The 288,358-nt window shown below is 40.2% G+C and overlaps 1 protein-coding gene and 1 pseudogene across 2 annotated transcripts; both read left to right on the forward strand.

The window, feature by feature from the left end:
- Positions 1–66,961: 66,961 nt before the first annotated feature.
- Positions 66,962–216,481, forward strand: Vps41 (VPS41 HOPS complex subunit). Of its 2 annotated transcripts, NM_172120.4 has the most exons (29): positions 66,962–67,006; positions 72,858–72,896; positions 89,112–89,216; positions 94,932–95,009; positions 132,317–132,391; positions 141,257–141,319; positions 143,997–144,062; positions 160,102–160,221; positions 161,237–161,383; positions 163,897–163,963; positions 173,450–173,547; positions 177,274–177,403; positions 178,893–179,008; positions 180,407–180,463; positions 188,322–188,383; positions 189,318–189,399; positions 190,828–190,920; positions 191,823–191,950; positions 193,139–193,283; positions 194,978–195,019; positions 195,557–195,607; positions 198,556–198,693; positions 202,011–202,065; positions 203,017–203,157; positions 204,195–204,331; positions 212,207–212,306; positions 212,408–212,452; positions 213,703–213,782; positions 215,790–216,481. In NM_172120.4, the coding sequence occupies exons 1-29, from the start codon at positions 66,986–66,988 to the stop codon at positions 215,868–215,870; spliced, it is 2,562 nt and encodes an 853-aa protein (NP_742118.3). In that variant the 5' UTR covers positions 66,962–66,985; the 3' UTR covers positions 215,871–216,481. The 2 variants fall into 2 exon arrangements, with proteins under 2 accessions (NP_742118.3, XP_006516704.1); XM_006516641.3 differs by lacking the exons at positions 66,962–67,006; positions 72,858–72,896; positions 89,112–89,216; ... (2 more) ...; positions 141,257–141,319; positions 143,997–144,062 and adding an exon at positions 147,799–158,128.
- A 55,765-nt stretch (positions 216,482–272,246) lies between these two features.
- Gm26172 lies at positions 272,247–272,388 on the forward strand (annotated as a pseudogene).
- The last annotated feature ends 15,970 nt before the right edge of the window (positions 272,389–288,358 follow it).

A 288,358-nucleotide genomic window follows, 5' to 3' on the forward strand; every position in this document is an offset into this window, starting at 1 on the left:
CTTTCCAGGAGGAATTCTGATATAGAGAGCAGTAGTACAGGATCAGCTCTGGGGTGCAAACAGAGACCAGAAGCATCCTGTCTCCAGCTGATCCTTGGTTCTTGTGTCCTGATGGCTCTTTGAGGGTCCCTCTTAGGCTAGAAATTTGAATAGAAGTCGTGGTCTTACCTGTGCTCGCAGGTGAGTAGACACTCCTGGGAGACCAGCTCTCTCCTGGCTGTATTTGTATATGTAGCACTGTGGCACAGGATCAGTTCTGGGTGCAGATGGAGAATGGAAGACTCCTATCGCAGGCATCTCCTTGGTTCCTGTGTCCTGAAGGTTCTGAGCAGGTTCCTCTGAGCAGCAGTGGTTGTTCTACCTGCACTCACAGGCCTGTCCACACTCCTGGGAGGCTCACTCCCTCTAGACACTTTTTGGGTATGGAGCCCTTTGGCAGAGGATCTGTTACAGGCAGAGCAAGATTCAACTTTTTCAATGACAAGTCTACTGATAGGTTTTCCAGTCAGAAGTTGTCCATTCTAAATATATGTTCATATGAGCAACAGTACACAGATTCAATAAGTTTTATGGATATCTATATCTATATCTATATACATAACACATACACATATACAAATGTGTGTGTATATATATATACATATATATATATGTATATGTATACATCATAATTAAAGAATAAATGCTCATGTATTTAAGAGGGAATGGGGATATGAGAGAGCTGGAGTGGGAACTGGGGATAGAAAAATATGTAAATACAGTACTCATATAAAATTCCCCCAAACAAAACATAAATTAAAAATTATGTTCTGGCTGGGCGTGGTGGCACATGCCTTTAATCCCAACACTCAGGGAGGCAGAGGCAGGCAGATTTCTGAGTTCAAGGCCAGCCTGGTCTACAAAGTGAGTTCCATGATAGCCAGGGCTGCACAGAAAAGCCCTGTCTCAAAAAACCAAAATAAATAAATAAATAAATAAATAAATAAATAAATAAATAATGTTCTGGCCAGTTCTATTAGTAAATTAACAAAAATAAAAACATATTATTTAAAATGTAATATCAGCGGAGAATGTAAATACCCAGAAATGAAATTAAAATGTCTGTTCATCTTTCCAATGTGCAATTAAGGGTGCATACCACCAGGTCTGGTTCTTCAACAATCCCCATTTTTTCAACAAAATTATTAATGAAACTGTGTTCCTTGAATTACATATGGTCTATCAAAAGGAACATAGGCAGTCTTCCCTGAGCTCTGGGTGGTCACTCACTGTGAATAGGAGTCACACTGCTACTATTATATGAACTCAACTTGTAAGATAAATATAAAACTTTTGTCTCTTATTCTGTATTTGTTGCAGTTTTAGATACTGTTACATGTTTCTTCCTTTACATATTTTGATGTTTCAGATTATGTGTTTCTTCTTTTTGCTTAGAATCATGTAACATTATCTACATACAAACTTAACAAGTTCTTCCAGTTTCTACAAATGGAAACCTGTTGTTTTGACCACACAGTCTGTATCTGAAGCTGTCATATTGTTACTACCAGCTGGCTCAATGTTGTGCAGCTAAGCCTGGTTTCTCTGTACATCAGCATTCAAGTCTCTTTAAGATAAGGATTTCTAAGTTCTGGCTCATATTTGAATCAAAATGTACTGTTGTACTGTTGTTTCCTCCTTCATGTAGTGTGAAGCTTTCAGATATCGACAGAATTGTAAAAGAATTCTGTCTCTAATATACAAATTGGAGACTTTGCAATCAAGTGCAAAGTGACTTTGCAAGCAAAGTATTAATTAGTTACTTAAAATAAGGTGTTTGCTTGTTTGTGTTGTGTGTTTTTTTTTAGAAAAATGAGACTTTCTTTGGAACTAGAGGAATATAAATAACAAAAGTCTCTGAATATATGATAAGAACCCATACAACAATATAAGTTGTTCACTATACAACTCCTGAGTGCTATTCACATAGGCTCAACTCCCAAAGAAGTGTAATACAATTGAATTGCCATCTAAAGCTAAGAATGGATCCACAAATTCTTGATTGTATGCTTCCACTCTCATACAAAGCAATTGTCAGTTACTAATATAGGCAGTACAATTTTATGTGTGTTTTGTGCCATTACCATGCTGTTTTTATTACTATAGCTCTGTAATAAAGTTTGAGGTGTGAATGAATGGCAGTTCTTTATTATTCATAATTATTTTGGCCACCACATATTTTTGTTTCCACATCAAGCTGAAGTTTGTCCTTTCAAGACCTATGAAGAATTTTGTTGGAATTTTGATAGGAATTGCATTGAATCTATGGATTGCTTTTATTAGAATGGCCATTTTAACTATATTAATCCTACCAATTCATGAGTATGTGAGAACTTTCCATCGTCTGGTATATTCTTCAATTTCTTTCAGAAGTTGTATTTCTCTAGCTAAGACTTACAGTATTCAATTGAATACATATGGAAAGAGTTAACAACCTTGTGTTGTTCCTGATTTTAGTGGAATTACCTTGAATTTCTCTCCATTTAAATTCAAGTTGGGTATGGGTTTGCTGTAAAATGCCATTATTATGTTGAGGTGTATCCCTTGTGTCACTAGTTACTCCAGGGCTTTATTATAAAGTGCTGTTGGACTGTGTCAAAGGCCTTTTCTGCATCTAATAAGATGATAATTTGGATTTTGTCTTTCAGTTTGTTTATACAGTAGACTATATTTACCTATTTATATATGTTGAACCATCCCTGAATATCTGGAATAAAGCCTACTTAATCATAGTTGTAGAGGAAATTTAATCCAGCAATGTAATTGCTTTGGCAAGTATCACATCCTAAGACTTTCTAGGTTTGTGTGATCTGGCTGGGATGCAGACAAGCCACACACACACACACCTTTAATCTATGTGCCTGAAATACAGACACAACTTTAGTATACATCTTTAATTTTAAACAATGATGGTAACATTGATTTGTAAAACCAAACACATTGCATGAATGTGACATATAACTGAGCTGCAGACAAAGTGATGAATCAGAGAAAAATTTGACAGAATGAGTCAGAAAAAGGATCTACCCAACTCTTTTTTTTCCCATTTTTTATTAGGTATTTAGCTCATTTACATTTCCAATGCTATACCAAAAGTCCCCCATACCCACCCACCCTCACTCCCCTACCCACCCACTCCCCCTTTTTGGCCCTGGCGTTCCCCTGTACTGGGGCATACAAAGTTTGTGTGTCCAATGGGCCTCTCTTTCCAGTGATGGTCGACTAGGCCATCTTTTGATACATATGCAGCTAGAGTCAAGAGCTCTGGGGTACTGGTTAGTTCATAATGTTGTTCCACCTATAGGGTTGCAGATCCCTTTAGCTCCTTGGGTTCTTTCTCTAGCTCCTCCATTGGGAGCCCTGTGATCCATCCATTAGCTGACTGTGAGCATCCACTTCTGTGTTTGTTGGCCCTGGCATAGTCTCACAAGAGACAGCTACATCTGGGTCCTTTCCATAAAATCTTGCTAGGGTATGCAATGGTGTCAGCGTTTGGATGCTGATTATGGGGTGGATCCCTGGATATGGCAGTCTCTACATGGTCCATCCTTTCATCTCAGCTCCAAACTTTGTCTCTGTAACTCCTTCCATGGGTGTTTTGTTCCCAATTCTAAAGAGGGGCATAGTGTCCACACTTCAGTCTTCATTCTTCTTGAGTTTCATGTGTTTAGCAAATTGTACCTTATATCTTGGGAATCCTAGGTTTGGGGCTAATATCCACTTATCAGTGAGTACATATTGTGTGAGTTCCTTTGTGAATGTGTTACCTCACTCAGGATGATGCCCTCCAGGTCCATCCATTTGGCTAGGAATTTCATAAATTCATTCTTTTTAATAGCTGAGTAGTACTCCATTGTGTAGATGTACCACATTTTCTGTATCCATTCCTCTGTTGAGGGGCATCTGGGTTCTTTCCAGTTTCTGGCTATTATAAATAAGGCTGCTATGAACATAGTGGAGCATGTGTCCTTCTTACCAGTTGGGGCATCTTCTGGATATATGCCCAGGAGAGGTATTGCTGGATCCTCCGGTAGTACTATGTCCAATTTTCTGAGGAACCGACAGACTGATTTCCAGAGTGGTTGTACAAGCCTGCAATCCCACCAACAATGGAGGAGTGTTCCTCTTTCTCCACATCCACGCCAGCATCTACTGTCACCTGAGTTTTTGATCTTAGCCATTCTGACTGGTGTGAGGTGGAATCTCAGGGTTGTTTTGATTTGCATTTCCCTGATGATTAAGGATGTTGAACATTTTTTTCAGGTGCTTCTCTGCCATTCGGTATTCTCAGGTGAGAATTCTTTGTTCAGTTCTGAGCCCCATCTTTTAATGGGTTATTCGATTTTCTGAAGTCCACCTTCTTGAGTTCTTTATATATGTTGGATATTAGTCCCCTATCTGATTTGGTATAGGTAAAGATCCTTTCCCAATCTGTTGGTGGCCTTTTTGTCTTATTGACGGTGTCTTTTGCCTTGCAGAAACTTTGGAGTTTCATTAGGTCCCATTTGTCAATTCTCGATCTTACAGCACATGCCATTGCTGTTCTGTTCAGGAATTTTCCCCCTGTGCCCATATCTTCAAGGCTTTTCCCCACTTTCTCCTCTATAAGTTTCAGTGTCTCTGGTTTTATGTGAAGTTCCTTGATCCACTTAGATTTGACCTTAGTACAAGGAGATAAGTATGGATCGATTCACATTCTTCTACATGATAACAACCAGTTGTGCCAGCACCAATTGTTGAAAATGCTGTCTTTCTTCCACTGGATGGTTTTAGCTCCCTTGTCGAAGATCAAGTGACCATAGGTGTGTGGGTTCATTTCTGGGTCTTCAATTCTATTTCATTGGTCTACTTGTCTGTTTCTATACCAGTACCATGCAGTTTTTATCACAATTGCTCTGTAGTACAGTTTTAGGTCCGGCATGGTGATTCCACCAGAGGTTCTTTTATCCTTGAGAAGACTTTTTGCTATCCTAGGTTTTTTGTTATTCCAGATGAATTTGCAAATTGCTCCTTCTAATTCAATGAAAAATTGAGTTGGAATTTTGATGGGGATTGCATTGAATCTGTAGATTGCTTTTGGCAAGATAGCCATTTTTACAATGTTGATCCTGCCAGTCCATGAGCATGGGAGATCTTTCCATCTTCTGAGATCTTCTTTAATTTCTTTCTTCAGAGATTTGAAGTTTTTATCATACAGATCTTTCACCTCCTTAGTTAGAGTCACGCCAAGATATTTTATACTATTTGTGACTATTAAAGAACAGCACAGGAAAGAGAGTCTACTTAAGAGATCAAGGTGGCATGTCAGGGGAGGAGGCAGGTCAGGACAGAATGAGTCAGAGAAGGAAAAGCCAGAAGATTAGAATGGATTGCCAGAGTTAGTTTGAGGCCAAGCAGAATAATTCAGTCAAAAACCAAAAGAAGCCTGTATGAATCAGCTTGGAGAGGAGTTGGGGCCAGCTTAGCTGAACCAGCTATCCAGAACTCAACCAGAACTAGAAAGAGTGAGATTACTCAGCAGCAACCCTCCAAGATGACATCAGGTGAATAAAATTACACTTACACATCGTGGATGATTATTTTTGGTGGGGTATGTGTTCTTAGATTTGATTCACAACTATTTTATTGAGAACTTTTGCATGTATTTTCATAAATGAAATTGGTCTGTAACTCTCTTTCTTTGTTGGATCATTATGTGGTTGGGCTATCAAGGTAATGGTGACCTCATAAACTGAATTGGATAGTATTGCTTCTGTTTCTATTTTGTAGAATAATTTGAGAAGTATTGATATCAACTCTTCTTTCCATGTCTGGTAGAATTCTGAGTTAAAAACACCTGGCCCTAGGATTTTTGGTTAGGAGACTTTTAATTGACTGCTTCTATTTCACTAGGAGCCTGTTTTAAATTGTGTATCTGGTCTTTATTTATCTTAAGTAAGTGGTACCTATTGAGAAAATTATACACCCTTTTAGATTTTCCAATTTGGTGGAGTACAAGTTTTAAAGTACCTCCTATGATTCTCTGGGTTTATTAATTTGGATATTCTTCTTCTATCTACTAGTTGATTTGAATACTGGTTTGTCAATCTTATTGATTTTCTTAAGGAATCAACTCTTTGTTTCTTGATGTCTTACATTGTTTTTGTCATTGTTATTGTTTCTATTTTATTGAATTCAGCCCTTAGTTTAATTATTTCTTGCGGTCTACTCTGTTTGGGTGTGATTTTTTTCTTTTTGCTATGAAGTTTTCTTATATGCTGTTAAGTTACTGGTATAAGATCTCAATTCTATATGTTAGCACTTAGTAATATGAACTTGCCTCTTAGTACTGCCTCCATCCTGTCCCATAAGTTTGAATTTGTTAAGTGTTCATTTTCATTCAATTCTAGAAAGTCTTTAATTTCTCTCTTTCTTTCTGTCTTGACATTTGTTTGTTTGTTTTTTTCCATCTAGTAGTGAGCTGTTCATTTTCCATGAGTTTGTAAACTTTCCATTGTTGTTGATATCCACCTTTAATCTATGGTTGTCAAATAGGATGCATGGTATTATTTTCATTTCCTTGTATCTATTGAGACTGCCTTTGTAACCAAGTATATGGTCAATTTTGGACAAAGTCCCATGAGATACACAGAAGCTATATTCTTTTATGTTTGAGTGAAATGCTCTCTAAATATGTTAGTTCCATTTGGATTATAAGATCATTTAGTTCCAATGTATATGATTAGATTTTGTCTGGATTGTTTCCCTTTGGCAAGAGTCAGGCATTGAAGTTTCCCACTATGAGAGTGTAAGGATCAATATGTAATTTAAGTTGTACTACTGTTTCTTCTATATACTTGGGTGCCCTTGTGTTTGGTGCATAGATGTTAAGAATTGCAATGTTCTCTTCGTGGATCTTTCTTTTGACGAGTGTATAGTGTCCCTCCCTATCTCTTTTGATTAGTTTTGTGTTGCTATTTATTTTGTCAGACATTGAAATGAATACCCCAGCTTGCTTTTTAGGTCCATTTGTTGGATTATCCTTTTTTCATCCTTTTATTTTAAGGTGATGGCTCTTCTTGGTGTTACAGTTTGGTTTTCTGATGAAAGTGAAGAATGAATCCTGTTTTTGAATTGTCTGCATCATTTTATTGGTGAAATTGCAGCCAGTGATGTTGAGAGTTATCAAAAAAGTGTTGATTCCTGCTATTTGTTACTGTTATTGCTGTTGGTGGTGGTCATAGTGGTAATAGTGTTACACATTTGTTTCTTTGTCCACTTTTGATTTGCTAGTCTGAAATTATGTATTTCTTGTATTTTCTTGGGTATGGTTAACCTCTTCATGTTGAAGTTATCTGTCTGATGACTTCTGTAGGGCTGAATTTGTAGATAAACAATGACTAAATTTGAATTTATCATAGAATATAATTTTTCACATCTAAATTGTGATTGAAAGTTTAGCTAGCTATAACAGTCTTGACTAGCATCTGTGGTTCTTGAGTTTATAGAACATCTGTCCAGGCCCTTATGACAGTTAGTCTCCATTGAGAAGTTAAATGTTATCATTATAGCACTACCTTTGAAAGTTACTTGTAGATTTTAATATGCTCTCTTTTTTCTGTATATTTAATGATTTTTTTTATTATGTAACAAAAGGAATTTCTTTTCTGATCCAGTCTATTTGCTGTTCTGTATACTTCTTTTACCTTGATAGGAATCTCCTTCTTCAAATTAGGGAAATTTTCTTCTATGATTTTGTTGAAAATACTTTCTATGCCTTTGACCTTGGTTTCTTCTCCTCCCTCTATTCTTATTCTTAGATTTCAAAATTCTTTTTAATGAAACCATATTATTCTGATACCACAGCCACATAAAAACTCAACAAAAAACAAAAATTATATCACAATATCCTCTGGCTCTTACAATATTTCTGCTTTCTCTTCTGCATAAATCCCTGAGACTTAAGAGGAATGATTTGATAAATATATTAGACTCAGGGCTGAGTGTTCTAAAAGTCTCTTACTCTTTCTATATTATCTATTTTTCTATTTCTAATAGAAATATTAGATATTTCTATTATTAGAAATATTATTATCATTATCTATTAGGTATTTCTAATAGAAAGATTAAATATTTCTAATAGAAATATTGTTAATTATCATCTCCTGAAAGAAGTTTTTTGATGAATGATGAGTGTTCTATGGGTATATGTACTGGCTGGTTTTGTGTGTCAACTTGACACAGCTGGAGTTATCACAGAGAAGGGAACTTCAGTTGAGGAAATGCCTCCAGGAGATCCAACTGTAAGGCATTTTCTCAATTAGTGATCAAGGGGGAAAGGCTCCTTGTGGGTGGGACCATCTCTGGGCTGGTAGTCTTGGGTTCTTTAAGAGAGAAGGCTGAGCAAGCCAGGGGAAGCAAGCCAGTAAAGAACATCCCTCCATGGCTTCTGCATCAGCTCCTGCTTTCTGACCTGCTTGAGTTCCAGTCCTGACTTCCTTGGTGATGAACAGCAGTATGGAAGTGTAAGCTGAATAAACCCTTTCCTCCCCAACTTGCTTCTTGGTCATGATGTTTTTGCAGGAATAGAAACCCTGACTAAGACAGAATAGGAATATATTATTAGGAGTCATTTTAGTACTATTATAATTTAGCAGAATATTAGTAATTTTTTCCTAAGGCCCATGACCTATCTTGTCACAGGTTTCTGACCCCTTTAGTCATTTCAAGTATGGATTCCATCTCATCAAGTGGGACATAAACTCAATTTTTAATATGTAGTTCATTACTCCTATAACATTTGTGACATTATTGTGTTGGGTCCCATTTTGGCCCTGGTTTGTGCCTTGAGGACAAATCCAAGCCTTTTGCGTTTTGAGACCTGTCTCAGTCACTTCTGTATCGGAGTGACTCAACAAGACCTGTTTGGCCCTGCCTCTGCCCCACCTTTGCTAATTAAGAGTTTTGCCATTGGCCCTGCCAGTCACTCCATACCCTCCTCCACCCTTCCCCATCTCCTACATCGTCATCTTACCCTACCAAAAATCCCCCTCCCTAAGTTCCAAACTTATATAAGTGAGAGACTGGTGCCATAAAGTTGAGTCCCTGCTTCAACAAGACTCCCGGCTCATTGTATTTCTTTTGGGCTGTCAACACTTACCGTTCCACTCAGGCCTGGAGAGACCCCAGCAGGACCGGGACCTCTCTCTTCTCACCCAGACTTGCCAGCAGAGAGCGACACTATTGAATCTATATATCTTGCAGGTATATCACTGCTGTGGGTTATAGGTTCAAATCTGGGTGATAATGATGACATTGATATTTTCTCCCTGGGTAGCATACATAGTACCTTCCAGTATCATGAATGTAGTTAGTAAGGCATCCATTCAATTTCTCCATGTAATATGACATAAGTGGTATTTTCAGCAAACGGGCCTGCCATATTGTGGAGGAAAACTAAATGGAGCAATCATGCTTTATGGTTTATTTGGTATCCATCCCGTTGGCCAACAACTCATCAAAATGTATTGCATTACCTGTACTGAATGACTTTTCTTGATAGCATAAGATATCTAGTTGGAGCCTTGTCTTACTCCATATATAATAACTCAATTTAAATTCTGCTCATTTATGTATATATTTTAGGAAGCTGCTGCACTAGGAGATTTCCATATAATGTTCCAAAAAGCCTTAGTGTAATTTTTCCTTCTTGTAATCTTCCATTTACCCTGCCCTCTCATACTTCACCATTTAATCCTGATACTCTATAACCCTTTTTAACCATGTTAACACTATATTCTATTTCTTCTTCTTTGGATGATCTCTTCTTCTTCCCGGGTACCTTGTGGGAAGTCACATGTGCCGTTGCAGGGTGGTGCTGGCTACCACACATACATAGGCAATAAAGTTTTTTGCCAAGATGAGGTTTTAAGAATTAACCAATCAGATGAGATACAAGTTAACCAATCAGATGAGAGACAAGTTAACCAATCAGATGAGAGAGAAGTTGACCAATAAGATGAGAGAGAAGTTAACCAATCAGATGTAGGCATGCAAATGAGGTGGTAAGCATAACCATGCATAACCAATCGGGGTGTGAGACACGCCTCTCCTAGGCTTATATAAGCAGCACCAGTTCTGGGCTTGGGGTCTCTTCACCTCTGCAATCAAGCTCTCCTAATAAACGTGTGCAGAAGGATCCTGTTTCAGCGTCGTTCTTGCTGGCGAGTTGGGCGCACGCAAGAGTACCTTACTAACTACCTAAGTACTTTGGTGATTTTAAATAAAATGCACATATCTAGATCTAGGAAGTGAATACTCACATATAATAAAAAGAAAACATACAATATTTTCTTTTTGGTCAAGGTTATCTCACTGGGGATGTTTGTTTTACAGCATCATCAATTACATGAAAATTTCATAATTTCATTTTTCTTATCTGCTGAATAGTGTTCCAGTGTATAAATGTGCCACATTTTAACTATAGATTTATCAGTTCATGGACATCTAGGCTGTCATGAACAGGTCAGTTATGAACATGGATAAGTGGATATCACGAATAAGATATAGAATTCTTTGGGTATAAGATCAAAAGTGCTATAACTGGATTTTGTGGTCAAACTACTTTCAACTTCTGAGGATCATCCACACTGATTTCCACAGTGGTTGTACCAGTTTTCAGTCTCAAAAGCAATAAATACTCCCTTTCCCCACATCTTTGCCATCATCTGCTGTCCTTTGTTCTATTAATTTTGGCCATCTGACAGGTAAGAGGGAATCTCAAGGTAGTTTTAAAACTTATATTTCCCTGACTGCTAAAGATGTTGACTATATTTTAAGTTTCCCAAACACATGTGTTCGTCTGAGAACTTTCTGTTTCGTCCTATACCTTATTTTAAAATTGACTTTCTCTCCATTAAGGATGATGCTGACTGTGGGTGGGCCTGTTGTAATTTATCTTTTACACTGAGATATGAAATATGTGTCTCTACTGCCTCCAGGACTTTTATCTTGAAGGGGTGATAGATTTTGTCAAAGGTCTTTTCTATATTTAATGAGGTGATCATACTCTTTTTGTCTTTCAGTCTGTTTATCCTGTGAATTGTGTTTATTAATTCACACAGTATCTTCATTATTGAGAAGAAGCTGCTGAATCCTGGTGGATCATCATGGATTGTCAATCATAAGGACTGATAAATTTGGTTTCCAAGAATTTTATGGAGAATTTTTATATCTATGTTTATTAGGGATGTTGATCTATAATTTTCTTTTAGCTTGAGCTTTTATATGGTTTTGATATCAAAATAATAGTAATTTCATTAAAAAGAATCTTGAAATATTCCTTCAGCTATGATTTCATAAAATAATTGAGACATATTGATATTAGTCCTCCTTTAAGGTCTGGAAGAAATCTTCACTGAATCCAACAGACACTGAACATCTTTGGTTGGGAGATTTTGCTTCTATTTTACTAGAGATTGTGGGTCTGTTTAAATTGTTTACTTCAGAAGGTTGTATATATGAAGAAATTTATCCATTTATTCTAGGTTTCACAACTCGGTGGAATACAGATTTTTAAAAGAATATTCTTATGGTTCTCTGAATTTCCTTGATGTTTGCTGTAATGCTTCTCTTTTCATATCTAACCTTATTAATTTGAATTGTTTTATCACTCATTTGGTTAATTTGGCTAAAGCGTTGTCAACTCTGGTGCATTGATTTATATTGTTTCTGTTGTCATTTCTTTTTCATTTATTTCAGTCTTAAATTTGTTTATTTCTTCCTGTCATATCCTTTTAGATGTTATTGCTTCTAGTGTTTTAAGCACTTTCAAGCATATTGTTAAGTTATTAATATGAGAAGTCTCACTTTTTAAATTTTTTTTATCTTCATGTAGACACTTAATGTCTTGCCTCTTAGAACTGCCTTATTTGTCTCCCTTATTTGATACCCAAATGGGGTATCTTATATTTTCACTTTTCTCATTTAAAAATTTAATTTTCTCTATCCCTTCTGTATTGACTCAATTTTTATTGAGTAGTGTGTTGTTCAGCTTCTGTGAATTTGTATACTTTTTTTTCTCTCTGTGTTGTTGATATCCAGCTTTAGTTCTTAGCAGCCAGAAAGGCGGTGTCTTGCTTTGTGTTTTAATATAGAGTTGATTTGGAAAAACTCTATGGGCTGCTGAGAAGAACATAGATTCTTTAGTGATTTTTGTGGAGTACATTAGATTTGTTTGATTTGTAACATTATTTCACCCCAATGTTTCTTGTTTTGTTTTTGTTTGTTTGTTTGTTCCTTGCCTGAATGACCTGCCCATTGGTGAGAGTGTGTCGTCGAAGTTACCCAGTTTCATTGTGTTGTGGTCAACATGTGTTTCTTTTATGAAACTGAGCATTCATGTACATAGTGCATAAATGTTTAGAATTGTTATATCTTCTTGGTGGATTTCCCTTTAATGACTATGTAGTATCTTTCCACATTTCTTCTGTTTAGTTTTTATATGACGTCTACTTTGTCAAATATTAAAAGAGCTAAACCTACTTCTTTCTTAGTCCTATCTGTTCAGAACATCTTTCATCTTTTTACATCTGATCTTGATGGTGAGATGTGTTTCTTGGATTCACGAAAAAGATGTATACTGTTTTTTAATCCAACCTGTTAATCATAGGGGAATTGAGACCATTAATATTGAAAGTTATTACTGAGTGTTCTTATTATTTCTTGTTATTTTACTATGATGCTGGTTTTTGTTTTCTTCTTACTAAAGCTGAAATCTGAAGTCAAAGATTGTAGTGTAGCTGTGTTGCAGTAAATCTCCAACCCAAATATGCCCTGGCAATGAAAACACAACTCAGTTAATATGAATACATGCTGTGTGCCTAGATTAGGCAGATCTACCACTACACTACCGTCTTCCACATCTTATGAGACCCCTTAGAACTTGCGGTTTCTCCAGGCCATGTGCTTCTGCTCTGCTTTTCTACTTCTTCCTCCTCCTTTGAGTCCTCTCCCTCTTCCATTTTCTCCTTCTCTCTCTCAACCTTCTCCACCTTCCCTTTACCTGCCCAATCATCAGTTGTCCTTTATTTTACAAATTAAGGAGCCAAGCCAGGTGGTGGTGGCGCATGCCTTTAATCCCAGCACTTGGGAGGCAGAGGCAGGCGGATCTCTGAGTTCCAGACCAGTCTGGTCTACAGAGTGAGTTCCAGGACAGCCAGGGCTACACAGAGAAACCCTGTCTCGAAAACCAACCAACCAAACAAACAAACAAAAAAACAAATTAAGGTAGGAAGCAGGTTTACAGGAAATCACCTGAGTGCTGACTCATTCCTTGTTCACAACCCCTCACAGGAAACCAGAATTAACATCAAATATAATTAGCCCCAGGGCTATCCACAACATGGCAGTGATGATTTCTTCTTAGATCCCCTTTCTTGACCTACACATGACCATTTTCTAGGTCCTGCCACTCCCTTGTACTCATTTCCTCTGTACTTATCTGTATCCTCATGCCTTCTACAATATGAATAGCAGTCAGGTAGGATTACGGCCCTACCTTGATCCTATTTTACCTTAATTATCTCATGGTTTCCTGTGTCTTAAGACAGATACAACTTATAATAATTACACATTTGAAGAGAAGAATACAATCCATTCCACAACAGTTTCCTGCTCAAAATTTTATCTGCCCAGATTTAAACTCTTCCCCACACTCATTCATCTTCATCCTACTAGCCTCTTTTGTTTGCCAGAGGCACTAATATCTTTTCTGTCCTCGCTCTTCACATATTGTCTTTCCTCCAGAGATGCTCTGCCTTCTCCATTGCCTGGCTGCTTACCAGTATTTAATCTCAGGTGAAGTATTTCTTCTTGAAAAGCCTGGGATCTCAAATTAGTCTCCCTTCTTTCACTGTATTTCAAATTTTCATTTTGTAGTGCATACTTGTCTATGAAATCATTTAATAATACCTATAAAATATTTATGAAGGATCATTAACTCAATTTAACTTATAGATACTAAGACTGTAAGAATAATATTCACGTTTTATTTTGAGCACATATTTTTTTCATTTTGAGTTAGTAAATCCAAATTTCAGTCAGTCCTGCTTCTTTCTGCCTAAAGTAGCACATATCACATTTTTGTTATGGTAAAAAGGATGATTCTATTAAACTTCTGGTATCCATAGAGGCATCAGTCATAGTAGATTAAAGCAGGTGATTTCTTAATGAATAATTTTATATTGATGCTTTCTGCTTATATTGGCTAATTCTAACATCAGTAGAATCTATATTTTTCCTTCATTACTGATGGTGATAATTTGTACTTTTTCTTTATCTCTACAAACATAAAAAGGCATGACAGATATAGATTCCTTCAGGGATTCAACTTTTGATTTCAACTTATTTTATTTATTCATTTTCAAGTTATTTGGGAGTGTAATTTTCACCATTCTTCCAAACTTTTTAAAATTGAAACTTACATCATGGATTTAATTATCATTCTGTTAATATAAATACTTAGAAATATAAAATCTCTTCCCTAATCACTGTTCTGTAAGTATTTTAAAACTTTTTATGTTTTAAATTTCATGAAAATGCTTTTTCTGACTTACCAAGCATGGCTTGTATGATTCAGTCCCTCAATGTGGCCCAATAGACGTTCTTTCAGATGAGATGAGTATTGTGTGCATTGGAAACAGCCAGAGAATATGGAGCACACTTTTGAAACCAAGCAGGTTAAGTTGGCTAATAGTGCTGTCCAAATCTGACCTATCTTTTATTCACCAGTTTTTGGTTGCTTACACCTTCATCAGAAGATGATTAAAATCGCCATCTGTAACTGTGGATGTATCTGTTTCATCAGTTTCTACTTTATGTATTTTAAATATAAGACTGTTGTACCAATAGAATTTTTCTCTGATGTTGTCCCATATTTACTCATCAAAGAAAGACCATTTTTAAGTCATAATAGTTCCTCAATATGAACAAATGGGAAAATGTGGAGCAAAATGTCATAGCCTTTCTACCTTCAACTTCCTTACTCTTTCCACTTACCCTGAACCTATTTAACTGTGTCAACCTTTTGATTAAAGAAAAAAACAGGCTTCATTACAAAAGCATTCTATAGCTCTATCCCCACCTTCCAGTCATAATCTAATCCAGTGTCAATTTCACATGGAGCTGTGTGCCTTTGTTAAATAATGAAAGCTATCATTGTTTTAAATCTATTTCATCAGTTTCTTGATGATTTCACATACTGTATTTTAAACATTTTGTCTCCTTTCCCCATATCCTTCTGGATCCATTCACATTCTATACCTACATTACCTTGTTCCTCATTTAAAAAAAAATGAGTCCCATTAATTCTGCCTATGTACTAGGATATGTGGACATCCACTGGAGTATGTTAGATCTACCAGGGGCCACATTCTGAAATAAAACTACCCCTCCTCCAAGCAACAGCAGGCAGTAATCAATAGCACATCAGATGTGGTGAAATTTCAAGCCCATCTCCTCCCTCCATGCTTTGATCTTGTCTGACTTGAGCTTGTGCTGGTCATATATAGGCTACAGCTACTGTGGGTGCTTATATATGACTACTCTATTGTCTCCAAAACAGTTTCCTTGTAGCAATTTACCACTATCAAGAGATTTTGGCTCTTACAATCTTCCTTCCCATTCTTTCCCAATGATTCCTGAGCCTTGGAGAAGGGGGTTGTGATACAGATGTCCCATTTTTGGGCTGAGCACTCCATGGTCTCTTATTCCCTGCACATTAATCTCTGTGTTAAAGTCTGTCTTCTTCAAAAGCAAAAGCAAAACAAAACAAAACAAAACAAAACAAAACAAAACAAAACAACCCTTATCTAGTGAAGCTTGAAAGATGCACCAATCTATGGTTATAACAAGAAGTCCTTAGAAGTCAATTTAATACTATGTCCCATTAACAGAATAATGATAGCAACTCCTCCCCTAGGGCCACAAATCCTTGTCCACAATAACTGTATAAGATGTGGGTCCCATTTTATAAAGCAAGATTAAATACAATCAAAAGTTAGTTGGTTTCTCCCAAGACATTTGTGCCATTATTGCAGCAGTGGGTATATTTTTCTAGGGAGGTTGTTATTATGGCTTGTGAGGTTCATAGCAGAATAAGGATGATAATTATTTTTCTTCTCTGACAGCATTCATAGCACCTATAAGCACTGTGCAAGCTACTCAGTAGGGATAAAGCTTCCATGTCAATACTAGCTTTATCCACATTCTAGCACGCATGGCAACTACCTGCACTATGCAAGCAACTTAGCAGGGATGAAGCTTCAGGGTAAATACCAGCTTCATTTATTCATGTTCTATGACTCAAATATGTGATATGATGCCTTCAGCAAATAAATCACATTCTTGTAGAGAATCCAAGAGTAATTGCAATAACCTGTAGTATTGTGGTTCTATGGAACCTCAATGGCCAACAGCTTCAATAGAAATAACCCACTCCTGGCACTGTATTTTTTGAATCCACCGTTATCAAATTGGTTTCATTCTGTAGATGTATGGATGGTTCAACCTATACAAATAAATAAATAAATAAATAAATAAATAAAATCTACCACATATAGACTAGAGGAGAGAAACCATACAATCATCTCATTAGAAACAGAAGAGACATTTGAAAAAATTCAACATCCCTTCATGATAAAAGTCCTGGAGATCTTAAAGGTACAGAGAACACAACCCAGGATAGTGGTACAAGCCCATAGCCAAACTTATCCTAAATGGAGAAAACCTCAAAGAATTTCTGCTAAAATTGGTTAATGAGATAAGAATATACACTGTTTATTCTTGTTCAACATAGTACTTGAAGTATTAGCTAATGAACTAAGACAAGTAATGAAATCAAGGGGATCAAATAAGGAGGGAACAAGTCAAATGGTCCTTATTTGAAGGTGATATGATTGTACAATAGGACCTAGACAATCTATTAAAAATATCCTACAACTGATACACACATTCAAGGACAATGGCAGAATAAAAATTAACACGAAAATCAGTAGCCATCCTATATACAAATAAAAAGCATACTGAGAAAGAAATCAGATAAACAATACAATTCAAATAACCTCAGAAAATTAAAATATCTTGGCTAAATCTAGCCAAGGAACTGAGAGACCTGTACAATGAAACAGATCCTTCTTTAAGGACCAAGATGTGAATGGGGGCTTTGTAAGGCTTTAAAGTAAAAGACATTGAATCCCTCAGTCTGATACGACTACATTAGAAGAATACTTGTAAAACACTGGGTGATATGCACATCTAGAAAAATATTCTAACTGATATATATATATATATATATATATATATATATATATATATATATATATATGTCAAATGGCAAATACCATTTGTATTACAACTTTGTGCTTTCTTCTATTATGCTCCATTAGTCAGCCTAGTCTGGACCAGAATATTCTATGAATGGAATCAGTATGAATAAAATGCTGAAGGAGCTAGAAGTGTACTCATACATTTAAGCAACAGGAGGACTATTAAGTGAGCATTGGATTCTGTAAATATTTCTTTTTAGAAAATTCTATTTATGCCTTTATTTCCCACATTTTTAACCAAAATTAATCAGTCCATACAAGACTTTAATCACTGTTAAAAACAGGCCTCTTAGGTTGGTCCAAGCTCATGTGCCCTTCATAGTCCCTGGTTTCATTGCTACATTTGTTTACCTTTTCCTTAGGAAAATAAAAAACACAACAGATATCCTATTAGAAAATGTGACGATATCTCTTAGTTATGAAAAATAACTTGGAATTTCCCTTTGCTCCCCGCAACAACTGACTGTTATTTTGTTGACTTTACCATTCCTTCCAAGTTCAACCTTGTGTGTGGAGTCTGGCCTCATCTTTCCTCTTGAGGCAACTGTAATAGAGTGGCATGACCTTGTCTATGCCACACCTTAGACATTTCTGTCTTAAAGAATTTGAAAAAATTAATTATTTTTGCACATTCATCAGATTTGTGTTACTATTAAGTTTTTACATGTAAATAATAGCAAATAATACTGGTAAAATATTGTAAGACTCTGTAACCTTGAACAACTCATTTTTTGTGTCTAATCTACCTTTCATTTTAGCATCTCTAAAACTGGGATGCTTCTCATAATTGAAGTTGTCATAGTTTAATGGGGGAGGCTTTTATCTTTCCTCAGTGTGCCTTGCAATCAGTCATAGATTATATTCTATGAAACAATAACTCTGAGTATAATCACTTTTGTATTATTATATAGAGGAACTGAAAGAAACAAGATGTTTATCATGAATATGAGGAAAGTAAAAATTGATTTTGAATTTAGTGCTGGAGCATCAAATTCAACCCTTGAACATATTCACCACAGTAGTACCAATAAGGATACTCAGATGGTGTGAAAGGGAAACGTTCATTAATGGATGGTTCGTCCAAATGTAGATGAGCCTAAAAAATACATATACTCTATAGTATAACACATTTTCACATAGGGGTGCCTGCATTATCTTTACTTGAACTTTTGCCCAACAGACTTTCTCATATATCTACCTATAACCATCCTGATTCTTTATCATTCACAATCACCCACAGCTGTCTTAACCACAACTCTAACTACTTAGATTTAGTATATAAAACTGTCCTGTGCTATGTGACACTTCCCTAGTCTTTTAATCCAAACACCACAAAATTTCTTACCTGACATTGCTTGGATAAGATCATTCAAATCAAATCAAATTATACAAATCAAATTAGGCTTTCAATTTCTTCCTTTTTAGTGTTATTTGCTTGGTGAATGCATAAAAACAAATATTGCAGGTACTTAAGGGAGTATCAAACACTTATTTTTTTTGGCATTTTGAAATATAGTATTATCAAACATTTTATTGGTACTGGAGAATGAACTCACATAACATATGCACAGGCTCACTCATCAAACTCTACCCTCTAATTTATTCCTGTATTTTTAGGTATACATAAACTCAAATTAACACTGTAGCCTACAGAATTTAGTGCTATGTAGGCTATTGTGCTATGCATAAAGGAAAATATATCTTAAGATGAATCCTTCCTTTTTCCTAGTCCTGCCAGGTTAAACTGAAAAGAAAATTAAAGAAAAGATGGAAATAGAGAAGGTAAGAAAAAGGGAAAGTATGAAGAAGAAAAGAAAGGAAAGAAAATGGAGAGAAGACAGAGGAGCAGAAGGAGAAAGAGGAAAACATAATGATGTCTTAATAGATTTATCAGTAAAAAAAGCTTTTTTGCAGTATTTTTAATTGGATATTTTCTTCATTTACATTTCAAATGTTATCCCCTGTCCCTGTTTCCCACCCACAAATACTCCCTATCCATCCCTCTCACCCTACTTCTATGAGGGTGTTCCCCCACCTACCCACCCACTCCTGCCTCTCTGCCCTGGCATTACCCTATATTGAGGTCTTGATCCTTCACAGTACCAAGGGCCTCTCCTCCCATTGATGACCAACAAGGCATAAGACAATCCTCTGCTACATATGAGGCTGGAGCCATGGGTCCCACCATGTGTACTCCTTAGTTGATAGTTTAGTCCCTGGGAACACTGTGGGTACTGGTTGGTTCATATTGTTGTTCCTCATGTGGGACTGTAAATCCCTTCATCTTCTTCAGTCCTTCTCTAACTCCTCCATTGGGGACCCTGTGCTCAGTCCAATGGCTGGCTGCTAACATCTGCCTCTGTACTTGTCAGGCTCTGGCAGAGCCTCTCAGGAGACAGCTATAACAGGCTCCTTTCAGCAAGCACTTCTTGGTATCCACAATATTGTCTAGATTTGGTGACTGTATATGGGATGGATCCCCAGGGAGGCAGTCTCTGAATGACCTTTCTTTCAGTCCCTGTTCTATACATTGTCTCTATAAATCCTTCCATGGGTATTTTGTTTCCCTTTCTAAGAAGGACTGACATATCCACACTTTGGTCTTTCTTCTTCTTGAGCTTCATGTGATCTGTGAATTGTATCTTGGGTATTCTGAGCTTTGGGGCTAATATCTACTTATTAATGAGTGCATACAACGTGTGTTCTTTTGTGATTGGGTTACCTTACTTAGGATGATATTTTCTAGTTACATTTATTTGCCTAAGAATTTCATGAAGTCATTGTTTTCAATAGCTGAGTAGTACTTCATTGTGTAAATGTACCACATTTTCGATATCCATTCCTCTGTTGAAGGACATCTGAGTTCTTTTCAGCTTCTAGCTATTATAAGTACAGCTGCTATGAACATAGAATTTATGAACATAGAACATAGCATTTTCAACTGATGAATATAGAATAGCCTAGAAGCACCTAAAGAAATGTTCAATATCCTTAGTCATCAGGGAAATGCAAATCAAAACAACCCTGAGAGTCCACCTCACAGCAGCCAGAATGGCTAAGATCAAAAACTCAGGTGACAGCAGATGCTGGCGAGGATGTGGAGAAAGAGGAACACTCCTCCATTGTTGGTGGGATTGCAAGCTGGTACAACCACTCTGGAACTCAGTCTGGCAGTTCCTCAGAAAATTGGACATAGTGCTACCGGGAGATTCAGCAATACCTCTCCTGGGTATATACCCAAAAGATTCTCCAAGATATAACAATGACACATGCTCCACTATGTTCATAGTAAAGAAGCTTTTTAACACATATCATTATGGAGAAGAAGTACATAGTCTGAAACTCTTTCTAGAATTGAACAGCACTCAGAAGAGATGAAGAATTTACCCAAACAATATAGTCTTCAATCCCAGTATTGTGATCTTAATAATTTTCTTTGTAATGCATCAGCACAGAGAGCAGAATGAAAATGAATGTGTGTGCTAATTTTAATCAACACTACAGTGTGTCACTTACCCCAGTGAGGAATTTACTCTCAACATAAGATCAACTGGTATTATATTGGAAAGTGCACAGCATGAAGCTATGAATACTTTTTTTTAATCTTCAAGTAATTATGTTACTAGTTTAGATGCTGAGTGTTGGAGTGAATTTATGTTGAATAGATTGTTGACTTGGTCATTAGTATAGAGAACACCAGAAATGGTAAAAGGTAACTGAACCACAAGAATGGTAAAGTGAGTGCAGAAATTTACATGTTAGTAACTCTCATGCTCACCAACAAGGTCTCAAGCAAACACAGTTAGTCTTGGAATAAAGAAACCACAATAAAAGAGTGCCTACTGAACATGAACAAGCATGTGCCACTAAAGGGGAAGGAGGCTAACAGCTGTCAGCTGCCAGTTACCAGCTAAATTATCACTTCAGCTTTGGACCATTGCTACAGTTGGCTATGTGAGGGGAGGTTGTAGATTCTTTCTCCCTTCCTTCCTTCCTTCCTTCCTTCCTTCCTTCCTTCCTTCCTTCCTTCCTTCCTATTTATGTAATTTATATCCAAATCACAGGTTCCCTTTCTTTCCTCCCATACCTTCCCCCTCCCCTCCCATCCCCTCCCATCCCGTCCCCACTAATCTAATCTTACTCCCCTCTCCTTAGAAAAGGAAAGGCCTTCCGTGGATATCAACCAGCCTTGGTATGTCAAGTTGCAGTAAGACTAGAAACATCATCTTCTATTGAGGTTATACAGAGTCTGCCCCTGCTCATGCTTTTGGAATCCCACATGAAGACTCATCTGTACAACTGTTACATATCTGAAGAGAGCCTAGGTCCATCCCATGCATGCTCTCTGGTTGGCAGTTCAGTCTCTGAGCCCTTATGGGCCCAGGTCAGTTCATTCTGTGGGTTTTCTTGTGGTGTCCTTAAACCCTCTGGTTCCTTCAATCCTCCCTTCTTGTCTTCCACAAATTTTTTCTCAAGCTCCATTTAATGTTTAGCTGTGGGTCTCCACATCTGTTTCCATCAGTTGCTAGGTGAAGCTTCACCAAAACAGTTATTCTAGGCTCCTGTCTGCAAGAATAGCAGAATATTATTAATAGTGTCAGAGGAGATCTCCTTTGCATGGCATGGATCTCAAGCTCGACCAGTCATTGGTTGGGCCTTCCCTCAAATTCTGCTCCATCTTTTACCCCTGCACATCTTGTAGGTAGAACAAATTGCGTGTCTAAGGTTTTGTGGCAGGGTAGGTGTTCCAGTCCCTCCATTGGAAGTCTTGCCTGGTTACACCAGATGGCTGGTTCTGGCTCCATATCCCACATTGCTATGAGTTATAGCAAGGGTCACTCTCATAGACTCCTGAGAGTTTCCATTTTCCTAGGTTCCTGGTCAGATACACTAAATCTGATAGAAGAAAGAGTAGGGAATATCCTTGAAGACATTGGCACAGGAGAAAATTTCCTGAACAGACTCCCAACAGCTCAGGCACTAAGATCAACAGTTAATAAATGGGACCTCATGAAACTGAAAAGCTTCTCTAAGGAAAAGGATACAGTCAATATGACAAAATGGCAGCCTATAGAATGGGAAAAGATTTTCACTAAGTAAACATCTGACATGGCTGACATACAAAATATATAAAGAACTCAGGAAACTAGACATCAACAAACTAAATAATCCAATTTAAAAATGAGGTACAGAACTAAATAGAGAATTCTCAACAGAGGAATCTCTAGTGGCTGGGAAGCACTTAAAGACATGTTCAACATCCTTAGTCATCAGGTAAATACAAATCAAAATGACTCTGAGGTTCCATCTTTCACCCATCAGAGTGGCTAAGATCAAAAACTTAAGCAACACCTCATGCTGTCAAGGATGTGGAGCAAGAACACTCTTCCATTGCTGGCGGGACTGTAAACTTGTACAACTACTTTGGAAATTAATTTCGTGGTTTCTCAGAAACTGTAGATGATATCTATCTCAAGACCCAAATATACCACTCCTGTGCATATACCCCCCCCCCAAAAGCCCCGCCAAACCACAAGGACAGTTTCTCCACTATGTTCATAGCAGCTTTTTTTTTTTATAACACCTAGAAACTGGAAACAACCTAGATGTCCCTTAACGAACGAGTAGATAAGGAAAATCTGGTGTGTTTGTAGAGTCTTTGAAAGAAGCAGAAGCTGAGACTTCTTGGAACTCAAAGAGTGAGTTATGTGATGGTTTCTGTGTTTGTTGTTTGTTCTCAGACCATTCATGGACAGCTTTTTCTAAAATAGACCATAGGGGCTGGAGAGATGGCTCAGTGGTTAAGAGCACCGACTGCTCTTCCGAAGGGCCTGAGTTCAAATCCCAGCAATCACATGGTGACTCACAACCATCTGTAACAAGATTTAACATCCTCTTCTGGAGTGTCTGAAGACAGCTACAGTGTACTTACACATAAGAAAGAAAGAAAAAGAAAGAAAGAAAGAAAGAAAGAAAGAAAGAAAGAAAGGAAGGAAGGAAGGAAGGAAGGAAGGAAGGAAGGAAGGAAGAAAGAAAGAAAGAAAGAAAGAAAGAAAGAAAGAAAGAAAGAAAGAAAGAAAGAAAGAAAGAACCTAATAAAATAAAGTAAAATAAAATGAAATAAACCATAGAGGAGTTGCTGTGAGCTTTGATTTTGGTGACTATTAATATCTACCACAAAGAAACTAATAAGTGTGTATGTGTCAACAGATTCAGATGGGTACCCATGTCACAATTATGATAGTGGCGGCATCTGCTCCCATCAGATGTTGCACAGGACTAGACACAGGGCAGAAACATAATAACTATTTAATAAATGAGTAGTGAGGGCCCACCGTAAATCTAACTTGGATGTTCAGGAGATAGGAATGAGGAAGAAAATGGGTTGTATTTGTTCATTTTGTCACTTTGATGTGTCATTATAAGCCTGGATATGAACACAATAGATGTGAAATTAGACAAGCTGACAAGATCCAGGCCAGGCTTTGCCAAGGAACACCTGAATTAGATGCTTTGTTCAATAGGCAGGGACATATGACATGCAGTTTTATAAAATTGAAAATCTAAAATACTAGGTAGGTTTCTGCTTTTTCCCCTTATAATAAGAAATAAAAATTACATGAGCCAAATTTGTGACTTCTACATGACCAAGGAAAACACTAGAAAAAAGCTTAAAAGAAAAACAAGTTAAAATAAAATGTTGCTGGAAAAACAAGGAAAAGCCAATAAATATAAATAAACTAATAGCATTTCATCTTACCCGTCACTAGGGACCCTACTGTGAAAGGAGTACCACTCGACTGCTGTTCCCTTAGTTATAAAGTGTCTCTGAGTCTGGAGAGGCAGATCAGTGGTTAAGTACATTGATTCCTCTCCCAGAGGACCCAGGTTCACTTCTTAGCACCCACATAGTGGTACACAAACATTTGTAATTACAGTTCCAGGAAGTCCAATATTCTCTTGTGGCCTCTGCAAACACCAGGCATGCAAATGGTTCGCAGACATATATCCAGGCAGACAATTATACACATAATAAAGTGTTCTGCTAAAGACACATGTCTGGGTATGGTGGCACGTGGCTGTGGTCCTAGCATTTGGAAAATAGAAGCAGGATGATCATCACTTCATGGTCATACTTAACAGCATAGCAAGTTTGCAGCAAGACTGGGTTTTATGAGACCCTGTTTCAAAGTTAAATAACTAAATAGCTAAGTAACAAAAGGCTCATTTTTTTTTTTGAAGGCTTGGTCCCAACTATAAAGAACACCCAGAGATAAGTTTTTGAAAGGTCAATAGATTATGAAGGCTTGCCTTCATCAGTCAGTTAATAAGTTGATGTATCCTCATTACAAATTTTGTATTGAGAGGTTGAGCTGTAAATGGAGGAAGTAGCCCATTAAAGGATGTGATTCCCTTGTTTTTCCTTTCTGTCTTTCTTTGCTTCCTGGAAGCCATGAGATAAGCCAATCCACCATACCACATGTTCCTTCCACGATATTCTGTCTTACCTTGGGCCCAGAAACCAAGAAAGCAAGTGGTCATGGGACAGATCTAGAACAAACCTTTAATTACTTCAAATTGTCTTCTCTGATGTTTGTTACAATGATGAGAAAAATAATGACACAATGGTCAAAGATCCTCTTCAATTCCAGTTCATACAGATATGTCTCTCTCTCTAGAAAAGGTGTGACATGAGCTTTTTTACAAGTGAATACTGAAAGGTATATGTCAGTTTAATTTGTGGCGGATTTTGCATTTCTTTTACAATATTGTGTGTGTGCACGCGCATGTGTGTGCAGGTACATTTGCATGTACATACATGCACACATGAAAAATTATAAAGGTCATGACAAGATGAAATGAAGCAAGAGACATCTTGCTGAAAGAGATGTGAAGAATACCTTGCAGGCTAGTTAGAGTGACGAAGGGGCTGAGAAGATCATCCTTGCTAGGGATGTAAGAGAAGATGAAAATTAGTACAGTGAATCAAAACTGAGAAAACATGAAACTGTAGGGGGCATAGCTAGGGACTAACATCCTCACAACAGCATTTGTAAGCATTTCAGGCTGTGTGTTACTATCATTTGAAGCTTCACACACACACAAAAATAGGGATACATATATTAATATACATATTAATTTATTTATAATTAATACATATTTTACTAAGGAAACTAAGTGCACACGCAAGCTATTTAATGGCAGGGAGTAGTGGGAAAATCTCAGGAGGAAACTTACTGCATCTCAGAAACAGTGAAGCAGACTCCCCTGTCATTCAAGACACAAGGCCTCCTGTCATTAAGCAGAGGTCATACACTGAAGAGCCATCAGCCACATGTTTTATCAACATGCTCTCTTTGATTTTAATGATTTTTATCTCTTTTTACTTTTATATTTCTCCACCTCAAAGTGAAACAAAGGAGTCCACCCTCCTCTGTGTGTGCACATGCATGTAAACGTCAGAAAACATCCTTGGGTATCATTCTTCAGGCAGTGTGCATGTATATTTTGAGAATATAATTCTGTACATCTCACTGGTCTGCAATTTACCCAGGCTGGCTGATCAGCAGTCCCCAAGGATTCCCCTGTCTCTGTCTCTCCCATCCTGAAATTACAAGCACAATGCCCAGGGTTTTAAAATATAGATAGGTCATGAACTTTACCAACTGAACTATCTCTCAGGGCCAGAGCATTTCTAACAGGAGCGCCTATTGCTCAGTCACACTACATCTGTATTCCAGTGAAAACCACAGCCCCAAACAAGAGCCATTTCCAGGAAGGCAAGATCTCACTACTTATTGCTTTAGCTAAGTTACACCCTCAATTTGCCAACTACCTAGATTTTAAGTATTTGAGTCTTTCAATACTACATTAAAATAACACTTTAAGATAAAAAGAATATAGATATAAATATAGATATTCGTATATGTAATATATATAGATATTCTATATACACATATATGGATATTATATATGGAATATATATGTCTATGTCTATGTCTATGTCTATGTCTATGTATGTCTATGTCTATGTCTATGTCTATGTCTATGTCTATGTCTATGTCTATGTCTATGTCTATGTATATATACACACACACATACATGTATATATGGAGGTTTTCTCTGTGCTTCTCCAAAGCACTGTCATTAGAAATTTCCTTTCACTGCTCAAAATTGTCTCTGCACAAATCATCCCTAGTATAAAATCATTGTATTTCATCTCCTAGGCCGACGTGGTCCTTTTTCTGCAAGTTCACCTGAAATACCTACCAAGCTAAGAGTGATACCTTACTAGGATATGCAGGAGGATCAAAGGTTCAAGGCCATCCATGTAGGGCTGGAGATATGGCTCTATCACTAACGGTACTCACTGCTTTTACTGAGAACCCAGGTTTAATTCACAGAACCCACATGTGCCTCATAACGATCTATAACTTCACTTCCACATATCCAACACCCTGTTCTAACTTTTCAGGTACCAGAAAAGCATGTAGTACACAAACATATGCATAGGCAAGGCATTCATATACATAAAAAATCAATTTAAAAATCATTACAAGGATGAAGACATGGCTCATTCATTAGCAGCACCTGGTGTCTAATCATGAGGACCAGAGATTGATCCTTTTACCCGCACGCCAAGCCAGGCATCGTGCAAGCATACACCTAGAGTCAAGGAAGGTAGGGATGGGAGAGTTACTAAGGCTGGCTGAACTTCAATCTAGCTAAGAAAACACAAGCTCTGAGATCAGGGAATGGCTCTAGTTTTGAAAGGAAGACAGAAAGAACCCTAGAGAGGAGCTGATGCCTCTTTTGGCACTCAGCAGATGCACAGACATGCAAACCTGCAAACATAGCTGCATATGCATTCACACACAATAAAAATGCATAAATAGGAAGTAATAGGAGGTATTTTCTTCATTTACATTTCAAATGCTATCCCAAAAGTCCCCCAACACCCCCCCCCCACTCCCCTACCCACTCCCGTTTCTTGGCCCTGGCATTCCCCTGTACTGAGGCATATAAAGTTTGCAAGATCCACCTATAGGGTTGCAGATCCCTTTAGCTCCTTGGCTACTTTCTCTAGCTCCTCCATTGGGAGCCCTGTGATCCATTCATTAGCTGACTGTGGGCATCCACTTCTGTGTTTGCTAGGCCCCGGCATAGTCTCACAAGAGACAGCTACATCTGGGTCCTTTCGATAAAATCTTGCTAGGGTATGCAATGGTGTCAGCGTTTGGATGCTGATTATGGGGTGGATCCCTGGATAAGGCAGTCTCTACATGGTCCATCCTTTCATCTCAGCTCCAAACTTTGTCTCTGTAACTCCTTCCAAGGGTGTTTTGTTCCCACTTCTAAGGAGGGGCATAGTGTCCACACTTCAGTCTTCATTTTTCTTGAGTTTCATGTGTTTAGGAAATTGTATCTTATATCTTGGGTATCCTAGGTTTTGGGCTAATATCCACTTATCAGTGAGTACATATTATGTGAGTTCCTTTGTGATTAGGTTACCTCACTCAGGATGATGCCCTCCAGGTCCATCCATTTGGCTAGGAATTTCATAAATTCATTCTTTTTAATAGCTGAGTAGTACTCCATTGTGTAGATGTACCACATTGTCTGTATCCATTCCTCTGTTGAGGGGCATCTGGGTTCTTTCCAGCTTCTGGCTATTATAAATAAGGCTGCTATGAACATAGTGGAGCATGTGTCCTTCTTACCAGTTGGGGCATCTTCTGGATATATGCCCAGGAGAGGTATTGCTGGATCCTCCGGTAGTACTATGTCCAATTTCCTGAGGAACCGCCAGACTGATTTCCAGAGTGGTTGTACAAGCCTGCAATCCCACCAACAATGGAGGAGTGTTCCTCTTTCTCCACATCCTCGCCAGCATCTGCTGTCACCTGAATTTTTGATCTTAGACATTCTGACTGTTGTGAGGTGGAATCTCAGGGTTGTTTTGATTTGCATTTCCCTGATGATTAAGGATGTTGAACATTTTTTCAGGTGCTTCTCTGCCATTCGGTATCAAAAGATGGCCTAGTCGGCCATCACTGGAAAGAGAGGCCCATTGGACACACAAACTTTATATGCCCCAGAACAGGGGAACGCCAGGGCCAAAAAGGGGGAGTGGGCAGGTAGGGGAGTGGGGGTGGGTGGGTATGGGGGACTTTTGGTATAGCATTGGAAATGTAAATGAGCTAAATACCTAATAAAAAATGGAAAGAAAAAAAAAGTTTGCAAGAACACACAATTCTGAGGTGGGGCAGTGTCTCAAAGAAAGGGCATCCTGAGACATGGATGCTCAGGAACCACGTAACTCTAAGAGGAAGCCTCCTCAGCAGAGGAGATGCCGCTTCCACGGGAGAGGATCCCCAGCTGAGCTCAGGAGCCTCAGCCCTGCTCCTTCTTCGCTTCTTCTCTTCAGTGCTTCCTTTCTTCTTGTCTTCTTCCAACAAGAGAGTCACACCGGGCAGAAAATCTCATGAAAGAGAGTGGAGGGTCTATGGTGTGGGAGGATGAGTCCAGGGATGGCTGCCCTCTGTCCCAGGGAGTGGGCAAATGGGACAAAGGGCAGGGCTTACATGTGATTTCTTAGCAGAGCTTATCAGGGTAGAAATTTCTAGATTGAGGATTGGTGGGATTTCAAGTACTGAGCTTTGGGAGCTCAGGGATTGGTGGGTTTTGTGGGAAGCTCAAGTGATTAGTTGGGTTTCCTCCTCAGAGATTTTTTTTAACCCCTATTTCCCTGCATCATGTCCATGGGTGAGGGTGAGAAGTCCTTCTTTGTCACAGATGATTTTGCTGAGGCATTATCTCTGTGGGGATGCTCTGGGAGGCTGGAGAAGAGATGCTGCCACTGAGGACAGTACCTGTGGTACAGCTCCAACAGTAGTGTTTAACCAAGGCTGTAGGCTGAGGCAAGAAAGATGTCACTACCATTGGCAGCTCCTCATGGTGGCAGTAAGCTAAAGCAGAAAACTGTGGCTATTTTGACAGGATCTGCCAATTTTGACAGCTCCTATGGGGGCATCTCACTATGGGTGGCAGTTGTCTGGGGCAGGAAGCAGGGGCTGGCTGAAGCTTTGAAGCATCGATTTTGAAGAGCACAGTTTAGGGGCTACACACCATAAATTAGACTAGGTAGATTATCTTTTTAAAAAAATAAGAGAAGATGAGAAGGAGAAGGGGGAGGAGGAGGGAAAAGGAGGAAGAGGAGGAAGAGAAGTGGAGAAAGATGATAGTTTCAATGGTACCGGGAGGCATGGTGGCACACTCTTAATCGCATCACAAGGGAGGCAGACGCAGGTGGATCTCTGTGAATTAGAGACCACCCTGGTCTACTTGAGGAGTTCCAGGACAATCAGAGCTATGTACAGAGAGCCTATATCAAAAAAATCCACTCCTTTTAAAAAAAGGCACAAATCTGGGGTTGGATAGGGAGGCGAGTTGGATCTGGGATTAATAAGGAGTGAATATGATGAAAATAATTATATGAGATTATCAAGTAATTATACTATCCCATATTTTTAAAATCACCTGTCCTAGAAATGGAGGTTGACCAAATAGTTTTCTGTAATGATGAACGGATAGGCAAACAGGAGCTGCAGGAACCCTTAAACAGTCGAGAAAGCCATCCTCACAGACATACCTATAAAGGGAGGCAGGGAGGTGCTGATGTCAAGAATTACATGCAAAACAACTGGACAGGAATCACAGTTGTGTCATGGAAACAGAAAAATAACTGCTACCGACCTGACATGTGTTTGATCCTCCTGATGTTTTAATGCCATTTTCAGCCTCTGAACAGAATAGATGCTGATTTTTATTGTGAGATGATATAAAATTGTTCCACAGAGCTTTAAAGTGACTTCAAAAGATATGGGATATTGCATTTTATTCCAAAAGCAGCCAGTATAAAATGCAGAAATTGTCATATAGGACGATTTTCTAAAAGCTTTGAGCACATGTTCTAGTCAAAAAGACGTTTTGAAAGTAGAATCACTAATTTTCTCTTCCTCACTAAAAAGCACATTTAGCATCTAATTAAGTTTGATGCCATGCAGTGCCTTTTGCAAAGAGAAGTGCTGGTATTAGAAGGTAACAGGCAAGAATATGACTGTATCCTCAGACCATGAGGATAAAACCACTGCATTTAGTCCATTGCCATCAATCAGTCACAGTTATAATCCAAGGTTATCAAATAGTTATATGTATTGAAGATAAAAGAAATTAGTCAGTGAGTGTGCTATATGTAAAGGTCCTTCTCTGCTTTGAAGCCCTGGCTACTGATGTAGGTCCAGCTGACCAAGATGGCCTCATCTTACTCTTAGCAGCTTTCCTGACCCATTCTGCTAACATGGTACTTCCACAGTTGCACTTGTTCACCTGCCTTCTGCTTCCTTATTCAAATTGATCTTCCAGGGGAGGAGGCGGCAGGTGGATCTCTGTGAGGTGAGATTGAGACCAGCCTCCTTCACAGAGCAAGTTCCAGGAAAACCAGGACTACACAGAGAAAACCTATCTCAAAGGCTAGAAAAAGAAAGTTCTTCTTGTACCAGTTATTACTACTGTGCTTGTAACAAACAGCCTGTACTCATGTAGTGCCCAGTCATTCCAAAGATAACTCCTATGTTCTCACCAATGTTGGCTGATTAATATTTTAAAAATCAGCTTTCAATCAGGAAAGTTAAACTGTTTCATTAAGCTTTTAATTATATATTTGAACAGAAAAATATATTGCACTTAACTCATATGCTTTGAAGGGATTCCGCCTCAACAGAATTGTACCCATCTTCGTCCATCTACCAAGTCCAAATTTATTTTTAATTATTTCTTTGAAAACTGCACTGAAGAAACACCCTAAGAGTCATGCAGAAACACTGTTGGAGTCATTTGCAGAGCTTAACAGCCAGATGTTGACTCTGAGGATGTGCCAAGTAATTGATAATATCGATTAACTCCTTATATGCATGGGAGATGTCAGTTTTGTCCTAACTCATACATGGTCTCCTCTTTTTATAAAATTTTTAATTAGGTATTTTCCTCATTTACATTTCTAATGCTATCCCAAAAGTCCCCCATACCCTCCCCCCACTCCCCTACCCACCCACTCCCACTTTTTGGCCCTGGCGTTCCCCTGTACTGGGGCATATAAAGTTTGCACGAGCCGGGCGTGGTGGCACACGCCTTTAATCCCAGCACTCGGGAGGCAGAGGCAGGCGGATTTCTGAGTTCGAGGCCAGCCTGGTCTACAGAGTGAGTTCCAGGCCAGCCAGGACTACACAGAGAAACCCTGTCTCGAAAAACCAAAAAAACAAAAAAACAACAATAAAGTTTGCACGACCAATGGGCCTCTCTTTCCACTGATGGCCGATTAGGCCATCTTCTAATACATATGCAGCTAGAGTCAAGAGCTCCGGGGTACTGGTTAGTTCATAATGATGTTCTACCTATAGGGTTGCAGATCCCTTTAGCTCCTTGGATACTTTCTCTAGCTCCTCCATTGGGGGCCCTGTGATCCATCCAATAGCTGACTGTGGGTCTCCTCTTTTTTTAACCTAAATTGTGAGGATCTATCCAGACTTGCTATCAGTGCTTCCACTACAGTGAGACACGCTCTGTCCCCCAATAAACTACAGGTCTGTCTGCTTCTTACTTTCTGGGACAGTGAGGCCTTGTACCTAGACACTAACACCAGAGGCTTCTGAATCATGTTCACTGCTTAGTTAAAACTGTCTTGTGTAAATTACATTTTCTCACTTTCTATTAAAATTGCTTCTTAACTTATATTTGCTCTTCAAAAATTGGCATACTCTGATAAATTTGATTTTCTTATGTACATATTTTCTTTTTTTCTAAATCTATCATTTTCTCTTTCTTTTATAATTAGAAAGTTTCAATACTTAGTTAATGCACTCAACTGTCTAATGTTTTATTTTATGTTAACTAATAAATTTATTTAGATATTTATGTTAATTTCACTAGATTTATAAATAATGTCTATGTATTAGATACATGTTCACAGTTCTTCTTGTTTATTATTGAATAACACCCCAAACATTATTGACTGGGTAATTTCTCTTTCTCCATGTCTATGTTGTGCTTTCCATTAATTAAAAATATTTACACTATCACTTTTCCATTTTAATCCTTTGATAGTTTCATAAATATATATGATGAATTTCAGTCTGTTCACACCACCCTTTTCTCTCTCCTCACCCTTCCTCTCCTGCTGAAGCCTTCTGCTCCCCAGGAAGACCTATCTTCATTCATGTCTCTTTATAGCCTGCCTTTGTGCTAAGTGCTTGTGAACTCCAAGTGGCATCTTGAGAAGCTCTGACGATGTAAACATCATGTAGAAGCAGAGATATGTCAATGTCTTGCTTTCTTGTTTGTACCCCTGGTTTCCTTCTCTTACTACTCTTTGCTGTGACTTAAAGCACTGTGTTGAATAGGAGTGTGGGGAGTGGACACCCTTGTAACCACATGATTCATGTTTTTCTCCAGTTCACATGATATCAGCTATAGCTTGTCATATGTAACCTTTATGATGTCGACATTTATTCCATCCATCCCTAGTTTCTTTAGAGCTTTTATCGGGAAGTGATTTTGAATTTTGTCTATTTTAAATTTGACTCTATTGATATGACCATGTGGTTTCTATCTTTTAATATGTTTACAGGGTGACTTATATTTATTGAATTATGTATGTTGAACTATCCCTGAATAACTGAAATGAGGCTGACTTGATCATAGTGAATAATCTTTTAAAAATATTCTTGAATTCAGTTTGTAGTGTTTTATTGAAAATTTTTGTATCTTTGTTAATCAGGGAGCTTGGTCTACAATTTTATTCCTGTTGTGTCTTTTATATTTTGTCAAGAAAATACTCATTTCATAGCATTCCGTCACTTTCTTACTTTATGTAAAAATATGAGAAATATTAGTATCAGTTCTTCATGGAAAGTCTTATAAAAGTTGAACTGAACCATTCCAGACCTGGAATATCATTTTTTATTGGGATATTTAGATTATTGCTGCATGTTATTTCTTGTTGTATATCTCAAAATAACTTATTTTGGGGCGCTCTTACAAGGTCTGAAGTTCAAGTCCGAGCACCCATGGTAAGAAGCTCATAACCTCCTGTAACTCCAGCCCTGGGTTCTGATGCCCTGTTCTGGCTGCTCAAACACATGCACGCATGTGTACATATAAACCTGCATTAACATACAGATGAATTAAAAGGTGGCACAGGCCTTTAATCCCAGCACTTGGGAGGGAGAAGCAGGTGGATTTCTGAGTTCGAGGCCAGCCTGGTCTACAGAGTGAGTTCCAGGACAGCCAGGCTACACAGAGAAACCTGTCTCAAAAAAAACAAAAGGAAAAATAAATAAATAAATAAAACAAAACACAAAAAAGTAAATATTTTAAGTCATTTATGATTTAACTGAAATAAGTCATATACAAATAGAAATTTATCCATTTCTCTTAGATTTTTAAATTTTAAATATGTCCTCATAGCTTTCTACATTTCATTGGTATTTGGTCTAATGTCTCCCTTTCCATTCTATTAATTTGGTTCTCTCTCTTATGGTAAACTTAGCTAAAGTCTATATGGTTAATCATTTTGAAGAGCAACTTCTTTCTTTTGTTTATCTTTATGTTTTTTATTAATTTATGCCCCGATCATAGTTATTTTCACAATATTTGTGTTGTTTTTTTCCAATGTTTTCTTAAGGTAGGTATCTGTTTTTTTAATGTGGGTACTGCGAGCTATAAATTTCCTTCTTAGGATAGCCTACATTTTACTGCATGGGTTTTGATAAGTTGTATTGTCATTTTCATTTGATTTTAGGAATACATTGCTTGCTTTCTTGATTCTTTCAATGACTCCATCATTCAGTAGTGTGTTGTTTAACTTTCATGAGTTTAAATGTTTTCTATGATTTTACGTTTTTTTTGTAGTTGATTTGTAAGATTTGTAGTCTTATTCAATTTTGCTCAGATATATTGCAAGGAACTGTTTCAATTTTTCTATATTGGTCGAGATTTGACTTGTGTCCCAAGATATGATCACTTTAAGAAAAATGTTTCATGGTTGCTGAGAAGAATACATATTCTGTAGTGTTTGAGTAGAATATTCTATAGATGTTTATTAGGTCTACTTAGTCTATCATGTAATTTGGTGTAATACTTCTCTGCTTATTCTGTCCAAAGGACCTCACTACAGATAAGTCTGGGAATTATGAAGCCACTGACCATTACTGTGTTCGGGTTAATCTGTGTTTATATCCCGTAAAATTTGTCAGATGTTAGAATAGTTATGCCTTTGAGGAAAGAAAATGAAGGATCCTGTGTTGATTAATTTTATATCAACTTCAATCTAAAGTCACTGAAGAGATGGAAGCTTCAATTGAGAAAATGCCTCTATATGATTAGACTGTAGAGAAATCTACTGGAAATTTTCTTGATTAGTAATTGATGGAGAGGGCCTAACCCACTGTGGGTAGAGATACCCCTGGGTTGGTGGTCCTGTGTTGTATAAGAAAGCAGACTGAGTGGGTAGGGGAGCAGGGCGGGAGGAGGGTATAGGGGACTTTTGGGACAGCATTTGAAATGTAAATGAAGAAAATATCTAATAAAAAATTAAAAAGAAAGAAAGAAAGCAGACTGAGCTCCTTATGAGGAGCAAGACAGTAAGCAGCTCTCCCCCATGTCCTCTGTGTCAGCTCCTGCCTCCAGGTCCCTTCCCTGTTTGAGTTCCTATCCTGATTTCCTTTATTGATAAGCAGAGATAAGGAAGTATAAGGCAAATAAACACTTTCCTTTCCAAGTTCTTTTGGTCATGGTGTTTAATCATTGTAATAGTAATCCTAACTAGGACTGATCATGGTTTCTAATTAAATCTGCTAGTCTGTATTTTTTTTCTTTGTTTTTCAAATTACTTTCATTTTTTATAGTCCAGTCATTGCCCCTCTCCTGGTCTGCCCTCCCGAGGTTCCTCATTCTATTCGTCCTTCCCCTGTCTCCAAGAGAATGTCCTCACCCTCCACCCCACAACCCCTGCCAGGCATCCTCACTCCCTGGGGCCTCAAGTCTCTCCAGGGTTAGGTGCTTCTTCTCTCAGTGAGGCCAGAGCAGGCCGTCCTCTGCTGTACATGTGCCAGGGACCTCAGACCAGCTAGTGCATGCTGCCTGGTTGGTGGCTCAGTGTCTGAGAGATCTCAGAGCTCTGGATTAGTTTAGACTACTGGTTTTCCAATGGGGTCACCCTCCTCCTCAACTTCTTTCAGCCTCTCCCTAATTCAAGGTCCCCAACTTCGTTCATTATTTGGGTACAAGTACCTGCATTTGTCTCAGTCAGCTGCTTCTTGGGCCTCTCAGTAGGCAGCCATGCGAGGTTCCTCTCTATAAGCACACCACAGCATCATTAATAGTGTCAGGGCTTGGAGCCTCCCCTTGAGATGGATCTCAAGTTGGGCTTGTCACTGGACTGACTTTCCATCAGTCTCTTCTCCATTTTTATCCCTGTAGTTCTTTCAGACAGGAACAATTCTGGGTCAGAGTTTTGACTGTGGGATGGGTAACCCCATCATCCCTCTACTTGATGCCCTATCTTTCTTTCTACTGGAGGTGGGCTCTACAAGTTCCCTCTCCCCACTGTTGAGCATTTCATCTAAGGTTCCCCCCTTCCTTTGAGTCCTGAGAGTCTCTCACCTCCCAGGTCTGTGGTGCATTATAGAGGTTTCCCCTACCTCCCACTCCCTGAGGTTGAATATTCCCATTCATTCTGCTGATCCTTGGGCTTTCCCCCTGTACCCCTCCCCCCAATACCTGATCATGTTCCTCTTTTCCCCTCCCTCTCCCCTTTCCCACCCAGGTCCCTCCTTCCATCTTCCCTCCATGATTGCTTTCCTTTCCATCTCAAGTGCAACTGAAGCATCTTCACTTGGGACCTTCAGCTTACTCACCTTCTTGAGTTCTGTGGATTATATCCTTTTTTTTTTTTTTTTTTTTGGCTTATATCCACTTATTAGTGAGTACATACCATACATGTCCTTTTTGGTCTGAATTACCTCAATCAGGATGATATTTTCTAGTTCCATCCATTTGCCTTCAAAACTCATGATGTCCTTCTTCTTAATAACTTAATAGTGTCCCATTGTGTCAATGAATGACATTTTCTGTATCCATACTTCTGTTGTGAAACATCTGGATTTTTGCAGCCTCTGGCTATCATAAATAAGGCTGCTATGAACATAGTAGAACACATGCCCTTGTGGCATGATGGGGCATCTTTTGAGTATATGCCCAAGAGTGATATAGCTGGGTCTTCAAGTAGATCTATTTCCAATTTTCTGAGGAACCTCCAGATTGATTTCCAGAGTGGTTGTACCAGTTTGCAATCCCACCAGCAGCGGAGGAGTGTTGTAGAGCACTGGGGCTAATTGTATTTGATGTTAATTCTGTTCTCCTGTGAGGAGTTGTGAACAAGGAATGAGTGAGCACTCAGGTGATTTCCTGTAAACCTGCTTCCCACCTTACTTTATAAATAAAGGCTAGAGCTGGTGATTAGGTGGAGAGAGAGGAGAAGGTGGAACTGAAGGTTTGGGAAAAGAAAGGACTGTTTCCCAGGTGGGAGATTAGAAATACAACTAAGCTGAGGGCAGTTTTGGGTTTCTGTACAACAAAAAGGTAACTGAGCAACTAAAGTTGAGGGCAGATTTAGGGTTCTGAGCTAAGATTGTGGGGAAGGGCATGCTAGGCGCTAGTGGCCAGCAATTAAGCCAATGATGTGGGGTAAAAAATAAGCTAATGAAATAGGTGTTAATGAATATATGTGTCTTTCATCTGTGGGTTTGAGAGACCCTGGGTGGGAATGGTAGTTTAAAGAGGGGTAGCAAAAACTACATGCTACAGCTCTGAGGCGGCGCCATTTTCGGCTACAGACAACCTGCCACCTTCCTGGTCAGAGCACAGGTGTCCGCACAACACGGGAGGTTTCTGCCTCACGTTCCGCGGGGGTCAGTCTGCGGGTGAGAGTGTGGAACACAGAGGCCAGCAGCTTCTGGAACGGGCGAGAGCCACAGAGCCTCTGAGGTGGCACCATTTCCGGCTCCAGACAACCAGCCACCTTCCTGGTGAGAGCACAGGGGTCCACCCGGCCCGAGAGGCTTCTGCCTCACGTTCCGCGGGGGCCACCTTGATTCTGGGACTCCGCAGCGGGCAGTCTGCAGGCCAAAGCAACACAGCTTCTGGGAAAAATCCTGTTTTGGGCCTTCATCTTCGGCCAGGAGGAGGTCCAAACACCAGATAACTGTGCACCTCCCTGAAAGAGGAGAGCTTGCCTGCAGAGACTGCTCTGACCACTGAAACTCAGGGAAGAGAGCTAGTCTCCCTGGTCTGCTGATATAGTGTAACAAAATCACCAGAGGAACAATCTCTAAACAGAGACAACTATAACAACTAACTCCAGAGATTACCAGATGGCGAAAGGTAAACGTAAGAATCTTACTAACAGAAACCAGGACTACTCACCATCATCAGAACCCAGCACTCCCACTTCGCCCAGTTCAGGGCACCCCAACACACCTGAAAAGCTAGACCTGGATTTAAAAGCATATCTCATGATGATGGTAGAGGACATCAAGAAGGACTTAAATAACTCACTTAAAGAAATACAGGAGAACACTGCTAAACAAGTAGAAGACATTAAAGAGGAAACACAAAAATCCCTTAAAGAATTACAGGAAAACATAACCAAACAGGTAGAAGACATTAAAGAGGAAACACAAAAATCCCTTAAAGAATTGCAGGAAAACACAACCAAACAGGTGATGGAATTGAATAAAACCATCCAAGACCTAAAAAGGGAAGTAGACACAATAAAACCCAAAGTGAGGCAACAGTGGAGATAGAAACACTAGGAAAGAAATCTGGAACCATAGATGCGAGCATCAGCAACAGAATACAAGAAATGGAAGAGAGACTATCAGGTGCAGAAGATTCCATAGAGAACATCTGCACAACAATCAAAGAAAATGGAAAATGCAAAAAGATCCTAACTCAAAATATCCAGGAAATCCAGGACACAATGAGAAGACCGAACCTACGGATAATAGGAGTGGATGAGAATGAAGATTTTCAACTCAAAGGACCAGCAAACATCTTCAACAAGATTATTGAAGAAAACTTCCCAAATCTAAAGAAAGAGATACCCATGAACATACAAGAAGCCTACAGAACTCCAAATAAACTGGACCAGAAAAGAAATTCCTCCCGACACATAATAATCAGAACATCAAATGCACTAAATAAAGATAGAATACTAAAAGCAGTAAGGGAAAAAGGTCAAGTAACATATAAAGGCAAGCCTATCAGAATTACACCAGATTTTTCACCAGAGACTATGAAAGCCAGAAGAGCCTGGACAGATGTTATACAGACACTAAGAGAACACAAATTCCAGCCCAGGCTACTATACCCAGCCAAACTCTCAATTACCATAGATGGAGAAACCAAAGTATTCCACGACAAAACTAAATTCACCCATTATCTCTCCATGAATCCAGCCCTTCAAAGGATAATAACAGAAAAAAACCAATACAAGGACGGAAACCACGCCCTAGAAAAAACAAGAAGATAATCCCTCAACAAAACTAAAAGAAGACAGCCACAAGAACAGAATGCCAACTTTAACAACAAAAACAACAGGAAGCAACAATTACTTTTCCTTAATATCTCTTAATATCAATGGTCTCAACTCTCCAATAAAAAGACATAGACTAACAGACTGGCTACACAAACAGGACCCAACATTCTGCTGCTTACAGGAAACCCATCTCAGGGAAAAAGACAGACACTACCTCAGAGTGAAAGGCTGGAAAACAATTTTCCAAGCAAATGGTCTGAAGAAACAAGCTGGAGTAGCCATTTTAATATCGGATAAAATCGACTTCCAACCCAAAGTTATCAAAAAAGACAAGGAGGGACACTTCATACTCATCAAAGGTAAAATCCTCCAAGAGGAACTCTCAATTCTGAATATCTACGCACCAAATGCAAGGGCAGCCACATTCATTAAAGACACTTTAGTAAAGCTCAAAGCACACGTTGCACCTCACACAATAATAGTGGGAGACTTCAAAGCACCACTTTCATCAATGGACAGATCGTGGAAACAGAAACTAAACAGGGACACAGTGAAACTAACAGAAGTTATGAAACAAATGGACCTGACAGATATCTACAGAACATTTTATCCTAAAACAAAAGGATATACCTTCTTCTCAGCACCTCACGGGACCTTCTCCAAAATTGACCATATAATTGGTCACAAAACAGGCCTCAACAGATACAAAAATATTGAAATTGTCCCATGTATCCTATCAGACCACCATGGCCTAAGACTGATCTTCAATAACAACATAAATAATGAAAAGCCAACATTCACATGGAAACTGAACAACACTCTTCTCAATGATACCTTGGTCAAGGAAGGAATAAAGAAAGAAATTAAAGACTTTTTAGAGTTTAATGAAAATGAAGCCACAACGTACCCAAACCTATGGGACACAATGAAAGCATTTCTAAGAGGGAAACTCATAGCTCTGAGTGCCTCCAAGAAGAAACGGGAGAGAGCACATACTAGCAGCTTGACAACACATCTAAAAGCTCTAGAAAAAAAGGAAGCAAATTCACCCAAGAGGAGTAGACGACAGGAAATAATCAAACTCAGGGGTGAAATCAACCAAGTGGAAACAAGAAGAACTATTCAAAGAATTAACCAAACGAGAAGTTGGTTCTTTGAAAAAATCAACAAGATAGATAAACCCTTAGCTAGACTCACTAAAGGGCACAGGGACAAAATCCTAATTAACAAAATCAGAAATGAAAAGGGAGACATAACAACAGATCCTGAAGAAATCCAAAACACCATCAGATCCTTCTACAAAAGGCTATACTCAACAAAACTGGAAAACCTGGACGAAATGGACAAATTTCTGGACAGATACCAGGTACCAAAGTTGAATCAGGATCAAGTTGACCATCTAAACAGTCCCATATCACCTAAAGAAATAGAAGCAGTTATCAATAGTCTCCCAGCCAAAAAAAAGCCCAGGACCAGACGGGTTTAGTGCAGAGTTCTATCAGACCTTCAAAGAAGATCTAATTCCAGTTCTGCACAAACTATTTCACAAAATAGAAGTAGAAGGTACTCTACCCAACTCATTTTATGAAGCCACTATTACTCTGATACCTAAACCACAGAAAGACCCAACAAAGATAGAGAACTTCAGACCAATTTTTCTTATGAATATCGATGCAAAAATCCTCAATAAAATTCTCGCTAACCGAATCCAAGAACACATTAAAGCAATCATCCATCCTGACCAAGTAGATTTATTCCAGAGATGCAGGGATGGTTTAATATACGAAAATCCATCAATGTAATCCATTATATAAACAAACTCAAAGACAAAAACCACATGATCATCTCGTTAGATGCTGAGAAAGCATTTGACAAGATCCAACACCCATTCATGATAAAAGTGTTGGAAAGATCAGGAATTCAAGGCCCATACCTAAACATGATAAAAGCAATCTACAGCAAACCAGTAGCCAACATCAAAGTAAATGGAGAGAAGCTGGAAGCAATCCCACTAAAATCAGGGACTAGACAAGGCTGCCCACTTTCTCCCTACCTTTTCAACATAGTACTTGAAGTATTAGCCAGAGCAATTCGACAACAAAAGAAGATCAAGGGGATACAAATTGGAAAAGAGGAAGTCAAAATATCACTTTTTGCAGATGATACGATAGTATATATAAGTGACCCTAAAAATTCTACCAGAGAACTCCTAAACCTGATAAACAGCTTCGGTGAAGTAGCTGGATATAAAATAAACTCAAACAAGTCAATGGCCTTTCTCTATACAAAGAATAAACAGGCTGAGAAAGAAATTAGGGAAACAACACCCTTCTCAATAGTCACAAATAATATAAAATATCTTGGCGTGACTCTAACTAAGGAAGTGAAAGATCTATATGATAAAAACTTCAAATCTCTGAAGAAAGAAATTAAAGAAAATCTCAGAAGATGGAAAGATCTCCCATGCTCATGGGTTGGCAGGATCAACATTGTAAAAATGGCTATCTTGCCAAAAGCAATCTACAGATTCAGTGCAATCCCTATCAAAATTCCAACTCAATTCTTCAACGAATTAGAAGGAGCAATTTGCAAATTCATCTGGAATAACAAAAAACCTAGGATAGCAAAAAGTCTTTTCAAGGATAAAAGAACCTCTGGTGGAATCACCATGCCTGACCTAAAGCTTTACTACAGAGCAATTGTGATAAAAACTGCATGGTACTGGTATAGAGACAGACCAGTAGACCAATGGAATAGAATTGAAGACCCAGAAATGAACCCACACACCTATGATCACTTGATCTTCGACAAGGGAGCTAAAACCATCCAGTGGAAGAAAGACAGCATTTTCAACAATTGGTGCTGGCACAACTGGTTGTTATCATGTAGAAGAATGCACATCGATCCATACTTATCTCCTTGTACTAAGGTCAAATCTAAGTGGATCAAGGAACTTCACATAAAACCAGAGACACTGAAACTTATAGAGGAGAAAGTGGGGAAAAGCCTTGAAGATATGGGCACAGGGGAAAAATTCCTGAACAGAACAGCAATGGCTTGTGCTGTAAGATCGAAAATTGACAAATGGGACCTAATGAAACTCCAAAGTTTCTGCAAGGCAAAAGACACTGTCAATAAGACAAAAAGACCACCAACAGATTGGGAAAGGATCTTTACCTATACCAAATCAGATAGGGGACTAATATCCAACATATATAAAGAACTCAAGAAGGTGGACTTCAGAAAATCGAATAACCCCATTAAAAGATGGGGCTCAGAACTGAACAAAGAATTCTCACCTGAGGAATACCGAATGGCAGAGAAGCACCTGAAAAAATGTTCAACATCCTTAATCATCAGGGAAATGCAAATCAAAACAACCCTGAGATTCCACCTCACACCAGTCAGAATGGCTAAGATCAAAAATTCAGGTGACAGTAGATGCTGGCGTGGATGTGGAGAAAGAGGAACACTCCTCCATTGTTGGTGGGATTGCAGGCTTGTACAACCACTCTGGAAATCAGTCTGTTGGTTCCTCAGAAAATTGGACATAGTACTACCGGAGGATCCAGCAATACCTCTCCTGGGCATATATCCAGAAGATGCCCCAACTGGTAAGAAGGACACATGCTCCACTATGTTCATAGCAGCCTTATTTATAATAGCCAGAAGCTGGAAAGAACCCAGATGCCCCTCAACAGAGGAATGGATACAGACAATGTGGTACATCTACACAATGGAGTACTACTCAGCTATTAAAAAGAATGAATTTATGAAATTCCTAGCCAAATGGATGGACCTGGAGGGCATCATCCTGAGTGAGGTAACACATTCACAAAGGAACTCACACAATATGTACTCACTGATAAGTGGATATTAGCCCAAAACCTAGGATACCCAAGATATAAGATACAATTTCCTAAACACATGAAACTCAAGAAAAATGAAGACTGAAGTGTGGACACTATGCCCCTCCTTAGAAGTGGGAACAAAACACCCTTGGAAGGAGTTACAGAGACAAAGTTTGGAGCTGAGATGAAAGGATGGTCCATGTAGAGACTTCCATATCCAGGGATCCACCCCATAATCAGCATCCAAACGCTGACACCATTGCATACACTAGCAAGATTTTATCGAAAGAACCCAGATGTAGCTGTCTCTTGTGAGACTATGCCGGGGCCTAGCAAACACAGAAGTGGATGCTCACAGTCAGCTAATGGATGGATCACAGGGCTCCCAGTGGAGGAGCTAGAGAAAGTAGCCAAGGAGCTAAAGGGATCTGCAACCCTATAGGTGGAACAACATTATGAACTAACCAGTACCCCGGAGCTCTTGACTCTAGCTGCATATGTATCAAAAGATGGCCTAGTCGGCCATCACTGGAAAGAGAGGCCCATTGGACCCGCAAACTTTATATGCCCCAGTACAGGGGAACGCCAGGGCCAAAAAGGGGGAGTGGGTGGGTAGGGGATTGGGGGTGGGTGGGTATGGGGGACTTTTGGTATAGCATTGGAAATGTAAATGAGCTAAATACCTCATAAAAAATGGAAAAAAAAACTACATGCTACAACATAGTACCTTGTCAAACATACCCTATTTGCTACTGGAGAAACTCCAGCATATTTTTCTATTCAATTTTGCTTTGTTTCCATTGCTGTCTTATTTTTCCAAAGGAACTAGAAATATTTTTTTCATGTTTCTCTCTATTGTATCCTGATTGTCAGAAACCTAGAAAATTTGTAATGAGTTCATTTGGTGAAAATCAATATTTTTTAAACAATGAGAACACAGCATGTGTGCTTCCGTGAAATATTTAGCTGGGAGAGTATATTGTAAAGACAAAGATAGCTATCATTTATTGAATACTTGTTATGTGTTAGAACTCAGTGAAAATGCTGTATATATCAGCTGGCAGTGGTAGCACACAGGAAGATGGGGAAGAACTAATGTCAGTTCAGAGCCAGCCAGGCAAGGCAGAAAAGCCCAGTCTCAAAAAAAAAATATATATATATATACATACATACATACATACATACATACATACATACATACATACATACATATTCTGTGGTCCTGACAGCTCTGGTGCAGAAAGTAGCATCGTTTCATATTTATCCACTGACACCATTTTCACAAGTTCTTTGTTGATGTGCACTTGCGTGGTTATACTACAGGAGCACACACATTTCTTTGCTAAAGATTGCTGTGAGGTCCCAGGAATGTTGTCTCTTCTAGGTGTTTGACAATGTAGGGGATGAGTGGCTTTCTTTTAAATTATTTTGGTTCTTTCTAATCCTTGAGAAGCATGACTTTTGACTGGGTTCATGTACTGGCAGATTCTCTGATTATTCCCCAATGATAGTTACCTTCTTGTGCTCACACTCAGAAATTCCTTTCCTTTGCATGTGCAAGAGGTTCAATGACTTCTTTGTATAAAACATAGAGTTTGTAGGAAGATATTGAGTGCTACTTACAAGATTGGGCTACAAAACCTCACTCACATATTGAATGTTCACTTGCCAAACTACTAAGGAAATGCCTCATAGCAGAGTGTCCTCTAGAGAGAGTCTGAGGCAAGGACCTGAGGAAACTTCTAGCCAACAGCCAGCAAAACTGAATCCTGAGTCAACCTCCAGAGTGAGTCTAGACCTCCTTCCTTCTCTATCAAGTCCTCTTAAGACCACACCCCAGGCAAGTCTGCCTGCACAGGAAATCTCACAAGCAACTTTAAACTGGAAGATCTTGAAGAATTGGTGATCAAATTCTGCACCCAAAAATAAGCGTTACTTGTTATAAGCCACCAAGTCATGGATTAATTTGTTATGTAGCAATAGAAGACTTGTAAAGAGTCCTTTAACAGACATTTGGAATCTTAAACAAACTTAACTCCTTTGTTTTCAATGCCCATTTCCTCAAAGAACAAAACAAACACTCTCTTTCTAGTGAGCTCGACCCGTTCATTATTTTCAAGAGACCAGTATCTTAGCCACACAGATGTGGAAACACTCTTCTCAAATAAAAAAATATATACAGTTTTCAAAAAGGGAAATACATATTAACCAATGGTTCTGGGAAAACTGCATTATCTACATGTAAAAATGAAGTTGGAGCTTCAACCCATACCATCACAGAAATTAATACCCTGGGGACCAAAGACCTAACAAAGCAACACAATGACTCGGTGAAAACATGTGTGCCAGGACCTTTCTGCTGATTATAAAGGGACAATGTAAGTCTCTCCTATAAGTACTTATGAAAGAAATTGAGGAAGGGATGAAGGGTGGGTTGGGAGGGAGTGAGTTGCCCAGGAAGGATGCTTGGGGGACATCTGTCTCTCTGTGCTGTCCAGGTTCTGTGGGATCACCTGGAACTCATGATTTGCAGGCAGCTTTGGAGCAGGCTTAGGCTGATCAGAAATTCCATCAGAAGCATCCAGGGCTGGCATGTTTGGAGCAGTTTGCAGTCCACAGTTAATTGGAAATCTGCTGAAACAGATATAGACCAAGGATAAAAGGTAAAGTTGTGAAGTTTAGGGAAATTTTTTATCTTGGTTATCTACTTGAAATTTCCAGGATTACAGTCCTGGTAGTTAGGAGAAAAGAGTCCCAAGACCAGGGGAAAGAGAGAAATCTCACCCCCAGCAATAGGCAGGTAGGGAACATGCTTTTAATTAACAGGAGTATTTCTGTGTATTCCATTTGACCTGTGAAAGGTGGATCTATCTCTCATGACTCCCTGAAGTTTACATAAACCTTTTAACTTTACAAAATGAGATAAAAGTTTTAGCCAGCAGCAGTGGTGGCCACGATTTTATTCCCAGCACTCAGGAGGATCTCTTTGAATTCTAGGCTAGCCTAGTCTCCAAAGTGAGTTCCAGGACAGCCAAGGAGAAACCCTGACTTGAAAAAACAAAAACCAAAACCTAAAACCAAACCAAACCAAAACCAAAACCAAAACCAAACAAAGTTTTAGATGTATTAGCATTACCTCTGTAATCTGTACTGAAATCCACATTCCAGGGTGGAAGAAAAGCAGTAGAGTCACGCCTTTGAGTCATAGTAAAAGCTTGTGGACCTAAAAATGATACTGGGTTTAAATCATAAACACTCTTTCCTCTATCCAGAGGGCTGGCTTTATAAATGGAACCGAGATTTCTAACATGATTGAAGAACATTTTTTGTTTAGAAGACAACAAAAAGAAATTGCAAATTTTGAGTTTTTGACTATGATAATAGTGGTGGTGTTTTACCAGGGCTAAATTAAAAGCTTATCTGAACCCCACTGACTACTGTTAACATTCTGAACTTAAGGGGTTTTAAGCTAACAATAGCAGAGAGAGGGAAAGATTTTTAGAACATTAAATTTTTTTATATAGTTCCTGGACAACCTGCTGTTCCCTCCCCTCTCTCTTTCTCTCTCTCTGTCTTTTTCTACTTCCTTCTCAACTCCCCTCGCCATGCCCCCCAAGATAAACCCTAGTCTATACTATATTCTATACTATTCTATACTATACCCTTTGCATGGCTGTTACCTCAGGGGGGATGCTTCAGCATGGGCCCATCGAGGCACCCCTCCCACCTCACCATACTGTGCTCTATAAAACATATCTTTGGCTTTTTATAAAATACAACAGGGTGGTTTTGTTTGTTTGTTTTGTTTTGTTGTTGTATGGTTAGACCAGCCATTTAAGGCACTCACAATTTCAATGTATGTCAAGGCATCATATAACTTAGAGCCTCCATTTTAGGAATCACATCACAGTATGGATGTGTCTAGAGATGTGCAGCCAAGGAGTGTTTCAGGAAGTAGAGGACCCTGTTATGGAGGAAATCAACACAGTGAAAGGTAGAGTATCAACCCGTTTCCTTCTTTCCCTATTTGTGACCACAACTACTCAAAATGTGGAACTTTCTCCCATGTTGGCCCACAGAGTGTTTATCATGTTTGCAATGAGTTAAGTTCAGAAATCCAGAGTAGGTCTTCAGATACTGTTGTAGGTGTTGAACACATATATAATGGCACTGGGCACATGTGTAAAACAAGCACATCACATTCCAAATGGTGTTCCACCAAGGAGTATTCACCGTTAGCCACCCGATGTGGAAATGTGAATACCGGTCAACAGGAGGCTTATTTCAGTAATGGCTAATTCTGCTCCTGTGCTCCTATCCCCACTCCAATTAAGTATAAAACACACATTGCAAGATTTGATGCCAGACTATAAAAGCTAGAGACAAGCCCTGCCACCCAGCTGTAAATATTAAGGGAAAGATTTAATGTAAACGGTGGTGTATGGCAGTGCTGATGGTTTCTTATAAGCTACATGGACTAATTTAGAAAGGGGGAAAAGGCAGAGAAGCCTTCAAGAAAGTAATAACCCAGGGGTAAAAAATATTGATTAGGGAAAAATATTATCTTAATCAAAATATGTCTTTTAGCCGGAAGTTCTTTAGACTCCAGAAAGAGAAAACAAAATGTTTCTAAGATGCACGGTTTTCCTTGTGTTATGTATTGAATAATGACCATGGCTACCCCTCTTTCTCAGATCTTTGCTGTGTAAATCAAAATAAAGCCTTTAAAAATTCTGAAACTTTATTTATTAGTGTGATAAACACAAATCAGTAGTAACTATTTCTAAAAATGTCCACATACACGTGTGGCTTATGAATTATATGTTCTGGTACATTTTGCAAGTCTGGTCACATGCAGAGTTTTCTTCTAATGAGAACTTGTTACTTCTGCTCTTTGTCACCTGTCTTCAGAAGAGGATAATTTAAAACGACCTTGCTTTCCAAGTGTCTATGTCTCAGGTGAGCAACTACTGTAGAGTCTGCTTCCAGGTGTAAGCCTGCCTTCTCAAACATCATGACTAGATATTTCAATGTTGCACATCTGCTTAAATTTTTATGTAGCAAAATGCTGCATGTTTTTTGTTTGCCATCTGGACATCAACTTTACTCAGAAAAGCTCATTGGGATGCATTATCCTTTTCTTGCACTCCAGATGTGGAAAAAAAAAACAAAAAACAAAAAACAAAACAAACAAACAAACAAAAAAACAAATCGGGTCATGCTAAAATCACAGGACTACAGTGGTGTTTGCCTGCCTTCTCTCTCTATTCATTCTGTGCCTACATTCATGAAATAAAATACGCATAACTTGCACAATGAACTTAGTCTTTATAGCCCAGAAAATTTAGGCTCATTTTGATGAACAGGGGCTCAGATTATTAAGGGACCAAATTCCCTTGGAGCCTCTAATTCACACTTCCTGCACATGTGTCGGATCTCTCTCCAGCTCCTGTCAACTGGCCGACGCATTTCCTTGCTTTGCTCTGCACACATATGCCAAAACCTTTCTGTGTTTCTGAAGAGACGCAGTCTTCACTTGTGCTTTGAAAATAAGAGAGAGTAAGATCTAAAAAAATCATTTTGAATCCATTTTCCCCTCGTCAAAATATGCAGAGAGCACCCCCTGTTGGCTGCTTAGCAGTAGGCAACACACAGAGCAGTGTACCTAGAGAGCGCTGGTGATTTGAAGCCTGTATCAAAAGGGGGAGGGGAAATCAATATTTACTTAATGGGAAAAAGCAACATTGCTAGAGAAGGAAGTTTTATTCTCTAACTTTTAATAGGATCTTACAAGCACTGGGGAGGGAACACACTCTATTTCTTCATTCTTTGCTTTTTGTTTTTTAAGCTTAAAAGCAGGTTCATTACCATTATTAGATAATTTTCTGAACAGAACACTGGGGAGGGGCCCCTGGCATATACATTTGTTTTGTCTGAGTCCACACTTGGCTCTTTAGGGTCTGTGTTTAGTCTGTTCCAGGCAAAGGCTGAGAAACTCACCGTAACTCTTGTATACTCCTATTTTTAGCTGGGCAATGAAGGAAAACGGGAGAAAGATTCATAAGCACGTACATTTTTGTCTGCTGTCCTGCACGCTGAGTTAGTAGAAGCATATTTTTCTTGTGTTTACTGTGTATGTACTATGATCCTATCCTTTTAGATCTCCTAATAAAATCTGAGGTTACTTGTCTATAATAGAACAGAGATGTTTATTTTAGAATGCGGTTTATGATTTTTTTAAAGCACATTCTTTGCCAATTCTGCCAATGTGATGTTTTTCTCTAAGAAATCTCTTCTGTTTGAGAAATGTAAATATCCATGCTTTTAGCTTCTACTCTTTATCTATTATTCTGTTTATTTTAATATTCTGTTCATATGTCTCTATATGTGAATATTAGATGCCCGACAAAAGGCCTGATTTCTGATCCTGAGGCTGGCATTTTTCTGTGTGTACTGTGTAAGTCATATAAACTTCCCATATTTCAACTTGCTCATCTGAAAAAGTCACAGACTTGATTGTTGACTTAAGATAATGAGATAAGCTGGGCAGTGGTTGCACACACCTTTAATCCTAGCACTTGGGAGGCAGAGACAAACAGATTTCTGGTGAGGGGACTGGTAATAGCAAATGCGTTTCCATGCTATTGCAATTGCTGGGAAGACCACTGACTTGATTCATGGTGATGTGTAAAAAGTTCAGCAATTGTGTATGATGGGCGAGGTCCTGATCCCATTGTGCCTCTGGCCAGGTGCAGACATTTTTACATGTTGTAGATACTCAACTTTCTTGTATGAAAACACTGAATTGATTTTCCCAAATGACACTGGTAGCAGATAGAAGAGATAAGACTAGACCACACTCATGGACAGGAGGAAGGAAAATGTAAATAAGGTTTTAAGAAGTATACCGTTTGACTCTATTTCTTCATTTTAATCTCTACACCTTGAACAGTCCTGGATGCACACTGAAGAATTTAGACTTTTTCTTTGTTGTATGATTTTTTCTGAAGTCTATATTTCTACCCATCCTAGATAGGGCAACAACAGACTAAAGAAACAATCCCCTTCACATTCAGTTTGGGAAGCCAGAGATTCTTGAGGATCCTTACCGATTGTGGTGGGAATAGTTACAAGAAGCACGGATGAGTCTCACAGAGCTGCATCAACAGAGTCTCCCGCACTGGCATGGGCGACACTGCATCAAAACTGCATCACTCCAGTTCCCCCAAACAGTGACCAGCAGCTACCCACTGGAGGAGTCTCTCCTTCCCACAGTAACTGTTTACATCAGGAAAGCTCCCCCCCCTACCCCCGCCTCCAGTCATCAACCTTTCTAATTTTGTGAGCTTAGGGGTTAACTCCTTTAAGTCCTTCCTCCCTCCAGAAGGGTAGATAGCAATGCAGAAACCTTCACAGGACAGTCTTACAAAGAAAAGTTAGTGGAATATTTAAGTTAAGGACAAACCGTGGTCATAACTAAGTTGTCAGGATGTTAGGAACAGTTACGGCTTTGGAGGCGTGACTCGGTGTATTAAGAGCTGTTGCGTGAAATATTAAAATATGTAATCCACACTACTGCCGGCAAGGCACCAGCAGGCCTTGTTCTCATCTTTGGCAGACTCTCTGACCTGGAGCTCAGAAAGCGTGCAACTTGGCTTGCTAAGTTCCCACTGGAGGGTCACTACCACTCCAGCCCCACGCTTCCAGATGCCCACGGCCTTTGGCTGTGTACTTCTTGCAAATCCATGCTTTGCCACTGTACCTTTCTCTCTGGAACCCAGTTGAGCTGCTGCGTGAAGGAAAATACCACACAAACTTACTTCAGAGTCAACAGGTAACTCAATCACTGGGCACAACAACTAACACCCTAATTTATCAGCCATTCCAAGTTAAATCGTCCAGTACCTGATCCAAATGGGGATGGGGGTGTAGGGGGGGGGTGCTCTGCTACCTACATTTTCGCCTCCATGCTCCCGTCTTCCAGCCCATTCTTCTCTCCTGCTGTCCCTCTGTCCCACCTTGAAGTCCCGCCTACTCACCCAGTGATCAGTTTCCTAGAAATTTTTATTCATTAGAAGGGTCACAGGAAGTCACCTGTACTTGATTCACCCCCCCCCCTTTTGGGGAAGCGGAATTAGCATCAAAATGCAAAGAGCATCAGGGCTATCCACCATAGAAGTGGACTAGGGTTATTTCCCAAGCATTCACTTAGCTACTTACAATCATCTCTATCTCTCGTTCCAGAGAATCTGACACCGCATTCTGCAGTACTCAGGCACCAGCTACACATATGACAGGCAGGCAAGTACTCACAGCCATGAAAATAAAGATAAATATTCTTCTCAAAATGTAAAAAGCTACCCTATATGAACATTAATACTTAAAAAAAACTATTATGATTGCGTTTATCATAGGTGAACATGTAGAGAAAAGACATACATGGTATTTCTTGACGCTGACGTTAGATACTTGTGTTCTAATGTGGTGTCCTTAGGATATAAATCAAGGTTATTTTAAGAAAAGTAATAAATTAGAAATCAGAAACAGAAGCTTAATCCATGGCCACAGGTAAACCTTTCATGTTTCCAGGCATCTCCTCTTTTATCTCTTCTTCCTTAGAATTGGTAGAAAGGCCTAAAAACTGTATGCAGTGATGTGGGAAAAGCCATCTGGAATAGAGTCAGCCACATGCTATGAAGCAATTATACATCGATGATGACATTTGAAATTTACTATCTGTCCTTGGAAAACTCAGTGGAAATATTCCCACTCAATATGATGTTTAATTAATTTATCGTCAATATGTGGAAGGGTTATGCTAAACTTTATTATAATTTCTAGTGTATTTAGTTTTTGTTACCTAAACTTAACCTTTAAGCTTTTTTCCTTTGGGCTAAGAGCAAAATGGGAGAGAGAGAGCCCTGGTTATTGGGGAAAGTCAGTTGCCATAATCACATTGCTCCTCATTCTATATCATGGGGCCATAAAGACTTACAAAATCTCTAAATCTATAGGCTGAATTGTTCAAGGGAAGGATGCTGTTATTAAGGTACATTGTTTTACTTAGTACCTTATCCTTTAATACAGTCAGCAACTATATTTCTCTGTTTAAAAGTGTGAATTGTAGGGACTGGAGAAATGACCCTATGGTTCCCAATGCTTCCTGCTCTTACAGACCAGAGTTCAATTCCCAGCAATCATGTCAGGCAACTCACAACTCCCTGTAACTCCAGTTCCAGGGAATCCAACAGCCTCTACTGGTCTCAGAAAGCACCTTCACTCATGTGGACTCAACAGGAACAACACACAGACACACACACACACACACACACACACACACAGACACACACGCACACACCCATGCCCACGCACACAAATGTGCACACAAACACATATATGCACACATGTGCGAGCATGTGTCTGTATGTGCTCCCCCTCCCACAGAATGATCCTAAAAACTTCTTAATGTGTTAGGTGATCTTTAAAAACAAAATGTGTTCTTCCCTGTTTGAAGAATTAGTTCCTGTCTTCAGTTAGGAAGCTTAGACCCTTTCCTAGCCTGGGCAGACCCCTCTTCCAGAAGAGTGGGGCCCTATTTCAACCACTCTGGCAGGTGGTGGCCTGGTTTTTAATTTCTTGAAAACTACAAATATCCTCTCCACTTTGAAAGAGGCTCTTAGAGCTCAAAATGTATTTCTTTAGAAAGATTCACTGAGAAGCATGAAGGAAAAAAAAAATCTTCCCACAAGCCATGTACTTAGGCAGTCTCTTTCAAGCACCACTTAATGGCGTTGGGCTGAACCGTGGATCAAGGTTTGAAGCCTGACGTGGCCACTCTCAGCTCGACAATCATAGCTGCCCCAAGAGAGTGAGGGTTTGTGGCTCTGGGTTAGCCTCTATTATTGAGGAGGTTTAGGGAGGCAGAAAGGAAATAGGAAGGAAGACTATTTCTGTGAAGACGAAGGAATTGGTACGGAAGCTAGAGTGAAATTGTAATAAAGGAGGCTGTCCTCTGTTTGGTCAGGGAGCACTAGAGAACGGAGACCCTGCCCAAGGCCGTCTGTTGCCATGGAAAGACAGATGGTATGCACAGGCCTTGGAATTTTTCAGTGGGGGAGAGGGGAAAAGGAAAGGAATAAAATGTAAAATAAGCAAAATAAGCAAAAAGTCTCTCTGAATTTTGTCCGACATACTCACACTGTTCATTTGACTTTCTGTTAGCTCCTTTCACCCTAGCTCAGCAGAACCGTCTCTTAATCTTTGGTTCATGTTTTATACTAACTACAAAGAAATGGTTAAATTAACAACTACCATAGGTATGTATACAAACATGTGTTGTAGAAAATATGCCTGGTGAACTATTGTCTACATGGATTATATAATGACCGGGTAGTATTAATAATTTGGAAAGTCAGGATTTTAGACACATTTCATGCATGAAAGAGTTTGATATAGATCCCAGAACTAACCCATGGAAATTCTCTGGCAAGCACTGTACTATACAGTTCTTTGTATAATTCAGATGAAAGTCTACCCAGAAATCTCCCTGCAGTAAATGGTGAGAGTAAACATTTAAATACACTCAACTAGACACTACTGTATGCCACTTGCATTGGTGTATGTGAGCTCAGGTTCACAAGTGCTATCTCAGTATAGCTAGCATGAAGCAAGGAGCCAGACAAAAATCATATGCTTTGCAAGAATATACATTCCACTTAACTGTTTAACCTGGTGGAAATTTGCTGGTTGGAATGGATGGATGGTGCCCTTCAGCTAAACCAAATCTTGCAGAGGCTCCTGTCTTGGGACTTTTGTTGAGGCCTCTTCCAGATAGACACTATTACAGGAAGAAATGACTCTTTGTCTATAGGCACATAAAAGGCATTGACCAGGCAGCAATTTGCAGCATGGTGGGACTCAGAGAACAGCTATGGCTGTAACTGGAGTTCCCTCCCAGAGATGACATTTTGAAATAGCTCCAGATCTGTGAAGACCATCGCTACCAGAGTCTGTTTATTGTCTTCCATCCTGAGGCTAGCATCTAAGTGTCTCTGATAATATTTGCAAATTGTGAACCAGAGTGTAAACCTGGTATTGTTCTCAGATCATGAGAAATATAAAAGAACTGTAATTTATTTCTGTTTGTTAGAAGAAACTATTATAAGAGGTAAACAAAGAACTCCTCTCTAAGAGTAAAGTGTATGTCTTTTGGGGAGCATTAATTTGCAAAGCTACCTCTAAGTCTAGTGCTTTATGCCCATCTGTAGAACTGTTCACTCAACCTCATGCCACTAAGTAGACAAGAGAAAATGCAGTACTCTTAACCCAAGAGATACCAAGGTTGTTTATGGCAAGGTGGCTAGGTTTTGGCATTAGTATTTGTCTGAAGGCGTTATTCTTTGGACTCTTGACTCCAGATCAACTAGGAAGCAAACTCAAGGCTAGATTTCTTTTGATCTAGTTCCTGAACCATTTAACACAGCCAATATCTTTGAATTACAGTTTTTCATGAACTTGAAAGTGCTTCTAAAATGGCTCTGGCTAGTGGTCTGGCTAACTGCTCATCTGAGACACAGAAAGAAATGTTTGGTAAAATTAGTTACTGGCTGAAAATTCAGCTAGCATCAGAAAGGGGAGTTCAGCCTTGATTATTGTTAGGCACAAGTGTGGAAATATACCAGGAGAAAGTGGGCAGTGGGCAGCATCCAAAGAACACAGAACACAGCCTCTCTTTATCTGAACACAACTTTCCTTGATTCCTTGATGCTGGGAAATAAGGTAGTTTCTTCAAAAGCCTACTGGAAAGACAACGTAAGGACTGAGAAGAGGAGATAGCAAACTTTGTATGTGTGTCTACATGTCAGGTAGGGCTCTTAGTATATATTGGAAAATGGATTTGAACTTGTTTCAACAAAGAAAGTCTCCCATGACATCTGGCAGAAGATCAACTTCAGAAAATAGTTGGGTCCTTACAAATATTAATTTCAATAATCTCAGGAAAAGAATAAAGATCAATAATGTACATGGAGCTCTGGACAAGTGTGGAGGGGGATGGATGGTGAGCCAGGGTATGGGCTTGGTGGGGTGTGTGTGGTTAGCCAGGGTTGATCATGGTGTGGTATGAATAGTGAGTCTGGGCATGGTTAGTAAGGAGAGAAGCCCTTGGAAAAAAGGTGAAGGACAGATGATTTAATAACATGTCTGTCCTATAGACAATAAATACTCAACACAGAATGTCTCTGCCATTAGGCTTTGTGGGAGCAGAAAGGAGAGAACATTGTTGTTTGAAGCAGAGTCTGTAGAAACAGTGAGAGATGGCCACTAAAGCAAATGCTTAGAGGGGGCCTTGAGAGACTGCAGAAAGTGCCCTAGACGCTCATGGTAACCAGTTGGAGAGGCTATGATAGCCTTTGTTCTGGGTATGCCACAGAACCCTTTCTCTCAAGTAACTGTCATTCGATCCAAATAAAAATGCAAGTAGTACTCAGATCACCCACAGCAAATTAGTTCCAGGAACCTCAGAAATGCTCAGACCCTCAGATCCTCAAGTCCCTTATGGGAAACAGTATAGGCGTATGTAAAACCCACACACCCTCCTGTCAAATAGAAATCACCTTTTGCTTACTTATAATTCATATTGTAATGTAAATGCCTTGAAAAATCAAGGTAAGATAATTTTCAGTGTACAGGAGCAATCATTTTGTGTTGTTTCTTTTCTTTTTGGAATATTATTTGAGACCAGTTGAATCTCCAGGTGCATACCCTGAGCTGTACCATGAAGGAGTCTGATAAGGTTTACCTAAGGGCGTTAGCATGGCTTCACTTCCTGTGAACCCCACATACTCATTTTCTGAACTTCTATTTGTTGTTCTTTAGCTGTGTACAATTTGAAGACCTACAGCCTGAGTAGTGGTGGTCAAATCAGGATTTTTGTAATTAAAGGTACATTTTACTATGATAATAATGGCACATGTGACAGCTGAGACTTTCTTTTGGTCACATTCCAGTCTTACTAGAGCAATAAATGACAGGATGCACCAGAAAGACAACAAAATAAAAATAAAACCCTGTGGCAACTACATTTTATTTTCACTGTACACTACTGTTTAATCAAAGTACAGCTCAGGAGCAGCGGGCGCCATCTTGGTTTCGGGTCTCCACCAAACTTAGGAAATTAGTCTGAACAGGTGAGAGGGTGCACCACAGGAGCTGACAGCTGTTGGGACCTGCCAAAGCAACACAGCTTCTGGGAAAGGTCCTGTTCTGGGCCTTCTCCGAAAACCTAGACCCAGATTTAAAAGCATATCTCATGATGATGGTAGAGGACATCAAGAAGGACTTTAATAACTCACTTAAAGAAATACAGGAGAACACTGCTAAAGAGTTACAAGTCCTTAAAGAAAAACAGGAAAACACAATCAAACAGATAGAAGTCCTTACAGAAAAAGAGGAAAACACATCCAAACAGGAGATGGAAATGAACAAAACCATGCTAGACCTAAAAAGGGAAGTACACACAATAAAGAAAACTCAAAGTGAGGCAACACTGGAGATAGAAACCCTAGGAAAGAAATCTGGAACCATAGATGCCAGCATCAGCAACAGAATATAAGAGATGGAAGAGAGAATCTCAGGTGCAGAAGATTCCATAGAGAACATCAGCACAACAATCAAAGAAAATGGAAAATGCAAAAAGATCCTAACTCAAAATATCCAGGAAATCCAGGACACAATGAGAAGACCAAACCTACAGATAATAGGAGTGGATGAGAATGAAGATTTTCAACTCAAAGGACCAGCAAACATCTTCAACAAAATTATTGAAGAAAACTTCCCAAATCTAAAGAAAGAGATGCCCATGAACATACAAGAAGCCTACAGAACTCCAAATAGACTGGACCAGAAAAGAAATTCCTCCCGACACATAATAATCAGAACATCAAATGCACTAAATAAAGATAGAATACTAAAAGCAGTAAGGGAAAAAGGTCAAGTAACATATAAAGGCAAGCCTATCAGAATTACACCAGATTTTTCACCAGAGACTATGAAAGCCAGAAGAGCCTGGACAGATGTTATACAGACACTAAGAGAACACAAATTCCAGCCCAGGCTACTATACCCAGCCAAACTCTCAATTACCATAGATGGAGAAACCAAAGTATTCCATGACCAAACCAAATTCACCCATTATCTCTCCACGAATCCAGCCCTTCAAAGGATAATAACAGAAAAAAACCAATACAAGGACGGGAACAACACCCTAGAAAAAACAAGAAGGTAATCCCTCAACAAACCTAAAAGAAGACAGCCACAAGAACAGAATGCCAACTTTAACAACAAAAATAACAGGAAGCAACAATTACTTTTCCTTAATATCTCTTAATATCAATGGTCTGAACTCCGCAATAAAAAGACATAGACTAACAAACTGGCTACACAAACAAGACCCAACATTTTGCTACTTACAGGAAACTCAACTCAGAGAAAAAGATAGACACTACCTCAGATGAAAGGCTGGAAAACAATTTTCCAAGCAAATGGTATGAAGAAACAAGCTGGAGTCGCCATCCTAATATCTGATAAGATTGACTTCCAACCCAAAGTCATCAAAAAAGACAAGGAGGGGCACTTCATTCTCATCAAAGGTAAAATCCTCCAAGAGGAACTATCAATTCTGAATATCTATGCTCCAAATACAAGGGCAGCCACATTCATTAAAGAAACTTTAGTAAATCTCAAAGCACACATTGCACCTCACACAATAATAGTGGGAGACTTCAACACACCACTTTCACCAATGGACAGATCATGGAAACAGAAACTAAACAGGGACACACTGAAACTAACAGAAGTTATGAAACAAATGGACTTAACAGATAGCTACAGAACATTTTATCCTAAAACAAGAGGATATACCTTCTTCTCAGCACCTCATGGTACCTTCTCCAAAATTGACCACATAATAGGTCACAAAACAGGCCTCAACAGATTCAAAAATATTGAAATTGTCCCATGCATCCTATCAGATCACCATGCACTAAGGCTGATCTTCAATATCAAAATAAATAATAGAAAGCCAACATTCACGTGGAAACTGAACAACACTCTTCTCAGTGATACCTTGGTCAAGGAAGGAATAAAGAAAGAAATTAAGGACTTCTTAGAGTTCAATGAAAATGAAGCCAGTTCATAACCAAACTTATGGGACACAATGAAAGCATTTCTAAGAGGAAAACTCATAGCTCTGAGTGCCTCCAAAAGGAAACTAGAGAGAGCATACATTAGCAGCTTGACAACACACCTAAAAGCTCTAGAACAAAAGGAAGCAAATTCACCCAAGAGGAGTAGATGGCAGGAAATAATCAAACTCAGGGGCGAAATCAACCAAGTGGAAACAAGAAGAACTATTCAGAGAATCAACCAATCGAGGAGCTGGTTCTTTGAGAACATCAACGAGATAGACAAACCCTTAGCCAGACTCACTAGAGGGCACAGGGAAAGCATTCTAATTAACAAAATCAGAAATAAAAAGGGAGACATAACAATAGATCCTGAAGAAATCCAACACACCATCAGATCCTTCTACAAAAGGCTATACTCAACAAAACTGGAGAACCTGGATGAAATGGAGAAGTTTCTAGACAGATACCAGGTACCAAAGTTGAATCAAGATCAGGTTAATGATCTAAACAGCCCTATATCCCCCAAAGAAATAGAAGCAGTCATTAATAGTCTCCCAACCAAAAAAAAGCCCAAGACCAGATGGGTTTAGTGCAGAGTTCTATCAGACCTTCAAAGAAGATCTAATCCCACTTCTTCACAAACTATTCCACAAAATAGAAACAGAAGGTACTCTACCCAACTCATTCTATGAAGCCACAATTACTCTGATACCTAAACCACAAAAAGACCCCACAAAGATAGAGAACTTCAGACCAATATCCCTTATGAATATTGATGCAAAAATCCTCAATAAAGTTCTTGCTAACCGAATCCAAGAACACATCAAAACAATCATCCATCCTGACCAAGTAGGTTTCATCCCAGGGATGCAGGGATGGTTCAATATACGGAAATCCATCAACGTAATCCAGTATATAAACAAACTCAAAGACAAAAACCACATGATCATCTCGTTAGATGCTGAGAAAGCATTTGACAAAATCCAACACCCATTCATGATAAAAGTCATGGAAAGATCAGGAATTCAAGGCCCATACCTAAACATGATAAAAGCAATCTACAGCAAACCAATAGCCAACATCAAAGTAAATGGTGAGAAGCTTGAAGCAATCCCACTAAAATCAGGGACTAGACAAGGCTGTCCACTCTCTCCCTACCTATTCAACATTGTACTTGAAGTCCTAGCCAGAGCAATTAGACAACAAAAGGAGATCAAGGGGATACAAATTGGAAAGGAAGAAGTCAAAATATCACTTTTTGCAGATGATATGATAGTATATATAAGTGACCCTAAAATTTCCACCAGAGAACTCCTAAGCCTGATAAACAGCTTCAATGAAGTAGCTGGATATAAAATTAACTCAAACAAGTCAATGACCTTTCTCTACACAAAGGACAAACAGGCTGAGAAAGAAATTAGGAAAACAACACCCTTCTCAATAGCCACAAATAATATAAAATACCTAGGCGTGACTCTAACTAAGGAAGTGAAAGATCTGTATGACAAGAACTTCAAGTCTCTGAAGAAAGAAAGTAAAGAAGGTCTCAGAAGATGGAAAGATCTCCCATGCTCATGGATCGGCAGGATCAATATAGTAAAAATGGCTATCTTGCCAAAAGCAATCTACAGATTCAATGCAATCCCCATCAAAATTCCAACTCAATTCTTCAATGAATTAGAAAGGGCAACACAATGGAGGAACACTCCTCCATTGCTGGTGGGATTGCAAGCTTGTACAACCACTCTGGAAATCAGTCTGGCGGTTCCTCAGAAAATTGGACATAGTACTACTGGAATATCCAGCAATACCTCTTCTGGGCATATATCCAGAAGATGCCCCAACCGGTAAGAAGGACTCATGCTCCACTATGTTCATAGCAGCCTTATTTATAATAGCCAGAAGCTGGAAAGAACCCAGATGCCCCTCAACAGAGGAATGGATACAGAAAATGTGGTACATTTATACAATGGAGTACTATTCAGCTAATAAAAAGAATGAATTTATGAAATTCCTAGGCAAATGGATGGACCTGGAGGGCATCATCCTGAGTGAGGTAACCCAATCACAAAGGAATTCTCATAATATGTATTCACTGATAAGTGGATATTAGCCCAGAAACTTAGGATACCCAAGATATAAGATACAATTTGCTAAACACATTAAACTCAAGAGAACGAAGACCAAAGTGTGGACACTTTGCCCCTTCTTAGAATAGGAAACAAAACACCCATGGAAGGAGTTACAGAGACAAAATTTGGAAGTGTGACGAAAGGATGGACCATCTAGTGATTGCCATATCCAGAGATCCATCCCATGATCAGCTTCCAAACGCTGACACCATTGCATACACTAGCAAGATTTTGCTGAAAGGACCCAGATATAGCTGTCTCTTGTGAGACTATGCCGGGGCCTAGCCAACACAGAAGTGGATGCTCACAGTCAGCTATTGAATGGACCACAGGGCCCCCAATGGAGGAACTAGAGAAAGCACACAAGGAACTAAAGGGAACTGCAACCCTATAGGTGGAACAACAATATGAACTAAGCCGTACCCTGGAGCTCTTGTCTCTAGTTGCATATGTATCAAAAGATGGCCTAGTCGGCCATCACTGCAAAGAGAGGCCCATTGGACTTGCAAACTTTATATGCCCCAGTATAGGGGAACCCCAGGGCCAAAAAGGGGGAGTGGGTGGGTAGGGGAGTGTGGGGGGGTGGGTTTGGGGGACTTTTGGGATAGCATTGGAAATGTAAATGAGCTAAATACCTAATAAAAATGGAAAAAAATCAAAGTACAAAATATTATACTAACATAATTGTGTTTATTTCTTTAATTCCTTTTGTAGTGACAGCAATATACTCTGTGAAGGTCATATCATCTGTAGAATTAGCTGTAATATGATTAAATAGCAACCAAACTATGAATATGTCATACTACAGTTTTTTAAAATAAGAATATTTTATTCTTATTAATTAATTTATATTAATTTATGAGTATTAATTTTAAAATCACTGACATACTGATTGTGTTAAATTTTAGAGGATGCACATTGTTTTCAGCTTGTACAGCAAACCCTTGTACTTCCTTCCTCCATCCTCTTCTTTAAGAATTGAGTTATTTTGTCTTTATGTCTGAAGGGCTCAATATATAAGAGAAGCTGGGGCCGTTCACAAGCGTATCTTGACCTAAAATCCTACTGAAAAGCAGACCCTGTTTTGTAAATAGGATTTGGATTTACTGTCAGGATGTGTTGAGTATTTTGTCTCAAAATTTTGATTGAAAATGAAGGATTTTTATTATATAATACATTTTCCTGGCACAGTCAAACACCTGGATTCAGGATAGATTGAATTCATGCTTTAAAAAAATTGTTTTGTGCTCTTCTGTCAAAAATATGAAAGCAGTTCAGTAAGTGGGTTGCAGACACACAGTCTACATTGTGGTCCTTTCAAACAGATGGTCCCAAAAATATCTGATACGAAAACACACAGTTGGAATCCCAGGCTTATTTTACATTTTAGTCCTCCAAAGTTGCATTCTCTAAAACTTGTTACCTCTAGTGTTCAAAATATTATTTCAGCATGTAGCTTGAGAAGATCTCAAGTATTCAGTATCAGCACACATCAATATTTAATGGGTCTTTATGAGGCATTTTGTGATATTTACAAAAAAATGTTTATGATGACTTAAAAGGCAACCATGACCAGGCTATTCCCTTTCAAAATATGTTCTTAAGGAAATATTTACCAACTGGATAAGAACAATGGTAATTAAATCAAAGGACAAAAGGAATATTTATCAAGATGAGGATTTTTTTTTTCATAGATCAAGCTATACTAATCACGACTGAATGAATATTTTAGGACCTATATAGTATTAATTCAAAGTGAGTTTTAAATAGGAGTCAGTGAAGAAAACAGATCACAAAGTTTGATTACATGTTTTTACTAGAAAACAAATCTTTAAACACAGAGAAAGAAGAGGATTGGGAGGTGGGGATAGCTGAGGGAGAGGAGGAGCAGAATACAGAGATGTATGCAGCCATGGCAACCTGAATTGAGGAGATACAGGCTCTTAGATTGCATGTCATGTACAGGTTTTATCTTTCCAGTTACATGTATGAACATAGATTATGTTTGTAATTAGAAAAGGATTATATTAAAATTCTAATGGGTTTATTCACTTCTGTCACACGGATAAGTATCTCCTGAAAACCCAAGTGGCTGAGGCATGCTTGGTCTCTAGCCTGGTCCCTTTGGATGTTCTGTATCCTTTAAGAATTAGGATCCAATGAGTCATTTAAAGGGTTGGATATGACAGTAGAGGAAGTGGTTAAACCTTGGTCCTCATGTTTTATCCTTTTGCTTTTAGACCATGAGTGTTTTTGTTCTCACCCCCACTGTGGGCTGCTGCCTCTTCACAGGGCAAGGAAAGCGGGGGTGGGGGGGCTGGGGGGTAGGGACACAACACACACACTATGGATTAAATGCCCTAAATTGTGAACCAAGATATATCTTTTCTCTTTATAACTTGAATATCTCAGGATTTAACAAAATCATAAAACTTAGAGGTAGGAGTCAACACTTGACACTTCTGGGCAGTTGTATGTTTAAATAGTGTTTCTAGTAGTAGAAGACAAGGGGGTCAGTGGGCTCCATTTTGGAAAAACTAAAATGTGAAAGAAATCAAGGTTTATAGTTGTCACTAAAGATAACATCAATATTATTTTAGCCATCTGGGGGAAAAGTTAATTAAGGAGAGTCTAGGAGGCTACTTGAAGCAAGTAGCGTAATGTGCTATGAGTTTGCTTGTCGTTCACTGTCATTTCATCCTAAAGATTTTAGGTAAAAAAAGGTAACAGTCTAATGCCTGATATCATTTTATCCCCCAAATAAGTTGAGCAGAAAAAACAAAAACACCTTGAGGGGAAGGCCACAGTAACAAGACATAAGCTAAAAACTGGGGAGGTTTCTTGAAACTGCCACTTTGTCAGAAAGTCTAAGATGCTGATAGTTTGTTAAGGTCAGTTTCTCCCTTAGAGGAGTTCTCCTTGCTTGACTTAGAAGCATTATCTCACGAGTGTCAACATTGAAACCATTCATATTGTTTAAAAGGAGATAAGGTTACTGTGAATAAAATGGGTATCATAATATACTAAGTTACTATATTGTTTCAGACCTCTAGGCATACATAACAAGGGACTGTAGGGGCAGATATTTCAACTCAGCAAGTCACTCTGTAAATAGACGGGCTGTGGTCTGGTTGCTAATATCAAGTAACAAGTTTCAAGTCAGGGATGCTATCTTTCCTCCCATAGCTTGAAGGGAGAGGGTGAACAAACAATGTGCATGAGGACATATGTGATCTGATGTAGAATTAATGACTGTTAGGTCAAGCACTCTTCAAGCTTTAGCCTATGTCTGTATGATATGAGGTCATTATTGAAATTCAGTTACTGTCCAGTAAGTCACTCAAAAAGGTCTCCAATTATTCAGTTCTAATGAGGTCCCAAGTGGTCTGTGGAGAGTACTTTGAGTAGCAGGAAGAAGCGCTAGGACCTTTCAGATAAGGGAATCTGAAACTCCCACAGGAGAAGACTTGGGGTTCAGAGGTCATATGCCACTTTCATTCTGCCTAGTAGTCAAGAATGAACCTAGCCTGTAGTAGGTTTTAAGTTTGCACGCCTGTGCCTCTTCACTTCCCTCATGCCCAGTGGATCCCATGCTCAATGTATTTGAATATAGTGAAGATGGCAGATATGGAGAGCACTATCTGAGGGCTCTCAGGGCTTGACTGAGTAGAGAAGAATGTGAACTTCAGCTGCTTCTTTAATCTATCACACACCACCACCCTTGAGAAAGAAAACACCTCAACCATTCTTCATTCCACAGAGTTGAAAGTCCACCATGGGTCAGAGCTGGTAACAGGCTTCTAGCTTCACTTGCCTAGACTTGTCTTGCTGGGTTCTTCATTAAAATGTTTCTAAGAGCAGAACCCATGTAGTGTATGAAAGGGGTGTGCCCTTCAGAGAATCTTTAGAAAGAACTCATTCAACATACAAACCTACAGCTCCATTCAGCTGCTGCAAAAGAAAGCCCAGACAGACAGACAGACAGACAGACAGATAAATCAGCAGTGAAATTAGAGCTACAGCCCTGATTGATTTGAGTTCTCAGAAGACCTTTTGGTTCTCATTTTAAAATTATCATCTTATCTACTTATTTGTTTACTTACTTATTTATTTATTTATTTATTTATTTATTTATTTATTTATTTGTGTGTCTATGTGTGAACACATATTCATATGTGTCTGTTCAGGCTGACTCCTGAAGATGGTGACAGCAAGCACTCTTAACCACTGGTCCAAATCTTCATCCCTCAGAGGACTTTTTCCAGGAAGATTTTCAACTGACAGGCAGGGTTAAGAAGAATCCCAACATAAAAGAAAGGAAGGATTGAGAAGTCATCAAAATTTGAAGGTTGGGCATGGCAACTCACGCCTTTAAACAAGGCACTTGGGAGAGTAGGAGTTGTGAGTCCAAGGGCAGCTTGGTCTGTATATTGAGATCTAAGACAGCCAGGGTTGCATAGTAAGACCTGGTCTCAACAAAACCCAACAATAACAACAAAATTTGAAGTGGGTGGAGTGGATCACACACTGTTGTCCAGAACAAACCCTTGTTTGAGAATTCAGTGGTGACTTTCCCTGAATCACTGCTTTTAGGTATGACTGATTCTCATCAAAATTGAAACGACCAGTAAAACAAGGAGAAAACCATGGTAATAAACCTGCTTTTGTCTTCCTCTTTCATGTCTGTGTCAGATCAAAACAGGAGACAGCCAGTCTCACCAGATGCTGTGGATCCAGTTCACAATGAGAAAAGGAAAAATGATGGTTTGTGAAGACAATCAGAGGAACAGAAGATTTAGATGTCTTCTATTTCCCGTGGAAATTAAACTTAGGGCTTGCTCTGTGTCTGCTATGCAGGAGCTTGTTGCACAGCACTAGCTTCTGAATCAAACAATATCCATCTTCATCTGCTTGTAAACAATCATTCTTTCATAGGAGGAGGTAGGGAGAGCCACTGGACCCTTACCAGCCTCTCATCCCAATCTCTCATCACAGCCAGCCTCATGCAGCTTTGTACTGATTGTGTGTGCCTTCATAGTTTCTGTGAGAGGTTAGAGGACTTAGGCTAGGGGAAAACAAGGAAAAGAAAACCCATGTATTGTTATGGTTAAGTCTTCAGCCAGGGAGGGTAAAAACTTTCCATTGTGGTTGCTTTGGGGCCACTTGTGCTCCAGGCAGTAGCCCTTCACCCATGCTCTGTAAGCTCAATAAGCTCATTGGTTCCCCAGGGGAGCTTGATGGGTCTGAAGTTTGGTTTGTTATTGGTACCTTAGAAAGAAGGAGATAGATTGTCTAGGCACCTGCCAGTTAAAAAAAAATTCTCACAACAAGGTCTTTCAGTAGCTTGAAGTCCACCATGAGTGCTGTTTGGGCCTGAGTGGCTTAATAACATATATAAAATTCTGTTCGATCAGACATGACCTTGGACCCTTGGTTGTGGGTGTCCAAATTAGCTGCTTGGTGCGCAGACTGGAAGAGGGGCCTCAGGAAGAGCTGGAGGTTTATTAAGGCTCTTGGGAGAAGACAAGAGTCTGAAAGATGACATCGTCATGGCTTCCAGGTCATTGAAGACCATGAGTTGAGAAAGCAACATCTAGAGACTAAGGGAAATGCTGAGTACTAAGAATATGACTTCCTACTAGGCTACTGTCAGTGGGAATTACAGGGAACGAAAGGGCACTGAGGCATCTGCCACAGTCTGCCAACTGTGCTGCCCTCTGTGAGTTGCCAGCTGCTTAAGACAATAAACAGACAATGGCTATCAGTGGATAAGATGAGTGAATTCCCACAGAATAGGAAAGATAGTTTACTTTGTCCTGAAACATAGGATAGCTCAAGTTTTCTAAATGATGTTTTTCATATTACATTTACAAATTATTATCTGACATTGTATCTTGAAGATAGTCAATGTGAGTTACGAAGCAATTAAACAATAGAGATTTATAATTTTCTATATTCATATGTCAGTTGCTATTTTTTCTCTAACGGGGGACCAGATTTGATTCACAACAGCTATATGGCAGCTCTCAAATATATGTATCTGTAATTCCAGGGAATCTGATATGCTTTTCTGACATCTGAGGACACGAGGTTCCTAAGTGTGCACAGACATACATGCAGACAAAATATCTATACAATTCAATTTTAAATTAAAATGAAAGATGTCAATTTAATGTACCAAGATACTAAATCTTTGCAGGAATACACATTATTTTCTCACTTTCCACTGTAGACTTTTTTTTTTTTATATAAATAGTCACTATCACTTTAAAAAGTGAGTGGGCAGGCACAACAACATATCAGACTAAAGAACATTTGATATAGTAGTCTTAGACTTCGGAGAGGGATAGGTTCTAAACCTAGGCTTTTTAGGTAAGTTTAGTGAAATCTCCGAGTTACTATCCTTTCCCCTGTTAATGGCGGTAACAGGAGGGATCACAGGGAGGACTAAATGAGATAATTCATAATTTTACTGTAAACGGGAGCCTGAAATAGAAAATGAGATAATTCATAATTTTACTGTAAACGGGAGCCTGAAATAGAAAGAACTTAATGCTACAATAACAACAGAACGTAGACCAACAACAAAATAACAATTTAGCATTAATTATAGATATAGTGGTGTCTCTGTTGAGCAAAAATGAGAGCTGGCTAAGGAACCAGATTAGTGTGCGGGAAAAACTACATTTCCCAGTAGGCTGTGGCCCAGGGGCTGTTTTCTCCTATTTCCGGGTATGTCACATGACTCTCAGGCTGCGCTATGGCGGAAGCAGAGGAGCAGGTAAACGCTGGCAGAACTAGTTCGGGGCAGCCGGGAGCTGGAGACCCGAGCGAGGGGTTCTGGGACGCGGAGTGCCAGGAACGTGGCAGCTCTGACCGGGCGAGTTGGGGTGGCCCTTCTCCGCGCGGATAGCGCCTTGCACACCCGCTCTGTCCGAGCCGGCCTTGCCTGGGCTCAGCCCTTCTGGTTTATGTTAAATGGGATTTTTTGAAAAAGGCAAGTTAAGAGTAGACTGCTATGCAAGGCTTTAAGGATTATTCCCGTTGCTGGCAAGACGTAGATGGAAACGTCCAGCTATAGCTGAGAAGTGGCATTGAGGTGCTGAGTACAAATTATTGCCTTTTTTTCATACAGACGTTCTGATATAGGGCGAAGGACAAAATTAAATGAAACTAACAAAATAGAAGACTCAGGCTAAAACTCGGAAGAGATTCCTTAAGTATATGTATATATGTGTATGTGTGTATATGCATATACATATATGTATACACACACACACATAGAAGCATATATATGTATGTATCATCTACCATATTTCCCCCTCATATATTAAATGCCCTGCTTGCCAGTTTCTGTGATGTTCCTTAAGACATGCATGGTGATGCTCTGTTTACTGTCCTAAGAGACATTTACTAGTGGACTTTTTACTGTTCACATCTGTGCTTTATTTTGAGTGTGCCAAAAGTTACGGAATTTGACAAGGAAAAATTTGGGTTTTGTCATTACGTTAACAAGAGCCTCTTTACTATCATTTGTGCAAACTGTCTTTTGCAGTGCAGGTCCGAGGCAAAAGAGTTTTCCTTCCCAGCAGACCTTGCTTAGTTTGACTACTGCAAGGTGGCTTTTCACATTGAGCATTTTCATTTCACGTTGAAATACAGTTGTGGTTTTGTAGTAAAACAAACATCCAAGTTAAGTTTTTAGATTAGACCCAGTGTGATAGAAATATGGAGTAGCCCTTGTATTCCCACTCATGCAGAAGAGGAATTTGCCAAGGCTGTCTGATGTTAAAATGTAGAAAATCAGGCAGATAACCTGATTCACAGTTGTGCAGTGCTTTCGAGCTTAAAAAGATCCTCACACATGGCATTTGGTCCTTCTAAAAGAATTCTGTGAGGTAAATATTTATTCTGATATGGAAGTCATATACAGCCTCCATGTCCTAAATCCTCTTGTCCCAAACTGTGGTAAAACAGTGCCCATATTGTAATCACCCTAAAGGGCCTTGAGTATCCACCCCTTCCTCGGTTCTGTGACTCTGTAAGCCACTCTGTCTCATGCTGCCTTTCTTGCTATTCTGTAACCAGTCCAGGCCTGTACCCACGCAGGACCTTTGCTCACACTGCCCCTTTTCATGATCTCTGACGTCTACAAGGCCTTCTCCCTTACTGTCCTCAGGCCTCTGGGATGGTGTGCTTTCCGATTGTGGCTCATTCTTTGAAACCACCTTCTGATGTTCGTCTACATAATACTTATGATCTTAAGCTTTTTATTTCTCCTTGTATATTCTCACTTCTGCTTGCCACATGATAAATATTTATTCATTACTGATGGCTGATATTGGGATATTGCTTAATACTTAATATATTAAATGATTGAATTTTACAGAGAAATGAATTGAAATGCAGTCAGTTTGAACTGTCTCATGCTTACATCTATAATGTTTTAGTGTCATGTCTCCAAAGCTCACATTTTCTTCACACTACCTTGTGTCTTAAAATATGCTGAAGAACCTGTCTAAATTTTATATATGAATATGTGTGTGTATATATGTGTGTGTGTGTGTGTATATATGTATGTATGTGTATATATATATATAAAAACTTTATGATGTGGAATAGCCCTTATCATCTTCATGGTTTTCCATTTAGCCCTTATTCCTGCTGTAGTGTTTTCACAGCTGATGTACTTTTAGGAAATGCATTCTTCTCCATTGCTATCAGGGCAGCCTTGAGAAAGACCAGTAGTCTACTGCCTGTTGCAGAAAGAAGCAGACATTCATAAATTGTTTTATGAATTCATAAAAATTGCTATGTCAAAATATAAATAAATAATATTCATATCATTAGTTTAAACATGAGTAGGTTTTTCTTTTTCTTTTTTTTTTTTTAAGTCTGGATTGGTGCTGCTAATATTTTGGCACCTTGAATATTATTTGAAAACCGTGACATCCTTTTTTCTTCTTACTGGGTATGTTAGGAGTTGGCATGTGTATTTAAATGAACTATCATGACAAATTACAGAGTGAGGCAAAACATTTTCTTGGTACCCTGTCCTGTAAGTGCAAAATTTCTCCCAAGATGAATAGCTCAAAATTAAGCCCATTGGCTTATCTTTCCTGACTGTTGTGTTCTTTGATGGTAGTCTCCACTTTAATGTTATGAATAGCCCAAATGGTGACATCTGCACTGAGTTAACATGCTATAAAAAGTTTCCACAGTTTAAAGCTAAAAATCACTGTTGGAGTAGAGATAAACAGATGTCTTTAAGTCATAATGAAAACCTTGATTTTGCTGATATAGAAAAAGTACTTTGTAAAAGTAACATTTGTGTTTTATAGTTCACAGAAAGCTAATAACCTCAATGCTGCCAGGGATTCTTGTAACCAGCAGTTTTGCTTCGTTCTGGAACGATTTATAGGTGGCTTTCATAGTCACAGATGCCCAACAGTGTTTGTCCCGACCCCTCATGAATAACGCTCTGCTTGAAGTCTGGTTGGTGGTGTATTTGTCTCCTGCGGACTGCTGAGTCCTCAGAATGAGGGCTGTAGCTTACTCATGTCTGTATCTCTCCAGGAGCTTGTCTTCAAACCAAAAGGGAATTTAATAGAAAGAGAACACTCAAAGTTGTCACATTGTGAATTCTGTTCAATAGAGTTTGTGTGTATCATTGCATCATATTTAAAACATTGGGATGTTAATAATTCACGTGTAATATGGACCACCTTCTCCACACTTCTTCCAAGCCTCTCTGCCCACTTTCATCTCTTCTCCACTCAGCCACAAAATTAACCTTCTGGTCCTTGACTGGATGAGACAGTTTTGTTTTGATTTCCACTACTGCATCTTAGAAATTAGGGGAATTTCATCCTTATTTCAGGTTATTCGATGGTATAATCCATGCCTATGAATAGCTCCATGCATATAAAGTAAAAATGAGGTTTGTCTGTATTCCAGTGCCTCTTTGTTTTTTGTTTTTGTTTTTGTTTTTTGCTTTTAAATTTATTCTCTAAGACTTATTGCTATGAAATATATCTATTAAAGTGGTTAGGGTGAAATAGCTAATGTATAAATAAGACAAAGATTAATCATTTAGATCCAGGTTTGGCTGGGGCAACCTAGGTTGCGCTGTAAAGGAAAGTCAATGTTTAAAAATAGCCAGTGCTTTCCAAGTTTAAGTCTCAGGTTGGTACCATGGACTTAAAGCCATGACAGTGAAGCTCACGTTGGAGGAGCAGGACACCCACCTACGTCCACTGTGAAGATTGTCCCCATTGAGGTCCATTGGAATCAGAGATACTACTAAAAGCTGGAAACCATTAGGGTCCGTATGCAGTTAAGCCAGGGCTAAGTGGAGGGAACACCCTAAGGAAAATCTCATTAGAGATCACAGACTCTAATGATTGGGAGATCACCTTATCTTTGTCTTTCTAGTAAAAGCTATCCTACACTTATCTGAAGTGATAAGTGTGTTTTTGATTAGCATTTTTATTATTAGAGATTCTGAGAACCTTTCATGTACCTTTTGTCCATTTTTTAATGTCTTCTTTGTCTATTTAGGTTAGGTTATATGTTTTTTTGCTATTGAGTTGTGTAAATTCTTTGCAAGCTTGGAAAGTTAGACTTTTGTGATGTATATGGCCGACAGATTTTTTTCCCCAACATATAAGCTGCCTCTGTATATTATTTGCTTTGCAATGCAGAAGATTTTAGTTTAATACAGTGCCATTTATTTATTTGTACATCTGAAGTCTCAGGGTTTTTTTTTTTTTTGTGTGTGTGATAGCCAAGAAATCAATGCCAAGGCCAAAGTCAAGTAAGGATTCTATGTGGAGCTTCAGGATTTTGTGGCTTAAGTGGGTATTTCATCCATTTTGAGTTGCTTTTATTCTTTTACATGTAGAGAGCTAGTTTCTTTCAGCCTCATAAATAACAGGCCCGCCCTTCCCCAGTGTGTTTGGTTAGGTAGGGTATTTATGGGAAGTGAGTACTGCTTACTTGGAATATGTCTGCTCTCTATTCTGTTAGAATAGTGACTTCATTGTAAAAGTGGAATGTGTGTGTAGAAGAAATAGAGGAAGGCGGTAAAAAGACCAAAACCAGGACCTGAATAGCTAGTGCCAAGGAAGAGAAATGGCTTGGAAGAGTAGGCAGGATGCATGCCATTAACTGGACAACCAGTGGCCAATAATAGGAAGGTTAGTTTAATTTTTTTCTTTTTTGTGTGGGTTGCAGATATAAGGTAAACAGTTTTTTCGGAGGGTTGCAGCTTCAAAACTAATGAGAGTTTTAAGATTCTGAGTCACATTGAATAAAACAAGCTGTACAACTACTCAGAAAAGATTTTATGTTTTACTCATGTTAAGGACACATGCCCAGTAAACATCTTGAAAGTAACATTTCTATTTTTTACATGATCTTCAAGGACAAGGGCTATATTTTCCGTAAGACTTAAACTTAAGCTTCCTCTAGGAGTTATCTGCCTTCTCCCACGTTTTTATTGTTTTTTTGACATACAAAATAAAGCAGTTTCTGAGCATCAAATTTACATTTATGCTGGTATCTTGTCTTGAATTGGGTATAATATGCATCTGACTTTCTTTAAAATGTTCAGTCTAGAATGTTGGTACCCACTTCTTTTGTTGTTCTCTTTGTTTATCTCATGGATTGTAAAACGCTTACATTCGGTGTCAGCATATTAGCTGGAACTTTTTATTGCTATTGATATCTATAAGTACGTTAAGTAAATCTTCATTTTGCTGACCTCTTTGAGGATGCACGGCATCAGCAGATTCTTCCTTACAGCGGACAGGTGAGAGATTAGCGGGATCAAGTCCATTTTTTCTCTTTTTGCTTTGTTTCCTCCGGAGCAGCAAGATTCATTGTACAGCAGGAAGGGAACTGTTGTAAGTGGAGGAATCTGTCTTAGAGTTACTGGTTTATTAAAGGGTTTATATCGTGTCTGATGAGTGCCACTGGAGGGAGATTCTTTTTGATAAGAATTGTTCTAGAGTTGGGCATGTGGCTTAGGTGCAGAGTGTTGGCCTAGCATATACAGATCCTTGAGTTCAGTCTCCAGCAGTAGATAAAACCAGACTTGGTGCCTTGAAATACCAGCACATAGGATATAGAGGAAGATGATTAGAAATTCAAGGTCTTTGTGAGCTACATAGTGTTCAAGGCCAGCCTGGAAATCGTGAGAACCTGTGTCAACAAACAAACACAAACTGGCCACACCCATCCCACCAATCCCTCCCCAGACTTCTAGCAAACAGTGATTCTGGCTCATTAATATAAGAGATTTCAGTATAAAAACTGGTTCATTTCATGTTCTTGTTTCTTTTTCCCCTGTACTATCAGGGAAGTTTTGCCAGATGGATTTCCATTAGTGTCATACCCTAGTGTCCTTTGTCATTGTCCCCCCTCCCTCCTCACCGTGGCTCCTCTGTCCCAGGCCAGCCAGGTGTGAAGTTGTAAGAGGAGGATTTAAGCCGGGCACGTGCGACCCTCTGAACCCTCTGCACCCTCTGCAGTGCCCTTGCAGATGACTTTTCCAGAAAAGCTGGCGGGGTACAGTGACTTTTCTACTGCAGGTGTGTTTTCTTTTCTGACTCTCTCCTCTGTGCTTGCAGGAAACCGAGTCTCTTGAAGAATCTACGGATGAGTCAGAGGTAAGGTGGAGCATACAAGTTTGTCATTCACCTTGATGCTGTCTTAGGCTTGCTTGGACAAACAACAAAGTCTGGCATTCTCAGGGGCTGAAAGATTAGAAAAGTAGGACTGTAAAACAGAGCCTAAGGAATAGCATGCCAGTTGTCTTTAAAACACTAAATGGATTGGTTTAAACATCAATAGAGACACAAGCAAGCTGTTTCTCTTCATCTTCTGAGGCACAGTCTATAGCCCCTACTCCGTGGACCTCTATCTGTTGTCTTGAATGGTGTCTTCAACTGCAGCTGTGCATCCTGGGAAGACTGATGTAAAGTTGTAGAAACCAGTCCCCACCCATTAAAGTCTACTTGTTTCCACAGTTTTTGCATTATGGTTTTACAGTATATATGTTTTCTCCTGTACTTCTGAAGATTCTTCCCAGCTCCTTGCATTTGCTAGGCATGTGTCTCACGCTAGAGCCACACCTCAGTCCCAAAGCTTGTTCAATTTCTTCTTCACGAATGTGAATGATCATACACCCTATGCTCACTACTCCTGTCTATAATATTTCCTAAGCCAATAAAGTTATAGCTCATTTACCTAAAAGGGAAACTACCTGGGAGTTTTGTTAAAGATTATAACTCATGGGGAAAAAAAATCATTCTTTTAAAATTGTCACTGCTTTGAAATACTCCTTTTTAAAACTTTGCCTAAGAAATAGGCTGAGCATAATGTAAATTCATTAGTATACAAATTGTGTGGATGGGCTTACAGGTGAAATGTTTTCTTTTAATATTTCATTTAGGGAAGGCAAATGAAAATTATTTTGTCAACCTGCAAGAAATTTCTACCAGTGTGACAGTATCTGTGATAATTTCTTCATCTTTAGTTGATATATATTGCATATTTTTACATGGATTTTGCTTTTCTTATGAAATAATGGGTTTTAAATCTCCAGACAACAACATATATATTACAGCATTTTCTAGTCCTGGCTCATAACATTCACTGTAGCGTTTTTAGTGCCATGAGACCCCAGATGCCACATTTCTGAATTTCCTCATAAACAGGAAAAGATATCTGTTAACTTCTGATAGTGTTTGACGAACAGTCCAGATTACCATTGTTTTGCTTGGCAATCTAAGAACTCTGAATGCCCAGAATCATTGGAGCAGAATTAGGCAGCGCTTGCTAGAATTTTATCTCACAGGTGAAGAGGATGTTGAAAGCCACTTACTTAGATCTAAATCTTTTCAGATATCCTCAAGATACTAAATGGATTAACAAGGAGAGTAAGCAAAACATAGAATAAGCCCTCCAGGAGAGCCAGAAAGTAGGGGATAATACACACCATGAAACCAGAAGATCTGGGTTGGTGCCAGAGCTGAGAGATGCAAGGAGACTAGCAACAGTCACCTGAAAGCCACACGTAGTGACTTATTTAGCCTTTGTGCGTGGGAAAATATTGACAAAGGATAGAATAGATATCAAGGGATCTCAAGGACTGCACCTAAGAGAGACTGGGCCCAGAGGTGGCCATGCTGGATGCTGCTGCTTCTCAGCAAGAAGGGGAGGCAGTCTTTAGAAGTTGGTCCTAAAGGGAAGAGTCAAAGTAGATATGTAAAGTGTACTTGAGTCCTGTGAATGGTTGGGAGACTTGACTCCTCCATTTTCGACAAGGCAGGAAGTTCACAGCTGTCCATCTACAGAGCTCAGGAAAGTACATAGCCGTGCATCCACAGCACTCAGGATCCTAGTAGTCCCCCAGGTCCTCCAGCCTTCCTAGGAACCTCTGCTGTTGCTATCCCAAGAAATGCAAGCTGTTTAACATAAACAAGAGACAGCTTTGCTTGCCCAGATGTTACCTATTGAATGAGTTTGTTGTTGGACAAGTCAAGCTTCAGGCTGCAGTCCAGCCGTGGGAGAAATCTTTGTGGTTGTCTTTATGCAGTTTGAACCACTGTCCATTCCAGGAATAGTGTTTTACAACATCACTGAGTAGGCTGGTGAATCTTCCTTCATCCTGTTCCACTTTTCTTCTCTTACTTTTTTTAAAAAAAAGAATTATTTGTTTTATGTATGTGAGTACACTGTAGCTGTCTTCAGACACACCAGAAGAGGGCATCAGATTCCATAACAGATGGTTGTGAGCCACATTGTGGTTGCTGGGATTTGAATTCAGGACCTTCGCAAGAGCAGTCGGTGCTCTTAACCTCTGAGCCATCTCTCCAGCCCTTATTCTCTTATTCTTATCAGTTTTTGTAACCCTTGCCCTTTGGAAGACAGGCATTTGCTTTACATCTTCATTTCTGTATTCAGGGGTTCAAAACTTCCATTTTTTGCAAATAATTATTACTTACAAAATAATAGTTTTCAACTGTGCATTGGAACAAGTTGCCAGAAATTTCTGTTATTCCCAGAGATTCCACGTTAAATGGGATCTTATGTTAGTCATATTTATCTCAAGGTCTTATTTTCTTGACTTTTTTGAGAAGTTCACACATGAGTACTACATCTATATTATTTTCCCATGCTTATCCTTCCCCAGTCCCTCCTGCGTCCCCCGCAAATCTTCAAATTCATGACCTCTTCTTTAATTACTGTTGTTACATATATTATTGTTATGTGTACATACAAATAAGTACAATCTACAGAGTCCATTTTTGAAAGCGTTGCTTGCATGTATATGTGTTTAGGGTTGATCACTTAGGATTGGACAGTGCACCAGAGAACAAGATAGTATCAAGGGCTCAGTAGGAATTTATACCATCAGCCATCTAGTTAGCCTGTTCAGTAGGTGTCTTAGTTAGGGTTTTACTGCTGTGAACAGATACCATGACCAGTGCAAGTCTTTTAAAGGACAACAGTTAATGGGGCTGGCTTATAGGTTCAGAGGTTCAGTCCATTATCATCAAGGTGGAAGAATGGCAGCGTTCAGGCAGGCATGGTACAGGCAGAGGTGAGAGTTCTAGATTTTCATCTGAAGGCTATTAGCAGAATACTGATTTCCTGGCAGCTAGGGTGAGAGTTTTAAAGCCCACACCCACAGTAACATCTACTCCAACAGGGTTACACCTACTTCAACAGTGCTACACCTTCTGATAGTGCCACTCCCTGGGCTGAGCATATGCAAACCATCACATTCCACTCCCTATAGGCTTGTTCAAGCATGAGTCTATGGGGGCCATACATAAACATAGTATAATGCAAAATACATTTAGTTCAACTTCAAAAGTCCCCATAGTCTAAAGCAATCTCAACAATGTTAAAAGTCCAAAGTTCAAAGTCTCTTCTGAGATTCAGCCAATCACTTAACTGTAATCCCCAAAGCAAGCTGGGCAGACTCCAAACTCTGCATCTCCATGTCTGATGTCAAGGCAGTCTTCAGATCTCCAGCTCCTTTTTCATAGTTGTTGATTGCAGCAACTTCTTTGTACTGGGCTGGTTCCACTCCCTTTTAGCAGCTTTCTTTAGCAGATACCCCATAGCTCTGGCATCTTGGACATCTTGGAGTCTCCAAGGCAACTTTAGTGTTACAGCTTCTTGTTTCAGTATCTGGGATCCACACATGATCTGGGCTCCTCCAAAGGGCTGGCATCATTTCTGCAGCTCTGCCCTCTGTAGCACTCTAAGCTCAGGTTGATCCACTCTACTGCTGCTGCAGTTCTTGGTGATCATCCCATAGTACTGGCATCTCTAATATGCTGGGGTCTTCCACTGAAACTAGGCTTCACCGGTAGTAGCCTCTCACAAGCTCTCTTCATGGTGCCAAGCCTCAAATCCTTTGCATGACCCCTTCAGTCCTGGGCCATCAACTGCAACTGAGGCTGCACCTTTACCAGTGACCTTTCATGGCCTCTCAGAGTCCCAAGCGTCAGCTGCTCTTCATGACCCCTTCATGCCTTCAAAACCAGTACCACCTGGGTAACTCTTACACATTACCAAGTACAGCTGTAACACGAGGGGACAACCTTGGTTATCTCTGGAACACAGCTTCTTTGTGCTCTCAGAAAACACTTCCCAGAAGATTTCACCTCAGTGATGCTGGTCTCTTCTTTAATCACTGCTAATTTCTTAGCTCCAGCTAAGTAGGAACAACTGTCCCAGTAGTCCCTTCTATTTTTTTACTCTAAAACCAGAGCCACATGGCCAAAGCTGTTCTGCTACTTGCTGGGTCTGGAACACACCCTCACCTCCACCCTTTATTCTATTACCAGCTTCTATTACAGCTTTCTGTTTTTCAACTCCCTCTCTGCCTAAGCTTGGCTTTCCTGGAATTTGCTCTGTAGATTAACCTTGAACTCAGAGATCTGCATGGCTGTCTCCTGTAATTCTGGGAGTATACCACCATGACTGGATTTAAACTTTTCTTCACCTAGAATCTGCTTTGTCCCAGGCTGGCCTTGCATTCAGAAATCTGTTTGTCTTTGTCTTTTGGAATTAAAGATATGTACTACCATGCCTGGATCTAATTAGCTGGATGGGGTCTTGCCCCCAAAATCCTTAAATCTGTTATCTCCTAGAAGGTAGGATTCAGCTCCATTCACTTGCTGGTGCCCCTTTAATACTTGAACCATATATTTTTTATTTTTCCTTTCTAAGCTTGCTATGCTTGTTCAAAATGCTCTTCATGAGACTTAACCAGAGAGCAAAGTCTGTGTTGGCTTTTTTGAGTCATCTTTGTCAATACAATTAATATAAATCTCTTTACCTTAGCCTCAGGTAGACTTTTCAGACAAGGGCAAAAAGCAGCCACATTCTTCACCAAAATACCATAAAAACAGTCTCTAGGTCACATTCTTCTCCACTGAATCCTCTTGGGCCACGTCTGCACAGTTCAAATCAATCTCAGCAACAAATTCTTTCATATGCTTACTAGGATAGTCCATTAATCCCTATTTAAAACATTCCATGGCTTTACAAATCCAAAGTCCCAAAGTCTACATTCTCCCAAACAAAAGCATGGTCAGGCCTATCACAGCAATACTCTAGTCCCTGGTACCAACTTCTGTCTTAGTTAGGGTTTTACTGCTGTGAACAGACACTGTGACCAATGCAAGTCTTATTTAATTAAGGCTGGCTTACAGGTTCAGAAGTTCAGTCCATTAGGTGGGAGCATGGCAGCATCCAGGCAGACATGGTATAGGCAGAGCTGAGAGATCTACATCTTCATCTGGCTGCTAGCAGAATACCGGCTTCTAGGCAGCTAGGATGAGGGTCTTAAAGCCCACAGCCACAGTCACATACCTACTCTAACAAGGCCAACCTACTCCAATAGAGCCCTATACCTACTCCAACAGGGCTACATACTCTAATAGTACCACTGCCTGGGCTGAGCATATACAAACCATCACAGTAGGATAGATTTATGCCGGTACAGTAAACCTAGCCAACTACTCATGTCTGGGTGAAGTAAGTCATGGACCCTAGAGGAGAATATACTACTGCTTCTGTCAGTAGTATAATTCCTAACTGTATGTTATAACCCTATCCTTATATCCTCTTGTACACACTAAAAGTGTTGCTCTCACCCCTCAGTAAGCTCTTATTTTAATGTATATCTGAGAAAAGAACACGGTCTTCTTTTGTCTTTGATTTTTATTAATTTTGAAGAGAGAAATCAAATAAAAAGTGTTTGCCAAGGGTAGCAATGTTGATGTAATTTGGACTTACATTAGGTGATTAAGAGCCAGGAATAAAATTTTATCGATCAAAAATGTTTGTTAAAAACCAACACATCATTATTAAGAGGGCATGCAAGCACATGTAAGCTGAAACATGGAGGTCTGCTTTCTGTGAGTGAGGGCTCTGTTGGACTCGTGTGATTCATTCGAGCAACTCAATAGCTTGATTTGACTGAGTTTGCCTGTAGTGTATTTCACTAAGGCAAAGATTCAGGAACACATTTTGCACCTCTCAGCTTCTGGCCTAGATGTGTGATAACAGAATGGCTAATCCCTGTCATCTCTGTGTTTATAGCTTTTTGCTACTGTTACTAAAAACATACTTTCTAAACATGGTGACTTTGAGGTGGTTTAGTTTTTTCACAGTTTAGAGGCCATGAGTACATTTAATAAGTTAAATATATTAAATATTTAATATTTAACATTAAAGTCAAAATGAATTGACAGCTGAAGCTATTTAAACTAATATGTTGAGTGAAAAATTAATCTTAAAATAAAGCCAACTTCTGTGGGTTTCAGCCACGTGGAGAGCTCCCTTTTAGTTTTGTTGACATGAAAACCCAGCCATTATGAGAAATCAGGAGGAGTTATTTCTAAATCAGAAAATGCACCATACAAAATTATTTATCTCACCTGGTAGTTAGATTGTGAATCATTTATTGAAAATTAAATTGATTTTCTTACACAGATTAATTTTAATAAACAGGTTTCTAGCAACTAGTACCTAAAATGGTAATTACCCTGTTCTGAAATTGATTGCTATGGAGAAAAGAGCGTGAGGTTACAGTGTCCCATGTTTCTAGGTAACCCTTGCATTTCAAACCTGTTCTTTTATTTAAGGAGCTATTAATATTCACAGGCTCTGCGGATTATTGCATCATTCAGGCATGGATAAATATTCCCCTGGAAGCAAATATTATAACTATCATCCCTTTAGAAACTTGTAGAACTTTCTGGGTGTAAGGTTTTTACTCTATATTTCTGTCATTTGTTATAGATGAAGAAGATAAATATGGCATGACAGACCTCTGAATGAAATTTATAATTTTATTGCTTAGAAGGAAAATTATTTCAGACAGTTCAAGATTGACGCCTTGATTACTCAAATATTTATTGAATACTAGGATGCTATGGTGCACTAGTGTTTGACTAGGAAAGTAGACAATAAAAGGAATACTTATTAGGATATGTCAGATAATGAACATAGATTAAAAAAAATACCATGGTGCGTGGGGAAGATCTGGGAGGAGTTGGGGGAGGGGGAACTGGTCGGCATATATTGTCTAGAATTTAACTGAATTCTTTTCAGTTAAAGAAGTGATTCTGAGTGAAGGGAATGTGGAGCAGCCTGACAGGTGGATTGTAACCTTTCACTGTTAGTGATGCTTTTTCTGATATGGAGGTCATGTGTTCTTCTTTTGGAGAGGGTAAAGCTTGGGCCTTGAGAGCCCCCTGTGTCAACCAGAAACAGTGACTGCCCCAACCCCTCCAACCCTGAGTCAGAATGAGAATTGTTTGATTCTTGGACTGCATCCTCAAAGTGGCAATAGTTGAAGAAGCAAATGAGACCTGTCTAGCTTTAATTTTGACTCTGCTCATGTAGCTATCTAGCCTACTAACTTCACCCATCTGATTTTTAGTGTTAGTCTAGTAACAAAGAGTATCTCCCCAAAGATATCTCTATCCTTTCGTGCAGAACTTGTGAATATGACCTGTTCCAGAACAAGGAGGAGATAAGGTTGCCAGTCAGGTGGCTTTGTGACACAGAAAGAAATTCCTTGAGGCAGGTGGGCAGGAATCACTGTGATCATAAGAGTCTTTATAGGTAGGACAGGGAACCAGAAGACGGTGTGGTGTGGTGTGGTGTGGTGTGGTGTGGTGTGGTATGTGGTATGTAGAGTGGTGTGTGTGGTATGTGGTATGTAGAGTGGTGTGTGGTGTATGTGGTGGGCTGTGGTGTGGTGTGTGGCGTAGTGTGTGGTATATGGTATATGGTGTGTTGTGGTATATGGTGTTTTGTGGTCTGTGGTGTAGTGTGGTATATAGTGCAGTGCGGTCTGTGTTGTGTGCTATGCTCTATTATTGGTTTGATGTGGCATGGTGTATTTATGTAAAGGAGTCTGCCTCCTTTTAAAGCTGGGGAATTTGAGTAGCTTTCAGAATCTAGGAAAGGCAAGAAAAAGCTTTTCCCTTCCTGCCTCTAGAAGAATCCTGCCCATGGTCATTTGCTGTTTACTTCCTACTACTGAATTGTAAGACAGATGTGGATTGTTTTAAGGAGCAGTATTTGTGGTCAGTTTATAGTAATGATAGGAATCTAATGCATTAACTAATTTGGTTGGATGACCTTGTCCTTGTAGTTCTTCAATGTGACTTATTTTATAGTTTACGGAGTAAAATACTTCCAGGCAAGGGAAAGCATACTGGAAACACATGGTATTTAACTGGTTATCCTGGGATATCATGGGAAACGGTTGTAAAGATACATGTATCTTTTTAATGACTCTTCTCAACTGTTGTTTAATTAATCATTTCATTCACAGTTGGGGTCAAATCTGCCTTGCAGAGGTTTAAAGCCTCTGTCTGCAGACTAAGAATGCTATGAGGCATCTTTTCACCCCAGGGAGATGTTTTGTTTATAAATATAGAGATTCCCACTCACCTGTGCTGTCCTGTTTCTTTACTTCACAGTGTGACTGGTGCCTTCAGGTCGACTAAATTGATCTCCCGTACAGTAAAAGGGAGAGATTGGGGGAGGACAGCCCCTGAGAGAGCTTGAGATTTTAGTCTGTTATCATTTTCAGCACCAAGGGACTGGGGTGTTTTGCTTTGTGATAAGCTTTTAGGAGAGGATCCTGGATAATCTGTAGGGTCAGCAATACCTCCTCTCCTTTTCCCATTGGCCAGACTCATAACTATGTTTCAAAGTGTTTGAAACTTTTGTTTTTCCTCACTGATGCTCAGAACCAAACCTCAGGACCTGAGCCTGCTAGCTCACAGAACTTCATCCTGAGCTGAAGTCAGGCATTGTTAGTCTAGAGCAAAGAAGTAGTTAGAGTCCACGCACTTCTGGTCACTTGATAGTATATTCTGGCAGTGTACTAAGATGCTGAATTCCAAGAGAGGATGTGAGCTCTGCAGTTTAAACTTGGGGCATTCCACACATTATTGACAATACTTTTAAAAACCAACATTCATTGGATATTACCAAATACTTTACTTTGTGTAACGTTTTTGCATTTAATGTTTACAAAAATTTCCTGAATACATATTTACCATCCTTTTAAAAGTGGGGTAACTCAGCTTTTAAGATACTTGCTCAGTATATATAGATTGTGTAGGGCACAGCCGACAGAGGAGATGGCTGCTTGGTTATGGATTTGAGTAGGCTCTTGGACAACTCTTACTTTCTCTCCAACCTCTGCTTTTTCCTCAGCTTCCATTTTAAATGATATAGTGAAGACTGTTTTCTTTAGTTCTCCGGAACCAAACTTCACCTAACAAATCTGTGGGTACCCAATAAAGGCCAGTCAAAACAAACATCTGTAGCGGCAGCAGACCCAAGTTCAGTAGGCAGCCTCTCTAAAGCATTCCCAATTAGCTCTCCACACTCCAAATCAGAGACTAGCAACCAAAGCAACTTCGAGCCTTTAATTCTCAGGAGCTGTTGTTACCTGTAGCTCCTGGATGTCTTCCCTGTCATTTGAATACTTCCTTGAAAACGTGCTTCGTTTACAGAATTTGGGCCCATGACTTTTCTGAATCCTTGGGATATGTTCTTTGGGGTAAACCATAGAGAAAGGTGGGCATCCCTGGGATGAACTCTGCTAATGAGATCTCCACACTCTAAAATGAGAGCCTAGACGCCAAAGCCACTGCAAGTGTCATAGAAACCCTAGAGGGTGTGATACTCTTAGATACTGAGAGGGGATGAAGAGGCTCCAAAGTAGAGAAAAGTCTTTTATTTTAATGTTATTGTTAATTGTTTATGGGTGTAGAAATAGTTTCTTTGTAAGAAGTTTTGGTGGGGCTGGCTATAAGATGTTCTATACATTTTTTAAAAAAATATTCAGTTAGGCATGTCTGAGAAATAGTAAGTCTCTACTAAAATAGTGACTTTCTTCTCTCTACTTTGGAGCCTCTGCTCTACTCTCTGTATCTAAGAGTAACACCCACCCCCTCTCTCATTTCTGTGATGTCTGCAGTTGCTCTGGTTTCTAATCTCTGATTTGGAGTGTGGAGAGCTAATTGGGGATACCTTAGAGAGGCTGCCTACTGAACTTGGGTCTGCAGCTACTACAGATGTTTGTTTTGACTGGCCTTTATTGGGTACCCACAGTTTTGTTAGGTGAAGTTCAGAACAATGAAAAGGCATAAACCCTGCTTCTAAGGATCTTGTGATCACCAGAGGATATTGGGAAGAAAGGAAAAGAGGTTTATGTTGGCTTTAGTGGCGGAAATTGTCCGTCCGAATGGCATATCTTGAAGATTGGGCGGTTATTCCATATGGCTGGGAGGAAATGAAAAGCTTATTTGCTTTTCTCATTTTCCTCCTCTTCTATATATTCTTATCACTTTCCCAATATAAAATAAATGATGAGAGTTGATCCTGTTTATGGTATGTGGCTTAGGGCATGGGAACCTTCACCTTTTATTTTTCCCCTTGAATTGAACATGAAATTCTGATACTACAGGGCAAAGGAGAGAGTGGGGTTTATGAAGATCACCTGACTTGTGCATCTTACGCAGTGCTCCTCAATTATTACAGGCTCAACTTCTTCTCCCTTTTTTAGTTAGAGTATTTGAGGGAGGAGAGAGGCTCCAAAACACAGGGATTTCAATTTAGTTAATGTGGTTTAAACAATACTGAAGTGTGGCATTTATTTTTATTTTTACAAAAATAGCATAAAATAGATTTTATTTTATAAGAAATGCAATGTTTATTTGTTTTAGAGTGTATTGGCCAGGTATCAGAGCAGTGATTCCCTTCCCCCACTTTAATGTGACACAAATCAAGTTATCACCTGCATCCCACAGACGAAGGACATGACGCCTGAGGGAGCTTACTATTTGGTGTGTGTTCTTCAGTTTTTCCCTCACCAAATATGCATATATTTCTAGACAAAAATCTGCATCATGCAGGGTATTTTATGATGCATTTCAGCTAAGAAGCACCAGGAGAATGCGTCCTGTGAGTGGTGCTAATGTCAACAACATATTTTATCAGGAGAAACTTACTAAGCTGGTATCTAACTTCGGCACCATGGGCTATTTAATTGAGTAATTTTTGGTTTCCAGGAGTGTCTTGCTCAGTGTAGGTTATCTCACCCCAATGCTCACCCCTCACTGGAAGCCAAGAATGCCTTCTCCCCACATGCCCAAGAGTTTGGCCACAGTGACTTCAGGCACTTACGGGGCAACAGAATCATCTGATTGCAAGTTATGTATCAGTTAGTGCTTGATGTTTTTAAAAATAATGTGTAGGTACAAAGAGTCATGGAGAATTTTCTGTACATTTGAAAAGGCAGACCTGACCATCCATGTTAGTTCACCAGTTCCAAATTTTAGTCTTTTTTAAATGACTTTCTCATATCAGCAATATTCCTTAGAAGATGAAAATTTAACATTATTTTTATTCACATAGGAATGTATCTGCTTATCTGTCAACAGCTGATAGAAAGATAGGCAAGACGCTTTGACCACATTGGTTTTATTATAGGCAGTGTCTGTTATCTTCATGTCACTTTCTTGAGAAGTGTGGTCATTGAGGCAGCTGTAATACCTTATATTATCAATGAGAATCAGAAATTACTCTTTTAGCGTCATTATGTAGTTTTTTGCTATATTTTGGCACTGTAGAAGGCACCATGATATGCTCCTTCTTATCATATACTCATCTTTTTGTATAAATAAAATGCTGCTCTGTAAAAGAAGTATAGCACACAGTAGTTAACAGTGCCCATTCAGGCGCCCCTGTTCCTTTCGTGCATTTTGGGGAGGGGCGTTAGAAAGCTGAAGTGACCGACTTTGCGCTTTACTTGCTGGGTCTCTTCATAAATCCCTTTCCTTACCCTAAGTCCCCTCTCCTCCTCTGAAGTGTAGTGCACATTTTTAAGATCCCTGTACTACATTTGAAGCAGTCCTGTGTTGGGAACACACGTGTAAAGATAACAGTTTCAGCTAAATGTGTATGTCTAGTAATGTCTGATTTTCATTTGTTTCTGCTGACTTTGTTTATAATACTCTGGAGGTAGATAGATCTATTCCTTCAAATATTTCTTTCTGGTTTTGAGTTTCAAATTGTGTTTTGATTGATATTAATTTCAATAATGCTTTTAATAATTTCCTTATTTGTATATGTTCTTCATTTCCTTTAACAAATTATAATTGATCAGAAATATTAGCCTTTTCATGGATTTTATATAGAGTGAACTATTGGTAATGGGCGAAATTTAAAATGCAAACATTCTGAAATTTAAATGTTCTGATATTGGATTTTGATAGTTATTTTTTATATTGAACTTGTAAGAATGAGTACAATTTTGAGTATTTCAGTTTTCCTCAAGGTAATTAGAGTTCTAGACAGAATGTCCTAGAGGACGCAAACCTTTATTTTAAACTTTCCTACCCATGGTTGATTATTGATTTGCTTTTTATTAACACTTGGTTTTTACTGTGGAAATTCAAGCTGCATGAGAGCAGGTTTTTTTTGTTTTTTGTTTTTTGTTTTCTTTTAACACTGAGAAACTCTGAGGATGTTACTGCCTTTCTAGTGTATCCAGTTCTAAACACTGGGCATTTATTAAAAGCATTTGCCCCTAGTCAGGTGTAGCTGAGGACAGGAAACTAGGTAAACCGCTCGTCTGATGACATTTTCTAATGGTTAGCCGAGATGTCTCGGAAGGGCAGCTGTGCTGGGAAGGCCATCTGCTCAGAGTGACTGAGGGTTGCTGAGTAGTGTCTACTCAGAGATGCTTTTACTAGCTTAGTTTGGGCTTTATGTGAGCGCTCACCTCTTAAGTATATTTAACGTCAATTTTGGTTACTACTGTTAAAGTTGAATTTAATAAAGAGGTGGTATTCATAAATAAAAATGTAATTTCTGAATAAATAGTACTCATAGAAAATGTAATTAATGGTTGATGTCCCTGCACTTAGTAGGTGTTTTTATTTTGAGAGGATCTTGCTAAGTTAACATGGTTGGTCTTGAACTCAAATGTAGTCAGGTAAGCCTCAAGTCTGCAGTGTCCCTCAGTCAGCCCCTGAGTAGCTGGGATTATAGGGCTGCACCACCAAGCCCAGCTTATAGTTTTCTTTTTCTCTGTAGGTGAAATTCAAGTCTTTATTTGGAATGTAACAGTGGAGAGCTGTATAAAATGTATTAACATGCAAAACAAAAATATTGACAAAATTAATATAGGATGGAAGTGTAGAATCCACTAGCTAGACTAAAATGTTTTCTTATCCATGGGTTTTTAATGATGAGAAGAATGCAGTCAATGCAGTGTGGGTCCACAGGTCTGGTGAGGGGCCCTGAACGTCCCCAGGACAGTCATACTCCCAGGACACACTGACAAAAGAAGGACTGCCTAGTACTTCTCACAGAGAACCCCTTAATTTGTTATTTTCTAAAGAGATTTTCTCCTTTTAAGTTCAAAATTCAGTAAAAATGGCCCTGAAATGACATTTATTTTATGATAGTGTACTAGAATTTCATAGGATGGTTTAAGGATCTGTCTTTAATTAAAAGTGCTATACATTTAGTACCAATCTGTGTTTATTGAGAAATTGATTCCTTTAGAAGGAAAGCTGCAAACTTTTCTTGTATGGGTAAATGTCACTCTATTCATATCTTCACTTAGCTGCAAGTCAGTGCGTGTTCTGTTCCACCAGGTTGTCATAGTAACACAGTTAACTGTCATCTCAACTCCAGACTGTTGATGGTTTTATTTGTAGGTTTGTAGGATTATTAAAATTTAACAAAATTATTGATTTTCTTTTTATTAGCACAGAGTTATTTACCATGAAAGTTCAAGCTGCACAAAGGTTTTTTTTCTACTTAAATTTTTTTTCCAAAATTAAAGTGAAACTAGATATTAAATCCTTGTGATTGAATTTTTTTATTTAAAATGTAATATAGATTCTTCAATAGCAGAATAACCTCTGAATTGTAGTTCTGAGTCATTTCCTATTTTCTTTCTTCTGACAAGGAGGCAAAAAATAAAAACCTTTAAATTCACCTTTAGCTTGCTTTTAACTAAACATAAAGGATACCTGTCAGGAAGGCGTGAAATGGGACGGAAAGGGCCTAATACTGAGTTTTCACTCTATTTATGGCTTTTGAAATCTTGTGGGAATGCTTCACTGAACTGTGTTGTAAATGTATTTATTTTCGTATATTTATGTGAGAGAAATTACTTAGTTTTCACTTATAAATAAGGCAGCCAAACCTTATTTACAGTAAGCTTATCTAATGGTCTGTGGATGAGTGCTTTTATGCAAAGTAGTCGGGAGGCCAGAATTAACTTTCACATTGAGTGCACATTTGATGTCCACACTTGAGCAGCATGTGGCATCTTACTTAACACGTTGACCTCAGAATACACAGCTTACCTGTGGGACATCTCATGTTTCCTTTAGAGCATCTTTTTCTTCCGGGGGATGCAGAGGGTTTATTGGTATTGTACTCTTCCCTGCATATCTTTAAATACTTGTTTAAGTAGCTACGTCACATTACATGTTAAAATAGATCAGTTTGGGGATGTTACAACTTCTTCAGTCTGGATTGATTAGTGTAAAGTATCTTTTCATATTCCGATGGAATGCTGTGTATTTTCTTGCTCTTAGTTCTTAGTCATGGAAAATTAAAAGTGTGTGCACCATCTTTGGTGGAACTCAACAGCTGGCAGCTTACTAAGAATGCTCACTAGTGTTCATGAAATGCTTCTTTTAAATATTAATATTCTTGTAGCCACATGGTGCCCCTCCCTCCCATTTCTCACGCTCTGGTATTTGCATCCTGTGTCCTCTGCTCCCATACTGAATCATGGCTGACCCATACAATTAGAATATTGAAGAAAAATGAAGTGCGCATACTTTGAGCATAAGGCTTTACCTGGTTCTCAGAGTCATTCATCGTGGGAGAAACTGAATTCCTTTGAGGTGCTCAGGCAGTTCAGGAAAAAGCCCATGAGTAAGGAGATGATTTTCCCATCAAAGCCAATTTTCTCATCTTGCCAGCCATTGCATGAGGCTCATGCCTTCTTTTCTTAGAATTTTGTTCATGAGCATAATGAATTTTCATCATACCCTTCCTTTTTCCCTGCTCCCACTCCTTTTCCCATCCACCTCTCAAATTCATGTTCTCTTCATTCGTATATGTGTGTGTGTGTGTGTATATGTATGTATGTATGTATGTATGTATGTATGTATGTATGTATGTATGTATGTATAAAACCAATTGAGTCCAATTAGTTTTGTCCATAGTACATGGGCATAGGGCTGACTTCTTGGGCATGAATTTACTAGACAGCTTGCCCTTGAAGAGCACTGACTATCCCTGTCAATTGCTATCAGCTGCTTGTAGTTCTTCCAACCAGGCCTGAGTCCTCATGAGCTGTCCTCCATTCATGCTGGAATGGTAACTGGTGTGGTCTTTTACAGGCAGCTGTATTGCTGAGAGTTCCTGGGTACCATATCCATGCCATGTCCAGACAAGAACTGTATTGCTTAAGTCTAGTCTTCTAGGTCTTAACATTTCCTGTATCATTTCCTAGGATATTTCTAGAGCCTTGGGGGTAGGGTTACATTAGCAGTTGCTTATTCTCTGCACTTTGACTGGTTGTGGTTTTCTGTAGTAATTCTGTATCTGGTATGAAAAGAAGCTTCTCTGAGGTGGGTGGGTCAAAGCTGCACTTAGCTGTGGACATCAAGTATTTAGAAGGGAGTTGGAAACTATATCAAATTAATAAATTGTAGTAGTAGGCTCTCCTCTCTAGGCACAGGTTCTTGGATAGGTTTACTGTACCAGTCGTGAGTTTCCTCATATTGATTGAGTCTGACATCCAATCACATTAGCTGTTGACTACTCCCAAGTTATTAGTGGCACTAATTGCACTACTGGGCATATGATGCTGGGCCAGTTATTATTGTGGTTTACAAGAATTCTAGCTGTGGAGGACTGTTAACTTTTATAGGCATCCTGGATTTATTGATTTGTGGTTATTATCAATACTGATTACCAATTTTATTCATTAACTATATGGATGGAGAAAATCCTAGGTACCTACCACACACAGTAAGGTTGAATATACAGTTATTTACAATACAACAGTAAGCTCAAATATCTATGTTTTCAACTTTTGAATTTATTTTATCAGTGAAATTATATGTGTAATTGGAAAAAAGAAACAGGAATATTAAGTTATATTTGTAGTTGTAGTTTTTAACAATGAATGAAAGGACTATCTCTTGTTCTACCTTGAGAAGTATATTTTGAATCATTCAAAACAGAGCCACAGTAGTTCCACTGTCCCTTTGTTTTTCATGCAGGAAGAAAGTGAAGAGGAACCCAAACTGAAGTATGAAAGGCTTTCCAATGGGGTGACAGAGATTCTTCAGAAGGATGCAGCAAGCTGTATGACGGTCCATGACAAGGTAATGAGGACTTTAAGAGTACTGCAGATGCCTAACATCTGTTGTTGCTATGGCAAAGATATTGGGTCACACCATTAGTCTATTCTTAAAGCCAAACTGCTTATATTATAATAGTGCTTTTATCCATTGTTCTCTTCTTCTCCGTGAGCCTGGGAGTGAGCCTTAGACCTTCCAAACCTGGCAGATCCCTACTTCTGATGTATCCTTTGGATTTATGCTCTGTTGTTTCATTCTGCAGCTGGCCTCCCACCTAATGCCCTTTGCTCCAGATTATGTTCCTTTATAAACATATCCCTATATTCACTCAATCCTTTAATGATAATGCCTACTCTTGTTTTTACCATAAATTCCCTGCTGTGAGGTCCCTGCCTACTTTGGCTGTCATGCCTTGGTTGCTTAGCCCTAGCTAACTCCGCTCTTCTTCACTGATGAAGGTTGACCTGGCAGTTCTTCAGACTTACTTCCATTGAACTTCACTTCCTTACAGTTGTCTTAGTCACCATAACCCACTTTGTGAAGAGGTACCACCACCAAGGCAACTCTTTTAAAACACAGCATTTAATTGGGGACTGGCTTCCAGTTTCAGAGGCTTAGTTCATTATTATCATGGCAAAGAGTATAGTGGCAAGAAGGAGTGATACTGGAGAAGTAGCTTAGAGCTACATCCTCATTCCCAAGCAGAGAGATAGAGCCTGTCCTGGCATGGGCTTTTGAAACCCTCAAGCCCATCCCCATTGACACACTTTCACAAGCAAGGCTACATCTCCCAATCCTTCTAATCCTTTCAAATAGTGCTACTTCTTAGTGACTAAATATGAGCCTATGAATTCGGAGGTTGGGAGTATTCTATTCAAACCACAATGGTGCACCTCCCACGCTATGGTACATGCTATGGATAATTTTAGTAACTGGAACTTGATGAACTTTGGCCTCTGCATATGGTCTTCAAATTTTGATGTTCATTTTCACACAAACGTCATTCCTGACTATGGAGTCCCAATCTCAATTCTTCTTGTTTTCTGTCCTGTGAAACTGCTAATTATCTTGAACCTACCAATCTTCCTTATCCTGCACTTGGTAAATGGGGGACTTGTCGCATCCGCTCTCGATCAGCAAGAACAACACTACCACCAGTCCTTCTAACAGCAGTTTATTCAGCAAGCTTCAGTCTTCATCTCTCTTGCTTCATCTTTTTCTCCCCCAAACCCTGGGCTTCTCACTCTTATATACTCTCAGCCCCCATCCACTCACGGCAGGCCACGTCACCTCACTAGGCACGCAGCTTCAGCCAATCAGGGCAGGAGGGGCACGTCTCCACCAAATATGGACTTGTTTACACCACCAGCATCATGGTGCACCTGCGCAGCTCTCATGATGGTCGTGGCAATTTTCAGGTGTATGAGGAAGTCAGGTGCAAGTCATAAGACTTAGCTGCAGTCCTGGGCGCCATCTTGGGACTGCTGCCACACCTGCTCCTCACAGGGACTGTTCTTGTTTTTCTGTCTAGACTCTTCTGCCTCTTGGTTGCAGTGTGTTGTGTTGAAAATACTGAAGTTTGCAGACCCTTGTATAATTAGGCTGAGGTCTTCAGTGTGGCATGTAAGGCACTCTAGGATCTTGCCTGCCATGTGTAATTGAGCTACTTTCTCACTAGTCTTTGCTGTGGGCATGGGACTGTGGTAGCAATGTTTGTCCTATTCTGCCACTAGCTTATGTGCTAGATTCTTCTCCTCCTGAGCTTCTAATAGTTGACACTCATCATTTCTCCCTGAAACTTATTTCCGTGGGTCTTTGAGGTACTGCCATTTTAAACATAGTCTTTAAATTGAATTGCAATTGCTTATTTTTGAATCTGTTTTCCTCAGTGTAGCAGGATCTTTTTGTTGTGTTTGCTCATGTTCTAAGTACATTACACTTCTTTTTGTGTGCTTACTGAATGACCATTTGGATGCATGAAGTGGAAAGCTTGTTTGTGCTTTAGTTAACACTGTACACAATTGGCCAGAGAGGCTGTGAGTTGGGAAGGATTGTCAGTGCTGACATTTAGACTTTCAGTTGAGGTTTGTATTTTATATTAAGAGGATTCCAATTGGGTTGATAGCATTTATTTGGGCTTTGTTTCTGCAGTGCTAGGAAGTGAATGCAGTGTGTACTAGGCATGTGCTCTGCATTTCAGTATTTATTTCTGTCCCTGTCTGCACTTGGTAGGTGTTTCTAATGAGGTCTCATCAGTTCCTGGGACCTGATTCCTCATGTGTGACTGAGGGCTGTCCTAGTAGTTGTATGTGGAATATTGTGAAACATTTGGGAAAGGGCTGAGCAGACATGTAGTGTGCTTCCTTTTCTTGGGGACACCAGGACCTGTTCACAACCCCTCTACTTGACCTACATGAAGTTCAGTTGTACACTTAGTAGGTTAAAATGTCCACCCTTGGTAAGGCAAACCAGAGTTATTTAATTAAACATTAAAGAGGACATTGAAGCTATAGTTATGATTATATATCCTAGATTTTACACATTTTTAGGCAAAACAAAACAACAAAAACCAAAGCAACCCAAATTCTAATACTCAAGTAGTTCAAGGATTTAAAAAAATCATTTTCTGAGAATTTCATAAAATGTATTTTAATTATATTCTCCCTTGTATATGTGCTTCTCCAACTCTTTCCATTCCCAGGTCTATTCCCTTTTCCCTATCAAATTTAGTTCATTCGTCTCCTTCCTTCCTTCCTTTCTTTCTTTCTTTCTTTCTTTCTTTCTTTCTTTCTTTCTTTCTTTCTTTCTTTCTCTTTCCCTTTCAAAGACCAAATTGTGCTGCTCAGATATTCTTGGGTATGTGGCAGAACGGTCAACTTCCCAGAGGCTATACTCTTAGAGGAAACGGACTCTGTTCCCAGCAGCTAACAGTTGCCAGCAGCGGCATGATTAGGGTTGATTATGTCCCCCACTCCTATATGGGGTTTGATCTGGCTTAGGCTTGCACAGACTTTGTGCATACTGTTACCACCAAGTTCAAATTTGCTGTGTTCAGAGGAGAATGTTTCCTTAGAGTTTTCCACTACCTTTGGCTCCTACACTCTTTCCTTCCCCATTTCTGCAATGACTCATGAGCCTTGGGAGGAGGAAGGAGTATGGGTAGTACACGTGTTCCATGTAAGCATTCTGTAGATTTTTATTTCTATGCTCTGATCATCTTCCATTTATTGATTGATTGATTGATTGATTGTTTATGTGTGTGAGATAGTATGTGGGTATATATAGGCATGAGTGAGCAATGGTGTATGCATATATATGTATGTATGTATATGTATATATACACACACATATATACACATACATACATATGTATACACACACACACACACACACACATATAGGCATGAGTGGGAGTGAACCATGGTGTATGCATAGAATGTATATGTTGGTATAGGTGTGTGAGACAGTATATGTGTATATATAGTCATGAGCCAGCTATGGTGTATGTATAGAAGTCAGAGGACAACTTCATGGAATTGGTTCTCTTTTTATACCACATGTATTCTAGGGATTAAACTCATCTGTCTCAGCAGCAAGCACTTTGACCCATTGAGCCCAAAACCTCATGGTTTTTAATGACTAGAAGGAAAATAAAAATTTAAGGCTCTGTTCTTATATTCTGCCATATTGTAGGGAATTTTGTACCTTGCATTTTTGCTGCATTTTAAGTTAGTCAAAAATCATTAGCAAATGATTATATGAATTATCCATAATTTCAGTAATTAAAGATGCCCAGCTTATTAAACATTATTTGGAATGGTATTTAGTTGCATAGTTCAGCACACTATTTTAAATGGTTACATGATTTCCTAAACAAAAGATAGCTTGCCATAGAAATATCTGTGAATTTTTCATAAATGGTCCAAATTTACTATATCTTTAGATCAAAATTTTAAAATCAAAATAATATCTTGCTATCTATTACAAATGGTTAAAAATGGTATTTTTTTTAAAAAAACAAAAGATAAAAAGAATTAAAATGAGTAGAATACCCTCTATTTTTCATAAAGTAAAACATAATTATTTTTAAGTGGCCTTTACAGGGAAGCCGCAGAGTGACACAGTATTATTGCATTTTAAGGATCCAAACTCCCTTAGTTTCCTAACAAACTAAATGCAGAATTTATGAGGAGAATCGATACTGTGAGATACGTGGGGTGCAGTGAGCTTTTAAGACCCATTCTTTTACCGCAGAAAGCCGTCAAATGGCATATCGCTTGCCTTTGGTCTGCATTTTATATGGCATCTCCTATTCAGATATCGTCAGTATCACTCTGAAGATAAAATTACAGCCACTTGGGTCCTCTAGTTCTGATTAGAATGTTCTTGTGCTTTGGGGAAAACATTGCTTCTTGCTTTAAATATTCCGACTAATTTCCCACCAGAATCAGCTCTTTTCCCTTTCTCTTGCAGCGAGCGCCCATGCCTCCTGTTTGCACCAGCCTTGCTGTCTGCCCGGGATGACTAATCGTCATGGCACCTGGTGCATTCAGGCAGGCCTGTGCAGCGGAATCGTCATCCCTAGTTATGTCTGCACACCTGATGTTTTATTAACCAGTATTGATTTTTTACCCAGGGGACTTTTTTCTTCCTGAAAAAAGGCAACCTTGCAGGAGTGAAAGGCGTTGCGGGGGATGAATTCCTAATGAGCCCCTTCCCCTTCTTGTGGTTCCTCTTTAATGTAGCTTCGTATTTTAAGTGTCTGAATTGAAATTTCATTTTTAGCAATTCTATTTTGATAAATCCCTTCAAACCTTGGCTTTCTGTGAGGTTATTTTTTTTTTTTTTTTTTAAAGATTGTCCTGCTTGACTGAAATGCCTAGTAGTGCCTGTGAATTCGAGCATTTCATTATAGGCTGCAATGAAGCATGCTCGCATGCAGTGAAATACAGAGGGTTCTGGACTATTTGAGTAAAGCTTAGAGAAATGAAAAGGAAGAAAAATCTCATGTCGTATTTCAGGTAGTCTGTAAGTTTCTTCTGGCTTGTTTAGGATCAGTTCAGAGGAATAAAGAGACAGTGGGATGCATGAACTAGTGTGATATCATAAAATGAATATGTAGCCCAGCAGTCACTAAGTGACAGGAAAGGATTATTTTTGCATTGGAATATAAACATTTATGCTCAGGGTTATGTGGAACCATTTATAGAGATATTCTAAGGCTGATGATACAAGTACATCTGAGGGTTTTCATCCCTCAATATGGCATGGATTTTTCCATTCAGAAACAATATTTTCTTGTTTTTAAGCATTTTCCCCTCCCCCATTGGCCTGAAATGACGCCCAGATTTTCACATTTCCCTTAAATTAGGTAGAGTTTCTTAATCATTTCCTCTGACTTTGGGTTTGACTGTAGCACTGTTGAGCTTTTTACTGCTCCATTTTTAATTTACTGCCTCAGTCCATCAGGCATTGTGTACCGAGCACATCCAAACCATTAGTTGTCAGTAGATGAGGGTCCTCATGAGTCATTTTGACAGCTGGGATGCACTAGCACGGGAAAACAGGCCTGGTTCTGTCATTTTCCCCAGGCTGGAGCCATGCCTTTTCTAGGGAATGTGTATCTTCCAAGATATTTCAGATATTTATGCACTAAGTGTTTTCACTTTGAAAGGTTTCTATTAACTGCATGCTAATACACAGCATATTTATTAATTGACATCTCCATTTTTCTTACAGTTTTTGGCACTGGGAACACATTATGGCAAGGTTTATTTACTTGATGTCCAGGGAAACATCACTCAGAAGTTTGATGTAGTAAGTATATGCTATAAAATGATGTACACATTAATTGCCATGCTAAAATTGTGATTTTTAACAGTCAGATAAGAAGAAGATATTAATTAAATTTGAGTGCTAAGAGTATAAGTCTAAAACTTATAGTGTATTCTAAATGTTTTGAAGTTGAATTAGAGAAAGAACTCTGTAGATACAAGTATACATATATTTGGCTGATGTGTGTATATGTATATTTTATTTGTATAAATTTATATAGTTGCAATGTTTGGATCATTATAGTCATTATAGTTTGACTTTGAATTAAAATATTATATGTATTGTATATATTTTTAATGGACAGTATTGAATGTCTAGATCAGAGATTTTCAACCTGGCTAATGCTGTGACCCATTAAAACAGTTACTCATGTTGTAGTGATTTCCAACCATATAATTATTTTCTTCACTGTTTTATAACTGTAATGTTGCTACTGTTATGATTATTAATGCAAATATCTGATACTCAGGATATCTGATAAACGAACCACATGTGGAGAATCTATTCTAGATGAATTGTGATTAACACAGGAAGAACCTGTTTTTATTAGTGAATGGATATACATGCTCTCAGAAGTTGTGGGATCCTTTGTGTGTCAACTCGTCTTTGATGTCTGAATTGTCTTGCCATCTCCTTGAGTTGCCTGATGTGATTGAAGCTTTCCTGGTAGTGTTGGTGGATCGGTTTCTCTCTTCTAGTATACACAGTGCAAATGTTTTATGTGAATGCTTTTAGGCTTACTTGATTGGGACTTTTGGTATCAAGGATAAAAGAAATGTTACATTTGAAGTTTGATTTTTTTTTTTTAATGTTTAATCACTACCTTAAAGACAATGGTAACTTTTGTTTTTTGTTTGACTATGAAAATGTGGGGTAAAAAGATGATCACTTTGGGAGTACTATTAAGTTTTAAAATATATTTATTTTATTTTTGTGTTTGAGTATCTTGACTGCATGCATATTTGTCTACCACCAGTGTCTCTGGTGCATAAAGAACTCAGAGGAGGGGTTTAAATATGCCGGAACTAGTGTTATAGAGTATTGTTGGCTATCATGCACTTCTGGGAACTGAGCCCAGGTGCTCTGCAAAAGCCATTCCTCTAGTGGGGTGGGAGGCATGGCTGATATTAAACATAACACCACCAAAACTCTTCAGCTTTTGCTGCAAGACCTAATACAGGATACTGCAGTTTACCCAGCATGTGATACAGAAGAGGGAAAGGAATGAGGGCCCAGAAAGAGAATATGTGCTCTCACTGAACTGCTCCATCAGGACAGCTGTGGGGTTGGCTTGTTTGTTTGCTTTTCTCTTAATTGTTGTTTTTTGATGAGGGGGATGTACTTCTACCCTTCCTCTTCTAATACTTCAGACACTGGCTATATATCCACACTTTGGTCTTCCTTCTTCGTGAATTTCCTGTGGTTTGTGAATTGTATCCTGGATATTATGAGCTTCTGGGCTAATAGCCATTTATCAGTGAGTGCATATCATGTGTGTTCTTTTGTGATTGGCTTACCTCACTCAGGATGATATTTTCTAGTTCCATCCATTTGCCTATGAATTTCATAAATCCATTGTTTTTAATAGCTGAGTAGTACTCCATTGTGTAAATGTACCATATTTTCTGTTTCCATTCCTCTGTTGACGGGCATCTGCGTTCTTTCCAGCTTCTGGCTATTATAAATAAGGCTACGATGAACATAGTGGAGCATGTGTCCATATTACATGTTGGAGCATCTTCTGAGTATATGCCCAGGAGTGGTATTGCTGGGTCCTCAGGGAGTAATATAGTTCCATCTTTCAATGGCATATTAGCTATGTCTTCTATCCATCGTTTTTCAGGTTATTAATTATCTCATCTGTAAGATTGTCTGCACTTTTAGTTTTTTGGCTCTGTCTGACATCTTTGAAAACTAAGTGTTTGCAGTGGTTTTGTTTGTTTGTTCATTTTTGTTGTTTCCTTTCTTTGGAAGATAAAGAAGATAATTTGATGATATTTTAAATCATTTATTTATTGTCTTCAAGAAGTTTGATAATCTACCCTGAAAAAAAGTTAGTTGTTTAAGGGCATGGCTTCTTGATGGTTCTTGTCAGATTAGACTTTTTAATATCAAATTGCAGATGGTCATTATCTTTTGGAAGACATCCTAATAACAGTTTCATGTCTGTCATGAAATTTTTATTTCCTTTTCCTTTGGTCTTGAGGTGGCTGATTTGTAGTGCTCAGTGTGCCTCTTTAAAAGGTTGCCTTTTGATTTTGAAACCATTGTTAGCACTTGACTTTCTTCAGATGTGATAGTTGCCAATTTTTACATTGTTCTGTGTTTTTTGAGATAAAGTCTCATCCTTAGGCTCCCACCCCCCATCCCCTGTATTTATTTGTATCCTAGAAAGGTCGGGGATATAATAATTCATGATACTTATGTAATCTTTTTACTTTCCTCAAGAAGTGCATTTATAACCTATTCATTACATTGGTATTTTTGATTCCAAGAGTGGAATCATGAAGACGTACTCCTGGTTTTGTTGATCAAAAGCTTGGTTTGACAGGGGATGGAAGTGGGGAAGAATCACTTTAAAAAATATGTCTAGGTGACTCAGATATTAGAGCTGGGTAGTGCCATTATGCCAGAAGCTGTCTACCTTCCTTTTACCAATGTAATATAAAAGAAGAAAACTCAACAACTCATTCTGTATTTTAAAAAAGTAATGTTACTTCTGCCATTAATAGCACAAGAAGAATAATGTTCTTGGTGGAATCTACTGAAGCTGAGCCAGGCTGCCTGATAACCCAGCAGTCCCGCTTTGAAGTTCATTTCCAAGAAAAATGCATGTGGTACATAGGACCGTAAAGCTGTAGGTCAGCAATGGCCTAATTCATGATAGCCTCCACATGAAGCAACCCAGATGCCCACTGATACAGAAATGGATGTGTACATTCTGCTGTGTCCTTAACAACAAAAAGGAACAGATTGTCAGTACATGCATATAATGGCCAATGAAGCCAGATCATCGGTGTTAGTTTTGAACAGTATTCCTTGGTTGGAATGTATGATCATAAAACACCATTGTGCTTTCTCTTTAATGACCCTCATTTTCCTGTAATGTTACAGGAAAATTAAAATTAAAATTTTACAGGAATTTTAAAATTGATTTAAAATTTCCCACCCGAGTACTATTTAAACATTGATCACATAGTTGTGTCATTTCTTTGCTGACTATTTTAGAGCATTGTAGTGGCACATCAGTAAGCATTTTGTTGTTTTTGTTTTTGTTTTTAACTGTTAGTGAAACTGGAAAGATTTTATTTGGCAAACTGAACTTATGTTTACCAAATTTTTGTGTTTTTCTTTCTTTACTACAAACAGAAAGTGACAAGGTTTTCCTGGCAGTGTCATGGGAGGAGATGCTAGAGACACCCGTGATTGCTGAAGAGAAGGACTAAACAAGGGCGGGAAGCGCCTTATTTGTTAAGACTGACAGTTTTTAATGAGTTTAGAACTTTCCTTTGATTCCAGGCAGTTATCTGTTGGTATTTCTAGTTGCTTTTCATTTCCCGTTGAATTAATAGGTTCTGGTCTGCAGTTGCCAAACTTTGGAACTGTTCATGCCATGCATTAATAAAAACCTAGCTTCAAAGCTTAACTAGTTTGAACAATTTTTTTTGTTTGTTTGTTTTGTTTTGTTTTTGAGACAGGGTTTCTCTGTATAGCTCTGGCTGTCCTGGAACTCACTTTGTAGACCAGGCTGTTGAAAATATTTTTATTTGCAGGAAAATGCATGGAAATCATTATAATAAGTGAAGTAAGTGAAACTCAGAAAATACATATTGCATATTTTATCATATTGAAGTAGATTTAAAGAAAAAAAGGACTTGAGTGCAGAAGAGGGTCTATTTGAGAACAAGAAAGTCACCAGTGGGGAAGGGTAGAGTGACAAGACAGGGACAGTGGGGTTGATTGTGTGCAGAATACATGACAGGCATGTCACAGTGAAACCCTACATTTTAGACAATATATAAGTGTTAATAAAGTGCCTTTTTTAATCAAAAAAGCTGTTTTTAATATAATTATATAATTTCATCCTTTCATTTTCTGTCTCAAACCACCTTTTCATTTACTCCATCCCCCTCTCTTTCAAATTCATAGCTTCTTTTTTCTTAAATTGTTGTATCATATGTGTCTATGTATATAATACACATCATATATACACACAAATAAATACTCATATACACATATATAACATATATGTATATGTGTGTATAATATGTACATTCCTAAATATATAATCTATTCAGTCCATAAGAATGTTATTTGCATGTACATACTTTGCATTTCATATTGGATAGACAATTGGTGTGCTCTTCTCTTCTTTCTTGGTTGCCTGTAGTTCTTTGTCTAGGGTTGAGCCTCATAAGTGTTTCCTCTCTACATTATCATGTCTATTGGTGTCATCCTTGTTTAGGTCATGTTTGGGCAACCATGCTGGCTAGACTTTATGGATGTCCAAGAGCTATAGACCTTTAAACAACCACAATACCAGGCATGAAAAGTCATCATGTAGGTTTTTAGTCTGGGTTGTTCAAGAGGCTCTCAGAAGATTATAGCCTATTGCTATTGCCCTTGGTTGTTCCCCCGAGGTAGAAGATAAGTCCCTGTTGCTGAAGACACCCATGATTTTCAGACAAGAATCTCAAAAGTCCCCAAGCTGGAACTGTCCTGAAAGACTTCCCACTGAGAATTATATTTTATGGTACCAGAAGGTACCATCCAAGCTTCAAAGGAAGGAAGCAGCCAATAGTCCTATCCAGCTACGACACCTATGAAGCACAACAGCAAGCAGCATGACATGATGGCCCCAGGGGTACAGCAGTGGCATGCATACTGTGGCAATAACCATCTCTCTAATTGGACTTATATCCAACAAGAGGAGAATTATCCTTGGTACTGGAAACCTGTCCAAATTCTAAGGGCTAATAAAGTCATGGATCTTGGACAAAAACCTTTAACTACCAGTTTATTAAACCGGCCTAATTTGTAACTACATGCTAAAATATTTGTCCTTATACTCACAGTTAAGTTTAATTCTCACTTGTCTTCTAGAAAATTTCTCTTTGCAACAGAGACAGTTACAGAAAACCCCAATTGATGAAGAGATAAATTGTGAATCCCAGCTGCAACTGATATATACAACAGAGAACTCCTACACCTGAGTCTCAAGGATCATTGTAGAAGATGGGACAGAACTATTCTGAGAACTGGAGGACAGGAAGTTTCCTTTGAGATTATGTCTCCGAGAAATGTCCAAAAATGGTCTCTTATTCTGCATTCTTGACCCTGATAGGAAGAGATTGTAGAGCAATATCTCTGAATTCAAACAATCACTTTAGGACGGAGGAAGAAGTTCCTAAGACTCAGAAAGCTAAACCTTACAAGGCTCAGGAGACTCATAGAAGAATTATATGATTCATAAGTCCTCTCACTACCATCAAAAAACAAGCAAACAAAAACCAAAACCAAACCAAAACAATAACAAACCCTCCTACCATTTGCTGGGGAACATTGATTCTCCCCCTCTCAGGAGTCACTGACTTCCTACAGCTCTTCACTTAGGGGTGGAACCTTGTGAGACTTCATCAATGCTCATTGGTGTGTCAGCTGGTATTATTTGTTACTGTTAAGGTCTTGTTTAGGTTACAAAAATTAGTTAAAGACATATTTAGTATAACTCCTGAAACATTAACACTGCTAGAAGCAAACAGGCAGTGCACTCTAAGAAACAGTTTAAGAAAGGACTTGATGAATAGGAATCCATTTGCTCAGGAATTAAAGTCAACAATTGATGAAGTGAGACCTCATTAACACTAAAACATTTCTAGATCCCAAGGGAAACAATCAAGTGAACAGGAAGCCTATAGAGTGGAAGAAAAGCCTTAGCCAGCTAGGACTATGTAGAGGGTCAGTTTGTAAAGAACTCCAAAAACAAAGAATCCAGAAACAAATTACAAATGGGCTATGAACCTGAACAGTATTCCGTTGTATTCTTCAAAATGAAAAAAATAAATGTGGCTTTAAAAGTGTATCAATTCAACACCATTAGAAAATTAGGGTGACATAAATGAAAATTTGCAATTATTTGAATTATTTAATATTATTTGAAATATCCTCTTACCCAGCTGAAAAGCATTTGCCGGTAAGGATGTGGGGAAAGGGGAACCCTTCCACTGTTGGTCAGATTGCACACTCTCATAGGTTCTCTGGAAGTCAGTGTAAAATAGGTCTATGATGTGACTCAGCTATTCCACTATCACAGTTTGCTTCCGGTTGCTGTGATAAAGATCATGATCAAAAGCAACTTTGTGAAGAAAAGATTTATTTGCCTTATAGGTTACAGTTGATCATCGGGGAAGTCAAGGCAGAAACTCAAGGCAGGAACTTGAGGGGGGGAATTGAAGCTGAGAACAACATGGAGTTAAACTGGATCCTTGGTCAGCTCAGCTGCTTGCTGGCTTGTTCCTCATGGGTTGCTCAGCTTGCTTTCTTATCTTTCCTTGTCCCCCTCCAGCCCTAGAAATACCTGCCCAGTGGTGGCATTGCCCCGGTGTGCTAGGCCTTCTGACAGCCATTATTAATCAAGGAAACATGCTACAGACCTTCCTATAGGTAATCTGCTAGAGGCATTTTCTCAGTTACAGTCCTTCTTCCCACATAATTCTAGCTTGTGTCAATATGGCCAATGAACGAATGAATGAACACAACCAGTTCTTGGCCTACCCACACAGCAATCTAGGAGAAGGACTCACAGAGAACAAAAATTAATAGAAGAAAGGCATTCTAGACCCAAAGGGTGTGGTGAAAAATCTTAGGAACAAGTATGCACATACAAAACTCAGAAGAGGCCATGCAATCAAAATGAGGAGTATGGAGAAGCAGCGAGATTTCAGATTGTACAAGTGCATTCCTGGCCATGCCCCAGGCTCCAGGGCTTTTCCTTCCTCTGCACACACACACACGACATTGTTATTGTTATCTTTGCAGAATGGGCCTTCATCTTGCCAGTTACAGCTTTTTGTTCCTATGTAAGGTCCTGAAGAGCAGAGGTCAAGTCTGTGTTGTACTTCTCCATCTTACTCCCACTCTTGCTCTGGGTTGTTTGGGGCTGAGTAAGCATATCCTGGCTGACAGTACCATGTTTGGTTCACACTTGTGAAGCTAGTTGTCATTGTGTATCATTGCCTGTGTATCATTCAGCCATAGGTTTCTCACTGTATTTATGATCAGAATTGTTTTCTTTTGTAATCTGCTATAGAAAGAATTTTGTTTCCTTATTTTGAAGCCGTAATCTCCACTGTAATGAGGTTTGGGAATGAGACCTATGGGAAGTGATTAGATTTTGTTAAGGCTGTGAATGAGAGCAAAGAGGTCCCCTGCCCCAGAACTGAGAAATCTGCTCTATGAGTTGCCCTAACCATAGTATTTTCCTAAGGTCCATCTAGATGACTGGTATGAGATATGGACTTTCAACCTTGCTTTTGAAATTAATTCCTTCTGGCAATTAATTTTGCAGATTTTTTAAAAATCAACTTTACAGAAACCTATACATATCTGGTAAGAGGGTGTTTCCATTGAAGAGTTCTGGCCTGTAGGCAAGTCTGTGGAGGCTTTTTCTTGATTAATGATGATGTGGAGGGCCTACCTCACCGTGGATGGTAAGGTATGATTCCTCCTCCCAGCAGGTGGTTCTTATAAAGGAAACGAACTAAGCAAGTCATTGGAAGAGCCCTGTAAGTGGTATCTTCTGTGGCTTTGGCTTCAGTTCCTTCTTTGAGTTTCTGCTCCACTTTCTTCTCAATGATCGACTGTGGTGTGGAAGTGCAAAATAAAATAAATACTTTCCTTCCTTGCATTGGTTTTGGTCAGTGTTTTATCACAACAAAAGAAACAAACTAGGACCCTAGTTAAAATAATGTTTTTGAGAATTTCATGTATGATTATTATATTTATATCATTTCCTCTTCCTCCTCTTGATCGCACCCCACACACCCTCTCAAATTCAAGGCCTCTTTTCCCTTATTTATTGTTATACACACATGCACACATACACACAAGCACATATACCCCACCTGTGTTGCTTCTGTGTATAGGTTTTTAGGGCTACTTATCACAATCTTAATATTTTCACAGGTCCTTTTTGTTGCTATAGTAATTCAAACCTTTCTTTTTTTTTAAATTAGGGCGAACTCACTGGTCCCGAGGATTGAGGCCAAGGGAGTTGCCATGGGGAGAGAAGGAGGGAGAGAGGGAGAGGGGGAGAAAGGGAAGAGGAGGGGGAGGGGAGGAGAGGAGGAGAGGAGAGCGAGAGAGAGAGAGAGAGAGAGAGAGAGAGAGCGCAATCGACCATACAAAGCATCAAAGGTGCTAAGTAAGGAGTGCAGGAGTTAATGGACTTATGATGCTGCAAGCTTGTGTCCTTGCCATTTGCTGTGTCTGTCTCCTTACTTGTCTAGGTGTTATTAGGTGTCATCTCTAAATTTCAAAGGATGTGTTTGTTATTGGTTCCTTCTGTGAATAATTTCATGTTTGTTTCTGGACCTTGATACTTGGCCATCATTGGACTAGGCCTTGCACTTTTGACATTGGATTGTCTTCTTTGGCATAGAGTCATCTCTAATCTAGATGAGTTCTTCTTTCTTTCCCATTAGTGGATAAATGTTTGGACGACCACTTATCTTTGTGTGTTTCAGCAAAGGAAACACTATCAACTGTACATTCTCTCTTTGCCAACACAGCCCTGAAAGTTTTGTGTTCCTTTCAAGCTTCTTAACTTGCAGTTTTAATACTCATATAAAAATCTTTGTTTACATAGCATAATTGTTTTCTCTGAGTGATATTTAGTACAAGCATTTGCATTTTTGTGCAAATTGTTTTTCTATCCATTGGTGTACTTACTTTGATAGCTGTGAGGAAGAAAATAAAAGTTCTCTAAACTAATATAGATATGTGCTATATGATAGTATTTCAGTGGTGACTGGCATAGAGTGCAGCTGTCCTGTAAAGTTAGATTGAGCAGCTAGCGTAGTAAGAACACCCTATAATGGTTCAATTATGATGTTACCTGTCAGCCCCTCTCATAATATTTCATAAGACATTAGTTCAAATCTGAAAAAAAAAACCATGTATCAGGACAGTTATTCAGGGAATCAGAGTTTTATTTCTTTCTTCTCATATCAGAATTAATATGTATACATACATGTATGATTCTCTGGTATTTTTTTGCTTGTTCATCATGTGGCCACTGTGGTATTAAGGGTGATTATTCATTGGGAGAATTTTGAAAATCAGGTCTAAGAATCTCATCTAGCTTCCTCAATCCAAATAGCCATGCTTTATACTACAGGTCTGCTGGTACCTGGTGTCTGTCCTGAACAGATATTGTCTGTAGTGTGCTATTTTAGCGGTGGCATCATTAATTAGGAAGCAGGCTTTGTATTTATTGATATGATCAAAATGGTACTTTATTGGCCCAAATATGCCAGTACCTATAATTCTTCTGTAAGACTGATTGACAGGTCTCAGACTCTCATGCGCTTAAAGAACCTGTTTTCTATATTTGAGCATAGTGTTTTCAGTGATAAGAGATGTATCCAATGAATTGTGAATTAAGTGGGAAACATTCTAACTTTTGATAAACGATGGTGAGGAAACTCACATTTCCAATTTTCTGCATTAAATATAATCTCAAGTTGTGGATTAAGCATAGGTACCTTGATAACTTGTGGCATCCCTGCATCTAAGTGAGTAAGAAAACTTATTCGGCATTAAGGCTGCTTGCCTAACTTAGAATCAGGTATAGAGCGAAGGATGCTGGAATATCTGGCCCTTTTGTGGTAAGTGTGTTTGGAAAGTTATCTCTTCAGCAGCTATATTATAATAGTTCTTCACAGAAGAAAATGCATTAGAACTTTCCCTGTTTTAAAATCGAAGTTGAAGTAATATTAATTTCCTACAACATGACTGTGAGGTGAGATGGGTAGTAGCCTGGAGCGTAGCTGGCTGAAACCTGCAGATTATTTCCCTCCACAGGGAGAAAATCCTCCGGCTGCTTCTTTCTTTGAGGCTCAGTCATTTATTTTTAAGAGAAGCCAGGGTTCGGGGTGGGGGGTGGGGGGGAGGGAAGGAGGGAGGGAGAGAGGGACAGAGACAGAGACAGAGATAGAGACAGAGACAGAGACAGGCAGTGATCAGATTTGCAAGAGAGGACTGAGAACCCATGGAGGCCGGAATTGGGAGTTTGGAGCTCTGGATGGCCGAGTGTCACATCGTTGTCACAGTTGGGCTAGACAGGGTGATGGCTACGTCTATGAAATGGTATCACAAGGTGGAGGAGCAGTCTTCTTATATAAACATTTGTGCAAGCTCCAGGAGCTTGAGGACAGGAGCGTGGACAGGAAACGGTAGGCATGAACGGTAGTAGTGTAGATTTGGTTGACAGGTTTATATAGCAAGATGAAAGTGCTGTGTTTTCCAAGACTGTCTTTGCAAAATGAAGGTTGATGTATTTAGGGATGTAAGTGAAACCTGGCACGTTTGGGCCAGCAGTCGCTTAGGGCTAGGGTTAGGGTTAGGGCTAGGGTTCTGATCACTCCAATACATACAAAGCCTGCTTTCCAATGTGTAAATTTGAGGTCATGAACCAGAAGACAGGGTCTTACTGTGTGGATAAGGTCAGCTTAGATTTTAAACAGCATTTATCTTGAGTTCGTTTTAATGTAAAATAGACTTTTTAATATCTGGGAACCCTGACACCGTACTTGTATATTATATGTACTCAAAATTATATATACTTCTTCCTTAATCTGTTTTTCTGGTAGAATAGATTTTGTTTTGTAGCTTCATTTTGGGGGTGGGGGAGATTATTTGGTCTTAATTCCAAATTATCTTTTCTTTGAATTATATATTAATTAGGAAAGATAATAACTTGAATCATGTTTTCCTCCATTTCTTCATACTGTGGAGTCTTATAGAACTTCTTAGCACTTGGGTGGTTGTCCATTCCTTGTTTCATGTTGATAAGTAGGTGTCATAACTTCTAGGAACATTATTAATCTTTAACTCTTCAGATTTTTGTTTCATTGAAAGGAAGAAAAATACTATACTAAAGCTAGGGAAAGTGAAATAACACATATAATTAAAATACCTATCAAAATGGTTACAATTACAAAGAGGAGCCATGCTAAGTGTTAGGGTATGTGGAAGGACTGCACCTTCCCTACCATCTATCTGTTCTCTCTCCTCTTGTAATGTTGAGGATCAATCCCAGCTCCTGTGTTTGCTGGGAATGTGCTCTGGCTGCAGTTTAGATCTCCAGATAGATGTGGAACTCACCAGCACTGATGTAACAATAACAGGGTGTCGGTGAGTTTGTAGGACATTAAATATAAACCCACTGTATGTGTCAGACTTTCTGGACATGGAGGTGAAAACATGTTTGCATAGAGAAGCATATATCAATATTCATGTGAGCTTTTTGGTAATATGCTGCAACTTTAGGCAACCTCTGTTGTCAGTCTGTAGAGAAACACAATGCAGCCCATCCACCCAATGTCCTGCCTCATCAGTGTAAAGGAAAGAAGTACTTATGTGTGCAACACGGCACACACAGCCTATCATAAGGAAAGAAGTACTTATGTGTACAACACGGGTACACGCAGCTCTATCATGATAAGGGAAAGAAGCCAAACTAAAAAAGTCACATGTTATAAATTCACATTTATAAAATTATAGAAAATATATCAAGTCTATAGTGAAGGGAAGCAGACCAGTGAGTGATTGGCCAATTTTATCTCAGAGGAGAAATAAGTGCCTCGTGAAATAGTCTAAAAGCTAATATATTAGGATGCTTTTGAGGGATTGGTAACAGAAATCTATGTGTCTCACATGCAAAGAGAAAATAACACAGAAAAGAAGTGATCCATTCATTGTTGCTTTGGAGTTGTTAATTCTCTGCACATGTATCAAACGATGCTGAACCTGAGAATTCAAGTTTGATAAATATCATCGAGTGGGTGGGCTTCTTTTAAATAAGTTCTGTAAGGTAGGGGGGCCATGCCAGATGTCATCCAGGTTCTGGTCCAAGTTGTTCTGTTTCCCTACAGTGAGGCATGCCATGTTACACCCACCAGCATTGTTTGCTGCCGTGTCACTCCTTCTGGTTGCTGTCATTGGCGAGTCTCATGAAGAATCTCATGGATTTAGGTTTCAAGATGATTAAGTTTGTATTTTTCTGGTTACTTTCTAGGCTTTTTACTTGAGAGTAGTTAGTTCATGTATTTTGTTAATATGTTTGTAAGGTTCTAAATTGCTTTGCACTTAAAACATTTCTTGTTTACAGGCAAAACTAACAAGAGTGAGAAATTAACTCTTGAGGAGGGTGGGTCATGTAATGACTCAGAATCTGAGTCATCACTAGAAGTTAAATTTGATGACTTTCGACCTTAAAATAGGGGGTGTGACCACTTTTCTATTGCCTTGATAATTTAAATATGATCTTCATTGGTTTCATTGACTTAGATATTTTGATTCTTTATGTTTTAGAAAAGCTAAGTGTATGCCAGTTTTTTTAAAAAATATATGTTATTCTGTAAAAATGTTACCTCTATATGAGATGTATATGAGATGGCTTATGCGACTGTTTAGTGATTAAGAGCACTTGCTGTTCTTGCAGAGAAAATGAGTTTGGTTCGTAGCACTCACATTGAAAAGTCCACAAGTGCCTGTATCTCCAGCTCCAGGGAATCTGGCACCCTCTTCTGGTCTCCACAGGCCTGCACATGCTGACACACAGTCATACACAAATTAAAATCATAAATCTTTTAAAGAGTGGCAGATATCTTCTAGTATGCGGCTTTTGTTTAAATTTCTCAGTTATAGCCATTTCAGTTAATAGTTTTTTTAATGGAATAAATATTTATCAGTCTTCACATTTATAGTTTGGTGTACATATGTGTGTGCATGTGAGTGAGTGTGTGTGTTACAGGGGAAGAAAAAAACATTTGCTATTGTTAAAATATCAAAAGTTATAAGATTATTCTATATTTTCCCCTAAAAGTTTTCAGTTTTTGCTTTTTATAGTAAGTCTTCATTTTTTTTTTTCTCAAGAAAAATGTTCCCAGGCATGCGGAGAATTCTATTTCTCTTAGTGTGAGGACAAAGTTCCTGTCTTGCCAGGAAAATATTATAGTAATTTTCCCTTACCCTTGGGATTTGTTCCAATACCTAAGCGAGATGTTTGAAACTTTGGGCAATACTGAGTCCTGTGCATTCTCCACTTAGTATGTTTTCCCCTGTAGGTGCTCACTGTGCTGTGTTGAATGTACAGATTAGCCCTGGAGATAAGCACTTATAAAATAGAATGTTTATGCAAGTGTAGTGAAGTAGCACTGTCTCTCTTACTACTCGTGCTTTGGAGACGTTGTGCTTAAGTAAAAAGAGGTTACCTGAATGGAAGACCTGTGCTGATAGCCATGTTCCATTTGATTGATAACCAAGATAGCTACCAGGTTACTAGTGGGTTGGTAGTGTCGACTTGAAACATGGACGAAAAGATGGCTCATTTTCTGGGAGGAACAGAGTTGGGCAGAGCAAGTAAGTGTTTGTCATCCTACTTAGAACACAGACAGTTTAGTACTTCTAATTTTTTTCTAGAATCCTTCATCAAATATTTCTAGACCACAACTGCTTATAGGTAATTAAAACATTGGAAACTGAAACTATGGTTAAGAGAAGACCACACAGCCCAATGTGCAGACTTTCCATTTTAATGCCTGTCCTTGTGTGTATGTACTGTGTTATTGGAAACCTAGTGCCTTAGAATGCATGTAGAACTAGAGGTAGCTCTGAAATGACTTTGAGTGAAACCACTAGCAAATCAGGGTCTCCATCAGGATGGTCAGCAGGATTGTGGTGGTGGCGGGTGTGTACTTGAGGCTAGAGGGTGGTGAAATAGCAAGAGAAATAGACCAGTGATGGTCTGACTCTTGTCTTCCAACCCTTGCTCCATGTTCAAAGGCTGTTAAATAAATCTATACCTCCCAACACATGTGTGTGTGCGGTCATATTCTTATTTTCATCTTTAAAATTATGTCACAGTCGTACCTCAGATTTACAGTACAGTTTGGGGGTCATGTGAGCTTGTTCATGTGAAGCATGTTTTGCAAGACTGGATAAATGATTAACATCAGAAGGTGGGTCAAGTGAGGAGTGACTTAACTGCAGGCATTTTTATACTTCTTGAAGAATATATGTTCTTTTAAATTTATCTGTGTAGTTGGCTTTAATAGTGATATTGTATATAAGATTGAGAAGAAAGGAAGGAAGAAGGAAAAAGTTTTCTGTAGTACACACACTCTGACATCAGCTGTAGCAGCTGCTCCAGTAGGTCCTTTGTTTATTGGGGAGGAACCCACCTTTACCATATGGTGCAGAGAGTGCTTGGTAAGTAGGTATGTGAACTCTGTCCGGGACGCCCTGATGACATGACTGAGGGAGTCTCCTTTCTAATGTAGAACAGCTTGGTTTCTAGCATAGCTCTCCCTTGGACACTTTTCTGTGAGATCATAATCTACTTGGGAAATGACTACTGGAAGACTGTGTTTGTACTGAGCATTATAGCGATGCTGTTTGTGGGGAGGTTTGCCTGAATTTGTGAACTGAGAGGTGGCATTTCTTTATCAAGGATTGGAAAAGTAAAATTTACTTTGGTTAATGATTTGGTCTCAATTATGTAAACTATATTGTTTGTCTTTTTTAGGTAAGTGATTTCTTTGTTTTTTTTACTACTTCTTAAATAGAAGGGCTTTAACCTCTCAAATGTTTGGTGTTCAACATTGCTGCTGCTCCTGCAGAGCTGAAAATAAAAATGAGAAACAGGAGAACATCCTTACTGCTAATGGATTTTCCCTTTGTCAGTGACAGTATCATTCACTTGTATAATGGAAAAATAGGAATGTCTGTGGCTCGTGAGATGCTCATGTCGCTGTAAAGCATGTCACTGGCAGGAATTCAGGCATTGGCTTTTCGTGTGTGTTTGGGGAGGGGCAGGGTCTCATGCACCTCATACCAGCTTTGAATTTTCTATGTAGCCAAACATGCCTTTGAACTTGCTTGTTCTTCTAGAGCCTTTATATAGCATGCCCATAGAACATGTCAATGCAAGGGTAGCCTTCTAAGGACCTTATTTTAAACAGCGGCGATATCTTCTTTATACTTTCATATTTGTAGATTCCGAAGGGTGGCAACTCATTTCTGTTGTCTTACTCTTAGGAAAAAACATGACTTGGCTGAATGGTTCTGGAGGAAAAAAGAGAAAAACTTAGTACCTGGCTGTGGTGTGGCACACCCTGTAGATTAACTGCCGTAGTAACGCGGTAAACTCCACAACACTATGTCCCCCTTTCTCCATACTCATGAGGACAATTAAAACTAGTTTTTGATTATTCCTATTCACACTTCTTACTTAAACAACCCAGTTCATCTGGATTGAGTGGTATGTGCACAACATGATGCCGCTGCAGAAACCGGGCACACCTTTAATCCCAGCACTTGGGAGGCAGAGGCAGGCGGATTTCTGAGTTTGAGGCCAGCCTGGTCTACAGAGTGAGTTCCAGGACAGCCAGGGCTACACAGAGAAACCCTGTCTCGAAAACAAAACAAAACAAAAAGATGCCACTGCAGGTTACTGTTGGAGTTGAAGGAGCAGCACCATGCTGTCTGCACTGAATTCTGGCTCCTTAGGCTAGCAGCTTTGCTGTCAAAAGGGGCCTGCTAAAGGGGCAGACCTTTTAATATGACAGGGAATGCTCTTTCCCCCTGGAATGTAGAGAGTCTACAGGCAATGCCTCATTCTTTTTTATATAATTGCTGAAGAAGAAGAAAAACAAAATCACTCTTTGCCTAAATGCAAAGAATAGCCTTTCCTAGGCCACTGGTAAGTCATCCCTTCAGAAGGCTCTGTTTTTTCTGCACCCCCCCCCCCCCCAGTGTTTGCTTTCATCTCTGGCATCATCCCTGCCATCGCTCCATTGTTCTCTGTCTATTCTCCCCATGATCCTTTTATCGTGTTCTCCCCTTTACCAGTTTCTCAAATTGCTACCACCCTTGTTCAAGCTTTTATTGAGTCTCACATGGGTTATTGCAGTAAAGCCCAACTGATCTCCCTGTCTTATGTCTCTGCAAATCCATCCTTCTCACAGCTGCCCAAGGAATCTTCTCAAAGTGCCACTGGGCTTTTCACCAAAAGCAAACAGGTGGCCTCCAGATTCCAGTGCAATACAGCTGCCCTTCTGGGTAGAGCAGGACTTACAGTTGGTTGTCACAGTGTTCTTTATTGTAGCACATGCTGTTGCTACCTCTGGATAGAAAGCTTGTCCCATCTTCCCTGTGACATTGCCCTTAATTTTTACAGGTAGAGGAATATGTATTTGATATTCATTTAGTAATTGCTTCTTGTTCCTTGTGTCAAACATTGTCCATATTTTCCAGCAATATGATGACAGGTAAGTAGAGTGCACCCCCCTCTGATTCAGTTGATCGAAGTTGATCTGGAAAGTAATGTGTTAAATTATTGCAGAGAGGCCCAAAGTGCTAGCACTCCACAGACTCCTCAAAGGCAGACCCAATTTGTCTATTCTTTTCCTTAAATTCTGCTCATGTCATGTAGGGTATTTAGTAATAGTTACTGTTTTGTTAAATCAAATCATTACAAGTTCGTTTCCTTCATAACTTGTTGCAACTACTTGGTGACAGCCTTTGTGGTAGTTTGAATATGCTTGGCCCAGGGAGTGGCACTATTAGGAGGTATGGCTTTGTTGGAAAAGTGTGTTAGAAGAAGTGTGTCACTGTGGGGGTGGGCCTTGAGAGCCTCCTCCTAACTGCTTGGGGAAACTTTGGATGAAGATGTAGAACTCTCAGCTCCTCCAGTGCCATGCCTGCCTAGATGCTGCTGTGCTTCCTGGCTTGATGATAATATACTGAACCTGTGAACTTGTAAGCCAACCCCATCAAATGTTTTCCTTTATAAGAGTTGCCTTAGTTATGGTGTCTGTTTACAGCAGTAAAACCCTAACTAGGACAGCCTTCCTTTTTTGTTATTCTTTCTTTTATATTTTCAGTGGCTTTGTGTATGAGCAAGGAAAATATTTGCTCAATTAAAATAACAATTTCTACAATGCTTTACACATTATAAGTCACCATTCAAGTAATTTATATTTAGAGTAAATGGTTATCTGTTCAAAGTGGCATTCAAGTTATAAGGATCACAGGCTTGTTCTCAGCAATTCTTTGTTTTTATTGGATATTTTCTTTATTTACATTTCAAATCTTATCCCCTTTCCCAGTTTCCCCTCTGAAAACCCCCTCTCCCCTCTCCATCTACCTGCTTCTATGAGGATAGTCACTCACCCACCCACTTCTGCCTCCCTGCCCTGGTACTCCCCTACACTGGGGCATCAAGCCTTCACAGGACCAAGGGACTCTCCTCCCATTGATGACCAACAAGGCTATCTTCTGCTACATATGTGGCTGGAGCCATGGGTTCCTCCATGGGTACTCTTTTGTTGGTTTAGTCCCTGGGAGCTCCGAGAGGTGGGGGTCTGGTTGGTTGATATTGTTGTTCTTCCTATGGGGTTGCAAACCCCTTCAGCTCCTTAATTTCTTTCCTTAAGTCCTCCCCTGGGCCCGCCCCTGCTCAGTCCAGTGGTTGGCCGTGAACATCTGCTTCTGTATTTGTCAGACTCTGGCAGATCCTCTCAGGAGATGGCTATCAGGCTCCTGTCAGCAAGCTCTTCTTGGCATCCACAAAAGTGTCTGGGTTTGGTGACTGTATATGGGATCGATCCCCAGGTGGGGCAGTCTCTGAATGGCCTTTCCTTCAATCTCTGCTCTACACATTGTCTCCATATTTCCTCCCATGAGTATTTTGTTCTGCCTTCTAAGAAGGACTGAAGCATCCATTGGTCTTCCTTCTTCTTGAGCTTCATGTGGTCTGTGAGTTGTATCTTGGGTATTCTGAGCTTTTGGGCTAATACCGACTTTTACACAGTGGAGTACTATTCAGCTATTAAAAACAATGACTTCATGAAATTCTTAGGTAAATGGATGGAACTAGAAAATATCATCTTGAATGAGGTAACCCAGAGCACACATGGGATGGACTCAGCAATTCTTTATTGACAGAGTGCATGCCCGGAAGAAAAGCTTTATTTGTTCCTTATATTGCTTCCTGGCTCACTCTTGACTTCTGTAGCAGGGCCATTTAGTGTTCCTTCTTATCTTAGATGTAGTGTTGCAGGCAACCATTCAAGGTACCATGGTGAGACTAGAATCAGGTTGTCCAAGATCTTCAACTGAGTTGTTAGGACACTTAATATTGTCTCAGAGCAGTAGGATGTGGCTGTGAAGACTGTAGGTGCCGGAGAAGATAAGGTCCAGGTGCTGCCCTGCTCTTCCTGCACCTGCAGCAGAGGGCACCTGCAGCAGAGGGTACCTGCAGGGGGATCTCACGCTGAACAGCATGCCACGTTTTCTTAGTTTAAGAAGGACAAGGCCACGTGCTTTTATCATTGTAGACTGTATTCTTTTCCTTGAAGCAATCTGTGCCCAAATGGTGAATGTCTGTGTAGTGTATGGTTACTTACTGTCTGGTGTTGTGTGCAAGCCAGCCTTCTGCTGCTGTTAATGCTTCAGCCTGATGAGCAAAAGATGCAATTTCACAGGAGGCAGGCAGGTCTAGGGATCAGCAGTACATGACTTCCTTAGAGGCCAATCCCTTCCAGATCCGGTCTTTTCTTTTAAAGGTTGTTAGGATTTAGACCAAGAACATCATCTAATAAGTCCCCTGCAGGCAGAAAGGCCACTCTGTGCCCCAGCTCTGCAGAGGTTGCAGTGTCCTGGCAGTGCACAGCTGTAAAGTCGGAGCCTTTTTTCAGATATGGTCACAAGCTCTTAGTCTTGGATACTGGATAGAGACAGCAGCCTAAGGTTTTAGAGGCCCAGGGAGCCTCTAGCCTTCCAAGGTTACAGTAGTCACATCTAGTCATGTTTCCTTACAGGGGATAGGGAAGGTAGTTAAAAAGTCTTGAGTAGAGGAGATTCTTAAGAAAAACAATACTTAGGATATTTTGGTGCTCAGCAAAAGCCTTTTAAGCATTCTCATGCGTGGTGATAATTTAAGGTCAACAATTAGCTAAGATAGCAATGAGGGCTGGGAATGTAGTCAGTGGTAGAGTCCTCGTTATGATACGAAAACTGAAAATCAAGCAAGCAATCAAGCAGTCAATCAAGCAGTGATCGAATGACATAAAAGGGCAGAGTTATATTCTTTTCAGGCAGGAGAACTTCTGTTCAAAGCTTCTTTTCATTCCTTTCATTTTTACATGACTTTTGGCTTTTCATGTTTTATGAAGGATATTTGTTCAAGCTCAGGTTGTGGACAATTATTTTCTAATCAGGTGATTTGGTTTTTAAGTAGTTAAAATAGGCTGGTCACATACAAATGTCTAATTAAAAATAATATGAGAAAGACTCAAAGATGGCACAAAAGGTGCTGCACAAGTTTGAGGACAGAGTTTTCACCCCAGTATCTGTGGAAAAGCTGGGGATAGCAGTGTGTGCTTGTAACCTCAGCTCTGGCAAGAACGTGGTGCAGATGGACCCTCTGGTTTGCTGGCTGGGTTCAGTGAGAGGCCCTATCTCAAGTAAGGTAGGAGCTAATTGAGGCAGGCATCCAGTGTTTGTGTCTGCCTTCCACAGGCCAAGACAAGCACACATGCACACACCACACACAGCAGCATGCGAAGGAGGCAGAGCACACATCAGATGTTTCCTATTAAGCAGCATTTTTACCTTGACAAGAAGAACTACTTTGGGCTGCTGGGAGGTTTGTATGTAAACAGTGAACTCTATGCATTTTAACCTCTCTGTATTATTGACACTTATTTTTTACGGTTGAGGATGGTCATGGTGACCTATCAAGCCTAGAAGCCACGGGGGGAACATTGCCTACGGTTCAGTATGGCATGCTGTTCCTGAGATCTTGGTAGAGTGCAGTTGACTTCACCTTCCATGAGAGGCAGGCTGCCATTCACAGTTAGGGTGGAGGAATTCATGTTCTGGGTTTGTCCTGCTCCGTCATTTCTCAGGCACTTTTCGGTTCCGATGAGCTTTGCTTATATAAGTAAGAGTGAGCTTTTGAAAGCATAAGTTAATAGTGACCATGAGTGCTTGGCTATGGAGTGAAGGGAATGTTCCCACTACTCAGTGAACATTGAAAATGTAAGCTACCATCATCAGCCCTACCATATTTTGTCACTTACCTCTTCTGTTTGTTCAAAGTGGAAAGTACATTGTAATAGAGTGATTTCACTTTTATGTCATTGGGATAGTTGTGCTGCTCTCTGAGCTTTCTCGTTCTTTCTCAGTGTGGAAGGAATCATTACTGACAAAGCCCCTCTCTCCATCTGTAGGACAGCAGCTTGGGTTACAAGCCATTATGTCTTCAGGTTCCCAACTCAAGGTTAAAGAGGAAGACCTCACAGCACATTTCTTGTGCATATTCCTATTGAACTGTGAAGTAGAGTTAGTGTTACGGGGATGTGATGGCTATAGTGACTGTCAGTTTTGTCAGCTATTCAAGCCCCGCTTGTAGCTTTGACAGTTTGGGTTCTGCAAGAGCCACAAGCATATCAGAGGTTAGACTTTTCTCTTAAAGTTTTTTGAGGTTTGATCAGTCTCTAAAACTTTTAAAGAAGAGATTTAGGAAAAGAACATTGTAACCAGATTGCTTGTTTCCCTATCTTCTTTAGTGGTTTGTCTGTTTTACAGGCTTTTGCCTGTTATTTAGTTGTTTGTCTGTTTCACGAGGCCTTTGTCTGTTATTTAGTTGTTTTCAGACTGACTGATTCTCCTACCTGATGCTCATTGAGCCTTTAAAGCTATGGTTCAGCTCTAACAGTACTGTGCAAAACTCAAAGAATACTCTGTCTTCCCACAGAGATGTCTACACACACCTCTCTGTGTTTATCGATACTTTATCATGAGCACTGAGCACATGGAAATAACATAGATGTCTCTCAAGAGATAAGCAGGTAATGGGAATGTGATAATGAGGATGACATCTGTGTCTTGTGAAATTTATTCAGCCAAAAAGAAAGGAAGGTTTTCATTTCTGGGAAAATGGCTATATCTGGAAAATAGCAAATGAAGTAACCCAAGATTAGAAAAATAAATACTGCATTTTAAATATTTGAATCCTAGTTTCTAATCTTCATCAGTATATCATCATGTAGGAGTTAGTGTGGGGTCCCTGAGAGGGAGAAAAAAGTTTTAAGGAAGGGGAATGGGAAAATTAACTGAATACATGTAACAGGGAAGTGGAAAGGAGAGCGGATTCAGGGTAGAAACATACAAGAAGGGAGGCGCGCGCGCGTGTGCGTGTGTGTGTGTGTGTGTGTGTGTGTGTGTGTGTGTGTGCAGGAGGAGGCTCAACCAAAAGAAAACATAATGAAAATGGCAAAGGGCAATGTATTACGTTGTTTCCTTTGTATTAAAAAAGACTTACTTCAATGAAGTAATCCTGCTTTGACTCAGGGCAGAGATTTTCTAGGTGGGAGAAAAGAAGGAGGCTGTGCTTGGTGCATTCAAAGATGCTGAGTTTAAAAGGACAGTTCAAAATCAAGACTGCTAAAACTGCTATGAAGTGATAGAGATGTTAGGATTTAGTGTCTTGGTCTATGTGAGGGAACGTTGGACTGGGCTGTCTAAATAGACAGAGGTCATTTAGGGAGTGAGCATCTAGAAGGGTCTGATTCTCAAGTGGCATGCTGACTGAGAGCTGTAGAGCGGTTTGTAAGCACTGGACTCTGATGAAGCCAGAGCTGGAACAGGGTGAGTTCTGATAATTGAGAGGCAGGTGAGATACTATATAGCCCAGACGGAGCCTGGGAAGCTCACTGAGATGGCAGTAAGGAAATGAGGGGATAGGTAAGTAGAAGCCAGTGCAGGAGAGAGTCCGGTGCTGGGGGCTCGTGTGCACTGAAGGGCATCGGACTTTAATGTGCACAGTGCTGGAGATGTTTCCATGAGCAGCCTTGCTGGCCACATTCACGCGGACCTCTTGTGTGTGGCAGTGAACCTAAGGAATGGAAGGGAGCATCACTCATTGTATTCCTTGGAAGAATGGTGCCTTAAGTTGTTGAAAACCTTTAAAAATCCTCTTAAATGTAACATCTGTAACATTCATCATTCAAGATCAGTCAATATTATAAAAGCAGAGTAGAACCATAGGGTATTTTCAACTTCGCTCTTACTTGTCACGAATGCTACTTTGGGATCTGCAGCTTTCCCCGTTTTTCATAATGAAGAAGCACGAGATCTAAATGTCATTAAGTAATTTCTCCCAAACAGTATTTAGTGGGTTCATGTTTTCATAACCTTTTGGTGGAGGTGGACCTGGCGAGCTGGTAAACGTGTCTGCTCTGTCAGTGGGCCACACATAACAAAGGCTCCTTCTGCTTTTTCTTCTTTTGTTCAGCTGTGTCTCTAAGTATAAAACGTGACTATCATTAGTCAGCAGGGGCATTTGTTACAAAGCAAGCAGCCAGCTACAGTGGTCAGGAAGAGTATTTGTGACAGAGTCAACCAGCTAGCCACAGGTCCTGACGATTTTATCCTCTGACTTGCTTGGGGATTGGGGGGGGGGGGGGGAGCTGGCATTGGAGGCAGGGACAGCAGCCAGCTGCCCAGATGCACATGAGTGACTCTGGGACAAGAGGCTGGGTGACAGTAAATGTATGGATTTCCTCAAGAAACAGCTGACTGCTGTTTTACATTTTCTCTTCTTTTTAGCCTGTATTTGGATCTTTTCTGGAAATAGTCACATAATATCTGTCACTTCAAGATTTTCCCCTGTTAAATGTCTTACCCATCTTGGAACAAAGAAGGCATTGCTGCTTGAGATGAAGTCTGTTGGTACCCGAGGTTTGCAACTTTATCATTAAAGTTGGGCTTTTATGGCTTTAAAGTAAATTGGTGAGAAAATAAATGTAGTTTTTGTTGGGTGTATTTTGAGAGCACATATAGTCAGGCATGCTCTCCTGGGCTAGTGAAGTCTGCATAGAGATCTTATCTACAGGATGTATCAGCAGTAAAAACAACCAGTAAGGTGAGCTTTTCCCAACTAGGAAAGTAGGGACATTTGCTTTTCACATATGGAGTTCAAGTGTGAACTCCTCACTGACTGTGACTAAAGGGAAGTGAACGTCCCTGGTAACCATGAGGATGCTGGGTGCCTCTGAGAGCAGGAGAATGAAGGCCTGTCTTCTTTTCCTATTCATTCCACTCAGTGGCTGTGGGGATGCAGTGTTTGTGAAGGGATCAATTATCCATTTGTTAGTCAAAGGAGCCTTACAAATTATACATTAGCAGATTGATTTCTTAGGTTCACTGTTAGGGGACGAATAGCTTAAGGTGGGATGACGAGGAGTGTCTGGGGACACGGTTGCCACTAAGAACACCATTAAAAGCAGCTTTTGAAATGACCAAGGATTTATTCCTAATTGAAGAATGGGCATAATCCATACCAAGTGTATTCATTTCAAGTATTTTATGTTAGGTAATTGATTGTCCCATGAGGTGTACTTGTTAGTAATTTTGCCTTTTCTTTAAGAACTTGGCACCACATGTAGTGGACTTAGATTTGGTTTGTTCTGGTCCTTGCCCCCTCCTGTTTACTTGGACTTCTCTTTTTATTCCATTAAGGAAACATTTTTGTATGTTCTGTAGTGTCAGCTTGACATTATTGATTTTTGAACAAACTCACTTATATTGTCCAGAATTCCAAATGTGTCTCCATTAGGAATAAAATTGTAGCTAATGGAAATTTCGCACAGCTGAGTCCATTTTCCTCTGGCTTGTTTTCCTTTGGTCCCTCTTCTTTTTCTGTGTCTGTTCCAGCATCCTGTCTTTGGAAATATGTACCCAAAATATGTCTTTAGATATGGCATTTCCCTTTTCTGTGCTCTTAACTAAAAGGGATGAAATTGTCCCGTTTGGAAGGAATAGAGTCTTCTGCTTCTGGGCTCTGCCTGAGTCTGTGGGCATCGCCAGCCTTTGGTTTTACTTCTGGGGCTCTGCCTTAGTCTGTGGGCATCGCCAGCCTTTGGTTTTACTTCTGGGGCTTTGCCTGAGTCTGTGGGCATCGCCAGCCTTTGGTTTTACTTCTGGGGCTTTGCCTGAGTCTGTGGGCATCGCCAGCCTTTGGTTTTACTTCTGGGGCTTTGCCTGAGTCTGTGGGCATCGCCAGCCTTTGGTTTTACTTCTGGGGCTTTGCCTGAGTCTGTGGGCATCGCCAGCCTTTGGTTTTACTTCTGGGGCTTTGCCTGAGTTTGTGGGCATCGCCAGCCTTTGGTTTTACTTCTGGGGCTTTGCCTGAGTCTGTGGGCATCGCCAGCCTTTGGTTTTACTTCTGGGGCTTTGCCTGAGTCTGTGGGCATCGCCAGCCTTTGGTTTTACTTCTGGGGCTTTGCCTGAGTTTGTGGGCATCGCCAGCCTTTGGTTTTACTTCTGGGGCTTTGCCTGAGTTTGTGGGCATTGCCAGCCTTCGGTTCTACTGTTTGCAGTTGTGGAACTGGCACAAGAATGCCAGACCTTTGTTCCCTTGTGAGAGGGATGATGATGGATGCTAACGCTGGGTGCAGCCACTTACTGATGTTTGCAGCTCTTGTTTTGTTTGTTGTTTCTTACATGCTACAGGATTGTTGTGTGACTGGGGATGGTATTGGTGATCACCAACATTAGCTGTGTAGTAGTTTCTTCCCTGGTGATGCTGATGAAAACTAACGATGATTTACTTTCTGGTGTTTTGATCAGTTTTCTACTTAGCCAGGTTGTTTGTTTGTTTGTTTGTTTGTTTTTTGTTTTTGTTTTGTTTTGTTTTTTTGAGGCAGGGTTTCTCTGTGTAGCCCTGGCTGTCCTGAACTCACTTTGTAGACCAGGCTGGCCTCGAACTCAGAAATCCGCCTGCCTCTGCCTCCCGAGTGCTGGGATTAAAGGCGTGGGCCACCATGCCCAGCATACTTAGCCAGGTTTTAAAGATGTTTATCTTTGTGTAAGCACATACTATAAATACTTTTAGAAAATTTGCAAAACATAGACAAAACTTAGTAATACTAGTTTGTATGTAGGTGTGATGTACATGCATGTTCATGCAGATCTTTGCATGTGTGTAGGTGCTCATACACTTGGAGACTTCCCGTTGACATAATTCCTCTTTGATCTCTTTCCACATTATTCATTCAGGCAGGGTCTCTCAGTTGAACCTATAGCTCATTGATAAGCTTAGTTTGGTTTAGCTAGGTTGCTGGAGAATCTTGTCTGCTTTCTTAAGCACAGGGAATTGCAGGAGGGCTCCTGTGTGCCTTCACAGCCTTTATGTGGGTTCTGGGATCTAAACTTTGATCATCATACAATCACTTTATCCACTGTGGCATCTCTCCAGGCCCTTACTCTTGATGATATCTTTTAAAGAAGAAATATATATTCAGTGCTACTATCTGTGAATTTCTCTCTCTAATTATGTAAATAATAAACACATACTTAAAAATATGGTAAGGTTTGTGACTACTGGTAAATCCTTACCTAGAGAGGCCAGACCGAGATTCATGAGCATGTTCCTGCAGACTTACATGCCTGCTCATCACTGATTTAGTGAGTGGGTAAAGGCATACACTGGGAATGTTTATTACAGTGGTCAGTGGCTAGTGTTAGTTACCAGCTCTACAGTTGAATCATCTGGAAGACAGTTTCAGGGCGTGCCTGTGGGACATCTTGACTGTGTTGATTGAACTGAGGATACCTGCCCACCGTGTATAGCACCATTCCCTGCTGGGACCCGGGCTGTGGAAGGGCAGAGTGCTTGCTTCTGACTGTGGACACAGTGTGACCAGCTGCTTGATTCCTGCTGTTCCGACTTCCCCGCCATGAGCGGCTACCTTGAGTTGCGAGCTAAAATGAATCCTTTATTCCTTAAGTCACTTTTGTCAATGCATTTTATTCCAGCAATAGGAAAACAAACAAACAAACAAAAGCAAACACTTAAGACACACAGAAGAGACCCATGTCAAAACATCAGCCAAAAGTCAATAGCCACCGCCTGGGGCAGCTGCAGCTGCAGAACTTCCTTGTCCCGAGTTGTATGTGGTACACTCCTGCTATGGATGTGAGCTGACGGGGAGATAGAGTGGAGTGTGAGCTGTGAAGGCTTTAGCATCTCAGCCTCCAGGTTAGATCGCTTTCTTGTTTGGTGTGCCAGCCTCCCCATTACCAAGTGGGGCTGCTCCCCTGCTCTGTCAGCCCTCAGCAGCTGTGACACATTGCTTCCCAGAAGCCAGGACAAATGTCAGTCATATCTTGGAGAAAGCCAGATACTTTAATGAATGATACTTCAAAGTGTTTATTTTATTTTTATCATTTATAATTACTTAGATTGCTTGCTTCTGGAAATTTAAATAACTTCCATTTCTCAGCCTCATTCAAGAAAAAACTGGCCAGAGAAAGCAACTTTTCTTGGTTTAACTGGGAATATATATTTTAAATGATTCTAATTCATATTTTAAAATATCTTTTAGAAGGGCTTTCAAATTTGGATTGTGATTTTTGTTTCATCAACCAACTAGGTACTTTAAAACTCATTGCTGCTCCCGTATATAAACACACTCATTGTTTTAGTTCTTAGGGGTGAATTGATTCTTTAGTAAATTTGATAGTTCATAACCTCATAACCTTTTATTTGTAGTCTTTCCTTTTTTAGTTGACTGCTTTTGATTTTAGTGAATCAAAATTTCACATTTCTTCAAAATCTCTTCTAAAGAAAACTTCAGATGCAACAAGCGACAACCCTTCTTCTTTCTGTATGATGAGGGTAAACATCAATCTACAGCAGTCTCTTAAATTAAAGTTTTGCTATCATAGTGAGGAAATCAGTCTAGATTCTTGCTTGTGGAGTTTAAGAATATATAGTTGTTGCTGGTAGATGTACTAGCTCTCCTCTTTCAATTTTGTTTTAAGTAACCCAAGAACTATCAGATATCTGAATTCTTACTTTAGATCATAGATCAAATAAATACCTCACTTTCTAAATGAGCCAGTACTTTTCCATTTGATCTTTTCATAGAAACACAATTCAGGTATCATATAAAGGCACTCACTGAGAAGCTAGAGTAGACAGCATGTAACTCTGGGAGTAAAAGAGTAAAGAATATGAGCAATGTCATACAGGATAAAAGCGGAGTGATCAAACATTCTAAAACCTAGGGACAAGTGCTATAGTACCTAACTCAGGAGGTAGAGGCAGGAGGACTATAAGGCTAAGGCCAGGGTGGACGATGTAACAAGACTTTGTCTTGAAGAAGCAAGGGCTAGAGCTGTAGTTCAATGGTGCAGTGCTTGCTCAGTGTATGCAAGGCCCTGTCTATGTTCAGTGTTAGCAGCCTCCTCCTTCCAGAGTCTCTGGAAGTACTCTGCATCCAGATTATGTGGACAGAACCGCTACATAAAAGCCAGGCTCAAACTAAGCATGAGGACAGCAGAAGCACAACAGTGCAGTTAAGGCAGAGAAACAGACAAGTAGAAATATGTCATTTTGATTGCATTTTAAAGTTAATGGAAGCTTTAACTGCTAAACCCCCTGAAACACCAAATTATAGGGAATATAAAATAAGTATAAATTTATTTTAACCTCAAGGAGATATGTACAAAACTATGCTTGTATTGTGAAAATTTGAAAACTTTTAAAATCACTAATGGTTGGATAAACAGTAAGTATCTATGGATAGTAGTTAAATAATATAAATGTCATAGTTAAAAAATATATATATACAGAGGCTTTCCTGAGCTCCTTTTCTCAAAACTGTGACAAGCACCTACCAGAAGCAGCTTCCTAGAGGTCTGTTTATATTGGCTCACAATGCAGAGAGAATACAGTCCTTCATTTGGGGAAGCATAGAAAAGAGAGCAGCTTGTTGTGTGGAGCCAATCAGAAGTAAAGGGGGAGCTTATAATCCTGAGTCTACCTCAATGACACTTTACCTGTAGTTCTTATGTCCAGAAGGTTCCACAGCCTCCTCAAAACAGTGCCAACAGCTGAGGAACCAATGTTGAAGCACATGGGCCTGCAGGGGACATTTCACAGTCAAAATACAGGCCTAAAATAGAGAATATGAACTATTTATAACTGTTGTGTTAAAATAGCAGCTCACATCTGAACACAGCACCCCAGGCCAAAGCAGTTTAACGTGTAAGAGGTTTATTGGGAGAGAGGGGGGGAGGCGGCAGCAGTAAAAGAAGGGGGAAAGACAGAGAAAGGGAGGGGCATTCTCCATATTTATATGGAAAATGACGTAACACAGGTAAAGGTGGGAGGTGAGACAAGTGGATTCTGGGAATATGGTGCCTGTTGTCTTGGCAGCAGGTCTGCAGGTCACGCTTTCGCCTATGTGATGTCATAGGTTTGGGAGGCCCCAATGCCAACAATAACTATGGTACTGAAAGTTACAAAGAAAGTCATGTAACTACACAGAGCACATTGTGTAAACAAGTGGGATTACACCAGGGTTCATGATGAGGTGAGTCTTCTGTTAGACTTTGCTTTCCACGGGTTCAGTTGCTCATGGCCAACAGTCTATCTAAAGCCATGGTTCTCAACCTTCATAATGCTACGGCCCTTTAATACAGTCTATCATGTTGTGGTGGTCCCTAACCATAATATTATTTCTATTGCTACATCGTAACTATAATTTTGCTACTGTTATGAATCATAAAATAAATATCTGTGTTTTCCAACAGTCTTGGGTGACTCCTCCCAAAAGTGGCTGTGACCCATTGGTTGAGAATTGTTGGTCTAAACATTAAGTTGGGATTCCAGAAGAACATCACAAAATGTAAAGTGTGCACCATTCTGAGCATGAAGACATCTTGTTGTGTCACCTAGAGCATGAGTTAACCCTACCATATGTTACATTTTATTCTACCCACCACTTAGTTGCTCTGTAGCCATTTTGGCTGTCAGATGAACCTTCTCTTCCCTGTTATTTCTAGATAGAGCTCAGTACTGTTAGCATTTTCAGGCCTCCTCTAGGCATTTGGAATGTATTCTATACAGAAAAGGGGACCTCAGCAACGTACTGCCATCCTTAGATTTGAAGCAGAATAAAATGTGACTTTATTTTAAAAAAAGAAAATAATTAATAAGTAGTTGGATATTTTGTCTTAGATTATGGAAAAGGTTAATTAGAAAATACTTCATTGTATAATGAATGAATGAATAATATTGAGCAATGCATTAATATGTCAGGAAATTGGAGTAAGACCATCAAGATTTTTTTCTAAGGCATAGAGTGACAATTACTAAGAAATTAGTAAAATTGAAAACATTTAAAATCCACAGCCAAGTTTTGGGAGCATTGTGACTATTCCTGGCGTATCTATAACAGAGAATCTATTCCAGTGCAGTCCAGCTTGATAAGCCGGTGAATTGATAGGGCCACTTACCGGGTCACGTTTATTCAAAGGCAGCGCTGTCCTGGAGAAGGCTGCCTCTTCCTGGGTGAGGGTGCACAAATGCTGCATCCCCACAGCCCCTTCTTCAGCTGACAGGCCACTCAGCCCATGAAGGAGGGGACTTGGGAATGTGGTAACTAACACCTTGAGCCTCCCCACCCTTGAATGTCTCATCGGCATCTTCATGTTCTGAGCCGTCACTGGGAGAAGCGGTTCAATGCAGAGGAAAAGGCAGTGCAGCATGAGTATTGCTGCTTCAATGCAGAGGAAAAGGCAGTGCAGCATGAGTATTGCTGCTGCAATGCAGAGGAAAAGGCAGTGCAGCATGAGTATTGCTGCTGCAATGCAGAGGAAAAGGCAGTGCAGCATGAGTATTGCTGCTGCAATGCAGAGGAAAAGGCAGTGCAGCATGAGTATTGCTGCTGCAGAAGAGGCACTGCAACTGAGAAGTGTCTGATGTGGCTAACCACAGAAAACGACAGGCAGATATTCATATTGCAGCATACTACTGTGTACATGTTTTCATTTTTGCAAATAAACAGTTGTGTGCTGAAAATGTAATTGAGTGCTATTTACGTTTATCACGCTCAAAGCAGCGGCTTTTTGAAAATATAGATAATTCAAGTACAACTAGAATGTTTGAGTAGTCTGGTAATCATTTTGGCAAACATAAATACAAAAGAAAAGGCAAAGACCAAACCTTGAAATAACCCACCAAAGATGATCATCCCAGTCATTTTAAAACACTTTTTAAATTATAAATGGAAAAATTAATGCTTATTTCTGAAATGTAACTTTTTACAATATGGAGAATAATGCATGGTAGATGTATAATGGTGGTGGCATGATGAAAATCGTTACTTTCATTCTATTCTAAAATTATAAAAAGAAAAGTATGTAAATGGTGTAATACAGTCACAAAGTAGACATGCTACTAGTCCATGGAAGTAGCATATGGGCAGTCCTCAGAGCTGTCTCTTTTTCATTACCCTGCCCTCTACAGGGGGGAAAGTTTTGGATCTCTGCTTTCTTTCATGATCCTCTTACTTAAGACAATTTTGCCTATTTTTATGTACTTTATAAGTGAGGATGGATTGTGAACATGAGGAGTAAAGAAAAGATGCTTATGTTCCATCAAGGCTTTTATTAAGAATAAAGCATAGGACTCTAAAAGGAAATCTGAAGCCTTTTCAGAGGCTCTGAACACAGTTAAATAGGCTTCCCATGGAGAGATGCTTCATATGGAGGCATGTATCACACAGAGACACACACTTCCCATGGAGAGATGCTTCATATGGAGGCATGTATCACACAGAGACACACACTTCCCATGGAGAGATGCTTCATATGGAGGCATGTATCACACAGAGACACACACTTCCCATGGAGAGATGCTTCATATGGAGGCATGTATCACACAGAGACACACACTTCCCATGGAGAGATGCTTCATATGGAGGCATGTATCACACAGAGACACACACTTCCCATGGAGAGATGCTTCATATGGAGGCATGTATCACACAGAGACACACACTTCCCATGGAGAGATGTTTTACATGGAGGCATGTATCACACAGAGACACACACTTCCCATGGAGAGATGCTTCATATGGAGGCATGTATCACACAGAGACACACACTTCCCATGGAGAGATGCTTCATATGGAGGCATGTATCACACAGAGACACACACTTCCCATGGAGAGATGCTTCATATGGAGGCATGTATCACACAGAGACACACACTTCCCATGGAGAGATGTTTTACATGGAGGCATGTATCACACAGAGACACACACTTCCCATGGAGAGATGTTTTACATGGAGGCATGTATCACACAGAGACACACACTTCCCATGGAGAGATGCTTCACATGGAGGCATGTATCACACAGACACACACACTTCCCATGGAGAGATGTTTCACATGGAGGCATGTATCACACAGAGACACACACTTCCCATGGAGAGATGCTTCATATGGAGGCATGTATCACACAGAGACACGCTTCCCATGGAGAGATGCTTCACATGGAGGCATGTATCACACAGAGACACACACTTCCCATGGAGAGATGCTTCACATGGAGGCATGTATCACACAGAGACACACACTTCCCATGGAGAGATGTTTCACATGGAGGCATGTATCACACAGAGACACACACTTCCCATGGAGAGATGCTTCATATGGAGGCATGTATCACACAGAGACACACACTTCCCATGGAGAGATGCTTCATATGGAGGCATGTATCACACAGAGACACACTTCCCATGGAGAGATGCTTCATATGGAGGCATGTATCACACAGAGACACACACTTCCCATGGAGAGATGACTTCTCATACAGTGACATGCTGCATGTGGAGAGATACTTCCCATGGAAAAATGCACTGTGCCTCTGTCACGTAAGGATGCACTTGCTAGTCGTATGCAGTCTTTAGGAGACTGAGCTTTGCTCTGTGCTAACGTTTTTTGTTTTTGTTTTTGTTTTTTTAGAATGAATGTTGACATTTCTTTAAGTGCTTCTCCACCATTGGAGATTCCTATGTTGTGAATTCTCTGTTTAGCTCTATACCCCATTTTTTGATTGGGCTGTTTACTTTTTTGGAGGTCACCTTCTTGAGTTCTTTATATATTTTGGATATTAGCCCCCTATCGGATGTGGGGTTAGTGAAGATTTTATTCCAATCTGTAGGTTGCCGAATTGTCTCATTGACTATGTACTTTGCTTTCCAGTTTCATGAGGTCCCATTTATCAATTTTTGATTTTAGAGCATGAACCATTGGAGTTCTGTTTAGGAAATTTCCTCCTGTGCCAATGAGTTCAAGGCTTTTTCCCACTTTCTCTTTTATTAGATTCAGTGTATCTGGTTTTATGTTGATGTCCTTGATCTACTTGTACTTGAGCTTTGTGCAAGGTGACAAATAGGAATCTATTTTCATTTTCCTACATACAGACTGCCAGTTAGACCAGTACCACTTATTGAAGGTGCTTTCTTTTTTCCTTTGAATATTTTTGTTTTCTTTGTCAAAGATCAAGTGTCCATAAGTGTATGGTTTTATTTCTGGGTCTGCAATTCTATTCCACTGATCAACCTGTCCGTCTCTGTTCTAATACCATGCAGTTTTTATCACTATTGCTCTGTAGTACAGCTTAAGATCAGGGATGGTGATTCTCCAAGAAGTTCTTTTATTGTTGAGGTCCTTAGTGATCAGGGAAATGCAAATCAAAATGACCCAGATTCCACCTCACATAGATCAGGATATCTAAGATCAAAAACTCAGGTGACAACATATATTGGTGAGGATATGGAGAAAGAGGAACACTCCTCCATTGCTGGTGGGATTGCAAACTGGTATAACCACTCTGAAAATCAATCTGGAGTTTCCTTAGAAAATTGGAAATTGATCTACCTGAAGACCAAGCTGTACCACTCTTGGGAATATACCCCAAAGATGCCCCACCATGCCACAGGGGCACTTGTTCCACTATGCTCATAGTGACCTTATTTGTAATAGCCAGAAGTTGGAAACAACCCAGATGTCACACAACAGAAAAATGGATACAGAAAATGTGGTTTATTTACACAATGGAGTACTATTCAGCTATTTAAAAAGGAGGATATCATGAGTTTTACAGGCAAAGGGAAGTAAAAAGTATTATCCTTAGTGAGGTTACTCAGACCCAAAAGGACATGTATGGTATATACTCACTAATAAGTGTATATTAGCCAAAAAAAGTACAGAATGCCCAGGATAAATTCCATAGAACTTAATATTAAGTTAATAAGCTGACGGGCCCAAGTGAGGATGCCTCAATCCCATTTGGGAGGGGTGAGGGGGGAACCTCTAGAATGCACTAGAGACTTGGGAGGTGAGAGACTCTCAGGACTCAAAGGGGGGGGGGAACCTTAGATGAACTGCTCAACAGTGGGGAGAGGAAACTTGTAGAACTCACCTCCAGTAGAAAGACAGGGCATCAAGTGGAGGGATGGGGTTGCCATCCCACAGTCAAAACTCTGACCCAGAATTGTTCCTGCTTAAAAGAACTGTGGGAATAAAAATGGTTAAGAGACTGAGGGAAAGTCAGTCCAGTGACAAGCCCAACTTGAGATCCATCTCAAGGGGAGGCTCCAAGGCCTGACACTATTAATGATGTCGTGGTGTGATTACAGATAGGAGCCTAGCATGGCTGTCTACTGAGAGGCCCAACAGGCAGCTGACTGAGACAGGTGTAGATATTCACACCCAACTAATGAACAGAAGTTGGGACCTACGTGGTTGAATTAGGGAGAGGCTGAAAGAAGTTGAGGAGGAGGGTGACCTCATAGAAGGACCAGTACTCTCAACTAATCCAGACCTCTGAGATCTCTCAGACACTGAGCCACCAACCAGGGAGCATGCACTAGCTGGTCTGAGGTCCCTGACACATGTACAGCAGAGGACGGCCTGCTCTGGCCTCACTGAGAGAAGCACCTAACCCTGGAGAGACTTGAGGCCCCAGGGAGTGAGGATGCCTGGCAGGGGTTGTAGGGTGGAGGGGTGAGGACATTCTCTTGGAGACAGGGAAAGGAGGAATAGAATGAGGAACCTTGGGAGGGCAGACCAGGAGAGGGGCAATGACTGGACTATAAAAAGTAAAAGTAATTTGAAAAAAAAGAATAAAAAGATATAGACTGGCAAATTTAGTTAGAAACCATGATCAGTCCTAGTTAGGATTAATACTACAATGACTAAACACCATGTCTAAAAGAACTTGGAAAGGAAAGTGTTTATTTGCCTTATACTTCCTTATCTCTGTTTATCAATAAAGGAAATCAGGATAGAAACTCAAACAGGGAAGCAACCTGGAGGCAGGAGCTGACACAGAGGACGCGGAGGAGAGCTGCTTACTGGCTTGCTCCTTAGGGCCTGCTCAGGCTGCTTCCTTATACAACACAGGACCAGCAAACCAGGGGTATCTAACTCAGTGATTTCAGCCTTGATTTTGATTATGTCCTGTCTTCTACTCCTCTTTGGTATACTTGCTACTTTTTATTCTAGAGATTCAGGTGTACTTTTAAATTGCTGATATGAGAACTTTCTAATTTCTTTATGATGTTGCTTAGTGCTATGAACTTTCCTCTTAGCACTGCTTTCCTTGTGTCCCATAAATTTTGGTATGTTGTGCCTTCATTTTCATTGAATTCTACAAAGTCTTTAATTTCTTTCTTTATTTCTTCCCTGACCCAGAGATCTTTGAGTAGAGTGTTGGTCAATTTCTACCAGTGTCTATGTTTTCCAGTATTTCTGTTGTTTTTGAAGTCCAGTTTTAATTCATGGTGTTCTGATAGGATACATTGTGTTATTTCAATTTTTTTTTTTTTATATCTGTTGAGGCTTGCTTTGTGACCTAATACCTGGTCAGTTTTGGAGGAGGACCCATGAAGTACTGAGAGGAAAGTTTTAAGATGTCTATTGCTAGTAGATTGGAGGGGAGCATTGTCATACACTGTAAATATTATTTTTTCCCTGTAGTATTTTTAATGGATTAATGCAGTTTCTGCAAGGTATGTCCCAGTAAATTGGATTGATCTGCTCTTGAGATACTGTTGGATGTCTTAGCTTCTTGGTAGGGCTTGGGTCACACATAGAAACTGAAGATGCGTTTTTTTCTTATGTGAAATGGAGACACCTCTTCTTAGCTCACCACTTTCTTCAAAGAAAAAAAGCATATGCCCCATTTGGGGGACAATAAGTGTGATTCAGAGACTGTTTGGACAGGCTATGGCCCTTTTAGTAACAAGGATCCAGGGAGAGACTATATAAAACTTGGCATGCTATGGGATGAAAATATAGTTTTAATATGTAACTTGCGTAAAGTCCTCAAAATGGAGGCTTGGTACTTGTTGGTTGTATCCAGCACTTGGATTTAGTTTTGTAGGTGTAGAACAATACACTGTCCTCTGGAATTTTCTGCAATGGGAAGATAATATTTTCTCTGTGTCTTCCAATACAGTCATATATGTTTTTCAAAGCCTTGATATGTGTTACTATGCCTGAGAGAACAAATTTTATTTTACTTAATTTTCAGTGATATAATCTTGATGTTTTCATTATAACCCTATTCTTTTCAATGGCTGAGCCATTACTCTGGCCTACTAATATAATTTGTATAGTCATTTGTGGGCAGTGCATCATTCATCAGAGAAAGAAAAAGTTGTAGGCCACACTCACCCGTGGAGATATATTTTAAGCCAGTCATCACAGATGGTAGTTAATGGACAGTTTAGCTTATACTTGCCAAGAGTAAAGTCGATATAGAATTTTGTGTAATGGCAGATCAGAACAGAAGATGACAACTTGAGGAGTTGCTTATCCCCAGAATTATATGATGCTGACATTCAGAATTTGGCTCAGCTTGGTAGCCATGCTCTGCTCTGTGCTTTTCCAGGGCAGACTTCCTCTTTCTTTTCATTTGCCTTGCTAACTCTGCACTCACATGATACTGTAAGTCTGCTCTTACTTCTGCTATGGTTCTCTCCCATGGGCTTCAGTTTGTTCTCTTGGGAGATGGGTCCTGTCCTCAGTGACTGTTTTCTTGACTAATATGTCAGAACTCTTAGAGCTAGATGAGTTTTCTTAGACGACCTATCAAAATGTTATGTGGTGATGTAGGGATCCAGATGTGAAAGGTTTCTATAGCCAGAATACTGAGGAATTTGTCCCAGAAATCAGTCAGGATGTAGCCTTTGTACAGTATGCAGGTTTTGTTGTGCCCTGATCTTTCCTTAATGACTGTGAGACACTGTCCTGTTGAAGGTTCAGCATTCGGTTTTGTGAATTTCCCTTTATCATCAAGGAAGCAAATGGGATAATTTTAAATTGTACTGTGTGCTTTTGTTGTTAACTGCTGTGGACTCACTTTCCTTCTTATGGCTTGCTGCTATAGAGCTTTGTAGAAGGTACATGAAAGCTGTAGCTATTTAGGAATCAGAAAAAGATATTGTCTGATGCTGACAGTGGTCACTCAGCTTTGGCTTTATTAGAAAACTCCAGTATGAATATTTTAGTAAATAAACAACTGGCTATGTAGAAATTTGAAATGCACTTGTTATATTTAATTTTTAGAAAGTGTATCAAAAGTGAGATATTCTTAAATTTAAAGTTATTTAAAATTATGGATTACAAAATTAATTAACATAATATAAACTATCCTTAAAGAAATATTAATCATAAACTATAAATGAAATGTTGATCTGTTTAGTCACTAGGGAACAAACAGATTGGTGAAACAAACTAAAACAAGCAAAAATGGATTTATATGCTGACTTCCAGTTCTACTTTTTTATTATTGTTGTTCTTTTAATAGATGTTCACAGGGAAAGAAAATAAGGGTATAAAGGAAGTAAACCAGATGAAAAGATTCTGAGAAGTAATATTTCCCTATGCTGCAAGTCTGTGAAGGAAAGCCTGTGGACATTGTGGCTTTCTGAGTTCATGCTGAATGTAGAAACATAGCTCTGTTTGGTTTATGTTTTTGAAATGTTAACATTTTCATTTCAGAAAAAGTATGCCTTAATTCATGAAGCTGATAAATCATGTCATGTCAGTTTTACAAAGAGCAAAGACACCTGATCATTAATATGTTTTCCTAAAGTGGTACATGCCATGTTTTGTTTGTTTTTAATAGAGTCCTGTGAAGATAAACCAAATTAGCTTGGATGACAGTGGAGAACACATGGGAGTGTGTTCAGAGGATGGCAAGGTATGTGGGGAGTGGTCATGTGGCGGGTTGCTTGGGTAGTGAGTGCTAGGCTTTGGCCTCACGAGTGATTGGATGTTCTCTGCTTACTTTACACCTGTGTGCAGAGAGCCATGATTACTCTTTTTCAGTATTGGACTTGCTTTTGATTGCTCATAATTAAAATAAAATATATTTTGCTCAAATGTGCCTTAGGAAAAGTAATTACAAGAATGTCAATAATCTAACTAGTATTAAGCTGATTAACAGCTGTGGCAGGGTGACATGTTCCCCTTAATCATTACTGCTGTGCCACTTTGACTTCGGTGACTAGTCTGCAGTTCCTTCAAGACAGTAGTTTAATGCTTTTCTCCCATAAATCCACAAAATTGGATTTTGTGGGCATGATTTCTGTGGGCTGGTGGTTTTCATTTTAACACACAAGTTATGAATGTTACTCTTGAATTATAGAATCTTTTGATAAGCAATCATAGTTTATCAGAAGAATAAAGTATCCTACAATGGCCACATTAAATAAATGTAAAATCAATATATGTACAGTTTTCTAAAAACCTGGTACCTACTTCCTGAACCAAAGACATACATCATTTGTGCAGTGTACAGCTAACAACTATCAGTGCTTCTTGCTGATGGTGTGCTGTGACATTTAGTGGCTGTGATGATTGATTTTCTACTTGCAAGAATATCTTCTTTGTTTTTAAGTCGATGGAAGTCTTTTCTAATGTTGGCATGCAGTGATAAAAATCCTGATGCAGAGTGTTCGAGCCACTTCTCTAAAATAACTGATTAAGAAGAGTATTCATTAAAAATCATCATATAAGTTTATACATTTCTTAGAGAATAGAGATTTCTTAATTCAATTTTATACAGTTTAAGTTCTCTGAATCCAATGGGCCATTAAGTGAGTAAATTAACAAAAATATACTCAGTGCAGAAGAGATTATTCCCATTTCTATCTATCAACAGTTATGTAGACGCCAACACCCATTAATCTGTTAACAAGAGCAACACAAAAGCCTCAACTCACCCCAAAAGTCTTTTGAAACACAATTAGGATGTTATTACTTTTACCTTGTGAAATTTTGAGATGAACACGTGTGTGCATATGTGTGTGTGTGTGCATATGTGTGTGCATGTGCGTGTGTGTGAGTGGGGATAATTGTGTGGAATTTGAAAAGAATCATCTATGGTGCTCAAACATCTTTGTGCATATTAACTTTATAAAGAAAGTTAATGTTAGTTTTCTTTACTCAAAGGCCAATCATTATTTTTGTACTTACAGCAGATAACAGTTTCCTTAAACTAACTGGCAAGTAAGAATATTAAGCTTTTTTTTTATTGGAAATATTAGTTAGGGATTTCAGTCCTTTGACTGTTCAAGAATTATTAGTGATGTGTCAAAGTGGAATCTTTGACTTCCTCCATCTGCTGCGCAGTGTGGCAGCCTGAGAGTTCCCATTGCCTTTTAGCAGACACTGTGCTTTCCTGGCTTAGAAAAGTGTACATCTGTCTTGTTTTTGTAATTCTATGATGTATTTTAAAGTGTTTTTTATTACCTTTTATTATCATTAATAGATCTGTATAGAAATCTCCCAGTACCTGTATTTATGTAGGTCAGCCCTGACCAGAAGCCAGTGTTGTGAAAATTGAGAGGTTGTATAAACTGCTGTACAAAGTGATTAGTTATCTTAAAAACAGAAGGTGCTCTTCAAGGTCAACTTTGTCTTTGAGTGGCTATTATGGGTTTTGCTTTCATTGGCTTAATAAGACTCATATTCAGACAGTTTATTTATTTCACTGCTAATCTTTGATACTTGCATTGGTTTTTATAGTCATCATTCTGACAGTTGAGGTTTACTCAGGTTCTTTCTCATGACTTCCCAGTGCTCAGCTTGTGAGGTAGGAGGTGTACAGAGTGGTTTTGTTGGTAGGTTCATTCTGGTGCCATGAGTTTGTAGACGACTTTCAGGATATGGTTTATTTTCTCATCTGTGAAGGATGCCTTCATGCAGAGTATACAAACAAATTCCGAGTTGATAGGTTTTCTCCCAGATTTTAGAAAGAGTGCCCTCTTTATTCTGACACTTTGTAGCATACTTGTTGTCAGCCTACTTTTGCTTTTTAAGAAACCTTTAAAACTAACTCTTGTCCTTCATAAGTTTGAGTCTAATAATAACAAAACCAAAAGTAATAAAGATGACCTTTTAATTTGGTTGCTGTGTTACATCTAGTTCTTATCTGTTGTCATTAATTTCATCTGGAACACACTTACTCCTTTTTATCCATATATTAAAGTATTGTTTTCATTTCAGAAAAGTTTGCTTTAGTTATAATTTTGATTATTACTTCAGTTCTATTTGTTTTTATTTCTTCCAAGAAATTCAATAATATGAGACTGGAGGCAGTGTTGGCTTAGAGGCAGAGTGTAGCTGTGTTCCAGATGCCTGGGCCACATCCCACTTGCTGCCTTAATGGTAGTGTATTTTCTAGTCTCTCTGGTATCTTCTCTGTCTTGGATGGATTGCGTGCACAAAGAGAAGCCCACAGGAAACGTGTGAATCCTGGCTCTAATGTATATTAGTTATCTTTATTTCCAGACTTTCTTTTCTACTCCATTGCAGTGTGAACTCTTCCACGTTCCATTATTCTACCCAAACTTTCATTTAGGTAGCAGGATAAATGGATGTCCACTATTTTAAAAATGCATAACTTCTAAGAAAAATTGGATGTATTGACTCACTCTTGGCATACTTGTTTTACTATCACATTGGTCTTGTGCTTCTGTTTCTCTGAGGAGGGCAAGCAACTTCTTTATTTGTTTAATTGGCTTTTCTTCCAACATTATTTTCTTCTTTTTAGATGTGGATGCATTTGCCATTTCGCAGTTTTAGTTTTTCTCTGGGTATCAGGCAGTATGATCTAGGGATTCAGTTTTGAATTACACTGCTGTATTTTTGTGGGTTGTTAAGTGAGCCTGTTTTCTCCCGTCTGAGCCTCAGGTTTGTCTCCTCTGTAAGTTGGGATAATTATAACTAGTCCTGACTACTGTGAGGACTCAGTGAATTAGCTTCAGCCACTTGGGGTAGTCCCTGGTAAAGAACACCCATGTGGTAGTTGTTAACTGTCCTTTTAATTGTAGTCACCATCACTCTCCACATCACACTCTGCTGTAGCTTCAAAGATGTGTTTCCTCTTTTTGAAGTTTCCAAATAGCCTTTGGGTTTCCTTTGACTCCTGTGCTGTTAAGACATGTTTAAATGTGGTTTTGTTTTTTTGTTTTGTTTTGTTTTGGTTTTGTTTTGTTTTCTCCCTTTGAGTCTTTGGAATGGTGTTCTACAAATTTTAAGGCATCAAGTATATTTCTGGGTTTTTGTTTGTTTGTTTTTGTTTTAATTTATCCTAGCTAGAAACATGTTAGCAAATAGAGTCAGGGCCTGGCAAACCCTTGAAAGACCTGACTTGATATTTTTGAAGTTGTAGTAGCTACTTTCTGTTTCTGTGATAAACTGTGACCAAAACTAACTTGGACAGAAAAGCATTTGTTTGGCTGTGTCGGAGTCCATCATTAAGGGAACTCAGATCAGGAACCTTGAGGTAAGAACTGAAGGAGAGACCATGGAGAACACTTCTTGCTTCCCAGCTTGTTCCTCGTGGCTTTCTCAGCTTGTTTTCTTGTACAACCCAGGTCCACCTGCCCAGGGCTAACACTGTCTACGTGCTATAGACCATCTCATATCAATAATCAGTCTCTTGAATTCCTTGCTGACATGCCCACAGGCCACTGATGGAGGCAGCTCCTCACTTGAGGTTTTCTCTTTCTAGGTGACTCCTGTTTGTGTCTAGTTGACTGTAAGCAGCATGGAGGTATTATAGAATCACTTTCTTATATCCAAAGAAAGGCTCTCAGATGAACTAGATGTTTGACTGAGGAGTTTGGTGAAGCGCTTCTCTTTCTATCACTTCTAGTCCCAGGTGTTCTGCATTGGCAAACAGGATGGACAGCAGTAATCTCTCCTTTTCCTCCCCAAGACAGATGAAGTGCCAGCCCACAAGAGTGCCCTTGGCCTGCCTCCTGGCCTGTTTTTGTCTGGAAGCTGGGAGGGTGGTACAGTGCTTTGGCTACCTTAGTCATAGTTTCTGGGTATGTGGCGGGCTACTGCCTGGTGGTACAGTTGACAAATTGGTAGAATTTCATGCTAATCACATGCCTTCCCATCTTATTCATAAGGGTAGATAAGGCATGTGTGTATCTCTGTGAAACTCATGTGGCTCTCTGGGTGTTTAGTTCATGGGAACTTTTCAGGAGAATGGCTGTAGGCCACTTGTTGGAAATTCTTATTTGTTCATCATCCATTCATATTCATACTCATTTTTCTCTGTATGTCTTACTCTGTTTCTCTGCCTCCCTCTCTCAGGCTCTTTCTCTCTCTCTCTCTCTCTCTCTCACCCCCACGCCAACCTCAACTTCAACACTAGAAGTTTTTGTGGCAGGTTGTTAGAACTGCTGTGGCGAATATCATTGTCAAAGAAAACTCTCTGTGGTGACCTTTAATTTTTATGATCTTTATCTCAACCTTGATCTTTATAGAAGTCAATACTCTAGGCTATCATTGACTGGATTCCCTTTATAGATTAGTATAATCTTCAGTGACCAGTAACCAAATAAATACAGAATATGGAGAAGAGAAGTGGAACTGCTGTGTTAATTCAGTAGTGTACCTTGTGAGTGCGCAGCTTAGGACATGACATGACTGAAGTGAAGCATTGTCCATAGTTTTCCAGAAGACTGTAGGACTGCCACTGACACCGTTGAGACATCACCTATGAGGGTACGGGATTTCCGGTCTTCCTGTGTGCTCAGCTAAGCTTACTGTTAATGATCATGCACGTGGTGTGGTGGTGGTGTCATCTTGTTTTTAAGAAAGGGTCTCATTTGTAGCTCAGGCTGGCCTGGAACTTGAGATTCTCCTGCCTCAGCCTTCCAAGTACTAGCGTTACAGGTGTGTGGCCAGCTTTACCTGAGGTCTCAGCTTGCTCCTCCCTCAGTGGTGTCTCTTTCAGTGTTCTTTAACATAAGAAGGCACTTAACTTCTGAGGATTGTCGGGGACAACCCTGAAGGCCAGTGCCTGTTTCGTAGGAGCTTGCTTGGCTTTGTGTTTGTCACATCTAGGCTTCAGTAAGTAAGTAGGCTTCCGTAAGCATGCGGCGCTGGTCTTCAGGAGGTCATTCATGGCTCACCCAACTTCTAAATGGTACTTATCTCTATTCTGATGAATACCCTGTTTCCTTTATTTCTCCTCTCATGAAAGCTCTCTTAATTCAGGCACAGATTTTTTTCCTCCACAGTTTGACAACCAGCTTTCCAATGTTGTTATACTATTTTGCTCTTTTTGGCGTTCATGTGAAAACATGCTTGCCTTATTTGCGTATTTTCTATTGTCTGGCATGATGTTTTCCTACAGGAGCTTTGGTACACTTGGATTCTGGTCACATCGATTGATTTTGATGATCATAGGCAGGTCTTTAGGTTATCAGCAGAATCATCCTTTGAACAAGCACATTGGTGTGGACTTTAGCATCCTTAGCAGCAGGATAGAGCAAGATTTTCAACCCACATTGGGTATTATCTGTTGTGACCATTACAGATATCACTTCAACCCACCAGAAAGAGATGTAGTTTGTCTAAGGTGAGCCGACTGTTAGTCCTCAGGGATCTAACTGCTTATCATCAGAGGTGAGGCCTGTTATGGGGTTAGAGTTGTTAATGAGTTGTAGTAGTGTCTGACCCGAGACTGTGTTGTAAAGATGTTGTGCTGGGAAGAAAGTAGATGGAATTGGGAGCTAGTTGTGTAGGCATTAACACTGAGCACATCACTATGGGCCCATGCTGATTTCCTCCATTACCAGTCAGTGATACAGGGCCTGCCTTACTGTGTGGAAATTGCTTGTCTCCATCGATCCTCCCATCGTCCAGTAAAGGCCTGACTGAGTGCAGTGTTTGCTGAGTGCAGTGTTTGCTGAGTGCAGTGTTTGCTGAGTGCAGTGCTTGACTGTTCTGCTTCAGAAACATCAGTTTCAGGAATTTATAAAAAGGAAGAGATTTCATACCCTCCCAGCAGTGAGAGCCACAGCAGCTGTGGCGTGTGCTGGCCATGCCTGGGATCCATTTAGAAAGAATTCCACATTATGTCATGCTCGAATAGTTCTAGACAGTTAGCAGAAAGAACAGCAAAGATTTGCTTATTTGAGTCAAGGTCTGTGAATGTAGCCACAGACTGGCCTCAAATGAACAATTCTCCTATTTCATCCTCCTGCTTGTTGGATTATAAGCATAGGTGTATTGACCATACCTGGCTGAAAGGTTTTATTTTCTAATGGGTGAATTTGTCTATTGAGAGAATTCTCTGCTTGAAGCTTGGGTGAACGAATCATTCATTCACAACTTATGAACATTAAAACAAGAAAAACATTGAGTTCACATAGTCTTTTTTTGAGTACAAAAAATGAGTTTGTTATTTAAAATATTACACAGAAGTCTCATTAGCCTGTGTTGATGTAATAAAATGCTATTAGACTGGGCAGTTTTTTAACAAGGGAACATTATTTCTGACAACTGTGAACATGAGGATCCTGGGTTCAGTGTTTGGGGAGGAATGTCCTCCCTGCTCCCAGAGGACACTGCCACAGTCCTCCCTGGTTTGAAGGATGCATTTGTCTCCTTAGTGTCTGAAAGCAGGAAGACAAATGTGCCTACTTAGCTTTCTTTATTCCCTTTATACTGGTACTGGTGTATCATTCTTGAGGGAACATCCTGCAGGAGGCCATCCCCCATAATACCATTACTTTGGACATTGGATTTCAACAGGAAAATCTGAGGGAGACAGACATTCAGACCAAGAGCATATATGCACATGGCCTCAGGGTGAATTTCTACATAAGTAAAGAAGTTCTAGAGACCAGAAAGAACGTAAACCCATCTCAAGTGCTGGAGTCATCAATAAGGGTCCTAACACCACCTTTAGTTCTGTTTCTGTGGTAACTCTTACACTTGCCATACTCTCCTGGTAAGACTAGGAATTAATTAGAACCAAACTGTTGGGGCTGGAGAGTCAGCTTAGTGGTTAAGCGCTGTTGCTCTTGCAGAGGATTGGGTTTACCGCCTAGTAACTCTGTAACTCTAGCTCCCAGCAGATCTGATAACCTGTCTTCTGGCTTTTTCCGGCATCAGGCAACAACCATGTGATGCATGTACATACATTCAACCAAAACACTCATAAACATTTTTTAAAAATCATAAATAAATGAAACAAGTCTATTAAATATTTTTGTCCATTAATATGAACATAATTCTAGCCTGTGAGTTAATATTCCCACCCCTTGTTATATGGGCCTCACACATGTGTGTAAGTTAATCAGGAGATTAGGAAAGGATGTCTGCAGAAGCACTGCAAACAAAGTTCTGATCTGGTGCCAAAGCAACTGGCTGTCAGTGGAAGGAGAACATGAATTGTGACAAAGTCACACATTGTCAACCTCACAGCAGCGACAGAGAGCCAGCCGCTGCAGCATACAGAAAGCTCACAGGGGCACTGCTGAGAAGGGCAGCGGTGGCCTGGCATGTGTTTCCATTTGTGTGAGACTTAAATGGCAGGGTGGCTTGTGATAGGTGGTGGTAGGATTCAGGGTATCGTTCTCTGAGAAGTACAGTAGAGGAGCTCCTTGGGTGGGGTTCAGGATATCGTTCACTGCGAGAGCTCCTTGGACTTGGTTTCTTTTTGTTTTCCTTCTTTCCTTCCTCCTTTGCTCCCGCTCTCTCCTTCCAGTCAGTCAGTCAGTCAGTCAGTCTCTCTCTCTCTCTCTCTCTCTCTCTTTCTCTCTCTCTCTCTCTCCTCCTTCCCCCAACCCCCCTTTTCTTGCTTTCTCGATCTTTCTTGGCTTTTTCCTAGGCTGGACTCAGTCCTGGCCCTGCCTCTGAGTAAGAGAATCACACTGACAGCTGCTTAAATTCTCCTTTATCTGGGTGAGAGTTGAAGAGTCAGGTTTATGTCACAAATTGTGTCAAGCTAAGAATATTCTTCGTATCCTTTTATGTTCTACACATTAGACCTAATTATGTTTTTGTTGTATTTCTGCTGTGAGTGATTGAAAAGCTGGGGAGATATAACTGAATAAAATAGCTTTAGATAACTTGAAAGTAAATACTGATGCAGGGCAACTGTAGCCTTTCATTTACCACAGAATAGATTCTGCATAAGACTGGAATGGGTCTCATTTAGATTATTCTCTGGCCACATCGATGTGTATGTGTGTGTACATTCATGTATGTGAATGCATGTGTATATATGTGTGTTCATGTTTGTATGTGTGCATACATGTTTGTATGTGTGTGTGTCTGTAAAGCTTATACGTCTGACTCAAGGTAGTTCCTTTCTGCATGGGGGGGGGGGGGAAACAGTTCTATTAGCCTGTGAGAAGTTCATAAAAGAATGTTAGCAACTTGCCCATATCTATTTCATTTCTGAAAGTTGGTATCTGTTTAATAAATCTGCAGAAGGTAGAGAGAACAAAGCCTTTTTATTTTCATTTTAAATATTAAAATATAATTACACTATTTTCCATGTTCCTCCTTCCATCTTCTCCATATCCCCTTCCTATGTGCCTAATTCTTTAAGATGCTTGTAAAGGCTTCATTGATACAGAGCTCTACACTGATGGGATTGGTTTGCACTGGGTACTTCACGGGGCTCCCGGGAACTTAAGACTCGTTGGAATGTCTCCCAGTTCTTTTGCTTTCATTCCTTTTCTTTGCTGACTCAGCCCTCTCTGTCATGGTCATGATGAACTGATATTCTCTGTTTACTTCTTAGCTGCAGGTCTTTGGGCTGTATTCTGGAGAAGAATTTCACGAGACTTTTGACTGTCCCATTAAAGTAAGTATTTAGCAAGCTTTCCCTCATGAAAGAGTTTTCTCCCTAGATGAGGATGGCACTGCTCAGGTGTCTGTTAAGTCCATGGTGTGCTGCTGCCACTTGGATGTGGAGACTGAGACCAGATGCAGAGTTGTGACTTTGGTCTCATTCTGTGCTCTGAGAGCTTTTATTTGAGTCGATTAAATCTCTCTCTCTCTCTCTCACCCCCCCCCCCCACACACAGACACACACACACACTTCCTGTTCTGACTAAGATGATAGAGTCAAAACCAGTCATAATAAACAATAATTCTGAGGTAAAAGAAATCATGATTAGCTGATTTTTGTTGGTGGTGTGTTTTGTTTTGGAGTGGTGGCTTTATAGACTGAGTAATATCTGACTGAGCTTTGATACAGAGGCAGGGATAGATACGAACTGGCCTTCCATGTGGGAAAGCATGGGAGAAATGGAGAGGCCAGAAAGTTCCAGCTGTGTCCAGTAAGTGGCAGGATGTCTTGCTTAGATGTGCATGGAGACAAAAGAGGCAATGAAAGGCCGACTAGCATAGGCCGCATTTTCAGACTAAGGAACTTAGCTTCCATCTGACGGGTCAGTGACTCTGCAGTAGAGATGGCAGATCTGTGGGTAGGACACAGGGATGAGCTGGGGATATCTATTGTGGTAGAGTATCTGCTGTACTCTCAAAGGAGGTGGTTTTCTTCCCGGGTTTATTCAAATATTGATTGAACAGTCGTAACGGGTAGATAAGATCTGACACGTGTTTTAGAAAGCTGACTTTGCGAGAGAGGAAGGGGATTTAAGCAGGAGAGTCTCTGGGCGAGAGACAATTTAGAAGGCTGATGTAGTGTACTGAACAAAGCACTAAGGAGCTTAGTAAAGGGAGCAAGCTTGAGTGTTCAAGATGGGGAAATGGATTGAGACAGTTTTCAAGAGGTAGACGTTGTAGCCTTAGTAACAGTGGGCTGACTGACATTAAAGATGAAGGTGCAGAGAGTAAATCCCGTGTTCTGCTGCAGGAAATCTCCCCAATTGTATTAGGTAATCATTTGGGTGAAGGCATTGGGAAGTTGGTCAGAAATTTTGAGAGCTGGGCTGCATCTGGTGGTTTTACAGAAAGTTTAGGATTAAGTGTTGGCCTACTTGGTAGAGATTGTCCCTTAAAACACAGTTGGTTATTTGAGGTGAGTTGAGAAGAAACCATTTTTAAGGATATTGGCCACTTCACAGCTACAGGGTGAAAAAAAAAAGATTGATGTTGATATGCTGTAGCTCTCAAAGGACTGCAGTGAACATAAAAATAGCCACTAGCCTGAGAGGTAGTTCTTAGGAAGCCTGGGAAAAATGCAGGTTGGCAATTGGCGCATCAAGAAGAGAGTGAGAGATGGCAGTGCTGTTAAAGGCAGCCTGCAGGCAGAGCAGTGTCCAGTGTTTCAGGCCGGCGTCTGGGAGCTTCCCGATAGCCTTAGTGAGGGCAGCTGCCCCAGTGAGGCCCAAAAGATGGAGTCAGTAGCACCAGGAAAGATTCTTCTTTCAAGACATTTGCTCAAAAAAACAAAACAAAACGATGTCACTCAGATGATACAAGGAAGGCCAGTGTGCAGACATAATGTCCATAGACTATGTTTTGGTTAATGGAAGAATGGGTAGAGAGTGAAGACCGAAGGAAATAGTACTTGGCAGAGCAGCACTGAGCAGTGAGGTTGGCACCTTTGGGAGGGAGGGTCTGAGTCCTTCCCATGAGTGAGCCAGGCACTGGGAGGGAGGCTCAGCCCAGCTGATGCAGGCTCAGAGAAGCAGCCAGTGCACCAATGCTCCTGACTTACCTTTCTGAGTCTATGTGGGATGGAGGTAAGGCATTTTTAAAGAGGGATGCTCATTATATGTTGTGAGAGAGTTTGCAAGGCTCTTAGAGAGTGTAAGACTTTGGAGGGATCTAATGTGTGGTTCTGTGTTGGTAATTAGGATGGGTTAGGGCAGAGCTGAAGAGAACATTGTACTAACAATGTATCACAAAAATGATAGAATGTCTATTAAATTGTCCTGACAATGGCAGTGTAGAGAAATTATTAACCTGTCCAGTTGGAGGAAGGAAATATATTAGTTAATTATAGAAATGTAAAATATATTCAAGTGAATGTTTGGGAAGTTTCTGATTTCATGGATAGTTGGGGATGAAAAGGTAAAGAAGGGAGACGCTCCTGTACAAAGAGCCGGGTCTCAAGGGAGCTAGGCTGACTGGAGCTCTGGACTTCACGGCTTTTCCTTCCTCACCCACCTTGTGTTCATGGTGTTAGGTAACATAGAGCCACCAGCAGGAGCAGTGCGGAGCAGCCCTGGAGAGACCTGCTCATGGCTGGGTTCTCTTGTGTACTTAGTTACAAATGGTTGAGACATGGCAACTTCCTTGGTCCCTACATGACTTTAGGAGGGGAGTCTGCTCAGTGAGCCCCATTTAGACAGAAGTGAGAAGCCCTTCATTCTCGTGTAGCCTTGACTTTGCTTCAGAGAAGATACTTTATCACACAGGAGCATCTTCATCAGCCTCAGCGCCTTCCCGGAACTCGATATCCTGCCAAGGTCCGGGTTCTAGATCATGCTGCCCATAATGGACAAGAGACTGTCATATACTTTCATCTGCGACTTTTAAACCTGGCTTGGGTACTTTTTCTTTTGTAGATCATTGCTGTGCACCCACAGTTCGTGAGATCCAGTTGTAAGCAGTTTGTGACTGGCGGGAAAAAGGTAAAGCTGTGTGTCTCTCCCAGAATGTGTGGCCTGTGACAAATGATGATGTAATGAAACTGAGACTTTGATCTCCAGGGTACTTGCAGCCTGAGTTAGCCACCTCCTTTGAAGTAGGGGACAGCTGACATGTGAAAAGAATGGCCTTTCCACAGAAAGGAGGCAGCATTTAAATGCAACAAAAAGTCATTAGATTAGGGATTCCTGCTCTTGCTTGGGACAAACCTCCTGTGGGCTGAGGTAGGGAGAGGAGGGTTACTGCTGCTCCTCAGTGCCGTGTTCATGTCACACTGTAGGATTTCTGTGCTAATCAAAACAGGAAGCGAAACCTCCCCAACATCTTTCTGTTTATAGAAATAAATCCCAAAATTAAAGAATCATGGTGATTGTCAGTTGTTTTCTATTTTATTAGCCACAGTCTTAAAATATCATTTTTAAAACAAACACTATCACGTACTAGAAATGACAATATTACTTTGTATATAGCCATTAAGAAAGAGGTGGTCTGAGTTACTTAGGTAGTGAAGCAGCTGTGAGTTGACAGCTTTGAGGCCCACTTTCCAAAGCATCCAGAATATTTATGGTGTGAGTTACCCGTGCCCTCCTGCTCTGGTATGACATGGAGTGAGGTGGCAGGATAGAGAACTGCACATCCCTCTTCGTTCTCAAGCCATGTGCAGACCCGGGGACCCATTCTGTGGTACAGAGTGGAGGTCACAAGAATTCTGGTTTCTTCTAAGCAGTTCCCCTTCCTTCTCCTGTCCTGTAGTGTTGTTAGTAATGGGAATCATAGGCTTAATTTGACCGTCCTTGCCTTACACAATTAACTACCTTCGTTGTGATTGTCAAATTTGAGAAACAACTTTAAAACCCCTCTTATTTCATTATTAAGCAGATTTTGGTGAGGAGACTTTTTTGCATAAAATCACTGAGCTTTGATTGTGACCTGTGCATTCCTTTAGAACTCAGTGAAGATGAAGATTTAGTGATCTGCAGCCATTTAAAACAGTACTTAAGACAGCTTGCTTTCATTAATAGTTGGATTTAAAGAGTAGCCCAGAGATGGGTGCTGGATGAGGGTCTGGGCAAGTACTCAACAGCAACTTGTGTTGCAGCACAGGTTCTGCTCTGGAAACATTCTCTCTCGAGCTCTCTTTAGGGGCCATTATAAATTCTCCTACATGTTAGGAGCTTCATGAAACATGCATGTGTCCTTTATACAGTATTGATTTGTTTCCTTGTATTCATTGAGTATATTATGTAAATTTATACTTCATAAATAGTAAAATGTTACATTGTTTTCATAAACTCTGATGACATATTTAGTTAAATGGTATTTTCAAAATTTATTGGTTTGGTGTAGTTGTAGAACTCTCCAGAACATCGCTCTCTTCTGTGCACACAGTGTATACTGTTAACGATTGCCTGTGCCACATGGTTTTGCATTATTGTGTTTTGTTGAAATAGTTGCATTTATTTGAAGATATAGTCTTATGTTTTGATACAGGGTCCTTAGAATTAGGTATGTAGACTAGATTGGCCTTGAACTTAAATGGAGCAGCTGTCTGACTCTACCTCTCACGTACTGTGATTGAAGGCATGTACTACCATGTCGGGGTTATTAACTATATCTTGCCTTAAAAAATATTTTTTGTGTATGGGTGCTTTGTTTAAATGTTATTTCTATGTACCACTCTCATATCTGGGCTAAGAAATATATCTTCCTTTTTAAAAAATATTTTATGTACATAGGTATCTTGTCTGCATGTGTATCTGTGTATGACATGCTTGCCTGGTGCCTTCAGAACCTAGAAGAAGGCATCTGATCCATTGGAAAAAAGAGTTACAAACTGTATAAACCACCATGAGGATGTTGAGACTCATACTTGTGTCCTCTGGAAAAATAGCCAGTATTCCTAACCATTGAGCCATCTCTTCAGTACCTTATTTTTGTTTTAAGTAAGAAAAGGCATTTATAGCTGATATTAAGTAGTAATTATTAGTTTTTAATTTATTGTTGATTTCTTGTGAACATCACATTCCCATTCATCTCCCCATCCTTTGGTATCTGTGCTCTACCCTTACAGCCTACCACTCAAAAGAAAATAATAAAGCAAAAAATATACAGGACAAAACAACAACAACAACAACAACACATACACACACACTCATCATGGAAGCTGTAGTGTGACCCACAGTATACCCTTTTGTCCACCCAGCTTTACTTAAAAATGTTCATTATAGTGAGTCATTGGTCTGGTTTGAGGCCTCTGGCTCCTGCTACACTATCTGTACTGAATCCTCACCAGGACTCGTCTCAGATATCCTGTTGTTTCCCTGCATCAGGGAGATCCATCAGATATGGATCTGCAGGACCGGTCCCTTCATGTGCTCCATATTGGGATGGATGAACTCAAAGCCCTTGATGGATCTGGGCCTGGATGATAACTGAGCTAGTCCGCCTGCCCACTCTCCCATACCCACACCTTACCAGTGAGAACTCTCCAGCACTGCTCTGGCTAGCTCACCCAAATACTGCAGGCCAGCAAGGGGAAAAACCAGCACTCCAAAGCTCATACCCTTGGGTCTGGCTTCCCAATGCTCCCTACACTCGGGCCAGCTCTATTGTACTGACCAGGTGAGGTGGAGAGCACAGTGCCCTGAGTGCTACAACCAGTGAGGGCAGGACCAAGTCATCTGCCATAGGTGGCTAGGGGTAAGGAAGTTGGGCTGGGAAATTACTTTTACTTAGGCATCCATGTGCTTGTGTCTGGGTAAAGGCAAGTGCCCACAGAGGCCAGATGTCTTGATAGATACCCTGGAACTGGAGTTACAGGCTCCTGAAACTGGAACTACATGAGATGGATGCCTTAAACCAAACTCATCCTCTGAAAGAGCAGTTTGTGCTCTTAACTCCTAAGTCTTTTTAGCCTCCTTCATATAACTTTCCTTCTGACACATTCCTATGTATCTATCTACCCTGTCATCCTGTGGCTTCTCTGGGCATTTGGACTTACAACAGTATCTTCCCCTCCAGTGGCCAGAAGCATTTCTGTGGTGTCCAGTGGTACAAGCCTTAGATCATCATCATCTGTGTTCATCTTTGCAAATGAAACTGTCTCCCAGTCCCCTCTTTAAAATCACAGGTTGCTCAATCATCACTCCCCAGCTTTCTTGCTTTGTATTTCTTCACAATGACTTTTCAACAGCTGGCACGGGTCAGCTTTCCCATTCTCCCTCACCCGTGTCACCACACAAAGCCAGCCTAGCTCTCCTGCACTTGGCGCAGCTCACTGGCACTCCCCACCACCAGGGCCAGCTATGCTGTGCCACCCAGTGCAGTAGCCTGCAGGAGTTGGGCAAGCTTTCCAGGGTGCCACGCCAGTAAGGGGTGGGGCCAGCTCTACAGAGCCCTTGGTCATCAACATGGTCCCAGGCAGCAGGCCACACCAGGGATGTCCCCATGACCTTTGGTGGTAATATGAGCCACAGACGTTGACATAGACCCCTGATGCTGCATAGCCACAGACCCAGATACATCTCTCAGATATGGGCCAGGGCTTCACCATGGCCTCAGGCGGCAGGGCAGGCTACTTATATGAGACTGTTCCTTTCTATCCTCATATTTCCATTTCTCCTCTCTTTATAGTGCACAAACCATTCTGCTTCTCTTGCTCTCCCATTTCTCTACCCCATATTTGCACATCATAGTGGCTCTGCTATGGGCTGGCCATGCATTTGTGGGCTCTGGGTGTCTTCTGCCTGCTTGTACCACATGGCAGCAGCAGGCCTCTGAAGTAGTGACTATTGTGAGCAGTTAATTTCTTCTGGTATATGTTGGCCAACTTTTAAGAGTTATTAATTGAGTTATAAAAGTTTATAAACGTTGAAAAATGAGGAAAGCAAAGACTGCATTGGTCCAAAAGCAATTCTTATTGCTTTAACTGGAGTTTTAAACTAGCACCATAAATTCACGCAACAATCTGAAGAGTCTAGCATTTAGTAATTATTGATAACCTTATAATAATGGTATGTCATGGGCACCAAGAGCCTACTGAATAGTGTAAAAAGCAGATGATGTAGAAGAAAAGGAACAAAAAAGGCAAATACTGTGTAACTGAGAGGTTAGAATCAGAAATAACTTGATATTTCAAATACCTAGAGAAGAACTGCCCAGATGGAGGTATGATGTGCAACACAGGTGTTTTACCATAAGAACACTGATCTGTTCTGTAGTCCTTTACATTGTGAGCCAACTTCTATAAACAGGGTTGAAGTGGCCCATAGGCTGGGAACAGGGAAAGCAGGCAGGAAAGCAAAGGCCTGCTATTAAGATATGTGGGCTATTCATAAGAATACCGAGACACTGTATTTAATATTTTAGTTGTTTAAGTCTGTTTTAAAGATTGATTTGTTTGTCTACTTATTTTATATATGGGCATTTTGTCTGCACACCAGAAGAGAGTATCAGGTCCAATATAATCGCAGTTAAAAGATTTCGAGCCACCATGTGGATGCTGGGAATTGAACTCAGGACCTCTGGAAGAACAGCCTATTTTCTTAACAGCTGAGCCATCTTCCCAGCCCCCAGTTGTTTAAATACTGTGAAGAGACACATACCATGACCAAGGTTAGGGCTGGTGTATAGTTTCAGAGGTTCAGTCCATTATCATCATGACAGAAAGCATGGCAGCGTGCAAGTAGACATGGTGCTGGAGGAACTTGAGTTCTACATCTGGATCAGCAGGCAGCAGGAATCAAATGGCTTGAGCTTCTGAGACCTCAAAGCCCACTCCCTAGTTATGGACCTCCAACAAAGGGGTACCGGTGCACAGCACACCTCCTAGCAGTGCCACCTCCATGCACCTGTGGGGGGGGGGGGGTTAATTCAAGCCACAACTATTAAAGTTAATTTCGTAAAATGTCCCAAAGCAATTAAAATTTTCATTTCAGAGTTGTGCCACATAAATATAGGAGTGTGCAGGAAATTCCAGAGACTGCCATGGCCCTGTCTCATTCGCCTTTCAAGGTTCTAGCTCTGTAGTTTGGGGAGACCATGGCTTCTCCGTAGTGGACTAGGAATAGTAGGCCGGAGGGGTTTTGTTTTTTTTTTCTTTTTATGTTTAGAATTTTTTTTGATTCCCAAGGAAACAGTATAATTAACAGTGGACTCTACTGCTTGACACTCGAGCATAAAAAGCATATTTAGAATTATGGTTTGTTTCCATGTTAAAAAAAAGAAAGAAAACGAAGAAGAAGCCCATCTTCCAAACGTGTTGTCCGAGGGGCTCTAACACAGGAACCAATGGAATTTTACACAAGGAGGAACTCTGATAAATGAGCATAGCCAGGGAGTTTTGGCTTTAGATGAAAAACTGCAGTGTCCTGTGTGGATGCTCTGTTTTGCTTTGCTTTGTTTTGTTTTGGTTTGGTTTGGTTTGGTTTGATTTGATTTGATTTGATTTGATTATAATGTATGGCTTTCTTTGTCAGCAAGATAAGCTTAGTTTTACATAACCTTTACCTTCAACTCTGGACTACCCTTCACTGCTAGCTGATTCCACTCCTTTCACAGTTCATTGTGGCACTGTTTGTGGTGGGGTCCACTGTTAAATGTGAGGTAGTCAGCTGCTTGACATTATTGGTAAAGGGAAGGGACCTGGGTGCGGAGGCAGGTTGCTTTATATGCTGAAAAATGTCAGTCAGCAGACAGGAAAAGGACCTTCTGAATGAAAAGAGGACAGCCACTTTCCTGTTCTAGGTTGGAGTCTTGTGGTAGGTTTTTGTTTGCTTGTCTCTTTGTTTGGGGGCTGTGGTTGCATCCTACCCTGCCTGTAGGCTTCCAGTAGTGCTCCAGGATTTTGACAATGCTAGGTACACTGTTGTGTACAGTGCAGAGCTCAGCTGTCCTGGATAGCTGTGAGCATTGTACTGGGGTGGTCCGGGCCACCTTCTCCAGGCGTGCCGTGTCACACAGTTTACCATTATACTTTTCATCGGAGCCTTTTTGAAGAATTAAGAACACATGTTGAGGATTTCCTGGTCACGTCAGTATTAAGCCACAGGATAGTGCCAAGGTTATGGACTAGTGGCTTTGTGCTAAACTGCTAAAAAAGTCCCCAGTCCCATCCTGCTTTGGGAAGCTCTGTTCTAAGTTGTGTTTCTGTTCCTAGAATTTAGTGCTGTCAGCACATCAACACTGTATAAACACAAACTAACAGGAAGTAAGACACAAACGGAACCTCCACAAACCATGTTTCTCAGTCATATAAAACCAATTTGCAAATTAACTCTGTGGCAACATATTTGGGTGTAGTTTTCTGTATATTCTATACTGGTTGAGGCTAAAAATAGAATCAGTTCCTCAAACTAGAAATCATTTACGTCACAACATTGACATCTTCTTATTCATTTGTGCCAAGTGTCAGTTGCTTTCCTACTGTTTCTCTGTAGGATTCCCAGTCCTGGGATGGTGTCTACACTGCATGTGGAATGTGGGAAGGATCATGCTAGCTTCATTTGCTGTATGATCCTGTTTAAACAGGCAATCGAATGCCCGTTAAAGCTTTTCTGCCAGAAGGTCAATTTTTTAAATAAATTCAATAAATTTAATTTTTTAAAAAAATTTCCGTATGAGCCGGGCAGTGGTGGCGCACACCTTTAATCCCAGCACTTGGAAGGCAGAGGCAGGAGGATTTCTGAGTTTGAGGCCAGCCTGATCTACAGAGTGGGCTCCAGGATAGCCAGGCCTACACAGAGAAACCCTGTCTTGAAGAAAAAAAAAAAAAAAGAAAGAAAAAAAATCCATATGTAATATTTCTTTTTTGTGGTTCATGTTCACATGTATGTGTGTATGCATGTAATTGTGTCTAATCATACATGTGGAGACCAGAGGACAACCTCAGGTGCTATTCCTCAGCTGTAGTCCACACCTCTCTCCCTCTCTCCTCTCACTCCCCTCTCTCTCTCTCTCTCTCTCTCTCTCCCCTCTTTCTCCCTCTCTCCCTCTCTCCATCTTTCCCTCTCTCTCTCCCTCTCTCCCTCTCTCCATCTTTCCCTCTCTCTCTCTCCCTCTCTCCTCTCTCCCTCTCTTCCTCTCTCTCTCTGTCTCCTGTATTTTTTTTAAAAAGATGGTCTTTCACTGACCTGAACTATGAAATACTAATCAGTTAACTAACTAGTTAATTATTTAATTCAATCTGTGTGGAGTAAGATGACCAGTCATTGAGCCTCAAGCAGTCAGCCCTCCCGTGACTCCCCAGTAGTGGTACTGAAAGCATTTGCTTGCCTTCCTTTACATGGGTTCTAGGGATCAAACTCAGGTCTTCATGCTTATAAGGCAAGCACTATGCAGCCCTTTCTATGTGTCATGTATGTAATTGACCATAGCACTTCCTTGAATCCTTCTCTTCCTGGAGCAATCAAGCCTCTTTGCTTCCTATTTACTGTATCTCTCATTGCATATTTGAATAATAAAACTGGTGGATTGATGCTCGTCATGTTTTCCTGTGGGGCTTGATACAGAGGGACTGTTATTAATATTCCCTCTTTCCCTTTCTTTCCAAGTAGGGCTGCATAAAATAAGGGATTACAGGAACAGCCGTTGTTAGGTAGTATCACTCAGACAAACCAAAGTGCTCATTTCAAGGACTACTTAGCTCAAATCGGCTTTCTGAGCATATTCCTTTGCAGAGGGTCCCAGATAGTGTTATTAGTGTCATTGCATGCACACTACTATGTTGTGACAGTGGGTGGTTGTTTTCAAAAGAGTGTGGGTCAGGCAGTAGTAGTCGAATGACATTAGTAAGATTATTAATTAGCCAGAATGATGATCTGGTGAGAAAATAAATATTCTGAATCATTTGAGAAAGAAACTTGTATACAGGTATTTTTATTTGTATGTATATATGTAAGAATGTTTATGGAGAAATCTGGTAGTGTTCTTTTCTTTGTTTTTAAGCTTCCAAACAATATTTCTCTTGGATATTTTTTAACATTGAAGATTGAAACATACTACATACCTAGATGGCTGTGTGCCCTTTATCTCTAGATCACTAGGAGAACTGCCATAGGTTTTAGGAAGAAGATGTCAAAAGATAATCTTTGAAGATGGAGCCAATTTCAGGATGTGATTTGCAGGAGGCAATTGTTTGTTTTAGAATCTAGGCTGTATACGAGGCCAGAGTGATCATGTTCTTGAGTAGCTAAATAAGCCTTATCTAAAAGGAGGGAGGCTACACCAAGGCTCAGTGCAAGAGTAACGAAGCAGGATCAGGGCCTTCCATCTTAGATGGGATGAGCTTGTAATTATTTTTGGAAAGTGTTCATACAGACATGCTTATGGAGTCGGCTTGTTTTTACCAAGATCCTTCACGCTCACCCAGTGGCCTTCTACACTGCTGGTGCTCTATGAAGTTGTTTGTTTATCAGCAGACCAAGGCTTACCTGTGAGTGACAAGCCAAGCTCTTAACAGATCAATCTTTCCCTTTGTCAATGGCTTTAATAAGTGGTGTGATAACATCTGATAAATTGTTTTTATTGATGTACTTTTTTAAAGTGTATGAAGGGTCCCCTGGCATTGTTTTAGAAATATAATTATGTGTGTAGGTATATTCAAGAAGGGCTATACACCAAATCATTGATTATGGTATGTCTGAGCAAGATTATGAACTTACTTTCTGGTCGTCTTTTTGCTAGACATATTCATTTATTTTATAGATCACAGGCCCTCATGCTTGTTAGGGAAGCTCCACCCATTGCCCTCCACCTCTAGTGTACTAATGCTATCAGCTGTACAACTAGGCTTCACTGCGGCATTTCTGTAAAACATACATTGTGTTTTGAATGTGTCTATCCTCCTTATTTATTCTTACCCATTCTTTTCTTCCTTCCTATTTCTCTATACTTGCATCTCTCCTCCCACTCCATTCCCTTCCCTTAGTGGACTCTCTTCTACTTACAAGTTGTGTTTTAAAATCTGTCTTGCTTATTTCACTCAGCATAATCTCCAGTTTCATTTATTGTCTTGCATATAACTTATCATTTTTTGTGATTGAATAGGATTCCTTTATGCATTTATGCCATAGTTTCTTTATACTTCTGTCTTAGGATTTCTAGTGCTATGAAGAGACACTATGATCACAGCAACTCTTATGAAGAAAATTATTTTATTGGGACTGGCTTACAGTTCAGAAGTTTAGTCCCCGTCATCCTGAGGGAACATTGTGGAACTCAGACAGATATGGGACTGTGGAGGTGGCTGAGAGTTCTGTATCTAAATCAGTAGACAGCAGGAAGAAAGTGTGACACTGGACCTAGCTTGAGCACCTTGAGACCTCAAAGCCCATCCCTAGAGATACGTTTTGTCCTACAATGCCGTAGTACTCCTGCAAGGTCACACCCACTAGTATTAGTATCACTCCCTATGAACCTGGGGGGAGGGGGCATTTTTTTCAAACCACCACAGCTTCCATCTCCTAGTGGGCACCTAGGTTTACTTCATAACTTAATTACTACAAATAATACTCCAGTAAACATGGACGCACAAATATCTCTGTAGTATGATTAGATTTTTCCATTTTCTTGAGGACCATCCCTACCAACTTTCACAGTGACTCAACTCATTCCCGTTCTCACCAGCAGTGCATAGGGCTTTTTCTCCCACATTCTCATCAGCATTAGAAATTGTTTGCTTTGCTTGTTTGTTTGTTTGATAATAGCCAATCTGATTGGGTTGGAAATCTCAAAGTATGTGAGGTTGGCATTCCTTTCTGACCAAAAAAATTGAAAAGTTTTTCATCTATTTATTGGCCATCTGTTCTTCTCTTGAGATGTATTTGTTCAGATGTTACTTTTTAGCTGGGTGATTAGTTTTCTCCTGATTAAGTTGTGCTAATTGTCATATGTTCTAGATAGTCATTACCGCTGCTTGGTAACTGTCCCTGTCTATATGCCATCTCTTCACTTGCTCATTTTCTTTGTGGTGCTGAGTCTAGCAATCATTGGGCACAAGTTTTTGTCTGTTGTTGGAATTATTTTTCTAGCATTGATTCCTTTGATTAGAATTATTAGGTCACAGGTTATCACTAGCTTTTAAGTACTTGAACCCATTGCCAAGTAAACTTACATTCCAAGCAATGCACATTCATTTAGCCCAGCTGTGTACAAACAACCTCAGTCATTGTTTTCCCTGCCAACCATTATTTTTCAGGGTCTTTAACTATTAGAGATTTTGAAAATTTTATTATCCTCATCTAGATCTGCCTTTGTGGTGTGTCTGATACAATTCTTTGCTCAGGGCAGCTTTTAATGTAATAGAAGCCAGGCCAGTGAAGACTGACCACCTGATATTTATTGTCACTTTGAACACAAATTATTGCTGCCTATTACTGAGTAGCCTGAAGCCTTTTTACTAATACTGCCTAAATCTGGGATAATTATTCCTGTTCTCAAGAAGATACTCTATAGGAGGCCAAGTGAGCCAAGTAGAGGTTGAAGTGTATCAGGAGTGACTGCGTGTTGACTGCGTTTGCAGATCACGTCCCGGGGATGTGAGTCCATCCAAACCCATCAGTTCTGCTTCTAGACCTACCAGTGACTGACCGTGTCCACTTAGTGTCAGGCTTCAATAAAGATGAGAGGAAAGCTGATTAGAACAGATTAAGTGAATTCATTTCTCAGGCATCTGTAGGTGCAAAGACAACAGTGCTAAATAGTCTGTGTTTCAGAATGGGTACATTGATATTTTAGCCTGTAGTGGGGAGATAGGTTGTTCCATAGACTTATATCTCTTCCCTGTTGTTTTATCTGTTATTTTATAATACAAAAGAAACTGCTCCTCGTGGGACCCTTTGGATTTAGCATCATCTTTTCATGTTAGTTTCCCAGTTTGAAACTGTGGTAGCTAAGTAGACTTTCCCTTGCAGCGATTCAGGTTTGTTTTGTTTTCATCTATCAATATGCACATAGTTGTCACAAAATCAGTTAGCCTTCAAGGTCTTGGCTTCGTGCTTCTTAAACATTTCCTGTGAAACACGTATTTGGTCCAGAGGCTGTGGGATGCCTGTGCATAGGTACTGCATGTGGCAGCAGTGATTGGCCTGCATTTGACTTCAGCACATGAAATTACCTCTAGAAATAGAAGTTTGAAGGATTATAGCATGTCCAGGAATTAACCAGTGAATTTAAAGCAAGAATATGCTTGAGAATATTCCCTACCGTGCCATGCTGTATGATATTCCCTGTCTGCTGTATGGTATTCCCTATCTGCTGTATGATATTCCCTATCTGCTGTATGGTATTCCCTATCCTGCCATGCTGTATGTTCTTTCTTTGTGGGGATTTAAAAAGACCAAAAAAATTTTTTTGGCCATGTTGGTCTTGAGTCAAAGCAAGATGCAGGATGAAGGCTCCCACCTGCTCCCCTGGCTACCTGCTCACCCCTGGCTCTATCAGAATTAGGGGCCTCTCTCAGCTGTGCACAGCCAGTACCTTCTCCACACTGGATAGTGTTTCATTCAGTTGTCTTTTCTATAAAAAAAAAAAAAAAGACTTATTTGAGTTTTAGTTATGGGAGGTTGTGTGTGTGTGTGTGTGTGTGTGTGTGTGTATGCACGAGCATGCACGGAAGCCAGTAAGCCACCTGATAATAGGTATGGAGAACCAAGCTCTGATCCTGTGGGAGAGCAGTGAGCCTTAACTACGGAGCCATCTCTCCAGTCCTTGTTTTCTATTAACAATTTTATTTTTGATCATTCTCGAGTCTTTTAGTGCCATCGCAAGACTTCCTGTCCTTCTGCCCTTTGCCTTGTTTTCCTGATACTGCCCTATTAGGTGCTGAGTTGCGGAGGTTTGTGTTCATAAAAGATTCGTTATCTTCTTGTCTACTGTTTCATCTGACTTAGCCAAGGTTGTCTTTTATGGTCTCTTTCTTTCTCTCTCTCTCCCTCTCCCTCTCTCTCCTTTTCACTTTCCCTTCCTGTAGGAACAAAGCTGGTGGCTTCCATATCTATTTCCTGTGGCATCCTTGCTGCTTAGAGCAAGCAGTATTGCAGGGGTTGAAGAAAGCTAAAAAGTCACATTGTTCATAAACTTGCAAGATCCTGAGCTGACAACTGAAACATGCCCCTTTCCTTTATTAGGGGAGAGTGGGTTATTGGTAATGATAGCACTGGATACCAGAAACACAGGCTGTATTACAACCTGCTAGGGGTCTTGGCACAGGTGTGGGAGATTCTGGGATGTGCATCCTATACCACTTTGTAGTGCAGGAAAGTGTTAGATACATCTATCAGCACAAAACATAGAAGAATAAAGTATATTGCTGGTATGTGAAGGCTCCTATTGAAATATAAGTACTGAGAGTGCTGACTGCCAGAATGTGGATTTATGGGAAATAAAGCCCTAAAATACTTTCTCCAACAACAACAAAAATATAGACCTCTTGGAAACAGCTTTTCCTCTCTGTGTACTTAGCTCCCATTGAGCTTAAATTGCTCTCAGTATTGGGATAATGACAATTCGATAATACAGGATGTGGAAGACAAACCAAATAAATTAACCAGCTGCTTTTAAGGCTAGTTCGTTCAATGACTTATCCCTAAAATGCTTTGTAGAACACTCGTGCTCAGTAGGTCTCTAGGCAGGTTTATGACTAGGAGAAAGAAATGGATTTTATTAAATGTCAGTGAAATCAGGGCAGATAGCTTTGTGGTACTTAAATTAGTGCAGAATGTGTGTAAGAAAAGTCATTTATATTTTTCTAAATCATCAGTGCAGAACTTTCTTTGGCATTTCTGCTAGAAAACATGTTTCTACTCAAAATTCCCATAGATTAGTATAAATTCGTAAATGGAAAGTGCACCAGTTGATAATGGTCTCCTTCATGAAGTGCTGTGTCCCCTAGAGCAAGCCCCACAGAAGGACAATGACTGGCAGACATGTGAAGTTGAATACCATGTAAAGCTTAGAAGCCCAAACTCGTGTGTTAGGAATAAGGGCAGGGGAAGAGGCTTGAAAGGAACTGCTGAGGAACCGGGGACACGATGCAAGGGAAGAGCTGCTTAGGTGCAGAGAGCCAGAGAAAAGAATGCCATCACGTCTAGAGAGCCAAAGAGAACACGTCTGTGTCCTCATTGAAAAGATCATCAGCTACTTACATGGAGCAAGGGAAGTCTGACATTAAAAGGAGTTTTCAAAATTGTGATAAGCTTTGTAAAAGTTACATGTTCTGCCCTTGAGGAATGGGCAGTAGCCTGCCGTTGTGGGAGCTGGAAATGAGCTAAATAGAGTCCCTTTTGACAGAGATGTGTTAACTGTATCCATGTATACAGTATAGTCTTTGAAACATTAGGAAATACAGGTTGGTTATACAAGCCATTATATAGCTCTACCAGTTGCAAACACATTATCTATTAACAATGAGAGGAGTACTAAGAGTAGCTCTCAGGCAGCCTACTTCCTATCTCCCTGTTCATCTTGCCCAAATGCCTAGCAAAGTAAAAGGTGTGGTCCTTTCTCTAGCAGGTAGAAGGAAGGAAGCTCAGATGATAGCCAGACCCAGTGAAGAGGGTACCTTAACCGGACCTTGGTGCTGTGATTGGACCAACAGGATTGTAAAGCATATACCAGGACCAAGCAATTGGAGAGACATGACTTACAGAAGAATGCTTGCTTCTTTACAGATAATTCATTTTTATTTACAAAAAGTAGTAGTGATGTGTTTAAAACTATTGTTTTGAGAACCATCCAAAGACAAATCACATTTAAATTATAGTGGTAAATAGTTTAAAATGTTTCCTTCATTTAGTGAAGTTAGCTTGTTTACTTTTTTGGGTTTCAGCCTGGTTCTGTTTTTCCAGTGCCTGGGACTTTCTGTCTTTACGAAACCCTCACTGAGGATCTTTGCTCTCCCTGTTGCGTGTTACACAGATGCTACAGGTCTGAACCAAAGCTGACATGGACTGACATCTGAGTTCTGGTCTCCTTCCTTCTCTTCCTGCCAGAACTCCTGGAAGCAGAACAGGACAAAGGGAAGCTAGGACCCTGCTGGCCTCAGTTTCCTCTGGTAACCCCAAACAAACTGATTGTAGCACAGGGAGCTCTGTGGAGTGAATCTGAATGTTGTTTCTGTTTACAGCAAGTCGTAATGGTTTTCTGAAGAAGCTGATGGTATATTTTAAAATAAGGATTGTGACTAATTGCTTATACCTCTTCATCTAGAGATAGTGTCTTGTGACATCTCCTTCATTCAGTCTTCGTCAGGACTCATGATAGGTTCTCCAGGCCCAGACAGTCTGCCTTTATCACATGTACATAGTCGCAACACTAAATAGACTCTGCAGGTTGTACTTGTACGATGGCTTGTGTGTGTGTGTGTGTGTGTGTGTGTGTGTGTAGCAATAATTAAAGGAGAGGTCATGAATTCAGGAGGAAGAGGAAGGAGAAGTAGAAGCCATGTAAATACAGTTCTCATAAAATTCTCAAAGATCTTTTAATTAAAAAAATAGTGGTGGCTTCTGTAAATTAATTTGGAAGCACATTTTTGTCCTCTTTTAAGATTTCAGTATGTTTTTTTATCGCTTCATCCAGCTCCCTAAATTAAACTTGGTTGTAAAACGTGGACTTCATCCTTATTAATGAGTTAACATTATAAAAAAAATCACATGAATAATTAGAAAAATTTCTATGTAAGATTTCTTCATACCCTTTTCTAGAATTATGATTACTTTGTAATATATGCTTCATATTTCTATACTACTTTCTGTGTAAATATTTATTATGTGGCTATTTATTCATATTTAAGTGGTATCATAGAAAATACTATTTTGTAGTATTTTTAATATCTTAAGTATCTTTATATTGATAATACACATATAGAGACAGATATTTATAGGTAGGTAGATAGACAGACACACTGACTGATAGTCCTGATTTTGTCCATCTCCATATTGTGCTCAGTAGTTGCCATGTTTTTAGTTTATCTGTGGTTGTCATATATAACTTTAATTGTATAGCATCAATTTCTAGGTTGCCCCTGATGTTTCCTCCCTTATACTTAGGGCCTGGTAGTAGATACACAAAACACTGAGGTAAACTGAAAGGAATTTTAAAAATTCTCTTGCCAGGAATGGTGGCACCTGCCAACAATCCTAGAGTATGATGGCAGAGGGATAGTAGACCAAGAACTCTATCTACACCAGCATTCTAGGCCGACAATAGTGAAGCTCATCTCCGCCTCACCCCAGACCTCTCTCAGCCTCTGTCCTCAGTGTAGCAGACAGCAGTAACACACATACGTCTGGTTGTTGTGCTTTCAGCGATACATGCTATAGGTGGCACTGCTTAAAGAGTTGAAGTTGAGTATATCAAGAAGAATATGTTCTCAGTGGATGAATTATCAGACCTGTGTCTTCTTCAGAATTAAGGAGTTTTGACCAGTTATATTTTATTTTAAAATAGTCAGTGGGACTTCACAATAGATTCTAATCTTTATATAGTGTCTAGCTACTGTGGAAAATGTAAAGATCCCAAATCTTAAAGCAAATGGTTCATACTTTGTGATTTGATTTACTGTTAAAAAGATAATGTCACATTATTTGCTTTGGATTAAATAAAAAAAAAAAAAGATGCTCGCTTCCAACTAAAGCAGTTGAACCTGTGATGACTCTCTTTGTCAGTGAGAAACTTAAAAGGTTCTGATTTCCCGGTTTACACAGTTAATTAGTTCCCAGTTGAAAAGCCGTCCTGAAGCTGGATTCACTAAGGCATTGTTTGCCCCGAGTCGTGGTGTTTTGGTGCCATCTTGTGGCTGAGACTTGTCATATCCTCAGTGCTCGTCTAATTTAAATAGGAATTCAGGCAGTTCAAGATATGTAGGGGATTGTTTCCAAAACGAGGGTATCTATTTAAAATAAGCATAAAAAAATACTGAGAGCGGCTTGTTTGTCACTTGGTAACACTGACAGGCAGAGAGGATGAGTGAAGGATCTTCTGTGTGACTCTGGAGACCTGAAAGCCTGTGTTTTGCTGTGTCCTCAGCTGCTGCTGTTTGAACGGACCTGGATGAACAGATGGAAGTCTTCTGTGCTACACGAAGGGGAAGGAAACATAAGGAGTGTGAAGTGGAGAGGCCATCTGATTGCTTGGGCCAACAATATGGTAAAGGCACTTGTCTGTCTCTCTAGCACTTGCACAGTGGCAGCAGATTGCCAGATGGAAAGGGCAGGACAGAGACTCGGTGGAGTTAGAATTCTGATAGGTATGGGTGATTGATACCACACCTCAGCTTAAGGAAGTCAGATCGCCTGGGTTTTCATACTACAGCAATTCCCAACACATTGTGGACTAAAATCTCTTTAGAGGAAGAAAGTGAGGCACAGAGCAACGAAGAAAATGAAAAGCCACCTTAATCATTGCAGGGCTGCTTCAGGCATGTGCTCTGGAAATGCCATTCACCCGGCGCTCATGAGCACTGAGAGAAGCAAGTTGTGACTTCCTCTTTACTCCAGGTATAATCATGGGCCTGTCATTTGAAAAGTGTATTGTACTCTCAGTATTGCACTTAAAGTTTATTTTATGTAAAGTGGGGCTTGGAGGAAGTTTAAAGAGTAGTCTTTTTCATATCTGTCATGTTTTCTGAAATTTCAACACGTAGCTGAGAAAATCAGTTGCATTTGGTCAGAAAGAGTTGACATTGTCTCAGTTCAACCCTGCTGCTGGGATTGTCCTCACAACAGCCAGTCTCCAGGCTCCTGATCAGCCAGAGGCACTTGAAGGTTCCATTGAGCACTCTGAAGGGTCACATGTTGTCTTTGAATGGATGGGTTTTCAGACCCAAAGCTTTCTGAAAAACTAAAACTCATTCTCTTTCCGAAGAATTCCTTTAGAAATGCTCGCCACCTATCAGGTTGAAAGCAAACTTGGTGTCTCTGTGCAAAACATGTTTGTGCTGGATTTGTGTTACTTACGCCCTCCACTAATAACAGCCTTTGTCCAGAAAGGAGCCTTGCAGCTTTGGTTCTCAAAGGGTTTGTATAAAGAAAGTCCATGGCCTTGTATGGCTCCTGGGCGTGCCCAGTGAACAGCGTTATGGGTTTGAGTGCGACACGTCTTGCTTTGCTCGATCCCTCTCTGAGATACAAGACACTTAATTTAATGTTGCTTTGGTTTGTAGGGTGTGAAGGTTTTTGACATCACCTCAAAGCAAAGAATCAGCAATGTGCCCCGAGATGACATAAGTCTTCGCCCAGACATGTACCCCTGCAGCCTCTGCTGGAAGGACAATGTGACACTCATTATTGGCTGGGGAACTTCCATCAAGGTCGTTTACTTGGTCTTTCTATTAAATCCAAATCATTACAGATTTATTGTACTCATGACTGGTTTCTGGCAAACCTGATATTTTCATCTGAACACTGTGGTGCTAGGATGAAGCACCACTTTATTTTACAAGTACAGACTTTAAGATGTGCTTTCCTTTTCTTTTTTTTTTTTTTTGTTTTTTGTTTTTTGTTTTTTGTTTGGTTTGGTTTGGTTTTTCGAGACAGGGTTTCTCTGTGTAGCCCTGGCTGTCCTGGAACTCACTCTATAGACCAGGCTGGCCTTGAACTCAGAAATCCACCTGCCTCTGCCTCCCGAGTACTGGGATCAAAGGCGTGCGCCACCACGCCCAGCTGTGCTTTCCTTTTCTATGATGGGCAAACTAATTGCCCTTTTCTGTTCTCAGAATGATGCTGTATTTGTTGAGTTCTGTTTTAGTTTCCCATGATCCCACCGCAGTTCCTTGGCTGTTTATGGAACGTGTGGTTGATTTTGGTGGCTTAGTCAAAGGTGTTGATCTTCATATCATCCTTTCTTTGTCTTTAGTTTTGATCGTTCGGCTCATTTGAGTTTTTCATGGCCGTGAGCTGAGGGTAAACCTAAGTCACCTGCATATTTCATAATTCAGTGGCATAGAGGCCCTGGCTCGTTGTTTATAATTCAATGGCATAGAGGCCCTGGCTCGTTGTTCATAACGTGATTGGCATTGTGAGATATTTTCCTGAGATGATTCAATAATTTCCTTAGTAAGCGAGGGGCCGGAAGGGAGAGTAGGGCTCTTATAAACTCAGAAGTTCACCGGAAAGAGAAGGCAGCTGGGGGAAGTAAAGAGGAGACAGATGTCCAGAAGCAATTAGGGAGAAAAGCAGCCAGTCCCATAGTTGTGGATCTTCAGTTGTCTGCAGCCATGCGTTTTTGTCACACATTAGAAAAGTATTCTCTGAGCCCTTCACCCGGTTGCTCCTGTGCTGAAGACAAATTTAGACATGTGCATTAAAGAAGGAATCAGACAAAAAGATAAAACATCTAACCATTGATCTGGCAGCTTTATATATCTAGTCATTGAGCCTAAGTAATGTCCTTAACATTTTATATTTAAGTATACTGAGCATGCTGTTATTATTTATAATACTCATGGATAGAAATAAAAAAATGAGAAATAAGAAAGTTGATCAAATAAGTTACAATAGTTTCTCATGATACATTGTTATAGTGACATTAATGATTACAATGGTAGAAGAATATTTAAATGATATTTAGTATTTATAGTAAGCCTTTACATTAATAGCAGTAGCTCTGTGGTAGAGTTACTAATGGTGTCCTTAGACTGGGATGTTGTTCACTCTTGTTTTTCTCTTTGAGTTTGTCTGCGTTACAATGCTCCATAGTGTAGTGATCCTTAGGTGGGTGACTCTAAAATATCACTGTCTGCAAGTGAAGGAAGAAGCTGGTCTTCGACATGTGGATCAGTACCTGACCTGCCTTCTAGTTCAATCTTGTATGGAGGGCCAAACCTTAATAAATACACAACCAAAAACAAAAACAGAAAACAAAACAAACAAACAAACAAACAAAACCCTTGTTTCTTACTACAAAGTTGAATAGATTTTCTTTGGAAAGTATATGCATTTGGAAAGAGGTAAGAAAAATAAATACATAGTAGTCATAGTCTTACCAACCTAAAACAAAATAACTCATAATGTCTATTACCTGGTGTTTGTGAGGAAAGTAAGAGATTATTGGATAGATACAGATTTGATCTCAACTTTATCTGTATAATTTAAAACAAAGATAGCCAGACTCTTGAAAAGGTGCTAGTAGTGGAAATAGTAGACTTCATAGGCTGCACGCTTGCTGCTGTAGGACAGGAAACCTCTCTTACCTTCCAGACTGTACTGTACACAGGTCAGCGTACTCGGGAATACGTAGACAGCAGACTCTGAGACAGCCATAGTATGTGTGTTCTACCAAAACACCTCCTGCGTGTGTCTATAGTCCTTAAGTCGAGCTTCAGAGAAAGGGCCATTAGAAACAGCAGATTTACATGAAAGGTCTTTTTGTCATAAAGTGTAACTTCATATTGGACGAATGTGGGGCAATCTAAATAATAGTTGGCAGACATTATTCAAACTAATTGCTTAATTTATTTTTACTCTAAGTATATGACTGTTTTGCCTGAATGTATGTCTTGGCAGGAGCATCTTATGCACATAAGGGCATTTTATGCATTCAGTGCCCACAAAGGCCAGAGGAGAGCATTGAATCCATTAGAACTGGAGTTATAGAAAGTTGTGAACCACCATGTGGGTTCTGGGAACCGAACAAAGTCCTCTGCAAGAGCAGCCTGAGCCATCTCCCCAACCTGCCGACCTTTCTGTCCTTTATGTCTTAAGTAGATTATGGGTACTTCATCTTTGGGGGACATGACTACCTTTAAAAAACACCTCACTGAGTAAAATGCTATAGAGACTTCTCTATCATATTTAGAGACTAACCTGTGAATTTCTTTTTCAGATATGCTCAGTGAAGGAACGCCACGCCAGTGAGATGAGGGATCTGCCAAGCCGATATGTTGAGATAGGTACGGCCCCTCCCATGGTTCTATGATGGTAAAACATCCATAGAGCATCTGCTTGTCACGGGGAAGCCAAAGGCCACACCCTCCCCCAGAGCCTGTCTCTCGGTGCTTCGATAGAATGGGACCAGAAAGCCTATTGGAAACTCACTGTGGAAAGAACTCTTTTTCCCAAACAATCAAACAAAATATCTTTCTCATAGTAACTTCGTAGTCAGCTTTAAAGTCAAAATATGTGAGTTTGAATCCTGGTTGTGATATTTACCACCAGGACCTATCTGAGACAGATTTCTGCTGTTTCAATATTTTCATGTATAAAATGTGAGAAAGAATGTTATAAGGCAGCTGTAACCTTATAGAATACATAAGGTAGAGTGTGAGTTCATTCATGTGTGTACCTAGTACAGTACTGACCCTTTCCGACACTTCTCAGGACTCATTGTTGTCACCACTGCTCTGGCCCCAATTGTCACCATCTTTTATTTGGAGCACTACAGCTGCCTTTTCTTTTTCATCTGCTCCACTCCAACTCCAATCTAGTCTCGTCTTCACAATCAAAGTGATGCCCATCCCTGCCTCTCTAGCAACAGCTCCCACCACGCTTCTTTGTGGTCTGTGTGCTACAGCTACAGTGACTTTCTGAACAGACCCAGGTTGTTCTTTTAGCGGGTCTTAACTACTTTGTGGGTTCCTCTTTTTCCCACCCCCTTCCCCCCTGGTTTTATCTGTATCACCAAGTAGGAAAGAAAGGATAGAGGGGAGTGGGAGAGGGAACGACATCATTGAACCTGATTTCTTTCTTCTTTTATCACAACTACTAAGAAACTGGAACCAATCACCCTGCCTTTCGGAGTCAGTCCTAGCATTTACGTACCCTCTGAAACGGTCCCAGATCTTCTAACGTCACACAATCACAGAGACTATTGGCAGCTGGCAAAATCATGCCTCTGCTATAGCAAATCATACTCAGCTCATTTTAATCCCGTACCTAGGGTTAAAAGAAAAACATATTCATGTAATATCTCGGTGTTTTTTAAGAAAATCAGAATTCCATAATTCTTACTACACTTTCTTCCCCTCTATCTAGAACATTCTCCTTGCTTCTTTACTCTTCACCAACTTTTAATCATAGTCAACTTTTATCATAAATCTTGGGTGAGTTGCTTTCCTGAGAAACCCCACTTGTTCCACCTGACCAGTCCAAGCCCACCCATTCAGGTATGGATTCATCTGCCCCTAGCTATACAGCTGCAGCAGCTCTGGGATTCTTGATTATTTTGTATATTTCTGTGTCACTTCAGTGCAAGCAAACACTGGACTATTTTTGTTTACTTTATATCTTAAGGCCTGGAACATTATAGAAGGTACTACATAATCCTGTTGTTGTATGATTCAGTGCCGCTGGGAAGCACCTACTATGTTTCCTGTGCTGAGTCTAATATACCATTACGTTGATGAGCAGAAATAAGTCTTGCCATATAAGAGTCAGATGTAAAATTCGCTTGTGCCTTTGGATGGTGGATGTTGTAGAAGTGTGGTACTGCTCTGTTTTCCATGACACTGCAAACATTGTGTGTTATCTACTGGATATGTTTGGTGAGAGCATTTCAATCTGGGTTGTTCTGTTCTTGAAGTTGGAAGTGTGGTTTGTAGAGTGTTTGTTTGTTTTTTATTGGTTTTGATTTTTTGAGACAGGATTTCTCTGTATCTCCCTGGCTGTCCTGGGACTCACTCTGTAGACCAGGCTGGCCTTGAACTCAGAAATCTGCCTGCCTCTGCCTCCTAAGTGCTGGGATTAAAGGTGTGTGCCACCACTGCCCTGCTTACCTCTGGGAAGGATCAGTAGTTCAGATTTCCTAAGTATGAGCAGAGTTCGTGTTGGGAGTGTAGAACTGAGAAAAGCTAAGGAACAAGAACTGACTTGTAGCTACAAGAAAGGTGTTTGCTTCAGTGTCTCTCACTTCCACCCCACTTTTCCTTTGCCTGTGAGGGGAAGCCTTTGGACATCTTGATGCATAGCATCCTAAGAGATGTTATTGAATGACTAAGATGCAAAACAAAAAGCTCTGATAATTTTTAAGGACATGAAAATTTGCCGGGAAATGATAGGAATGTAGCTTTGTCGTTGTGTGAGTACATTACTGATATTTGACCCCTGTAGTCAGGGGTTCAGTACCACGGGCCATCCCCATGCAGGAAGCGCGGCTTTTGTATAAGAGACCTTGAGTGTGATAAGGGAAAGGAAGTGTTAGGAAGTTTAGAATGGAATTTGCTTTATCCCTGACAGGGAACTAACTACTCTCTCTCCTTCAGTGGGGTGACAATGGCATTGAGATTAAAGAAAATCTCTGAGGGTAGGAGATCTGTGAGAAGCCAGGTGCTTATTAGTTAGAATCACAAAGGGAAGCCAAAATGTCTTTCTCTAGCGGTCCTATAAATGAAAAATAATAATGATTAAAAATGAATAGGGCCTCTGGACAGTTTCTGTCCCATGATGGTCCTTGGTGCAGCGAGCTTTGGAATGCCCTTGTTCTACCAAGTTACATTGCTGAAAGTAGATGTGCTCTGTGCCCACAGCTCACTTTAACCTTACATGGATCTCCTGCATTCACAAAAGATTTCCAAGCATCAGGTTTTTATGGAAGAGTACTTAGAGAGATAATGTTTCGTTGATAAGTGAAGTTGGTGTTGTAATCATTTTCTGGTGTCCTCTGCCAGCAACAGACTTACATGAATGACTTACATGAATGAGATCAATGCCTGACTTTCTTGATTTCATATGGAAGTTGAACAAAACAACTGAGGTAACAAACTACAGGAAGACCTACCCAAAATGTCAGAGAACTCTGGGGTAAAGAGGAGAAGAGAAGCCTCGTTATTTTCCCTTTCATAAAACGTCGTCATTATCTCCAGCTAACTGATTATGCACTGTCATCTGGAAGCTTAGCGTGTTATCCTGTGTTCAGCCTCTTGGTTGACTTGGGACAGAGACCTGGAAACTGAGAGTCTGTTTACCTGGTTTGGGAAAGCTGTGGGTTAGTTCTTTCTTGGATCTAAGTGTCTTTCTTCATAAGCTTGTTGTCATTTTGACCTACACTTGGGAGCACTGAGGTAGTTCTTTTTGCACACAGGTGACATAGTTTTTCCTCTTAATAAAAGTCTCAGTAAGGACCATGGTAGGTGTGAGCTTCTTTCCAGGGGTTTCTATTTGAGGATCTGGTTTTGAGTCGTCTTCTGTTCCTATTTATACCCTGTTTGCTTTCCTATTTTGCATTGGATTTTCCTTAATAATTAACTATGAAAAGAATTTTAAGTATGGAAAAGCATCTTGCAATGAATGCCATAACCCTTCTGAGATGCTGTTTCCTTAGACTGTGTTTGCTCTGGAGCAATGTCTTTATTCAGTCTTCCTCTTAGTATCATAGAAAGGCTTGCATGTGGTACTGTGAATGTGAAGTTTTGCTTTGCGTTGGGTTGGGTTGGGTTGGGTTGGGTTGGGTTTTTTGGTTTTCTGAGACAAGGTTTCTCTCTGTAACCCTGGCTATCTGAACTTTCTCTGCAGTCCAGACTAATCTTGAACTCAGAGATCCACCTGCCTGTCTTCTGCGTGCTGGAATTGAAGGCATATGTCACCACCACCTGGTGGATATTTGTTATTAATAGTGTTATAGGAAATCTGATGCATGAGTCTGGGAAGATATCCAAGTTTGCAGGATATTTGCTATGTAGGTAGAAGGACCTGAGTTTACATCACCAAAACTGTGGACTTGACCATGACATTCTATAGCCACAGTGGTGTTGGGAGTGGAAACAGGAGAGTGTATGGGGTTTGCTGGCCTAACTCTGGATTTACTGAGGGAATCCATCTCAGGAGCATGAGGTAGAAAGAGGAAAGTAGTGGGGCAGAAACTGGACACCCTAATCTGGTCTATGCAAGCACACACACACACAGCCATTAGGCAGAATGCTAAATATGGTATAAGCAGAATGTCGTTCAATGTGTACAGTATTCCATAGGTAGGTGGTATTATTCCCATTCTATAGGTAAAGAAAGTTTTCAGAGGCTCATGTAACCTACACAAAATTGTCCTGCTCCTAAGCAAAAGCATTTTAACTCAGGCATTCCTATTGCAAAGGTGTTTCTATAGCCACATGTGGCTCCAACCTGCAATCCTGACAGTAGGAATCTGAGGCAGGAGGGTTGACACAAGTTTGAGGTTACCCTGTGTTACATAATGAGCTCAAGGCCAGGCAGGCTGCAGAGTAAGGCAGGGTCTCAGAAACATATAGCAGACAAAGAAGAGCAGAAAGAGCCTGCATCTCATGAGGGCAGGTGGTGCTCCCAGCATTGCTACCTCAGCCTTCTGTAGCTCGTTCACTTCATAGATCCACCAGGTAGGAATTTCCCAAAATCCACAGAACCCTGCACTTGCCATTGGTGATGCCTGAAGTTTTTGAAGTTTTGTTTCAGGGAAGTGCCTCATTTGGAGAAATGAAAAGTTTTTTTTCCTTAGTTTGTTCTTAGATGAGCAACCTGTAGTTTTGCCTGCTCCATGTTAGTGAATTTCTGCCACACACTTACCATGGGTCACTGTAAAGTTATTTCTTAGGACTGGGAGCCAGAAATGACTGTGACTCTGTCCTCCTTTCAGAAAGTAGAGAGCTCCTGTCATTTAGTATGTGACTTGGGTTTAGCTGATGACTGCGGTAATTTTATACTTAGAACAAAACTAAGCATTTGATTTAGACATTGTTACTTAGCATGCCTTGACCATTTCTTTTTCTTTTATCTGAGATTGATATTGTTACTAATGAAATATCTTTATCACTGGCTTCATGGGGCCTGAAGTTTAACACATTACAGAGAATACCAATCAGATTAAGTTGAAACTCAAGTTGCTTAAACTGTCTCTGAGCTGTGTAAACTCTTGGCCTGGTATGGTTGGATATTTATCTTATTTTGTCTAGTAGCTGATCTCTTCAGCTTTAATTCCATATATCAGCTCTGCTCTGTGATTGGCTAGTTCCAAAGATCATATCACATTTGACACGTGTGTCTGCTTCAGAGTGATCCCTGACGCTATTAAAATGTTGATGCCAAAGGTGTTTTCACTGACCACTGGCATGCCAACCAAGTGTCCAGCCTACTAAAAGCCTCCTGGGCACAATCTGCTCCTGTTTTTGCCTACTGGTTAAGGGTGGGAATCCTTTGCTATATGACAAATAGAAAGGAAATAGAATGGAATGAGAGTCACGGATGCTCTTGCTTATAGATTGGCATTTTGGGAGAGACAATGTAATTGGAAGGGACCAGAAAAGATGGTGTAAGTTGTATGCCCTGCACTAGGTTTGCCCTTAGAGTAGTAAAGACAATTCTAGAAAAGCACAGGACTTTCTAATCATAAAGACCTCAAGTCTTAAACTGTTGTTCTTGGTGGTGTAGTACACATGTAGCCTACACTTCTCTGTTCTCAGTTATATTATCCAATATGCCATCTATCTAAAAAAAAATAAGGCATTGAATTCTGACATCTACTGCTCTCTTCTGAAGAAACTGCGGTCCAGTTACTGACCTGTGAGCTCTGTACACTGATTCTTACAGCATGTCTACACTGTTTTCTGAGTATGCTGGAGGGTGGGAGCCTTGGCTACTGTGGCAGGATGAGGCCATGCCACTGCTGCAGATCCTCTCAGATCTGGTGTTCTTCAGCAGAATACTGTGTGTGGAAACACACACTCCTCAGGGCCCCCGGACTGTGTCGTACTTTCTCTGTGTTTCCGGTCTCAAGTGCAGGTTCTGTCTCTGTGACACTACTATCCTCTCAAGCCTTCCCTTCTAAGCCATGAGCTGTGTAACCCAACAAGTTTTTTGTTTGTTTGTTTCTTTGTGATTTATCTTTTCCTGATAATCTTCTTAAATGTGAACTTTTGTCTAATTAGGTTTGTAAACCACCTGGTTCAAACTACGTTTTGCTAAAAAAAAAGACAAGACTTATTAAAATTATTAAAATCATTGTTCTATGGTGTAGAATGGAATATAAGGAAAGATAAACTTTATTGGCCACTGTTATTTTGAAATAAAAAGCCAATAGTTGATAGAAGGTATTTTACAAATTTAGTCCATAAACATTTTATATTTTATGTATGTTCCTTAGAATAAATAAAATTCAGAATTTTTTCCTTTACATAAGTAGAAATAATATTTATTCCTTGTACATACATGCATTCTGATGCCATGTCTCTAGCCATCTTTTCTTAATCTTAGCATTAATATGAAAAATAAATAGCATTTTTGGATCTACAAACACTCTGTTGCCTTAGTGGAAAGAATAATGAAAAAGCAAGGTTCTTTCTGTGGTGTTTTAAGGCATTGTAGCTGCAGATAGCTTCACACACTAATAGTTCACAGCAGGAAGTGAGCTCTGTAGTGTGTGTGTGTGTGTGTGTGTGTGTGTGTGTGTGTGTTCTTTTGTGGGTCTTACTGGAGAGGAATCAGTGGGTGGCAGAGTAGCCACAGCTAAGGTGACAGCAGTTAGAACTCTTCATTGTGAGTCACACCAAGTGTTGCCATCACTGTGGATTTTGTTTCTCTAAGAAGAGTGTGTGTGGTGTAAGGGAATGAGTCAACACAAGGGATGTCTTAGTTTTATCTAGACGCTGATAACTCCTATATTTCTTGACTGCTTGCTTTGGTTGCATACTTCCTTGTGATTCTAAGTGATCATTAATCCACAGGTGGTGCTGTGCTGGGTGCTGGCTTAGTGTCTAAGTGCTAAGTGCACATGAACTCCTGCAGTCTTCTCTTGTTTTATTGAGAACATTAATGTTTCTAGCCAGGATCTCAGAGATCATGAGATCTCTATGCCATTTATGTAAGCATTGTAGATTAAGGAAATCAGGGTGGAGAGTGAAGATTTGCCTAGGACACTGTCCTAATTTAATTTCTCTGTTTTGTGCATTATACTTAGTGTTTAAAATACCAAGCTTTGATATAAATTGAGTTACTTTTAGGAGCCATTGCTTCACATTATCTGTCAGGTGGTCTGGGCAGGCCATATGATCTCCAGAGGGCACAGTCCTCACAGCTCAATATCTACCACCCCTTTGTGATTAATGCTGTTTTCCCTTGGGCATGATTAGCCCGCAGGCACAAATAGGCCTGCTCTTGACCCTCATGAGAAGGGTTTTTGTGGCATTTCTGGATTATTGTTCTTTCCCGGGACCTATCGGCAAGGAAACTGTAGTAGCACTTCAGTGACAGACTGTGATTTAGTAAGACAGAAATCAGCTCCATTTATACCAGCATAGCTGGAACAGTGGCCACCAAATTCTATCGTTAATTTACTTACTCTAGATGGATGAGATTACCATCTTCTCTGTAAATGATACAAGTGTGGACCCGTGTAGATCATTCTCTCTCATGGCTTCTCACGCTGCACCCTGCACGGAAGCATCTCTAGAAACAGCTGTCTACACTGGACATGCCCCTCTCCAAACTGTGACTAAGGTAGAAATGGTTCTTAAATAAGCTTATTTGTGACCTTGTCCCATGCTAGCCCTTTATCAAAACTGCTTCTGTGTGTCTTGATAGGACATCCTCAGCCCAAGCTTACAGACGGAAAGAACGTCAGTGGCAGAGCCAGAGCAAAAGCTCGGCCCGTGGATGTGTATCTGGACACCAAGCCCACTCCTGCCGTCCAGTCAGTGAGAAGGGAGCTACTCTCTCCACTTAGGCTGGGAACGGTGGCACTCCTGTAATCTCAGCACTTAGGAGGTAGACTCGGGAGGAGCAGAGCTCAAAGTCGTCGTCAGCTATATAGCAATTTCAAAGCCAACCTAGGCTAAAAAGGACGGTCAGAAAACACTTACCTCTCTTAAAGTTTATGGTAGTCATCTTCAGTCACCTGCTCGAATATAAAAGTTAAATTATGAAGCTGCCTGTAAGATAAGTGAGGGTTAGAGAAGCAGGGAACCTGATGGACAAGGAAAGAGAAAAGAGCAAGAACGTTCTCTCACCCCCTTCCATCTGCATGTCGGTTTTACCTCTTTTCCTGATTCTTCTTTCATATGAGAGCATTTCACACATAGAATGTAACGTTCGTTCATTGAAGTTATGACCCAGGTTTATAGACTTCACAAGCATTCACATCCCTTCTGCCATGGCACACTGAGCTCTGCCAACTCAGGAAAAACAGTACGTCCATCATAGGTGATAGCCAGAAGTGCAGCACCACTCAGGCCATCAGAGGCTGGCTGAATTACAAAACATTTGGGTGATGGGATAAGTGCACACACCCTCCCCGACTCCAGGAGTGAGGATTAGACAGGGTATCTCATCCATGTTAAACAAGCAGTCTACCACCGAGCTGTGGCCATAGCCTCCTTTGTATGTTTTGCCTTGAAGTAAGGGCTCACCAAGTTACCTCGGCTGGCATTGAATACATGCTGTAGTCTTTGAATTGGTGATCCTCTTTCCTTAGCCTTTGGAGAGTTGGGAATGTCCTGCACTGCCTGGCCTGACAGTGCCCCGTGTGTATGTGGTGGTTGCATTTGACTGTGTGAGAGCACTCCTTTGTGTTGGAACCTGTGGAGCCAAAAGAGGGAATAGGGTATCCTCCTCTGCAACTGCCTTATTGTCTGGAGCCAGGGTCTCTACAGAACCAGAGTGCCATTTTAGTTAAGCTGACTGGCCAGCAGGCTTCTGGGATCTGCCTGTCCGCCCCAACCCAGGCCCTCAAATCTGGGACTGTAGACACATGTGTCCATGCCTGGCTCTGATGTGGGTGCTGGAGATTTGGACTCGGGTTCTCATGCTTGCAGAGTCCCGTCTTACACACAGAACCGTTTCCTTAGTGTGCATGTTTCTTAACTTATAATAACGTATTTCTTCTTAAGTTTTAAGTACACTTTTGAAAAGCTTATTATTTTTCTCTGTATATAAATAAGTATGCAAAAATGTTTAAATAAAATGTCTAAAGCCAAAACCAAAGTAATGTTTTATAATAATAAAAACATAATTGTACTGTTTGTACCACTGCACCTCATCTGTAAGAAAAAAGATAATTTTAATTATTATTTTATTATTAACAATAATCGATGTTAGGTTTTATTGTTTCAGAGAGTCTTCATGTGGTGCAATGACGCTCTTATTAACTTACCTGGCACAGGGGAGCACTCACAACTTGCCATTTAGGGGTTCGTTTTGTCTATAATGTCAACTTTGAAGTCTTTCCTGAGATGGATGGTTATAAAGCACTTTCAGTGCTGCATGGTGAAAGTACTTTAACATGAGACACACTACAGCGCATATTTAGTATAGTATCATAATTCAGCACATACACAATGTGTAATAATCACATCAGGGGAGTGGGCATTATTTCCATTTTAAGCATTTTTAAATGCATTGTAGCACTCAGAGTCACTGTGTCTTTGCCGTCATGTGCACTTTTATGCTCCATTTAATGGTGAATCCTTTCTGCCTTTTGTTTGCAGTGTCTCAGTTTGAAACTGAATTCTACATTAGTGGACTTGCACCTCTCTGTGATCAGCTTGTTGTACTTTCCTACGTAAAGGAGGTTTCAGAAAAAACGGTAATTATCTTCTCCCCAGGTACAGAGGGATATGGAAGAGTTGGCTTTTAGCATCACACCCAGGTCAGGCTGCCTGTCAGGGGAGATTGCTATAATCCAAGCAGAACTTTCCAACCTATGAAATAAGCCTAGCAGAAATTACCCTGCAGACTAGCATCTTTACCTTCAGAGGTCCCACTCACTGCCTGCCTTTGTTCCCTTTGCTGCACAAAGAGGACAGGGTTTTCGTCTTCTTTGTTTTGTTTTGTTTTTCTTTTTCATCAGTCACTTGATATTTTAGCTGAAAGAAATAAAGGTTCCCTCTTGCTGAATGGCAAGGAAAGTATGCTGCCATTACATTAGCAGAGAGGATAGCGATGAAGCTGGTCGCTGTGACAACAGGGGTCCCAGTGCTCAGAGTGAGTTTCTGAAAGGTCAGCTTCATCTTTCCTGGAGCCCAGACATGTCTACCTCTCAGAGGCCTGACGGTTCCAGGTCTTGCTTTGGAAAGGGTTGTTGCTGCTTCAGTTATCCATGCAGGTGATAGACATTGTAATGTGTTGCTAGCGGAAAGCAACAGCAAAAATCAAAATTTTGTTTTGATGACACTGGAATGAAGCTCTTCTCTGGGATTTAGGGACACCCAGGCTCCCTTTAAAGCCCAGAGCAGTGGCATGCCGTTTGCCTTTTGTTAGAGTTCAGGGGTCCTGCTGGAACTGGCGAGAGGCTGCCTCGAGGCCTGAACAGGGAGAGCTTGTGAAGGATTTCCTTTTGGGTGCTGTGTATAGAAGAAATGGCAATTGATTCTCTAGCCCTTCATCGTACGCAGGCAGGTGAAGTGTACACTTCTTGTTTATCTCTTCCTCTTTCTCCTCCTCTTCCTCCTCTTCCTCCTCTTCTTCCTCCTCCTCCTCCTCCTCCTCCCTCCTCCTCCTCCTCCTCTCCCTTACCCCCTCAAATGGCAAGGAAAAAATAGGGAGCAAAGCCCAGGGAGCCCTTGTTGACAAGTGGTGGCTGCACTTGAGCCTTTCTCTGAGAGAACACTTGCATTAGGGAGCCATCACTATAGTAACTGAAGCTCTCGGTGCCCATGTTGCTAGGCAATGAAACGCTGTAGACTTAAGTGAACCCTCAAACCTCCTAAAATCAATAGGGTTGGCTTCTAGCCCTATTGCAGGACATCCGTTTATTATTATTTTATTTATTTTTTGAAAATACAGAAAGGCAGAGGTTCCTGGGGGAGTTGAGAGCAGCGCTTTCTGATGAGGACGGTGGGGCCGATTGAGGATGGGATTGAACAAAGCAAGGGGAAAAGCAATAAAATGGGAAGGGGAAGCCTAATAAACAGCTGATCAAAAAATACGAAGGGAAAAGGAAGAGAAGCCTGGGAAATGTGTGTTAATGAAGGGTGTGAGAAAGGAGAAAACCCAGGGAAGGCTGTCCTCACTGGGCAGAATCCGCACGACGGCTTTTCAGAGAAAGAAGGAAGTGTTAGCGTGCAGCATATGGAGATTCACTTTATATAACATCAGTGTGTGGTTTCTTAAGTACAGAGTAACAATAAAATTAGGGTAGATGGACGACAGTCAGTTTCGGGCACACCATTACCAATTTCTGTTTTCATATTGAAAATCTGTGCCTATTAGATGTTCATTGGCTGCTTCTATGCGCTTTTCATTAATAGCCTCCTGTGTTTCCCGTGTGATGCCTTCCGTCCACACACCTGTCTCCACTCTGGCAGTCACTGGTCCTTTGAGGACCCTTGTTCTTCTGTGCATTATTCTCACTTCATGTGCGTGTGTGTGCGTGTGCATGTGCTTGTGCGTGTGGTTTTCCTTGTGAACTGTTTAAGATAGATGCTAGTCTATCTAGTTAAAGTACCCGAATTTGTTAAGCCTTTCCCCAATTTTCTGCTTTTCTTTCCCTCATTGATAAGGCGCATGTCTTAAGAATTAAATTTTCCCCAAGTACTAGGGGATGATGATAAACTAAATCGGTGCTCGTGAGAAGCTCATGGATAGGAACATGGACCATACTACTGGGAGCAAGGGCCGTAAAGTGACAGAGCCACCTTAGTTACATACCCCTTAACACATATAAAAGACATTTTCTTCTTTCCTAATCCCAGTGCTAAGGATCGGACTGCAGGATCCCCCACCTACTTAGCAGGTGCTCTGTCACTGAGCTACACCCTCAGCTTCAAAACTTCATGTATGATTTAGTAAACTTCAGCTGTTTTTCATTTTGTCATGATTTTGATATTTTTTATCATTTTCATTACAGCCAGTTTTTAAAAATATTTATGTCTTTCTCCTCCATTCTTTTTGTTAAAAATTGATATTTTCTCCTTCACATTTTTCAAAGCTCTGATAAATTATGGTGTATCTATAGTTGAGTGTCAGTTGATGTAGCACTGTTGTGAGATACAAGGCCGGTATAATGGCTTCTTGGTTAACAACAGTGCTTAGAGAAATCCACGTTCAAACTTCCACATGTCTGAAGTAAGAGACAGACGTTTGGGGTTTGTTTCTCACTCCATACCAGGTCCAGTGTGTGTGTGTGTTGTTGCTGCTTTGCAGGTTGATGGCAGATGGGGTTCATGCCTGTCAGGCCCATATCCCCAAAATACAAAACCAAGTCAGAGCCCGCTTGATCCGGAAGTCTACGGTTGACCATAAGTTTCAGTTTTTCTGAACATTCCAGCCTTACCATTGACTTATTTAGCTTAAATCTTATTTAACCCTCAGTCTCTGACTATAAAACTGAGAATAATAATGTTTAATCGCTCTCCAGGATTCATTTGAGAACCCAGTGAGTGAGTGATCTGTGTTTCATAGCCTTTGGTCCTCAAACCTGTCACCTCACCTTTCCCGTCTGTCGTGAACCGGGGCTTCACTTTCAGTAACTGTAGTCACTGGCTATTTATGCTAATTATAGTCAAATCAGATTGAAAATTTAGTTCCCTGTTCACACTAATCATATTGCTTGTGTTAAACAGCCCTCTGCAGCTAAGGTCTTCTCTCTCAGGTGATCTAGATGCAGGCAGTTCCACCGTCTCAACAAGATTGATTTAGAGATGGATTTCAGTCTCTGGCTTTTGGACACTACTAATAAGTTTCCTTATATTAGCAGTGATTTGAATAGTGAACTCATTTTTATTATTATTTTGGCCGTTCTTTATATTCACGTAGCTGTAGTAGAGCTGTGTTTGCTACTGTTAGGCCACAGGTTCGTCCTATTTTACACTGCTGTGATGAAATACTGGGTAAAAGCAATGGAAGGAAGGGAGGGAACGAGGGAGGGAGCGAGGGAGGGTTGGTTCACTTTGCCTCACAATTTGATAGCTTATCTTGGTGGGGCCTGCTGATGGCTGCTGATCACAGCACGTTCACTACCCAGAGGCAGAGAGAGATAAGGCTTTTAGTCCAGGACGCAGCACAAGGGATGGTGCAGGCCACCTCAGCAGTGGGGAACTCTTCCTTGGTTACTTTTAACTTTTCTGGGAATATCTTCATCCGCGGCTTTAGGATTGGACGCTGTGCCACTCATAAGTGCCGTCATTCTGTACATTTTCATGAAACAATCGCAGAATAAGACAGGATTAGGTGGTTGCTTATGGCAAGCTTTTAGAACTGAGGTCGTGTTTGTGCCAAAATGACAAATTCAAAACAAGTATGGCTAGCTTGTTCATTTGTATTACCTAAGAAACATAAGTAGAATGAGCCTTCTCTATTGTTTTTCCCCTAGGAAAGAGAATACTGTGCAAGACCTAGACTGGACATCATCCAGCCACTTCCGGAGACTTGTGAAGAGATCTCCTCCGATGCTTTGACAGTCAGAGGCTTTCAGGAGAATGAATGTAGGGATTACCACTTAGGTGAGACAGCAGAGATGTGCTTGTGTGCCGTGTTCTGCTTATTCCCTTCAGCTCATCCAAAGGGGAATTGAAATACAGGTACTGACAGGACGTTAGACAGTACCCGTGCCGGCCTCTGCCAGTGAGAGCCAGGGTACTAGATTCATAAAGACTGCATATCCTATCAGAGTGCTCATAGCAAAAAGGAATGTTAGACATAGGACAGGAACCAAGGTGAGAAATTTGTTCTTTTTTTGTTGTGTTTTGTGTGTGTGTGTGTGTTGTTCCATCAGACCAGCTAGTCAGCTAGTTTGCTGTGCTGGGAATCAAACCCTTGGCTTTAAACATGCTAGGAAATCATTGGCACCCAGCATATCCCAGCCCTATCTGTTTAAGTTACATTTAACTTGATATCAAACAGCATGACTCTGTCCAAGCCTTATGTTCCTGGAAGGTTTGCAGTGGAGGCAAACCTAAGCGGCAGTGAAGTCCTTGTGTTGGGAGCTGAGGACTAAGACATGGAAAAAGTCTCATCCTGTCACAGGGACTGTGGAATAAGTGGGTGACTACACTAATCACGACTCAGAAGCAAAAGGAAAACTGGAACTCTTTAGTCCTGCCTAAAAAGTCCATTGTTATATCTTTGTAAAATGCACTTAAGAAAAAGAAAGACTTTAAGCTCTTTAGAATTTTTCTCTTGCTTTATAAACAACAAACATCTTATGAAAATATTTTTAGTTTTCATTTGGACAAAAAAGTGATGACTGACTCTATATGCATCTGGTCCTTCTTATATGAACCCTCTAATTAGTTAAAAACTATAAGAATATATTTTGGATTTTCCAAAAACTATTATGATTCAGAACGAAAACATATAGTCTGGGTATTTTGCTCAGAGCAAACTCAGTTGTATGCTTAGAAACCCTTTAGAGAGTTTTTATAATTGAATTCTGTAGCAGACACTCAGCATTGGCATCATGGGCAACATGCTGAAATGATAGATTATGTCCCCAGGGCTTGGGCATCTGTCATTTATGCATTAGATGGCCTTGACCCTGGTGAAGAGGAAACATTTCTTGTTGACTGTGAGATGTAATTATTCTGTAAGAATAGAGCAGTACTATAGGTGTCCATTACTAAGGTTTATGCTCAGTAGATGAAGCCCAGTATGTGCTAGCACAGTTAGTTTGGGTTGTATTTGTTCATCTGAAGTCTGAATGTTAATGTAGTAAACTTTAATTTTTAAGTCTACCTTATTTTGTGGTTGTTAGTTTATAGTCATTTCTTCTAGCTCTTTCTCCTTGCTCTTCTTTTGAATAGTTTTACACTGTGGTGCATTTAAGAGCAGTCCATGTGGCCATACTCACACTCCTTGACCTTACAGCAGAGGCATGCACACTTGGCTGCAGGGGGAGAAAATTGACTGTTGAGTCTGAAATTGTAGGCTAATTCCATTCCCTGAAATGATTGCCACTATTGATACCAAGCTACCCTCTCTCTTCCCTGCAAGAATACTCCGAGGGGGAATCACTCTTCTATGTCGTGAGTCCAAGAGATGTCGTCGTAGCCAAGGAACGAGACCAGGATGATCACATCGATTGGCTCCTTGAGAAGAAGAAATATGAAGTAGCTTTGATTTTACTTTCCTGAAAGTATTGACTTGTCTGAAAAAAAAAAAAAGAAAAAAGATTTTTATAGTAAATCTTTCATATTGAGTTAGTGTGCTCCAAACCAAAAATGTTACAATTTCTCTCTCTCAGAAAATAGTGAGCAAAAAGCATGCAGTTCAGTTGGCCAGCTTTCCTGTTGATGGGGGGGGGGGGTGGTTCATAGAAGGGGGAGTCAGCACTGACTGAAGATTTTGTGATTATTTCCCTAAAGTGCTTCAGTGGTTTTTCTTTGGATGTGTTGGTAAAATTGCTTATTTTGTGTAAGGGAAACATACCAGATGTATTGTTACGTAGAATGGCTTGAACTCATTTGGTAGAACAGTGCTGTCTACTTCCCTGAGCTTAGACAAGTTTGAGCAGACAGTGTACCAACATGACTGACTAATACAACTGTAATAGCTGCCAAGATAGTTTGTTTTTTAGCATGACTCTCAATGGTTTTCTCTGTCCATTGAGAGAAAACAACTGTCACTAGTTTATCTAGAAGAACTGGGGCCCTTTTTTTTATTAATTTGTAAACTAGAGTCTAGTTGTTATATATTAATAACTGGCATATAATCAAGCTATTACTGTATTACTTTAGATTAGTTTATTTCTAATGTGTCTTATATCTATTTAGTTCCTTATTTGTGTATGTGTGTATCTGTATGAATGTATGTACATGTATGCATGTGTGCTTATACTTGTTTATCTGTTCAGAGGCCAGAAGATGGGATGGTATGTCCTCTACCACTCTCCACTCACTCTTTTTGAGGCAATCTTTCCCTGAGTTCAGTCCTCAGGTTTTCTCTGCTAGTCTAGAGGAAAGCAAGTGTAGCTACCCTTCTGTATCCCCACCCTCAGAACTGGGCTTCTAGGCATTTGGAGAGACGACTGGCTTGTTACATGGATGCAGGATGGGATCTGAGCTCTGATCATGATTGCAAAGAAAGCGCTCTTAAGTACTGCGCCATCTCTCCAGCCCCTAGATTAAGTAAAATTTTATAAAATTAGTTTATGTGTTAAATATTTATGTGACGCTAATACTCATGAAACAAAAATATACAATTTTCATAAACTTAATTATAGACATGAAAACACATGTACATTCTTTCCATTTATTGAGACATAAATGACAAGTGCCCTTTACACAGAATTTGTCACACAGTCTTAGAATGACAGGTACCCTTTTTTTCCCTTGAAGTCTAAGAGATCTTTTGCACACTGACTTGTATGTGAAATGTGATCCCACGATCTTACTGTGGGAATAAATTGAAGTGGGAATGAAAAGCCTTCCTTTGCACTTCCCTGTCTCCCACTCACTGCTGTTCTCTTTTTCCCCATGGCCCTTCTCATGATGCTTGTGCAAATGTAGGAAGCTTTGATGGCTGCTGAAATTAGCCAAAGGAACATTAAACGACATAAGATTCTGGTAAGTTCAGCTTCATTATTTAAGCGTAACTGTCCTTACTAACTCAAAAGGAAATGGAGTGATTTGGAAAGAACAACAGGTTCTTTGTGTCTGTTCATAATTTGTTTTGTACTAATTCTTTTACCTGGGAGGGCAGAATATTTCATTTTATCGAGTTAGTTTCTGCTTGTAAACAAGAGATTTGAACACCTGCTAGGATGTAGCTTTAGGAAATTTGGAAACTGCATTTGTGCAATGCTCTTTCAATACTAAGCTCTCTAGTTGATCGAGTGGAAGCCTCTTTATATCATAGATAAAATCACATTATCACAAAATGTATCATAACTGGTCTCTTCAAACTAGATTGCTTTGGTATGGCCCTGATAACAAATTCAATTGCTTTTGTTATGGAGACTATTCTAGGAAATCAAATACATTTTTATTACATTTTGGATTCTGGAAAAGTACAATGGCTAGAAACCGATTTCTTTGCTAAGTGTGACAGTGAATTTACAGGCAGAGACCTTACATGAAATCATATCCTCCACATGTAAAGACTCTTGTAGTTACATCATTGAGCCCATTACCCTCATTTACAAGTGAATACTAGAAACTCAGCCTTCTCTGGGTAGTTGGGTTTCCACAAAGTTTCTGTTCCTTTCTTCATCTTAAAATTCTCTGTAAAACTGTACGTATGAACCTTAATTCCTAAAGAATGCAAAACAATAAACTAAAAGAAGGAAGAGAGAAAGTCTGATCTTTTACTTTTAGGCACAGTTGAGGAAAATAGTAATTCTTTGCAACTGAAGAGGGCCTGTAGCCACTAGTACAGTATATCAAAGGTACAGAGACTGAAGGGGTTCAGACTTCAGTTATGCGGGGCAGTTGAATGAACTAACTACAAAGATAATTTTAAAGTTATTATATCTGAAGTGACCCTGATATAGCTGTCTATATCAGGCTATGCCAGTGCCTGGCAAACACAGAAATGGATGCTCACAGTCGTCTATAGGATGGAACACAGGGCCCCCAATGGAGGAGCTAGAGAAAGTACCCAAGGAGCTGAAGGAGTCTGCAACCCTATAGGTGGAACAACAATATGAACTAACCAGTACCCTCAGAGCTCGTGTCTCTAGCTCAAATAAAGCAACTTAATCATGATATATACATATATATATATATGGCTGAATGGTATTATGCTGCTTACAGTCCAGGTACAACCTCTTTGTACTTTCAGATAGATATTTGTGTTGTTTCACAGGTTCTGGCTCCATGTGTCATTGCTATGTTGTCATGATGGTTTTATCTTACTAGGCAAAATGTAAAAGGTTCCATGCTATGAGGACTTCATTTTAACCAGTTTTTGCATCACTAATGTTAAAGTTTGTTTGATTTATCCATCAACACCCACAGGTTCATTATCAGTTTTGGAATCTGTAATGTTCTAGGCTGCAAATATTTACTATGTAAACATCAAGGAGTTAATGTCAGTAGCTACCAACAACAGCACCTCTAGCTGCCTTAGGAATGGTTAGGTTTCATGCGTAACAGGCCATTGTGGCCATAAACTCAGGGTTGTTTGTATACAGAGAAGTTTCAGGGAACGAATGACCTGTCTAAAGATCTGTTCACCATCTGATATAAATGAGCTGTGGAGCAAGCATGAGGTGACCTGGCATAGCTTAGGGAATGTGTGATGTGTAATTAAGCCAACACAGTCCCTTACAAGAGGCTGCTTCCCACTGCTCACATTGATGTCTTCTTGTGGGAAGAAGTGCTCCAAGGGTACACATGCCATCACGGTTCTGGATAATTTATCATAGAGCTATATTTTGAGACTTGTATGATGATTGTCTGAAAGGGGCAGAAACAGGATACTTATAGCTACAACTGTGTGAGGTATGATGATTGTTAGATACTAACTTAGAGGCCATCGAAGAGGCTTAGTTTGTGGTTGCCACCAAGTCTGCTGACCTGAGTTCGATCCCCAGGACCCGATAGAGAGAATTGACACCTTCAAGTTGTTATATGACACACATACACACAAACAAATGTAATAAGGGATTTTAAACTAAGGTTTTTCTTTTATGTAACTACTCTTGAGTATCACATCTGGGGAAGCTATAACCTCGAAGGCAGTCAAGTTTGTGCCTTGTTTAAAGAAGGAAGCAGAAACTGAATGATCCTAATCTTGCTGTGTGGTCCTTACTGGGTTTATCATTTAGCTTTTGTAAAGCACATAATCTGGCTTCATTGTGACTTTTGTTTTTAGGGAAACAAAGCAGACTGCCCAAATTCTGATAACCTCAGTTCTTCCCTAACTTAAAGCCACGTTGAGGGGCTCTACTCCCAGTTCCAGGGTCAAAGTGAATTCATCCCTAAGTTAGCACTGGAACCTGTTATTTGCAAACAGTGTTAACATTTAGAAAGATGTGCACTACCTACATCTGTCTGTTAAAATATCTATCCAGTTATAGAAAGTCGCCTTGACAAAACAGTTCTGGATGGATCAGTCAGTATGTATGCAAGGCGGATCCTGGCTGAGCCAACATTGCACTATGGATAAGTTTCTGTATTTATACACTATTGGACAAAAGGCACTGTACATATGCGTGTTGCTCTCAAGCAGTATTTGCAAAACATGCAAACTTCTGTATCTCGAAAAGTAAAAACAAGTTCTTGTTGTGAAAGGAAGGGAAGGTGGGGGGGGAGGAAACGCTGACTTTCTTCCACTGGATGGTTTTGGCCCCTTTGTCAAAGATCAAGTGACCATAAGTGTGTGGATTCATTTCTGGGTCTTCATTTCTGTTCCACTGACCCACTTGCCTGTCTCTGTACCAGTACCATGCAGTTTTATCAAGATTGCTTTGTAGTACCGCTTGAGGTTGGGGATGGTGATTTCCCCAGAAGTTCTTTTATTGTTGAGAATAGTTTTTGCTATCCAGGGTTTTCTGTTATTTCAAGTGAATTTGCAAATTGCTTTTCTAACTCTATGAAGAATTGAGTTGGAATTTTGATGTGGATTGCATTGAATCTGTAAATTGCTTTCAGCAAGATGGCCATTTTTACTGTATTAGTCCTGCCAATCCATGAGCATGGGAGATCTATCCATCTTGTGAGATGTTCTTTGATTTCTTTCTTCAGAGACTTAAAGTTCTTGTCACACAGATCTTCCACTTGCTTAGCTAGAGTCACACCAGGTATTTTATATCATTTGTGACGATTATGATGGGTGTCATTTCCCTAATTTCTTTCTTAGCCTGCTTATCATTTTAGTAGAAGAAGTCTACTGATTTGAGTTAATTTTATAACCAGCCACTTTGCTGAAGTTAACAGGTTTAGGAGTTCTGTGGTGGAAATTTTGGGGTCTCTTAAGTATACTATCATATCATCTGCAAATAGTGATATTTTGACTTCTTCCTTTCCAATTTCTTTCCCTTTGACCTCTGCTCTGGCTAGGACTTTGAGTTCTATATTGAATAGGTAGGAAGAAAGTGGGCAGCCTTGTCTAATCCCTGCTTTTAGTGGGATTGCTTCCAGCTTCTCTCCATTTTGTTTGATATTGGCTACTGGCTTGCATTATATTGTTTTTTACTATGTTTAGGTATGGACCTTGACTTCCTGATCTTTCCAAGACTTTTATCATGAAGGGGTGTTGAATTTTGTCAAGTGCTTTCTCAGCATCTAACGAGATGATCATGTGTTTTTTTGTCCTTTGAGTTTGTTTATATAGTGGATTATGTTGATGGATTTCCATATATTGAACCATCTCTACACCTGAGATGAAGCCTACTTGATCACGATGATGTTTTGATGTGTTCTTGTATTTGGTTTGCAAAAATTTTATTGAGTATTTTTGCATTGATATTCATAAGGGAAATTGGTCTGAAGTTCTCTTTCTTTGTTGGGTCTTTGTGTGGTTTAGGTATGAGCATGATTGTGGCTTCATAGAGCGAAATGGGTAGTGTTCCTTCTGTTTCTATTTTGTGGAATAGTTTGAAGATTATTGGTATTAGCTTTTCTTTGGGAGGTCTGATAGAATTCTGCACTCAAACCATCTGGTCCTGGGCTTTTTTGGTTGGGAGACTTCTAAGGACAGCTTCTATTTCTTTAGCAGTTTTGGGACTGTTTAGATCGATTCTCTGATCCTGATTTAACTTTGGTACCTGGTATCTGTCTAGAAAATTTTCCATTTCATTCAGCTTTTCTGATTTTGTTAATTTGGATACTGTCTCTGGACCCTCTGGTTAGTCTGGCTAAGGGTTTATCTGTATTGTTGATTTTTCTCAAAGAACCAGCTTCTGGTTTTGTTGTTTTTTTTTTTTAAGATTTATTTATTTTATTTATGTGAATACACTATAGCTGTCTTTAGACATACCAGAAGAGGACATCAGATCTTATTACAGATGGTTGTGAGCCACCATATTGTTGCTGGAAATTGAACTTAGGACCACTGGAAGAGCAGTCAGTACTCTTAACCACTGAACCATCTCTCCAGCCCTTTTGTTGATTCTTCGTATAGTTCTTTTTGTTTGTAATTGGTTGATTTCGTCCCTAAGTTTGATTATTTTGTGCCATCTACTCCGCTTTCGTGTATTTACTTCTTTTTGTTCTAGAGCTTTTAGGTGTGCTGTCAAGTGCTAGTGTAAGCTCTCTCCAGTTTCTTTTTGGAGGCACTCAGAGCTACGAGTTTTCTTCTTAGCACTGTTTTCATTGTGTCCCATAAGTTTTGGTTTGTTATGCCTTCATTTTCATTAAATTCTAAAAAGTCTTTAATTCTTTTCTTCTTTTTTTTTTTTTTTTTTTTTTTTTTTTTCCCGAGTCAGGGTTTCTCTGTGTAGCCCTGGCTGTCTTGGAACTCACTTTGTAGACCAGGCTGGCCTCGCCACCACGCCTGGCTAATTCTTTTCTTTATTTCTTCCTTGACCAAATTATTATTGAGTAGGCTTTCTGTTGTTTTTGTTGTTGAAGAACAGGTTTATTTCGTGGTGATCTTGATAGGGTGCATAGGATTGTTTCAATCTTCTTGTATTTGTTGAGACCTGATTTGTGACTAATTATATGGTCAATTTTGGAGAAGGTACCATGAGGTGCTAAGAAGAAGCTATACTCTCTTGTTTTAGGATGAAGTGTTCTATAAATATCTGTTAAATCCATTTGATTTATAACTTCTGTTAGTTTCTCTGTTTAGTTTCTGTTTCCATGATCTGTCCATTGATGAGAGTGGGGTATTAAAGTCTCACACTATTATTGTGTGAGGTACAATGTGTGCTTTGAGCTTGAATAAAATTTCTATTATGAATATGGGTGCCCTTGCATTTGGAGCATAGATGTTCAGAATTGAGAGTTTATCTTGGTAGATTTTTCCTTTGACCAGTATGAAGTGTCCTTCCTTATCTTTTTAACTTTTGGCTGAAAGTTGATTTTATTCTATATTAGAATGGCTACTCCAGCTTGTTTCTTTGGACCATTTGCTTAGAAAGTTTTTTCCAGCCTTTTACTCTGAGGCAGTGTCCATCTTTGTCACTGAGGTACATTTCCTGTATGCTGCAAAATGCTAGGTCCTGTTTTTGTATCCAGTCTGTTAGTCTATGTCTTTTTACTGGGGAATTGAGTCCATTGATGTTAAGAGATATTAAGGAATAGTGATTGTTGCTCCCTGTTATTATTGATGTCATTTTTATGTTTGTGTGATTATCTCCTATTGGGTTTATTGAAAGATTACTTTCTTGCTTTTTCTAGGGTCTAGTTTCCCTCCTTGTGTTGGAGTTTTCTATTTATTATCCTTTATAGGGCTGGATTTGTGGAATGATATTGTATACATTTGGTTTGTCATAGAATATCTTGGTTTTTCCACCTATGGTAATTGAGAGTTTTGCTGAGTATAGTAGCCTGGACTGGCATTTTTTTTCTCGTAGGGTCTATATGACATCTGCCCAGGATCTTTTTGCTTTCATAGTCTCTGCTGAGAAGTCTGGTGTAATTCTGATATGTCTGCCTTTATATGTTACTCTACCTTTTTCCCTTACTACTTTTAATATTTCTTTGTTTTGTGCATTTGGTGTTTTGATTTTTATGTGACAGGAAGAATTTCCTTTCTGGTCCAATCTATTTGGAGTTCTGTAGGCTTCTTGTATTTTCATGGGCATCTCTTTCTTTAGGTTAGGGAAGTTTTCTTCTATAATCTTGTTGAAGCTATTTACTGGCCCTTTAACTTGGGAATCTTGGCTCTCTTCTATACCTATTATCCTTAGGTTTGGTCTTCTCATTGTGTCCTGGATATCCTGGATGTTCTGGGTTAGGACCTTTTGTCATTTTTCATTTTCTTTGACTATTGCGTCAATGTTTTCTATGGTATCTTCTACACCTGGGATTCTCTCTTCTATCTCTTGCGTTGTTGGTGATGCTTGCATCTATGACTCCTGATCTCTTTCCTAGGATTTCTATCATCAGTGTTGTCTGCTTTTGTGACTTCTTTGTTGTTTCTATTTCTATTTTTAGATCCTGGATGTTTTTGTTTAATTCCTTCACCTGCTTGGTTGTGTTTTCCTGTAATTCTTTATCTTTGTGTTTCCTTTTTAACGGCTTCTACCTGTTTACCTGTGTTCTCCTGTATTTCTACAAGAAGTTTTTTATGTCCTACTTAAAATTCTCTATCATCATCATGAAATGTGTTTTATAATCCAAATTTTTCTTTTCTGGTGTGTTGGGGTGTCCAAGACTTGCTGTAGTGGGAGAACTGGGTTCTGATGATGCCAAATAGCCTTAGTTTCTGTTGCTTACATTCTTATGCTTGCCTCTCACCATCTGATACCTCTAGTGTTAGTTGGTCTTGCAGTCTCTGACTGGAGCATTTCCCTCCTTGGGCCTGTGAGCCTTCGATCTTAGGTGTGTCAGCACTCCTGGGAGACCAGCTCTCTCTGGATAGGATTTGGGTCAAGAGAGCTGTGCCACAGGGTTAACTCTGGGGTGCAGATGGAGCAGCAAGAATATAATATCTTGAAGGCAGGTCTTTTTTGTAAATAAAAGCATTTGTAGCTGGACTGGTGTTTACATTTCTCTTTTGGTGGTGTGTAGAGTATTTTCTTGTACTGAGAACACTGGCTAGTAGGAGTGAAGCTCTCTGTGGGTACCAGCTTAACTTCTCCATGTTCAGTGAGTTGTATAGATGTCGTCTTCAGCAATGGGGTCTTACTGTCAGTTGTGAAGAACAACTTATAGCTTTATCATCAGCCCAAGTTGTTTGGGGGTTCCCATGAGACCCTTTGGCCAGCAATGGGATTAGGTGTAACCCAATTCTGGTACAGGAAGCTTCATTTCGTACCAAGAAATGTTCAGTTTCAGCTCTGTCTCCCCTATTATTTGCAATTTTATTTACATCACCCTCATTTGTGTATATATGTTAGGAAGCTTCTATTGTATTAGATTTCCATACTAGCATTAAATGCCCTTGATTTTACCTGTCTGTCTCCACAGCTCCTAGGATGATAGCCTTCCACTTCATTTTTCTTGCATGTCTTTAGTCTTCTCCTGGAAGAGGTCGCATTTAAGAGAAGACACTGGAAACAGACTTTTATATCCAATGACAACTTTAGGCTATGTTTCTAGTTTCAGGTACTTTCTCTGGAAAGATATTAGAAGATTTTCACATGGAAACATGGCTAGATCTCTAAAACTACATTATTAAAATTTGTATAAAGCAAATAAAAGTGCATTTAAATCTAAAGGTGCTGAAGTGTGACATCACCCAAGCTGTAACATAGACAGATGTTGGCAATGCTTCTCAGAGGATCCTGCGTCCTGTCTACTCAGAGACTGACACTAAGCTTTTCAAGTGTTCCATGTGCATTGTTCATTTACTTCATTTGCCTTTCTGTAGGATATTGGGTTGGCATATGTAAACCACCTGGTGGAGAGAGGAGAGTACGACATGGCTGCAAGGTAATAATGTCTTCTTCAAGATTTATGGCTGATGAGGACAACAAAAATAAGTTGGTGTTTGTTTGTTTGTTTGTTTGTTTTGCAATTGCCTTTTTTCATATCTTTTTAAAAGATATAAAAAGATCTGATGTAAGACACAAGCCTCCTGCATAGAATTAAAGGGTTGTACATGTTAGCAAGATTGTTATTCCCAGTTCCTACAGCACAGCCTGCAGTGGGCAGGCAGAGTCCACCTATAGGCTTACATTAAAGGAGACACCGGGGTTAGAATGCCTTCTCCAGTCACTCTGGAGAGAGTAAGCAGACCTAAGGGAAGCACTCTCTATGCCCTCTAGTTTCTAGGGCCAATTTGTTACACATTTCATTTCGAAAAAATCTAGATGTGCCTAGCAAAGTACATCTGCATACAGTTCAGAGACAATGGTTTTCCTCAAAAGTGTAGTAATTACATGAAAATGATAAAGCCTGTAAGATGCCTTCAGACAAAGTCTTCAGTTCCCTGAGATTATGTCAGACTCAGTCTTTCAAAGAATGTAGTACGCTGGGAATATGATTTTCTGAGTCTGTTTTTCATCCACTGTTTAAAGCTGACCTGGAAGGAGCTAGCACTTGGGCTATAGTGAGTTTCCCTACACAAAGTTCAAATAAACAGTGCTTTCTGAATAAATAGGAAAGTCAGGGGAAACCCCAGTCTTCCGAAAGAGGCCCATTTTTTCCATAGCCATTTTGTATAGATTTTCATAATTTCCATCAACTCCCTGTATAGTCAGATGAGTAATGGCAACATACCTTCATGTTCATTGACACTAAAGACACGGAGCCCTATCAGAGCTCTAGGAAGAACTTTACCTAAGTCGCTGTGGAAATGTCCACTTACTCTATCTCTGCATTTTCATTTACTTTTTATTTCTTCCTGTGATGTTTCTGCTGCCAGAAAATGCCAGAAAATTCTTGGGAAAAATGCATCCCTCTGGGAATACGAAGTTTACAAATTTAAAGAAATTGGGCAGCTTAAAGTAAGTTATTTTTATCTTCACCCTTAAGTTTTGTTCTATAGTTTATTAAAATGGGAATAAAATTGAAACAACACAATTCGTGGTTGGGAAGTATGTATTATTTTGAAAGAAGAATTAAGCTTTAAGTTTTGTTTGTATCAAATGTGTACATGTCTACCATGTACTGGTGTGATCCTGGTGCTGTGTTTAGGCATGTTCTTGGGGAGCAGTGTGTCTTAGTCAGGGTTTCTATTCCTGCACAAACATCATGACCAAGAAGCAAGTTGGAGAGGAAAGGGTTTATTCAGCTTACACTTCCACACTGCTGTTCATCACCAAAGGAAGTCAGGACTGGAACTCAAACAGGTCAGGAAGCAGGAGCTGATGCAGAGGCCATGGAGGGATGTCCTTTACTGGCTTGCTTACCCTGGCTTGCTCAGCCTGCTCTCTTATAGAACCAAGACTACCAGCCCAGAGATGGCACCACTCACAAGGGACCTTTTCCCCTTGATCACTAATTGAGAAAATGCCTTACAGCTGGATCTCATGGAGGCATTTCCTCAACTGAAGCTCCTTTCTCTGTGATAACTCCAGCTGTGTCAAGTTGACACAAAACTAGCCAGTACACAGTGGTAATTTCATTTAGTAGACTTTACAGCATAACACTTTTTAAATTTACTCAAGAGTAAATTTTCTTCCCCCCCCCTTTCCCCTCCCCCTCTCCTCTGTTTTTTCCTTTTGTTGTGTTGGGCTCAACCAAGGGCTTCAGAACTGTTAGGCGAGTGATGTGCCAGGGAGCTCATTCCCAACGCTCAGCTGATCTGTGAGCTGCAGGAGGCAGCTCACACCCCTGACTGCAGCTCTGCCAGGAGGCTTTAGCGCTTGATCGGCATCCTTACCCCTGGACACAGCATGCACACCAGTCACCCAGTTTTGATTTGTTTATCATCTGTGAGCCTTTTGAATACTCTGTTGAAATTAAGACTATACTGTTAAATTTTATATCATGTTTTTAAAAGTTAAATTATAAAGCAATGAGCTTCAATGTGGCATTGTCACACACTGGTGGCAATGTCACACGCTGGTGGCATGCTTGCTTCATAAGATGGTTGACTTTTAAAGTATTAATTGATGTGTTATACCAAGTATAAGGAAAGTTAAAAGAAGTAGTTATTCTAATTATTGGATTTTCATGAATTAATTAAAAAGAAAAGAGTAAAGATTAATGCACTTTTGTACTATTGATTCCTACACACACACTCACTCACTACACACTTTCAGAAATATTTTGTAGCTTCCTGATAGGTAGCAGAGTTTATCTGAATCTTTTCTTAGTGTTCCAAAGTATCCTGATACCTAAAATTTTGAAGGTTAAAACTCTGCTGTTCTGCTGTCTGCATGTTTGGGACACTAGTGTCTTACCTGAAAGGACTTTTCCTTCCTCCCCAGGCAATTAGTCCCTATTTACCTCGAGGGGACCCAGTTCTGAAACCACTCATCTATGAAATGATTTTGCACGAATTTCTGGAAAGTGACTATGAGGTAAGGAATTCTCCCACAAACAAGGCTTGTTCTCAGCATGTGTTACAAAATCTAGAAATTGACTTTTTTATGCTTTCACATTGGTGTCAGATGGATTTTATATGAAAGTGATTTAAATTACATCACCCAAATTATCCTACTAATTCTTGTTCTGAGTGGCTGGAGAAAGTCAGCCTTGACTGTGAGTCTGGAGACTTCTCCTGCACATTGTGTCATGTCTGCCTCATTAGGACCACTGAGGAAGAAATCATTTTTATTGTCATTAAACTATAGAAATAATTTAAGTATTATTTTTTATTTTTCTCATTTTAAGGTTTAATTTTAAATGAGTGATTCATATAATGAATCAAGTAGCAGTGTTTCATAAGAACTCCCCATGAAAAATGTTGTCCTGTACAAACACTAAAGATCAGGTTGTAAAAACTACAAGCAAATGGAAGAACCCTAAGCTCAGTAGTGCACACTCGTAACCCCAGCTGCTCAGGAAGCTGAGGCAGGGGAATGTGAGTCCCAGTCCATCCACTTATCCGTCCACTTATCCTCAGGAGTGCTGGACCACTTCTCTGGAGTCCCGGCTTCTCCGTTTTCTTGCCTTCCATTTTGCCAGTCAGGAAATCACTAAACCTTGGCATGTTAGACATTTATGGAAAGTTCATTGCATAGGCATGATGGCTAATAGAGAGGAGGGAAAACCCAGAGAGGCCTTGTGTGCTTACTTAGCATTCTTCCTTCCTGGGCAAGGGGGCTGGACCCTCTGAAGGTGCTCTTATAATGCACTATCCTTTAATGGCCTGCACTGGGGAGTGGTTAAATAACAAAAGAGGGCAGATTGAAACCCAGCTGTGAACATCACAGTACCACCCTATGAAGAGTGTTCTTTTTCTGCTGTTCTTTCTGGTTAGGGCTTTGCCACATTGATCAGAGAGTGGCCTGGAGATCTATATAACAATTCCGTGATAGTTCAGGCAGTTCGAGACCACCTGAAGAAGGACAGTCAGAACAAAACGTTATTGAAAACACTGGCAGAATTGTGAGTATGTTTTAGTTCTTGAAATCTCAGAATGGGGACAAGGCCCTTTCATTTTCCGCCGTCTACTTAGTTGGGATCTTTTTTCTAAGTCTCAGTGAATAACTGGACGATGAGTGTGTGAAGCTGCATTATAGTGAGATCTGTCTGCCAGAGGAATGGTGTGGTGTGGACGGGTCCTGGCGAGGAGAGTACCAGGCTCCCTCAGGCTTTCCCAGTGAGACAGGTTCTGGATTCTGTTATTTTTAAGTCTGCAAGTCTATTGCTTTTTCTGAACCCGCATCTTTATCTGTAAAATTACAGGGCACATTCGTTATAGGGATACTTTCAGACTTGAAAGTTAGGGCTCAGCAAGTGATGTTTGGTGAGTATGTTTTTCTTTTGGGAGTACTCCCATCTGGCTTTTGTGCCATATGTCTGAACACAAAGATGAGCTAGACCCTCAAGGAACCTCAGGGTAGGGCGCCAGATGGTGTACCACAGGCCAGTCCGAGAAGGAGGGCCTGCTACATGCCTTCCTCAGGAGCCACAGACCTCACACTGCCCTCTCTGACCAATTCTGTCAGAGTTGGAGAAAAGGCTGCATGAGCCTTGGCACAGGGGAGTCATGGTTGTGGCATCCTTATGCAGAGCACTCTGGTTTCTCTCAGAAGCATCTTCTGGGGCAACTGGACTCTTTAATACTGTTAGTACGAACAGCGGGGTAATTTCTGGTCAGCTGGCTCTCCTGGCTTACATGAGGGACTGTGTGTGAAAACATTGTTTCAATGGAAAAATATGTTTTAGTTTTATACAACACCCCTACAAATGAGCTCCTGAAATATAATGTATTTGTCAGCTGAACATTATGTACAGGAATTAAGACCAATTCCTCTATTGATTAAGAAGAGCTTTTCCTTCATTCTGGACCACAGGTTCATGTCTGAAATATAGATGTCTATACATCGTGGAGGCTGAGGTTGCAAGAAGAAACACTTATTACTTGAATATTACACAGTTTTGCAAATTTGATGAGAGGAAAGTCAGGCTTCTGAAAGGAGTACCAGGGGACCATGCATTTTAAATCTCAGTGAACACTTGCCGTAGTAAACTCTTCTCTTTGAACAACTATTTCAGCTTTTACTATTATGAAACATAATATCTGTGCATTTTAGTTATAACAATTAATAAGTATTAATTTTTTATTATCAGGTACACCTATGACAAAAATTATGGCAATGCTCTGGAAATATACTTAACGTTAAGACATAAAGATGTTTTCCAACTGATACACAAGCATAATCTTTTCAGCTCCATCAAGGATAAAATTGTGTTATTAATGGATTTTGATTCAGAGGTAATACTTTTCTTATTACTATGTATTAACTGTTAACTATTCAAAGGTTTAGTCATGGCCACTTGCCCAAGTGAGTCACATACTTGACCATATGCTGGCCATGCTTAAAACCCTCTGACGCACCTTTCTTTGCATAGTTGTTGTGAAAGCCATTGTAGCTTAATGTCAGGCACTTTTCTTGTGGTTGATAGGAGAGAGATAGGGATCAAGCCTTGTATATAATAAGCACAGCTTATTCCACTGGGCTGTGCCCCAACATCAGTGTAGTGCTTTATCAGAGGTATTTGAACTTTAAAAACAAAACAATCTATGTAATTCATAAGAAAGAAAAACAGCCTATACTTTCGTTTATTGCACTGTTTTAATCTTTGTCTCTACATGGAAATTTAAATGAACTTCGGTTTAGAGCCTAAATTTTAAACCGTGTCCTAGCTTGTTTTTTGTGGTGATAAAGACTAAAGCCAAAAGCCACTTGGAAAGAAAAGGTTGACTTGGCAAGTCAGGGCTACATAGTGAGACCCTGTCTCACAAAAACAGGAAGAAGGGAAAGCAGGCAGGCAGGCAGGCTGGAAGAACCAAGGGACTAGTAAGACTCCTTCCAGAGTATGGGGGAATGAAAGTAGTCAAAGTTCATGGTGTACTTGTAAGAAAATCTTTATGAAACCCATTACTCACAGAAATACACTAATAAAAAAGATGAGCTGCTCATATATAATTTAGTCACAGAGTGAGTGCTCAGACAGTAAAGGCACTTGTCACCAAGCCTGAAGACCTGAGTTTAGTCCCTAGGATCCTTGGGATAGAAGGAAAGAACCTTCTCCTCCGAGTTGTCCTTGGGCCACACATGCTGTAAGGCGCGTGCATGTGCACATGTGTGCGTGAACACATTCAAATAAACAAGTATACGATTTAGAAGAGTTATAGTTTCCTTATCCATTTTCCCCTGTGTCTTGAAAGTCTAATTACTGTATGCACCAGTGAGAAAAAGATGGTTGAACTGAAACTCATCGCTATTTAAAGAATTTGAACCAGAGTTAAGATATCATAGTTTTCTAGTTAGAAAAGTTCTTTGGAATAATCAAACACACTTATTTATAGAGAAAAATGACATCTGTAACAGACTTCAGTTGCAAAGTCAACAAGAACCTAGTGTTCTGTCTGGTGGGCTACCATCCCACTACCTCTTGTCATAAGCTAATTGGTGTTTTATGAACGCAATAGATGATATAAAAAAAAGTCCACCAGTTTTATGTACTTGGGAATCAGGCATTTCATTTGTCTCCCTGAGGTTAACCTGCTCTCAGGCTAACCCTTGCTCACTTCTGTGATTGTGATAATGTGGTATTCTCCAGAGTTACCAAGGATCACATGGAAATGTAAACTTAGCTGAGACATCAAGGGGCTAAAACATGTTGCATATTTTGAATACATTAGGAACTCTCACATTTGGTAAGAATAGAGCATCACAGCAGTTTAACAATATACAAAATACAGCACACAGACCTTGGATTAAGACACATTTGAGTGTGCATTCCTCTACAGGTGGCATTTTATATAAGGACCGTTTATGAAGCTAGGTGCTTCTTAAGTGTAAGAAACAAGGCCTGACCTGTAACTGTGGTGGTTTATGGATTGCAGTTTGTTTACTGTTCTTGTGTGGCAGACAAGTGACTATGGCTGTATTTATATTTCAGAAAGCTGTTGACATGCTTTTGGACAATGAAGATAAAATTTCAGTGAGTCTTTTCATATGTAATAGGTTTGTTCTCTGTTGCTAATAACACATCACATCCTGCAGGCTTGAGAGAAAAGAGGTTTACCTGGTTTACTCTCTGGTCCAAGGTCAAGAGGCTGCACTTGGTGATGGCCTTCTTGCTGGCAGAGTGACAGATCATTGTGGGGTGTCACATATCAGGACATAGGGTGAGCCTGTCTCTTGTGAGCGGTCCAGTATGCACCCTGGAAGAAAGAAGGCAAATGCAAGCTATCTGTGGCCAGGCCTGCTCTGTTAGAACTGTTTGCTCTCAGACAGCCTGAACCACTAAGAGGCCATTTGGTCCCTTTCTATGATAATCAGTCATCCCCCACTAGGCCCTTCCTCGGGAAGAGTGGCCACATTAGGAGTCAAGCTGGACTCAAGCTCGGGTGGGAGCAAGGCACAGTCAGGCCATAGCATGTATTATTAGATGAGTGTTTGAAGTACTGTGCCTACACTAAAGAGTTTCAGGTTATTGTCTCCTCATAACTGCTTTTTAATTTCTCTTTTTCCTCAGATTAAAAAAGTGGTAGAAGAATTAGAAGACAGACCAGAACTGCAGCATGTGGTGAGCGTTAGTCTCCTTTGCCCTTTTAATCCACCAGCAGGCAATACCTGTGGGTCTGTGGGGGTGTCCATGCAGGAAATGTTCCTTAGAGAGCACTGCTCAGATTGGCGTACTGCTCTGTACACCACAGACAGTGTGCAGGTATTGCTAGAATGGGACACGTGGAGTGGAGGAACTAAACATAGCTCAGGTGGTTGGAGTTTAATTTACAATTGAATTGGGACTTTTTTAAAAAAATATGTTCTGTTTTGCTATTTTCTACCATTTTTTGCCTTTCCTCTGTAGTTGCTATTAAATGTAATCAGGCCACAAAACATAGCACAGTACAGTATGAATACCAAGCCCTGGAATTCAGTGTTCAGGAACAGATTTATAGCTTCTTCTCTCACCTACACTCTACCTAAGCCTAACTCTTCTGTAGAGGTTTTACTGTATTATCAAGCCTGTTACTCTAGATTTCCTCGGAGGCCCCTTTGTTTCTGTGTTTCATGTCATCCAGGGAGTAAAGCAGGAGGGGTGTCTTAGGTTTCTATGGCTGTGATCAAACACCATGACCAAAAATAACTTGGTGAGGAAAGGGTTCATTCTTAGAACAACTCTCAGGTCCCTCACTGAAGGGAGTCAAGACAGGACCTCAAGGCAGGAACCTGGAAGCAGGACCTGAAGCAGAAGCCATGAGGGAACACAGCTTGCCCCTCCTAATTTCCTCAGTCTGCAGTCTTCCAGAGTTTAAGACCACCTGCCAGGGGTGGCAAGGGTCACAATAGATGAAGCCCTTTAATACCAATCATGAATCAACAAATGACCTACAGATTTGTCTACAAATCCTATGGTGGTATTTCTTCCAATTAAAATTCCCTATTCCTAGATATGTCTTAAGTTTGTGACAAGTTAACAAAAACCAGCACAAGGAGATATTTTCTATATGCTTGAAAACATAAGAAATGCCTTGAGTGGCCATGGGGATCACCCTAGTAGGGATAATCTTTGCTCTGAAAGTGTGATGTTCTATTTTAAGGTCAGCTTCTATGCAGAAGGCCCGTGGATGGGAGTGTAAGCTGCATATATTGTGGGTTTGTTTATTGCTCAGGATTTAATGCAGATTCTATTACTGTAGTTTTCATGACCAAAAAAAAAAAAAAAAAAAAAAAACCCTCAAGATTGCCTGCTTACATATACCAGCTGATATGACGCCCCCAACACTCATACAGTAGAGGACTTTCAGGTCTGAGTTCATTCAGAAATGATGCACCTAACCCTCAAGAGATTGGAGGCCCCAGGGAGTTTAAAGGTCAGGTGGGGTCGGGGGTGGGGGCATCCATGTGGAGATGGGGTGGGGTGGGGAGGAGGTATAGACGTGGAACAGAGGGTGGATGGGGAGGGGCAGGGCATGGAATATGGAGTGTAAAAAATGAATTACAAATAAAATTAATTTTTTTAAAAAAAATTACCTGCTTACAGCAAGGCTCCACTCTACTAATCATCTTAAAATTTTGCTTATAGACCAACAATTTCTCACCTGCTTAAGCTATAAACAGAGCTGTGGGAAGCATTACTCTGCAACAGTGTCACCAGTGAAAGGGTGGCAGATAGCTCACTGAAATAGTCATCTCTGCCACCCGGAAGTGTAATGTTTATATTACATGTGACTGGACATCTCCTCCTCAGGGGAAACACCATGTCCTGACCACATCCAGACCCTACTTCAGGCAGCCTGCTGGCAGTCCTTATCAGACTTCAGCCCAGCAAATGACCTCGGTGTGGCTGTTTCATGTCCCTTTCTTGCCCCCCAGAGAAAAGTGAACACCCGAAGGGATGACTCCTGCAATACATATGTAGGTCTCAGAATGATCTGTAGCAGCAAACTCAGACTTTGTGGCAAACCGAGGCTCTTTGTCTATTACGAACCTATTCCCTCATGGCCCGAGTGTACTTTATGTGGCTAGTGTGATCGTGTCTTCCTCCGTCTGGTGGGTTACAGGCTTGTGTCTGTATTTAACATTAAAACTGAGCGCCCATTTTCTGGTATTATGTAAAAAGCTCAAGCTTTTTAGTGAAAAGAAAGAAAAATACTCCCTTTGGAGTCTAACTACTTGAAACAACTGTGCCATTTTATTCCTTGATTTTGTTTTCTGGTACCATCAATATAAGTGCAATTTAATTGCAAAGGGATCACACTAATTCTCTAAAAATGAATATATGGAGTATATAATGATTAATTTAGTTCCTTCTGTGATTTTTTTTTAGAACACAGTTATGTTGTGACCCTGTGCCTTTTCATGTAAAAGACTTTTCAAAGACATATTATTTTTATTTTATGTGTAAGAGTGTTTGGCCTGCATGTATGTAAGTGCACTGTGGGTTTGTTGGTGTGCATGGGAACTAGCAGAAGAGTCACATCCCCTGTAACTAGAGTTGTGGGCGTGTATAAGCTGTCATGTGGGCGTTCTGAACCCAACCCTGTCTTCTCCCAGTCTTCTGCATTGCAATGCTCTTAACACTGAGCCGTCTTCCCAGACCAAGAATAGAATTATTGTCATCTAAGATGGCTACCCGGGCAGCTGATTTCTGGAGCAAGTAGATGATGATATTGAGTCTTACCATCACTAACACTTGTGTAGTGCTTAGCATATGCCAAGCGTGGTTCTGTCTAAGACACAAATGGCAATTGCTTTGACAGCCGTGACAACCCAGTGACATTTTGTGCATGTGAAGACCCCAAGTCACAGTCACAGTTGGCTAGGGATGGATCTAATTTTACAAAGTTGTCAGTGGGGGCCAGCCAGGAGCTTCAGGATCTGTTCTCCACACCCTCTTTACTTAGGGGCTGTCCTTGCTTCTAAGGGCATCCTAGCTGCCGTGGAAGGTGCCAACAGTCAAAAGTAGTAAAGGTAACCAAGTATTTATTCTTCTTCTTCTGTTATTGTGGATTACCTTGTTCCATTTAGTATTTGCACAAGCTCTTCAAGAGAGACCATCATAAGGGACAGCGCTACCATGAAAAGCAGATCAGTCTGTATGCCGAGTATGACCGACCAAACCTGCTTCCCTTTCTCCGAGACAGTACCCATTGCCCACTTGAAAAGGTAAGCCAAGCCCCGACTCCCCACGTGGACCCATCAGAAAGAGTTGTCAGTCTTCGCTCCCTGGCTGTGTTCAGGCAGAAAGTTTACAGCCACTCATACTAGTCCATCAGAAGCCCTGTGAGGACCCCAGCCATTCAGTCACAGATTTCCAGGATTTAAAATCACCGCAGTTCTTCAACTCAAAAGTTAATCATAGGGTTTTTAATGGGATTGTTCATTGCAAGGGAGATGCTGGTTCCGTAACAATTTCTAACAAGTACCACTGTTTTAAAGGACAATTTGTTCTTCATATGTCTGTCATGTTCCTTAGTACATCTGTCATACTTTGTACCATATACTGTTTTCCCTTGCTTGATATTGTTTCATCTCCACAAAAGTATCTTTAGGTGGATGGAGGTATCTGGTACCTGACAAGTTGAGAATGTGAGTGTGAACAGAACAGCTGTAGGCTAGAACTGAGGGTCTGAATAGGGCAGCTGTAGATTAGGACTGGGGTTATGAATAAAGCAGCTGTAGGCTAGGACTGGGAGTGTGAACAGTGCAGGTTGTAGGCTAGGACTGGGGTGTGAACAGAGCAGCTGTAGGCTAGAAATAGGGGTGTGAACAGGGCAGGTATAGGTTAGAAATGGGAGTGTAAACAGGGCAGAAGTAGGCTAGCTCTGGGGGTGTGAATGGGGCAGCTGTAGGCTATGACTCAGGGTGGTGTGAATAGGGCAGCTGTAGGCTAGGACTGGGGGGTGTGAATGGGGTAGCTGTAGAGTATGCTAGGGGTTTTACATGGGGCAGCTATAGACCAGGGCTAAGAAGCTGAGGGCAGACATAGAAACTAGGCCTCTGAACCTTAGGCTCTCATTCTTCACTGTGCTGAGGAATTGTTTTTCAGGTTTAAAATGTTAATTTCTTAGCATTGCAAACATCAGGAAAAATACAGCCTCAAGCATGTCTTCAGTCTGTAATTTACAGATGTGATCCTGTGATTTAATCATGCCTAAGGGATGTTGCAATCTTTATAGTGTTAGCAGGTTTATAACTGAATGTATAATCTCTTATTAAACAGTATTTGTGAGATGACAGTGTGTGTAATTTGGGTGAACACACCATTGACACAAAGTTGATACAATTTTACTAAAGGATTAAAAGAAACATCAGAGTCAAGGCTAGATAGGAGTCAGTTTGATTTCAGTGGGCGATGCTCCTCTTATCCCTGAGGTTTCCTTGTACCTTTATGCTGAATCAAAAAGCGGAGTCACGGGCTACATTTGCATCTTGTTGCACTCAATCTCTCTCTGTTATCTTCCTTTTTACTTTTAGTTTTCCTGAAATTCCTGCTTTCTCCTCTGTGTGTGTGTTGGGGGTGGGGGGGATATCTATCTGTCTATCTGTCCCTCCCTCTAAAATCCTCTAGAGGGATCACAATGTCCACACATTGGAGAATCTAAAATGAAGATAATGTCATTTTTGTCAATAACAGAAGATATCTTTGTCCTGGAAATATTGTATTTTCATGTTTCACGAAAATTCCTAGATATTCCTAGAGTCTCATCATTTTTAAGGAGAATAATTTAAAATACTCTTAGCATCTTATTTATAAATGTCTTTGATAACTTAGGAAATTTAAATTTCAAAGACTCAGTGTTGCAGAAAGCTGTCCTCTGTATAACATGACCTGTTGAACTCTCGACAGCTACGGTTCCTGGCAGGAGACCTGCTGAGACATATAGGCACATGTAAGCAGTAACTGTGTCAGGCAGTGTGCTCAGTAGGCTCTGAGTGTCTGTAAGGGTGCATAAGCAGTTAACATACTGACCATGAGAATCTAAAGCATGGCAAATTAATGTAGATTGCAATATAAGTGGCTTCTGTAATGAACTGTTCAAGTGAGACTCATTTCTGGATTAAATGGTACATGTGACTTGAAATATCCTGTTTCAACTCAATTCTAGACTGTGTTGATACTCCCATTCATCTCTCTATCATCTGCCTATTTATGTGCATTGGTCTTTGTGATCAGCCCCTACCCCCACCCCATCTCTTACATGATTTAAATATAATCTACAGGAAAAATTTAAGTCAAACATTAAAGTATCCACACTAGCTCTTGCTGTTGTTTCCTAAGGTAGATCACAGAGCGGAAAGGGATGATTAACTCAAGCTGGGGTTTTTTATGGCTTTATTTTCAAAACAACCTGGCTGGCTAGTGGTTTCTAAATAACTACTTTAAATATGCAACCCAGTTAACTTATTCTGAAACCTTTATTGACTCCTCATTTGGAAAAGTATTCACTACAGACCCACTGTTCACTCGGCCTTGTGCTGAGCATAGGGCTTGGTGCACACGTGGTGGCTGCAGAGGAAAGTCACATGACTAATGTGACTGGTTAGCTTTAATAGTGATAAAGCACTGTGAGGCCATATGCAGGGTGAAGCTGGAGGAATGCCTACAGGGTCTGGTCCAGTGTAGGGTCTGTGGCAATGTTTGTCTCCAGTCCTTCATCGGGTAGGAAGTAGTGAGGAGGAAGCTTCAGAAAGGGGGACACTGCGGAGGTGGTCAGGGAAGACATGCAGGGAATGCAGGAGGGAGGTCTGTGAGCTAATGGTCAGACAGTACCTGAGTCAAACTCTACCTTTCCATGGAGCTTGTCACAGGAGAACATCGTGAATTCTTCTCCATGCACGTGGTCCTCGCCTCTGCATTGTGCCAGTCATAGAGAGATATGTGCTCATTTCTCTGTCATCCTACTTGAGCCTCCAGCGGACTTGCTGTCTCTTCTCCTGCTTCTTGTCTTCTTGGCTCCTTCTTTCTCTCCTTGAGTGTCATCATGGCATGGTACTGTCATCCTCCCCTTTGCTTCCTTGGTTCAGCATCCAGCAGGGAGAGCATAGTAAGTGTATGCCACTTGATTTAGAGCGACTGTGTTGTTCATCAGTACATAGCCCATCCTTAGAGTCTGTGAGGAGGCAGTTTGTACAAATGACTGTAGATACGGTTGGAAGCAACGCTATAAACTCCGGGCATCTAGTAGAGAGTAAGCTTAATGGGGGCAGCTCCTCCAGCATTGCTTCTGTTTCTCCTTATAGAATGTGCATTGCTCTCCCTGCTCTCAGTTCTGTTGTGTAGCTCGAGATTCATTCACCAGCAGGTGAATGAATGCAGAGGTCTGCAGAGATGTCCTTTGTTTTGTTCTTTTTTTTTTTTTAAGGGGGAAAAAAAAATGAAAAAAAATCTCCCAAGTTTGTAAGTGACTTTAAGTGGCTCTCTTAATATTGTTTTCCTGTTTGGTAGTCCATAGTAACATTTTTCCTTGCTTTGATTAAAGGCACTTGAGATCTGTCAACAAAGAAACTTTGTAGAAGAGACAGTTTACCTTCTGAGTAAGTAGTGTTTGTTCATTTTAGTCCCATAAACAATGGAATGGGGTGAGGATTTGTTGTAAAGTGTGTAAGAACAGGCACAGATCTGTGGACATTCAGGCCTACTTTATATAAAAACATAATACAGGGAAAAGGCCAGTCCAAAGCACAGGAGAGCAGCAAGAGTTGTTGGAGCCATGTGTCGGAAAGAACATCTAGCAAACGTGTAATAAAAGAAGCAACGAGCAAACAAAAGTGTGTCGAGTTTCCTAATTGTAGGTGGACTGACACACTTCGGGTTGTTTCCCCTTTAGTTTATAATTGGCTCGTATTTACTACACATTGATATAAAACAAACTTTGTTTTCAAAACTCACATCCTTAGTAGCTAGAATATGAGGCATAGAATACGCATAGCTTGTGTACGTGTACACAAGGGAACTAGACTTCCCTGGCTGCTGGACTGTGCGAGAGTAGTGTCTCATGAGGAAGCTGCACATAGAAAAACTGAGCCTTCTCTCTGGCGTCGGTTCCCTGCCCGCCTGCCGTGTGTCCCACACACAGCTTTATTTCTCACACCATTTACTGTCACTGGCTCCTCTGGCCTTGGTTGAAAATTAACCCAGGTCTCCTATTCCTGTGAATAGAGTGGCTAATTCATGGTTGTTCAGCGTCAACCCTAGATCATATTTAAAATATAAATAAAAATTTATTTTTAAAATGAAGTATGGACTTTAATAAAGCATCCTGCTTAGAATCATAGTGAGAGTAAATGATGTCGTTCATATAACACCATCCGAGGAATATTTTCACACACCGTGAGCACTGATTAAATAGGACATAATGGGAAATGCTAGTGTCACATAAGAAAGTCAGCCTCAGCCTTATCTTCCACACTTTGCAAGCCAATGAAGAAATATGCTATTTCCTTTTTAAATGAATGGAGTGTCCTACACTTCCTCACCCCACCTAGGCCGAATGGGAAACAGTAGAAGTGCCCTCAAGATGATTATGGAGGAATTGCATGATGTTGATAAAGCAATTGAGTTTGCCAAGGAACAAGATGATGGAGAGCTCTGGGAAGATCTGATTCTATACTCCATCGACAAACCACGTAAGCAGAAAGGCTATTTAATTGTAAATCTTTTTGTCAGTATAGATTATAGCCGGTTATATGAGGACGAATATCTCAGGATACAGTGGGCCTAAATTATGACCAAGTGCGTTGGTCGAGGACTTTAATCTCTAGGACCCACATGGTGGAAGGAAATTACTCCCTTAGGTTGTCTCTAACCTCCACACACACTCTCCACATGTGGATCTCAATCTCTCTCTCTCTCTCTCTCTCTCTCTCTCTCTCATGCATACACATGCACACACACAAATTAATATGAGTGAATAAACAGATACATAAATGTAATGAAGTCTTAATAGTAAAGCCTCCACTGTAAATGCAGATGTGGCAGTAGTGAGGCTTTGAACTGCAGCAGTTTTCCTTTCCAGCCCCATCTCATCAGCACAGCACTGGGAGGTCATAAGTGTAGCTGCTCACTCAGCCATCAGAACTGGCTCTCCCCTCCCTGCATCTCTTCTCCTTACAGCTTTATTGTGATTTTGGTCATGGTGGCTACTCTTAAGTTAGGGGGTTCTATTCTCGTGTAATTAGCTTACATCTACAATCAAGCTTGAAGACTTTCTATCTTGAAACTACAAGATACCTAACAGGGTTCTAACTTGAGTTTTGTGACCATAGATAAGTTAAGACTCTCATGTCCTCTGTCTGTAAAAGGGAAGCACAGTATATACTCACCTTGCAAAATATTAGCGTGCCTAGTATCAGGATGCCCAGAGGCCCTCTCTGCTACCTGCTCTTGGACAGTAAAAACAGTTTGGAAGCGGCATGAACAATAGTGACCATTTAACTTTCCTAAGATGGTCTCAGTTTCTCCTTTTAGTCTTAGAGGAAGTTAGTTCTTATGAGTGTAATTTAAACTTAAAGAGGATTGGTTCTTGAGAGTTTATAAATTCACACTTTTTAACACATTTCTTAAAGGAATAGGTTCAGTTACTTATGATCTAAACTTAGATTGTGAACAAAGTGTATTCTAATAGTGCACATGTGTTATTTGGTCTTAACCTGGTGTTTTGTAGCATTTATCACTGGCTTGTTGAACAACATTGGCACACATGTGGACCCGATTCTACTTATCCACCGAATTAAGGAAGGAATGGAGATTCCCAATTTGAGAGATTCCTTGGTTAAAATTCTGCAAGATTATAACTTGCAGGTAAGTATTCTAACACACATGACCATCTGAGTGAGTGAGTGAGTGAGTGAGTGAGTGAGTGAGTGAGTGAGTTCATTTCTACATAAGTATTTGCAGGCCATTTGGATGCCTGTTACACTTTGCAGTTTGATATTTGGAAACCTGTTGAAATAGAAAACCTGAAAAACTTCTCCACTTCAGGAAGCTTTTTCACTATGTGTAAATAGATCACAGCACTGAAGAAGACATGAGAGTAAGTTACAAAGACTGTTTGAAGTGGCCACAAAAATTTTCTTAGAGAAAATAAATATTGTAACTAATTAGAGTACATCTTTAAGCACTCGGAATAATTTTGCAGCCATTGAAGGACTCTGTTGTCTGAAACACACTTAAGCACAGGATCTAATCAGCTTTTGTCTGATTGGTACAATAATGCTTCTTTATTAGCTCAAAATTTGTGATAAGAAAAAAAGAACCCATATTCTCATATAAATAGTTAATATGCTAGTTACTAAGTATTCTAACCTTTTTTCTTTAATAGAATTGAACAGTGACTATGTTTCAGAATCCTAGTTGCTTCACTAATACTTGAAACTATTTAAAATTCATTTGCATGCAGACTGTTCTTTCTGCGATCACTTGAAAGTGTTGCTGTAATAGATGAACTTGCTTTCCTAGAGACAATATACAGGTTGTAAGAAGAACATTATGATGTAGATAAATCAGATCAGATTGCTAGTCACTGTGAAGGGTGCAAGGTAAAGGACGGCCTGCTGAACTCAGGATGATGCACCAAGAATCAGCGAGACAACCTGCAGGACAGATAACATCCTCATAGCTGTAGTGAAGGTATTCAAAAGTGGGGTGGGGATAGAGGTGGTCAGAGTTGAGTTAGGTGAGAAATTGAGAAGCTTGGACCTGTGGAATTAACCAAACGGACTCTAAGAAATGGCTGGTGCAGACAAGGGGACTACAGAGGAGATGTCAGCATCCTCGTGGTCCTCGGGGAACTGTGGTGTGACTGCAAGGCACAGCGTGAAAGGAGAAGGTTTCTTTCTGTAGACTGGGGTAGACAGTCCAGAACCTTCACTTGGAAGCACTATGTAGGGGATGGGATTACCTAAGAAGTATGTGCCAGAGAACTGAGGCCTAATCTTAGGCTGGTAGTTATGCCAAAGCCTTTGGAGGGTTTCAGATAATCCTAGGGATATGATCTGAGGGAGAAAGAAAAAGGGAAAGAGAACAAGAATCTAAGAACTGGCCAATAGGGAGGAGCAGGGATCAGAGAAGTGCCTACTTTATGCCGTTCCCTAGGTATGCAGAACATCTCAGGCTTGGAAATCCGCTTTGGGGGAAATGGTGCCATAGCCAACCTTGTAATGCCCTTAATCCCCTGTGAGTGAGACTGACAGTGTCCTGTGCTTTGTGGGCCCTTTCTTACTGAGGGAGGTATATAGCAGAATATGCTTGAGACAGCAAGTCTAAACGTACGGCAGTGTCTGAGGCTAGGGTAGCATCTGTATATGATAGTAGGATGGTTAGACTGGTGCTTAGAGCCGGGCTTTTGGGGTGAAACCATGCTTGTGTTGCCAGTCCCTCCCTTCGACGCTGATGCCAGCAAAGGCAGCTGGCATGTCCCTCACTCTGCTCTTCTATGGGAGCTCACACGCCCTGCTGCAGTCTCACTATTCATTCACTTCTATGAACAAATTTGCATAGTGCTGAGCCAGCCGAAATACAAAGCATTAGATACAAAACAAATGTTTAACATAAAAATGGTCCTCTAAAATAGTACCAGTATCTTCTTAATTACAAATATATAGTGAGCTTTTCCTTAGTTCTGTAAATATGCAGTTGGGTGCTGATTTTAAGAGACCCAGAATTTGTTTACCAATGGGTTCAGAGAGCCATTGTTACTCATCAGCCACTGGGTAGAAAAACTACTACTCAGAGGAAAAGGGTGGGAGAGGGAAGGGCAGAGCCAGGGAAACCACACTAGTGCTGACCCGCTGCTCCCTCTCCCTCCCCCTACCCCCTCCCTCTCCATGCCCCACTCTCCCTGCCCCCCTCTCCTTCTCCCACTCCCCTCCCCCTGCCCCCTCTCCCTCTCCATTCTCCCTCCCCCCTCTCCCTCCCCCTCCCTCTCTCTTCCCCCTCTCCCTCTCCTTCTCCCTGTCCCTCTCCCTCTCCTTCCCTCCCTCCCACCATCTTCCTCCCCGTGTATGTTGACTGTTAATTTTTATTAGTAGCCATTTATTTATCTACTTGCCTAAGCAACCTTTTGGGGGATCATGTAAAAATATCCCAGGTCTCTGGAGCCTTTTGCTGTTCCCTGACAGACATACTTTTATTTCATTGTATGGGTCTTTGTTTGTTTCATAAAGCTATAATTTATGTTCTCATTAATAATAAGAGTTCAACCCCATAGATCCCCCAAGTTTGAGGGTGATATTACAGACCTATGAGTTTCCAAGGATGCTGTGTGTGATATAAAGCATGATATGAAGAGTCTTCACACAGAGGTCAGGTGTGCTGCTGTGTACTGTCTCAGTCTCCTTCTCAAACAGACTGTGCATTGAGGACCTAGAGTTCTTTAAGGCGTGAGAGATACTGCGGGTCAGCAGTTAACTGAGAGGAGAGTAGTTATGGGAAACTCCGGCAGCTTTTGCCATGTGACCTTTTCATACTTTATAACCTGACAGCTCTGAAAGGTAACAGAATTGAGCATGTTCACACCCTCAGATACTGAGGGTATTAGGGAAATGGAAATCAGTGCTTTGTCACTAACCACTTTGTTTTTGACAGACATTTTAGGTCCATAATGGGTCTAAAATTATCATTAGCCCCATTGCTCAGAGTAGAAGACTGAGACTTCAGAAGGTTAATGACATATTGGTATGGTACGATACTGAACTAGTTTTAAATTCAGGCCAGCAGAGGAAATGCCAGACCATTTTCATCCAGGACTGCATCAACTCTAAGACATAATCCCTCAAAGCTCGGCCAATGAGAACCACTTCCTGGCTTTTCCCTCATGACTACACCTCTGGAGAAAGACAGGCAGCCGGTTTGAACTTGTTCCTAAAGAGGCAGGAGGCACAGGGACCCAGCCCTGGACTGTACCTCTGAGTGCCTGTTGTAAGCAGAGGCCTGGCCCTGTGCATGTCAGCAAGTGATGTGGAATGAGTCCTCTTCCCCCATGGCACGCAGCCCTCTGCAGATCTGCAAAGGTATTTCCCTCTTCTCAGCCTTGCTGCTGTAGCTCCCCAGTAGTTTTCTACTTAGAATTGAAAACACAAATCAGTTTACAGAAATGGATGACTTTCTTGTTCATCGTTTTTTAGAGGAGGGACAAATTTCTTTTTCACTTTTAATTATCTAACCTTTCTGTATTTTTCCTAAGATGGATTTTAAACTCTCAAATTCCTAAAATAAGCTTTTAAGACCAAATGGATTTCTTTCTTTACATATTATTTCAGTTTGATCTTATCACGACATTTGAGTGATGCAGGTGGCTTGTACCAGCCAGCCATCGCTTCCTTGATTCATTTAGTTCTTAAATAGTTATCTTTCCCTTTATTTTTTCTGTCTGGGCTTAGTCACGTTTGGTAATAATAATCCAGCAAGAGTGAAGTGGCCATGGCCAGGCTGCAGTGAGGAGAGCCATGGGGCTCGGATGCTAGGCAGCTGGCAGCCAGTTGCATTCTAAGGACATGCAAAGTGAATAAGGCAAGGCCGGCAAGTTGAGAGTCTTTTCAAATAAAAGCTGTAGAAACTTGGCCATAGTTCTAGCACCGCCCCCACAGCAGCTGTCTCTGCAGAGCCATAATGATTTCTCTGATATGTGCCTCTTTATTGCTTTGTGAAATATATGTGGGGGCTAGAATTTTCCATTTACTTGGGATTATCATCCATGGTGATGTGCTATAGAGAAATCAGGTGGAAAATACAGAGCAAACCTAAGGTCTCTTGTCAGTTGTTGACGCCATAAGGATGTTCTTACTCATGGAATGTGGACCATTGATTGCAGTTGTGGCTTGCTTCTTTAAACAAAGGACAAAGGGAAAGTGCAGAGGAACAAGGGCGGTTGAAAGGACGAGGAAAAAGGTTGGTCCTTACGGGTAGATAATCTGGGGACAATAGAAGGGCCTTCCATAAGGAAGGATTTCTAAAAAGGTAATATTGTTCCTTCTGAGCAATGTCAATAAATATTTTTTGAGATAGAAATGGCATTATGAAGTTGAGGGAAGGCACTAGTTTATCTTGGAGAGAATTCTTACGTGAGAAGTGTTGCTAAGCCAGGTTGATAATCATGAGACTCTTATTGGCAGATGGTGAGATCTCATAGATACAGAGATGTCTCCGTTAGCCCATAAGTCAGACCCTTTAATGCACTCATCACTCTGAAAGGCCAGACCCCACAGCCTGCAAACTGTCTTTGGGAAGGTCAGCTATGGTGCTGTGATTTCACAGCTCTTAATTTGCATGTTCTGTCCTGGTACCTGGCTCCTCCGTGCTCCTCCATGGTGGACAGTCCACACTAAAATCACGTAGTGAAGAACTTCACCACCTCCCCAAAGGAAACGAAAGTCAGACATTTTCCTTTGTTTGGGAATTTTTCATGTTTCTCTCCATCCCCGTCCCATGCCTGGAAGTAAGCCACTCCTTCCCCTTGATCTTCCACACGTGTAGTCGCTGATAGAGTGACCTGACCCTTTCTCCTACTCTCCCGATCGATCATAGCTCCTTGGTTGCAGTGCCCTTTTCCTTAATGAAGCCCATCTCTGTGTCAGCTCCATACATGAACCAACCCTACCTCTTCTCTTTCTTATTTAACAGTTCAAACTGATTTCATTTCTGGAAGTGACATCAGAGGGAAAGCAGCACGGAAAAGAGAGCGCTCGCACAGCAGTATACTGTTGTCTAACACACTGGCTCCCTGCTTGCCTGAGACTTGCTGGAGCTGAGTCAGACTGTTGCCAAGGGACTCTTACCTTCTGATTGCTGCCATACTTGGTCATGACAGTGACATTTAGAATTTCTCTCTCTCTCTCCCTCTCTCTCTCTCTCTCTCTCTCTCTCTCTCTCTTTCTTTTTTTCTTTCTTTGGTGTAGACCCTTGGATTTTGATCAGGTTAGGCAAGAAGTATCATTGTCCCTTTCCTTCTTATAGGTTCTTGACAACTGTCAGTGTTCCTAGCCAATTCTGTCTGTGAGCAGGCAGGTTGTACCTGCTTAGAAAGTGCTTTGTCCTTGGCTTTCTGTTTTCTTTGCAGCCTGTGGCCTGTGTTTGTTCCACAGGCTGTACCCTTGATCTGTCACTGCCCAGGCGGTGTGCCCTGGAGAGTGTCACAGTGCTTCCAGAGCCCACACCAGAGGAGCTAGAACTGAGCCGATTAGTTGGATGCTGGAGGACAGCAGCTTCATGAACTTACTGACCTATTTTCTGAAAGCTTGTCAGCATCAATATTTTGTAGATAACTTTCTTGCTGTATTCTTTTTCTTCTTCTTTCTGTATGCTGTAGTGACTTCTGATAAAAACCATAACTTTTTTAAATTTGGTTTTGTTGTTATTTTCTCTTTTTCTATTATTCTCTCTCTCTATTTTTTTTTTTAACAATCCAGTCTTTATCCCCCTCCTGGTCTGCCCTCTAACTGTTTTTCATCTCATACCTCCTCCCCACCCCACCTCTGTCTCCAAGAGGATGTCCCCACCTCACCCCACCAGACCCCTCCCCATGCCCTGGGGCCTCAAGTCTCCTGAGGGTTAGGTGCATCTTCTCTGACTGAGGCCAGACCAGGCAGTCCTCTGCTGTATGACTGCCCTCCAAGAGGCCCAACAAGCAGCTGAAAGATACTTACACCCAGCCAGTGGACAGAAGCTGGTGACCCCTGTGGTTGAATTAGGGAAAAGCTGAAAGAAGGAGACCCCATAGGAAGACCAGCAGTCTCAACTAACCTAGACGCCCGAGATCTCTCAGACACTGAGCCACCAACCAGGCAGCATACACCAGCTGAAAACAAAAGTAATGTTACATTTTTAGGAGAATCTGACAGGACAGTTAGACTTAAGCACATCTGTAAAGCTAGCATTTGCCAGTGTTGGGCCAGGAGGATCCCTATAGAGTTAAGACACATTTTTATTTCCTTTTTATTTTTTTTACTAGATATTTACTTTATTTCCATTTCAAATGTTGTCCCCTTTCCTGGTTTCCTCTCTGAAAACCCCCCTATCTCCTCCCTCCTCCCCCTGCTCTCCAACTCACCCACACATGCTTCCTGGCCCTGGCATTCCACTACACTGGGGCATAGAGCCTTCACAGAACCAAGGGCCTCTCCTCCCATTGATGACCAACAAGGCCACATATGCTACATATGCGGCTGGAGCCATGGGTTCCTCCATGTGTACTCTTTGGTTGGTGGTTTAGTCCCTGGGAACTCCAGGGGTACTGGTTAGTTCATAGTGTTGTTACTCCTATGGGACTGCAAACCCCTTCAGCTCCTTGGGTCCATTCTCTGGCTTCTTCATTGGGGACCCTGTTCTCAGTCCAGTGGTAGGCTGCGAGGATCCACCTCTATTTGTCAGGTACTGGTGGAGCCTCTCTGGAGACAGATATAACAGGCTGTCAGGAAGCATTTGTTGGCATCCACAATAGTTAGTGTCTGGTTTTGGTGATTTTTTATGGGATGGTTCCCCAGGTAGGGCAGTCTCTGGGTGATCATTCCTTCAGTCTCTGCTCCACACTTTGTCTCGGTAACTCCTCCCATGAGTATTTTGTTCCCCCTTCTAAGAAGGATGGAAGTATTCACACTTCGGTCTTCCTTCTTGAGCTTCATGTGGTATGTGAATTGTATCTTGGGTATTCCGAGCTTCTGGGCTATTATCCACTTATCAGTGAGTGCATACCATGTGTGTTCTTTTGTGATTGGGTTACCTCACTCAGGATGATATTTTCTAGTTCCATCCATTTGCCTAAGAATTTCATGAATTCATTGTTTTTAATAGCTAAGTAGTACTCCATTGTGTAAATGTACCACATTTTCATAAAAAGGATGAAAATGGAGGCAAGCCCCTCCACAAGTAGTATCAAAGTAGACGTAAGAAGATTAAAATCACTAAGCCTTGCATCTTACAGAGACTGAAAGCCACGGGTGCTTTTGGGTCCCACATTTGGGTCCCAAATGTGTCCTGTCATGTAACTGAGGAGGGCTGCAGCTAGCTGTCGTCATCCAGGGCTTTGCAGGGGAATTCAGGTCCTTGTGTGTGGTTGCTGTGGGGAGCCATGCTTGCTTGCACCCACTCCCATACCCAGTGGTGTCAGTTTACACTGTGGAAGAAAATTGCATATCTAGGTTTTGAACTGAGTGGCATGAGTATGAAGAAAACCAAGGTGGTATCAGAGCTCATACACTGACCTACAGGCACAGGCAGCCACAGGCTTCTCTGCACATCTCTCATCTTTACCTACTGTCTTGCTCATTATGGACCCAGCCTTGTCAGAGAGTAGATGGGTTTATTGAATGACTAGATGGCATAGAAATGACAAGTCTTCCATTCTGTGCAAAGATCTGAAGGTTGGACTCTGAGCCATTCAAAAACCAAAGTGCCAGCAAATCACCATGGCCCTCTATGGCAACCACATGCAGAGTACAGAAGCCTGCGAGAGAGCAGTAGGATTGTAGTCTTTACAGGACTTTGGAATTTGTGTTTGATTTTACCAATGCCACAGTGTACTCATAAAAACAAATAAATTGTGAAGAACAATGCCTGGCTTACTTGACAGTGTTTGATGGGCAAAAGAGCCAATAAATGTCTCTGCCATTGTCTGATTCCTCAGGTAGACGCACACACACTTGAGTTACTAAATGGTCTTTCTTTGTTTAACATGTACATTAGATTCTGCTTCGAGAAGGCTGCAAGAAAATCCTCGTAGCTGACTCATTGTCGTTGCTGAAAAAAATGCACCGAACCCAAATGAAAGGCGTTCTGGTTGATGGTGGGTAAATCTGGAAGGACACTCAGCCCTGAACCATGCTTTCCAGAGAGGCCAGGCAAATGGCAATGTGCTTAACCTGGGATGTGTGTGTTTTCTTACAGAAGAGAATATCTGTGAATCATGCCTTTCTCCCATCCTCCCAACAGGTGAGATGCTTAGAAGGGAAATCATTTCCCAAACACATGTTCATGAGGAGTGGAATTAAGATTTTGAAATTAGCTAATCACTGCCTGAAAATTATAGAACTTCACAGTTGAAGGATGTCAGCCCCTTCCTTCCCTTCTCTTGTGAATGCTGCTGCTTCTGAAGGAGTAGTGCATCAGCATCTGCAGGGTTCTTCAAACGCTGCCATGGCCTGAGAGCCAGCACTCCCAACAAGGCGATGCTAATGGATCCGGTTAGGGGCTGTTCTTTTAGAATCTTCGAAAGTAAAGCAAAGCCAGATGAAAGCCCAACCATCAGTCCTCCTATTTCTGTTCTGGGGGGACTTCATCTTCATTGTACTTCTGGGCACCTAGACTATCTTCATGGAAACTACTCAGCATCAAACTGACTGACTCACTAAAGGATAGAAGCTTCTGTCTCTTTTTCTCCGTAGATTGTCGTAATAATAAAATGGTCTGTATCAAAAGATCATTCAGACATGAGAAAAGCAAGCTCATAATTTGAAAGTCAGGGTACTTTAAAATGCAGATTCATCATGAGAAAGCTTAAAGGTGTCGCTGCTCACAGGTACTAGTTTTAGGCACTGTGTGTTCCATAGCTCATAGAGCATGGGAGGTCATTTCACACAAGCGCTCTTCCGGAGGGAGCAGGTTCGAGTTTTCAAAGCGTCTGTAAACCACAGCGCTTTAGGTGGCCTTTCCATGAAAGGGGTGGCAGATTGTAAAGTTCGATCCTCAGCTTCCCCTGTGGTGGGCAGTAGGTCTTAGCAGAGCTCATCTGGCCAGCCACACAGCAGAGCAGATGAGAGGACCTGACTAAACAGAAGTGTCCTAAGTGCAGAGAGCCTGGGGTCCTAACCGAGTTCTGCCTCTGGCCTCAGCGAGAGATCTTGGCAGTTTCAGTCTGTGGTAGTTGGAATCATGCTCAGGACACATACAGGGACACACATATTCTACTTTTTCAAATAAACATCACATTTGCTGTGAAATTGTGCTGCATTAGTTATCTTGGTAAGTGATGCTGAGGCCAGGAAAGTAGCCTGTCAATTGTACTTCATAGGCAGGTGGTTCTACACCCGCTCTGTGCTTAGGCTCCTCCCCACTCCAGGGCCTGTTGTAAAGAAGCCCTGTCAAATGGAGCCTGTTGCTAGGAAATTCTCTCAGGCTGGTTTAACCTTTCCTGATCTGCCTGGTGCACTGAGTTCTGCTCCTTCTGTCACTGCCCCTTGCAGATGCAGCGAAGCCCTTCAGCGTGGTGGTCTTCCACTGCCGGCACATGTTCCACAAGGAGTGCCTGCCTATGCCGAGCATGGTAAGTTGTCAGCCATCCGCTGCCAAATGAAAAAGGAAGATGGAATCACAGCAACCACAATTACAACCCACCATCCTATCTCTTAATTCTTTTACACAAGACACTTGCTCCTCTTCATCTTGCCTAGTTCCTGGGTTCTGCATCCATGGATTGACGCTACCTTGTTCTGCATCCATGCAACCTCGCATCAGCAGTCCTAAGGAAAAGCTGCCCTGTCTTAAACATGTACACTTTTCCTTTTTTTTTATTTATTCCCTAAACAAAAGTGAAACTGTTTATAAGCATTACATTGTATTTGGTATTGTAAGTAACCGAAGATGTTTTAAACATATGGGTAATATCCAAAAGCTGTCTGCCTTTGTATGTAAAGGTGTTCTAGTTTGCTCGTTCTGTTCATTTCGAAAAACACTAACAAAAACCCAACTTTGGCATAAAAGGGTTGGGGGTTTGTTTGTTGTTTTGGGGGTTTTCTTTCCATTTATTTATTTATTTATTTAGTTAGTTAGTTAGTTATTGCCTCCAAGTCCATCATGGAGGGAAGCCAGGGCAGGAATATAGAGACAAGAACTGAAGTAGAGACCACAGAAGAACATGGATACATTCTTGTTCCGAACCTAGGGCCATCTGCCGACTGGTGGTACTAACTGCAGGCCTTAACAATCCCACATCAATTATTAAGAAAATGCCCCAACAGATGCGCCCATGGACTGGGCCAGTGTAGTAGAGGCAATTCCTCACCTGAGCTTCCCTCATCTCTGAGGGCTGTAACTCGTGTCAAGTTGAGGGGAAAGACTTAAAAACTAACCAGAACAGAAGGAATTGCGTATCTGTGGGTTCTGGTATCTGAATGGGGTATAGGAGTCCTCTCAGAAATATTCAAGGAGCTAAAGGGATCTGCAACCCTGTAGGTGCAACAACATTATGAACTAACCAGTACCCCGGAGCTCTTGACTCTAGCTGCATATGTATCAAAAGATGGCCTAGTCGGCCATCACTGGAAAGAGAGGCCCATTGGACACGCAAACTGTATATGCCCCAGTACAGGGGAACGCCAGGGCCAAAAAGTGGGAGTGGGTGGGTAGGGGAGTGGGGGGGGGAGGGTATGGGGGACTTCTGGGATAGCATTGGAAATATAATTGAGGAAAATACGTAATAAAAAAATTAAATAAAAAAAAGACACACAAACTAAATAAAGCATAGAAAACAAACTAAAAAAAAAAAAGGAGTCCTCTCAGAAGCCAGCTTTCTTTTTTTTTTTATCACATAAGTATATTGTTTACTTTTCAAATGTGACAGATGCAGTGTACTATAGTTCACATAAAAGCATACCCACTTGTGTGAACTCATGCTATTGGCTTGATGACGCCTGAGCAGTGGGCTGTGTGTTAGAAAACACTTGGAAATCAGTGGAGGGTTTTTGGCCTGCCTTGTGTGGCATGATTCTGTTATCCTGGCCAGACAAAGCTGGCTCTACTGTGATGCCCCCCACTGCACCCCTTTTTTGCATTTGTGTGTACATGTGCATGTGTTTGTACATACATGTAGAGGCCAGATGACTACCTCAGATGTCCTTTCCCTGGAGATGTCCATTTGCAAGAGGGTCTGCTCTCTGGGACCGAGGACTCAGCATGTAGTCTAGGCTGGCTGACCAGAGCCCAAGGATCCATGACTACATGGGACAGCACTGAGGTTACAAGCATGTGCCACCACATGTATTTTTGTTTGGTTTGGTTTTGGTTTTTTGGCCTTTAGACCATGGGTTCTGGGGCTTGAACTCAGGCCCTCATGTTTGTACTTCACTAACTGAGCGGTCTAACCGCCTCGCTTGTGTCCTTTGAGCTGCAGAGTCATAGAAGCATGTGTCCTGTCTGAGCTAAAGCATCCTCTACGGAGCCGGGAACGATGCTCCATCACTTCAGAGCCCTCGGCTCCCTGGATGATGACAGAATCACATTTCTGAATGTAAAGGTAGACATTTTTTAACCCATGTTTTTAAACTGTTTGCAGAATGCTCCTGCACAATACTGCAACATCTGTAGTGCTAAGAACCGTGGGCCTGGAAGTGCCATCCTGGAGATGAAGAAGTAGGCCTGCCTGCCTGCCCACCCTTTGCCACTCTCCACTGAGTGACTGCTGGACCACAGCAGCTGTGTCAACGCCAGTGCTGTTGAGTGACGTGTTCAGGGCTCCTCGGAGCTCCCCGTCAGTTGTTTTCTCCAGACCTTCCTTCCAGAAGCTGCTCCTTGTCACCGATGGAGAAGTCGAAGCTCTTCCCATGCCATGAAATATTGCATTGCTAATCAGTATTTCATGATTTGTTTATTTGGCTTATTTAGTTAGCAAAAGAGTTCAAAGTGACTTCGTTATACCCTAGTTACACCCACCAGGCATGAACTGCACTACTGAGAACACTGCCAGCTACAGTCGGCCAAAAGTTCTGCTGGTAACAGTTCTGGCATGCCTGGCTACACTGTTTGTCATCAGCTGTGGGTAGCCTCCTAAAGCGCATTTAGAGGTAAAAATTAAAATTAAAGGTAAAATGCTGAGAACTGACACTCCTTCAGTGACATGTGGGAAGACCATTAGCTGGGGTACTATAGCCTTATGTTTGCTACCTACGCGCTGACTAGCTCAGTTATCTGCCCCATCAGGTCATCAATATTTGTTGAATGAATAAATGTTGCCCTTCTCATTGTGAATCCTTTATTGTGTTGCAAGCAGACAAGTGCTCTTTAAGGAATAGAGGTGAGTTTTGGCACTGACAAGCTGTGGTTGATAAGTAGGAGGAAGCCAGGGACCCTGTCAGAGTTAAGTGAGACTCTCCAAAGAAGGGCCAAGGATAGATTTAAGGTGTATCTCACTGCCTGGAAGGGTTGGCAGGAGTGTGCCTCACTGCCTTGACTTTTTGTTGTTCTTAATGTTTCCAGTTTGATGTCAAGGTTCGGCTTGGTAAGTTTTGTCACTTCCCTTGCTATTCGGAGCAGGTGCACGGCCAGAAAAACTAAATGGAACTCCTGAAGGGGAGGATGGGTGGTGCCAGGTCCACCACAGTTTACTTCCGAGGCAAATTCCATCAATTCCTAAACCACATTTGGACAATAACCCCTAAGTACAGAAAAGGAGGGAGTAAGCTTGCTTCATTCTTAATAACTGAGCCAGGATGCAGATAGCAAAGGGTGTTCATTCCCTTTTCAAGAATCGATTAAGATCTCCAGGACGAGATGGTGGTGCAAGCAAAGAGCACCACCCTGCCTCCCTGGGTAATGCTTTCTTTTTTAAAAAACTGGTGGATAATTGTACTAAAGGGTAATTAATCCTTTCCATTATTTCTCACTTTATAAACATTTAAATACAACAAAATATTCAAAATGCTAGTTACCCAGCCTCTCTAATGTGTGACCAGCCCATGAAAAACACCTGAAGAGCCGAAAGCATGTCTCAGTGATTAGGAGCACTGACTGCTCTTTCCTAGGTTCTGGGTTCAGTTCTTAACACCCACATAGTAACTCATACCTGTCTGTAACCTTAGTTTCAGGGGATCTGAAACCCTCTTCTGGCCACTGTAGGCAACATGCATGTGTGTGGTACACAGATATACATCCAGCCAACGCACAGATACACATAAAATAATTTTAAATCTTTTAAATAAATAAAACATGCCTGAAGCCAGGTTGGTCCACTTTTACCAGAGATTATAGACACAAATGTTTGTCCTTGAAGAAATCTGCCTCGTGTATGCATCAGCCAAATTCAAAGTTACTTAATGACAACTGTTTTATTTGTTTATAACCAGGATTTCCTACTTGCTGGTGCTCATTATTGAAAAGTTTTTCAGACACTCTCAGTCAGTTATTTGGTTGTTGCAATATAGAAACCCTATAAAACAAATCCTTGTAGAGTAACTATGATATGCAGGGCTTTTATGAGCCTTAGCCAGCCTGCAGCTGTGTGTGCAGGCTTCTTAGTAGATTGGCCGTTTGCCCATGAAGAAAGACAAAGGCTCAGCAGCTCCCCACAAGTCAAGGCAGGGGTCAGTGTACCAGCTGGATTCAACTCCGGCAGTCACAGTCTGCCTTCAGGGCACCTACTCTGACCCACTGAAGATCTTTTTACAGAAGTACTCAGCTGAGCTGTTCTGTTCAGTACATAGAAAGAGGAAGGTATTGATTACGAGGTTTCCATGGGTAACAGAATCACTGTGGATCTGAAGAGCAAGCAGTAGGAAGATTCTAGAAGCATCAAGCCACCCACACAGCCTGGCTGCAGTGGCTGCCCTGAAACCACTGCCCATTTCCAGCAGAGGGCGGCTGCACGCAGCAGTATGAGTCACCATGTTGTATAAATATTAACCTGTTCCCCAGTTCCACATAAAGTTCTTAATAACTGTCAGGAATACTGAGTAGGCACATACACATGGGGGAGGCATTTCTATATGTTAAATACTGAATCAGTTAGTTGTGGTTTGTTATTAAGGCCTGGGGTGTTAATACTACATTTCAATTGTACTGAGTTTTACTTCGTATGCCTTGATTCTGCTGAGGGCTGGTTTCTACAGTCTGAGGAAAGACACTTTCCTTGTGTGGCACAGATTCGAGCATGACTAGGAACAACAGTGTGACACTAGGAAAGACAAGAGAATGATAATCAGTCTGAATCAATCCTCACAGAGTCAGCCCCTGCCCATGCTCTTCCTGTGCACTCAGCTAGCGTGGGAGTTCTGAAGGCAAACATGGCATGACCTAGCTGCACTCTCAGGATTCCCTGTGTCCTGTGTGTGCAAGGGCTCACGGGCTTTGGTTTGATCTTCATAACGCATTGCCAGTTAACTACAGCCTCCTGCCTGTCACTCCTGCATGGTGGCTACGAGTTTACTTCTGTGCCCTTCACCTATGCACTGCTGTTGTACTGATGACCCAGTTGGCCCAGTCAGTCCTCAGCCACCCTGACCTTGGACCACTGGCTAGAGGCTTCGCACGTGTCTGCCTTTATCCAGTTCATGATTGTCTATGGAACAGATGCAGTCTTGGTTCACTCAGTTATCCAGTCCCAGCTGGCTCTAGCCATTAGTCTGTGCACTAACCCTGGCACCATGAGAAACACAGACATGGTAACTTGGTTGATCTTTATCCATCACACTGCTAAGAATGTATGTAAATGGGTAGAAGAAGATGGACATTTGCTTTCAAAGATTGCTGCTTCTAAGAGAAAGTAGAAAATAGGCTGGCATCTATCATCTGGTAGAGCTTATCCCTTTTCCCACTGACAAGCTGGGTCCTGGGATAGAAAGTAGGGCATTCACCCTGATGCCTTAGCCCTGCAGCCTGGTCATTTGAGCTCTTGGATCTTTAGGGCAGTAAAATTGACTCTTACATTATTATTATTATCATTATCATTATTATTATTATTATTTTGGGTTTGGAGTTTGCAAAAGCTGGATCTACTGGCAGCTGTTTACTAAATTTTTAAAAAGATTTTGGAACTTAAAAGATTTGCTTTTCCTTTCCTGCTGTGGCCTCCCTGCCCTTGTTTCTGTCTTACCAAGAGCAAGGGAGCTATAGCTGAAAGCCCAGGTATATCAAGTGATGTAACTTTGATTATATCAGGTGTCTCCATGCCAGTTCAGTTCATGTCCAACTTCATTCCCCTTCCCTTTGTCATGGCACCCTGTGGTCTGTAGGGTCAGTATGGATGAGAAACCTTTTGTTCATCTTAGTGCCTAGTGCTTCTACTGGAATGACTCAAAACATCTGGAAGATGCTGAGGGAATGAATGACTGGATGGGTGGATGGGTGGGTGGGTGGGTGGATGGGTAGATGGATAGCACTACTCTACCGTACCCCTTTCTCTCTTGATCCTCACTATATATCTATGTCTGTCAATGTCTATGGATATGTACACTTTTCTCTGGTCTGCTTTCTTACTCTTAAAATGGCTTAGAAGCTGTCATGTAGTTTCCATCAATCTTCAGGCCCTAGAGTTCCAACCAACACCCTAACATACACATGACAATGAACAGCCCACCCAAAACATGCCTAAATCAGAAACAATGATGATAAGTGTTTAAGTTGTTAAATTTTGGGGCCATTTGTTATACAACAGTAACTTGCTACCACATGACCACAAATATGGACCATCTGTCTACTAAAAAAGAAAAAAGAAAGAAAGAAAGAAAAAACTGTGATAATTTTAATAGATTATTTGCCCTATTTACAGAGAGAAGCACTCCTGATTTAGCAGGTGAGAATACTTACTTGGTTTAGGTGTTTTAAAAAACAGATCTGACAAAATAGAAGTAGCCAGGACACGGCTAGAATGTGAAAAACAGGCCATTTAGGAAACAAGCGGACAGATTGGACACTATAATACTGTAAAGTCACAAAATCTGAGAAGAATGGGAAATTTCAAAATTTAGAAATTGGTTACATAAAAGAGGAGAAAAATGATTCTTCCAGGTGACTTCAGAATAGCTGCTGAGATGCGCAGGTACGAGCTGTGCACCAGCTGGCTTGGCCTAGGATGGCTTATGTTAGGGAATGTCATCTAAATATAAGGAAGCTTTGGGTCCCAGAGACCCTGAAAGGGATGGAATGGCTCAAGCTAAGATTGGTAACCATCTGTCAGGGTGCTGAAAATGACATTGAGCTGTCCCCAAAAGTAGTTGGTCTCTCAGTCTCCATTCTACTCTAAGCAGCTCTAAATCCCTAGAGAAAGAGCAAATTCAATCAGAAACAGCAGAATTAATCAGCTACTCTTATTTCTGTACTCAGATCCTGTGCCCATCTGCTGTGTGTCTGAATACCCACATCTTTGGCCAGCTTATAAATTTGGTCGCTTCAGGCCCCTTGCTTTCATTCTACTACCAGAGTATTGATGTGCCTCTCCCGTCTGATTACTACGTCAGCTTCCTTTTTTGTTGTTTCCATTTTCATTAATGTATTACTTTTGCTCCGAATAATGCTAGTTCTCAGAGTTGTCAGTAATTCATATATATCTTAGTTTTCTTAAAGAAGAAATGAGCATGAATGTTTGCATGTGTTACAAGTAGTGATGTATTCCACTCAAGATTTGATTCTTGTAGTCCTAACTTGACTCCAAATTGTGACTGTATTTTAAGATATATACAGTATCCCTATACAATATGACCTTCTTGCAACACCACACACCTGGGCTCAATCCATCTTGGATCTCTCTTTCCAAAATGATGTATTACCAATATTACCAATATTTTCTCTCTGGTTCATTGATGGTAAGTTTCCCCACCAAAATATGTAGTTGAGGGCATATCTTGAAATATCTTTCTATTTAAACGTAAAAAGCTCAAGAACACACATTTCTCATCCCCAAATTCTCAAGGTACTGTTAAGAAGTTAGTAAATGTTATCCTAATTTGAAATTCTTTTTAACATAACTTCTGTAACAATGTTTTAGGTTTTAATTATTTAAAATCATACACTAAGATTTCTGTTCAAAATATGTACTGCACAGTTGTAGGCATTTGTTCAGTTGTGTGATAGCAAATAGCACTGCAAATCACGCTTGGTCTAAGCTCTGTTTCAAGTTGGCTTGACACTGTGTATATAAGTGGAATATGGAAGTGTCCCCCAAAGGTCCATGGGTTAAAGCTTTGGTCTCTAGGCTGGCAACATTGGAAGTTGAATCTCAGGTCGTAGGGGCTAGTAGCTCTGTGCTTTTATTACATGAGAACAGTTTGTGTCAACGCACTTCAGTGACTTCACCAACACCTGTATAGCTAGCTGCTCAGTCTTGAACTTTATAAGACATGCTAGCCCTCCCCACCCCTTATCTCTCTTCCACTCCCACCTCTATGTAAGGTATTTCAAAGTGACACAAAGTTTAGCCCCGTGTAGAGTTTGAGCCCTGGGTTTTTTCTCAGGCTTGTGTATCTGAAAAGGACCCTTATACAGCCCAAAGAGAGATTAACTTCCCAGAGGTGCTGTCACCCAATACAGGCTTCCTGTGTTCCATGGAACTCATTGTTTCCAAGAGTTCCACTGTAGGATTGAATCATTTGTCAAAACTCGTGCTCTAAAATAGGTTCTCCAAAAGCATTTCCTAGTTATGAGTGGTGTGAGTTAAGGATTAGGGGACCACCTCACTGATCTTAGGGTGAAGATGGTGATAAGTACCATAGGAGGACTATACCTTTTGACCTCTAGCTAACTTGTGCATATCTTCCAGCGTCTTTCCTCCTGTGCCCAGCTGTCTTGTTAAGGGGTTTCGTTGCAGCTTAGACTCTGGAGAATTTAAACCATTGGAATAATTTATTTAATTCCAGTTTATTTAGTCACAATTACTGTATTGTTAGTTCAGTAGTTATTTTTAACTCTGCCTATTCCCAGTGCCTTCGGAGTATACATCAAGACACTCAGGTATATCTACTGACTAGGGGAATAATGTGGCTCTAACTCTGCTAAAGCCCCAGCCTATGGAGGCCCAAAGCAAGCTAAAAGCAAGCAAGGAAAAACAAACAAACCCACCATTCTTCTGGAGCCTGGACTTCAAGCATCTCCCCTCCCTCTTTGTTCAGTTGTATAGCATATGGCTGCCATCATTGTAGGGTGTTAAAAGAAAATGAGCTGGTAGGATATGGGGACTGGCACAGTTGGTACTGTGCTTGTTGGAGCAGCATGAGGACCCAAGTCAAATCTGCGTACCCAGCATAGCTGGGGTGGAAACACATGGATCTGAGCATCTCCCTGGCTAGAAGTCTGGCCCAAATGGCGAGCTTCAGGTTCAGTGAGAGAATCTGTCTCAGTGTTGACTTCTGACCTCATATGCAGGCATGCCCACCCAGAGAAACATGACAAGAGATGGGAAGGAAATACTGACCTTTTAACCAGGAGGTAAGGAGCTTGGTAGCATGAAGAGAGGAACTGTTTTCTGCACTATGAATCTGAAGTTGAGGAGTTCGCTGCACTTAAAACTTCTGTTTTCAAGAATGTGGGGTTTTCCTGGGTTAAAAATTTCAGGACTTTTCCCCTTCCTCTTCTGAGCCCACATTCTATTTGAGCAGCTTGCACATTTCCATGGCGCTGCATATCCTAATATTTACTCAGGGAGGCTTTGCACATGGTCATTGTCCCTCCAGATATAAGTAAAGGGTTTGCCATGTTTTAAATATTCGTGAGACACTGTGATAACAAGAAACATAAAGGATTATCAAGAGCTATCATGAAGACCGTAGGAGCAGTCAGGTAGGTGCTCTGTGGGCTGTTGATTGGTCATGTTCAAGGCTCTGTCCTCACTATAGACTAAGAATGCTCTGTTACAGACACTTTCATTTTCCATGTGCTATCTCCTATGATACTCGACCCTCCAACATCAGTTCAGTTACTCTCATTTAGCAAAGAAAAGAGGCTAAGACTTGAAGTCAGGAGTCTCAAAGTACATCAGTGTGACTTTTTACCCCTTCATATCCTATATGTTCCGACAGCGTTGTTTTTTTCTCACAGCTTCATTGACAATCCATCTCATCAAAGGATGAAAAGCTGAGGACTTGTGAGGAGCAGGTGTGGCGGCAGTCCCAAAGGCGCCAGGGACCGCAGCTAAGTCGTATGATTAGCACCTGACTTCCTCATATAAGCCACAAACATCTTGAGAGCTGCGCAGGTGTACCAGGATACCGGTGAATCCATTTTGATGGAGATATGCCCCTGCTGCCCTGATTAGCTGAAGCTGCGTACCTGGTGAGGTGGCGTGGCCTGCTGTGCGTGAATGGGAACTGAGAGTATAAAAGAGTGAGAGGCCCAGGGTTCGGGGGAGATATAAACAAGGGAGATATAAACAAGAAGAAACAGGACTGAATAAACGTGTGCAGAAGGATCCTGTTGCAGCGTCGTTCTTCCTGGCCAGTTGGGCGCGCGCAAGAAGGACTGTTTTGTGCAGCAGCCTCTGACCAAGTTAGCACACAGTGGGCTCTTGATTGTGCTATAATTTTGCCAATGGTTATCCCTTTCTAGCCCTCCAACTTTGCTAACCAAAGTGAAAATGGAGTCAGAACCTAAAAGAAAGAGTCATTCCCTGTCCCTCCATAAAGTGCTCACAACATTGGCTGCCTTCCAAAGGCTGCCATTTTGTCTGATGCACACAATAGAATGTCCACAAAGGGACTAAATTATTGCTTGATTTTTTTGGCTTGATTTCTTTCTTACCCTTCAGTAATGCCTCAGTCCTATCTGAAATAGCTTTGATTCTCTGCCTCATAACCTTTAGATAACCCTATATTCAAGGTTGCACCTTCAATACATAGTTAGGCTACTTCTCCAAGACCACTAGAGGCATATTAGATTTGTAGTTTTCATCCCAAAGTACCTACAGTTTCTTATATTCATTTAATATAAAAAAATGACTTTAATAACCTCAGCAGCCTGGTCAGTGGCAGCATCCAAAGCCAAGATTTTATGAATATCATTTTTCTTTGCAGTCACAAAAATAATGGAAACCCTTTTCAGTAACAAATATTGGAGATTTTGAATGGAAAGATATATTGGCCTCAAGAGACTTTAAAAGCAAACACTTTTTCTAGAAACTGATTCACAACACATCTGAGGCAGTGTTCAGAGGGAAAAGAGCCCCTTTCAATGGTTCTAGAAATTTTCTCCCATCAACTGTGAGTGCCAAAATTGGCTCATATGTATTATAGTTGAAGCCTGCGGCTGAGAGCTAGTCTCATCCAAATCATACAGAGAGTACAGAGCCTGGAATAGGGGAGCGAACTAAGGTACATGCATTTTTAATATGTTTAATTCATTTAGATGTATTTGCTAAAAGAAAACATCAAAAGCTTCCTAGGACGCTTTTTCCATAGCCCCACATCCTAACATCTCTGTGACTACTGCGTTTCATGTACCACATTGTGCAGTCAGATTAAAAGATTTAAAAGACAGCCTAGACATTAAAGAATCGGAATAGTTTCTCTCAGATGGGAACTTGTAAAGAGAAAGCCCCATAGCATGCTTGAAGCACAGAAATCAATATAGAGAAGTCATGTCAAAGATTCTCTTAGGGCTAAAGGAGAATTGAAGGCAATGTCTGGGCTTTGTACTTTCTTCATGTTATCAAGGTGGGGAAGCAAGTTATGTGAGGTCCAAGCAGGAGAGGCTTGAGAGCAGCTGGGCGGGGGTCCCTGAGTTAGATGAGGGACTGTGAGATTCTGGAAGTTCTGGATGTGCTGGTGCCCCTGGTCCACTGTCACTCCAGCCTGTCCTCACTGTGACCTCACAGGCAGCCCCCCAGCTACCCTCACGTAACAGCAGCTTCCGCAGTTGCCACAACGTTTGGAGAGAAACCTTAGAAGACGTTTCCTCTGGGCGGCTTCTGATCTCCCAAGAGTGTTTTCATTGGCAGGATGTAATAAGAACCCAGCTGCGAAAGGATTCTAGAAAATGTAGTTGGCAGACACCAGGGCCCAGTAGAATGAAGCACGGGATGGCAGATATGGAGCTGAGCTATGGTGGTAAATAGTGAATGAGCACCACATTGTTAGCAGGTCATTGTAAAACCACACAGATCATTGCAAAAGAGCAGAATGCTAGAGGATCACTCATTCAACTCATCTGACCCAGATGTGGGCTGAGGAGAGAGCTTCCTCAGCCAATTCTTAAAAGATGAATGACAATCAGTTCTTCCTTCCTCCCTTCCTCCCTCCCTCCCTCCCTCCCTTCCTTCCTTCCTTTTTTAGCAAGTATCCCATTAACTGTCATCCATCAGGCAAAAGGAGGAGCCTAGGCAAGATGAAGAACAAGATGCAACTCAGGTGAGACACAGTAGTGTTTGCCATATCATGTGCAAAGTATGTATGGTGTGGGACAAATAAAAAGGGTTTAGTCATACATAACAAGCCATGGTGGCTCACAACTGCAATCTCTGAGCTCAGGAAGCTAAAGCAGGAAGGCTAACTTGTGCTGCCAGGGTGAAAGTATTTTACAGTGACTAACCCAAACAGGCTTTCTCAGCACCAAGTAACTGTTAACCACATAAGTGTGATCCAGTCCTTTAGAAATTTGATTTTCCTGTATGAGGATACCTTGTATACGGGGTTGCATACCAAACCCAATGTTGAACTTCATGTGGAGGGAGCTACAACTCTTAAAAAATAAGGATGATATGTCTAGGGTAGAAGCAAAGAGCAAACCATAAAAAACAGGGGAAGAGCAATTGCAGCATGGAAAAGGCTGGTGCAGCAGATAGCTTCATTACAGCAGACTCCAAGTAACCAGACAGCAAGGAACAAGACCTTCCAAGTGTGGGTCCAGCACCACAATCAGAAACGATAACTTCTGTGCACTGCTTCGTTATAATGCCATCCTCACAGATGTGCTTTGCAGCATTGGACATCTGTGTCATGATCTGATGCAATGACACATGCAAACCACTTGGGACAAAAGGGGGATGAATCCCCTACCTTAGTTCTACATCATTCTTGGAATGTCTGCACTCACTGGCCACTTGACGGCCGGGTACATTCACTTTGTACTAAAAGCTTTCTCTTCTGCATTCTTGCCCTGTCCTGAGTTCCTTTTCTGACAGGGAAAGAGGTTAGCCAGGTGGACCTGAAGGCTCCTTATCTTGTCTGTGTATCCCTGAGATATCCTGAATTTTAATACTGTTGTCTGGTTCTTCCATGGCTCTTACTCAACGTGACCACATAATTTTAACGCAAAACTTATGTGTCTTCCTGGAAAACATTGAAGTGTATGTCATGAAAAGAAAGAGCATACAGAATAATCTCATTACATTACTGAAAATAAAGAATTTCTTAATATCATTAAATATCCATTCAACAGTTACCTCACCAGCTTTTTTTTTCAACAGTATTTCTTATGTTTTCTTCTTCTGTCTCATCTTTCTAAACCTCTAGTTCCATCTTCCAAACTCTAAAAAAATCTATGCAAATAGCAGTACTACTTAAGTACTACTGCATGTACTTATGCAGGTATAGCATTAGTAAACTTTGCACTAAGATTAAAAACAGCCAATGTTATTGTAGACACGTTTTATTTTTTAATATTTTTTATTACATATTTTCCTCAATTACATTTCCAATGCTATCCCAAAAGTCCCCCATACCCTCCCCCCACTTCCCTACCCACCCATTCCCAGTATGTCCAAAAAAGCCAAAATATTTACATTAATATACTACTTAATTCTATTTTAATTTGTGAATTGTTTCCTTGTAGCCTCTCCCCTTAAGTTTACTTGGGAGTGGTTTTGATGCAATTTTCCTAATTATAAAATCAAGTTGACTGTTTTTAAATTAAAATTGTAAACTACTGAAATGTACAGTATGCTTGTTTTCAAAATCACCCATACCCAGCATCCAAGATAAAGATCATGTTGTTATCATTTCCTTACTAACAAAGTTCAAGATAAGTATTAGATAAATACTTCTGTACAATATTTCATTGCACTGTGACCAAGACACCTTATTGAATAAAAGAGTTTATTTGAGTTTACAGATCCTAGGGAGTAATTCATAATGGTGGGTCAGCATGGCAGAAGGAGATGGACTCAGTGGCTGGAGCTGATATCTGATAGTGGAGAGCACCCATCTTGAAGCAGAAGCATGAAATAGAGCAAGCAAACTGGGACTGCTGTGTGGCTTCTGAAACCTCATAGTCTGCCTCCAGTGACATGCTTCCTCTGACAAAGCCACACCTCCTAAACCTACCCAAGCAGCACCAGCAACTGCAGACCAAGCATTCAAACATCTGACTAAATGGGGAGCATGTTCCTTTAAAGGGATCTAACGGCATCACCCTATGCTGTGCGGTTTTTCTACAGGTGCTTTTGCAGGGAGAACTTCATTCCGTAGCATCCTCACTATCATTTCTCAGCTAAAAATGACATGTCCTTTTATGACTTTTAAATGATCTAAATAAACTTCTTTTATTCATAAAGTACTCAGCATTAAATACTTTGCTATAGCAACAGGAAACAGAACCAATACTGAAGTGTTTTTTAACGTATACCTGCCAGAAATGAAGGAAGGCTGTGGAAGAAATAAAGTGCATTGAGTGTCTTAGTGCAACTGGAGTCTGGGGAGCAGTGCATTACTTTGGGGAGTAGGATCTGGTCCTAACTTCTGAACCAAATACCAGTGTTCTACTGAGTAAGGAGGCATTAATGGTAAAACAGCATGGGTATTCTGTATTTTATGGTGAATATCCACTTCTAAGTGAGTAAATACCATGGGCTCTGGGTTACTTCACTCAGGATGATAATCTCAAGATTTGCCTGCAACATTCATGATGTCTTTGTTTTTAGTAGCTGAATAGTATTCCATTGTGTAGATGTACCACATTTTCTTTATCCATTCTTCAGTTGAGGGACATCTAGGTTGTTTCCAGTTCCTGGTTATTACGAATACAGCTGCTATGAACATAGTTGAGAAAGTGTTTGTGGGATGGAGGGTAATCTTTTGGATATATGCCCAGGAGTGGTATAAACTGGGTCTTGAGGTAGAACTCTTATCAGTTTTCCAAGAAACTGCCAAATTGATTTCTAAAATAGCTATTAGCCATAAAATACAGGACACCCACAGACTCAAAGAAGCTAAATAAGAAGGAAGGCACAAGCTGGGTAGTGGTGGCACACACCTTTAATTCCAGCACTTGAGAGGCAGAGGCAGGCGGATTTCTGTGTTTGAGGTCAGACTGGTCTACAGAGTGAGTTCCAGGACAGCCAGGGCTACCCAGAGAAATCCTGTCTCAAAAAAACAAACAACAACAAAAGAAGAAGAAGAAGAAGAAGAAGAAGAAGAAGAAGAAGAAGAAGAAGAAGAAGAAGAAGAAGAAGAAGAAGAAGAAGAAGAAGAAGAAGAAGAAGAAGGAAGAAGAAGGAGGAGGAGGAGGAGGAGGAGGAGGAAGGCACATGCGAGGATACTTGAATCTCACTTAGGAGAATTAAATAATCATAAGTGGGAGATAGAGGAAGAGAACTGGGTAGGAGAGGAAATTGGGAGAAGAATTGGGGGGTTCAGGATCAGGTGCCTGGAAGGACAGGAGAGAGGGCTACATGGTCACAAGAATGAATGGAAATCTGCAACTGATAGGGATGGGGAGGGGGCATCTTCAGGACATGACAGAGATCTGGAATAAGGGAGATGTCCAAGAGTCAATGCTACCTGTGACTACAGCATTGGGGATATGGAACCTGAAAAGGTCACCTCCTGTAGCCAGGCAGGAATCGCAGTGGTGCTATAGAGACACCAACCTACCCACAAAACTTTCAACCCAAAACTTATCCTGTCTACAAGAAAGGCAGGCACAGTGGATGGAGTAGAGACTGAGGAAATGGCCAACCAATAACCAGCCCAACTTGAGACCCATCCTATGGGCAAGCACCAATCCCTGACACTATTTCTGATACTCTGTTATACTTGCAGACAGGAGTCTATCATGGCTATCCTCTGAGGTGTTCCACCTAGCAACTGACTCAGACACACTTAGACACTCACAACCAAACAGTGGATGGAACCTGGAGACTCTTATGGAAAATAAGAGGAAAGATTGTGGTCCTTAAAGTGATAGAAATTCCACAGGAAGAGCAACAGAATCAACTAACCTGGACCCGTGGGGCTCTCAGAGACTGAACCACGAACCAAAGAACATACACAGACTGGACCTATACTTCTTGCACATGTGTAGCAGATGTGCAGCTTGTCTTCATGTGGGTCCCAAACAACTGGAGCAGGGGTTATCCCAAAAAGCTGTTGCTGTACGTGAGATATGTTCTTTTAGCCAGACTGTCTTGTCTGGCCTTAGTGAGAGAAGATGTGCCTAGCCTCATGGATACTTGATGTGCCAGGATGGGGGAATACACAAAGGGCCTTCATCTGCTAGAGGATAAGGAGAGGGAGATGTGGGAAAGACTGAGAGAGTGATCAGGAGGCAGGCAGTGAGTGGTATGTAAAGTGAATAAATAAATGAGTAAATAAGTAAATAGAAATAATAATAATAAAGAAAGAAAAAAACCCACTAAAACAGAAACTGTTGCAAGTACCAGTGTGAGGTGCTACTGTGGTCTATTGTTTTTTGTTTGTTTGGGGGGTTGGTTTTTTTCTTTTTCTTTTTAATTAGATCTTTTCTTTATTTACATTTCAAATGTTATCCCCTTCCTGGTTTCTTATCCAAAACCTCCTCCGCCTATTCCCTCCACCCTCTCCCTGGTCACTAACCCACCCACTCCTGCTTCCTAGCCCTGGTATTCCCCTACACTGGGGCATAGAGCCTTCACAGGACCAAGGACCTCTCCTCTCACTGATGACCGACTAGTCCATCCTCTGCTACATATGCAGCTGGAGCCATGAGTCTCACCATGTGCTCTCTCTGGTTGATGGTTTAGTCCCTGGGAGCTCTAGGGGTACTGGTTGGTTCATATTGTTGTTCCTCCTATGGGGCTGCAAACCCCTTCAGCTCCTTGGGTCCTTTGCCTATTTCCTCCATTTGGGACCCTGTGCTCAGTTCAATGTTTGGCTGTGAGTATCCACCTATGTATTTATCAGAATCTAGCAGAGCCTCTCAGGAGACAGCTATATCAGGCTCCTGTCAGTAAGCACTTCTTGACATCCACAATAGTGTCTGGGTTTGGTGTCTGTATATGGGATGGATCCCCAGTCTCTGGATGGCCTTTCCTTCAATCTCTGCACCACAGTTTGTCCCTGTATTTCCTTCTGTGATTATTTTGTTCCTTCTAAGAAGAACTGAAGGATCCACACTTTGGTCTTCCTTCTTCTTGAGCTTCATATGGTCTGTGAATTGTATCTTGGGTATTCCAAGCTTTTGGGCTAATATCTACCAATTAGTTAGTGCATGCCATGTGTTTTCTTTTGTGACTGAGTTACCTCACTCAGGAAGACATTTTCTAGTTCCATCCATTTGCACGTAGTCATTGTTTTTAGTACTACTGAGTAGTACTCCATTGTGTAAATATACTACATGTTCTGTATCCATTCCTCTGTTGAGGGACATTTGGGTTCTTTCTAGCTTCTGGCTATTATAAATATGGCTGCTATGAACATAGAGGAGCATGTGTTCTTATTACATGTTAGAGCATCTTCTGGATATATGCCCAGGAGAGGTATTGCTGGGTCCTCAGGTAGTACTATGTCCAATTTTCTGAGGATCCACCAAACTGATTTGAAGAGTGGTTGTACCAGATTGCAATCCCACCAGCAATGGAGGAGTGTTCCTCTTTCTCCACATCCTTGCCAACATCTGCTGTGACCTGAGTTTTTGATCTTAGCCATTCTGACTGGTGTGAGATGGAATCTCAGGGTTGTTTTGATTTGCATTTTCCTGATTACTAAGGATGTTGAACATTTCTTTAGGTGCTTCTCAGCTCTTCGGTATTCCTCAGTTGAGAATTCTGGGTATCCTTGCATTAGGAGCATAGGTGTTCAGAACTGAGAGTTCTTCTTGGTAGATTTTTCCTTTGATGAATATGAAGTGTCCTTCCTTATCTTTTTTGATGACTTTTGGTTGAAAGTCTATTTTATCCAATATTAGAATAGCTACTCCCACTTGTTTCTCAGGACCATTTGCTTGGAAAATTGTTTTCCAGCCCTTTACTCTGAGGTAGTGTTTGTTTTTGACACTGAGGTGTGTTTCCTGTATGCAACAAAGTGCTGGGTCCTGTTTACATATCCAGTCTGTTAGTCTATGTCTTTTTATTGGGGAATTCAGTCCATTGATGTTAAGAAATATTAAGAAATAGTGATTATTGCTCCCTGTTATTATTGATGATATTTTTATATTTGTGTGGTTATCTTCTATTGGGATTTTTGAAAGAAGATTACTTTCTTGCTTTTTCTAGGGTCTAGTTTCCCTCCTTGTGTTGGCGTTTTCCATCTATTATCCTTTATTGGGCTGGATTTGTGTAAAGATATTGTGTAAATTTGGTTTTGTCATGGACTACCTTAGTTTCTCCATCTACGGTAATTGAGAGTTTTGCTGGGTATAGTAGTCTCAGTTGGCATTTGTGTTCTCTTAGTATTGTGTTCTCTTAGTTCTCTTAGTTATCTTTGTATAAGATCTGTCCAGGATCTTCTGGCTTTCACAGTCCCTGTTGAGAGTCTGGTGTAATTCTGGTATGTCTGCCTTTATATGTTACTTGTCCTTTTTCCCTTACTGCTTTTAAAATTCTTCTTTGTTTAGTGTGTTTGGTGTTTTGATTATTATCTAACAGGAGGAATTTCTTTTCTGGTCCAGTCTATTTGGAGTTCTGTAGGCTTCTTGTATGTTCATGGACATCTCTTTCTTTAGGTTAGGGAAGTTTTCTTCTATAATTTTGTTGAAGATATTTACTGACCCTTTAACTTGGGAATCTTGGCTCCTATACCTATTATCCTTTGGTTTCATCTTCTTATTCTATCCTGGATTTTCTGGATGTTTTGTGTTAGGACCTTTTTCTACTTTGCATGTTCTTTGACAGTTGTGTCAATGTTTTTTATGGTATCTTCTGCACCTGAGATTCTCTCTTCTATCTCTTATATTCTGTTGGTGATGCTTGCACTATGACTCCTGGTCTCTTACATAGGTTTTCTATCTCTAGTGTTGTCTCCCTTTGTGATTTCTTTATTGTTTCTATTTCCATTTTTAGATCCTGGACGGTTTTGTTCAGCTCCTTCACCTGTTTGGTTGTGTTTTCCTATAATTCTTTAAGGGATTTTTGTGTTTCCTCTTTAAGGTCTTCTACCTGTTTACCTGTGCTCTCCTGTTTTTCTTTAAGGGAGTTATTTGTGTACTTCTTAAATTCCTCCATCATCATCATGGGATGTGAATTTAAATCAGATTCTTCCATTTCTGGTGTGTTGGGGGTAACCAGGGTTCACTGTGGTGGAAGAACTGGGTTCTGATGATGCCAAGTAGTCTTGGTTTCTGTTGCTTACATTCTTGTTCTTGCCTTTCACCATCTGGTTGTCTCTGGTGTTAGCTGGTCTTGCTGTCTCTGACTTTGGCTTGTCCCTCCAGCAGGCCTGTGTGTCAGTACTCCTGGAAGACCAGTTCTCTCTGGGAGAAATTTCGGTATGGAGAGCTGTGGTACAGGATCAGCTCTGGGGTGCAGACAGAGATCAGAAGGATCCTGTCCCCAGCTGATCCTTGGTTCCTGTGTCCTGATGGCTCTGTGAGGGTCCTTCTTCAGCCAGAATTTGAACAGAAGTGGTGGTCTTACCTGGGTTCACAGATTTATAGGCATTCCTGGGAGACCAGCTCTCTCCTGATGATATTTGTGTATGTTGCTCTGTGGCACAGGATCAGCTCTGGGCACAGACAGAGAATGGAAGACTCCTGTCCCAGGCAGCCCCTTGGTTCCTGTGTCCTGAGGGTTCCAGGTGGGTTCCTTTGAGCAGTGGTGGTGGTCCTACCTGGACCAACAAGCCTGTCTACACTCCTGGGAGGCTTGCTTCCTCCTGGCACTATTTGCATGTGGAGCCCTCTGCCAAAGGATCCTATTGTGGTCTGTTGTAACAGAAATGTCTTGACAACTGATAATAAAAACATCCAAGAGCCTTTTTGTTGACACATCCATCCTTGTTGAACATAGTTGAACATCAGGGATGTTCTCCCTGTTCTGGTAATAATTTATAATGTTTAAAAAAAATTATGTACCAGTACCAGTTCCCTAGTAACACCGGGTACAACCTTTTCTTTCTTAACACCATATTTTTACTTCTAGTTCTTTCCAGAACATTAATTTTTTACCTACTACTGATGTTATGTCTATGTTGTATATATGTTTGCAGTCTCAATTGCATACTGGCCTTAACCAAATGTCACAAAAATGCTAGCAGCGTATAGCCCAAAGGAACACAAACAAAAGTTAAGACACGGTACCTGCATTCCAGAAGCTTAGACATTTCTCTAGATAAGAACATATTGGTAACTAAGATCCACCTTAAAAGAAAACAGGTTGGGAAGCTTGAGAGTATAACTTCCCAGCTAACAAATGAGCAAAAACAAGGGAAAGTAATTCATTTGGAAGCAGAGACAAATAACAAATGCAAGCAGTAGGTAGCCCAGCCTCATACTACTTCCTGAAAAGTGATGAGGAAAAAACAAGGAGCTGAGGTTGTAGGCAGGAGAGAAGAAAGTTGATATACGTCTTTACTGCAGGATGGAGGTGTAAACTGGCCACAGTTTTTGACAGATAATCTGGTGTCCTTACTTAAATTTAAAAATATGCATGGTTTATACCAGCAGTGCTCCTTGTAGATGTCTAGAGATAGCCTTACACTTTTGCATAAAGGCCTAACCATAGGTAGTCATAATCAATGCTAACTAACAAGCCTTAAATTCCAGAGTTCATGCCATATAATTCTAAACATCAAGTCAAATACTGAAATGGGCAGTTACACATTATTCAATGTAGATAAAACAAGATATGAGCCAGTGTAGAGAAAAGGACCCACTTACACATAATTAAACAAAACAATGTGCTCCTGAGACATGTACAAAGAAAGAGTCACGAGTGTCTGTGGGAGGAGTCCATGGAAGAGGAACTATCTATACTGTCTCAATAACAAAATCACATCCCTAGGATATTAGGAAATAATATAACATTTTGAAAGAGACCATAAGAAGTAGAAATATTTTCCACAGTTATCAGTGTAATCCTTGTGGTTTTGTTTCTTTTAATGAATACTTATTTAGTTCTTTACTTAACTAAGAAACTGTCCTTGAAGCCACTAAGTTCTGAGTCTTTCCTGACCTGGACACTTGGTTTAGTGTCATTGCTTTGCACCTTTCATAAGGACATCAAAGGCTACCATTCACACCCACTGTGGTGTTGGTGTGTTTAGTGACAACTTGACTTTGTCATCTGGCTTAAGATAGTCAAGTGCACCTTCAGAATAAATCCTCTAGACATTTTCTCAGAGGCTCTCAAATGCACATTTGCCAGACCCTTGGGTTTATGCTTGATGATCTAATTTTTAAGTAGGCAGCAAAGCCTGGATTGCTTTCTGTGGGGCATTGGGCTATGCAAAGATAGTCTGGTCTCCAGTCAAGCTGAGGTCTGAACCCCGGGACCCAATGGTGATAATTCACCTACATGGGTCAGAAAGAGTTCTCTCATGTCTCCTGGAACTCTGGCTCCTGTCGAAGTTACCACCCCTTCAGCCCCCACAAGAGAAGCGTGGCTAGTAGTCACTTAGGCAATGTCCCAAGCTTCTGACCTTCAGGCTAGACTCCTCCCCAGTTACCTAGCAACAGTAAAGCCATAAGAAGGGCTGTTTGGCCTCTCCTCACTCTCTTGCACTCTTGCTCTCTTGCTCTTACTCTCCTCTCTCTTTTCCTCTCCCCTCTCACTCTCTTCCTTTCTTACTCTGTAGCCTTTCTTCTCTCTTTCTCTTTCCCCCTTCTCTCCTCATGGCCAGTCTCTCTCTCTTTCCACTGTCTCTCTTTCCCCTGCCTTTCTATAATAAAGCTCTAAAACCATAGACTGTCTCTGTTCATCAGGGCCTGCTGCACAGACTCTCGCCTGTGTGGGAACCTCTCCCCCTAAGCCCTCTCTCCCATAAACCCAGGGCCCAAGTTGTTGCCCCAGGGCCCCTTGGTTTCGGAGGTTGCCCCTTGTCCACCCCCCCCATCGATTGGGGTCAGTGGCTTAGATGCCCACCTGGGGCTGAGTGGAAAGCTTCCGGCAACCCTCCCACATAGGGCAGCCCTCCCGCATCCGACAGCCCTCCCATGTCCGGACGCCTGCCCAGAGCACAGGAGGAACTCTGGCCGGTCATGGGCTATCCTCCCTTTCCCCTCCTTCCCCTGCCCCTTTTTAGTTTCCACAGCTTTCTTTTGAAAGAAGTGGTTTGATTTACAATGTAGGAAAATTCTTTACTTTGCCTTCTTACAACACTCTATGAGAAGAACTTAAGGACAATAGAAGAAGAAGTTATTAGCCAATGGTCACCATGACATATATCACACACTGCATAACTGCTTTAAAGTTGAGAGCATGAGGGTGAGATGTCATGTTCTGGAAATACCATGTCTCCCATCTTGTTCTAGTTTATTCTTAGAACACACACACCATGTTCTAATGGACACCAGGCATGAATCTGCAGAAACTGGTATGTGCAGACAACAGGCACATCTTAACATTTGACAGCAGCTGGCCTCTACCATCAGACATGAGTGATCTAGGGATGGGCTACTATTAGGTTCAAATTCAGGAGTTGATCTTGATTTTCTCTTCATGGAAGGATAAAATATGAGCCCTTGCGGGGAGCTGAGATTCCTAGAAGGGCACACAGAAGGCAAAGTGGGAACATTGCTTGTCTTGCCAGGTCAAGGCAGATACTGGACAAGACCATGGCTGTCCTGGCACTTGAATTTTTACCCACTGCTCCAAGGGGACACTAGGGGAACAGAAGCAACATCACTAAATCCTTGTATATGACAGAGGTATACACATGTCTTTGCCCAGGACCACTTTAATCATTCTTTAGTATATTCTCATTTTCAGTATATTCACACTGCTGGGCAACTATCACCACTATCTAATTCCAGAACCCAAGCCAATACCAAGCTCCAAGCCTATCATTCAGTACTCCACACTCCTCCTCAGCCACTTGTACCCTCTGATTTCTGCATCTGTGAATTTAACTCCACTAGGTATCTTGTGAATGTAGAATCATACATGCTTTGGCCTTCGGCCTTTTATGCCTTATTTTATGTAGCATAATGACTAATGGAAGACTCAATCATGTTTTATGCTTTACAATTGTCTTCTTTTTAAATTGAAATAATGCATACCACACCACATATATGAAATACATGAAAAATATGAAATATATCCCATTTAATTCCTTGATGGATATTAGTTGGCTTTTGTGTTTGGGCTATTATAAACAATACTGATAAACACATCAGTGCACAAATATTTTCTAAAGACTCTACCCTCAGCTCTTTGGAATGTATGCCCAGATGGAATGGTTAAGTGAAGAAAATCCTATTTTTCATCAAGTGCCATATTAATAGCACCATTTTATAGTTCTATGACAATGCATAAGTAAGCATTCCATTTTTTCATATCCTTACCAATACATGTTATTTCTGGGGTATTCTGACTATTTTGTTTTATAGTAGCTATCTAATGTATTATCTCTCTATGATTTTGATTTGCACTTTGATAGGAAAGCAGTCTATTTTGGGGTGACTACTGGCACAGCAACAAAAAACATGAGCATCAATTAATCAGATTTCTCATGATTGCAGCCTAAAATCAACACCAGTGACTGAATAGACACAGTTTTTTTTCTCCCTAGTTAGTCTGCAGCAAACCTATCTCTCCTAACTTTTCTCTGACTCTACCACTAAAGGAATTCTCAAACCTGCTTTCTGTCCAACCCTATATTGAATGAACTGAAATCAATGAAACTGTCTTTCTTATTTCAGTTTCATTGTGGATTTTAAATTTGCTTATTATTCCCATGAAGAAATTCTTTTCAGATTTGATTGCAAAATTATGCTTATGAATCATCAGCTTCATTGAAAAATATTGAGAAAATGGGGGAAAGTACCATAATATTGCGATTCTGGATAATATTTAAAATAAACATAGAGAGATTACCTTATAAAGGGAACCTTTGGCATAAAGAGCAGGAAACCCTGCCATGGAGTTGATGGTGGCGGTCGGCATCAGGAATGGAGAATAGAGTGTGAAGAAGGAAATCATCACCCTACCACAGGATTCTTGCGGATAGTCCTCATGTGTTTATATGGTCTTGCCTGCCCCCAAAGGTACCAAATAAAATTATTGCAAATAAGATAAATATTAAGAAACTTGGCTGGAGAAATGGTTTGTCAGTTAAGAGCATCAATTGCTCTTTCAGGGGTCCTGAGTTGAATATCTAGTAACCACATGGTGGCTCACAACCATCTATAATTGTAGTCTCATGAGATCAGGTGATCTCTTCTGGTCTTCTGGTGTACAGCTAGCCCTAACCCTAACCCTAACACCCTAACCCTAACCCTAACCCTAACCCTAACCCTAATCCCAACCTGTACATGCAGACACCAACATCCATATACATAAAATAAATAAATCTTTTTAAAAATAATCTTACATATTATTATTATGTACTATAATTCATATTGTAAGTGTTCTCCAAAGGCTGATGAGTTAAATGATTGCAAATCTTCTGTGCTATTGAGCAGTGGCAGAACTTTCAGGAGGTAGAGCTTACTGAAAGGAGATGGGTCCTTTCAAATGGGGGTTTTGAGAATCTGTCCCCTCTACTTTTTCTCTTTGCTTTTGTGGCCACAAAGTACAGGTTTCCTCCATTGTGTGCATCCACTATGATGTATCTTGCTACCACAAGCACAAAGCAACTGAAATGCAAGAGTGCTGAAAACCTGAACTACATCACACCTAGCTTCCTTATAATTTATTTCAAGTCTCTTCTCAGTATGATGGGCAAATGCAATGCTCTACATTTCTATGAATGGGAATTCAAGAAGTAAGCTTGCAAGCAGGCTGAATCAATCTTCAAAGTGGTCATTTGAGTCTTCTGGTGGAATTAATCTTTCTTGAAATTTCAAATATGTTAATTGAATACTACTCATTTGTGTTCAAAAGTGTTTTTTAATGTTTAGTATTTGTTCTTTTTTCTATTTTTGACAAAATATAATAAGATAAAGCAAAAACCCTACATGTCAAAGGTTAAAAGGAAACTGGAGAGAAGAAAAATATCCCCAATAGCAGGCACAAGAATCAGAGAACCACTCACATACCTAGGAGTCCCATAAAGATACTAAGCTGACAACTATAATATATACACCGAGGACCTGGTGACCTATTCAAAAAGAAGGACCTATGCTTGCTGCTTCAGTCTCTGTGAGTTCATATGTACTTTGCTTAGTTGATTCGGAAGACCTTATTTTCCTGGCTTCCTCTACCCACTCCGACTCTTACATGTACTGCTTCTGCCTCCTCTTCCACAAGAATCCCTGAGCTCTGACAGGAGGGATTTGATAGAGACATCCCATTCAGATCTTTGTGTTCCAAGGATTGACTGACTCTCTCTCTCTCTCTCTCTCTCTCTCTCTCTCTCTCTCTCTCTCTCAAGATTTTCTTATGATGACTAAATATTAGGCACTAATTTATGAGTATAGCAGAGTATCACTGGGAGTCATGTTATTGATACTTCTTCTTTTAGATCAGTAGTATTTGGTTTTACCCTGGGTCTCTGCTCTATCTAGTCTCTGGTTCTTATTCCCCCAAGCAGCGTTGGGCATGGTTTTGGTTTGTGGTGTTGGCCTTAAGTTAAATCGATATTGGTTGGCTACTCCCAGAAGTTTTGTGCCATATCTTGCATGGAGGATAGATTGTAGGTCAAGTGATTTGCTGGATGGGTTATGTTTACAGTTCTCCTCTGGTAGTTTGTGGAATATTGTTCTATATCAAAGACACTAGAATACAGGGATGAAGGCTACATGTAGGCTCCACGTCTCCATGTTCAATGAGTTGTTTGGGTTCTCCATGTTTAGTAATGGGGACCCAGTCAGTTTTCTGAGAGTAACCCATTGTCTTAGCAACAACTTTGGTTTAGGGAGATTTTCACTGGACCCCATTGGCCAAGTACTCAACTGAATGTAACCCAATTCCACTACTTGAAGCCTTGTATGGTGACAAGAGGTCAGTTGGGACTCCATCTCCCCCATTATTAGGAGAACTCATTTGGATTACCTTTGTATATTTTAGGAAGTGTCCACTGCACTAGGTTTCCATATCATCTTTCTAATGCCCCCTCAGTCCCAGATATCTCTCCCCATTAATTACCTCCTTCACCCTTATCTTCCTCCACTGTCACGTAATGCTCCTGTTCCCATCCACACCCGCCTCCAGCCCACCTGTAAAATCTATTCTATTTCCCACTCCAATAGAGATCCATATGTCCCCTTAAGTGTCTTCCTCTGTACCCAACCTTCCTGGTTCTGCAAACTATAAGTTGGTTATCATTTAATGATCAATATCTACATATAATCAATTTCATACAGTATTTATCTTTCTGGGTCTAAGTTATCTCACTCAAGAAATAGAGAATGGTAAGACCTCCAGCAATTTTTTTCTATTGTTCAGAATTGTTCTAATTATGATGTTTTTGTTTTTCATTAAGAAGTTGAAAATTGTCCTTTCAAAGTCTGTAAATAATTATGTTGGAATTTTGATGTGTATTGATACTGTAAATTGCTTTTGATAGGATGGCCATTTTTCACTATGTTAATCCTACCAATCCTTGAGCATGGAAAATCATTCATATTCTGATATCATCTTCAATTTTTTTCTTCAAAGAGTTTAAGTTTTTAATTATACAAGTATTTCCCTTGCTTGGTTAGAGTTGCCCAAGATATTTTATATTATGTGAAAGACATTACTTCCCTGGTTTCTTTTTCAGTACATAAGTAATTTGTATATAAGAATGCTACTGATTTTTGTGAATTAATTTTGCAATCAGTTACTTTTCTGAAAATGATTATCAACTGTAGGTGTTCCCTAGTAGAATATTTAGGGTTACTTATATTTGCTATCATATCTGCAAATAAAGATACTTTGGCCTTTTCCTTTTGAATTTAAATCTCATTGAACCCTCTGGTTGTCTTATTGCTCTAGCTAAATTTTTAAGTACTATATTGAATAGATAGATAGATGACAGAGAGAGAGAGAGAGAGAGAGAGAGAGAGAGACTTGTTTTTTATTTTAGTAGAATTGCTTTGACTTTCTCTCCATTTAATTTGTGTTGACTATAGGCTTGCTGATCTGAGATTATTTGGTCCCTGTAATTTTATGGGTGTAGTTAACCTTCTTAGGTTAGAGTTTCCCTTCGGGCACCTTTTGTATTTTAATATTGATAGTGCTTAAATTTGTCCTTATCAAGGAATATCTTATTTTCTCCATCTATGTTGATTGAAAGTATTGCTGTGTATAGTAATCTTGGATGTCATCTGTGGTCTCTTAGGGTCTGCAGCACATTGTTATAGTTCTTTCTGGCTTTTAGAGTCTCTGTTGAGAAGTCAGTTATAATTCTAATATATCTTCCTTAATATATCGCTTGGCCTTTTTCTCTTGCAGCTTTTAATAATTTTTTCTGTATGCTCAGTGTTTTGATTATTATGTGCGGGGGGGGGGTAATTTTCATTCTGCTCCAGTCTATTTGGTGTTCCTGCATGCTTCATGTATCTTCATAGGCATCTCTTGCTTTAGGTTAGGAAATTTTCTATGATTTTGATGAAAATATTTTCTGTATCTTTGAGCTGAGATTCTTCTCCTTCCTCTCTTCCAGTTCTTTTGTTTGGTCTTCATAGTGTCTGGGGTTTGGATGTTTTGCCTCAATTTAACATTGTTTGGATCGATGTGTCCATTTCTTTTATCATATCATCAATACCTGAGATTCTTGAATTTTTCATTTCCAGAATTCTCTCAGTTTGTGTGTGTGTGTGTTTAATTACGTCTATTTCTATTTTCAGATCTTGAACTCTTTTTATTCATTTTTCCATTGTTTGTTTGTGCTTTTCTGGATTTCTTTAAGGGATGTGTTCATTTCCTCTTTAAGGACCTCTATCATTTTCATCCAAACAGTTTTAAAGTCTTTATCTTCAGCTAGGTTGGAATATTTAGGGCCTGTTATGATAAGATAACTGGGCTGCAGTGGAGACATATTGCCTGCCCTGACCTGCAGGACTTATACAACAGGGACCTCAAGGGAAGGGAGCTGCAACGACAAATTTGGGATCAGGAGACTCGAAGGAAGGAGACAAGACAAAAATTCCGTTTAAGCCTCATTTACTCTTGGGAAATGGAGGGTTTATAAAGCTGAAACTAGCACCTGTGCCTACAAAGCCAGCTTCACTGTGCTGCCCAGGTGAAGTACAGAGCCCCACTCTCCCAAGTGATGCAGCTGGTTAGGAGCAGGCCTAGTTCTCCTGCTCTCCCTGGGGCCAGCTCTCCAGACTGCTACAGACAGAGAGTGGTGTGGGGAGGGAGGTCATTGTCTCTGATCTCACACCACCTCATACGGTCTGGTCAGCTCTCCCAGACTCATGCCCTGGGGCCAGCTTCACTGTGCAACTTGGGAGAGGTTCAGGGCCCGCACTCAGGAATGCTGCGATGATGAGAGGTGGGGTCAGCTCTCTAGAGTGCAGCAGTGATGAGTAGCAGGACCAGTTATGCACAGTCCTTTAACATGTGGTCCCAGGCAGCTGTCTAGACCAGGGACATCGCCATAGTCTTTGTGGTAGTATGAGCCACAGACATCAACACTTACCCCTCCCACTGTAAGATGTCAGCAGCAGCCTTCGCTGGGACTTCACCATAGCTGCGGGTAGTAGGGCTGGCTACTCACAACAGCGTGTCCCTCTTTGCCCTTAAGTCTCCAGATGCCTATGGGTGGTGGGCAGGTATCTGGTTGTCTACAAAGATGTTCTACAAGGCCCCCTTTCATCTTTCTTTATAATGCTCAAACTGCTCCACTTCTCTTTCCCTCCCATCTGTCTACCACAAACTCGCACACTGTAGTGGCTCCAGCTGCCTCTAATTGACCTCTGCCCTCTGCAGAGCATGGTGGCAAGCGGACCTCTAAGTGTCTAAGGCCTGCCCATGTCATGGGCAGCAGGCAGGTCTCTGGGATTCTATCTTTCCTGCCCAAGCCGTGTGGAATGGTCTCTGGATGTCTTCCTTCTCCTGCGTTGCTTGGCTGCAGGTGGTCCTCTCTCTGTATTTCCGGCTGCCCATGGTTGTTGGTGGTTGTTGGTTGTCTGCAAAGAGGTTCTACAAGGTTCCTTTCAAGAAAACCATGGTCTTTTTTTGACAGCCTCAATGTTGCTGGGAAATTGCAGATCCTCATACAGCTGAGTGTACCGCCGAGACCCATCAGCTTGGAGACAGTCACGTGCTTCCTTCTCCTCAATTTCTGCCAGCTGCAGCCCGTGGATATTCCTCCGCAGCAAATCTCAGGCTCTGGCAGAGAGCAGCCCGAGCACTACTCTACGTGGGCCACTCTTCTCAGATGCATGGGGTGCGGGGGCTGCGAGGAGGCCTGGGCACTCTGCCAGCCCCTCTCCCTCTCTTACTCTGCCCACCCTCTCCTGCTCTGTCTAGTTTTTAACACCATGTTTCTAGCCATAGTGTGGTAAAACCCTGCTCCTACCACAGGCTTCCTCCATGCCATCAAGCACTGATAAGTGGCAAAAGTGATATGCTCTCCTGGTTCCTCATGTGCCCCTGGAAAAACACATCTTTCAGCTCTCCATAGTCAAAATTACACTGTACACTCCACGGTTTTCTGGAATTCCCACCTTAGAAAAGTGCAAATCCCCTGTCCCAGTGCTCCGTCTTCACCTTGCCTCTTTTCTTCAGCTCCATTAAAGCTTCTCTGTGTTTGGGCTTCCCTCTGGTCAGCGGGGCTCACCTCTCCACTTAACAGTCCCCAGGCTTGAGCTTTGCAGAGGCTGACGGACTGGCTCACAGATGAAGGAGAGATAATTTTGTGTTTTTAGGCCCGTTTGATATCCTCCGAACTTGAAAACTACCACTGTCTTTTGTTTCCAGTTGTTTTTTTTTTTTTCTTTTCAAACAACATATTCTTCCTCAAAAACAAACAACATACAGGGAGGGGGCGGGGAGAGAATAAGAGGAAACCAAGAATGACAATAACAAAAACCAACCAAACTATCAAACAAATGAACTAGCACTAGCATCTTCTAGGCAGAACACACTCCCCCCCCTGCATCTTCGTTGTTCTCTCTCCCATATGGTGACAAGTGTGGAAGGGACATCTCCATCCCCGTTTTGCCCATTCTCTGGCCTGCCCTCACTCTCACCTAAGTTCCACCCTGTATCCTGGCTCTTCTCAGCAAGTATCAAAGCTGCTCTGGCCCCTCCCATCTAAAGCAGACCTCTGCAGTTATCACCACCTTTGGGCTGTGCCTTTGAAGAGATCAGGGAAGGCATTTAGTAGGCATTTGAATGTGTGAGTCGCCAGAGCTATCTGGGATAAAGGTGTAGAGCTAAAACCCGGACTGCAGAGAAACTAAAGAGCAGAAGACGATCACTGTGGATGCAATTGCCTAAGGCTGAGGTGCAGAGAGGCATGAGCGGGGCGCTTGGGGACACCCACACTGCAATAATCACCTCTGAGTACACCCCAAATAGCCTGAGGTGGTCCCATGGGTTCCACCTCAGTATTACACCCTGGTTTACTGAAGAAAAGAATAGAACTTCTATATTTATTAAAAAGAAAAAAGGCCATCCTTTGATAAATGCTTACATTTGTATACCTTAAGATTAATGTACTTTATCATAATAAATTTAAGCAAGCTATAAATAAAAATACATCTGTGGTTAATTATAAAATTTGTATACAGGTAGCATTCTATTTTGGGATCTAAATGTTGTAGGAAGCTACTGGGGTGATTTAATATGGAAAACAAAATGCCCAAAATTATTTTGCATAAGGATCTTTCTGAACACAAGGTACAGCAAAGACAAAACTGTGGCACAAAATGAAGGCAGATCTGCAGGAGATGCATTACAATGGAGGAGAGGCCTGTAATGGAGGGGTAGGACTCTGCATTGGAGCAGGAGGGCCCTGTCCTGCAGGAGTGATCCAGCAATGGAAGGAGCTTTGCAGTGGAGGAGGGGCCCTGCCATGCAGGTGGAATTTTGTAAGGCAAGTGTTTTTTCCAAGTTCTCAATAGAATGCTATTGGGGTTTTTCTACAGTAAAATTCCTGAATTTTTTATGAAATTCTGAAATCATAGACTATTCTTTTTATTTATTCATTTTGTTTTGTTAAAACAGAGGCTTGCTACAAAGCTCAATCCAGCCTTGTATTAACTATGTGACTCAGGCTGCCCTCAAACTTTCAGTTCTCCTGCTTATGCTCATCAAAAACGATGTTATTTTCAAAACAATCTCACCATGTGATTTTAAATAATGAATAAACGTAATAATAAATTTTAAATTATTTTTTCTGTGACAGATTATATACTTGAAGTTTTAATTTCTGCTAAAATGTATGATAATGAACAGTTTTAAAAATTATCAACAATTACATTGTGACAAAATTATATATCTGAGTAATATGTAAAAACCTGGTAATAGAAGTACATAAGATGCCAATGTCAGCTGAGTCATTTAAAAACCGAACATTCCATTTAATATGTAAATGTTAATTGTTAAAACTTTAAATTGGTCTAGCACCAGTTGCCTTACTAGCTTTGATTTTGTTACATGGCAAATAATCCACATGTAGCAATCTTTCATATCATATTCATTCTACACCTCCCAAAGTATCTTAGACTTGGAGGTCTGCTGCTCCCATACTCCTTTACAGCAATGGAAAGATTCTAACCATTGTACTCGTTTTAGTTTTAATGCTGAAATAATTTGCTTGCTTTGTTGAAACATTGATACATTTTTAACTTTACATAACATTTCCCAATATGTATATTGTCCGTTTCTTGTATTTTTCCTTTCAAACTATTTATAAAGGGCATAGCAGAGTTGGCCAGCTGACTCAGATAGGAGCACTTACTGAACAAGCCTGACCATGTGAGTTTGGTCCTTAGATCCCGTTGTGGAAACATAGAATGAAATCCTGAAAGTTATCATCTCACCACCACATGTGCAGTATGACACATGAAGGATGCCCCCTAACACACATATATCACAGGAGTAATTAATTAATTAATTAATTCTTAAAAGAACAAATACTAGCCCAATCTCATCAGCTTTGTAACAGAAAACCTGCCAGTCCCTGTTTCCTCTCTGACCTGATTCCCAAAGGATCACATAGACCTACTAGCCCAACTTTCCTTTCCCCAACTCCTCCTAGTATCACAGACTCCACCATCAACAGGCATTCACTAGGAACTCACTAGCTGAGCAGGCCAGGGAAATGGAAATCAGATGAAGTACTTCACTCTTCCCTTCTCCCCTGCAAATCTAATTCACCAGTCTCTAGCTCTGCAACAGAACACTAGTGGCAGCCTTTCTTCTACCTTACCTACATCTCCTGTGGATCCCACAGATCTCCCCCCCGCTCCTGTAACCTCCCTCTCTCCACTTGGTTGCTTTATCCCAGCCTCCAATTCTAGCAGGTACTTTCTACTAACCCACCGACCACTCCTGCCAGGAAAGTAGTAGGTTGCCTGTTCATCTTTCTCTTACCTCTCTCTGCTCCTCAAGATCTATTCCCCAGTCCCATTCCCAGTGATATAGCAGGCCCCCTGGGGTGACCTCTCTTAACTGTTTTTCTCCATTCCAAGGACTCTGGTTGAACACTTTGCTTTCATCCCTCCTGTGAACTCTATTGAATCCCTAGCCTATCCCCACTCCTAAGTGTTAGCTCTCAATACCCAGAAACATATTTAACCTAGAATGTCCAGTGGCCACAACCATCAGGTCCAAAACAAATTTCCTACCAGGCGCAACACAGCCATTACACTCTGAAATCCAGAGAGGAAACAGAAACCAAGGAACTAAATACCCATCAACAAAGGTAAATCCAGGAATCACCTCCTAGACATATAACCCTCACAAACCCAGATGCCTAGACTACAGCATAACCACAATCAATTGTCAGGGCAATTGTTGGGGCCTGGAAGCTCCTGACATCTCAGCCTCTGTCTTGTCCCTGGGCCAACATTTATTGACTAATACTCTTTTGCCTTTTCCACTATCATGCTTCCATTCTGTAATTCACTCGAGACCTTTTACAATGAGGACATGCCTTTCTGGACATTTTACAATGGGGACATTGCTTTGACATTAACGTGTTATCTAGCACTAGTTTGGTGAGCAGTCGCCAAGGGCATGAGAGCAGGAGGGCAGACCCTGCCTTCTGCCAGTGCTGGCACTGGATGGACTAGCCAGAGCAGGGCTAGATAGCTCACCCTGGGAGTGCAGATAAGGGAATGCCAGTGGGTTGACCAGTTCAGCTACCACCCAGAATGTAGCAAGGCACTGCCCACATTTAATGTTGTTTTCCCATCCTGGTTTACCTAATCTAGGTAATTCCTCAGAGACAGGCCTTGTGCTTTTAGTGATTCTAGATCCTGGTAGCTGGGGGGGGGGGGGGGGGGGGGCGGGCGGGAAGCTATCCCAATGATAAAGCGCTGTTTGTAATCAGCATGAGAATTTGACTCATGGCAAACCTTTTGGGAAAAAATAGTTTATTTCCTACTCTGGTCCTTAAACCCAATCAAAATCCAAAAGGAAACAAAAAATTGAATTGTAGAAAACGGAACCATTAATAATTCATACGCATGAGGCATAGTACACATTATACATTATATGTGTGTGGGTGTTATATGTACATTATCTTACCATGTTTTCTCATTCTGTGACTATCTTGTACACAGTGTTTTGTTTAACATTTACTTTTTTATTTAAGATTTTTACCATTTTTCTAAGATATCTACTCCAATGGTATGATCATTTATTTGTTTTATTATTTTATAATATAGGGGGAAATTTACCCACATTATTTTTAAACAAAATAATGCCTTAATCTTACAGTTTTATTCAGTTTTTCCTATGAGTTTATTCATATATATTTTTTTCTTGCAAATACTTTTCTTTTATTGAGAATAGATTCTTATTGCTACATCCACTCCAGTAGTGACAGGCATGACAGGCCAAACGCCTGGATGCAGGCCTGAGGTGAAGAGTTTTACAGAAACTTAGTCTCCTGGAACTGTGGCATTCCATAGCACGTATGCTCCAATTTTATCCTTGCGAATGGATCTGTGTGCTTCCTTTCAGTATTGGTTTGTTATAGGTGCCTCTAAGCAATGACTTACCAAATACCTAAGCAAAATCAAACTTGCTTCCTGGCCTTCACCAATGCCCTAGGTAGTCCTTGAGCCAACCCTGGGCTTGGAATTCAGTAAGAATGCTGCCTATTCAGTGACATTCAGAATTGCCTTTAGTATTGTAAGAGAAATAGTGAAAGAAATCAGGCATTATTATCTACTACATAGAGTTAGAAATCTCAGGGCAAGCTTAGCAAAGTAAGTTTAGATATCTTATTATAGTTATGTATGGCAGACTACATTACTTATTAGTAGAAAGTCCCCCCACACTATCACTTAGAATAAAAGCCAAGTTGCTCCCATATACAGGAATTTACAATGGTTTAGGAAGTAGATCGGGCTGTGGTTTTAGCATATTGCTTTACTCATGAGGTTAGCTAGAGTAGAACTACCTAATTAGAACCAGGACTTGGGCGTGAAAGCCCTTGCCCTAGGAGTGTAAAGACCTCACACCTGGCTTCTAAGACTATAGCTGACCTTAGAGCTGACTTTGTCTCAGTTGTTTTATTGCCCAGTTCCTGCCAGTCTTTGTGTTTACATTCCTCTGTTTTGTGTAAGAGTCATTAAGCATCCTGTAACTTTATTGTACCTTGCCGATGTGTCACCTAACTTCCCTATTTTATTCTGTATAAAAAGTATGATGCTCGATTTGACAAATTACATTCAGATTCAGCACAGTCACTTTTGTCCTGTCTGTTTGTCACCCCATTCTCACCGACTCTATGCCCATCTTGTCTGAGATCCTGATTCCCAAGGATTGAGGGGGGCCGACTAGGCCCGGTCCATGGCATTTCTCCACATCCTGACCAACATCAGCTATCACCTGAGTTTTTAATCTGTTTTGTTTTGTTCTACACAATCTTATGTGTCGCTTCTGTTTGTCATTCACTGACTCCTTGCCCACCTGCAACTAGAGACCCGTTCTATGCAGACAGGGACCAAAAAGGGTCTGCAGCATCTTATATTATTCTAAAATTCATTTTTGTTCAGTTTCATCAGTAGTCCTTTGTGATTTCAAATGGGATTATATATACAGTTTCATGTAGGAAGAATGGGCACTATCATAATTCTCTCTAAACCAATGACGCATCTCTATTTCAACAATTATTTGTGCCTCTTTGTAAGTTTAGATGCTTCATTTCCATTTTTGCTTTTTATAATTGCTTCTAGCCTTATAATTTAGATGTCTGCCACAGACCCTCATGGTCCCTTTGTCTGCGTGGAACAGGGTCTCAAGTTGCAGGTGGGCAAGGAGCCACTGAAAATGACAGACAGATGCACACAGGAGATTGTGTAGAATCTGAATGTAATTTGTCAAGTCAAGCATCGAACTTTTTATACAGAAGAATAACAAGAAACCAGGTGAGATACATCCACCGAGTTACAGTGACACAATACAAAGGAATGTATACATCAAAAGAAGGTGGGGACCAGGCCGCTGCCACTAAGAAGGGAGCCAGGTGTAAAGCTAGTCTATTGTTAAGCCCACCACCAGAGGTTCTGTTCTAGCAGACCTTCTCATGAATAATGCAATGCCACAACCCCCTATTTCTTGGCCCTGATAATTTCTTGTATGAGTGTAACTTTTAAGTATCTGTGGAGAATCTCCATTTGTCAGAAGAATTCACCAACTTGCTTCTAATATGCAATGTAGCCTGTACTGAAGATTTCTATCTCAGTGGGAGATAATACTAAAAGAGAGCACGTGGATCCATACACCAGACTAACGCAGGGATAGGGTATGAGTATATGGTTATGAGATTGCCAAAGTTCCAGGAGGTGAGCTTCCATGAAACTCTTCACCCTGTGAGTGCTCCCAGGCCTCTCGGCCTGCCAAGCAAACTTCACTGGAGTGTGCATAGCAGATGTCTGTCGTGGTTCTGTCTTCCACAATGTGTGGTTGCAGAGGTTGGCGTTAACCATGTTCCTCAGCTCTGTGTGTGTGTGCGTGTGTGTGTGTGTGTGTGTGTGTGTGTGTGTTGTTTGTGTGGTCTTCTTGAATTCCTTTCTTTTCTATTTCTTTTCTTTAGGATCTTTTCCCCAAATCTTCAGTTTCCTCTTTAACCTGCAATGGTCCAGTGAAACTTGATCACTCTCTAGTCCTGACTGATGCTGTGGTCTACACCAGGTACAGCATCTTGTGCTGTGCTCAGCTGCCTCCAAACAGTTTTTCTTGGCTTTGGTGATGAGGTATAGGATGTTATTTTCCAGCTTTTATGACGAGTAGATTAGGTGTTAGCTCCTCTGTCACTGCAAGCATAATTTTTTGGGTGAGTTTCTTTATTTCATTGGGCTACTTGTGTTCTCATAGATATAAAGATGCAATAAAGACCATAAACAGTAATAGTTGAAGGAAGTAATGGAAATCATTCAAACTATTGAAATAAAAGTTAATAAAGAGGTAGAATCTCTGAAGAGAAACAAAAAATGAAACAAAACTTAAAGTGAAAAATTCAGAAATTCAAACAAAATATTCAGAGGAAAGCCTCCCCAGTGGGTTAAATGAAGGAGAGAGAATATCAGGTCTTGAAGATTCGGTAGAAGAATTAGATCATTCAGTCGAAGAAAATATCAAATATAAAAAGCAATCAGGATGGAACATGCAGAAACTCTGAGACACTATAAAAGACAAAAACCTATTAATAATAGGTACAGAGGAATAGGCCCTGATCAAAGGTACAGAAAGTATTTTCAACAAAATCATTGAAGAAAACTTCTCTAACCTTAGGAGAATATAGACCTATTAAAGTCCAAGAAGAATGCAGAACACCAAATAGATGCGGCCAGAAAAGAAACTCCCCACATCATATAATACTCAAAAAAATTATATAGAGCAAAGAAAGGATATGAAAAAAACAAAGGTCAAATAACAGACAAAGGGTGGTTTGCCAGAATGACAGCCAATTATTAATGGAGACCATGAACACAAGAACAGATTAGACCAATATTCTATAAATTGTAAAAGATTACAAATGCTGACCCAGACTACTATAACCATCAAAACTGTCAATCATAATAAAGGGAGAAAGCAAAGCTTTCCACGGTTAAAACAAATGTCAGGAATTTAACTACTGACTGAGTTTTATAGAAGACACTGGAAGGAAAACAGGTCTGAAGAGATGACTAAACACACCCAAGAAGATACAGGAACAAACGAGCCATTTGAGAGCACTGCATCAGCAGAGGAAGCATAGAGCACACCACAAAAGTAACAAAATGACACATTGTCTCAACCCTCCAATAAAGTGACAAAAATTAACAGATTGGATCAGAAAACAGGATCCATATTGTTGCTGCCTCCAGAAAATATACCTATGACCAGGTGGAAGGATGAATAAAGGTATTCCAAGCAAATAAAACTAAAAAAAAAAAAAAAAAGATTCTAATATCTGACAAATTGACTTCAAACCAAAACTATCACACACATTAAAGGAAAAATCCAACTAAGCAACAGGAGACATGGTTGCTCCCAATCTTCTATATTTCTGCCCCTGCTAGGAGAGGAGCAAACAAAGGGTGCACATTCAGAGCTGAACCTTCTGTGTTTCTATAAATGAATCATGAGCTGGCACTGGTTGCTTTCTTAGGCCACAGTTCATTGTTTTACACTGTCCTGTGTTAACAGGGAAATTGAGGGTTCATTTCAATGGACAGTGATGGTGTGGTTGCATAGCTAACTTTGTAAGGCTTTGTTGGTCTTCTCAGTCTTTGCTTTCACTTTGTTGAGAGAGGCAAAGCAGAGAACTGGCATCCCTGCTGTCCTGGTCACTCCTGCTGATTCTGCAGAGGGCTGGCTGCTTCTGCTAGGTCATGCCACCACTGTTGATCCGTGTGTGCTATCCCGACACTACTGAACTGGAGAGCTGGTATCCTGACAATTGGAGATTGAAATCACCCCAAGAAACTAGTTCTAAGCAGCATGCAGCTGAGTCCTAAACCTACCCTGGATCAACCTGCTGTTGCTGATTCATATGAACTGAACTGCTGCTAATCTGACACTGCAGACTGGATTTGTTCCAAAGAACTATTTCTAAACAAGTCCACTTCCCCTGCATCCTAATAACCTTTCTTTTCCACTACATCTGGTGGGTGGTGGGCTAGAAGTGAGGTTAAAGTATTTTAAAACCCTTATTAAAAGTAGGTTTTGAAAAATTTAAGCCTCTGGAAACTCTTCAGTTGCTTCCTCCTAATGCTGGGCACTTCTGAAGTTGAGAATTAGACTTTAATCTATACTTAGACCACAGAACCCCTCACAATGCTACTGTAGACCAGCAAACATCTCCACATGAAGATCTGCCAGAACATGCCGTGGTCTCCATTTGCTAGTTTTCTTCCCTTGAGCTCTGTTTCAAGTGTATGGGAAAACTAGCTCGCCTGCAGACTCTCAAGTGCAAGAGTCTGGGAAATTCACTATGGTTTGTTCATTTGTGTTTGTTTTATTTGTTTGTCCTTTTAGATTTCTAGCTTTTACAGAACAAAAGGGAACTAGAAGCCGTTAGAATTTGTGTTGAATGGGCCAGTCTGCAGTCCTGGCTTCAATGTATCAGCCAGCCTAAGTAGCTCCCATTGACAATAACGTAAAGAGTAATTACAACACATGCATAAACATGTAGAAACCCATATGGCATAGAAGATATGAAAAAAACCAAAACAAAGTCTGCTTGATAACGCTTCCATTATCTCCTCTTGCAAAGCTCCCCAGGATCAGTGATTTTTTCTTCAGTTTTTTTTTTTTTGGTTTCTCTCTCTCTCTCTCTTTCTCTCTCTCTCTCTCTCTCTCTCTCTCTCTCTCTCTCTCTCTCTCTCTCTCTCTCTTTCCCTCTCCCTCTCCCTTCCTTCCTTCCTTCCTTCCTTCCTTCCTTCCTTCCTTCCTCCCTCTCTCTCTCTCTCTTTCTTTCTCACTCCCAATTTTATCCTCTCCCCCCAGTTCCACATCCCATACCTCCTCCCCACCCTCTATCTCCATGAAGGTGCCCACCCCTGCCCACCCCCAGCTTCTAAACTCCCTGGAGCCTCCATTATCTTGAGGGTTAGGTACATCATCTCTGATTGAACACAGACCCTGCAGTCCTCTACTGTATGCGTGTTGGGGGCCTCATATGATTTAACACACAAGCAGTTATGCAGTCACAGTCTCTGTGGAGCAAGGGTCCAGACCCTGCTGAGCTGCTTGTCTCTGACTTCCTGTCTGCTTCAGGCAAGCCCTTCTCTGACATCAGTCTCCCTTAGGCACCCATCTGTAGGAGGACATTCTCTCTAATTCACTCACTTGTTCAACACCATTTTGTTTCTCACAGACTTCCTGGATTCCTTGCTACTCAAGCCTCTACAACATACAACATACAACATACAACATACAACATACAACATACAACATGGCAAAAACCTTCCTTCTGTGTGAGCAGATGGAAGAGAAGGCAAGAGAAAACACCCCAAGAGGAAGCAGCAGTCCTCCAGAACCCAATCTTAGAAGTGCTATCCATCACTTTTAGAGAGGCAAGTCAGTGAGTCCAGCTGATGCAGGAGAGCAGGGCGTCAGGTAGAGTACCAGGGTGTACAGTCATGCTTACAGAGTACCAGAGTGTACAGTCATGCCTATAGAGTACCAGGGTGTACAGTCATGCCTATAGATGTCTTACCTCCTTGCCCTCCATGTCCATCTCAACCAAAGTTACCAGAGAGAAAAAAGAAAGAATTATATTTAAATCGATTTTCTGAGACATAGAGACATTCCAACAGTTACTGTTAAGATTTAAATGTCAACCATTCGTAAGTGGCATAAAGTCATCTTCTTAGCCAACTAAACCAGATGAGCACTGAAAGTCACAGCTTGTCAACTAAAAAGGGTAAACAGCAGAGCAATGGTAACTCAGTGACAGGCCCAAATGTGCGTTTACGTTTTCAAAACAGGAAAAAAACCCTCAACCATAGAACACATGGGTGATGTCTCAGAAGGAGTGTCTGAATAAAACTGCTCAGAAAAAAAAACAAGAGCTGGGAGTGAATTGTGTTCGCTGTTCCCATGATGGTCATATGATATTAGCATAGTGTTCAGTTACCATCGGCTGGTTTCTGCTTGCTAGGACACTGCACCCAGCCCCATTTGTAACCATAGCCAGCTCAAAACAGCAAGACGGTGCTGTTACTTGCCTTTCCCAGATGGAGATACTACAGCTCTAAGGCGACAGTGGCCTGACCAGGTTTCATGACATAGGTCTTTGGATTCAGTGTCTCCATTATTTTCATGTCATTTTCCACTGTCAAATGTTCCTTAAAGCTCCTCTCTGTCTTTACTGATCCTCAACTATTGTATAGTTTGAGAAGGAAGAGTCAGGGCAGAGTAGCTTGAGAGGTTCCCTCTGCTAACTAGCTTATTCAGAAAGATAGCATTCAGATGGCCCCTCCCAGCACTCTTCTCTGTGATGGACTCTGGAAATAAGGACCAAGTGCCTCTCACCTGGTTGTTCTCCATCTAGCTATGTGTCACCCCATAGGGTCATTTTATTTTACTGTAGCAGGAAAATGTTTAGCAACCATTCTTCATCTGTCTGTATAGCAGCTGGGCGTAAGATACTGGCTTTTGTTCTGTGTACACTGAAGTTAAGGAAGCACCTAAATATAGAAGACTCAGTGAGTTGAGAAAGAAAATGCTACAATAAATATTTGTAGACAGCATTCAAAACATATCCAGTAAACCATGTAATTTAGTTAGAAAGGCTGCTAGGAATTAGGAGTTACTGGCAGCTACCTAAATTTAGAAATTTGAGCTATCTCTATCTAAAAATGTTAAGTGTTTCAACTCAGCCCCACACACCTGCAACCTGCCTTTGTACTTTCTTTTTCTTTTTCTTTCTTTTTTTTTTCTGCATTATACTACACCTAAGGCATCTAATAGAATAAAGAATTTATTTTGGCTTCTGGTTCCAGAGGATTGGAGCGCATTATGTCTGAGAAGGTATAACAGTGGGTAGAAGGCATGGCAACAGAACCAAGATGCTGTGAGCTCATCCCTTGAACAGGAAGCAGAGAGCAAACTGTAGGTAAGACTTTCCTCCCAAAGCCTGCCTATGCTAATACACTTTCTGCAGCAGGACTTCAGTAGCTAACCCTCCACCTCCAATAAGACTTCCAACTGGGGATTCAATTTTCATAAGCCCAAGACTACAGACACATTTGTATCCAAATCAGCACATTCCACACTTGACACCTATAGTCACATGGCCATGATATAATACCAAATAAATTCCACTTCAAGAGTCTCAAGTTTTTAAACAGTCAAAGTTTCTTACAATAAATCTCTTAATTTTAAGCCTTTGTAAAATCCAAAAGTAAATGACATGCTTATAACATATAAAAGCATATAACAGCATGGGATATATATTAGCATTCCGAAAGAGGAGAATGGGAATATATTGAGAAGTATTGAACCATAGTAAGACAGGAACTCAGCAGGGAAAACACCTAGTCCTACAGCTCCATGTCTGGTGTCAAAGTCTTACATGGCTTTACTCCTCCACCTTTGTTGCATGCAACACACACCTCTCTCTTGGGCTACTTCTGCTCACCATACACAGCTCTCCTTGATTGCCCCATACTACCTGGTCTTAGAAGTTCTTTGAAAGCTTTTCCTTATACAAGTTGGAAGCATAACTGTGTGGGGCCCTGCCTTGTGCAGAGCAGGAGGCCTCAGACCTTGGTTCCAACAGAAAGTTGAGAGGTACTCCTTTTCTCTTCAAACTGCACATTTTACAATTCTTTCCGCCCTACTTGCTCTTTTTGCCTGCAAAACAATAACCATGGTTCAGAGTCAATTTTGAGATTGCTTGAAATTACCTCCAGCAAAAATTTAGCCCAAGAAAAGTGCTCAGGAACAAGTTCTCAGGGCCAGGGCAAAAATCAGCTAGAATATTTGCCAAAATACCATGATAATGGCTTCCCAATTGGTCATATTGTTTTTTCTCTTAAAACCTCTTGATCTGGGCCTCCAGGTTCTACTTTTCTCTAAGACTTTGTGTCTTCCAGGTTTCTGACCCATAATGCTATGCCTGCAGCATTCAACCACTTTCTAATTCAGAGTCTTCCACATTCATCTAAAAACCATGGTCTGGTACTTCACAGTCACATTCCCTTGTGGTAACAATAATTTAGAAGGGCTTTTTAATTGTTGTTGATGTTATTGTAATATAGCATCTTTTCCAAATCAACTTGTAGCATAAAGAGTTTATTTTGGCTTAAAGTTCCAGAAATAAGAGTCAATAATGGCAGGGATAGCATGACATCAGATTGCAGACAGGACAGCAGGAGAGGGCAGCTGAGGGCAAACACCTTGAATTACAATGGAAAGCAAAGAGAACAAAGTGGAAGCAGATAGGACTTTTAATCTCAAAGCCCCGAGTGATGCATGTCCTTCAGTAGGACTACATCACTTAAATCCCCACAATGAACACCACCATCTGAGGACACGTTTTCAAATTCTCAAGACTATGTGAGACATTTTCCACTCAGATCTTCATATAGGTCTATGACCAGTATACCCTCTTCACATAGGAACCCTAATCTTTTACCACTGACCTCATTTGCCCCCACTGAGCATCTGTCACCCATCTCTAACCAGGCACCCACCATCAACTCCAAACATCACCAGGACACAAGGACCACCACCCTTCAGGCAGTTGTACTAGACCTCAGGATCTGGAGTTCCAGGTGTCTGTGGTTGTCTGATGTGAGTTCCAAGAACCAAATTCCAGTATTCTAAGAGACCAGTAAACACTCTGAACTTCTGAGCCATCTCTCCAGCCCCAATGGATGCTTTTCTAATTTGGGTTTCTTTTATATTTTTCTTTTGCTTAGTTGATCTTACTTAGACCACCATTATATAAAGTGATGAAAAATGTATCTTTGCCATACTTAATCTGTGAGACACTTTCCAATTTCCCATTACATGTGGTCATTCACATATAGCCCTTGATATTTTGAAATATGTTCCCTCTGCATTGAGTTTGTAAAGATTTTTTTTATCACAATGGGGAGCTGTATTATATGGAATTTCTGTTCTGTAGAGAGAGTCTATTCTCATTGTGTTAAAATGCTCAGTCATGTTTACTGAATTGTGTATACTGGTCCATCAATCCCATTCATACACACACACACACACACACACACACACACACACACACACACACACATGGTTTTCATATCTTGGTAATGAGGATTTCATAAAGAAATTGACAGAACTCATTCCATTTGTGTTTTTTTTTTTAGTATTAAGACTTAGAGAAAATGAATTAGAATTATTTCTTTAATATTTTCTAGAATTCAACAATAAACTGTCAAGCACTGTCATTTTAAAGGAAGAGACTGTGTTATTCCTCAATGTGGTTATCTCAATAAAGCTGGTCTATTTTCCAGCTCTTTTTTTTTCTAAATCCAGTTTTGGTAAATTGTATATTTTGGGGGAATTTATTTCATCTAGGTCAGATTAACTGGATTGTTTTTCACCTATCATTGTTCAATGCTTCCTTGTAATGTTTTATGTTTCTATTGTATCAATCTGAATGACTCCCGTTTTCTCTTCAATTTTATTCCTTTGTATATTCTTTCATTTTTGTCTTGGTTAGACTAACAAAAGGCTTATGGTTATTTGTTGTCCATGGTCCATGTCACCACTGAAGGCTTTGGGAATGTCTGTGGTCTCTCCTGAAACCACATTGATGTCCATGAGTTGTGTAGACGTCTACAGTCTGCTCCCAGTAGAGGCCTTGTTGATATCTGTGGTCCATGTTACTACAAGGCCATGTTGATGTATGTGGCTGATGCTGTCACTTGGGACCGTGGTGAGATTCATGGTCTTTGCTACTGTCACAGGCTATATTGGTGCCCTTGGTCCTGATGCTGTAGGAGGCCAGTTCTGTGGCCAACAATATAGCCAGAAACCATGTGAAATTGCATGATCTGTGCTGCTACTGATTATAAAGAGTGAAAAAGCTCCTTTTGCAAAGTTATTGATGACTGCAACTCATAGTTTAGAAAGAGAGACATAGAAGGTTTCTGTGACAATCTCTCTCCCCACCCCCTGCCCAAGGAAACAGTCTAGACAGGAAGCCATTGAAGAGAACTCTTTAGAATTATGATTGGGATACTGAAGTGTAGCTCTTTACAATTGCTGGCTTCTGGAGGGGGTGGAGATGGGGAAGAACTCAGTTTTCTTTAAGGGGATAAACACTGGATTTTGACCATGTTCCAGTGAGTATATTGGCAACACAAATTTGATTTAGTTTCCTCTTCCTCCTCCTCTTCCTCCACCTCTTCTTCCTCCACCCCTTCCTCCTCCCCTTCCTTCTCCTCCCTTTCTTCTTCTTTCTCCTCTTCTTCCTCCCCTTCCATCTCTCCTTCTCTTCTTTTTGGGGGTAGTCACAAGGTAATGGGTAGACCTTGAAGGACTTGGAAATGAATGTGATTCGAGTCCATTACGTGAAAAGTTCAAATAATCAATAAAAATATTATGTTAAAAAGGTTATCATTTTTGTTTAGCTTTTCAGAAAACCAGTGTTTTGTTTGTATTATTCTACATATTATTTTAATAAGGGGATTATTAATGTTTTTATCTTTTTTTCTTTCAGATTTTCAGTTTAGCTTTCTTTCCAAGATCTTAGGTATATATTTAGACTGATTATTTTAGAACTTGACTTTTATGTATGCATTTATTGCTATAAATTTCCCTGTCCCTGATTTTTAAAAAAATTTTTGCTATATACCACAGATTTTGTGTAGTAATCTTCATTTCTTTCTAGGGTATTTTAAAGTTTTTTTTTTTAGCTTGACTCATTGATCATTTTGAAAGTAGGACATTCTATCTTCTATCTGCTTTACACTCTTTTCATTGATTTCTTGCTTTATCCCACTGTGATATAAGGATTCATTATATGATTTAAAATTATTTTCTATTTTGAAATTATATGGACTAAAATTAAAAAATATATATATTAATATTTGAGTCATGACCTATTATGGGAGAATATTGGAGAATACTCTAAGTGTCCATAAAAACATGTATGTCGATGCAGTTGAATAAAATGTGTGAGCATTTGTCAGAGTCACTTGTTCTATAATGTGGTACAACTCATGTGTTTGTCTGGGTATTCTGCTCCTTGGGCAAAGTGGAGCCCAACAATCATTATGTTAGGCTAGTCTATATTTCCCTAGAAATTGAATATAATTATCATATATAATTATATATAATATATTACTTTATATTATATATTATTCAATATACATTCAATTCTTACATGTAAGCAATAGTCTTGTCTCTGGATGTTTTCTGATTACTGTTGATTTTATGTGATCTAAGCATAGCTGCCACTGCTCATTTTTACCCTAATTTCATACCACATCTGTGGTGGTTTTGAATGTGCTTGGCCCATAGGCAGAGACACTGTTGGGAGGTGTAGCCTTCTTGGAGGAAGTGTGCCAGAGTGGGATTGGGCTTTGAGACCCTTCTTTAGGCTGCTTGGAAGACAGTCTTCTAGTGGCCTTCTGATCAAGATATAGAACTCTCAGCTTTTCCAGCACCATGACTGCTCTCACCTTGATGATAATGGATGAACCAGTAACCCAGTACCAATTAAATGTTTTGTTTTGTTTTGTTTTTGTAAGATTTGCCTTGGTCATGGTGTCCCTTCACAGCAATGGAAACCATAACTAAGACAATTCTTTTCCAACTCTTAAAATTCAGTCTTTGGCTTTTTTGTCTATGAATGTACTTATGTGTCTATGGGGTTGTAGCATCCTTACTTAAGTGCATATGTGTGCATTGGTACACATGCACAGACCTCTGGCCATGGAGAGGCAAGAGGTCTTGTTGTGCTCTTTTTTACAACTATATGGAAGACTCAAACAAGCAGAAGCACAAACTAAGACAATTAACTGAAGACCCCACAAGGCAGTCTCTTCAGTAAACAAAACAGTTGGAGATTAAAGTCTAAAATATGTGGAAAAAACTCAGCAGGGTAATTTGTACATTGAAAAATAATAAAAGAGAAATACTAGAAACAGTCCATCAAATAAAAGCAAACATCAGAAGTATTGGCAGCATACAAGACCATGTAGAGGATTAAATTTCAGGTATGGATGGGAGACAAACCTAAAACAATTATACACTCAGGCATATATAAAGAAATGATAATGAATGTGCCTAATATTTTTAAGATATCCTTTTTGGCTTCATCTGTTAACTCAACACACGCAAGAGTTATTTATGTATAGAAGTCTCAGATATGGTATGAAGCTAAGCTGTATACAAAGCTATCTAAACAGTGAGCTAGTAAGGGATTTTTCCTCCATGGCTTTTGCTCCGGGTACTTGCCTTGAGTTCCTGCTCTAATTTATTTCAGGAATGGACTGGTCTTTGAGAGTATAAGCCAAATAAGCACATTACTCCTCAAGTTGTTTGGGTCATGGTGTTTATCACAGTAACAGAAAAGCAAAATAGAACACAGAATTCTGAGCTACATTCAAGAGGTCAAACCTTAGAACTCATGAACTATAAGTAGTTGAGATAAAGTTGAAAGGAATAGACAGTTTTACTGAAATAATATCAGAAAACTTCTAAAACCCAGGGAAGGAAGCATGTGTACAAACACAAGAAACATTTAGAATTTCAATTAGACATGGCCAGAGAAGAAACTTTCCATGATGCTTTATACTGTCATATATGTATAAAAATATAATATTCCATCCATAACATATCCCAAGTAATGACAACTGTAGGAATAAACCTAAGAAAGAAGTGAAAGATCTCTATAATAAAATCTTTAACACATTGAAGAGGGAGATTAAAGAAGATTTGACATGTAAATAAATAAAATATCCAATAAAAAAGAAGATACTAGACTATGGAAAAATATTCTCGGAGCAGTACTGAAATAAAAATTGCTCCAATATCAAAAGTAATTTACAGACTCAGTGCAAACCCCATTAAAATTGAAATTGTATTCTTCACAGAACTAGAAAAATTAACTCAATTTATGTTGAAGCACAAAAGACCATAATAGCAAAAAAAAAAAAAAAAAAAAAAAAAAAAAAAGTCCTAAGGAGAAATAAGAAGCTCCAGCTACCACAGTATCTGACCTCAAAGGCACTTTGTTGCTACTATAGTGACAAAGACAGCCTGGTAAAGCAGAGAGTCCAGAAACAAGCCACAGTTATATTTACCCGATTTTCAACAAACTTATCAAGAACATAAAATAGAAGAAAGCCCATGCAACTGACTAAGCTGTACATCAGCCTGAAGAAGACTGGAACTAAGCCATATCTTTCACTCTTACAAAAGCAATCCAAAGTGGATTAAAGATAATTTAAAACCTACAATTGGGGCTGGAGAGATGTTTCAGTGGTTAAGAGTGCTTGCTGTTCTTTGCAAGTTCAGATCCACAAATCAAAATGTTAGGTGGCTCACAGTCACTTAGAACTCCATCTCCAATACATCTCTTCTTCTTCTGGCTTCCTCTAATGAATACCTGTGGCATACAAGCACACAGATGTGCATAATTGAACTATCAATTAAAATAAACAAATGAAATGAATAGACAGTTCTCAAATTAAGACGTATGAACTATTTTATGATACCACCTTGCCCCAGTCAAATGGCTGTCATTGAAAAAAAATGGCAATAAATGTTTTTGAGGGTGTGGGGAAAGTGGTACCCTTATTTACTGCTGATGGGAATGCCAACTGTTACAGCTATTATGGAAATCAGTGTTGCAGTTTCTAGAAGAACTGAGAACAGAGTTACCGGCTCTACTACTACTATGCAAACACCCAAAGGATTCTCTTTTCTACCATAAAGATACTCGTGCATCCATGCTCCTTGCATCTCATATCTATTATAAGAGCAAGGACCTGGGAATGGCTTCTATGTCCATCAGGAGGCAAATAGATAAGGAAAATGTATACAGCCATAATGAATTTTATTCAGTCATAAAGAAAAAAATGAAATTAGCAGGAAAATGGATGGATCTAGATAGAATAATATTAAGCAAGGTGACCCAAACTCAGAAAGACAAAAATCAGGTTTTCTTATGTTCCCCCTCATAAGTGCATCATAGTTTGTAATGTATCTACATAATTCAATATAATATGGGCAATGTCTAAATGACTAGAAAAGTAGCCATGGAAGGATAAAAAAGAGGTTGAGGCAAAGGGAACACATTTGATATGAAAGTAGAAAGAAGTGGAGGTGATGAAGATGAGGAGACTCAGCTAAAACAAACTTTGCTCAATAGTGCCATGCTAACTTGTATCTTGTATGCTAATTTAATAAATCAATTAAATAAAGATGTCTGAAAAAAGAAAGCTACTTTATTCCCAACAGTAATAAAATATCTAGGAATAAATTTAATGAAGAAATTGGATAAGACCTATAGTTAATACTATAAAATATTGTTGAAGAAAGACATGGCATGATAGCCTGCATTTATGAACTGAAAGAATTAATATTGGTAATACCACCATGTTACTCAAAGTGATCTATAGATTCAATTCATTTACCATTGGTAAATGACTGTTTTCAAAAAAACAGAGAATTCCCCAAAATATATGGATCAAATATCTTCCGATCTATCTTCCACCTATTTCTGGTTGGCTGACCTGGCTTGGCACTCCCTAGTCACTTCACTGAACCACAGCAGGTCCATGGTCACGTCTCTGACCTCAAACATACCTGATGCCATCCATACTTTAATTTACTACTCAATTCACCAGTGATATTGAACTTATCGTATGCTTCCAATGTCTTTCCCTTCTTCCTGTTAATGGACATTCCTAAGCTCTGTTATATTCAGTAGAGTTAGGTCACTTGAACAAAGCACAATGAAAACAAACTTAACAAATTAGGCAATTCTTAGAACCAGAGCAACTCCCCCAAACTCCAGGTAGAAGCGTGATCAAACAGCATTCCCAAATGTGTGAAAGTGAGGCACAGACAACCATTTAATTGGCTACTACTTAGTTAAATGGGCATTTGAAACTTGGCTACACAGTTTAGTGATTAAACTCTGCATAGGCTTGGTCCATTGGGTTCCATGCAGGAGTCTAATGCAAATAAGTGGCCTCTGACAAGTATTTAACTTTTTCGCCTTTTGATCAGCATATCACCCAAATGAGTATTGTGAACACGTGAGAGATTAGCACCACCTCAACTCACTATGATCCTGTTTTTGGCATTAACATGGATGACAGTCCTTGTTGGGGCCGGCCTGAGGCTCTCACGTCTGGGTTCAAGCCTGGGATGCATCTTGGAACTGAAAGAAAAGAGGGAATCTAGGAGGGTAGAGAGAGAAATGGAACCAAGACAATATTCTGATCAAGGTTTAACTTTAATGTCTGTGAACACTCTTTATAAAGAGGAGGGGAGGCCCATTCCCAGTCACACAAAGTTTCTTTGAAGTTGTCAAATCAGCCTTTTAGTAGGAACCTGTGAAAATCACAGTTCAGTGTTAACTCTGGAAGATCTTGGAGAACCAGTTCGGCCTCAGGCAGGTAGCAGGTAGTGGCACATCAAAGGAGAGGGATGAGAAGCAGCACAGCAGGTGGCTCTGCCTCAGTGGTGGATGGTCTGAGCCAGCCTAGCTATGCTGAAAGGAAGTAACAAGTCCTCATGTTTTTGAATTTGGAGAAAGGCCACTTAGCTTTGAGCAGATGGCTGCACACCAAGGATACTGCTTTATGACTCCTGGAAGAATGACACCAAGTGTTTGGAGCAAGTTCCTCAGCCAGTCTCTCCATAACTAAACCAATTAGGAGTGAGTGATTAGGCTGGGCCACATCCCTTTTCTGTTGGCTTCAGCCAAACAGCTTGTTTATTAATTCCTTATAATGTACTTGTCCTTATGAAAATGAAAGTGTTGGCAAACCCATAGCTTCGCTATCACCTAGTAAGCAATCTAGCATCCCCAAAGAAGCAAATGAAACCAGGAGGAAGACAAGTGTCTAAAAGGTTTGAAGAACTTACTTTCACAAAGAAAGCTACCAGCACAAGTGGAACATAGTACTACTAAAGTTAGCCACTATGGACCAAGGATGCTCTAAGTTACATAAAGATCCAAGCTTGGCATGAAGGTCCTAACACCTAGCACCTGATTGGGAAGTGTTTGTTTTACTTTAAATTTTAATTTAAAGTAATTTTTTTTTTCTTTTTGAGATTATAAGCATATCATTTCTTTTGTTCTTTTTCTCCCTCTAAACTCTCCCATATACTCTCCCTTGCTCTGTTTAAAATTAACTACCTCCTTTTCATTAATAGTTGTTACATGTGTATGTGTGCTTGTGTGTGTGTGTTTCTGTGTGTGTATGTGGGTACGTGTACGTACGTGTTTGCATATATTTGAATGCAAGGGCAGACCAATAAGCATTGGATAAACAATTGATGTTTCTTCCCTGATTCTTCTCTGGGGAAGAAGGCAGTTGAACCTGTGTTCCTGAGACTATCACAGCTAGTGTGTTTGGGTACATGGCTGAGCTCTGCTTCAGGTACTGGTGTCTATCCCACAACAGTTAAAAAAAATTCCTTAGACCAACTACAGTGAGCAGGGTGTATTAGAGCAGAAAACAGATTGCTTAGACAAGTTCATACAAAAGGAATGTATGGGAAAGCCACTTAACTAGCCACAGCCTAGTCAAGCAACAGATAGTGGGTTAGCCTAGTTCACTAACCATAGAAACCAAAGCTCAGGCATTGTGGCTGAGCTCCATACTCAATTGCTCACTGGTCCTTGTGAAGAAGCTGAGTCCAAATCTGTGGGCTCTTACAATTCTTAGCACACATCTTCCATTTGGCATTCCTCTACCTTTCTGCTGCCCTTTCTTAATTACCTCTTACTAAGCTATTACACTCAAAGCTTGCTTGTCAAAACTCATTTTTTCTAACACACACTTTCTTTTTATGCAACAGCATCCAAGATGATTATTTTTAACTACTAGCTAAATGCTATATATAGCCATAGTTACAGAGTTGGCTCAGACATTTACTTTGAACTACAGATGCATATATCCAGCCACCTATTTGTCACAGCCACACTCCAGACAACTCATGCCGAGGACCAAAGCACAACTCTCTAGACATCTTCTGCGCCCTGCGTCTAGATGCCCCATCCATCTTCCTGATCCTTTTCTCCACCACCATGGGGGGTTCCAGGTTCTGACTTAGCTTCAGTTTCCTTAGGTAAACTACGGACATTTTTATACAAGATTTTCTCACAAAGCAAGCAATGGACTGCAAACCTAGGTCAGTGTTCCATACATTACATTATTTTCCATTGACATGCTCATCTAAGCATGGATGTTGCACCCATTAACTAGTGTGATTGTTTTGCAAGCATTTAGAACTTCTATTGTCTCGTGTCATAGATGTAGCCCCACAAAACCCTCATCTGTTATTGATTTCACAGTTCTCTGGTAGTCAGATGAACACACTATTAATAATGTTTGTTAATTCAGTAAACAATCATAAATTAATTCAGTGTTAGTATGTAGTGAGGTACTTCTTACTCTCTCTGAAAACTTTATTTCTAGGCTCTCTGTGTAGGTGCCAAAATCCAAAGATGTTGAAGTCCCTTATATAAATTACAAAGTATTTTTCAAACTGCCTGCTCTCTCTCTCTTTCTCTCTCTCTCTCTCTCTCTCTCTCTCTCTCTCTCTCACACACACACACACACACACACACACACACACACAAATTTGTGGTAGTATTTTCCTACAACCTGACAAAGATTAGGGTCATCTGAGAAGAAAGGTTCACAATCTAGAGAGCTCCTTTATCAGGTAGATATGTAAGCAAGGCTTGGGGGAGTATTTTCATGATTAATAATGTGGGAGGACACATTCCTACATTAATAATAATAAACACAATGCCACTTCTGGGAAGGTGATCCTGAGTTATACTTAAAAAACAGGATGATCGAGCATAGGGATCAAGCCAGTAAACAATGTTCTTCCTTGGTCTTTGTATCTACGTGCCTACCTTGAGTTCCTGGCCTGGATACTACTTCTGATAGAGTGTGACTGTAAACTAGATAAACCCTTTCCTCTGCAATTTTTTTGCTCATGGTGTTTTATCACAACAACAGAAAGTGAGCTAGAATACTCCTTTATACTTGAAACATTTCTATATTATTTTAGCACATTAATCAATGATAAAGTTTTTATAGAGTATTATTTAAAGAATATTTTTGATATCTTTTATTTGGGAGTATGGATAGGTTTATTTTGTTGTGTGATTAATGCCAGATGAATCTAATATAAAGGGCCTCCAGGGGACTAGTAGAATATTCTAAGTTTCAATGAGCAAACTGATCTTTCTTTTCTATAAATTCCTAGGGATTATAGAGATTCTACAAACCAAGACTCTTGAGATGAATATCAGGATTAAGAGAATGGCAAAGTGAAAATTCTACCCTGGAAATAAACCTGAATAACAAGCAGCCCTGCATAAGTGTTTGTATAGTGCTAAGAACCAGGTTCTAATCTAAGGGCTCAACATAAACCAAGTCTTCTTGTCCTTAAAGATGAGGAAACAGTAACAAAAAGTAACTACTCCAAGATCATTAAACATGTGTACCTTGAACGGTTCCAACCGGGCATCGATTTTGATATGAAAACCCACCTTATATTCCACAAGATGAACTAGTGATAACTTGTGGGAGGGGACCTGACAATGACATCAAAATTAAGAAAGGCTTTTACTGAGAAGGCTACTTACTTAAAACTGGTGTGTGTGTGTGTGTGGGGGGGGGGGGGTGACTTTAGCTGAGACTCATAGCAGTGGAGATATGGAACCCGAAGAGGCTATCTCCTGTAGCTAGGCAGGAACCACAACGGAGTGATAGGGAAACTAATCCACCCACAAAACTTTCAATCCCAAATTTATCCTGACTACAAGAAAGGCAGGCACGGGGAACAGAGCGGAGATTGAGGGAATGGCCAACCAGTAACAGGCCCAACTAGAGACCCATCCCATGGCCAAGCCCCAATCCCTATCATTATTAATGATATGCTTGCAGACAGCAGCCAAACATAACTATTCTTTGAGAGACTCCACCAAGCAGCGGACTGAAACAGAAGCAGATACTCACAGCCAAACATTAGATGGAGGTCGGGGACATCTATGAAAGAGTTGGGGTAAGAACTGAAGGCTCAGAAGTAGATGAGAACCCCATAAGGAGACCAACAGAGTCAATAAACCTAGTTCCCTGGGAGCTCTCAGAATCTGAGCCACCAACCAAAGCACATACACAGGTTGAAATGACCCCTAAACCCCAACTCCCACACACATATGTAGCAGATATGGCTGCCCTGTCTGGTCTTAGTGGGAGAGGATGTGACTAATCTGCAAGATGACGTACCAGTGTGGGCATACCCAGGGAGTTTCCACCCTCTCAGAGGAGAAGAGGAGGGGGCTGAGGGAGGAGCTGGGAGGGGGAGCAACATTTGGGATGTAAACAAATAAATATATAAATAATTTTTTTAAAGAAAGAAAAATGAATTTTAAAAGAAAAAAAATCTTGACTAGATGAGAAAAAGGGATTCAAGATTTCTCCTGTCACAGAGCTACTGAGTTTCCTTAGGCCTGTCTGCACTACTCCATGTCACCAGAGGATGAAGTATGATCAAGAGGAGGGGGCACCACATTAATGACTGAGAAAGTCAGCACTGTGCAAACATGAATTTCCCTATTAGTGGAGACATCTGTGATCGAAGTTAGAAGACTGGTACCTGTGTTTAAATTGAAGTAAATGAGCTTAAGTTTATACAGAATAATACATGATTGGGACTGAATTGTGAGAATGAGGACTTGGTAGGATAGTAAAATAACTTAAGTGACACGGTGTTCTCATAAGAACTGGAAAAAGAAGGTAGGCCCTGTAACATAGGGTGACCAACATAGATTGTCTGTCTGTGGGAACTTGCCATGTAGAAAATATATTTTAACTTAGCTGTGTTTGGTCATTATGGTACTGGAAAAATATTGCTCTGCATTAGGAAGAAATGACTGTCTGCCTTTTATATTCAGAGATGCTTCTGATGTGTTGAATATTTAAATGTAAGAGAAAAGAATATAAAATCTTAAAAGAAAACTTTGGTAAAGCACATTGTATATTAGAGGTCCATGAGGCAGGAAATCTGTGAACCATTATAGAATTGGAATACAACTGATTGTATAAATATGAAGACATTTAAAAATGTTAAATATAGCAAATAAATATGTGCAAAATGTGGAATGACAAACAACTGCAATGAATACAATACTCTTAAGTATCTGTTAAGCACAAAGAACAACATATAACAAACCACAGCCTGAATCCCAAAGCTCAGTAGAAAAATGCTGTAAACAGGTTGTGATAGAAGTACAAACCTGAAAGGCTTTGGGAACAAAAACCCTTCATGTTTTCAGCACCATGGAAAAATAGATCAACGCATCAACGAGTCCTTGCTGTGTGCCAGTTGTAGGCACAGAAGTTAAAATGAGTGTTGCCTACTGCTCGGGAGGCTGTTCAGCAGGGAAATCTTTCCTTACCTATGTGTGCAGAATTTTGTTTTAAAACCACAGGTGGACACATTCAAACTCTTCAGGTATTGGCTTAAGATCAGGCTTAGGATGCAAAGCACCTCAAATCCGACTAGAAAGCAGCTGGTTACTTCCATAACCTATGGATCAAATCAGTCTTATAACATACAGGGTAAACTCTTGGTAGGAGTGTTGCTGGCTCTCCCTACCCTTCACCAGACTTCCTAGCACCTTCCAGCCCTACAAAAGCTATTCAAGAAGGAAGAAGCTTCCAGTGCATTTCCAACACGATTCTCTCTTGCCCACATTCACCACGTATGGTGACTTCAGCAACAGGGTCTTGTCATTTAGCTCTGACAGGCACCTGAGCACAATGTTAAAGGCCTACACTGCTCTAAGAACTTGTGAGTTTTCCTTGAGCTAGACCACATCTGACACTGATATTTTTAATAAGCTATGGCTTCTGTCATAGCATTATTCACCTATGAAGGTTACTTCCATTCAAGCTCTTTTTAAAAAGGGTAACAAGATTTTATGTGTATAGGTGTCTTGCCTCCATGTATGTCTCTACACCATCTACATGTCTGGTTCCCAGAAGACAGCACTGAATTTCAGATAACTAGAGCTTCAGATGCTTGTATGATATGGATGCTGGGAAATTGAATCTAGGTTCCCTTGAAGAGCAGCCAGTGCTTTTAAGGGCTAAACCATCTCCCAACCCTGCAGTCTCTTTTTAAATTTTATGGTTTTTTTTAGTACATTACAAAGTAGTATATTTCCATATTCCCTTTTCTTATATTCTTAGTCCTGGTTATCCCCCCACCTTATTCTTCCCACAATATAACCAGCCCCATCTCCAACTAAACCTTCCCATCCTCGGAACTTCCTTCCTCTTCTTTCACAGCATGTGTGTTCTTCCTTCTACAGTCCCTGTCTTCATATACACTCACTCCAAGTTAAACAAATATAAAAACTCAAAGCTGGATTTACATATGACAAAGAGTAGTGTTTTTCTTTCTGAGCTTGGGTCATCTCACTCAGTATAAAGTTTTCCAGCTTCACCCATATTCCTAAATACTTCCTTTTTCTCTGTAGCTGAATAAAATTCCATTGGTATATGAACATTTTCACTACCCATTCATCAGTTGATGTTGACCTGTTGTGTCCGGCCAGCATATCACAGCCTGGGATCTAGCCTGGAAAGGCATTTTGGAAACCTGGAAGAGAAGAGGTTCTAGGCGACGAGAGAAAATGATGCAGCTAAGACAGGCATTCTGATCAAAGCTCAATTTTACTGTTCCGACACTCAGTTATGAAGGAAGGGGGAGGGGCCCGATTCCCGCCATATAATCTCGGGGTCCAGTAGCAGGGTGACCACATGTATGGCTCCAAACATCAAAGCGGCAGGTTCCAGCAGTGGGCGTGGCAGAACGATTGAGCGGGAAGCTCCACCCCTGAGCAAGCAGGTTTCAGGCTGGGGGAGGGGAGGCTACATTGACCTAGGCTGACTCTTTCTATGTGTCTCAAGTAGAGCAGCATAGATATGTACATACACATATCGCTGTAGTAGGGATATAGAGTCTTTTCGTTATAGACCCAGAAATGTTATATATAGTTGGTATAGCTTTAGTTTTAGGATTTTGAGAGCCATCTCCAGTGATTTTCATATTGGCTAACCTAGTTTACATTCCCTACAGCAGTGAATACTAATTCCCTTCCCAACAATAATACCAGTATTTGTTCTTATATAATTTTTTTCTTGAGGCTAATCATTCTGACTGGTGTGAAATTGAATTTCAAAATACTTTCATTTTTTTTACTAGTTCTCTGAGATTTTTGTTCATTTTTTAAAAGTCATTTTTACCATCCTGCCCTAGCTCCTCTCAAATTACCCCTCTTCCCTACCAACCCAATTCTGTGTCTTTTTAAGCCATCAAGTCCAATTTGTGTTGTCCGATTATTCTTGAATGTGTAAACTTCCTTTAAAGTATGGTTGGGCTACCCAAGGCTCCACTCTTAGAGAAAATTGATTTTCCCTCTGCCAGTAACTAGTCACTGCCAGAAGCTCCTTAGCTAGGCCTGGTACTTCATTTCTAACTCCCCTATGCATGCTGGGATTTGGTCTGGCTTGAGTTTGCACAGGCCTTGTGCATGCTGCCACAACCACTGTGAATTCATATGTCCAGCTACCTTGTTGTAGCCAGAAGACGCTTCTGTTGCTCAACTGTAAGCTATTATAATCTTTCTGCTTCCTCTTTTGAAATGATCTACAATGCCTCCCAAGAAGGTGAATATGGTAGAGATGTCCATTTAAGTTGAGCACTCGGCAGTCTCTTTTTCTCTGCACCTCAGTAAGTTGTGGGTATCTGTGTTAATTACCATTTACTGGAAATAGGAGCTTCTTATATGAGTATTGAGAGGTTCATTGATCTATGGGTATAACAATAAGTCATTAAGAATTAGTCCAATATTATATCTATTTAGCAGGATAGCAATGGCAGGTTTTCTCCTGGGACCATCAACCTGTCTGGCCATAAATTCTAGGAATGATGATGATGTCAGATATGGGCCTCATCTGGTAGAGAAGGACTATATAATTCATTCAGAAAGTTGGTGGTCATTCTCATGATGTTGATGCCAGTATTGCTCCACTGGGCTATGAATTCCCAGGCTAGTCAGTATTGTAACTCCCAGGCAGGTAAGAATGATGATTTTTTTCTCCTCCAGTAATGTACATCGTATCTCCAAGGACAATGAACAATACAAAGTAGGAATAAAACTTCTAGTTCAATAACAGCTTAATTTCTCATGTCCTATGACTCAAGTATGAGGTGCCTGGAAGGTAATCAAGAGTATCGACAGTACACTGTAATGTCTTGAAGTCTGTAAGACACCGTTGGGTAACAACTACAAAGGACAATGGATTCCTGGCACAGAAGCCTCTGCAGCAGTAGGCTACCATATCACTTTCCTCAAAAGGTCTGTAGTAATTTTGATTTGTATTTTCTTTTTGCTTATGGATATGGAACACTCTTAAATGTTTATGGTCCATTTATATTATTTCTTTTGAGAATGTTCTGTTTAGTTCCACACACCATTTTTTAAATTGGGTTGTTTTCCTGATGCTTTGAGGTTTATTTAATATTGTAAGTATTAATCCTTTGTCTGACATATGTCTGGGAGCTCCCAGGTTTTGGGTTAGTTGAGACTGCTGGTCTTCCTATGGGGCCACCCTCCTCTTCAGCTTCCAACATTTCCCTAATTTAACCATGGGGGTCCCCAACTTCAGTCCAGTGGTTGGGGGTAAGTATCTGCCTCTGTCTCAGTTAGTTGCTGCTTGGGCCTCTGAGAGGACTTATTTATTACTTTTGACAGGATGAAAGACACAGATCTAATTTTATTCTTCTATATGTAGATTTTTCACTTTTCTTAATATAATTTATTAAGAAGGCTGTTTTTCTCCAATGAGTGTTCTTGGCATTTCCCCCTGTCTTAGTCAGGGTTTCTATTCCTGGACAAAACATCATTACCAAGAATCAAGTTGGGGAGGAAAGGGTTTATTCAGCTTACACTTTCCACATTGCTTTTGATCACCAAAGGATATCAGGATTGGAACTCAAACAGGTCAGGAAGCAGGAGCTGATGTAGAGGCCATGGAGAGATGTTAGTTACTGGCTTGCTTAGCCTGCTCTTTTATAGAACCCAAAACTACCAGCCCAGGAATGGTCCCACCACAAGGGGCCCTTCCCCCTTGATCACTAATTGAGAAAATGCCCTACAGCTGGATCTCTTGGAGGCATTTCTCAACTGAAGCTCCTTTCTCTGTGATAACTCCAGCTTGTGTCAAGTTGACACAAAACTAGCTGGTACACCCCCAAACATCAGGTGGCTCTAGCTACATAGGTTTATATACTGATCTTCTATTATGTTAAATTTATGTACATGTCTGTTTTCATGATGCCAATGCCATGCTGTTTCTGCTGATAAGGATCAGTAAGATATCTTGAAAATGGGTATAGTGTTAAATGAAGCTTAATAATAATAATAATAAAAATAAAATAATAATAATAACAGTCCCTAGAGGCATTACAGATGTGGCAGCTGCTGTGTCACATGTGTGTCAGTAGGTGGTAGAGTGGAGAAAGGCTATGTCTATGCCTTGTGTTCTGGCTTATGACCATGTGTACCTGAGACCACTACCAGTCCAGAACTAGGCGGCTCAGACAGAGAGGTAGCCTGAGACAACCACAAGTCCTGTACCAGGTAGGTCTGGACAGGTTTCCAGTACAGGAAACAAGGTGGAGACTAGAAGAACCCTGTGTGGGACCGTGGCCCCCAAGCAGGAGGGAGACAGATGGCCACTTGGGAAGTCCAGGTGAGGAGTGAGCCGAACACAACCATCAGACTGATGTCATAGGTCTCACACAGGGGGCTAGCTTGAAATGAACAGCAGTCTGATGTCACTCAGGCCTTGTGGGGAAGACCATGTTCAAGATGAGCTCTGCCCCATGCCATAATGCATGAGCATTCCTGAGACTACTCGTGAGATGACCCCAGACACTCAGAGGTACTAGGGCACCACTACGAGGAAAAAGTAAGTGATGGGGAATTGGAAAAGAAAGAAACAGAAGGATGTGGGCACAATGAAAGAGAGGCTGAACTAGGGTCTCGAGGGTAGTGAGGAACGGCCTGATGTGAGTAGCCAGTGATGCCACCTGGGACCATGATGGGGTCATGAAAAGGTGTGCTTGTCACCTCACCAGTCACGACCTGTGGAAGGTGGGAAACCTAACCCTGGGGTCATGAGACCAGGAGAGCTGTCCCTGCCCTTCACCAGCTGCAGCACTCGGGAGAGTAGGTCCTGCACCTTGCCTAGCAGCAGAGTAGAGCCGACTCATGATTTTGCAGTTCTAGGTGAGCTATCCTGAAGTCACGGGTGAGGGAGAGGTGCCCTCCTCTTATCCTTTACCACCTAAAGCAGACGGGAAAACCGGCCCCAAGGTCATGAGAGCAGGAGAAGAGACACTTTCCTCCCCTCCCTTGTCCTTCACCATCTATGGCAGATGAGAGAGTTTCCCCAAGGTCATGAAAGTGGGAGAATTGGTCACGTCTCTCACCCGCTGCGACACTGGGAGAAGCAGGCCCTGCACCTCACCTGGGCAGCAGACTAGGGCTAGCTCTGGTTGTAGTGGTTTCAGGGGAGCTGGCCCCAAGGACATGAGAGCTGGCAGGTTGACCATCTCATATACCTCTCAGGCCCAGGTCCAGGGCTCTGAATTAATCACCTCAGCATCTACCCTATGGATGAACTAATTGAGTGCATGAAAAGGCTGTTTCTATACACCCAAAACTACAGGATCTCCATGACCCAGGGCAACAACAGGTTATCCAAGAGGAGTCCCAGTGAAGTTCTGGTATTGACAGAGTAGCAGAATGCTGAGGTCTTGTACTAGACCAATGAGTCACTGCAGTGAACATTTGCAAGCAAAGAAGTGTGGACAGAAAGATACACAGCGGGATACACTTCAGTTTCACAAAATGATTTTTTTCTCTGTTGGGGAAATTGCCAGGGTAGAGGGTGGGTATGAGGCATGGGGGAGAGAAGTAGGATTGAGGTACTTGATGTGAAATTCACAAAGAACCAATAAAAAAGTAAAATAATAACAATAATAAATAATTATTATATACAATATTCTATATTAATAACTGTAATATATAGTTGTTATAATTATATATTGTTATAAATATAAATTCATATTTATATTTGGCTCAAGATGGCTTTTCCTATCCAAGATTTTTTGTGCTTCCAGATCAATTTATGTGATTTTAAATTCTGTGAAGAATATCATTTGAATTTTGATTAGATTAAATTGACTCTGTAGATTGCTTTTAGTAAGAGCTATTTTTACAACACTGAGTCTTCCAAACTTTGAATACTGGAGGTCTTTCCGTCTTTTTTACCTACTTCAATTTTTCTCTCAAGTCTTAATTGTAGTGGATTTTCACTTCTGCCACTAGGTTTATTTTAAGTATTTTTCTTTTATTTCTTCATCAGCATGTTTGTTATTGATCCGTAGGAAGGGTGCTGAGTTTAAGTGTTGTTTGTATCCTCACACTTTCTTGAAAGTGCTAGCGTTGACAGTATTCTCTTGGAGACTTTATCATTTCTAATATGTCAATCATATCAACAAATAAGGATGCTTTGACTTCTCCCTTTTCTAGCTTTATTGTTTTTATTGGTTTCTCTTGTTTTACTGTTCTAATTAAGACTTCTGTATTAAACTGGTTCAGACAGGTGAAAGCAATCACCTTGTCTTGTTCCAAGTCTTAGTAGAGCTGCTTTGAGTTTTTCTGCACTTATAAATCTATTGAGATGATCATATGACTTTTTTCTCTGGGTAAATTTATGAGCTATATTAAACTTAGTCATTTTCATATGTTAAACCATGTCTATATCTGTGGAATCAGAGCAACTTGATTATTGTAAATGATTTTGTTGATGTGTTCCTGTACTGGGTATGTAAACCTTTTGTTAATAATATTTACACATATGTTCATCTGGGAGATTGCTGTACAGTTTTTGTACAGTTTTTAGTTTGTTTCTAGATTTAGATTCTGAGTAACCTTAGCTTCATAAACTACTTTTGGTACTATTATTTCTTTTCCTATCTCATAGGAAAGTTGAGAAGTATTGGTATATCTGTGAATGTTGATAAAATTCACCAGTAAGTCCATTTGAACTTTTCATGGAAGGAACTTTTTTTCTAGTACTGTTTCCAGTTCATTTTTTTGCTACAGGTCAACTTAAATTACTTATTTCATTTTATTTTAATTTTGAATTGTCATATATATTTAAAACTTCATCTATTTCTTTTAGATTTCCAATGTAGTTGAGTACATATTTATGGTATTTTTATGATTTATGATTTCATTGACTGCTATATTTCCAATTTATTAATTTGAGTCTTTTTATGGCATCTTTCTTTAGTATGGCTCTGGATTTGATGATCTTATATATCTTTCCACAGCAATCAACTTTGTATTTTTCACTATTGGTACTGTGGTTTTTGTTTGTTTTTATTTAATTTACTTCTGGCACAATTTTACTATTTCTTTTTGTTTATCAATTTTGGGAATGATTTGTTCTGGTATACAAAATCCCTAAGGTATATGCACCAAGTTATTTTTCTGGCTACTTCTCTGACGTATTGTGGAGTGATTTTGTTCCTCTTGCAATCATAATATTTATTTTTGATAGATATAGTAGTCTAAGTTGACAATTGTGTTTCTTTAGAACTTGACATATATCATTCCAAGCCCTTCTTGGTCTTAATGTTTCTGCAGAGTAGTACGCTGGTGTAGTATCCCTGGCTTGCTAATATGCTTGGTGCTTCTCTCTTGCAGCTATCAATACATGTTGCGTGATCTGTATATGTAGAGACTGGTGATGTGGGAAGTTTCTTTTCTCTTTCTATCTATTTGGTATTTTGTTAGCCTCTTCTATCTGGATGGTTCCCTCTTTCTCCAGATTTGGAAAACTTTGTGATATAGTTTCACTGAAAATATTTTCTATTCTTCTGATATGGAGTTCTCCACCCCCCCCCCCCATAATTTATAGATTTCCTCGTGTCCCAAAGTCCTAGAATGTTCTATTCATGCATTTAAAACATTATTAATGAGTTTAACTGAATGTATCAATTCTCCCAGTGTTTACATTTCCTTCAATATTCTAATTCGATTTGAATTTCTTGAATTTACTTCCTTATTTCATTCAGCTGTTTTCCTGTTTTCTAATTCTTTTGTTTTTTAACAAACATAAAAATTGTTCTTTGAATACATTGTCTGGAATGTTATACAGATAATTCTCATCTGGGTTCTTACTCTGAGACTAGTAGTCTTTGGAGGAGATAAATAATCATGGTTTTTTTCATGTTATCCATGTTTTTGCATTGGGATTTTTACATAAGGATTTCAAACATTAACTGTCATTTTTTAAGGTTACTCTTATTTCACTTAGGTGGGTAGACAAGCAGTCTCAGATTTCGTGGGGATGTTTTAAGGGAATTTTGAACCATGGAAACAGGAATCTAGTGGTGTGAGGTCTGTAACCTCACAAAGCTCTTCTGAGGACACCCCTTTCAGATTTTTAATTGGGTTATTTTGTTCTTGATGAGTTGTAAGAATTTTCTCTATATTATATTATTATTCTTTAATCATATCTACAATAAGCAAATATATCTCATTTGCAGTTCCTTTTAACTATGCTGATAAATTCTTTGCTGCACCACGCATTTCAATTTTAATAAAACTCTAATTTTCTTTATTAAACCCAGCACCACAAAGCTCTCCACTTATGTGTTCTTCTACATACATAACAGTTTGAGGTCTTATGTCTTAATCTCTAATCTATTTTTATTTAACTTTTGTGTGCTATATAGGGTAAGAGTCCAGCCTATTTTATTTCCATGTGGGTATATCTAGGTTTCCCTACACTGTTTGTCTAAAAAAGCTTTCCTTTTCATGTTGAATGGCCTTGACTTTTTTGAAGACCAGTTGACCACATCACTGAGTGTTTATTTTGGGCTTCTTTATTCTGTTCTATTGCTTTATAAATATCTTTACTTCAGAAGTCCAAAGTAAAGTTTGAAGGTATTCCTTTGATTTTTTTTGGCTAAAATAAAGATACAGGCAAATCAAGTACTATACCTGATAGGTTTTTGGGTTAGTAGTGATATGAATATTCTGAAAGTATTTTGTGGGTATTATAAAACAGAGAAAATGAGTGAAGTTAGTGAAATTGTTCCACTCCTGGGTTATAGTAGACAGGTGATTTAAATATTGAATAGAAAGTTCAGCAAGAAAATTGTATGAATTTCAACTAGAAATGTCAGTACAAATTTATTATTTAATACACATGTGCATATATTCCAGCTACCTGACAACCTTTACACAATGACAATCATTAACAATAAACAGGCCTAGAGTCCATGTCTTTGCCACTAACATTATTCTACATCAGGAGAAATCAGGGGCCTATGAAGAAATGGCTTATTTCCGGGCATATGTAGGAAAAATATAAGATGAAACTGGAAGACCTAATTTTCTAGAAACAAAACAAACAAAACAAAAACAAAACAAAAAAGAGGAGCTCGAAAAATTGAGGATGTGCTTTTTAAATTTATTAATCATTCCACTTGTTTACATCTCAAATGATATCTCCCATCCCGGTTACCCCTCCACAATCCCCCACCCACATCTGCCCTCTCCTTCCCTTGCCTCTATGAGGGTACTCTCCCACCAACCCACTCCTGCCCCACCGCTCCAGTATTCCCCTAAGTTGGGGCATCAAACTTTCACAGGACCAAGGGCCTCCCCTCCCATTGCTGTCAGACAAGGCCACTACAGTTCTTCACAGTTCTTCATCCCCAACTGATACATATCTTTATTTGATTTCCTGACCCTCTGTACCTCTCTCCTATCCCTTCCAGTACCTGATCCTATCCCCCTTTTTTCCTCCCCTCCTCTTTTCCTCCCAGGTGCCCCCTCCCTCCACCTCCCATGATCATAATGTTCCTCCCTCTATGCATGGGTGAAGCATCCATATCCTGGTCTTCCTTCCTCCTAAGCTCCATATGGTCTGTGGGTTGTATCCTGGGCATTGTGAGTGTTTGGACTAATACCCACTTATCCATGAGTACATACAATGTGTGTTCTTTTGCTACTGGGTTTCCTCACTCAGGATGATATTTTCTAGTTCCATCCACTTGCCTTTGAGTTTCATGAAGTCATTGTTTTTAATAGCTAAGTAGTACTCCATTGTGTAAATGTACCACATTTTCTGTATCCATTCCTCTGTTGAGGAACATATGGGTTCTTTCTAGCTTCTGGCTATTATAAATAAGGCTGACATGAACATAGTGGAGCATGTGCCCTTATTATATGTTGGAGCATCATTTGGGTATATGCCCAGTATCAGTAGAGGTTTTACCAGCTTGCAGTTCCACCAGCAGTGGTGGAGTGTTCCTCTTTCTCCACAGAGGATGTGCATTTGTAAAACTTAAAAATCACTCTCACTGGTCATATCTGAAATAATTTGAGCACCAAAGTAAACAAAAACAATAAATTAAAAAATAAGAATCCAAGGCCATGTGTGGATAACGAGATAATATATTAAGTAAACGAAAAGGGGAAACCTGCTTCCTACAATGTAATGCTGACTCTCAACATTGCAGCATTGAAGAGTTGTTTTTTTTTGTTTGTTTGTTTGTTTTCCAAAACCCTTTGTGGTGAAAACCGGTTTTGTAAAAACATTTTACTTTCTTGATTGGAGTAAGGAGTGTTAGATAAGGAACAGGCTATTTTTGTTCTCTCAAAGTATATTTCTAAAAAATTTTTATAAATGGGAAATTCTGATAGAGAAGCTTTGGGGTACACTCCCTAATAACTCTCATAGGGCAGGGATTAATAGATGGTCCATGCTCATACGTAAAAAATCTGGACTTTCTGAGTACAGCCTGGTCAGTCGTAAGGTAGCTTCAGGTACATCTCAGTGTGGGTCGAAGGTATCAAAGTATTGAATGGGGAGGAGACATAAGATGGCATTTTGTAGGAACTGCAAAGCACCTGCCTCCTACGTGCTGTGAGCACTACATCTCAGCTACATAAAGAAGGGGACAGACCTCTGAAAGAGAGGATTCTGCACCTGTCCACAGCAGCCTCTGCCTGTCAACCCCCTCAGCATGGGCTCTGCAGCACAGTTACTGGAACAATGTGAACACTCAGCTGAGACCTAGATTCTTCTTGATCGCGCATCATCACATTGTGGACCGTGCTGTCAGCACAGCCAACCTCTTCTACTTCCTCTGCACAACACTCTACCTCCCTTTTTTTCTTTTTAATTAGATATTTACTTTATTTACATTTCAAATGTTATTCTTTTTCCTAGTTTCACCTCTGAAAACCCCCATCCCCTCTCTCCTCCCCCTGCTCACCAACCCACCCACTCCTGCTTCCTGGCCCTGGCATTCCCCTATACTGGGGCATAGAACCTTCACAGAACCAAAGGACTCTCCTCCCATTGAATACCGACTAGGCCATCCTCTGCTACATATGCAGCTAGAGACATGAGTCCCACCATGTGTTTTCTTTGATTCGTGATTTAGTTCCAAGGGGCTCTGGAGGTACTGGTTAGTTCATATTGTTGTTCCTCCTATGGGGCTGCAAACCCCATCAGTGCCTTGGGTACTTTTTCTAGCTCCTTCATTGGGGACCTTGCGCTCCATCCAATGGATGGCTGTGAGCATCCACTTCTGTTTTTGCCAGGCACTGGCAGAGCCTCTCAGGAGAACACTCTCCCCTTTCTCTTCACTGACTCACTGCTCCCTCATCAGTTTGTCCTGGTGGCCCATCTCAGTCAGTCTTTTTCTGAGAACTAACTGTTCTCTACACAGCTACTGTTTTTTTCTTTTCCATTTAATTAAAACAACAATAATGTCAAAGGACACACTTCAAAAATAAACAAACAAAAAACATAGTTTCAAAGGAAAACTACAGAGGAACATAGATCCTTCTCCACACCAGAATCCTTATTCTAGGACTACATCTAGTCTAAAATGATGGAAGTTTTCGGGACTGGGAGTTAATTTTTTGATCTGCTATTTTTGAGGAAAATACTTGGATATTATATAAGTTTCTGGAGCCTGCCATATAAAAACAATGCCTACTAGATGAATTTAAAAATAAAAGCTGATTCTCCCACAGTTCCGAAGGTCACACATGTAACACTGATTTGTTAGTGAGGCTAGGAACACTTGAACCATAGAGTTCTTCAGGAAGCAGACCAACTCCAGCCCTGCCTTCTGTCATTATGAAGCCTTTTCCCCTCTGCCCGTCTTCTCAGTATATGTATGTCTCTATGGCTTTGCTTATCTGGACATCAGTCACATTGGTTGGAGAGTCACCTTCTTCTACCATGAACTAATTTAAATATATCTCTTATGTGTGTACAGATCCTATATCCAAATAATTTTGCCTGGCAAAGTACCATTTGTAAAGACTTCAATGCTCCTGCTTAGGAAACATGAATCTATTTACAACAGATTCTGTCTTAGATAAGGTTCTGGAAGTCTGAACTTCAGTGTTGGCCTGTCAACAAACGGAGTAACATCAACAGGATAGACTCCTCTCTTCTCCACTCAAATCAATTGACTGCCATGGTGCTAATGCTAAGCCAGAAACAGGTTCTGGGTCTTCAAGAGAAGAGTGAGGTCATTGCAGAGTACCTGGTACCTAATGTGGCCTCTGGAATAGGAAGAGGCATTCTGTAAGGAAAGGAAGAATGTCTGTATAATATTAAACACAAGCAAACAAAAATCAAAGTAACAGCAATAACAATGACAACAAACAAATGAACAAATCCAAGAAAACAATAATTAATCCAGGCCTTCTGAATCTAGATATGATGGCCTCAACACCTTTGGCTGAAGTCAGAGCTCACAATGAGGGGCACTGTGTTGAGAAATCCTATGAAGAAGACAAGGCCTATGCTGTAACCATGACTACATCTCCAAGAGCTCCATTGGTGTCTTCAGAAGGGTTGTGATTTTGGAAAATGGGGTGCTAGGCAGAAGTCAGCAGTTTAGGGGTAAGCATACAGTGAAAAGTGAGTACACATTGTGACTATATTCTTCCAAAAATACAGACGTGGGTAAATTTAATTGTTTCTTTCTAGATAGGAATTCTCTGTGTAGTCTTGGAACTTGGTCTGTAGACTGGGCTGGGTTTGACCTCAGAAATCTGCCTTCCTCTGCCTCCCGAGGGCTGGGATGAAAGGTGTGCAACCTTGCCACAGACACTCTGGGTCCCTGGTCTGTGAAGAACGGGATTTCTTAGGCAGATGGACAAAGAGTTTGGATGAAAATGACAGACAGATACACGAAAGATGTGTTGAATCTGAATGTAATGTTCTGGTTGAGCTTCAGACTTATATAACAACGAATTATCAGAGGATACAAATCACAAAAAGACAAGATACACTGAAATTCACCAGTTACAGCAGAAAGGAATTTACAGGGACTAATTAAATGTTTACATTAGGGATAACAAGCCCTGCCTAGGATCAGCCTAATGCCAGGCAAGAATTTCACACTTTAAGGTTAAAAGCATCAGGGGGTTGTTAACTCTTGACAGGCCTTAAGAGTAATGCACTATCACAGAGCTCTAAATTCTTAGGTCTAGTAAAACTTATCTTGTCTGGGGAGTTTCCCCTTATCAGGGTAGTATATCAACTTATACTTGACATGGAAGTAGCCTGTAGTAAAAGATTTCTATTTCAGTGAGACTTTTAGTCTCTATCTGTAAACAGCTGAGTAAAATGGCAAGTGCTTAATTGTTTACTGAATGGGTTAAGCTCCTTGCTGCTATCTGGAATCTAAGAACACTGGAAAAAGGCTTTAGCTATGTTAGAATACAATCTTAAAAGGCATTTACTATAAGGTAATACTATATAGAGTGCACGTGGATCTATACACTAGACTAATGTGGGTTTGGAAAATTAATTTTATGGGTTAGGGAAATAGCCAAAGATCCAGGAGTAAGTTTCCTTGAAACTTTTTTTCTCATGAGAAAGCTTTCAGACTTTCATCTGTCAAGCTGACTCCACCGGAGTCCCTGGCATTCCACCCTTTTTTTTTTTTTTTTTTTTTTAATAATTGATAATTTATCTTTATTTCTCAGCCGAAGTTCTAGGATGTCCCGCTTTGTCGTAGCTACAGATCTCAGGAGCACTCTAAAGATGAGTGGAAACACAATGATTACTAATAAAGTAATGTCAAAAATAATAACAAGTAGGATAATATATTGAACCCAATCTAGAGGGTTTAATGCACTTAAGTTGTTCTTTAAATCTCTAGCCAATTCATCAATGTTTCAAGTGTCCAGATGGCTTTTACTAATATCTGAAATTTTTAACTTTAACTGTTCTAAGTCATGAGAAATATCAGTATCTTTCTATATACCCTGTAAATGAGTTTTTGTCTTTTCCTAATCAGTGGTTGTAAGGTAAAGGAGTGACATAAATGTATAGAAAAGAAGCATGACATTTAGTAGCTAACCTGGTCTTGATATTAGCAATATCTTGTCCTATTGTCAGCACGACTTCTTTTAGGGCGTTAACCTTTGCTTCCAATTTTTTATCTATAAAATACAACTTTGACAATGCCACAGAAATATTCTTATGCATGTCATTAACAAAATGAGCAGTATGCAGTTGTTGTACTAAGGCTGTGGTGGATAACGTAAAGGAAGTTAAAATAGCAATTAAAGTAGTTATTTCTAAAAATCAAAGTTTCTACAAATCTCTTAGGTCTAATAAGTTGGCTGAGTCTTTTAAAGCTTGTAATCCTGAGTTCTCAAACCAAGGAGCATTTTTAACTCTACAGGCAGCAAAACATAAGCAGAATCCTTTTAACAAAATCATAACAGTAGATTCCTTATTTAAATTAGGATCTACACAATTAGTTAAATAACAAGAATTACAATGTATATGAAAAGACTTGTCAAGATTGGTGATCTTAACTCTTAAAATTATTTAACAATAAGCATACAGGTAAGGTACACAAGCTTTTATAGCTATAGGGGAGTTGGCCTGAATGGCCAAAAACAGTTTCTGATGAAATCTTGTCCAATACTTTGTAGCAGTCCTTCCACCTCACAAGTCAGCTGTTTTAGTTGTCTCCAAGTTGACACCAGGTCTGCTCTCCTTGTTGTAGTCCATGGCGGAGATAGGAAGAGTTTCTTTATTTTGCTTGTGAATGACTGATTTCTTTTTCCTCTGTGCACTCAATACAGCTTTCTGGTCACCACTGTCAGGGCACTCAGGAACTCACAGGTCAGCCTGTCACATGAATCATTTTGGGAGCTAGCACGCTCTTGTAGCATTCTGTGGAAAAAACAGAAATATTGCTCCCTTTCCCCCATATTAAGTATCTGAACAGGATCATACCATGTGCCAATAAGTGGATCCCTTTATCTCATGAGTATGTCTGATTGTAGGGTGCCATAGACACTTAGAGAGATTTTTGACATCTAAATTTTTAAAAGATATAGATTTAAAGTTCCACAGTACTGTTTTCTTGGGAATAATAAAAATCTCAGTAACATGGATAACATTAAATTGTTGATAAAACATCTCAAATGCTTGGCTATAATAGCCAGTTTTAATTGATTTGGAACACCAAGTAAAAAAAATCAACATAGGCAACTATACTTTTAGTTGCTATTTTTATTAGAGCAGTTGTAATTAGAAAGATTAAAAAGGTATCAATAGTCACATGTGCATGATTTATTTTTGTAAAATTAAAAAGTATCTATTTGTAATAATTGATTAAGTATACGTCCTCAAGAATTAATACCAATGTGTGCAACAGGTAGAAACTGAGGACACTGAGATCAAATCTTTACAATATGACATGCACATTAATTAATTAATTAATTTATTTATTTATTTTAAATACCAAATTATTATTTCGAGCCATTACTATTTTGATGATGTAAAGAATGAGATTATATGGCAATTATTTTTGTATAAGATCTATAATTTACCTGGCGTGGCATTACCTTAAGAGGTTTTTACCAGGCAATCTTTAACATTTTAAAACACTATCTACAGCACATAATTTAATTATCTGTGCTAAAGTAGGCAGAAACTCAAAAGAATAAACATGTGATCCAATTTACATATATTTTTCTTTCCATAGAAAGGTTGTTTTTAAATACAGTAAATGGGATGCATGTATGTATGAATTTACAAAAGTATGTATAATAAGCAATTAGCTTATTTTTAAGATGAATATTAATTTTATTTAAAATGATGGTATGCAATAGGTCAAATATCAATATTTTGTAATAACTAATAGCTGTTTGGAAAAAAGAATTTTTAATTCTTAATTAGTACCACAGCAGCCTTATATATAATAGGATGTTAAAACTTTGAGGTGAAGAAAGATGATTTTTACATTAATGTTTTTTCTTATCAAAGAATAGCTGTGGACACATTTAATAACAATAACTAGAATATGTAGCTAATATTTGATTACCATCAATTACAATCGATATCAATATATTATAGAAGTTTTTTCTATTTTCTGTTAAAGCCTTTTTGGTTCTCACCAGTTAATTTGAATCTCACTTGATAGTACCTAACAAAGGCTTAGGTTTTCTTGTGGTGAATTTAAGGTGAGGTCTTAGTCAATTAACATCTCCTGGAAGCTTTTTGAAAATAAAATTTTGAAGCAAATTTGTACCAATTTTCCAATATAACTAAAACTCTAGATATTAAAAAAGACATTGCCTCTGAATCTTATGAAGCAACAACTATTTTCCAGAACTTTAAACTTCTCTCTAGAGACATTAGTTAATAAAATACTTTCCACTTAGGAAACAATATATACTGAAAGATTTAAACTATTTTGCTTCTTGTATTGAAGCCTGGACAATGAAAATTTCTTACATAATATAAGACTATATTAGCCGTACCTAGGGGTAAAAACCTTTAATGGTCACCAGTTCACTAGAAGTAAACTCTTTATAAATGGAAAAAATAGACTTTTAAATCTATAATAATTTTACATGAAGTAGGCAAGTTATTTTGTAATGTCTTTATAAGTTTTATAGCCTGATTGACCTTTTATAAATCTTGAATTTAGACTTAATCATGAACAACACTTGGGTAGATCTGAAAAGAAAAAATGTTGTTTAGCTAAAAGAAATTCTCCCTGAAGGCAGGGAGGGTGAAGTTTCAAGAACTTTTTTAGGCGCAGTCTGTAAAACGCAAGAAACTTTGCACAAGCTTCTCTGAGGCTGCTTTAAGTTTTGTATTAACCCAAATGTATATATTTTTTAATTTGAGCATCTTGCCCTCCTGCAATGAGGACAGATTCTAAAGGAGCAATTTAACTGTTTGTCCATGCCTCTGATTTTGGACACTCTTTCTTAAGATGACTTATACCTTAAACATTTTCTTTTATGACCTTTTATGGTCCTACAAGGCCGCAGCCATAGTCAAACTGATTGTGTGGGGGTCTAATTTCTGCACAAAGATGAATATATCTAGTTAATTTTACTTTGTTTTGTATGGCTGAATGTCCCAAGTGAGCAGCATTAGCACTCTTATAAGTTGATTATTTTAGTAATAATCTTAATTATGGGTGAGTTAAAAGTCTTAAGCTTTTGATTAAACTGCAAACTGCAGTCAATGGGACACTGGCAATTTTAACCAGAATTTTTAAGTTTTTGTTGCAATATTAGAATATATCTATAACTTTTGATAAGTAAGACCCAATTTTAAACAATTTATTTTCTTTAAAATCAATACTAAAAACATCACTACCACGTTACAAAATTTTCATTAATGTATGACAGTTTAAATTTTAATGTTTCATTAAAGAGACATTGTTTTAAAATCTTATCTTTATAAGTCTATCTTTTAGGATAAGAATTACATAAAATGTTATCTCAATTTAGAAGTATCTTTAGAGGACTAGTTCTCTGGGCTGATTTATGTCAGGTGCTTTTGTTTGAAAATGACTCTATCTCTGAGTTACTACTTTTAACTTAACTTTGTAACCAGTGTTACATCTTTTTAATTATACCCAAATAACTTATAAACCAATTCTCTATGACCAAGACATGTTAGATCATATTTATACCTTTAAGACCAATCAAAAACCAAATGAAGTGGCTACATGAATCTTATAAATTTAGATCAATTAAAGAGTTTTACCTTTTATAGCTATACTTGTAAGATAAAAAAGCAATTTGTTATTTGCTAAACACAATGATCACAAACTTGCAGAGAAAGTTTTAGGAAAAAACAACTATCAGCTTATTTGCCTTAGAACTAAGAGGTTACAGATTCCTTTTCTTTAAAAACAGTTTCTAGCAGGGCCTCTCTTGCAGTGCTTGATTTATGGCTATAGTGAAGGCTCTTTCTCAGCCTCCTTTGTGCAAACTGAGAGTGAATCAGCAGGTAAAGTTTTAACCATTATTTTTGTTTTATTTTTTTAACATGAAACATAAAACAGTCATTCAGACAACGACACAATCATTCAGACAATGAAACAAACGACATACATGAATTGACATGATTGGTGCACCGAATATTAGACAACAAAGAATTTCTCCTGTAGGGGCCAGAGAGAATGAAACAGGGCGTCCCCCGATTTCTCTCTGTCCCTGGGAGAATTCTAAAATCCATTTTCTTTTATCCCCTCCTTTCTTTTCCTGCTTGTAAGAGGCAGGTTTTTGAACCAAGATTAAAACCCAAAATTTTCTAACAGCTCTGGCAAGCATCCAAACTTCTAATTTATTTAATCTGAGGGCAAATTTTTGAGAAAACACACAATCTCTATACGCTAAATGTCTCAAATAGCCAAAAAGTTTACCATGCTGAATCTTTTTGAAGCCATCATCAGTCCACACTTAGTCATATATTTTATAGTCACCTGCAAAAAATGCTATTTTCTGCAACCAACAAAAATACCATTTATGGAATGAATTATATATGTTTTAGGAGATTACTTAACTTTCAATAGAGCCTTTTCTACGGATTTTTAGCACAATGTAGGATTGGGAAATTGTAAATAAGGTAACAGTAAGAAGTGACCTATATTTTGACTTTTAAGTCTCTTTTTATACTTTGACCATAATTTAACCATAACTTTTAATTTAGCCTAAAGTATCAGAATTCACAACTTGAAGTTTTTCTTATAACTGGAGCTGTGTCCTATAATGAGCTCCACAGTTTCTGAACGGGGCTAAGAGACTGCCCCTTTAGTCTTTCGCCTTACCTGCTTCTTAGTGAGCAGAGTCCCATCCTTATGGGACTTTGATCTGCAATCATTCCCCCAAGGTTTCCACCTCAGCCTGGACAGAGACCTGGAGAAAGGCCCTTCTTGTTTCCCCGAGGGATTTTTACAATCCTTACTCAGGTGCCCCGGTTTTTCACAACCGAAACATGCAGTTCTATAGTTCTTTGTCTTTCTAGCTTCTCTAGTGAGCTGAGTCCCATCCTTATGGGACTTTGATTTACATTCACTTCTCCAGTGCTTGTCACAACACTGGGAGGGACCCAAAGGAATGCTCTTCTTGTCTCCTGAGAGATTTTTACAATCTTTTCTCAGGTGCCCCGGTTTCTTGCAACCGAAACATGTAATTCCACACGTAGCGCCGAATTTCTTCCCTTTCCTTGCTGTGGCATAAGCTAATTCCTGCATTACAGCCAGTGAGGCATCTACACATGCTTTAATATAATCTTGTAGGGAGCCTGTCTTACGAATTGGTCTGATCAGGTCTTGACACAAGGTACTAGCGTTTTCCCAAGCCAATTGTTTCATTAGTATATCAGTACCTTCCGAGGGAGGAAGCATCCTGGAAACTGCCTCTTCCAATCTAGCTACAAAACTTTCATAAGATTCATCATGCTTTTGTCTAATTCCTGAAAGGACTGTGGATTTAGCCCCAGGTACAGGTAAACTCTGCCAGCTAGATATAGCTATCTGATTAATTCTCTCCAACACTGCCTTAGGAATATTCAGTTGCGCTGCTGGTTTAGCATAGTCTTTCTGCCCAAGAAGCATAGGTACTGTGGGTCTAGCTCCATTTCTTGATGAAGATCTTTCCTGAACTAACTTTCTGGCCCTTTCTTCATATTCTGTTCTCCAGAGAATGAAATCTCCGGGAGCAAGAGTAGCTTTCGCGGTTTGGTACCAATCATAAGGGGTCAGCCACTGACTAGCTACTGCATCCAGGACCTGTAAAGTATATGGTGCAGTAGGGCCCAGCGTTTTTACTGCTGACTGTAATTCCTTAAGAGTTTTTAACGACAAAGGTTCCCATTGCGGCTCACTCCCTTCTTCACAGATTACCGGGCAAGTGAGTGTAAAGTCTCCTTGCCTTTTTGCCTCTGCCACAGCAGCATCAAAGCCTACTGGCGGCAAAAGTCTACGTGGCTTTGGCACTGGTCTGCGGGCGGCTGGTGTTATAATTAAAGACTCCTCCTCACTGCTATCTGTGTGCTTACTAAAACGATCCTTTCTTCCCTTAATTACACACTTTGCCATTCCCTTAGTCCTTTCCCATTCATCATCATTTTTACTGTCAGTGATCTCTGATTCACTTTTTTCTA

This window comes from Mus musculus, chromosome 13, assembly GCF_000001635.26.
Source record: "Mus musculus strain C57BL/6J chromosome 13, GRCm38.p6 C57BL/6J".
Taxonomy (NCBI): Eukaryota; Metazoa; Chordata; class Mammalia; order Rodentia; family Muridae; genus Mus; species Mus musculus.

What these genes read in the sequence shown, in the direction of transcription:
- Vps41 (NM_172120.4), top strand. Translation starts at nt 66,986, where the DNA reads ATGGCGGAAGCAGAGGAGCAG. An exon ending in AATCTACGGATGAGTCAGAG is followed by an intron (nt 72,897 to 89,111) that starts GTAAGGTGGAGC and finishes TTTTTCATGCAG; the next exon opens with GAAGAAAGTGAAGAGGAACC. An exon ending in GTATGACGGTCCATGACAAG is followed by an intron (nt 89,217 to 94,931) that starts GTAATGAGGACT and finishes TTTTTCTTACAG; the next exon opens with TTTTTGGCACTGGGAACACA.